The sequence below is a fragment of the Rhinatrema bivittatum genome, chromosome 2 (genome assembly GCF_901001135.1).
Source record: "Rhinatrema bivittatum chromosome 2, aRhiBiv1.1, whole genome shotgun sequence".
Taxonomy (NCBI): domain Eukaryota; kingdom Metazoa; phylum Chordata; class Amphibia; order Gymnophiona; family Rhinatrematidae; genus Rhinatrema; species Rhinatrema bivittatum.
In genome coordinates, this window is record NC_042616.1 from 795,665,114 (window position 1) to 795,930,983 (window position 265,870).

The following is a 265,870-nucleotide window of genomic DNA, read 5'->3' on the forward strand; positions in this document are numbered from 1 at the left end:
CCCCCCTACCCCATCCCACCACACACAAGGAGGCTGGGAATGCTGCTTCCACAGCATCCCCATTTAGAGAGAGGAAGACTCAGAAGAAATATAAAGAGAAACTTCTTGAATGAGAGAGTTGTAGATACCTGGAACTGGTAGAAACTCGAATGCTGGCAACATTTAAACATGCTTGGGACAGATAAAGAGGGTAGTGGTAAGAGCAGGGGTGGGGGAGAGACAAGGTGAAAGAAATGAAAGTGCTAAGAATTGGTTTAGGTATGGAAACATATATGGTCATCCACCTGAAACAGTATAGGACCCAAAAGTAAAGATGACAAAGCAAACTTGCATGGAGAGGCAGTATGGCTGCTTTGAGATCCCAGGAAGAGGTGGCAGTGTTAAGTAGCATGGGGTCAGTGGTAGGATCTTGGTATACTCTCAGGCATAACTGGGAGGTTCACCTAACATGGGCAGCAGGCTGACTTGGCTACTCTGCCCAGCTAAGAGCCAAAAGGATAAAGCATGATCTCCTGTAGGTAGTCAAGCTTGTACAGCAGACAGCTGAGAGACATCCTGACTTGACCCAGAGCTGCTAAGTTACCCAGTTCCAGGAGTGGGTAGTGGTAAGGGCAAGAAAGGGTGATAGAGCCAGAGCAGAGTGGTATTCATGGTTGCACAGCTGGCATTTGGGAGATCTGATGTCCTTAGTTAAAATAATGTGTAGGCAGGAGCAGCCCATTAGAGTACATAGGTCAAATGCTCCTTATCTGCCAACATGTTCTATGTTACTCTGTTACCACATGTTCGCTGTCGTGATGTGACAGCTAAGCTGCAACCTCTAAGTAAGAAAACTGGAATAATACAACCAATTTGGATAGTGAAATCAAACCTATAAGATGAATAAGGCTATCACTATTATAAAGTCATTAAAATATTTCAGTTTGTGCACTACCCAATTATTAAAACACTTCTCAGGCAGCTGAATAATTGGCTGTGTCATGTAATACTCGTATATCGAAGGCATCTTACAAAGACCGGATAAAGCACTACTAATGCTTAACTCGTAATGTCACTCCCCTCAATTACAGATGCTGTCTGGTATTATGTAATGATTCCTGGTGTGTCGGTTGTACTCCACTAGCCAGATGACGATCTGTGTGTGTGTGTTACAAGTGCCTCGTGACTTTAGTCACCTGGGAAGTGTGGCAATTACTTGTTTTGCATCTAATAAACAACAAGCTAGTTTTATATATATAATTTTTTTTTTCAGATTTTAACTCTGTTTTGTCCAACATCTTTCCATGGTATGATTAAATCAAGATATGAAATTCCCCCAGACAAAGTGGGAGCTGAAAGGAAGCCTCCTGCTGCACAGTCACAGTCACTTAACCGGCCAGCAGGATATCTCCCCATCAGCCCAGACTTGTTCTTACTTCCCATGCGCCACCAAACACATCATTTCTGCAATATCTCCAAACCCTGCAGGTCGCAATCGACTTGTGACTCGATCCAGAGCTGCTTAAGTTACCCAGTTCCAGAAGGGGAGACTTTTTTGGCCCCTCCTGGGGGTTTTGAGCTTTCATCCCAAAGCAGTGTGGGATTTGTAGTTCCCGATTCTACCCACTGAAATCAGTGCTGCCACTCCCTTAATGGATCAGGATGGGGGGGGGGGGGGGGGGGGGGGGGGGGGTTGTCAGAAATCCAGGACTGGCCTGAAATCTCCTTCCTGCAACTTGGCAGCTCTCCTTAACCTCGCTCTCCAACATGTCCACCCATCAGCTCAAGCACAGAAGCAGTTCCAGGCACGTATAGAAAAAGAAATGCCCTACTTTTAATCTTGATCTGCATACCTATATGCCAACATGTTAATTCTAGCACAGCAGTTTCCACTGGGCAAATAGCATTAACAATATTAAATACCCTTCTCTCAGCATCTTTCCCTGGTTCCCTCGTCTGTTCCATGTGTTTTTCCATTGTCAAAAAAATAAAGGCAGAGGCCAGCCTGGAGGCTCAGTAGCAACACTGAGCAGTCATGTGGGGAACTGGACTAGATTCTTGGGTCAAATCTGCTGTTCCTCAGGTCAGCTGGGACAGAGGATGCTGCGGAGGTGTCGCTCGTAGCCGCTGGGAGGGAGCCCCAGTCATCACTTAGCAGAGACAGCTAGTGGCTAGACTTGGAGACCATGATTGCAAGGGTCTAGGAGGAGTCCCGGTGCATGGCCCCTGGCTGAGCTCTGGGCTTAGGGGAGCTGGGAGGGGAAGAGAAGACAGAAGAGGAAGCATCCACAGACTGTGGGGATGGAAGGCCTATGGCACTGTAAGCCAACAGAGACCAGTTCTGACTGAACTGGAATCCCAAAGGAGCATGAGGAAACTGCCCCACCAACCCCTCCCCCCACCAAAAACAAATATAAAGAAAGTTTTACTGCACAAGGAGTGCGTGGACCGGCTTCTTCCATACTTGACTTGTGTTTGAGTGGCTAGTGGTTCTCTCCTGAGTGCCAGGATCTTAAATGAAAGGTTAGAAGGTCTGAGTGACACTGGCATCGTGAGTTATTGATAAAACCACTTATTTACAATTATTGAAGTCTAAGACAGGGGTGCTCAAACCAGACCTATGCCCCCCCCCCCCCCCCCAGCCAGACAGGTTTCCCCTAATGAATAGGCATGAGATTGATTTGCATGCATTCTCTCCTGTATAGGCAGATATTTCTCATGCCTATTCAGTAGGGATATCCTGAAAACCCGACTGGCTGGGACCGGTTTTGAGCGCTCCTGGTCCTAAGAAACAATTTATCACATCGCAATACAACAAACACTGATCTGGACTCGAGCTTTTCCGTGCTGACTCAGTCTAAACTTTAGAGTCATGTCAGGATGCCTAGTGCCGAAATGTTTACAAAAACACTTCTTTGAGCTTTGATCCAGAGCCAATAGGATATAGGGCTGTCAAGTGGCTTCAGTTTTTCAGGATAGGTTGAACCAGTGCTGGCTTTACCCCCACTATATACTGGAACTTGTAGTTTTGTCTTTCTTGAGACATGCATAGGTAAGTCAGAATGCAGGGTGGCATCAGTTGGTGCTCATTGTTTTGTGGGGGGGCGGCTAATTCGCCTTCTTCCCCGATTCGTTTTGTTCTGGGCTGAAATAGGCATAGGTAAGTCAGACAGCCAGTCATAGTACCATCTGTGACTTCAGTTTTCAGTCTTTTTTTGCGTCTCCTGCGGGATGCAGGAGCTGCAATAGAAATTTTTCTGGGTTCTTACCATCCTCCTGAAAAACGCCTTACAGTGTCCGGTTTTGAAAAAACCTCATTGGACTCTGCTGTACTTGGAAATTAAATGTCTATTTCCAATAGGCCTATCTATTTCCTATTATAGGCCTATTACCCAAGTGAGGTAATTAAAAATGTGTATTATCACAATTACAGCAGTTTTTTGAGGACAGCAAGATCCTTCTATCCACATCAATGCGGTTTCAGATTTTTCCATGGCACTGAAATCTTGATGACGTCCGTGGTTGTCTCCCTTCTGCATGAGATTGACAAGAGAGATGCAGTGACCATGGGATATTTGGACATCTCGTCTGCTTTTGACACCATCAGCCATCATATTTTGTGGGTAGATTGGCAGAGATTAGCGTGAGCGGTTCAGTATTTAAGAGGTTTAAGTCTTTTATGGTGTCTTGTATCCAAAAAGTCAGGTTAGAAGGTCAGTTCTGCATCATTAGGCAAATCACTTCAGGGGTCCCACAAGGCCCGGCATTTTCCGTTATGTTTTTCAACCTTTATCTGGTCCCCTTAGACCAACTTTTATCCTCATTTGCTGCTTTTTATAAACTATATGCTGATGAAGTTCAATTTTATCTCTCAGACTACTGTTGGTACATTAATGGCTTGTCTGAATGCCATTGAATCTTGGATGTGGTTAAGTCATTTGCCAATTCCTGAAACCTTTAGAGGAATAGTTTAAAGGGCAGCAGTTTTCATTATTCTCAGATTTAGGGATTATTCTTGATTCAGCACTTTCATTTAAATCCCAGATTAAAGTTGTCATGAAAGCTGCCTTTTATAAATTACATTTGATGAGAAGGCTTACACACATTATTAAGCGTAAAAGTTCTTAGATCAGAGGTGCAAGCATTGCTACTACCCACTTGGAACTATTGCAACATTATTTATGTTGGATTACCTACCACACATTTAAGAGTCCTGTAAATTATCCAAAAATCTGCTGTTTGTTTAATCTTGGGTTATGATGGATGTGAGCTGCACTGGTTACCTATTGTGCTGTGGATAAAAGTTCTGGAGTGAATTTTCAAAGGCGTTAATGCCCATAAAAGTAGCATATATAGTAGCAATTTTCTAAAGCCCATTTTTGTGAGTAAAATCTTTTAGAAATAACCTCCTAAACTTTTAACACTTATTTTTAGAACATTGTCTGAGACTGGGCCATCATATTTGAAGATTCTTTTTTTTTTCTTTTTATGTTCTTCAACGTGTTGTGCAATCCAGCGAGAAAGCTTTGCTTGTTTCAAAATTGTTGTTTTCAAGCCACCCGCAATTACACTGCTGCGCTTCCCGGCTGCGTTGGCTCCGTGGCCGGGCCTGCTTACCTGGCACGACCCTCTACCAGCGCTGCCTCGAGCTCCTGCTCTGCTCAACTCCGACCGCGTCCTCCATGGGCGTCCCCGGCTCCCTCACAGCCTTCGACATCGCAGTTCTCCTCGTGCCAGGACTCGGCGTCGGCCCCACCCCCTAGCGCACGCAGAACCCTACGTAATTTAAAGGGTTAAGCGCGGGAAGACCTCGGGCAGTGCCCGATTCTGACGTCTCTCATCCAAGGTATTTATACCACAGCCCGGCCCCTAGCTCAGGGCCTTGGCAATCGGGTCGTACACTCCGGTGTCTCTAGTTTGCCTCCCTGCGTTCCAGTATCTTGCTCCTGTGTCTCCTATTCCAGCGTCTCAGTTCCAGGGTCTCCTGTTCCAGCATCTCCTGTGTCTCCTGTTCCTTCGTCTCTCCATTCCTGGTTGTACCCTTCGGACTGATCTCACGGTACTGACCTTTGCCTGCTCTTGACTACTCTCTTAATTGCTGCCTGACCTGACCTCTGCCTGGAACTCTGACTACTCTTTGATCGCTGCCTGACCTGACCTCTGTCTGGAACTCTGACTACTCTTTGATCGCTGCCTGACCGTGTCCTCTGCCTGGAACTCCAACTACTCTTGACTGCCACTTGGAACTTGATTTTCTGCTTGACCTGACTACGCCTGGATTGACCACTGTTACCGAATCTGCTTGGCTGACCATTCCGAACGACTACTGTGGCCTTGATCCTCGCCATACACTCGGACACTCTCTTTCGGCCTCCTGCTACATCTGGACTTCCCTGTCTGAACACCGATCGTGCACCCTTGTTCGTGGTGGGCACTCCTTTGAACTTTCTCTCTGGGAGACCCTGCGAGGCCCACCTAAGACCAGGCGCCCGGGTAACCAAGGGCTGAACCTGAGGGAACCCCGGGTTGCTATTGGTGAAGCTCCAGCTAGCCTCTGTCTCCTCCTGTGCTCCGCCTCCTGGTGGCAGGCGCTGTCCGGGTCTGACCGGAGGACCGTACTAATCCTGCACCAGGCCAAGGGTCCACTCCCAGCGCAACATACACCTTTTCAATAGTGGGTCCGCACTTAGCATTTAATTTCCCCTTTCCTTAAGGCAGGAATCTGATGTACAATTCTAGAAGTTGAGATACCTTTTATTCATAGAGATCCTTGCTGGAATCTGACTTTTTATTTTTATAGATGTGATTATTTTTCTGCTATGTATGTGTTATTATTATTGTTTCTGGTTTGTCCCATTATGTTAGATGCTTTCTTTTGTTTCCGGATTGATTAAAACTTTTTTGGATTTTAAAGAATAGAAATGTTAAACAAATAGATTTAGCATCTAAAGGAAGAGAATTCCATAATTTGGAGGCCATCACAGAGATCTACTTCTCTCAAGCTTAACCTCCTGATTATCAGGAATCTGAGAGATCCAAAGCTGGATACCATCAGAAGGGCTACAATTGTACCAGGTTCCCAATGGTAAGGTGGTTTTGGGGGTGCTGGCTGGGGTGGGAGGGTTCCAGCTGGGGTTTTTGATAGGAGGGTGGGGATCAGGAGGGAAGATAAAATTAAAGAGTGGAGTGAGGAGGCTCCTCAGCTCAATAGACTTGTAAATGTTAAAAATCTTTTTGGAGGGGGATCGGGGGTAGGTAGAGGTTTGAACATTATGCTTGCCATAACTTTGAGTGTTTTAGTGTAAGGGGGAGGGGAGATTCAGGCCTGCAGGCCCACAAGGATTTTAAAAATTATTTTTACTTTTTCTCCACTTACTCGGCTATGGAGATTAAAACACAGCTGGTTAGATTTGAAAGTTATCCAGGTTCATATACCTGTATAACTTTAAGCAAATATATTCCGCAGAAAAATTGCCCCATTGAATATCTATGAAAAGTTACCTGGCTAACTTTAGTCAGATAACTGGTCTGTTCTCTGCTTTTCTGAATATAGATTTCTATATTCTTATTTCTGTACAAATTGGGGTCTTATTTTTAATGTGAAGTGTAGAAACATGAGTTTTTATAACTGAGAATATATGGATTTTTTTTGCCTTGCAATAATATAAATTGAAATAGAAATCATCTGCTACACTGCATATCTAAGCTTCAGTGCCCAGTTAGAGGCCATTTGTAAATGATGTCACACTATTTTGGCATGAAAACAACTCCTACCCCACTCCCATCACTCTTCATCACAAATCTCCAATCCCTCTTTCAATTATAATGTTACAAATTTAGACCCTCCTTTATATTAAGCTGCGATACTAAACTGCAAACAATTATCAGTCTGTATTTTACTCGAGCAAAATAGCATTAGTACTGTACACAGTTAAGGCATTCATCATGCATTGTAGTCAGTCTGTATTATAATTAAAGCTGTTCAGTGCTGTAAAATCAAATAACTAAGACACTGAACTATTTTGTTGCAAGAACTATTCATCCTGCCATGGCGACAAAAAGTGATCTGCCATTGTACAAACAGGGACGCTGGTGACAGAAACTTTTTTCTGGAACAGATAATCCACATAGATCTAGATCGTCTTCATCTTGCCACTCCACGCTCTCTACATTTGCTGCATGTGCAGTGATCACCTACATTGTCAACGGGCAGCCACTCTCAATAGTCTGAAAATTTTAGGTGGAACTGCCTCATGTTTGTGCATTGCTGTATGGCTTTGCAGCATCACCATAGAAGCGAAATTTTGATGAAATGTCTTGCATATCCTATCACTCTGTATTCTATTTGTGCTATTGGTTGGGGGTCCCAAAATTGATGGAGCGGGGGAGGGGCAAAAATGCATTGGCCCCTGGCCACAGAGACCCTCACTATACCATTAATGTCGTAATAAAGTAATCTTACAACTTTTGACTTTGTGACATCATAATATGTTCAATCCCCCTACCCCTCGTCACAAAAGTGGTAACTCCCCCCCCCCATGTTGGATTGTGACGACATTTATGGACAGCCCCTTATATGAATGAGAAAAGTAGAACACTCTCCTGCCAGTTCACAGACAGCTCCCTTTCCTCTTACCTACCATCAGAGTTGCAGGGGTACCTTCCCATTGCTCCTGGTTCTTTCACCCAATCCCCACACTGCACCTCTCTGCCCTCATGCCTACCCATCAATGCCCAAGATGTGTTCTGCACTGCCACCCACCACCAGCGCTCTCTGCTCCCTCATGGTCCCCAAAATAGTGCCTTCTTCCAAGCCCCTTGGCTTCTCCTCCCCCCCCCCCCCCCTCCGAATCCACTCTCCAGCCTCGGCAGCCACCACTCCTGACCCTCTCTCCTCCAACTAGACTAGAAAACAGAGAAGCCAGAAAGGCACAAATGAGTCGAATTAAATGAGCACAACAGCAGGCAGTCCTCTCAGCAAAAGCTCAAAGCACCTTTGCACTTCTCTGGTTTGATTTATGCACTCTCTCTGCTTCCTCCTCTTTTCTGTCTCTCAAGCGGATTCAATAAAATGTGTGGGAGAGCCGGCGCTGTGAGTTGAGTGCCCACTCTCCCGACGCATGCCCAGGCACCTCTCCTGGGCACTCGAAATGAGGCCGGGCACTAATAAGGAGGTGCTAGGAACAATAGCACCGTCCCTAACGCCTCCTTATTAGAGGAAGAGGCGGCTGTCAGCGGGTCCGACAACCGATGCTCAATTTTACCGGCATTGGTTTTTGAACCCGCCGACAGCCACGTAAAAAGGACACCGGCAAAAATTATTTATATGCTGCCTAGTTCACTTTGTTATCTGTTATATGTACGGGCACTGCCCAATGGTTTTTTGTTCACTGTGAACCGATACGATGTGCGAACGGATATTGGTATAAAAGAAATGTTAAATAAATAAATAAATATATATATATATTTTTTTTTTAATTTTTTGGTTCCTCCGACTTAATATCACTAAGTTATTAAGGCAGAGGGTCGCCTAGAACTTAACGCCTGCCCTTGGCAGGTGTTAATTTATGAGAGTGAAATGTGCAGCATGGCCGCCCGTTTTACTTTCAGTATTTCGGGTGACTAACCAATAGGCTCACCCACATGCATTTGCATGTGATTAGTTTCGGTGGGGGGTTAGCCGCGCGTTTTCCACGCGCTCTTACCCCCTTACAGTATAAGGGGGTAATAGACGCCAGTGGGGAAATGCGCGGCCTGTGTGTCTCTTATCCTGCACCCGGAACTCTCTCCGGCTCCTCCGCAGTTGTCTTCTCTTTTCTGCCATTCACAAGATGGCGGCAGGAGGGTGGGTTCGTTGGCAGAGGGGAGGATGGGTGGGCGGGGAGGCCGCACCTGCGCCCGCCAGTCTCCTTCCTTCAAAGCCAGCTGGCAGGCCGGCTCCGCCTCCCGCCTGGGCGGCCGCCCAATCAGCTCCCCGACGGCTACGTGCGGGGCCCCGCCTCCTCATCTGTTGTATATTAATGAAGCGTGCCGACGGAAGTGTTGCTAGGAGCCTGCTCGCGCTCTCCGTCCGTCGGGATCTGTTGCTGTCTTTATTTTGTTTCGTGCCGGGGGAGCCGCTGTAGCTGCAGTGAAGAGGAGCCGGGGGTGGGGGGGAAAAGGAGCAGCGCAGGCAGCGTGCGAGGCTTTGTGGGGGCCGGGGAGGGGGTGGGTCGGGTGGCCGCGGCGGGTCATGGTGCTGGCCGCCGGGCTCTAGCAGATCGCCGGGGCTGAGGTGCAGCAGGAGTAGCGGCCGCGCTCCGCTTCGGCTCTTTCGTTGGAAGGAAGGAATCCAGGTAAAGGTGGGGCGGGGAGTGGGGGTGACCCCGGTGTCGGGCGGATCGCACCTGTCTTCGAGGGCGCTGGGATTCCGGGGGGGGGGGTGGGGGTGCTTTCCGCTTTTTTAATGTTCTATTGAAGTAACGGTACCCGGGCGGGGGGAGGGGGAGGCACGTGGGCAGCACGCGGAGCTAAGAGCACCGGGTGGATCTGTAGCTCGGGCCCTGGTGCTCCCCCCCCCCCCCCCCGCTACCTCACCTCTAGGAATCTTCTCTATGGCCACCCTCCCGGTCTCTGTAGTCACCTTGCTCGTTTTGCCTCCCGGCTTGTCCGTGAGGTGCTGGGGGGGGGGGTGGAAGACGAGACCGGCCCACTTTGCTCTCCCAGCTGGAACTACCGAGGGAGTGGGCAAAGCGGACTGCAGAGCCGCCAGCTGCGGCTCTGGCACTGTTTGCTCCACAGGACAAGCTGCTTGAAGGCCCGGGTTTCTGTTCCTGTATGCTCGCCCCTAAGTGGGCACGCTGTGCTTTTTCTTGCTTGGCAGTGGTCCGTGTGGCTTCCCCTGCACCTCTCTCTTGGCCCGGAGTCGCGTGGTGCTGATGTTAAAACGAGATCTTTTCTCCAGGGGAGGGGGATCCATCTGCCCATCGTTGTATGGGAATGCAGGCACTCTGCAGTACTTTTTCTCTTTACAAACACAGGGCTCTCTCCACGGGAGAGGTCCCACGGTGGCATATGACCTTCATCTTGCTGTGAGATTGGCGTACCTGAAAAAGGGAGTTTGATTAAAAAAAAACATGCTGCTTGATGAGAGTTGCAGGTGTGACAGGTTGGAGTGCCATTGTGCATAACCTGTCAGATTGTCTTGTATGAACGAGTGCGGCTTTGTTTGCAGATGTGTGTATGTAGTGTCTTCATATGTGCTAGACATGATTGTCATATGTGCAGCTGTGTAAGTGTATTCAGAATAGATGCTAAGCATTATTTGTGTAGTGACTTGTTTGCTTGCATCACATGGGAAAGAATTGTGGCTTTGTTGCTGATCAGGTGTGAGGTAGTGCAGTATATGGGGGAGGAGGGCATTGCTGTTTCCTCCCCTCCCCACCCCCTACATCCTTGAGCACCCATTGATGACAGTGCATATAAAGTGAGCTGCAAAAACAAAATCAGAAGGGAACAAACACTCTTCCCAAAGCTGTGGCATGAGCTCATATGTCCTCTGCGGTGTTCTTCCCTATCTGCATAGTGCTGTGGCTCCTCCCCCTCCGCAAAAGACAAGGTCCCCTTGTTAGAGTAGTATATTGGGATCCGATGCAATCCGCATCACATATCTTTTGTGACTTCTTGTAACAGCTCACTTGCTGAAAGATGTGATTATTTTTTTCTCCCTGTTTCCTGGCTTACTCCAATAGAGGGATTAATTTTTTTTTTAATTAGCAGAAAAAGCCAGATTGGGCTGTAGCCTTGCTTAAAAGGAAAAAAATTGCATATTGAAACATTTATTTTTACTCTTAATGTGTTGGAGAAGATCTGTGCTGTGGGGTAGAGCGTCTTCCTCTGTAAGTATCACTCTGGGTGCATTGTTGATGTGATTGTACTCATTAGTTCTCTGAAGAACCTGATTAATGAATCATTTTAGCTGGGTCAGGAGAAGCTGTCAAAAGCTGGCATGGTTTGTAAAGCTCTGAAATAGGAAGGCTCTTCCTTCCAAATCGAATTTTGTGGGATTTATTTTCCTGTGCAGGTGTACAGTCTTCCTTATCCAGCCTGGCGTTTGTTTTGTTTTATGTAATCACATTTTGCTGCACAGGCAGAGAGCACATCTTGTAATTTAATGGAGCTGCTGATCATGTTTCATGACTTGGCTGTGTTTGCCCTGAAACCCAATACTTCCCGCTGATTGCCCAGGGTTATGTTACGTAGAGTGTTTGTGACATGCCTAGAATAGGTAAAGTTGCCTTTTTAGCTCTTGCTGAGCTCCTCCAGCAGCAAACATGGCTTGAAAGAACAGCATTCAGATGGACTTTTGCTTTGCAGAACATACTCCTGGGTTTGGTCGATCCCAGAGTATTGGGGGAATGCTCTTGCTTTTGCATGCTGGTGTCAGGACTGGGCTCTCTTGGCTTATGACCCTTTGCAGTACTAGTTTGCCAGTGGAGCTCAAGCTTGTCACATTGGCGATGGGATGTGTGTGTGTCATGTATAAATTTATTATTTTTTTTTTTTTTGGTGGGGGTGGGGGAGCGGATTAATGATGGATGCATGCCCGTCTGGGGCGCAATGATGGTTTGCTCTAGAAGTTGGTCACCTCCTTGCCTTTCTGACTGCAGAACTAGCCTCAAGTTCCAGCCTGTCCTAAATAGATAGAGGCAATCCAATGTGAACGTGGGATTCCTTGTAGATGATCTGTAAGGGCAATCCCTGCAATGCCATGCAGCATCTCCTTGACTACATCATATAAGTCTCGTGCCATTTGAGTTATAAAACTCTTTGCTTTTAAATATCAAAAACAGATACCAAATGTGTGTATTGACAACTTGGATTTTGCATGTGTACTTAACTTTTATTTTAACCAATGTAAAAACTGTTTTAAAACATCTAACTGAAATCCTGACTCGTTATGCAGAGTGGCTGGCACATGCCTTGGCCCTGCATGAGTAAGATTATTTTCCTGATGTAGATTTTGCTTTAAACAGTCTTATCAGAATGATGTAGTGGAGGGATGTCCCATTTCTCTCACTTCATTTGGCTGCATGAATATTTTTTTCTACATCAGGGCAAGTGAATTAGTTGGTGTTTATATATTTTGGCTGGCAGCTGTACTGTTTGAAATCATTATTATCTGCGCAATGCTCTGTGGTCTTTGTATGCAGGAGCTGGCTGTGGGTGCAGCAGGCTGCCGCTTCTGTTCCTTTGCCAAATAATATGATGGTCTAAAGGATGAGAGGTACTGAGACAAAAAAAAGAAAAACCAGGCCAGAGACTGCACCAGTACCTGGCTGAAGGTACTGGTGCAGAGAGAATTTACTTCCTGAATTTAGAAAATTGTTGTAGGAACCGGTTTACGTCCTGCGCGCGCGCACACACACACACACACACACACACACACACACACACACACACACACACATCAGGAGCTTGCTATAGGCAGGTAGGAGGGAGTCTGGTTTGCATTAACACAGGCACAGTCCTTCCACCTGATCAGGCTTGAGCACAGCCAGATACTCCAATGTGAAGTCGGGTGCTGGCAAAGCACTGCCGTTTTCTTGGAAATGACGAAATGCTCGCTTCCATTAGGAGCGTGCTGAAGAAGCATATTAATCATCTTGTGGCACTTCTCATTAGCCATCGATGTGATGGGGGGGAAATGAGGCACTCATAATAGTGTGGTGTGTGTATGTGTTCGGTTAATTTTGTTCTCTGTAGTAACTAGGCCTGCCTTCGAGTGGGCAGCATGCAGATGAGCAGCCAGGGCATATTCTGCACACTTGTTTGCTTGGGTTGCAGTCTTTGTAATTACAGACCTGCATTGGGCTTCCTCATTCGTTATACAATCAGTAACTTGCTGCAGACTTGGGCAGTGAGGTGGATTCACAACTAGGGAAATGAGAAGTCTCTCTTCTCAAAGCATTACTTCAATGCTTTTGGTGGTTTCTTGCTAAATTGTGCAGTTTCTTTTCTATAGCATTGCAAAAATCACTTTTTCTGAACACACTACCCTTAGCCACACTCTCACCTTCTCCCATTTAGACTATTGCAACCTGCTCCTCACAGGTTTCTCTCCACTGCATTCTAGCTGCGTGATTTTTTCGCCAAAGTCACTACACTCATATAACCCCTCTCCTGAAGTCACTGCATTGGCTCCCTATTCATTCCCGCATTCAGTGCTTGGAATGGTCTTCCTGAACTGGTGCGTCCTGCTCCCTCTCTTGCCGTATTTAAATCCCATCCAAAGACTCTCTTTTGAGGCTGCTTTTAAATCTTAGGCCCGATTGTCTGCTTTTAGTCTTATTAACTAACTTTCTTCATTTTTAACCATTGTCTTGCTTTATGAAATATCCCAAGTCTCTTGTCCTGTATGTTTGTCCGATTAGATTGTAAGATCTATCGAGCAGGGACTGACTCTGTGTTTGTATGGTGCTGTGTATGAATATGTGTAGTTATAGTATTTTACTACTTTGGACACTTCCCAGCTGTCAGTTCTGGATGGGGGGAGGAGGGGGGGTAACTTTGGCAACATCTGGTTGAACTAATTGTGAATTTAGGGGAACAAATGTTAGGCTTTGGTGTGTAGTAGACCCATATATTTGCTTGGTCTGTTGGAGCATGTATTATACAGTATGTATTTATGTATGGCACACGTGGACTGGTACCTAGGCCTTTGACTAACAAGCTGTGAACTAAGGAGGCCTTCCTTCCAATCCTTGTGACCTTGGAAGTCCATTCATCCTTCATTGCCTCAAGTAAAAACAAAAAATGATTTTAAGCCTTTAGGAATTGGGAAAGACCTATGGGACCTGAAACTGCTCCCTGCAGGTTACCCCACTTTCCTGTTAAGGGTAGTAAATGGAGCCCCATGCAGGTTACCCCCCATGCCTTCTGGTAAGAGTAGTAACTGCAGTTTTTGTCCCATGCCCATTTGAATTAATTAACTATTCTCGTCTTCACCACCTCTTCTGGGGGAGTATTACAGGCTTCCACCACCCTCTCAGTAAAGAAATATTTCCTGGTATTTGTTCTGAGTCGTCGTCTGTCCCCCGGAGACTCTTATCGTGGCCCCTAGTTCTACAATTTCCTTTCCAATGGAGTTTGTGCATTAATACCTGTCGGGTATCTGAAGGTCTGTATCATATTCCCCCTCTCCTCCAGGGTATATGTATTTAGATCTCAGCCTTTCCTCGTAGGTCTTCTGAAATGCCCCCCCCCCCCCCCCCCACTTTTGTTGCCTTCCTCTGGACCGTTTCGATCCTGTCTCTCTCCTTTTTGAGAACGGTCTCTGGAGCTGAATATAATACCCTTGGTGAGGACTCTCCTGGAGTATTATCACCTCTTTCCTTATTGGTTATTCCTCTCTCTGAATGCAGCCCAGCATTCTTCTGGCTTTAGTTATTGCCTTGTCACATTGCTTTGCCACCTTCAGATCATCAGGCACTACAACACCATGGTCCCTCACCCAGTCCATGCACATTAGTCTTTCACCCCATCACTACAGCTCTTTTGGATTGCCGCACCCTAGATGCACGACTCTGCACTTCTTGGCATTGAATCCCAGCTATCCAGTCTTCGACTGCTCTTCAGATGTTCTCTTATCACTTTTCATTCTCTCTACTCCTTCAGGTGTGTCCACTCGGTCCTCTCCCCTCACTGCAGTGGGCATCTCTCAGCTGACTGCTGTACAAGCTTGGTCACCTGCAGGATATTGCTCTTTTTGGCCATAGCTAAGGCATATAGCCAAGCCAGTCTGCAGCCTCTGGACTCTTGACACCTGCCCACCCCTTTCCCAAGTACATCTGGAAAATGTGGTGGTCTTGATTGACCTTTTCCTCTTCTCATCACTTCCTTGGTTCGGCTGGGTGCTGCTGCTCAAATCATATTACAGATGGCCTTGCACACAATGCTGTGCCCTGCTGTATATGGGGGCTGCTCCCCAGGTGCTCTGGAGAATGGGATGGCAGCAACTTAATGAATTTCAAATATCTGCATGAAAAGTACTTTTGGTGCACTGTAGTAATGCCCAATACCTAGAGTTTGAATATGGTCCAGAGAATTCAAGGGGGGCCTTGGTGCATAGAACTTTAATGCCAGCGGAACAGAATGCAGGGCTGGGAAGAAGCCCAGTGGTGTGGGGGTAAGAGTGTCAGCTCTCTGTTTCCTATGGCTAATCTTCTGCAAACGACTGCTAGCACGTCGTCCTCCCTTCCTTCTCACCTGCTGTCATCTGCACTCTCCTCTTGAACTTGTTTTCTTCCTCTCATCCAGCCGTTCTCCATGTCACTGTCACCTCGCACCCCCTTTGGGCTGTCTCTCCTAAATCTGAAATCCTGATCTGCTGCCCTTCCCTCCCCCAGTGCCTAATGGCCACTGTTAATGCTTCCAGCATTGGAAGTGACTGTGTGGGTCATTTTATGCTTGCAGGGCCTGAAAAGGCTTTAAAATTGAGGAGAAAGGAGGGGATCGGGTCATAGACCAGTTTATTTTTTATTTTTTATTTTTTTTAAGGTAGCAATGTATCTACTGCTGCAGGCCGTACAACAACTGATTGACCTGGAATGGAATGCCCCAGAAGCCAGCTTCAAAGGAGGACAGGCCCTAGAAGACACCATGGTCTCTGCTATGTCAAACTGCACTACCATTCCAGTCGAAGGAGGAGAGGCACTCAAGGATGCCCAGGACAGACGTCAGGAATATATCCTTAAACAGTCATTTGCTGTTGCAGCAATGACCCTGCAGGTCGCTTCCTGCTGCGCTGTTGTGACACGTGCCTGCTTGCTTCTCTCCAGGGACTCAATCACGTCCGCCGAAACTTTAGAACTGGCGATATCTTTCCTCATGGATGCGACCTGTGACCTGGTGTGCACCTCAGCCAGGGGAGTCTCATCCATAGTAGCAGCCAGAAGGCAACTATGGCTCCAAAATTGGTCAGCTGATGCAACCTCCGAGACTAAACTCACGAGAATGCCTCTTAAAGGATCCCTCCTGTTTGGAAGCGAACTGGAGAAGTTAGCCAACAAATGTGGTGAATCCCCCAGTACCTCGGTTACCGGAGGACAGGAACAAAAGAAACCAGCACTCCTCTCCCCGAAGAACCAAGGGCAGAGGAGCCCAGCGTTTTTAGACCGTAGGCAGAGGTCAGTCCTTTCGGAACAGACACAACAAGAGGGGAGCTGGCTCAGGTACAGGCCCAGCCGCACCCCACAATGAGAATAAACAGACCCATCCACAGGAAGAAGCCATAGGGGGCAGACTTACCCTCTTCTACCAAAGATGGGTCGAGATAATGTCGGACAAGTGGGTCCTAACCATCATTCAAGAGGGATACTATCTGGACTTCCACAGCATCCCCCCAGACAAATTTGTGAGATCACCGTGCCATTCCCTTTCCAAGAGGATGGCAGTGGAAACCACACTGACAAAACTACTCAGCCTAAAGGCGATAACCTCTGTGCTCAGGCACCAACAAAATACTGGTCGCTATTCCATCTATTTTATCGTCCCCAAGAAGGAGGGAATGTTCCAGCCCATCCTGGACCTCAAGACCATAAATCGCTACCTGAGGGAACCACACTTCACATGGAAACTGTTCTGTCATAAGGGCAGTACAACCAGGAGAATTCCTGACATCACTGGATCTATCCGAAGCCTGTCTCCACAGCCTGGTCCACCACGACCATCAGCGCTTCCTACGCTTTGCGATACTGGACCATCATTACCAGTTCCGGGTGCTACCCTTCGGACTAACTACTGCTCCTCAGACTTTCACCAAAATCATGGTGGTAGTGGCAGCAACACTGAGGAAAGAAGGAATCCTCATACATCCATATCTGGATGATTGGCTGATCAGGGCAAAATATCTCCAGAGGAAAGTTTCCAGGCAACCACCAGAGACAAGAATCTCGGGTGGGTCATCAACACAGCCAAGAGCTGCCTGCAGCCCTCCTAGTCACTAGAGTACCTGGGAGTCCAGTTCAATACCAAACAAGACAAGGTCGTCCTCCCCCCCCCCCCCCCCCCCCCCCCCCCCCCCCCCCCCCCCCCCCCCCCCCTCCTACAAGGAGAGAAACTGGTGGACCAGTTGCAAAAACTATTGACCTATGCTCGCCCCAAGACATCAACCCTAGAGGTTGTCCTATGGGCCAGGGCCCACATGCACCCACTGCAACATTCTCTACTGTCACGATGAAACCAGATGTACCAGAACTACTCCATTCACTTCCAGCTACCGACAGAGGTTCAGACCCAGCTCCAATGCTGGCTACAGGAACACTATCCCCACCGATCTGGATCTTGCTCAACACGGATGTGAGGGTGGAGAGCCCACTGCCAGGAACTGACTGCTCGGGGGAAATGGAACATAAACAGACTGGAAGCCCGAGCAGTCAGATTAGCCTGCCTACAATTCAGTCAGACTCCAGGGTGAATCTGTCAGTCATGTCTGACAACGCCACAACAATTGCCTACATCAACCGCCAGGGAGGAACCAGAAGCCAACAGGTGTCCCTGGAAATAGACCCCCCTAATGGTGTGGGCAGAAGCAAACCTGCAAGGGATCTCAGCCACCCACATCACGGGAAAAGACAATTTCACTGCGGACTACCTCAGCAGAGAGAGTCTAGACCTAGGGGAATGGACGCTGTCGACCACAGCCTTCCAGTTGATAGTAATCCACTGGGGAACCCCTAGCCATGAATCTCCTGGCAACCCGGTCCAACGCCAAAGTTCTTGAACCGCAATTCTGGGGAATCGATGCCCTCGTCCAGACCTGGCCACAGGAAGACCTGCTGTATGCCTGTCCCCCATGGCCACTACTGGGCGGGATCATCCGCAAGATAGAACACCACAGGGGGCTAGTACTTCTAATGGCTCCGGACTGGTCAAGAAGGCCATGGGTATGCAGACATTCAAAGACTTCTTGCAGGGAACTCTCTGTGCCTACCTCCACACAGGGACCTTCTCCGGCAAGGACTGATTCTCCACGAAGACCCAACTTGAGAGGACTCACCTGAAGAAGAGCGGATATTCTAAGGCAGTGATTGACACCTTGCTCCGAGCACACATGTTTTCCACGTCTCTAACTTACATACGAATATGGAGAATATTCGAAGCCTGGTGTGAGGACTGCGACATCCTTCTGCAGACAGTCAAAATCCCCATGATCCTGGAATTTCTGCAGGACGGATTGAAGAAGGGGTTGTCTCTCAACTCCCTCAAGGTTCAGGTGGCTGTGCTGCCTTGCTTCAGACCCAAAGTGGACGGCATCAGTCTATCATCCCATCCAGATGTTTCCTGCTTCCTGAGGGTTGTCAAGCAAATCTGACCACCACTAAAGTGGCCGGTGCCCCTATGGAATCTCAATCTATTACTAGACTAGCGGGAGCTTCCTTCAGACCTACCCGTGGTCTGTCACTATGGCTCCTGATCTTGAAGACTGCATTCCTAATGGCAATATGTTCAGTCCATCGCATCTCTGAGCTTCAAGCACTATCCTGTAGAGAACCGTTCCTCAGATTCAGACTGGGATCCATACAGCTTTGCACTGTCCCCTCCTTCCTTCCAAAGGTGGCTTCTCATTTCCATCTAAACCAAGCCATCTCACTGCCATCTCCAGACGAACATAAGGACTTGGAAATCTCATGCCACCTTCGCCATCTTAACGTCTGCAGACTCCTAGTCAGATACCTGGAAAGATCTGAATCCGTACAAAAGACAGACTACTTATTCGTTCTTCACAGCAGAAAGAAACAAGGGGAAAGTGGCCTTGCGGGCATCCATAGCCCACTGGATCAAAGAAGTAATCAAGGCACATTCCGCAAGGGACTGGGCAGAAACAAAGATGCTGTCACCTGCCGAGATCTGTCGGGCAGCAACGTGGTCCTCCATACACACCTTCTCGAGGTTCTACAGCCTGGATGTCCAGGCTTGGGAGAACACATTTGCAAGGGCAGTACTAAGTGGGCCATGGGCAGCCTCCCACCCAGTTCGGGAGTAGCTTTTCTACATCCCATTGGTCCTGAGTCAATCTTCTACACGCTAGGAAATGGAGAAATTACCTACCTGATAATTTAGTTTTCCTTAGTGTAGACAGATGGACTCTGCATCCTACCCATGGCTGCTCCAAAATCCGGAAACCTCGGGTGACAATCCTAGAAAGCAAGGTAAGTACGGAGGTTTTACCCATAGTTGCCAGATGTCTGTGTGTTTCGGTTGAGTGCACTGGCGGTTTCCAATTGGAAATCAGTTTAACCAGTCCTAATTAATCAAGTTATTAAAACACACATACATCCACTATTGCTTTTCGAGGAGAATACTGAAGAGCTAAGCTTCCTGCATGGGTATATGTAGGCTGATCTCAGATTGAAATCTGACTGTCTCCCAACTGCTATCAGGAGTACACTATACCATTGGTCCTGAGTCCATCTGTCTACACTAAGGGAAAACAAAGTTATCAGGTAAGTAATTTCTCCATTTTAGAAAATCACACTTGTGTCTCTTTCTCCCCCCCCCACCCCCCCCCCCCCCCCCCCCCCCCCCCCCCCCCCCCCCTTTGAATGTTATCTTTGGTGCAAAGAATCACTGCTATCCCCAAGCTTTACTTTCATTTTTTTCACCTCTATTTTAAACCTTTTCCGGTCAATAAGCGGGCTGAATTAGCCATGCTGTCTGGGAGCATGCACGTGACCGAAGTAGTAGGCTGAAAGTATCTCTGAATCAGAGCTTTGACTCTGTGCGGCTGCACGGTTGTTTTTCCCGCGCGAACCCAAGTCCTCCCCTCAGTCTTTTTTTTTTTTTTTTCCTCCCCCACGAGCCATTTGCACGTTATTTTTTTTTTTCCTCAGTATTTCAACTTTTTTTTTTTTTTAACTTTTTCAAATGTTTGCTGAAACCGGATGACTTCAGAGCTATCGCAGCAAGTATTGCCATATGGACATAACTATTGCTACATCCGCCTCTTGCCGAGACTGTTCGGATGTTCTCCCCCCCCCCCCCCCCCCCCCCCCCCCCCCCTCTCAGGGGCAGTGTCAGCGCACCGAAAAAATGACGTGTCTCTGGACACCTGGCTCCTATGCCCTGACAGTCTCTGCACTCCTCGCCAGGACTGGCGAAATAGAAGGCGTCTTCGACAAAGAGGGCCTCCTCGCTTGGCCCACAAGACTCCCTTTGCGCCGCTCCAGGCACAGGGCACAGGCTAGCATAACCTCCAGCACCCTTAAAGACCCAGGCACCGACTGAATTGCCTCCTTAGGAAAAAAGGCCCTCAGATGCATCAAGCGGGAATCAGGCACTTGTTCCCGACTGTCCGTGTCCTTCGGCACCAAAGGCGTCAAAACAATCAACGCAACCGGAGTGTCTGAAACATACAACACATTAGACACGCCTGACACAACACACGCTGAGCGCCTGGCGCACAAGGAGTATCTGCATGCCACGACAGACTGCGCATTCCAGCCATAAAGACTGCTCATCGCATCCTAAACACTCAGAACATGCCAAAAGCCACACTCCTAGACCCCCATTGATGCATTCCGAACACTCAGGCCATTCCACACACCATAAGCAACCGCGAGAAAGCCCTGAAGTGGAGACCAGCTGACATGGCCAATCTTCCATCTCCAGCTCTAGTTCCTCCACGTAGCCCGGACTCTGAGGTCTCATCCGCATCCTCTGAGTTCCTCTACAGGCATGCCCTCGGATCCACCAAAGGTATTGCCAGAACCATATTTGCCACCAGAGGAGAAGGTGGGGAATCTACTCAACATAAAAACAGGTAAAATCCCAGATCCACGGTCCGAGGTACTGGGCATATTAAATCTTTGAAATGCCACCGGAACCAATGGCTTTGCCGCCCCATCCAGTTTTGGACTGTGTTCTCCAAAAGATGTGGGAAACCCCTTTCTCAACCCTGGCCACGTCAAAAAGACTGAGGAATTTCTCAGGCGAAATTTTAAAGTTTACGAATCGACCCAACTACAACACAATTCTATCATGGTGGAATCTGCAATGGCGAAAGCAAAAAAACTTGCGAATGCACCTCCCAGTAAGGACCATAGATACCTAGATGACTTCGGGCGCAGGGTTTACCATGCTTCGATGTTATCTACCAAAATTCACCAATTCTACATGACGCAGTATTAGTATGAATGTTTGCAGAACTTGCGTCTAGCTTCTCTCGGTTTAAGACACCTTGCCACAACCTTTCCTTGACATGGAACATGGCCTACACCATCTACCTCGATCAGTTTTCAAGGCCTTTGAATCTTCAGCTGCCATCACTGCCAGACGCCTTGCCTGGTTGTTGCGAATTGCACTTGTCCTCAATGTCCATGACAAGCTAGCAGAGGCAACTTGTTCAGAAACAAATTTGGTGACACTCACACCTTAAAGAGCAAAGTACCACAGTATTCTTACTCCCCCCCCACCCCCCCCCCCCCCCCCCCCCCCCCACCCTCGAAACATCACACAACATCTCGGAAGTACTACCCTTTATTCAAATGCAGGTCTTACCCAAAAGGACAATTCCAACCTTTTCCCATATACTGGTCGCCCCATCAGTCTCTGACACCCACATCAGCAGAGGCAGCCCAGGCAGAGCCCGGCAGCTCCACAGAAACAGCCACCATCTTTTTGAAACTTGCCGAGCCGCTCCTACCACTTTTCATGGGAGGTAAGTCTCCAATAGTTTTACAATTGGGAGTCTATCACCTCAGATCATTGGGTTCTCGATTACCCAAGACTGTTATCACTTGAACTTCATTGCTCCTCCAACCCGTCCTCATGTCGCCACTCTTCGAAAGACATCGACCTAGTTAGTCACTCTGGACAGAAATCTCAAGCCTTTTACTACAGAGTTCTGTTCAAAGGATTCTGCATCAACAGGATCAGGGATTCTATTCCCAATACTTTTTCATCCCAAAGAAGTCAGGCGGGCTTCGCCCCATTCTAGACTTGCAGAACCTCAAACACATTCAGAAGGAAAAGTTCAAGACCTCTCAAGAACATCCTCCCTCTCCTACAACCCAACAACTGGATGTGTTCCATCGATCTGAAGGAGACGTACTTGCATATACCCATGCACTCCTCCTGGCACTACCTCTGTTTCTGAATCCAGAACAGACAATATCGGTCCAGTGTCCTCCTTTTTGGCCTATCCTCAGCCCCGAGAGTGTTTACAAAATGCCTAGCGGTGGTGATGGCTTATCTCAGACAACTGTCAATCCAGATCTTTCCCTATCTGGACAACTGGCTTTTGGTAGCATCAGACCCAGATACTCTGAGGGCACACACAAATTATGAGAAATTGCACCTACATCCTACCCAATCACTGCAATTAATCAGGGCCCTCATCAATATGGTAGTGGAGTCTACCTTCCACAAGACAGACTCCTGACTCTCTCTTGCCTAGCACAACGTTTGTGCAACCAATCTCATTCCTCTGCACATCAAATACTTCAGCTGTTGGGCCATATGGCAGCAGCTATTCATGTGGTACCTCACATGAGACTACACATGCGTCGCTTACAGTGGGGCCTAAAAAACCAATGGTATCAATTCATGCAACTAACCAGACCAATGGTCAAGGATATTCAGTGGTGGTTCTCTCCCACCAACCTATCCACAGGAGCTCCCTTCTGAGTGCCTCATCAGCTAATACAACAGATGCCTGCATGGTGTACACAGACAACCAAGTCGCCATGTTTTACATAAAGGAGGGGTCCAGTTTATGGACTCTGAAGTGCATCGGATACTCCGTTGGGCAGACTCATCCAATGTATCCTTCCAGGCAACCTACTTACCGGGTCTGGACAATGTCAGGGCAGATTGCCTGAGCAGAGCTTTTCACCCACACAAATGGACTTTAAACCAAGAGGTAGCCTTCACCATATTCCAACAATAAACCTTTGCCACGGAAGAAAACCGGCAAGCACAAGTTTTTTTTGCTCCATTTGCACCAGATGCCTTCCTCATTCCATGGACGGAGGGCTTGCTGTATGCCTACCCTCCCATCCCTCTATCAGGGACAGTTCAGAAATGTATTCAAGACATGGCTGTCATAGCTCCAGCTTGGCTGAATAACTATGGTATGCATATCTCAACCAACTTTCCTTACGCCCACCGCTTCGTGTGGGGGCCCACCAACAACTACTTACACAGGAAGGGGGCTCACTTCTCCATCCAATGCATCAATCTCTCCTCCTGATGACATGGAGATTGAAAGGCCGAGGTGTTTTAATATATGCTTATCTTCCCAGGTAGAAGATATACTTATTGCCTCAAGGAAACCTTCAACCAGACGCAGCTATGTAGGAAAATGGCATCACTACTTGGAATGGTGCAAACCATGGAATCTTGATCCATTCTCCTCTACTGCTACATTTCTCCTGGAGTACCTCCACTCTTTACAAACTGGTCTGCCTACCACATTAGTTCGAATGCATATCCGTGCTATTGTGGCATTTCATCACCCCCACAATGGCCTTCCCATTTCCACTCACCCTCTGGTCTCCAGATTCATGTGAGGCATGCTTCACCTCCAACCACCTGTACCCTGGGACCATAACACTATCCTAGAACAGCTAATGATGTCTCCCTTCGAACCTTTAGAAACTTGCCACGTAAAATACCTCACCTGGAAAACTGTGTTCCTAGTGGCGATCACATCTGCTAGGAGAGTGAGTTGCAAGCTTTGGTTCACTATCCTCCTTACTTGTGGTTTTACCACAAGGTTACCCTTCGACCTCATCCCATCCGCTTTTCATCTTAATCAGACCATTATCTTACCAATCTTCATGCCGAAGCCTCATCCCAATGAGCAAGACCGCCTCCTACACTTGCTAGACTGTAAATGAGCTCTGGCTTACTATAAACAAAACTCAAGCTCCTTCCAGACCCTGATCAACCAGTCTCTAAAAGAACTATTGCCAGTTGGTTATCTCAATGCATTCAGTTCTGCTACGAAAAGTGCTCTATTAAACTCGACAAGTGACCTCTTGCGCACTAGATACGTGCCACAGCGACATCAGTTGCCCACTTGAAGGTTTTATTGCTAGACATCTGCAAAGCAACCACTTGGTCCTCCATTCATACTTTCACATCACATTACTGTCTGCAGCAAAAAGCGGCCTCTGATGTGGCAATGGGCTCAGCAGTCTTGTCAAACTTTCAACACCGATAAGACGGGTTAGTGTCCTGAACTTGGAACACATACTTACATGGACACAACCCGGAAGCATGGCACTCCAGACAGCATGGCTAATTCAGCCCTGCTATTGACGGGGGAAAAAGCAAGTTTGCTTACTGTAAACGGTGTTTCCGTAGATAGGATGAATTAGCCATGCGATCCCGCCTGCCTCCCTAGACAGTCACACAAAGGTCACTTTAATTGTTAATTCTTGCTTGGCTACAAAGAGACTGAGGGGAGGACTTGGGTTCGCGTGGGAAGACTACCGCACAGTCAAAGGTCTGACTCACTCAGAGAATCTCTGCCTACTTCGGTTGCATGCATGTTCCCAGTCAGCATGGCTAATTCATCCTGCTATCTACGGAAACAGTTTTCGGTAAGCAAACTTGCTTTTTCCCACAGGCCTTTTATCAGATCGAATCTTCTAATTTTCTCTGATCCTGAATGTCTCCACCATGATTTTAGTCTGCTCGGGGGTCATAAGTGAGGAACTCTTTACTCTGATCTTGAGTCCTTCACCAAGATATGTGCCATGGTTCCTGTGTCAGTTGCAGCTTGAGCTCCAAACCTTGGCAGATCAGGGATAAAAGCCAAAAGAATCTACAAAAAAAAGTTAGAAACCTGCTTTCCCCTCTGTCTACCCCCACTAAATTAGCAGTGAGATCAAGGCCAAAAACTGTCCTAGACTGTGCTGCATATCAGCAAAGGATTCCAGTGCCACTGGAGAGTCAAGTTGCCTGCACACACATCAATTCAAGCGCCCAATACTCCGAAGCGGACTCCGTGCCAGCCAGAGCCAAGGTGGAAGTGACTTCTAGCAACAGTCTGGGAACCTTTTGAAGGATGATGGTGTGTGTGTGAGCTTCTATTTCGCTGAGATGCCAATGTCCTCTTGTTTGTCTACTACCGATCTGGCAACTGATTCCACAGCAGTAAATCTTTGGTAAGAAACTTGTACAGAGGAAGTGCAGCTCTTTGTGCTTTCTTTTCCCAGTTACTGGGATTTAAAAAGGCATTTGGAAAACAGAAAATCACTGGTCGCTGTGAGACAGCGTGTTGCAAGAAAATGCTGCCATCTTGATTCTCTTCTTTCGCCCATTGTTTCCCAACCAGCAGGGTTCCTGGAAAAGCCGCCTCTCCTTGTGATCAGGTCAGAGCAAGCACCCGCGCTTTGCTCTCGGCATCTCACAGCAACAAACTCGAGTGGCGGCTCTTAAAAGTGCCAGAGCTCCTTTCGGAGCACGTGTGTCACCTTCTTGGAGCCTGAATTCAGACAGCATGTAGGGCGTGAAGAATTCAGAGCTTGCTTGGTGTGGCACACACCACCACCACCACCACCTCCTCCTCCTCTTGTGTCCTTCCAGCCTCTATCTTAGTTGAGCGAGATGCAGAGTGTGCGCTGAGCCAATGGATGCAGCAGTGGAGGAGGAGCTCTCACAGCAACATGCGTCAGACAAGATAACTAACCAATCTGGCTGCCCCTCCAGTGCACACATCCTGCAAGGGTGAGGAGCTTGGGGGATGTGTCCATGCTGAGAGTGAAATCAAGAGCAGAGGAGTAGGTGTCCTGTCCGTGTCGTCCCCCCCCCCCCCCCCCCCCCCCCAGGAAAGACTCCTCTGCACACCAGGCCAGATTGTGTTAAAGGTCAAGAAACTGCTGCTGAAAACACCCAATACAGCTGCGAGTATCCCACGAAGGCAGCTTGTACTTCAGTGCCAGAGAAGCTGTGGAGATGGCAGAGGAAAATCATGGGCAACGAAAGGAGGAACAGAAGCAGTTAATTTGCAGGCCGTTTGTCTTTCTATGTAGAATTGTGCTCAAGTTCATACCCCTGGCAGAATTTGTAAGATGTGTAGCATCATGAGTGATCAGGCAAAACATGTCTGTTTAATTTGAAATACATTAAAAATATTATGCATGACAGAACAGCCCAATCATTAAACAAATCCTAGCAATAAGGGAAATGGTCCTATTCAAAAGCTTGCATATCCTTAGTTCTTAATATCATGTATTGCCCCCTTTTTTGCATCAATGACAGCTTGCAGTCTTGTGTGATAGTTGTGAAGGAGGCCCTTTGTTTTCTCATGTGGTAAAGCTTCCCATTCCTCTTGGCAAAAGCTTGCAGATCCTGTAAACTCTCTGGTTGTCTAACATGAGCTACATGTTTTGAGTTCTCAAAGTGGCTCAATGAATAGGTCAGGAGACTGTGATGGCCACTCCAGAACCTTCACTTTCTTCTGCTGCAGCCACTGAAGGGTCGACTTGTTTTAGATCATTGTCATGTTGGAAAGTCCAAGTGCATCCCATGCACAGCTTCTTGGCTGATGAATGCAAATTCTCCTCTATTTTCTGATAAGATGCTGCATTCATCCTTCCCTGTGACGCAATAGCTCTCACATCCCCAAAACAGCAGAGATCCACCTCCATGCTTCCCTATAGGGATGGTGAGCTGCTCATCGCATTTATGGTTGTGACCATAAAGTTCAGTTTTGTCTCATCATGCCAAATTATTTTGTTCCAGAAGTCTGGAGGCTTCTCTAGATGCTGTTTGGTGTATTGTAAGCGGGCTGATTTGTGGTTGGTGCAGTAATGGCTTTTTCTGGCAGCTCTACCATGCAAGTACCTGCTTATTTTGGGTGAGCTGGTAGAGCCTCCTGCTGTAATGCAGGCATGTCGGCTATTTCATTTTGAAAGCTAGTAGAACACGTCTCCGTTGTGACAGGTCCATGCATGTTTCTGCCCCTCCTTTCTCTCTCTCTCTCCCTTTGCATTTAAAATTTGGGGGAAAGATGGTGTCAAAGAGCCTTCTTAGTTCTTATACCATGTGTCCTCTCCATGTTTGGGCTGCCTGCTCTGGGGGTTGGCACGACTCCCAACATGCCTTGAGCTTGAAAAAAATTGGGAAACTGCTTTAACCTTTAATCAATGATTTGTGACAGGCGGTCCCAGAGTTGTGTAACTCTAACCTATGCCATGTTGCTTGAGCGTTCCTGCTTTTACACTGGCGTCCATGTGCATTCTGCCATGGTAATTCACGTTCACGTTGTAACCACTGTCTGTGCAAGTTACCACCATGCCTTCCTTGGGGGCACAGTCTAAGATTTCAGCATGGCTTTTTGGTTAAACCTCTGCTCGGTTTGATTTTTTCTGGTTCCAGATCTGCCTGGTTTACATTAATCATGCAGGTTACTCCTGTTCTTTTTTTTTTTTTTTTTTTTTGTCCCCCATAAGAAATCCTCTACCTTTTTTATCCCGGGCTTTTCTGAATTCTGCTACTGCCTGTTGCCTCCACCAATTGTGGGAGGGGGATTCTGTGCATTCACAGTCCTTTTCATGAAAAAATATTTCCTGCGCCTACCTCATTGCAGCTTCAAGCTGTGACCCCTATGTCTGTAGCCTCCTTACCGGTGGGGAAAGGTTTTTTAGTTTGTTAAATCTTTCAGCTATTTAAACGTCGTCTGTATTCTGTGCTTCATCTCATGACTCCATGCCATTTTGGTTGCCTTTCCTCTGGGGCAGCCTCTAGCTTCTCGCGCTCTCTGTCCTTCTTGAGATATGGTCTCCAGAACTGAACTCTGTATTCTAGAGGCGTCACCAGCAAACTTGTCCAGGGCTACAATTGCTGTTTTGCACCTCTCTGCCTCTATCCATTTAGCTCTAGCTCCCGCCTTGTTTCTTTGAGATCATTGGATTACTATCACCCCAAGGTTTCTTTCCTGAGCGGTGCACATCAACATTGCCCCCTGCCCAAATCATGTACCACTCCTAGGTTTTGTACCCCCAAATACAGGCACTGTTTTTCTCTTCTGTAGCTCTATTGGTGTTGGAGAAAATGGAATCCTTGGAGCATGAGATTTGTGTTTTTGAGTCCATGCAGTCTGTAACGTAGGAGCTTTTTCAGATGTTCGGAGTCTGACGTGAAGAAGAAGAAACCTCTGGTCTTGAAGGCCTCATCAAATTATAAAGGCTGAAAACGCCAACAAAACTGAAACCTGCTTCAGTAAAAGGAATCTTCAGACAGATTGGCCTGGGTAGCTCAGCTTTCTACACTTTTTAAATTTTTATTCTTAGTTGGCAGTTCTCATGGCATTTGTCTTTGCTGTCCAAGAAAAGAGAGATTGGATGTTCACAGGTCTCCTCCCAGCTGCTGATGGAAGTTTGTGGTACTTGGACTTTTTAAAATTAATGTTCCTCCCTCCTGCCGGGGATGCTGGCTTGCTGTTTGTATGGGTTTATTGTCTAATTCAGGGGTGACCATGTCTAGTCCTCAAGAGCCACAAATGGTTTTCAGGATATTAGCAATAAATATGCATGAGAACTCCAGAGACTGAATCAATAGCTTTTTAGTTCTGCTCTTGTTAGGGATATTGAAAGTTCATGGATCCAGGGGGGGGGTCAACCTTCTTAACCTCTTAGTGACATGGAGCCAGTTGGCACTCCTGTGGGGTAGCGACGTGCTCGCAGTTGCACTGAGTAGTGGCAGCAGCATTTGAACACACATCCTGAGTTTTCACAGTTCTTGAGCTGTATTGCACCCTGTACACCAGCCATGTGGTATTGACGTAAGAGACTTGGAGAGGCTTAAACTCTGAGGAAACAGATGAATATGCATGAGATCAACTTGTGTATACATTTGGTCTCCAACATATGCAAATGTATCTCATGCATCCCAAAAACCCAGCTGGGTTGTGGCATTCGGGGACCCCTGCTCGAAGCTAAAGATGCTTTTAAAAGAAATAAACATCTAGTCCTGAAGAGAAGATACACTGCATCCCCCTATCCGATCTCTGCAGTACTTAGCAGTGTGGATAAGAAACAGCAGCTTTTCACCTAAAAGCACTGGCAGTGAACTGTGACTGTCAATGAGATACAGATTCCTGCAGGGCCGTCCCCCAGTCTGACACAGCCAGCTGCAGAAAGCCCGGGGTGAATCTTCTTTTTTCAGGGTTCCCAGGGCAGGGCGTGGCACCTTGGAGCTCCCCATTTTTCTGCAGTCTTAGTGATGTTGCTGGCGTGTTGTAATGGTCAATGGGTTTATTGTCCCTGGGAACTCTAGCAAAAGAGTGATTTCTGCAGCATGAGAGGGGTTGCCCCTGGTAAGAAAATAACAAGCAAGTATTTTCTGCCACTGCTTCAGGCAGCATCCTGTTATAGGATGAAGGGGAGGGGGGAGAAACAGGCAGCATGCTTGCTACAGTGTATAAAGTCATACTTAGGAATTCCCATCACCCGTAATAACACTTTTATAGCACAATCCAGGGTGCCCAACTCCAGTTCTCAAGAGCCACAAAGAGGTCTGGTTTTCAGGTTATCCACAATAATATGCAAGAGAGATTTGCATACAGTGGGGGGCAGTGCATGCATATTTTGAAAACCAGGCCTGTTTCTCTTGAGGACCAGAGTTGGCCACTCCTGGTCTAGATTCTGGCTTGTTTACTGGGTTACATCCCCTTTCACACTTCCTGCATTGACTCCATCTCTGTCCCTGAAGTCCCTGCAAGTGGCCTCTGCCTGGGGCTAGTGCTGGATGCCCACATGGCTCCAGCATTGAGCTGCAGGTGGAGGGAAATGGGCAGCGGTGGTCAGTGTGTGCTGGCTGATGGCTTGATCGATCTATGTGGGGGGTGACAGTGGTGTGGCAGGGCTCAGAGACAGAGTGCTGGGGGTTGCACCACAAATGTTTTGTGGGCACCAGTTAGTGATTGATAGAGGAGGAGGGTCACCTTATGTTGAATGTCTCTCATGTGGGTAACTGTGAGGGCCTATAAAAAAATGCTGGCATAGTTTGCAGCCAGAGCAGATCACTGCATCGCTGTACTTCTTTCTTTTTTTTTTTTTTTTTTTTTTTAAATATCCTGATCATAAGGTCATCAAGAACAATCCAGGAATGTAAGATATTTAAAGTTAAGATCAAATAGCTTTGAAAAAAGTAACATAAGGACTTAACAAAGTCTTGGGTTTTTTAACTTGCTGGGTACTATTTTGTGCCTCTGCCATGTTGTAATCACCCTAACAGATCAAGCCCCCTTCCCATTACCATTGTAACTTATTTTGATTCACTTAGAGCAAAATAATTGAGAATATTTCTCTTTTGAAATTTTAAGTGTTAAATCCCCAAAACTAGTCCAGAAAACACATTCAATTAGTTCAGGGGTCCCCAAACATTAAGGGAAGGGCTGCATGTGGTATTTCAAATCACTGAGGGGGGGGGGGGGTGGTCCTTGTGGAGTTTTGATGAGCCCTCTCTGAGATGTTTGAGGACATTGGCAATCCTGCCACCTGCCTTCCCCTTCCTCAGCATCTGCATCCACCCCCAGGGGTGGGGAATGGGCGTACGTGAATGGCTGCTCCGCTCCGCTCCCCCCTCCTCCACCAAGGCTGGTCTCTCATTTTCCTGAAATCTGCCCCTCGCTCTTCGCACGGGTTCATGGTGCTGGGATTGAGAGTTTGTATCAAAGCTGGCGGGGGAAAAACGGAAATGCTCTTGCTCTGCCTCCGTGGCCACTTGTAACCTGCTGCAATGGGTTGGATGTGGCCCATGGGCCCTAGTTAGTCCAGTAAAAAGGGATGCTTTATTTTGTTTCATCTTTCTGCTCAACAAAATCTTTCTAGAACAGTCCTTCAGGCTTTGAACTGACTGTTAACACTGCTGTTTTTCCAGCCAAACTGATATTTATCCTGGGAAGTATTGAAAAATGCCCATCACTGGCTTTACCTCCTCATGCTTAATCTTTTAAGACCATCATTGTTGCTGGTCAGCTGAGGTTGGATTTTTAAGAGCATTGCATTTTGAATTCTCAACTTTTTTTTTTTCCATTGAATTTGTTTGCATCAACAGCTGAATTGTTTGGAGCATTAAGGCTTCTTTTATTTGTGTATTTTCAGTTATGGTATGTTGCTGAAGCGTCAAAAACAGCTTCCTTAGTATTTGGGAAGGTCAATCCCAACGAGTGGGTTATGCATCTTTGCTAGGAGATGGAGCAAAAGCTGACGTCCCGGCCATATAGCCCTGACATCAGCCCGCCAGTATTCAGTCTCCAGATGGTGGACATCCATTTCCCTTCAGGGGATTGCTTGTGCGTTAAAAAAAAAAAATAAATCAGAGATCTATATAGCACCCCATACCTCCTGAAGTGATACCGTGTAGTCCCTCCCTCAGTAGCGTGCCCTCAGTCCTATAGCCTTGATCGCCATGGACCAGAAACTCCAATAGTAGCTGCAAGACAAGAGAGGCTCAGCAGTGAAGGCTTTAGCCCTTTCCTCCCTTAGCCGGGACCAGTTTCTCCTCTCAGCCAGGGAAGGCTGAGCTCAGGTAAAAATGTTTTTGCGGTGAGGAGGCAGTGCAGGCACAGTGGGTTGAGCAGCAGTTTGGCTAGGCCCCACTTCCAGTTTTTTCCTTTGAGCAATAGGCACAAAATGACCTTGCGGCCTTTATTGTGCTGTGGGCATCGGTATGCTCCTGTGTGCCCCAATTTTTTTTTTTTTTTTTTGGGACAAAACTGCTATAGCACCACTTGCCTCTTGAGGGATACCATGCGGTCCCTCCCTTAGAGTGCTTGAGTCCAGTAGCCTTGAGGGGCCTGGACCCTAAAGTGTGATTAGTATTTGCAGGCCGAGAGAAGCTTGGTGAGGGTTTAACTCTTCTTCCCGCCACACCCCCCCCCCCCCCACACACACGACCTGTTCCTGCTGTCAGCTACAGAGGGCTGGGCTCAGGTGACAGTTTTTTCTTTAAGGAAAAAAAAAATGAGAAAAATCATAGGCAGGCTAGCCTGCTTGTGTTTCTGAGGAGGCAGAGCAGGCATGGTGGTTTGACCTAGCCATTTGGCTAGGTCCCTCTTGCAGGCCTCTCCCTTTTTGAGCGCATGTGTGTTGTGCTGTAGGCTGCTTGGCACGCTCTTGTGCATCCGTTTGTCCTGCTTAGGTGCCTTGGTTTACTGGGCGCACAGGTTGGGCATGTGGCCTAGGCACACATTCATGCACATATAGGTGTGTGTACACTTTGGGCACGAGCTGGCACCATTCTGCACACTTACAATTATGGTACCCACGGCAAGGAAGCCCGAGCGCTTATCTGTTGTGCTGCATGCCACTTCAGGGTCATTCAGCCACAGCTTTCTTTAAGCCTGTCAGCGCTGCCTGGATGCTCAGGGTAATTTACCCCCTTATGTTTGCCAGCGATGGTCTATGTGGACTGGGACAGAGGGTGGCACAAGGGTATCACCTCCTTTGGTTGATTCGTGGGCCAAGTTGTCACAAACTGTTAGCTCTCCAGACATCAGGCTCAAGCCTGTGGGGCCTGGAATGGACCCATCCTCTCTTCCAGGGTTGGTAGACGTTTCTACAGGACGGTCTTCTGAATTGCCAGTGCCTACTAAGGCTGGTCCGTGCGTTCCATGTGCTCCTCCTGGCTCCGTGCCCAAGCACCATGGCACAATGCAACCTGACTAAATTTAAATACAGGTGAATCAAAACAATACTAATGGTGATGGGGACCTTTTCTGCAGATAAGCAGGCTGAATTAGCCATGCTGTCTGGCTGCACCCCGTGCCAGAACTTCTCTCAATGTTTAAAACTCTTCTCTTGCTCCTGTGCAGTGGATTCCCACATGACTGAACTCTCTCCCTCAGTCTTATTTGTTTCCCACAGTGGTAACTTTCACAGTTCTTTTTCCTTGCCACAAACTTAACTTGTTCTCTCTCTTTTTTCCTCACTTCAGTGAGCCCCCAAAGGCACTTTTCAGTGCCACAATGGCACCAAAGCCATCAGGGTTTAAATTTTGCCATTGTGGCAAAATGTCACTCACTGACGGGCACACATTGTTACACTTGTTTGGGGCCCAGCCATGATCAAAGGGCCTGTCAGCACTGTGAACAGATGTCTCCTTGGGCACAGCAGCAGAGCCGTGAAAACTGCCGGATTGAGACCCAGGTGAGGGAACTTCAGGCTCATATGCCTCCAGCCAAACTCTCACCTCTTCGGGTAAGTACCCCCATAAGCCACCAAATAAGAGGGCAGCTTCACTGGAACCTGATGATAAACAAAAGTGCATAAAAAGCACTCACTCCCATTCATTTACAGACCCACCACAGCATCATCGAGACCTCCAGTCTGTGTCGACTGGAGCAACACTGAGATCCTGTGTTGGTCGACGCTCAGAAGCAGCATCTGAGCCTGGCTGCACCGATGCATCGTTTGTTGCCCAGGGTCTACTCCTGCGTCGGTATGACTCCGCATTCAACCTCGACATACAGCACCTCAAAGACTACGACTCACTCGATGCAAAAAGTCAAGACATACATGTGTCAAGATTCAAGTCATTTGAGTCCCCCTATCTCGCTCCTTATCAGATTCAGACATGGAAGTGATGGATTTATCAGGAGGGAACCTCCCAGATAGTCCATGGTGCCCACCTTCTTCAAAACGCCTGTACAAGCAGGACGTCTAAATTCACCTCCCACAAAAACCAGGGAGAGTGCTGGATTCATTATATGCAGCAGCCTCTGAATCCTTTTCCCAAATCATGGGTATTCTTAAAACGTTCTTTGACACTTTGTCTTCCCAGAATTTACTTCCTCCGTCCAGTCCTTCGGGTAAAGTCGGAATTACTAAAACCACCCTCACCTAATATATAACTTATGAAGGATGATCACAGCTGGAGCGCAAGTCCAATCACAGATCCAAGAAAAGGACCGCTTCATTCTCCTCCATAGTCTCCGGAATCATCCATAAGCATACCATCAATCCCTACAGAAGAACAACCAGAAACATAGTCTCTTCCCGAAGATCGATCTTATCCTAAATTTATAGAAAAAGTGGGTACTGCCTTGAACCTGGAAACAAAAAAACTTCCAGATCCAAGGGCAGAGGACCATGATCTGCTAAAGATCTTTGACATACCTTTAGAGCCAACAGACTTACCCTCCCATCCGGTTATGGACAGAGTGTTGGAAAAGGTATGGGAGTCCCCCTTTTCAGGCCAGACAACATCCAAAAAAGACCTGAAATTTAGGATGCAGAAGTCTCCAAGTTCTACTCTTCTACCAATTTGCCACATGCATCCATTGTCGATTCAGCAATGAAAAAGGCTAGGAGGTCAAGGTTGTATTCTAATACCCTTCCAACAAAAGATAGCAGTTATCTGGTCTGCTTTGGGAAAAGTTTTTCAGGGATCAATGCGTAATGTGAAGATCCAACATCAATTTTATATTGTGCAGTATTTTATATGAATGTCTGCAAAAAGTAGAACCTGGTTCCCATCAAAAACGGGGCATTTCAGATATGGAAGAAGTGATCTGCCACCTTCTCCACACAATCTATGAAGGCTTTGACATCTCTGCTAGAACTTGGGTAGCAGCTATCGCAGTCCACAGGATGGCATGGCTCAGAGCAAGCACAATATGAAGTCCATGACAAACTAGCGGACCTGCCGTGTAAGGGTGATACCCTATTTGGGAAACTAAAAACAACTGACAGTTGAAAGACCAAAACATAGCAGTGTCCTCACTAACATCATGCAGGAGAAGGTTTTGTCTTGGAGAAGAGAGAGTTGAGGGGGGGGGATATGATAGGTCTTTAAAATCATGAGGTCTAGAAGGGTAGATGTGAATTGGTTATTTAGTATTTTGGATAATAGACAAGGGAGGCACTTCATGAAGATATCAAGTAGCATATTTAAAACTAATCGGAGAAAATTTGTTTTTCACTCCATGCACAATTAAGCTCTGGAATGTGTTGCCAGAGGATATGGTTAGTGCAATTAGTATAGCTTGATTTAAAAATGGTTTGGATAAGTTCTTGGAGAAGTCCATTAACTGCTATTAAACAAACTAACGTAGGGAATAGCCTTTGCCATTACTGGCATCAGTAGCATGGGATCTACTTAGTGTTTGGCAACTTGTGACTTGGATTGGCCGCTGAAATTACCATACGGGTCAGACCAGAAGTCCATCAAGCCCAGTATCCTGTTTCCAACAGAGGCCAGTCCAAGTTACAAGTACCCAAATGTTAAATCTTAAGCTACTATTGCTTATTAATAGAAGTTTATGGATTTTTCCTCTAGGAACTTTATCCAAAACGTTTTTTAAAACCCAGTTACACTAATGGCCATAACATTCTCTGGCAACAAATTCCAGAGCTTAACTATGTGCTGAGTGAGAGAATTTTATTCAACTTGATTTAAATGAGCTACTTGCTAACTTCATGGAGTGTCCCTTGTCTTTCTGTTATCGGAGAGTAAATAACTGATTTACATTAACCTGTTCATGTCCTTTCATGATTTTGTAGACCTCAGTCGTCTCTTCTCCAAACTGGAACAGTCCTAACTTCCTTAGTCCTTCCTCATAGGGCCCTTGTTCCATACCCCTTATTCTTGTCCCCCCTTCTCCGCACTTTCTCCAGTGCAATTATCTTTGAGATGCGGTGGCCAGAATTGCATGCAGGATTCAAGATGCGGTCTCACCATGCCATGATAGAGGTATATTAACTTCCATAGTTTTAATTCCTAACATTGTTTGCTTTTTTGACTGCTGCAGCACACCTGATCCGCTTTCAATGTATTATCCACTATGATGCCAAGATCTATTTCTTGGGTGGTAATTCCTAAGATAGAACCCATCATTGTGTAACTACAGCCTGGATTATTGTTCCCTATATGCATCACTTTACACTTGCCAATGTTTCATCTGCCATTTGGAAGCCCAATCTTCCAGGCTCACAAGGTCCTCCTGCAGTTTATCACAATCCACCTGTAATTTAACTACTGTGCATAATTTTGTCATCTACAAATTTGATCCTCACTTATTGTACCCCTTTCTAGATCATTTATAAATATATTAAAAAGCACAGGTCAAAGTACAGATCCCTGGGGCACTCCACTGTGAAAATAGACCACTTAATCCTACTGTCTTTATTTATTTGAATTTCTTATACACCGGCATTCGTGATGGGAGTCGCATCATGCCAGTTTACAATAAACAGGGTGTGACAAAAGGATAAATACTTAAAACATTAACATGTGATAGAAGAGGAAATTAGCAGTTACAATAAAACAGGGACATAATGCAACTTGGAATGTAGAGAAGGCGAAAGAGAAATTAACAATGAGCTAAAAGAGAAATAACCAAGGTAATAAAACCTGCCCATTTAAAAAGAGAAATAACATTATGGAGTTGTCAAAGGTTGTTGATTACCCTGGCGGAGGTCTTAATTGCTTAAGTTGAAAGTAAGTTCAGTTGGTATCTTCTGTCTTTTAACCAGCTTGCAAGTCCCAAAAGGATATCACCTCCTATCCCCTACCTTTTTTTTTTGTTTTGTTTTTGTTAGAAGCCTTGCCTGTGGGACTTTGTCGAATGCCTTCTGAAAATCCAACTACACCACATCTACCATTCACCCCTTCAAAAATAATGTAGGAGATTTGTGAGGCAAGACTTCCTTTGGGTAAATCCATAGTGGCTGTGTCCCATTAAACTGTCTAAACATTTTGTGATTTTTATTCTTTAATAGTTTCCATGATTTTTCCTTGCACTGAAGTCAGGCTCACTGGTCTATAGTTTCCTAGATCACCCCTGGATCTCTTTTTAAATATCGGGGATACTTCTTGGTCTCAATGCTAAGACATGTCCTCTGTTTTACACCACCCATGTTGCCCTGCTAACTCCATCCCTGCTCTAAAGCATGGTGGTGGCAGCATTGTTGCATGGATGCTCCATAACAGCACGGACAGGAAGGCTTGATCAAGGACAAGTTGGATGGTAGTGTAAAGAACTTGTAGAGCTGGGCCGAAAAACCTGTTGCAGACCTGTGACTAGGGAGAAGATTTATTATTTAGGACAATGGCGAGGCTCAGAAGAAAATGTCCTGGTGTGATCCAGTCAAAGTCCAGACCCGAGCCGACAGAATCTGTGGCAAGCTTTGAAGACTGCAGGCCACAGCTGCTTTCTAACCAACTTGAAAGAGGTAGAGCTTGTCCCCCAAGAAGAATGGGCAAGAAATGCACCATTCTGTGTAAAGTTGGAAGACACTTCTCCTAAATACGTGGCTGTAACTGCTACATGAGGGGCTTCCAGCAAGTTGAGACTTTTTTAAACACTTTTTTTAAAAATTCTTAATTACTTTTGGAATTTTTCAAAAATTGGTCTTGCGCAGTGCAAATATAGAGTATGGTGTGTAGATCCGTGAAACACTCTTCTAATGCATGTTGCATTGAGGTTGGTTTTGTTTTTAGACTGCAGCCTATGTGAAATGTTCAAGGTTGTGAAGACTGAAGGTACTGTAGTTCTGTAGTGCAGGCTTCAGCCATATTGGCAGGGCGGTGTGGAGGGGGTTTATGTGGTTACTGCCCATAGTGATGTGCTGTAAATACCTTGCGTGAGCATGAAATTCACTTGAACAATTTTTAAATAAAGAATATCTCTAATGTAATAGATTTGTGCAGGTAGTAACAGTGCTCACGAGTTCAGGATCCTGTGCTCTAACCATGTCCTAAAGCACCTGGAAGTTGTGGATTTCGCCCCATCCCACTTCCCACATTTTCTACTGGGACTAGTCTGCCATTAAGCCTGGCACAAACTTAGGTGCAGATGTTTTCTCCAACCATCTTCACAAAAACAAAAAATCTTTCTGAAACTTGGCCCTGTGCATGCTTACAAATATTTAATGGGTTGCTTTTGAGTGAGTTTATATCCCAGCATCTTATTTAACCTCAGTTTGGTGTAAACCTTTTGTACCTAAATTTACTACATGTAAAGCTACCCAACTTCTAAAAGTTTGCTTCCTGTGTAAAGAGGGAAAATTGTGTACCTAAGCACAATTAAGTTGATCATTTTTATAGATGAAGTAGACTAAAATTCATTCCACTTTACTGCACTGGCCTCAAGGTGCTAGGCTCTTTTTTTTTTTTTTTTTTTGGGATACTACACTTAGCCCCATTGATCTCTAGTTTTTCTCACTGAAGCCCAGTAGCTTCCTCTCTGCTTATCTCAGGCTCCCTCGAATTCTGTTGTGGTTTTTGCTTTCACTTCCCTTGGGAGACTGGACCATGCATCCACCTTCCTTTTTGTGAAGAAATACTTCCTAACATTATGCCAGAATCTGTCCTCTTTAGTCTCCTCAAGAGCTGTAGACTATGAGAATCCTGCATCCCCTGAGTGAATCTGTCCCAACTTGAGCCAAGAGCTTGGCTTCTTAAATACTGAATCCTGAAGGCAGCAGCCTTGAAGGGTTTTGCTGAGGCAAGAGATAGAGATAAGAGATGCTGGGTGGGAGGTAGAACATGGAGTAGAGGAATAAAGCTTTGCACCAGTGTGACTGGGATTCAAATCACCCTGCTCTTCCTTGTGACCTTGGGTAAGTCACTTTAGTCTCTGTTGCCTCAGGTACAAACTTACAGGCCGATACAGTACAGTGCGCTTGAGCGTACGGTTAGCCTGCTCTTGGACGCGCGTTTCCCTTACCCCTTATTCGGTAAGGGGCGGAAAACGCACGTCCAACCCCTGCGGCACCTAATAGCCCCCTCAACATGCAAATGCATGTTGATGGCCCTATTAGGTATGCGCGCGGGATACAGAAAGTAAAATGTGCAGCCAAGCCGCACATTTTACTTTCAGAAATTAGCGCCGACCCAAAGGTCGGTGCTAATTTCTTCCGGAGCCGGGAAAGTACACAGGAAAGCAGTAAAAACTGCTTTTCTGTGCACCCTCCGACTTAATATCATAGCGATATTAAGTCGGAGGTCCCGAAAAGTAAAAAAAAAAGTGAGAAAAAAAAAAAATTTGAATTCAGCCCATGGCTGTCGGGCTGAAAACCAGACGCTCAATTTTGCCAGTATCCGGTTTCCGAGCCCATGGCTGTCAGTGGGCTCGAACAGACACCGGCAAAATTGAGCGTCGGCTGTCAAACCCGCTGACAGCCACCACTCCTGTCAAAAAGGAGGCGCTAGGGACGCGCTAGTGTCCCTAGCGCCTCCTTTTCCCCGTTTTTACCGCGTCACCTAATTTAAATAGAGAATCGCACGCGCCGGAAGAGCGGGCGTTTGTCCGCTCTCCCGCGGACTTTACTGTATCGGCCCGTTAGATTGTGAGCTCTGTGCCGACAGTGAAATAACTACAGTACTTGAATGTAATCTGATCTAAAGTGCTGAAAAGTGGAATATAAAATAAATAACATGAACCCTAACAGAAGTGTCTCTGCCAGCTCTGGAGGGTTGGCAGGCATGCTGATAACTGCATTATTGGTGCCAGTTACTTTATTTCTTTTCTAATCCTCCTGATCCTGACAGCAGTTGAAATGTTAAAACAACCTACAAGAATCTCTAGATCATGTTTCTATGCTCAAACATCTTTCCCTTGTGTGGCTTTTTTTTTTTTTTTTTTTTTTTTTTTAAAGAGAAGCATTGTGGGGTTTCCATTATTTCCAACATGCAGGACTCTTAACAGAGAGATAGAAAAATCTTCCAAAAATGTAATTAGATGATCCTCAGCCTGAACCTATTGCTGTAATCTAGGATGCTGGTATTCTTTTAATAGATAATGCAGGGAAAATTTTTAAGAATAAGGCTTCCTGCTTCCATCCAGTGGTCATGAGAGATCTGTTATCATTTGAGTGTTTAATTTTGGATTTCTATTCTGCTTTTCATGATTAGGCAGTGGCAGAATGATGGAAGGGAAAGCCGGATAGAGGGAGGGTTTGGCTATTAGCCCTTCTTAGGGATTAGGTTATCTGCTAAGTGTTAGAAACATTTGCCCTCCCCCCTCCTTTTTTTTTTATGCATCTTTTTTCATAGTTTAAGACTGAACTCTAGTTTGTAAGCGTAAAGGCAGTGGGGACCAGTTTTCCCGACCCCCTTGGAAAAGAGCCTGAGGTGGAATGTTACTGTAAACATTCAGCTTTGGCAAATGGGCTGGGAGTGAAATATTAGGATCTTTTTCTAGGCAAAGAGCAGACTTTGCTCCATTAGATTTTTTTTTTTTTATTTCTTTAAACCGCCTTGACTGTCCAACATTAATATTTTGAAATTTCTAATTTTTTTGTTTTGAGTGGATAGGTGGAAAATCTGCAGTGCTTGGGAAAGGGAGGGTTGGGGAGATACAATCTGAGGTAGGGCCAAGCTCCCTGGCCTCTGCCAGCATTCCAAGACAAACTTGTTGCACGTGTGCTTGTTCCCAAGTGCTCAGCTCAGATGCTTCTTGTCTGGTCGAGTTGTTGCTCACTTGAGAGTGGCTCATTTAGGTGAAGCGGGGCATCAGCAAATGCAAGAATAAATGGCAGCTCTGCATGCTGAGTGCAGGTGAAGACCACTAGCCACACACAGGCTCCCTCTATCCTCTTCCAATTGCCCCCCCTTAATCGCTGCTTTAATGCTTGCTTTTCCCATCACCAAGCCTATGCTGTTCTGTTCATGCCTGTTTGACTACTAGGGAAGCTGTTCAATACATCCACCACCCTTTCTACCAAAAGAAAAAAGACTCTAGCTGGAGTCTGTCCCCTTCTACAAGTTGTGCCAGAGACAGCATTTTTATGGAACAAAAGTCAGGCAGTTGTAAGGGGCCAGACTCTGGAAGTGTGTGTGTGTGTATATAATAGGAAAATATTGTCATGAGCTCAATGGTTATTTCAGGGTTAAATGAGGTTGGAAACTTGCCCTTAGTCTATGCTTTTGTAATTTATAAAGTATACTTCTCCTTTCCCTTTAGTGGTTTATACTAACTCAACCTCTTTGAAAGATGAAACTGGCTTATTGCCCCTCAGAGCAGGGAAGGTCAGTGTGTTAAGTTTCTGAAGTCATTTCAAAGCTGCTCCCTTTTTTTTTTTTTTGTTCTGGAGGGAGAACTAGAGGTGGTCTGCGAGAGTCTGGCCTGTGCATGTGGGGGGAATGGTGCCACCCAGGATACTGCATAGGCACCGTGAACCGCTCTATACAGTAAAATGGATTGCACATGCCTATCGCTTCACAGACGTGCTCTGGATGCGGCTTGAATTTCAGTCTCATTTGAATACTGAATCGCGCGATATGTGAACCAACCTATGCGTGCGGCAAACGAGCAGGCGCCCGGCACTGCCGCACTTTTTTTCTTACGCGCCCTTACTCTATCGGCCTGAATGAGACAAGCACAGCACTGCCCGATTTCTTTTTCTACACTGCTGCAGTCTCAGGAACATTAGTGAGGATGTGTTACCCTCTGCCTCCATTTCCCTGCTGATCAGGTTGAAGTAAGATGGCATGCTCTTCCCTTTCAGCACTTGTTAAGCAGTACATACAGCCTTCATTCCTATGGGCTGGAATAGTAGGTTTAGTTTAGTGGTTCACAGCTCGTTCCTGCCCAGTCTTTTTCCCTAGCTGGAGCTATGCAGGTGGACAAGTGTATAAAGCTGAGTGCTCACCGTACTCTGCCTACCTGTCCTTGAGTAGCAATCGTGGTCAAAGGTTTGCGAGTGCGCACCCTGCTGCCATCTGGGGAGGAAGGTTGCCTCTGACATTCTGTCGCCCTGTAATCACAGGAGGGGGAATGTGAGAAAATGAGAGCTCAACGGCTCTAAAGAATTAAAACTCTACATACTATCAGGACTCTGTATATTGCACAACTGTGCCTGCTGAATACTTGGTGGTTTTTTTTGTTATGATTGGAAGGTACAGTAGGTTCAGGACATAGGTGTGAAGCTAATGAGAACTGTTTTTCCTGTACCATTTCTGGCTCATACAAAGCAAGTAAACTGAATTTGTGTTCTGCTTTGAATATAATCTTTCTACATGTCCATTTAAGCCTCTTACTGCTGCCCCATGGAATGGTAGGGTAGAGATTTGTATAAGGCTATGGCTGATATTAGGCAAGCTAGTGCTTGGGTGATTTTATAATGTGAGCTATATATTTACTTTTTTAAAATAGCTGCAGACAGCAGTAAACCAGTGATCGGTTTGCTTATTTAAAATAAGTATAGATGCATGTGCAATCACTAACCTTTTTGTAGATATAGTTATATCCCTACCCTGGACTCCCTAGCTCAACGATCTTCGTTTGCCTGGGTACCTGCAGCATTTGGAACTAGTGACCTTGCCCAAGGTTACAGCAACTGATGGGAGAAGTTGGACTTGGATCCGGCCTCTGACGACTCGAACACGCCTGCTAATTAATAGTTTGAACATGTGACGGGAAGTGTTATTGCCCTTTTAACTAGCATGCATTTTTATTTTCTGATATTAAACCGAATAAAGTGCTGGTCATTGCACTGCTGTAGACTTCGTTAAACTCCATATGAGGCAGTAGTGCAGGACTACTTGTCCCTGTAACTAGTGCGGATTTTTTTTTTTTTTTTAATTCCGCTGCAGCTTGTCCTGGCCTTGAGCACTGGAGGCCCGAGCTCCCTCGGCCGTGCTTAAGAGTGCAGCGCTTGCAGCGTTTTGCGAGGATGAGCGACTCCCTGGCCGTAGTCACCGATACCCCCCCTCCCCCCTCCTTTGCCATGTTCCTGTCTGTGTGTGCGCGCGCCAGGCCGCGCTCCCCCCCGGGACGGAGCTTCGCGTGCGGGCCGACACCGCGCGGCATTCCCAGGCCACTGGCCGGGTTCCTCCGCTGCGGGTAATAAAAGCGAAGGGAGCGGTGCCTCCGTGTGATTTATGAACTGTGCGCCGGGGTTTCGGGTTACAGCCAGTTGGACTGGTTTGGCGGCGCAGCTTCAGCTCGGAGAGCGGACAGGCCGTCCCTCCTCAGCCTGGGGAAAGTGTAGCCTAGCATGGCTGACTGACTTTACCCGCGGTTTTTCTTCCACCTGCTGTGTCGGGGGACCTGCGGCCTGGCTTCTGCATAAAGATGCGCGAAAGCGGGAGGTGGGCTCGCTCGCATTCTACACCTGCTGAGCCCCGGGCCCATAATTTAAATACAGTTGAAGAGTACAGTTTTTCCAATAATACATGTAGCACTTTCAAAACGCCCAAAACCATCCGTTTGGTTTCCACTTTGGCTTTTGCACCTGATTACTTTCTCAGTATAATCCCTGATTTCATGTTCAGTTTTTTTTTTTTCTCATAACTACTGTTCTTCATTTCATCATGTTTTTTCTGTCTTAGCAATTTTTCTCCTGTATGTTCCCCAGTCATCTGCCTCTTGCACATCCTTTAATTTCTGCCTTTCTCCCAGCCCTTGTCTCTCTTCCACTCCTCCTTATTTCGCTTGCTCCCTTCCAATTTTCCTCAAATCCTTAAACTTCTCTCTTGCCTTCTCCTAGCATTGCCTCTTTCCTGTTTTACCTTCTCTCTCTCCTCGTCCCCCGTCCCCCCCCCCCCCCCCGGTATAGGAACTTAGTATGGGGATGTGGTGGACTGATGTGTGCCGACAATCCCTGTGCATGGAGGGGGGGCGGAGGTTGGAGGAACATCCATTGCTCACATACCTGCACTGCTACCCCCCCCCCCCATTCTGCTCAATTTAAATGCTGATAGCTGTATGGAGGGCAGGAGAGAACAGAATGAGGGGAGTGGTAGGGTCTGACTGTGCACATGAAGAGCACCACCTGTGTTGGATTTCTTCTTGGCCAGTTTGGCCTTTTAGCCCATGGCTTGATTTTTCTAGACTAGTTGTGGTCATAATTTGTTGAGTTCATTAGGGAATTCCATGACAGACTCCTTGTGAGAAGACTGCAGTTTTTAGAAATACAGGGGATATTGGATCTGATAGCAATATCGTTTCCATGACAGCGATGCCCTGTTCAATTATTATTGTTTACACTAATTAGATGCTGTTAAATCCTGTCCTGAGCAGGACCCTCTTGTGTGGGAAGAATGCTTTTTGAGTAGATAAATACATAAAACCATTATTTGAAAGAGTACCTCCTGTATTAACATAGAATAAAATGGAGGTGTAGGAACAGGTAAAAGTGAGGAAATCCCCCAAAAGTTATGGTTAACTTGCTGCTTAGGAGAAATCATGAAAATCTAATGGTATCTGAAAGACACTGCACATAATCGAAGCAGAGAACAAATAGATGGTACTGTGTGAGAGGCAGAAGATTAAGAATGAATAATGTAAAAATTTTTTTTCTGCTGTAGACACCTGAAAGAAAAATTTGTAATGATGAGGTGGTAAAATATGTCCCTTAACATGAGGATGTTTGGGTGGAGCGAGGCTGGCGACTGAGGTAAGAACAAGGATCTTTCTCCCATGACCAGCAGGATATTCTGGAGTGGTGCGAGTGCTTCACATGTAGCATGAGTGCATCTGCTCTGGGCGGAAGCTTGGTGGCCAGGATTTACCATGTGTGTTAGTGAATTGTCTTCTCACACTCCAAAAATCTTTTTTTTTTTTTTTTTTTTTTCAAGCTGTCCTGATTGCCTCTTGAGACCTGCTTATCTAGCTTTGTGACTTGGTTTTCTTTTTTTTCCCTCGTGGTTGAAAATACCAGGGTGAATGGAGCCCTTGTGGAATAGGACCGTGTTGTAGCACCAGCCTTTGGGAATAATTAAGAGCTCAGTTTGCAGTGGTGGCAGAAATAATCCAGCATGAGACTGCCTCTCTGCTGCAGATTTACATTACATGGGTTGTGAGCTGATCGAGGAGCTGCAAACTTGCCAGCATATGGTATAAATGATGATTTATTTTGTGCCTCATTTGCCTGTTTACTGGTATTTTGTCTACAAGGTAGGCAAACAGGTGCAGTAAACAATTTACATAATGCTCATGAGTGTGTGTGTGTGTGTGTGTATATATATATATATGTGTGTATATAAAGAAAAGTTGAGTAATCAAGTTGTTTCCTCCAGTCTTTAGTAACTCAAACTGCAGTAGGAAGGAAAGGGACAATCATGAAGAGGCAGATTCCCATCTGAAAGATGATCTAAAGTTTTTAGAATAAGAGCAGGACCTGTTCTCTAGGTAATAAACAGCAATCTGGAATTTCCATGTGAATGGAGCCCATTTTGAGCTTGGGTAATGTAGAGTCCTGGGAAACCAGCATAGAGACAATTACAAATGTGTTTGCTGATGTCGGTGTGAGTTGGAAATGAACAAATATTTCATAAAATACATGACATCAATGGTGGGGGTTGGCTTTTTTTTTGTTTTTTATTAAGTATGTATATTAGTTCAGACTGTTTTTTTATTACTTCAGATCTACTGTCCAAACTGATAAGCCCTCTACTTTCATATGATCCTTGGCACTGTACTCTGCTTCTGTTTCTAGACAGCTGAGATGCTGGACCGGGGATTCCACAGCCCACCTGGGATCTCCGGGTCTCCATCTCGACTAATTCATTTCTCTTCCTTGCTGCTCCAGTGCTGCTGCCTGCCATTGGACTAGTCTAGGTTTGCTGGTCTCTAGTAGTTCAGTGGTGGGGGAGCAATGTATATTTATCTGTATGCACATATAGGGATGTCTGTGTATGTATATATCTATTTGTGCCTAAAAGCAAATTAGGTTGACTTTGCTGGGAAGGAGTGCAATATATTGTGCTGTTTAGCATGGAGGCTGTTTTAAAACATTGCGTCTGAGGGGCTTATAAGACAGTTCCAAGATGCATACCCGCTCCGAGCTATCTTATTTGACTATTTCATAAGCGCTCTGGAAAACTGCTGCAGAAATATTGAGCCCAGAACTTCCATGGCCTTTTCTAGGCCCTAGAGAAGAGATTGGGCAAGGGATTTTTTTTTTTAATACGTTTTCTTCTTCGAACTCTATTGAAACCGCCAGCTGAGCTGCCCGTCACATTGGGTTTATGGTTAACGAACTTGTGGATGGAGGCCAGTAACGAGTTGTGGCTCCTCTGGACTTGGGCTAGGTTTAGAGGGACTCCATTGGGACCTCTCCTGTTTTGGATTAAGTCTCTTGTGTTTTGTACAGAGCAGCTTTTTATAACACGCTCTGGGCAGTTTTTGCTCGGCAGGAAGCAATAGTGGTTAGAGCTTTTACCTTTTCCTTCTGAAAGGCACTTTTACGTTGGGTGGCATGTGCTGTAGTTTGCAGAATTGAAACCAGGTATGTGTGTGCATGAATAGATGAAAAATCACACTTTGGTAGAAAATCTGCTTTATGCAGTGCGCAGGCATTTTATAAAAGTCATTTTCCTATGAAAATGAATAGCACCCTTTGTTTACATTCTCCTTCTGTGGATGTAAGCGGACATGATCTCTGCTCCTTTGGCGTGCTGCATATCGTAATGTCTGAAAGGGAGCTTGCCAGCATGAAGCCAGACTGGCATGTGCAGAGCTGTGGTAGGAAATGTGCTCAGGTCAATACTATGGCTGGTTTTAAGCAGGCAAGCAAAAATCAGGTGGGGTTTCTCTCCCCACCACAAGCTGGCGAGGAGAGGGCTAAGATCCAGGGAAGGCAGAATTCCAAGCCTGCCGCTTTCTCCACTCCTTGTCACCTCGGGCAAGTCCATTTCACCCGCCGTTGGTTCAGGTGCAAACTTAGATTGGGAGCCCTCTAGAGCAGGCATCTACCAGTTGTTCCTGAATTTTGTAATTTAAACGTGAGTTCACATTTTGGAAAGTCAAATCTAAAACCCAGACACATTTTTCCTTCCTTGATGGAAGATGAAAATCTGATCAGTTTCAAAGTATGTCCATTTGAGACTTGAGTGCCTGTGGATACTTAAGAGGGTTTTATTTATTTTTTCCAGAATAAGGGCTAACAGTGTGTGTGTTTACCCATCACAAATAGGGTTGATTCTGCTTAAAGATGCTATGTACAGTGATGCACATGGTGCAGGGCTATTGCGGGTCCCGAGTGACATCTGAGCTTTCAAACTTGGCTTTTTGGAGTAAAACACATCACATATTCCAGCCCTGAGACTGTTAGCAAGTGTCCTGCACGTGGGAGTTCACACTTTTTTTTTTTCCTGTCACACTGCTCTCTGCAGCACAGGCTGTGCTAAAGTAGATCCTATTTATGGTTAAACATTTTAATATTTATACAAGTGAAATGGTTCTGGCGTCCCTGGAATTCTAGGACCTCTTTACTGCTTGAGATGTTCGTGATCTGCTGAGACTAGTTGCTATATGGAGCCCACTCTTTCAGATGAGTGTGTACCCTCACGCTTGTAAACATTTCTTGTCAGTGTAATCTGTGGTGGTAAAGAATGCTCCTTTTGTCTTGTTTTGTGGAAATTGCCAACCTGTTTTTTTTTTTTTGATTGATCATTTAAGGCTTTGGTAAATAAGATGTGGCCTTTCTGTAACCTGTCTCATCCTTGCAGGAGACATTTTCTTCCCTCCCTATCTGCTGCTGCTCCTTCCGCTGGTTACTGCTGGCTCGCCAGAGAGTGGACATTTCGGGAGACTTGAATGCTAGTAAAGGAAAAGGTTTTGAAGTTGATACATAACAAAATCTGTGGAGGTGACTTAGTAAAATGGAAAATGTACTGAGAAAGGTGACTTGCTTCTAGAGAGGTGGGGAAGTTGGTGGTGTGGTGTTTGGTAATGTTTCCAAATGGGCAATTTTGTGCATATCTTGGCTGGCGGGAACCTCAATCTCTCAAACACATGGCTAGCGTCCTTGCATTGTGTCATAGAGCTTCATTCTGGAGTTTTTAAGGTGGTTACGTGCACAGGTAACATGTCTAGATCAGAGCTTCCTAAACTGCCTTATGTGATCCCATTTCAGCACTTAAAAATTCACATGACCTGAAAGGATGGCCATAACAAATTAGCAGGAGTGCAGACCCCTGCAACAGTCACGCCTTTCCTTCCCCATACTCCAGTTGATCACCTCTCTCAACCTCCACCCCTTCCGGAGGACCTTTTTCTTAACTCTTCCTCCCCTAGAGTGGACCATCTCTCTCAACCTCCTCTCCTCACTTCCCCAGCTCATCCCTTGTCTCTCGCCCCCTACAGCACTTTTCACACCTCCCTCAACCCCAATCTCTTATAACACCCAACTGAACATCTGTCATACGCCTCCTCGTCCCCATACCGGTTTCCCTCCTTGCTCATTCCCATCTCCTCTTACCTCCCAACCTCACCTCTTCTTCTCCATCCCTTCTCATTCTCCCAGGTGATCCCTTCTCATCCCACTTCCTCTTACATCCTCCAGATGATCTTCTCTCATCCTCCAGAGACTATCCCCTCTCCATTTTATCAAACCCTCAGACACCACCTGCATCTCAAATAGCTCCTCCTCCAACATTCCCCTAACCATGGTCGGCAGCAGATTTTCCTCTTGGCTCTGGGCCAAAGAGGAATGATAACTGGTGGGAAGACTGACAGGGAAACTTTAAGAGAAAAGTATGCATACTCAGCCCTCTTCCCTCATGGCTGGTTCCAGACCCAACAGTGATCCTCAACTCAGCAGTAGCATTGCTAATGAAAGTCCTCATGGGTCTTGCGGGATAGTGCAAGCTCATGCTATGTAGCGGCCTTGATCTCTCTTCTTTCCAGGCTTCCTGTTACGACAAACTTATGCAAGGACCATGCCACGGCAAGGCCTGTGAGCACATGTTGGCTGACATGCCTCATGCTGACTTCCACTACTATTGCTGCTGGTGCCTGAAGAGTGCTGCCATTTTAGGCACTTGTGACCCCAGATGAAGGCTTTATGATCCCATTTGGGGTCCCGATCCACAGTTTGGGAAACCCTGGTCTTCTTGCTTTGTGTTCAGTGACTTCAGTGCACTTGTCTCAAAGCCTGGGGTGATCGGTCATCTGTTATATTTGCTATGTGGTGAAGCAGACCTTGAGATACATGCTTGCAGGGGATCGCTGATGGCTTGGCCAATGCATAGCAAGCCAGATAGAAATACCACTTTCTAAGCCGGATTTCTTTATCTAATGGAGATGAGGCTTTTTGAGGTTTCTTACTATATTTATACATTGAAATCCATGCTCAGATACAGAGGTGCTGTTGCCCTCTTTCGTGCAATCCTTGTTCAGATATATATTTGAGGTTTTCGCTAGCCAGCCTGGGGAGGACTTTGAGAGGAATATTGAGTTGCCTCTAGGCTGGAGAAGAGGAGGGACATGCAGGGCCCCTGAGAATGAAAAGCCACAGAGGTTGAGCTATGAGGACTTCTAGAGGCGTGTTGAGTTGCCCCAGGTAAAAAGTGTTTTCAGTGAATTCCCTGGACTGAGTGAGTCCGTGAAGAGCTGCAGAAGATGAAGTGTGCTTCTTGCGCATTGACCAGATAATCCCAGTTTCTTTAAAATCTTTATATTTCACCTATAGTAACGGTTATGCCAAAGATCACCAGGGGGATCTTTGGGAAGTCTCCTCCCTGAATCCAGAAGTTCTGATAATCCTGTAGCAGTGCTAATCAAGGTGATAAATTGTATGAATTGGATCTTTTGTGTGTGCATAAAATCCTACTTGGGCAAACACACTAAATTTCATTGCAATTTTAACCACTATTGGAGGATCTTCCGTTGAACATCTGATCTGGATTTTATAGTCACACGACTATACTTGGCATGACGTAACCTAAAACATAACTTCTGCATTCCCTTCCCTCCTGGTTACTTGCAAAAGTGACTGGGCTATTTTAGCACTGCTCTTGTCCCCATAGATCTTGGTTTTCTGAAATGGAGAAAGCTGCTCATTGCCTTCTCCCCCCATCTCCCACTCTTCCTTCTACCTTCAAATTCTGTCTTTTGCAAGGTAAAGCTTCAAAGGCTTCATTTTAGGGGCTCCCTGAAGATTTTCCAATAATAAACACTTTTTTTTTTTTGAAAGAGCTACAGATCATTCAACACTTGGAGGCTGATATTAAAACACTTAGCCAGTTAAGTCAGAAATCAAGTAGATATTGTGATACTAGGAAGAGATCATGGACAGATTAGAAGAACATAAGTTACCATACTGGGTCAGACCAAGGGTCCATCAAGCCCAGTATCCTGTTTCCAACAGTGGTCAATCCAGGCTACAAGTACCTGGCAAGTACCCAAAACATTAAGTAGATCCCATGCTACTGATGCTAGTAATAGCAGTGGCTATTTCTAAGTCAACTTGATTAATAGCAGGTAATGGACTTCTCCAAACCTTTTTTAAACCCAGCTACACTAACTGCACTAACCACATCCTCTAGCAACACATTCCAGAGTTTAATTGTGCGTTGAGTAATCTGTTAGGCAGATTGTTTTTGCCCAATTGCTAGACTGACTCCCAAAGGTTAGATGTCCTGCTTTTGTGAGACTTCGGGATTAGTTACTCATAATTATGGATTACCTACAATAGGAGTGGTATTCTGCCATATAGCAAAAAGGATCTTCAAAATGTCAAAGGAGTTCTTTGTTCTAGGGGAAAAAAAAAGCTTTTTCAGTTACTTTTTTCCTTGTTGCCCCCCCTCCATATTCACGACAAATATCCTTTAAGCACAGTCACCAAAAATTCCACTTTATAGAGTGCCGTTTACACATTTAAAACATTACTGCTAGTAAAATAGGAGGATCTTTGCAGCTGTAAATTATGTCAAAATCCATAGCCAAGAAATGATGCCTGTAGAAGGTTTTAACAAAGAAACCTCTTCTTGCTTAACCCTCCCACTATTATGGACCTAAGTAAATAGGGGCAGTGCTGTGTCTGGTGGTGGTTTGAAAATTCTTGCACTTACATATGTAAAGTGTAAATCTAGAATAAACTGAAGACATCAAGAATGGGATTTCTAAAAGCAGGTATATGCTCGTAATGCGGCTCACATCTTTCTTTTTTGACAAAGTATTTAAATTTATATAAAATTGTGCTGGTAGTAGACTGAGGAATAAGACCAACAGAGAAGCAATAGAGCCAAGAAACCAGAAAATACACAATTTAAAGTGCGTTTATCAAGGATTGAGATGGATTGCAGGAGGCCCTTGTGAGAGTGGAGCATTGGGCTTCCAAATGGCAGGTGTGAACAGGTGCAGGGTGATGCAGGTAGGGAAGGGCGACCTTTGAATGACTGCACGGTGTTGGGTTCTGTCTTGGGAGTTACCACCCAGGGGAAAGATCTAGGCGGCGTGGTGCATTGAAGTCGTCTGCTCAGTGTGCTGTGGCAGTCAGGGGACTGGGGGGGGGGAGGGGGGTTAGGAATTGGGAAGGGAATGGTGGGTAGAACGATGGCTGTCATTGTGCCTCTGTATCGCTCCTTGGATACTGTGTGCAGTTTTGGTCGCTGCCTCTCAGGGAAGGATTGGTTGCACTGGAGAAGGTGCAGAGCGGGGCGATTGGGATGGTGGGGAGGAGTTAAGGAGGTTGGGGTTGTTTGGTTTGATGGGGGGGGGCGGGGAATGTGGTAGAGGTCTATGGGGAATGGAGGGACTTGAATGGGTTAATATGAGTCAGTTGTTTGCTCTCTGAGGTGGAGGGACTGGGGGGGGGTGCTCCATGAGGTTAGCAGATGGCTCATTTGGGGTAGATCGAGGAGGATTCTTTTTTGCTCAGCGTATAGTTGGGCTCTGGAGTTCATTGCCAGGGGATGTGGTTACGGTGGTTAGTGTAGCTGGATTTGGAGGAGCTTTGGATGGGTTCCTGGAGGAGGGATCCGGAGACTGCTATTAATTAGTAGGCAATAATAGCTTGGGTGCTTGCCAGAAATTTGTGACTTGGATTGGCCACTGTTGGAGGCAGGGTGCTGGGCTTGAGGGGACCCTTGGTCTGACCCAGTATGGCATATCTTATGTTCTTATGTTCAGACACAGTGCAGCAGAACTACCAGTCTAGTGAATTACCTGGTATCTTCAAATAAGTTTGTACATACCTTGACTGGAATGAGCCTCTCTTGAGCTAGGATAAGCTTGGTCTCAATCTCTCAAAATGTACTTTTTACACTTGGGTATTGTATTGAAGAGCACTTCCTTCAGATGCTCTTAAGCAGTGCCCCATGCCTCCTGCAATTGTGTGGCCAGTAAGAGAAACAGCATAATGAGCTTGTTGCTGCATAATTGACAACCTGCCACAGAATCAACATACCTGAACCTTCCACACCTCCTTAATTCAGTCTTTGGAAGAAAGCTTCAGGGTGCCTGCCTTCCGTTTCAGCCCCAGCCCCTCCCTTTGAAAACCTCCTGCGGAGAATGGGGATGCTGAGGCAGGAGCTCTTCCTTCCCAAATCCATTCATTCACCATTTAAAAAGACCTGGCTGTGTTTTTGGATGTCTGCAACTGCTGGTATCCCACAGCTAGCAGAGAGGGCACTCACTTCAAGCCTTGATAACTGACACTATGGATGACAAGTTTCAAGCTTGTGCTAGTTCATTTCCTTTTTGTGTACACCATGTGTGCACATCTTTCCGTACAAATAACAAACATGATGCTAAGGGCATGTTTAGCATACAGAAGCGCATATACTTTGAAAGTGACAAGAACTTCCTCAAAGTACAAAGGATGGTTGTACTATTTCAATTCAAAACAAAAATAATATTTCACAGTTACAAGTTTAACTTGTGTCTTAAATTGATAATTCTCTGGGGTTGTGGTGTGTGTTTTGTTTTTTTTTGTACCTGGTACATCTTTTTTTATTTGTATAAAGTTTAAATTATTTAAAAACAATGTGAGTGGTTTTTTCAGTAAAATGACTTTTTTTTTTTTTTTTTGCATAGTCAGAGGTGTGAATCTTTCTGCAAATTTGCATCTTAATTGCTGCAGGAAACTGGGTGCTCTGCCCTTAGGGTGTCTCTCACATGGGGCACTAAGTCAGGGTGGGCTTGGGACATTTTCAGTCAAGCTTGTGGCATCTAAGATCTGGCCTGTGTGTATACTTTATGGAGGTCTGCCCCCTCCATACATGGTACTGTTACTTCTGTAAAGAAACCAGTGCTAGTATTTTTCTTGTATCACTTTATTGGCTTTCTGGAATCCAGCTTTTTATCTACACATGAAGTTAGGCTAACAAGTTCAATAAATGCAGCTATATTGTGGTAATTTTAAACTGTGCAAAGTAAGTGTGGCTTTTTATCGAAGAGCCAATGTGGTAGTTTTTCTTATGTTTTAGTGGATTTACTCGTGAGACTAGTTTTTTGTTATCCCCTCAAGTGCTGACTTGTGTACTTTCTGTTCCCTCGTGCTTTTGGTCTGAATGCACTGCAGTAATTACAGGCTGTAAGAAGCTGCAGAAGGAGTCACTTTGCCATTCCGGTTGTGCATTCGCACATTTGTTCAAGATCTACCATCTCTTGAGATGTGGAGAGTTGCAAAGATTCTGAAGCACAGCTTTTCATGGTGAGGGAATAGACTCGCATTTTGGTATGCGAGACTGCTGTGCTGACTTGAGTTTACTTTGGCTACTTCTAGTTTGGAGGCTTTGTTTGGCTTCTTGGAAATGGTGAACTGAAGACATTTTAGAAAATGGAAGATTGTTGGAACACAGAACCAGCTTGAATTTGATCGGCTTTCTTTCTTATTATTATTTATTCTTTATTAATTTTTCCAAATTAAACATAAATAAGGATTTACATACCTTATCATAAGGAATAGCATACATATTGTATAATATATAACCATATATGTTATTATAATCATTATTATCTCTAACATTATTCATTTATGCTATACCCTTATTATTACCATGAAATATTGAGAGACCATTGTAAGAAAACAGAGCATACATAACTTCAATAAATCCACATTTCTATTATAATATTTAGAAAGTGATAGGGTTTACTTATTTACCTACTGATTTCGCTTCAGAATTGGGTTGCAATTCTCTTGAAACCAAAAATTTTTCTAACTGATCTGGTTCAAAGAATATGTAACGTTCTTTATCTATTGACATAACACATTTACAAGGAAATTTAATCAATATCTGCGCGCCCAAGGCACGAACTCTTGGGCACATATTCAAAAATTTTTTTCGACGCAGTTGCGTTGTCCTTACTACATCAGGGTACATCCAGATCTTTTCACCCAGGTATAATTTATTACTATTTCTAAGAAAAATTTTTAATATATTATCTCTCTCAACAGAAGAAGTAAAAGTGACTAATAATATACCCCTCCTTTCAATCTGTTTTTCCTGGGAAGTCTCTAGGAATCCCGTAAGATCTTCTAATGGGGATACTATTGATGTATTGTTTTTTAGAGTATCTTCCCCCACCAATTTCTTGATTTTATCTGGCACAAAATATGCTTTAGATATATTAGGCATATTAGTTGTAGAGAGGGTTAGCAATTCTCTAAAATAATTATTTAATTGTTCCTTAGGAGAAACAAATTTACACTTGGGGAAATTTATTAATCTTAAATTGTTGTATCTAAGTCTATTCTCTAGACTTTCTATCTTTTTTTCTATTCTAGATTCCCCCTGAATCAAGTTGGACTGAACTTCAGTTATCTGGACTATTTGAGAATCCAGATTTTGTAGTTTATTAGAATTAGACAATACTACCGGGTTAACAATAGCATTTTGTTTTTGAAAGCCTTGAAAGGCTTGAGTCAAGGAAATCATTGTCTTTTCTATTGTCGATACAACACCCCATATAGCATCTAAAGTTACTACTTCTGGTTTCTCAGACAGTTTAATCTCAGGTATTTTGAACTTAGATCCTAAAGAAATATCACCCACCCAACCCTTTTCTGATAGGCCTTCTCCCTCTGTGGAAATTGGCTTTAATTTGCCATTCCCACTTAATGTCCCGATGTTCTTCTCCTTCAAGGCGATCAAAACTTTCTCGCCCTGACTCAGTCCATTTTCCACATCAACTATTTCTGCCTCGAACACTTCTCCCATTGATGACATCTCAGGTCGAATGGGAAATGTAGAATCAGCCGATTTATGGACTGGTGGGGGGGGAGTCTCAGGAGCCCCTGGACTCAAAGATATTTCGTCGAGGGGATTAAGGCTTTGCTCCAAAACCAAAGTCCCAACCGACTGTCCAGGGGAATCCCCTACCGCGGCGAAGAATTCCTTAATCTTTGTTTGTATCGGGGAAGGTAAGGATGGAGTCGAGGTTCCCTCCCTCACCTTCCCCTTTCTCTTCGTATGCGGCATAAATTTTAAAGAGGAACAGTCTCAAACAAAGAAATAAGGATCCGCTTACCGACCAACTTTCTAGTTAATCCAATGGGCTCTCAATGAGGGCAGCTGCTTCCAAGGAGGCTCTTAAATTATCCAGGAAAACAAAAAAGAAACCCAGCATGGGCCGATTTCACTTCCAAGCCGCGCGCCCCTTTGGCGCGCGCGGCTTAGGCAGCGCGCCGCTATGCGCCGGGTTTTATGGGCAGAAAACACGGTGGGGGCGGAAGTGACGTCACGCCCCTCCTCCTCACCGGATAGTCTCAGTCCGATCTCGGTGGACCTCAAGCGGCAGGAAAAAGGTCCTCGGCCGGTTTCGAATCACTCGACCTCCTTCACCACAGGTTTGCCCCGTCTCTGTCCGCTATGCGCCGGGTTTTATGGGCAGAAAACACGGTGGGGGCGGAAGTGACGTCACGCCCCTCCTCCTCACCGGATAGTCTCAGTCCGATCTCGGTGGACCTCAAGCGGCAGGAAAAAGGTCCTCGGCCGGTTTCGAATCACTCGACCTCCTTCACCACAGGTTTGCCCCGTCTCTGTCCGCTATGCGCCGGGTTTTATGGGCAGAAAACACGGTGGGGGCGGAAGTGACGTCACGCCCCTCCTCCTCACCGGATAGTCTCAGTCCGATCTCGGTGGACCTCAAGCGGCAGGAAAAAGGTCCTCGGCCGGTTTCGAATCACTCGACCTCCTTCACCACAGGTTTGCCCCCTTTCTTTCTTTTGATAGGTGCTATTAGATTTGAGAGGAGATGTTGAGAGCCTAGGATGGATAGAAAATGAGTCCCTTCATTAGGCATATTTAGATGTTTTCCCTAGTGTAGCGCCAGCTTATTTTACACTTCTTATCAGTCTGAATTAGGTGCTGAGGGCTTGATTGCTATATGCATGCCGTCTTGGAAAAGAACTTTAGGTTACTAGAGGTTAGACTTGCCACTTCCTGTGTTGTACAGTGCCGGGAGAAGATCATATGTTAAGAGATTAAAAGGCTAACCACTAAATATAAACAAAGAATTTTGGCTTGATATATGAGCTGCTTAGACTGATTCCCTACTGTTCCATCACTTCACAACAAGGCAGACTAGCCTTGCATACACAATACAAGTGTCTGAAAATATATCTTCACCTACAAACATGGCCAAACGTTTCTAATATGCTGCTCAGCATTCTCTTTTTAGTCTATTTTGAAGCATAGGTGGATTGTATTATTTTTTTTTAATCCAAGCTCAAGGAGAGTTACAGTCAGGTGCTATAGTTATTTCCCTGCCCAACAGGGTTCCAATCTGTACTGATTTTCATAGAAACTCTGAAAGATCAGTGGAAGTATCCTGTCGAGACCATCTAGTCTCCATTTTGCCCGCCCTTCCTGCACTAAGGCTCTGTATTTGGCCCGTGCATTCTCGATTTTTTTTCTAGTATTGTTTTACCCCATCCACTGGGCTCCGCTTTCTTCCCATTGGCTTGGAAAGGTGGTGTCTCAATCCAAGGGAGCTTTTTGCTGGTGGAAGCATGGGAGGGTTTCTCCTGCTACTCAACAAGGTAAATAGGAGCTGGGTCAAGCCCAAATATGCATGCCGTGGGGTTTCTTTCTCCCTTCTTTTAGCTGCCTACCCATCTTTCTGCTTTCTTCAGGAGGTTTCAGTCAGTCTTGGACATATTATCTTCCATAGTCTCCTGGCGGTTTATTAATAGCCTGTCACTTTAAAGTAGAAATGCAGGTCGTCCTCATTCTCTCCTGCAGATTCTAATCTTTGGAAGAATATTGTATACAGTGCAGCTGCCTTGGAATGCTGATCTATCGGTTTTGCGTACACACTGTGCTAGAAATGTGTAAGGGCTAGTTCCAAGAGCTTTAAATGTGGTCTGTACTGGTAGGTGGTTATCTTCTAACCACTGACTTGGCAGTGTTACAGAAGCAAGGAGCATAAGTATTTGGCCTCAGGAATTAAAGCTGTACAGTTTACCAATTTACCAGTAGTGCTTTAGCATAAAGAATATTCGCAGCCTATTCTGTGTTGTAAGATCTTGTTAACGATGGCGTACCATACAAACCTTTCTACCACAGGCTAGTATGATTCGAATTAGAAAAAGAATATGAACTTTGAGTTTCCAAACATCAGCTGATTGGGGTAGAAGTGTGAGTTTCTGGGTTGGCACACTTTCAAGCATGTGTTGATGGCTCTAACCGGGGCGGGGGTCCAATTCCGGTCGTTGAGGGCCACAAACTGGCCAGATTTTCAGGATACCCCAAACGAATATGCATAAGATTTGTATACTGTTTGACCCAGTGTCATGCATATTTGTATTGGTTTTCCTGAAAGCCAACAGGTATGCATCCTTTTGAGAACCAGAGTTGGGACCTCCTGCTCTAAACAAGAGTTGGCAGCTCTTTTATGAAAATCCATTAAAGGGTTCGCTTTCAAAAGGAAGCCTCTTGAGCACCGAGCAGCCCCAGTAGAGGCCCACCCATGAGCCACTGAGTGGGAACAATTTTGGCACCCCACTGCCGGGTGGGAATAGTGCAGAGAGCATTGGGCACTATATCTTGCCACTGCTCTGTCCGTGCCCTTGAGGCCCCCAGGACCAGCTAGGCCCAGTGCAGTTGCATTGATTGATTGTTCTAGCCTTAAACCAGTCCTATTCCACTGGGCTGTGGCATAATAAACCTTAATTTGTACGTACTGTGCTTTTTCTTTTTTTCTGTTCCCTGCCTAACTAATCCTTAGAAAGGGTCCATACACCTTGGTTTCTTCTGGAACACTGCAGTCATGGAGCCCTAAATTTGACTAGTAAGCATTGCTTTTGCATGAAAATTAGGGTCCTTCTTTTTTGGGGGATCATGAATTCCTCTTCTATAGTATTGCCAGGCAGGCCTAGAGATGGAGCCCAGCTAACCTGCATGGCAGGGTGCAGCTCTGCCAATGGGCGTCTCTAGGTGGGGACAGAGATTTTTTGAGGCTGGCTCTGTCTTCTGCATGTTCTGTCTTTCAGGTCCTTCTAATTGACCTGGAGAATGTTCCCAATTGCTAAAGGTGACTGAACATCCCCCTTTGTCATCAGATATTCCTGGGTAGGAGTGGGAATCCCGTATTTGGATGCTGTTTGCGTAGTGAGCTCTTGATGCATTCTGTTTGTATAATTGAATTGGTCTATATAATGCTGTGTTCTTGTTGGCTGAGCTGTTTAGGATTATGTATTTGCTACATGATTTTGGGAGCTTCTGAGTCAGTTGGAAGATTAATCAGCTTGTTCAAATTTTATTCCTACTGGACTCTTCTGTGTCAAAGGTCTACTAGTGCTTATTACCTGCTCAATGACTGCTAGTTTGAAATTGGGTTGAGGGTTCTAGTGGTGCCAAGTTTCAAACAGCCAGCATTGGATTTCAGTAAGGTTTTGCCATTTAAATAAGAAAAGACAGCCCTAGTAATGTTCTAGTGCAAAGGAAAAGAAGCACCCATTACTATATTACATCAGCTCTGTCTCTCTTTATTTTATTTTTATATAAATGGCAAACCCGTTTTACTGAAGTGTGAGCATCTGTGGTCTGACAACACACATTGGTGTAAAGCCACTAGCCAGACCTTGGGGTTGAATTCGTCAGTTGGAAGGAACACAAATCCATTTAGCTATTCTAACCTTCCAAATTTTAAATTTCATTCCTGAAATGAGATCTGGGTTTGAATGGTGTTGGTGGTTCCCCCGCTGTAGGGATATTGGGGGTACTGCTGCTATCAACAGACTCCTGCTCTGTCACCCTGGTACATTGACTGTGGTGGGGATAAACCGCTGAAGCCTAATCAGAGCGGGAGGAGGTGGAGAGGGTGCAGCGGCAACAAGGGTGATGACTTTGACTCCAAAACAGACAGATGGAAAAAATATTTTAGCCGTTAGTAGAAATGTGATCCTGGTATGTTTTAGCAAATGAGGAGCTAAGGAAAGTGAGCAAGTTGAGATATTGAGCAAGCTACCGACATTTTTTTAAAATGCATTCTATCTATTTAACACTTTTCTATACCGACATTCATGAATAAATTCATATCAAATCGGTTTACATGTAACAAGGGGTATAACTTAATAAACCATTTAACAATAGGAGAAGTTACATATAACAAGGAGGTAGTAACTTGTGGGGCTAAGGTAGCCAGAGGCAAAGGACAGCATAACTGAATAAACTAAATAATGAAACAAACAAAAGCATAAACATTAACGCCTAAGCTAGGCTGGGCGCCTAGTCAGGTAAGCGGGGTCCTGTCTGGTAGAAAATTGATGGTTTTGAAAGTTAAGGGAAGGCTTGGGAGGAAAAGCCAGGTCTTAAAGTTTTTTTTTTTTTTTTTTTTTTTTTTTTTTTCAAAAGGTTAGAGGGCAGGGTTCCAGCCCGAGGTCTGTGGGCAGGTTATTCCAAATGGCCGGATCCGCTGTAGAGAGTGCTCGTTCTTCAGTGGTTGATAGACGCATGGATTTCGTTGGGGGGACTTGCAGGGCACCTTTATATGCTTCTCTGACAACCTTCTACATGGGGGACAACTACTATTATAGTTGTCCCCAATGTACAAGGCCTCTGAAATTTTGCACATTTGACAATATCTGGCCTGTTAAACCTTACGGCTTCTGAGATGAATGTAATCGTACTAAAGGGTACTCTGACTCGGGACACCAGGATGTTCCAGTGATCTGGTGTATAAACGGTGATGCCTAAGGAACATGCAAGCACCAGGGTGTAATCTAGGTGCAACATGCATAGGCCAGTGATTCCAAAGTGCTGGAACCTAAAAGGCTTGCAATGGGAATCTCATGCTTATTAATTTTTATATATGTATGAAATGCGCTTGGCATGTCTGGACAGCTCATTTGCATACCTCTCCCGTGAACCAACTAGGCTGCAGCTTCCACAGCCCCAGCTACATTCCCACCCTGCCCCCTTTTCCCAGCGGCAGAGGATCTGACTGTGTGCACCACAGGTGGTGCGCGCTCTCTAGCTCTAAGGCTGTCAGCTCCTGCCCTAGGCCACATACTTTGGGCAGCCATTGCTCCAACACGGGAGCGCAAGTCTCTCTGAGAGAGGTCTTTCTGAAACAATCGGGCGTATATTATTTCGCCTAGAGCGATTTTTCAAGGTCTTCGACCTTGGCATCAGCTTTCCCCAATGACACTTTGACTGACTCTAACTCTACCTCCATTGCTGAGCCAGTCCTAGACTCTGTTTCAGTTAGGCGCCGAGTGTTATCCTGTAACAGTGAATGCGGCTCATCAAACTGAGCATGAATTTTGCTCAGTTTATCCTCCAAGGCTGTAAGTATTACCGCGGCTAGATCCCCGGAGTCGGTCGTTGTCTGTGTGGGTGTCGGTGGGCTGCTGCTCTCTGCCATCTTGCCACCTGGAGTCTTAGGCTGTTCTTTCCGCGGCATTTTTGAAGCCACCCAGGACCTCTCGAACTTCGCCTCTCCGCTTTGCTATAAGAGCTGTAAATCTCACACCGAATCCGGGTGAAAGCTTGCTTCCATCTGGTCGCAAAAGAGGCAATAAAATAAGAAGAAATGGGGAGTAGGGGCCCCGGAGCAGCGAGAGAACCCAGCCGCTCGCTCTCACCACGTCACGTGACCTCCCGTAGAAAATTTAAATTGATAACTTAGTAAAATTTAAGATGCAGCAAGAGGGGTGCACATGGGTGTGCCACATGTGTGATTTATCTACCAGTTAGTGAGAGGTTCTCTGTATGTAGTCGGTGCAAATGGCAACGAGTCCGTGGAGAATGAATCCAGTCTCTGGAGGCTAAGGGAGGGGGGGAGTGCAGGCTGTGCTGGGGAGGAATGGGGGAGGGCCAGAAAAAGGAACCTCTGGTACATTTCCATGGGTGTCTGTGCTGCTGGGGGGGGAGGGCAGGCTGTATTGGGGCTCTCAACCAGAGGACAGGCTGTGCAGGGGAGGGCCATTTATAGGGGTCTCTGGGGAATTTCCACAGGTATCGCAATCCAGTTCCCTTTCCCCGTGTCACTGGAGCACATGGGTGCAGCAGTGGGGGTGTTTCCGCTGAGCCCCACCCAAGTTATGTAGTAATGCTGCAGGAGTGCACAGTCCTTACTGTGGCACACTGCTGTGCCATCCTGAGGTTAATCCAACCCCCCACCTCTGTGGCTCCAAAGAAGGAAGCGCTCCTTTGGCCAGGTGCTTTATTTTGGTAATGATTAATATGGGTAACAATCGGGGGTGTGCGGCTTGCTTTTCTGCACAGCAGCAAGGAGGAAGGCGCATACTTTGGCAGCTGTGACTTCTAAAGGACAGTGGAGGAAGTTGTTGAATCTCTAGGCGATTGTAGTGAACTTGCTTCGGCTGGTTTCAGGAGTTTGGCTGCTTGACCTTTAGGACCCCCTTGTAGGATTAGGCACTAGAGGTGCAGTCGGGCCCTCCTGATGGTGTGATAATGTTGAAGAGTGTGCTTAGTAAACTGAGGCCCTGGGCTTGCCTTTTTTGTTTGCTTGTTATCTCCTGTAGCTTGCGGGTTAGTCCATTTCTTGCACCAAAGAAAGTGAATGTTGAAAGGTTAAAGGTGAAATCCGAATCCTCTTCTTATCGGGGATCTCGGTGGACAATAAGTAACTGAAGGCTCTAGCTTTCCTCCCACTCTGTCTATGATGGGGAGGGGGAGCTTAGTGAGTGGCCTCCTATTGTTGAATGTCAGCAGAGTGTCTGATTATAGCAGGATCCTGTCCATGAGCTTTGCATTGTGCTCCTATCATTTAGTAATCAGCGTGTTAGCTAGGACTGAGAGATAAAGCCTGGGCAACCCAAAGGTCTCATGGTTTTTCCAGTGACTTTCTGAACAAGCATTGGAAGAGAGGCTTAGAGTGAATGAACGAATTTATCAGGGATGTCCATTCCCTGCCTGCTTTCTGTGTATGAAAGCAAGAGGGCTGTTGACCTGTAGTTCTAGTGTAGGGCTTGTGCCCCGCTGCTTGTCTTTAGTTTCATATGCAGAATTATCTACTCCATAGCATTTATTTATTTTATTATTTTTATACACAGACATTCGATCCGAGATATCACATCGGTTTACATTCAGGTACTGGAGGTATTTCTCTGTCCCCAGAGGGCTTACAATCTAAGTTTTGTACCTGAGGCAACGGAGGGTATTTCTTAGTACCCTTTATATCCTGCAAACCTGAGTACCTGTGAAGAGGTCCATCATTCCTATTAATGGTCCCAGCCTTAAAAAGGTGCCAGGCATTCACTGTCTCCTTGAAGAACTGGGCAAAGCTCCCACTCTGCAATCTGGTATCTTTTTTTTTACCTCGTGCTGTGTTCGTCCTCTAGCTCTTTCAGATTGGCATATGAAAATGGGTAGTGGCATTTGATTTTTGTTGGTGCACTTTTGCCAAGCTTCCTACAGAGCCAGTTATCGTTGTATATCATTGTCTGTTCCCCCCTCTCTCCACCCAATAATGTCAACCATTCATCCAGTTTTATTCAGATTTTATAGAAACATGCATACGTGTGTGTGTGGTGGAGCACCCAGTGAACCCTTCTTCCTAGCTCACACTTTTCCTGTGCCCTAAAACATCCAATCCATTTCCTTTTATTTTGTATATTGAAAAAGGCAACCTCAAGTCCGTTGAGCTTGATTGGAGCACATTGTGACATTGAGCGTTCCATTAATAAAAGCTGTTGTGCTGTCGCTTGTCACCAGCTGAGTCTGTTTTGGGCCTCGTTTCCTATAAGGAAAAACTATAATATTTAATGATCTGCATAAAAAAGGAAACTGGGCATCATGAAGTGTTCGTGCATCTTTTTTTTTTTTTTATTGTATAGTGGTGGTTCATGGTTTGGGTTGTTCTTTTGCACACTGGCAATGTTGGCACAATTCCAGAAATATGTACTTTGATTACTTGCCATCTTTAAAGGTCGTCTTTTTTAGTCATTGGCATCTTTGGTTCTTATCCAACATTATTCATATGTTCAAGTCTTGCATTCTGACTTCCCCACTCCCTTTCCTGCTTCTTTGTCCACCATAGTGTTAGTTTTTACTGCTATCTCGTAATGCCTCAGCACTACCCCTAATATCCACTCTGGGGTATTGCCTTGCTTGGTCCCTCAGAGGGTCCCATTGAGAACTGCACAGGCCTTGCCTGCTCCTGCAAACGTTGCCCCTGCAAAGGCAGCCGTCCATCCAACTGGCTTCTCACTTGCCTCTGGGCAAGTACCCTGCCCCATAAGCTATCCCCTGGCAATTTCCAGTGGTCACACAACTCCCAGAAATGCCACCTAGAGAGCAAACAGAAAATACTGGGCTAACCCAGCGACTCGCCTGAGAGGAGGAGGGTAACCTAGGGGTTAGAGCAGCAAGCTGTCAACAACCAAAGAAGCTAGGGTTCAAATCCTGCTGCTGTTCTTTGTGATATTCAGGCAAGTTTTCCCCCGCCATTGCCTCACCCTCAAATTTACTAAACGTATTTCTCATAGACTCACATCGTAAATAACTTCCTTAGATTGTAAGCCTGCTGGGGATGGTACTAAACGTAGCTTGCTTTAAAGTGGCTGGCCGGTCACAAAAGGCAGAGTATAAATCAAACATCTAATAAAATAATTAAAGCACTTCTGCAAGTCATAGGAATAGTCCATCCAGTCTGCCCAGCAAGCTGCACCTGGTGGCAACTGGCACTCTGGGCAGACCCACCCCCAAGCCCTCTGTCAAGGGTGGCAGCTGCCTCTCCGTGTAGGCTTCCCCAAACCTTGACACAAGCTAACAAATAGTGTATTAAGAAAAAGGTGTGAGGAACTGGAAAAGATTTAACTGCAGAGAGAAGGATTCAAAATTTACATAGCTAACAAGTTTTAGTGTAATTAGCTACTGCCTGGTGTAGTTTGGTAGCGGTTTGTGCAGAGTTATGACAGGATCTTGGACTATAGGGCTGATCTTACTACATTTCCCAGTCAAAACAAAACATTTCTGGCCAATTCCTGGGTAGACCCAGCTATAACTCGAAGCACTAGCTTCCCAACCACTAAACATTTAATGCACTCTCAGGACACTGGCATTCCTCCATTTTGAGTTAAAGCAGCAGGGTGAACTCTTCAGCCCTGGCTGACTTCAAGCCTGCAGGACTTTGCACAAAGTAACTTGGGGAGTTTGCAAGGAGAGGGAGTCCTTCTTGGGAAAGGAAAGCACCAGAGGGATTCACTAGGGGGCATAAAGCCTGATTTTTCTCCCCAACTATCCGTTTTTTGCAGAGGTGGGTTCCCCCCCTTCTGCTCTGGTGGGTCTTCAGTACTGTAACTGTAAAACATTTGTGGTTAGCTATTTAACCAGCCAGGCTTTTGAATCCAGTTAATTATGGACATAGACTGCATTGAACATGTTTAGTGACTTATTACATTCTAGTTTAAATTGAGCTCAGCATCTTTTTAACTAATAAAATATTGATAAGAGGTATTGCAGTTTTGAGAGTTCCTGTTGCTTTTCGGAGCTGGTTGTGCAATGCATATCTAAGATAATCTACCTTTTATGATGGGTTGTTGCTTGCATGCACCCCCGTATTGCCTCACCGGCTTGACTCTTTGAATATTCACTTGTCTGGTTGAGCATGCCCTTGCTATTTTAAAGACACAGGTCCATTAGTCAAGGACGATTACGTTTGCCCAGCGCTTCTGTTCCGTTGGAATATCTTCGGGATAAAAATGTGACCTTTTTATTTCGTCCTAGTGTGCTACTGCCAACTAAAGTATGCCAGGAGATTTCTTTTTTCTTTTTTTGCTCTTTATGGGCATTTGATGACAACTTTGGAAAATCTGAAATAAGTTTTGCTTTCTTTTCTTTTAGCTCCAGGCACTAGCTGAAGGGATTTTGTTCACAAGAATATGAAAAGATTCTAAGTCGAAAAAGGGGTAACTTCAAAGCAAAACTAAGCAAGTTCTTGCAGGGAAAATCTGTAGTTACGGTAGTATATTGTAGTTAGAAGCTAGGTAGCATTGCCCCAGGCAGGGCTGATCATCATATTTGGTGCCGGGAAGGTCTTTGTTTTAATGGTTTTGTTGAACTGAGGACGAGTGAAGAGTTGATGTATGTATTTCTGTTTATTTTTATTGTAAATCTTTCCGGATTATCACATTGAAATGGCTGTAAGGTTGGACTCTGTGGACCTCTTCTCATTGGGGTGACTTCCAATATAACAGCTATGTGAAAACCCACCTTTATAGCCTTCCATTACATTTGCAGATGTATGTTCTGTCTGTTGCGATTGGCTGCTAATTTATGATTTTGCACATTTCTTTCTCAGGATAAAATAGCGGCTTCCTAGTTGTAGGTTACTGCTGATCATCTGTGCAGATTTTCCCAGTTGTGCGCTGCTTGGGCAACTGAGCAGAGTTAGTTTGCCCCGTTCCTTTGTTACATTGGTGGGTTACTTTGAGGTCATCTGAGATGATTTACTCCTAGGTCTTCTCTTATTTGACAGTTTCCCATTCTTGGTCTTCTGATTGATTGTGTCCCAAATTCAGGATTTTAAACTTTTTTTTTTTTTCCCATTTTGAGCTCATTTTCCAAACCTTTGACCATTCTTTTCAAGCACACTTTTCTTTTTTTTTTTTAACCCTTTCCTACATTAACTCTAGAGATGAGTTGTGTGCAACCTTAAGTTCTTTTATTAAGTTCTTCAGCAATGATGCTAATAAAGATATTGAAGAAAAATGGTCACCCCCCATCCACTGTGCCTTCACCGGAGTGAATTCCATATCTCACCATTCTCTGCATCCTGCCACTGGCCCGTCTCCGCACACAGTTCGACAGTTTCTTCCATTGCCCTTTCCTCTTAGTCTGCCTTACATAGAGGTCGCCTTTTTCAGTGCTCTTTTATTGCTGATCAGCGTTTCTCTTTATCCCAGGACAAGCAGGATGCTAGTCCTCACGTATGGGTGACATCAGTAATGGAGCCCTATGTACGGAAAACTTCTGTAAAAGTTTCTATGAAACTTTTGACTGGCACCAGAGTGCCTACTGAGTATGCCCAGCATGCTATGATATTCCCTGCCACAGGGGTCTCCCTTCAGTCTTCTTTTTTCCGCGAAGCAGTTAGCCTCGCGGTCTCTAGGAGTCCTGTGGAATTCTCCACAACTTTAACTTAAAAGTTAGAAAACTTCAAGCCGCAAGGGGTCTCCCCTTAGTAAACACCGATCGCGGTAAGTTTTCAATTTTCGCGGTTCCGTTCCAAATTTTTTGTCCTGAGTCATTGGCCGTCGACGGCTGTCCGGCCTCAAAAATGGCTTCAGGCTTCAAAAAATGTCCCAAATGCTCCAGGAACATGTCCATTACGGACCCTCATCAGGACTGTGTCCTCTGTCTCGGTGAAGGGCATGATGTTAAAACTTGTCCCTTGTGTGCCACGATGACATCAAAGGGCCGTCATCTACGACTAGAGAAAATGGAGCAATTGTTTAAAATACAGCTAGTTTCAGCTCCATCCACCTCAACTCAATCGTCTCCGGCTGGGTCGATTCGAAAAGTCGTATTCAAAAAGCGTCTACCAGGAGAGTCGGGAGATGCTCCCTTTTCCTCCCCCTCACCATCGTCCAGGGCGTCAACATCGGGCAGTGAAAAAGCCCGCGAAAAAGAGAAGCATCGCCATCGGCACCGTAGGCCGCATACTGTATCTGCGACCTCGATACCCGGCGAGTCATCGACAGAGGGCAGTACACCGACTAAGAAACCTCGGCTCCAGGATCAGGCTTCGGAGTCATCGAAAGGGCGATCCCCGCCGGTTCCGGCGCAGGGAACCGTGCCGCCTCAGGGCTCTGAGGAGGTACCGGCATCGCCGTCACCGCCTCCCCCCATGGGTGCTCTGTTCTCACCATGCGGGCGGAACTTGATGTGTATATACGTCAAGCGGTCAGAGATGCTTTCATCGAGGCGATGCCACGACCTCAGCCATCTACGCCAGCGATGCCCTCGACACCGATCCCGATGACATCGCCGGTTCCAACACCGGTGCCCTCGATGCTGATTCCAGCAATATCATCACCGCAACCATCGATGCTGTCGATGCCGCCGCTTCCGGCGTCTGTGCCACCGATGCCGTCTATTCCTATTCGGCCACCAGCACCGATGCCACCATTGATGACAGTTCAAGAATCCTCCATTTTTCAACCATTAATGGATAAATTGGATTCCCTAATTCAGGCTTTTTCTACTTCACCTCAGGATTTCGATTCAGAACCACTGCCTGGTCCATCAGGAGTTATTCCGCCTGTCAGACCACGTACACCAATGTCTGAGGTCCCCTTTAAGCCACTTAGACCATCTGGACATCCACTGGATACTGGTACTGGCTCAGAGAATGATCTATCATCTGAAGAAGATATCCTATCTGAACCTTCACCACCAGAGGACAGAAGGAAATCACCACCAGAAGATCTTTCCTTTTCTAATTTCATAAAGGAGATGTCGGACACTATCCCATTCTCTCTCCTCTCGGAAATAGACACTAGGCAAAAGACCTTGGAGGTCCTTCAGTTCGTAGATCCTCCTAAAGAAATATTAGCTATTCCAGTGCACGAGGTCCTGCAAGAGCTAATGTACCGGATGTGGGAGCACCCTGGCTCTGTGGCAGCAGTTAATAAACGAGCTGATGCCACATATCTCGTACAACCCATTCCAGGGTTTCAAAAGTCTCAATTGCCACACCAATCTGTTGTGGTTGAATCAGCCCAGAAAAAGGCTAAGAGGCTGAAACATGCTTCCACTCCTCCAGGTAAAGACAGTCATTTCCTAGACAGTTTAGGAAGGAAGATCTTCCAAGGAGCAATGCTGGTCTCACGGATAAACTCATACCAATTATTCATGAACCAGTATCAGCGTGACCTGTGGAAACAGGTTGAAACTTTCCCAACACTTACCAGACCAGTTTCAAGAGGGTTTCCTCCGCCTCGTGCATAAGGGCCTAGAAGCAGGCAAGCATGAGGTGAGAGCCACTTACGATTCCTTCTAAACAGCCTCCCGTTTATCGGCCTCAGGTATAACAGCTCGAAGATGGGCCTGGTTAAAATCTTCTGAACTCAGACCAGAAGTACAAGAAAGATTGGCAGACCTACCTTGTCTAGGTGAAAACCTTTTTGGAGACAAGGTCAAAGAGGCAGTGGCAACCATAAAGGACCACACGGAAACCCTGAAACAGTTGTCTCAACTTCCTCAAGAGACACACCAACTTTCTAGGAGGCCTCCTAGAAGAGAAGTCAGGAAACCGTATTATCGCCCTCGACGATATTATCCTCCTGCTACCAGAGCCAGACAGCAACGCCCTACACAGCGTTCCCAAACTCGACAGAGGCCTGCTAGGCCCCAGCAGCCTGCGCCTACTGCATCCACATCAGGCTTTTGAAAACCAGCAAGAGAGCAGAAACCATTCTCAAAATCCTCTTCCACACTTACCGGTGGGAGGTCGAATAGCTTATTACCATCAAACTTGGACCTCCATCACAACAGACCAATGGGTACTCTCAATTACAGCTCAAGGGTACCGCTTGGATTTCCTCACTGTACCAAACGAAAATCCTCCTCTTTCATCTTGGACAGTGTCTCATCACTCCACAATTCTACAAGCAGAATTATCCACCCTTCTGAATGCCAGAGCCATAAAACAAGTTCCCAGGCCTCAGTGGGGCAGAGGATTCTACTCCCGATATTTCCTCATTCCAAAGAAAACCGGGGGCCTACGTCCTATCCTGGACCTCAGAAATCTCAACAAATTTCTAAAGAAAGAGAAATTCAGGATGGTATCGTTGGGCACCATGCTACCTCTTCTTCAAAAAGGGGATTGGCTCTGCTCTCTGGATCTTCAAGATGCTTACGCTCACACTCCCATCTTTCCTCCTCATCGACAGTAACTGCGACTTTTCTGGTGGAAGGACAACACTTCCAATATCTAGTACTACCATTCGGCCTAGCGTCAGCACCTCGAGTATTCACAAAGGGGTAGATTTACAAACACGGCGTGTTCGTGTACTTTTGTTGGCGCTCCAAGCGCCAACAAAAGTACGCGGGATTTTAGTAGATACGCGCGTATCCGCTAAAATCCGGGATCGGTGCACGCAAGGCTATCTATTCTGTATAGCCGAGCCACGCAGCCTACCTCCGTTCCCTCCAAGGCCGCTCCGAAATCGGAGCAGCCTCGGAGGGAACTTTCTTTTGCCCTCCCCTCACCTACCCCCCCTTACCTTTGTCGGGGGATTTACGCCTCCCGGAGGCGTAAATCCCCGCGCGCCAGCGGGCCGCTAGCGCGCCGGGACGCAACCTGGGGCGGGTCTGGAGGGTGCGGCTACGTCCCGCCCCGAAAACGCTGCGCGGATCGGGCCCGCCCCCTCGACATGCCCCCCTCGGACAACCCCGGGACTTACGCGAGTCCCGGGGTCTGCGCGCGCCGGTAGGCCTATTGAACATAGGTGCACCGGCGAGCAGGGCTCTTAAAATCCGCCCCAAAGTGTCTTGCAGTAGCGGTGGCACATCTTCACAAACAGAGTGCATGTGTTTCCTTTCTTGGACGACTGGCTCATCAGGAGTCAAACACAAAGCGGAGCTCTCACTTCTCTCCAGCTCACAATAAAGTTGCTTCACTCCTTGGGATTTCTCATCAATTACGAGAAATCCCATCTCACACCATCTCACTAGGTGCAGATCTCAACACCATCACAGCAAAAGCTTTTCTTCAAAGAGACCATGCTCAAACGCTCGTTCTCCTAGCACACGCTATTCGCAATCAGTCTCAAGTTTCAGCTCATCAGTGCCTCACCCTACTCGGACACATGGCCTCAACAGTTCACGTCACTCCCATGGCCAGATTGACCATGCGACTAATGCAATGGACACTGAAAAATCAATGGATTCAAGCCATTCAACCATTGTCCACTCCCATTCAGATAACACAAGATCTGAAATCTTCCCTTCTCTGGTGGACATCAACGATCAACTTGCTCAAGGGCCTACCTTTCCAGCAACCAGTTCCACAAGTGACTTTAACTACAGATGCATCCACCTTAGGTTGGGGAGCGCACATTGGTCATCTAAAGACGCAGGGCACGTGGACAAAACAAGAAGCCTCCTTTCAAATAAACTTTGTGGAGCTTCGAGCTATACGCTATGCACTACATGCGTTCAAGGACTGCCTTTCACACAAGACTGTTCTGATCCAAACGGACAACACAGTAGCCATGTGGTACATCAACAAACAAGGGGGAACAGGTTCCTATCTCCTTTGTCAAGAAGCAGCTCAAATTTGGGACTGGGCCCTAGCACACTCAATTCTTCTACGGGCCACCTACCTAGCAGGCATCCACAACACAGTAGCGGATCGCCTCAGCAGTCACTTCCAACCACACGATTGGTCTCTAGACCCAACGCTAGCAACCAAGATATTTCAACGGTGGGGTCAACCAACAATAGATCTCTTTGCATCCCATCTGAACTACAAAGTGAACAATTACTGCTTTCTCCTCTGGCAGCAGAACAGCCTACCAAGGGATGCTTTTGGTCGCCATTGGAACTCAGGCCTGTTATATGCGTATCCACCGATACCACTCATAACCAAAACTCTAGTGAAGTTTCAACAGGACAAGGGGACCATGATACTCATAGCCCCATACTGGCCTCGACAAGTATGGTTTCCCACACTTCTAGATCTCTGTCAGGGATCCCATTCGCCTGGGAGTAGCTCCCAATCTCATAACTCAGGAACAGGGTCAGCTGCGCCATCCCAACCTTCAATCCCTGTCCCTGACAGCATGGATGTTGAAAGCTTGATCTTACAACCACTCAACCTTCCAACCACTATATCTCAAGTGCTGATAGCATCACGTAAACCTTCCACTAGAAAGAATTATTCCTACAAATGGAAATGGTTTACTTTGTGGTGCACTCAGAAAGCACTAGATCCTTTCACTTGCCCCACTACCTCACTACTAGATTACCTATACCATCTTTCAGACTCTGGTCTAAAGACTTCATCTGTAAGAGTACACTTGAGTGCAATCTCAGCTTATCATAGCAAGCTGGGAGACACACCTATCTCTACACAGCCTCTCGTCAGTAAATTCATGAGAGGCCTAACTCACATTAAACCACCAGTTCATTCCCCAAGCATACTATGGGACCTGAATGTAGTCTTAACCAGGCTTATGCGTTCTCCATTTGAACCCACAGATACCTGTGACCTTAAATTTCTTACATGGAAAACTGTTTTCCTTATAGCCATTACATCAGCTAGAAGGGTCAGCGAACTACAAGCTCTAGTCACATACGAACCCTTTACAAAGTTTCTACATGACAGGGTGGTCCTCCGTACTCATCCTAAATTCCTTCCAAAAGTAGTCACAGAATTCCACCTCAATCAATCCATTGTTTTACCAACATTCTTTCCAAGACCTCACTCTCACCAGGGAGAAAGAGCCTTACACACCTTAGACTGTAAGCGTGCATTATCTTTCTACTTAAACCGCACTACAGTCCATAGGAAATCCAGTCAACTATTTGTCTCCTATGATCCAAACAAACCTGGTAAACCAGTGGGTAAACATACTTTGTCAAATTGGCTGGCAGATTGTATCCAATTTTGTTATGAAAAAGCAGGCCTTACTCTTCCAGGGTGAGTAAAAGCACATGCAGTCAGAGCAATGTCAACCTCAGTAGCACACCTTCGCTGTGTACCTGTTCTGGACATTTGCAAAGCAGCAACATGGTGTTCTCTTCACACCTTTGCAGCTCACTACTGTTTAGACAAAGAAGGAAGACAAGATTCAGCATATGGACAATCTGTCTTAAAGAACTTGTTTCCAGTGTAACCCCAACTCCTTCTACATCCAACCTGCTGTGATCATCGGCTGATTCATTTCAACAACAATACTTCACTGTTGCTTCACGACAAAATGACTCAGCCTCTAGCTTGCTAATCACCCATATGTGAGGACTAGCATCCTGCTTGTCCTGGGATAAAGCAAAATTGCTTACCTTGTAATAGGTGTTATCCCAGGACAGCAGGATGTAGTCCTCACGAAACCCACCCGCCACCCCGCAGAGTTGGTTCAGATATGTTTTATTATTTTATTTTTGGCTAAGGCTAATTGCTACAAAACCAGACTGAAGGGAGACCCCTGTGGCAGGGAATATCATAGCATGCTGGGCATGCTCAGTAGGCACTCTGGTGCCAGTCAAAAGTTTCATAGAAACTTTTACAGAAGTTTTCCGTACATAGGGCTCCAGGCTCCATTACTGATGTCACCCATATGTGAGGACTACATCCTGCTGTCCTGGGATAACACCTATTACAAGGTAAGCAATTTTGCTATACCAGAGGTTCCCAAGCCTGTGCCAGGGGGACCTCCAAGTCAGTTGGGTTTTCAGGATATCCACAGTGAATATGCATGAGATTAATGTGCATGCTGTAACAAGGATTCGAGCTTTTTGAATGTATGAACCTAAATAGTAATTATTCTTGATCTTTGTCATAAATCCATCACCACTGATCCCCCTACACCAAGGTTATGTTCTTTCACCATATGCCTCAATAATACTTTATAGATAGTAAAGTAAAAATACACTGGTAATCACTTAATTACATTGTTCCTAGTTGAACAAATTTGCAATTAAGTTTGGCTACAGGAGGTTAATTGACTTGTTTAGAGTCATATAGTGAGTAAAAAGTTGAGCTGAATTACATTTTTCAGTTTCTCCTTCTGATTTATAGTTCTGTTTTAGTGTGCTTTTTTTGACAGCACTAGCTAAAAATAAAGTAGTACTCTGAGGTGCTGATTCACATTGGAGCCCTAAGCGAGTATCACGCTACTGTACACGAAGCATGAACGGAGCACAAAGCTAAAAGCGGATTGGGGGAAGGGTGGTGGAAAGAGTTATTGTTTTTGAGAGAACTGGCCTACTTCCAATCTAACATGGTCCCACCCTAGAAGCTAAAGATTGGAACTGAAGAAAGGGCACATGGGGGTAACCTGTATGAAGTGGCAGTTACTACCCTTAGCAGATGGCATGGGGGAACCTATATGGAGTGGCAGTTACAAGCATAAGCAGCTTGCTGGGCAGACTGGATGGACCATTTTGGTCTTTTGTCACATACATCAACATTGGAAATTGCCTAGATGTTTCCTGTTCAGGCTGAAATACCCCCTAAATTGCTGCTGCTGCTGAAGAAAAAAAGGCTGATTTGGGTACAGGTAGATAAGAATTGTCATACTGGGTCAGACTGATGGTCCATCAAGCCCAGTGTCCTGTTTCCAGCAGGAGTCAATCCAGGTTGTAAGTACCTGGCAAGACTTCCAAACAGTAAATAGATCCCATGTTACTATCATGCAATAAGTAGTGGCTATTTCTTAAGTCTGCTTGGTTAATAAGTTTAAACACGTCTCCTTCAGGAACTTGTCAATCTTTTTTTTAAAACCAGGTAGGCTAACTGCCTTAACCACATCTTCAAGATGGTATTTTTTTTTTTTTTTAATGGTTTCTTTATTAACCTTTTACATATACATCTGAGACACAAGCTGGAACTGTACCAGACATTGAAAAAACAATCATACCAACGGTCCCCTAATGGAACAGTGCTATAACAGGGTACACATCATATCGCAATGATCAGGGGGATCAACTTGGTGGCAGGGTGGCTCTTTATGTTAGAGATGGTATAGAGTCCAAGAGGATAAAGATTCTGCAGGTAAATGAATGCACAGTAGAAATTTTTATGAGAAGAGTATAGCAGTAGGGGTATACTACTGTCTACTTGGTCAAAATGATCAGATAGATGATGAAATGCTAACAGAGATTAAGGAAATTAAATATGGCAGCACATTAATAATGGGAAATTTTAAGTTACCTCAATATCGACTGTGTAAATGTCACATCAGAACATACTAGGGAGGTAATATTTCTAGATAAAATAAATGACTGCTTTATGGAGCATTTGGTCTGGGAGCCATTTTAGACCTAAATCTTAATGGAACACAGGATTTGGTGCAAGAGGTAATTGTGATGTGGTTACTTGGCAATGGTGACCATAACGCAATCAAATTTGACTTAATGACTGGGGGGACATTAAGTAAATCTACAGATTTTTAAAAAGGACCAGTTCTATTGTGAAGTCCTAAGCTTTGTAGCTTTACCTTTGAGTTTTTATCAGTTTTCCTTATTTTATCAAAGCCTTCCTTTTGAAAGTTTAATGCTAAGAGCTGTAGATTTACTTAATGTCCCCCCAGTCATTAAGTCAAATTTGATTGTGTTATAGTCACCATTGCCAAGTAACCACATCACAATTACCTCTTGCACCAAATCCTGTGTTCCATTAAGATTTAGGTCTAAAATGGCTCCCAGACCAAATGCTCCATAAAGCAGTCATTTATTTTATCTAGAAATATTACCTCCCTAGTATGTTCTGATGTGACATTTACACAGTTGATATTGAGGTAACTTAAAATTTCCCATTATTAATGTGCTGCCATATTTAATTTCCTTAATCTCTGTTAGCATTTCATCATCTATCTGATCATTTTGACCAAGTAGACAGTAGTATACCCCTACTGCTATACTCTTCTCATAAAAATTTCTACTGTGCATTCATTTACCTGCAGAATCTTTATCCTCTTGGACTCTATACCATCTCTAACATAAAGAGCCACCCTGCCACCAAGTTGATCCCCCTGATCATTGCGATATGATGTGTACCCTGTTATAGCACTGTCCCATTGGTTATCTTCCTTCCTTTCTGTCTCTGAGATGCTAGTTATGACTGCCTCTTCATTCAGTGCTAAACATTCTTAACTCTCCCATTTTACTTTATATGTTTCTATGAATATTTATGTTCAGACTTTTTAGGTATTTCTATGCAGTCATTTCAAAGTGTTTTGTTTTTTTTGTTTTGTTTTTTGTATTACAATCTACTTAGCAGTTGACTGGTAATTTGGAATCTTAACGTTGGTGGTTCTTTTTATATAGGTACATTTTTTGTTTATTGGAACCTCTTTATTTTGATGCCCTAGCTCCTGTTACTTTAGTATCCTTTGAAGATCCTTCTCTGTAAAACATGTGCTGCTGAGCGACTGTCAGCTTTTCCCCATGTTCTAATTTAAAAGCTGCTCTAGCTCTCTTTTTTTGACAGTTAGCGCCAGCAGCCTGGTTAAGGTGGAGCCCATGTTTTCAGAATAGGTTCCCCCTTCCCCCAAAATGTTGCCCGGTTCATAACAAAACTAAAGCCCTGTTCCCTGCATCATCGTCTCATCTGCACTTTGGAGCTCTGCCTGCCTCTAATGCTACCTTGTAGTTGAGGATTTTTGACTTCCAGAGCTTCCTCCTGTGCCTTCCTATTTCATTGCTGCCCACATGTACCACGACATCCAGCTTCTCCCCATCTAGGTGATGCATGGAGGGTTGTAGCTTTTGTTTGGAGGGGTCATATTTTATGACAGAATCAATTTGGAGAAACTTATTTTTTGTTAAACTTGGTTTGCCTTGGTAGTTCTTTAATAGATCTTGCTAAACAAAGTTAAATGTTTTCAGGTAGAGATTTTATTTTTTCATTCTGCAGTGCATTGTCTGCTTTCCGATGGAAGTTGCAGCTTTCCTTAGGTTCTAGTTATTCTGGCTTTAGTATGTTATCGTGTATCCTTGGTGAACTCAGATTTCATGGCAGACTAGGGTTACACTTTCTTACAGAGTCAATTCGGAGCATGTTAATAATGCAGGCACCCAGTATATTGCTGGGGGAGGAGGCATATAAGAAGATAAGAAATGCCATGCCAGGTCAGACCAAGGTCTATTGAGCCCAGAATTCGGTCTCAGACAGTGACCAATCCAGATCACAAGTACCCATTAGATCAACTATTAGAGCTATCCCAAGTCAACCTGGCTAGTAACTGTTTATGCACTTTTCCTTCAGAAACTTGTCCAATCTTCTTTTGAATCCCACTGTGTTAGTTGTCTTGAGCACATTCTCTGGCAGCATATTCCATAGTTTGTGTGCTGAGGGGAAAAAATACTTCCTATGATTTGTGTTAAATCTTAAACTTACTATATAGTGGGTAATACTTACAACCCATGGCTTGAATTTTGTTAATTCTATTCTGCCTTAAACATTCTTCTGACAAACCATACTTTTGTACTGTTCTAGTTCATTCAGTAGGTTAAGGAAATTATTTTTTTTTAAATTTTTTGTAAAATAAAATAGACTCCTAGAAATGCGTTAATTGGTGCCTTCCATTAGCACCTTTTTTCATCTCTTCCCATTGCCATGACATCTTACTGGTTCTACTTCTATTGCCTTCCCCTTTTCCAGTAGAAACTTTGGGTCAAACAAAATCTAGACACTTGAGGTACATTTTTGGAAAATTGTGAAACTGCAACTTTCTTAGCGTCCAGTCAGATGAATCCAGAACAAGTGAGTTTATGCTCCCCTACCGAGGGACAGGCACACAACAAACGCACAAGTAAATGCTAGCCTGGACACACAAAAAGCCCGACTAGGCATCCAGAAAAACTGGATGCACACCTTGACGCACACACGCTGAACTGACAATCTTGTAGAGGGCAGCCTAAAAAGCGAGCAAAAAGCCATTGAGGCTTAGAGCAGGGCCTAGCCAATTGAGGCTGCTCAACCCGCCAGCTTGCACATATCCCTCTACCTCCCCCAGAGCGGGACAAATGTCGGAACAATGCACCAAGAACAGAGACAGGGAAGAAGGAAGCCCTAACCAAACTCTCCTTCACTGTCTCTTTTTTTTTTTTTTTAAACAATTAACTGAGTTCAGCCTGATCTGGCAGAGTACAGAGACTATCTCTGGCTGCGGGGGGAGAGGACATTTGCTGTCATCACCCGTGCTCTGCTTCCTGCACCTGCTGCCTTTCAGCTGCCCAAGCAGCTAAGTCCATGGTGGCTGAAAAACAGCTACTGGACTACAGAAATCACCTCAGGAATTCTCAGCTGGGGGAGGGACCTTATGGTATCACCGCAGGAGAGTGGTGCAAATCCTCTTTTCTCCTTAATTCTCCTATTTTTTTTCTCAAATCGATCAATCCCCAGTGGGGAGATGCACGTCCACCATCTGCTGGAGATGGAGAATACTGGCAGGCTGCTGTCACTAGAGGGAGTTATAAACTGTGACGTCAGTTTGCTTCGTCTCTATCTGCTGATAGGAGAGCATAAACCTACTCGTTCTGGATTCATCTGACTGTCCTAAAGAAAAGGAAATTATCAGGTAAGTAGTAATTTCTTATTCTTGTGTGGGCTTGTTTTTTGAAAGAAGCCATATATCGTGCTCCAATTGGTCCATTCTTGTCGACGTGATGCCATTTTTTAAAATATGCTCATGGCTTTGTAGGTCTGTTAAATTGAATGTCTCTTGTCTGAGAGGCTCTCTTGCCGGCGTGCCTAGCAACTGACGGTGACATACTTATAAAAATGCAAACACTAAACTGGGGGGGAGTTTTAATTTGTGGAGAATGGTTGTTACTCCATGAGATTAAACAGCACTGTCCTGTGCGAGTGGGTAACTAGATCTGAATTTGACCACATCTGCTCTGTACTAATGATATTGTTGCCAAGATGCCTGAGAGAGAGGGCTAAGTAGATAACAAAGATATGTGACTTTCTTTTGAACCTGTTTTGTCTTGATAGATTTTGTGAGCTCTTTGGTGGTTAACTTTTACACTGGAGGGAGCATGGTTAATGTGCTTTTGATGGTTTGTTACCTTTCTCCATGTTTCAAAGGAACACATCCAAGTTCATTTTATGGTCCTGCCAATGTGAAGTTCCATATTGACAAGTAATATGAAGTTTCAACTGTGAATCCGTTGGATAATGGCAGTTTTGTCTTTCTGGTGATCTATTTTGCTTTTTTACTAGGATCACTTGTAAATTTTGTTCAAAATTTGCAAAATGGCAGCTGTCGTTAACCTTGAAAACATTCATAGGTTTTTAAAGCAGTAGTGCTCTTGGTGTTACTCTGTAATTGGCCCCAAACTGTAAAGATGAATGTTAGGAATTATTAGGAAAGGAATGGTGAATAAAATGGAAAATGTCATAATGCCTCTGTATCGCTCCATGATGATACTGCACCTTAAATACTGTGTACAGTTCTGGTCACCGCATCTCAAAAAAGATAGTTGCACTGGAGAAGGTACAGAGAAGGGCAACCAAAATGATAAAGGGAATGGAACAGCTCCCCTATGAGGAAAGACTAAAGAGGTTAGGACTTTTCAGCTTGGAGAAGAGATGGCTGAGGGGGGGATATGATAGAGGTCTTTAAAATCATGAGAGGTCTTGAACAAGTAGATGTGAATCGGTTATTTATAATTTCGGATAATAGAAGGAATAGGGGGCACTCCATGAAGTTAGCAAGTAGCACATTTAAGACTAATCAGAGAAAAATCTTTTTCACTCAACACACAATTAAGCTCTGCAGTTTGTTGCCAGAGGATGTGGTTAGTGCATTAAGTGTAGCTGGGTTCAAAAAAGGTTTGGATAAGTTCTTGGAGGAGAAATCCATTAACTGCTATTAATCAAGTTGACTTAGGGAATGGCCTCTACTATTACTGGCATCAGTAGCATGGGATCTTCTTGGTGTTTGGGTACTTGCCAGGTTCTTGTGGCCTGGTTTGGCCACTGTTGGAAACAGGATGCTGGGCTTGATGGCATGGCAATTTCTTATGTTCTCCTTGCCACATTTGACATCTTGATAAATAGGTCGCAAAAGGGAATAAGCTTGGTAGGCAATGTTCGTGCGCTTAAGAATAAGACTTTTTTTGGTTTGAAGAATATTAAAATTTCTTATTTGAGATTGTGTATGATAAAGGAGAGAATGGTAGTTCCATGACAGAATATGTATGTTTAGATTGTAGCCCATTCTTGAGAAATCCTTTTGTAATTGCGTTGTCCTTGGCTAATGTTCAGCAGAAGTTGTCTGTCAGCTTGACTTGGAAACCTTTGTTCCATGCAAGGTGCTCATTACTATGGGTCCTTGCCCTTTCATCTGCTCGATCAGCTTGAGGCAGAACAGACAGCCTAGCGTATCCTACAGATTGCTCTGTAGGCATTTCATAATCCTTTTGCAGTATGTCTCCAGTTCAGGCAAAGGATTGGTTTATGTGCTCAGCAAGTTATTTTGGCCCTGGTATCCAGGGTCATTAACTTTTGTAGTACTTTTAAATAATTAAATGCATGTTAAACGTGCTGAGTTTTTTGTTTTTTTTTTTTTTTTTTTTTTCCCCCTTCCAAATTTTGAAAAGTCATGTGAACTTGCTGTACTGGACACCCTGCATTATTTTTCTAGTGGAAATAATTCAAGATATTTAGGCATTTAAATCCTAAAGGTCATGAAGCAAAGACCATTTTTTTTTCCTTTGGACTACATTATGTAGGGGTAGAAACTTCAAATATATTTCTGATGCTTTGAGAACTTTCTATTATTGTTAATAAAAACAGACTGACAGAAGGGCTACATCTTAAGACTGTTCTAGTCTGCCCAATTGATTTCTGGCTATACCTCACCTCAGCCACCTTATATAATAAAGCAGATGTGGTCCCTACTGTTTGTTTTTACTTGAAAGGAAACGCTTGTACACCTGTAGTATATTCGGTTTCGGAAATAAAAGCCACTTCCTGGGTCTGGGCTGGCTGGAGGCCAGCGGTGGTGGCCAGCAAGGCCATGAGGTCATCAGCAGTTGGATGTTTAGGATATTGCAGAGATGGGTAGTGTCTCTTTTTTTGTGCCCACAGTGACAGGAATGAACCTTGCTCTGATTTACTGCTGAGCCATCCATTGATCACTTCTGCAGCATGAAATCCCATGAACTAGCACTTCTGTTGAAGAGCCTGGGTTTTGATTTCGGGCCATTGGGTCCATCCAGTCTTCCCAGTGCCCTTTTTACTTCTTTCCAATTGGGGGATAATGTGAGTAACTTCTTTGGAAGATTAGGGGCTTGCACTTTTGTCAGAAGATGGTGCCTTCCTTTCACACTCTTATAATGTAGGCCAATGCAAATCAGTGATTGCTGTCTCTTAACTTTGCTCAGTTATTTGATTTACCAGTTGATACTACCTAATGAAACTAGGTGCATCTGCTCTGTGAAACTTTGGGGCTGTGTGGGTCTGATGTGAAAACTTTAAGCCCTGAAGAGAGCCATTTACTTGGCTGTTTCTGGAGTTTGAAGGTGGAAGTTAGGCCCCTGGGATAAAGAACACAGCCATGTTATACTGCCCTTCCCCCTTCGGGCCCAAGAATAGATGGCCAGCAGCTGGCACACTCTGAATATCATCTGCCATCGCTCTTGTCCGTTTATCCAGACCCTTCTAAGATGAGCGTAACATTCGCTCACATCTCCAGTGTAGTACTCTCTGCATAGAGGGCAGCGTGGCTGCTTGTTACTGCTACCACTTATTTTAGCATTGTATAAATGCACATAAAGGGTGGCCCCCTTCTCTGAAGAGTTTATAATCTAGTTTATTTCCACCAGTTATGACATTTTATTCAAGACAACCAGGAAAAATAGGAGACTTGTGTGCATGGGGGTCATTTATTATGGAAATGGTTAAAACGTATAAGGCTGTGAGTAGGAGAATCAGGCATTAGGATCCTCCAAGTGGGTTTTTAGATTGGGTTTGAACAAGGGCAGACGCCATCTGTTGTGGACATACGGTGCAGAGAGGTGGAGGAAAAGGGCATAGATAAGTGACTTGCCTGACTGAGCTGAGTTCATGAGGAGGGATATAGGGAGAGAAGACGGCGGTAAGAGAGCTGCAGAGCAGATGCACTTGTAGGAAGCCAATGTAGTGACTTGAGGAGAGGGATTATGTGCTCTGACCTTGGCGGAAGATGAGTCACACACAGTGATGAGAGAGGGCTTAGTAAGAGACTGTGGCGAGCAGGTTGCCTGTTACTTTTTTCAGATCCTAGCTAAAAATGTTAATCGGCAGCAGTTTGAGTAGGAGGTACCTGGCAGGCAGGATGCCAGGGAAAAGAGGGTGTCCTTCAAAAGAATATGCGTACAGTGCTGGCAGATATTTACTTATGTGCCGACGTGCCTGGGAAGCTGCTTCCTGATGCATCCATTTTTCTTCAGTGAGCCTCTGATAAGGTGGACTGTACTGAAGTAGCTTATACCAATGCTTTGAGAAAGTAGTGAATATTTGTAACTCAGTTGGAATCATTATTTGAACATTTTTTAATTTATCTTCTGGAATTTCTCAAAAATGAAACTCAAAACCCATCTCTTCACACTGCCTAACACCTAATCTTACCATTTTGGTTCCATCTTGCTTCATCCAAGGCTTGACTGTGTAATTCCATTTGTTGCAAAATCCTGATGAGCTCTGGATAGGGCCCCGTATGAAAACCCTCCTGCTGTGTTCCCCCACAGAAACTCAACTCGGCCCTCCAGAATGCCACCCAGAACCCTGCATCCAGCTGTACTGCTCCGGGCCAGCACATCTGTTCTCCAGACTACAAGAGCGGCTTCTCTCTGGCAGCAGGGGTTGCCCTGGCTCTTTTTATTCTGGTGGCCTGTGACCAGCTGCCTCAAAGGGTGATTTTATGGAGTGGCTGTTGCTACTCTTAATAGAAGGCATGGGGAACGGAGTTGCTTGGTTGATTGCCTTTCTTCTCTAACTAAATCAAAGTGATGTACAATAATAAAATACATTATAAATGGGGAGGGGGGGGGGGGGAGTTCCTGCATGGACTGGCAGTTGCCACCCAAGGAAATTGCTGGGCAGACCAAATGGACCATTTGGGTTTTTATCTGTCGTCATTTGCTATGTTACTATGAGCTGGTGAGAGGGATTTTTTTCAGGGCTGATAAACCTCTGCAGACATCAAGCTAATACGTCTGCTCCACCTCCTCTTTTCCCTGTTTCATTGTATTTTCCAACCTTTTTCAGTTATATTGTAAACCGGCGTGATGTTCCCATGAATGTCGGTATAAATAAAATATGACTGGAGAGTTAACTCTATGATGGAGTATTTTAGGAATGAGGTGTATAGCTATTATAAAAAAGTATATGCTTTGTTAAATGTGACGTATATACAAGGAACAAAATTACAGAAAAGAGAAGCCATGAGAATAAAACCAAAGAAACAAAGCTGATGATCCTGAGGAATGCAGCTAGTCTTTCAACTTTAAGTGGAGTGTTTTTTTTTTTTTGAAATTTACACTGTCCTCTTTCTATTCCTGTCCATTTGCTTTAATAATTGATTTCCCCATCTATTTTTGATAGTTGTACGTTGGTCAGAGTATAACTTCCTGATAACCTTATCCACGACTGCCCTTACTAAAGATGTGAGGCAAAAGGATCAGCTCCATTCCTGCCAAAGTGTTGAAGGGGTCAACTGACGGGCCAGCCCAGTGGCTCCGATTAGCAGCACTGCACACTGCTGCCTCTCTTCTGCCCTTTGTGGCCTGGGGATGCCGCAGAGTCCTGCTTCGTAGTGTGGGCCGCTGCAACCAGTTGCTGCTGGTCGCTCCTTCTAGAACTAGAGTCTGTGGTCTGATCCGCTTCTCGCTGAGCTGAAAAGGAGGGGTGTACGGAGGAGGGACCTGGTTAGTTGCGAATGAAAGCTGAGATTGCTGTAGCCTGGTTAGGAACTGTTTGCAATTGGGCTAAAAATCCTAAATGAAAAACTGGGGGAAAAAAAAACTTCCCTTCCATCTCCCCCCACAAAACTGGCAGTTTATGGGTTTCATTAACTGGGAGAAGACTGAAAGGGGGACTGAGAATATTGTATACATTTTAACTTATTTTTTTTTTCCTTCTGTGTTTTTTTGCTTTTGTAGATTAATCAGCCACTCGATGGGGATTAACAGTGGATCAGTTCTTTGTGTCGCCTCTCCACTTTGTAATAAAATAAATAACTTCACCACATCTTCAATGGAAATAATGAAACTGGTATTAACTGAATGGCAATTATGGATTTTTAACTCTAATTCACAGTAAATCATCAAGCCATATGTTTACATTTCTACCAAATCTCTTTCTGGTTTGCTGCATGTCCTGTAGCTGCATGCGAAGCGGTGAGGAAGCGCCTTGGGTGAAGAGGACCAGAAGTATTACTTGTACGAGGAACGCAACAAAAGAAGCTGAAAGACAAGCCGGCACAATTTTTATCCTTGAAGAGTATACGATAGTATTATTTATATAGCTATTCTCAGAATATATATTTTTGTGATAATGAAAATGGCTCCCCAGAATGCCGAGTCGGAATCTATGCAAGTTCAGGAGGTACCCGCGGCCCTGCTGAAGAAAAGCGAAAACAAGGAGGACGAGAGCCGAGAGGAGGAGACGGTCAGCGAGAGCTCAATCGACCGGATCCCCGTTCGCTTGTGGGTGATGCACGGCGCAGTCATGTTCGGCAGAGAGTTTTGTTATGCCATGGAGACTGCTTTGGTAACGCCGGTATTGTTACAGATTGGTGAGTAGTTCTTGGAAACGTTTTGGTTTTGGTGCTGGTTTTCATGAAACGCTTCATAAAATACATTTTCATTGTTGGCTGAGTGAAAGATATAAAGGGTTACGCGCATAAGGTACACGCGTAACCCTTTTAAATCCCCCCCCTGCGCGCGCAGAGTCTATTTTGCATGGGCTCGGCGGCGTGCAAAAAGGGGCGGTCGGGGGCTTGGCCAGGGGGCGTGGTTTTCGATCGGGGGCATGTTTGGGGGCGTGTGGGCGGTCCGGGGGCGTGGCCGAGTGTCCCGACACAGCGGCCTGTGTCAGGGCCTGGCACGCGTAAGTTACTACTGCCCAGAGGCAGTAGTAACTTTTAAGATAAAGGTAGGGAGGGGGTTTAGATAGGGCCGGGGGGGGGTGAATGGAAAGTTCCCTCCGAGGCCGCTCCGATTTCGGAGCGGCCTCGGAGGGAATGGGCAGCGCGCGCAGGGCTCGGCGTGAGCAATGTGCACCCCCTTGCGCGCGCCGACCCTGGATTTTATAAGATACGCACGGCTACGCGCTTATCTTATGAAATCCCGCGTACTTTTGTTCGCGCAGATTTGTAAAATCTACCCCAAAGATTTTTGACTATATAACTGGGAAAATAGTTTCAGAATGAAGGGGGAAAAAATGACATCTATTAGTAAAAATTTTAATTCAAATGATTATTTTATAAGAAGACTGCAGTTAGGTTTACAAGTACCCTTAATAAAAGCTGTTTGCTGCCAATATATAATATTGTCCATATGCGGTATAATGGGGGTAGTGGGCTTTGGTCTTTAAGAGGCTAATTTTTTCCTAGGCATTTCCATGGGTACAAGTATTTTATATTCAAGGAAACTATCTCTTCTACAGAGTTGCCCGCCCGATATGCAGGTGTGGCCTGCATGCATGCGTGTCACTGCTTTTCAGGATGTCAGCACTGAATATTCAGCAGTTCATGTTCTACAAAGTCCCCTCAAAATTTGCCAATTAGTTTATCTTGAAAACCAGACCTGTTTTGTGGCTCTTGAGAACGGGAGTTGCCCATCTCTACGATTATGAAGCATCTCAGATGGCAATTTTAGATGAGTTGTTGAATGTAGCTTTTGGTGTCTTCGGTTTTAACCTGTTCACTGCCAAGAGTGGTTGTGAGTGCTGACCAAATACATTTTTTTTAAAATAAATGTGTAATTTTCTTTTGTGTACCAGTGCAAATGTATGCCAAGCTTAACTTTTTTGTTTTTTATAGCACAACTAATGGCTTTCATGGGTATAAAGGACTCATGCATTCACACTCGTTTTCTCCACGCTCTGACTTGAACTGGAGCAAATGATACAGCTTTTGACTATTTTTATTTAAAGCATTTTGTAGTCTGTTTCCATGAGTTCAGCACCGATCACGAAATGTACGTACGCAATCATATAAAACATAAAAACATCACAGTGTAATGCAACAAAATAAAATTTTATTAAAACAGTCACAAGCAGAAACTGATCATAAACTTTGAAAAACACAAAAGCACTGCAAATGCTCAGTTACAAGGATTTTCCTTGTTTTGAATGTGCCTGGACAAACCAGAATGCTTTGATCTTAAACTTATAGCTAATGAATTCCATAAAAAATGGAAGAGCTCATGAGAATGCTAGTCTAGTTGGTTTTTTTTTTGTAGATGACATTCAGACGTAGAAGGAAGAGCAAGCATATTCCGGGATAATGTCTGCAAACTGCGTGAGGGTATTTACCAGTCCAAGCAAAAATCTTCTGAACAAAACTGATTTATGTGCCAAACAGTTTCTCAAACTGAATTCTTCCTTTCATTAGCAACCAAAGGAGCCCCTCCTTCTTTTTTTTAATAGAATGACAAACTTGTACCCCAGCATAACTCGCCTATCATGTGAACTGCAGCATTTTGTACTAAATCCTAGACTTGTAAATAACGATACTGCAATCCTAAATAAAGTGATTTACAGTAATCCAGATTGCTTAATTCAATAGCCTGAACTACCATTCGAAATTCACTAATAGAGCTCAATGGGCAAATCAACCGCAGTTTGGAAAATGTTTCAGCAGCATTATTAATTTGACACTTTAAAGAGAGTAGAATCCAATACTATGCCTAAATTCCGGGCATGTTTAAAATCAGGAACCAAGGTCGGTGCCTCACTGTTTTTAGCATGAAGCTTACCCTAGCAGGCTTAAAGCTGTTATTGCAGCAAAAGGTGGTTCTCCCAAGTACTATTCGGAAAGGGCTGAATACGTATGCAAGGAACGTGTCTCAGTTTTTTAACTTCATTTTACAAAAAACACAGAGAAATAATGAATTGTGACTTTGAAAAAGTGTGCTCTTACACAGACCGTGCCAGACAGTATGTCTAAGTGTCATTTGTGTTCCGCACCCTACAGCTGCTGACTGTTTAGGGAGTCGAATACTTTTGCAAGGCTCACTGTATGTGCAGCCCATGGCTGTGCATGTAGCCCCAGATAACGGGCTGCTTTTTGTTCTGGATGGGACTTCTTGTTTTTTTTTTAGTATGTTCCTATATTTAGTTTTGGTAAATCATTCCTGCCGAGCTGCTTTATTGTTCAGATACTGTGTTCACAGGGGTAAGGAATGGGTCCAGAACTGCTTGGGGCGATTTTTCTCCTGCCTGGGACTTGCTCTGCCTTTTTCCCTGTAATAGCCTTGGTCGGGTGGAGGCATGGTTAATACAGGGATTTGTATTTTGGATTTCATTTCTTGCCTTTTCCAAATCTCAGCTCCCAGGTGAGACATCACCGGACTTCCCTCATTCTCAGCCTGCTGCTTTCTCCTCTAGGTCACTTTTTTTTTTTTTTCCTCTTATTTCTTTTCTTGTGCTGATCTCTTTACAACTCCAGTACCACAGTCTTCACCCCTTCCTAACATAGAAATGACGGCAGAAGAAGACCAAGTGGCCCATCCAGTCTGCCCAGCAAGCTTTCACACTTTTTTTTTTTTTCTCTCATACTTATCTGTTTCTCTTGGCCCTTATTAGTAACTTTTTGGTTCTAATTTCCTTCCACCCCCGCCTTTGTTGTAGAGAGCAGTGCTGGAGCTGCATCAGTGAAGTATCAGGCTAATTTGGTTTGGGGTAGTAACTGCCGCAACAAGCCAGCTACTCCCACGTTTATTTGTGAATGCAAATCCTTTTTTTTTCACATTTTCCTCTTGCTGTTGAAGCTTAGAGCAATGTTGGAATCGCATTAACCGTGTGTTTATTGAATAAGGGTATTAATCGCCAGGTAGTAGCCGTCATTCCCACAAGCCACCCCATGCCTCTTCTTTTCGTTCACATCCTCTAGCCTTTAGGGATCCACAGTGTTTATCTTATGCCCCTTTGAAATATTTCACTGTTTTCATCTTCACCTCCTCCTCAAGGGCATTCCAGGCATCCACCACCCTCTCCATGAAGAAATATTTCCTGCCATTGGTTCTGAGTCTTCCTCCCTGGAGTTTTAAATCGTGACCCCTGGTTCTGTTGGTGATTCCCCCCCCCCCCGCCCCCCCACCGGAAAAGATTTGTCATTGACTTTGGATCATTAAAACCTTTCAAGTATCTGAAAGTCTGTATCATATCACCTCTGCTCCTCCTTTCCTCCAGGGTGTACATATTTAGGTTCTTCAATCTCTCCTCATAGGTCCTCTCAGATCTCAGCCTTTCTTTGTATTTTTAAATTTATATTTTAAAGCCTAGAATTTCCAGCTGAAGAGCCCTTCCCCCCTCTCGCAGGGGCAGCTATCCAGCTCACAGCATCAGGTGTAATCTTCTGCGCTTTTTCAATACTAAGATACTGAGCACTGGAGAAAACGGAAAGGTGTGGAAATCAGCGTCAATGCCTGCGCTTCAAAATCTAAAAAATACCATCTCATCTAGCTTGCAGGCGAGAATATTGGTGTGAGGTGCAAAAACTGATTTTTGTGGAAAAATATTTAGAAAACTTGGCACTGGCCAACGTTTAGGAGCCAGGGATTTTTTTTTTTTTGCTCTTTGCTGTATTTACTTTGGGCAAATTTTATGCTCCATTTTATCCTGTGTTGCTTATTTTGGCCCGCCCCTGTCTTTTGACTCTGTTCTTCCCCTTCCTCAGCTTCTTTTCCTCGTCTTCCTTCCTTTCAGGCTCTTTCACTGGTGACTCCTCTGCGCAGGCCCTGACCATGGTGGTGGCTTTCACACCCAGTCAGGTACCAGGCACCTGGGTGACTTGGTGCCTGGGGTTTTTCAGGCCCAGCCATTAGAGCATTTGTTTAGAATATCTGCTTTCATGGACACACAGGCTGTATGGTTTCTTTCTGTCGTTTCTATCCAGTCTGCCCATCTACACCAACTATTCAGCTTTTCAGTCCTGAAGGCAGCTCTTAAATGGAGTGTATTGTATTCGCAGTGTATGCCTCAACCCATTAGGCCTAGTTTAATATTTAGTAACAGTAGAATAAAATGGGGAAAATGATTGCAGGTTGTGCTGTGATTTCAATTCATGCACTTCCACAAGACACTTTTGCATGCAGTGATTCTTTATGTACAATATTCAAAGGCAGGACTGCGGGTTCATGTTTTGGTTTTTTTTTTTTTTTTTTATTTGCATGGCCTCTTAAAAGGTTAAATGGTAGAGAGTTGTCATTGACCTTGCTAGCTACAACACAACAGGTATAAAATCTTCAGGCAAAAACTGCCTCCCAGCTGGCTGTGGATCGCAGAAAGGGTGCATTTGCATTATAGCAGTTATCAAGAAAGCTTTCTGTATCCTGTTGGTGCTGTTCCATTAAGGCAGTTTTGTTATTTATCGAAGGCTTTATTCCCCCAGCGTTAAGTAGCCTGAGTGTTACGAATAGACGCAGAACTCAGCAATGTCTAGAAGTATGCCCCTCCTCCCTGCTCTCCTCTTAATAGAACATAAGCACGTCCCTTCCCCCAACGGTTCAATTAAAGCAGGTCGTAGAATTTGAAGCTCAAGTGAGAACTTTCACTCATTGTACTTCAAAATTGTTTCTTTGTTTAAAGAACATTTGTTGCCAGAAGGGAGAAGGTTTATTCATCAGTGCCAGTCTGTTCTGGAATAATGGGTATTTTGACAGTCCTCCCATTAAATATTCAAATTGTATGATCTGCTTAATCTGAAACATGCAGGCAAGGGGAGAGTAGAAGTAGAGGGGAATGGAAGCTAGGGGGTGTAGTGCATAGAGGAGAGAGACTGAGGGTTGCTGGAGGAAAGCAGTAAGAAATGAAGAATGTTTATTTGGAAGGGAGGCATTCTAAGGATGAGGTGGAAGTGAAGACCATAGATAAGGAAGAAGTATGGCAGGTAAGAGAACGATCCAGAGTGGCTTTCAAAATGGGACAGTGTAGTGGGTGCATGGGATGGCTTCCCAGGAGAGATGAAGTCAAAATTCAAGCCTGGGATAAGCAGATGATCTCCTCCAGTTTAAAAAAAAATTGTAGAGAGCCATTGTTACAAATTGTAAAGTGGTGAAAATCTTTCCAATTTTAGTATAATTATTATTCCAAAAATTACTCAGCCATTGAGTGAAAAACTAGAACAGTTATCTCATGCACTGTACACGTATCTGTAGAAAGGACTCGCTCAACATACCACACGTGTGTCCTTCAACTCATCATTGTATTCTGGAAAAAACTCAGTATTTAATCTACAGAGTAAATTCGCAACCAAAATTCCAATATATTGAACTACCTATGATTTAAAATCATCACAAAATTGTGCTATAAATGCACAATCTTCATCTCACCTACATCATTAACCAATATCAAATTTATTGCTTGTGTAAGGGGGAAGAAGTCAAGATGGTGGAATCCTTTTGAGCCTATTCTGTGCTGCTCTTCCTGTTCTGTAATTTGAATGTTTACTTTCTTACTGAAATGGGGGGGAAAAAAAAGGGAAGACGAGTTTACCCTGTTGAGGGTCCAGCTTTGTCCACCTCTAGTCCCATGAATACCTTTGTGCAGTGGCCATCACTACAAATGCCTGTTAGCTGCTCTGATGGTGTCATTGGGTGATATGGGGCTGGAGGTCCCCCATGTAATCTCCCTAGATGTGGAGGTGACAATCTGGCTGGAGCTGCATGAATCCCCATGGCAGCCTGAGGTATCGAGAGAGGAGCAGCCAAAGTTGTGATGAGCCGTTGCACCCTGATGACATCGGAGCTTCCATGGAGGAGGGGGGGACTTGCTCTGTTTTTCAGAGGAGGAGCTTGCTGGTGCTTCAGGAGTTGTTGAGCTGTGGCCTGAAGTAACTCTTCTGATTTAGGTGGAACAGAGCCTAAGGAAGTGGTCTCTAGGTCTGTTCCTGTAAGTCTAGATTTGTTGGGGCCCATTAACCCTCTGATTACATGACCTAAAGTCGCCATGTTGGAGGGTATTTGGGAAGCAGTTGCTGGACTGTTGAATCAGCTGACTCATTCCTTTTCTCAGTTTTAATCCCTATCAGGTGAAGGCTGTAGTAACCAAAGGGAAATTTCCTTAGTCAAACTGAAGGTTGAGTCTCTAGAGACGAGTTTCTGTGGTAGAGGACTTGGGGAGTTCTTTGATTAAAGGACATACTCAAACTCAGAATAAGGTAGAAGCACTTAAGATGCAAGAATCTTAGACTTTTATAAACTTTCCTAAGCAGAAATGTTTCACCTTTGGAAATATTTAAAAAAATATCATCTCGAGATCTTGAATGTTCCAGCAAATGTAATTCTCCTAGTCTCTAGAATTTATTGTATGCCACCTTACAGGGAAGCTGGATGGTATAGACATTTCAGCACACAGATTTATCCAACTTGATGGCTGTTCTTGAAAAATCTGACCAAGAGGCTATAATCCTCTATTTTGATTGAATTTGTTTATTGGCAGTCTCAGACCGGGATTGTCTTGAGATTCTAGTTTTATAAGAGAAATGTATTGTTTCATAATTTAAAAGTTAGTGTGTTCCCCGACATAGCTAAGGCCACCCAACGTAAGAGGAAGCATTCCTTCTTTTAAGATCCGGGGTTCAACAAATAGGAGGTTTCTTCTGGTTAAAATTTCCTCGTAAATGCATAGCCAGATTAGCTGGAGTGAAATGTTGGGGTTTTTTCTTTGATCCAATTTACTCGACCCAGCTTATCAATGAAAGACTGGCGTTGTCCATACCCAGTATGACATCCTCGCTAAAGGTGGCCTCTTTGTTAAGTTCACTGAATTCACACATTCAGTTTCCGTGTACAACCCCATTCAAGCTGCCTTTTCTCACTTTATTTTTCTTGGCATTTGAAGATTCCATCCCATATTGTGGGCTGTAGCGTGTGGTTATTTCCTGGGGATGATTAGTTCTGTAATATTGATTTCTTTGCTACTCTTACTTTGCCTGATGTCAGCGTTCTGTTTTTGTTTTTTTTTTAATCAGGAAATTCTTTAAGTTTAAAAATTAGTTACTTGTATTACCTTCCCAACAAGGGGGCCCTTGTTTCACCACAAAAGTGGCTTCATCAGGGGAAATATTTATATAATGATATAAAATATGAAGTGTAATCACTTATCTACTGCCATTAAATGAAAGCTGAAATTGCACTTTTCCCACTGATGGCTCATCACTCACAAAGATGTTACTTAAATTGGAAAAGGAGAGCTAATGACACTGTAGTTTAAAATCCCTTGGTATCACTTATTTCACGGAGTAGTCATTCTAAAAACAACCAAAAATTCAGTCCAAAAATACCCTTTATTTAACATCAAACTCTTTTTTTTTTTTATGCAACTTTTGCATAATTTAATATAGCTTCTCTGTGCTTGCCAGCAACCTACTATCAAGGTAACACAAGAGTCAAAAAATCACTTTGAAGCATATTACAAACAAGTGTATTCAAACAAGCATAGACTTAACGGCACACCTTCCCCTCCGCTTGACTCTTGACCTTCCTCACCTCCCTACCCCCACCTCCTACCATACAACCCCCTTAGTTTAGCCCCCTTGCCTTAATTTCTCGTCCTCCTTCCTCCTTTCAACCCCCTCAGTTCATCCTCTACCCCTAATACCCCTATCTTCTTTTTGTTATATATTATGCTATTTAATTTAATAGTTGAGTCTTTATTTTATGACCTGTTATCTTACTGTTGCTTAATTTTATGCTCCTAGTTATGTTTCACTATAAAGCCCGTTTTGCTGCATTTCGTTTATTGTGAACCAATGAGATGTTCCCAACATTCATCAGTATATACAAACTACTAACTAAATAAATACAAATGCCCAATATATCGAATATGTCAATGTACTCGCTTGAATTACACTGTTCCAAGTTTTTCAGCTGGCCAAACATGGCTGCCTTCAAACCCCATTCTTACAGGAACTCCAAGGTCATAAGGTACAGAATAACCAATCACGTGCTGTCAGGTACAGATGGATCAAGAAAGTCAAAAGAATTCTGTAAAATACTATTTTTACCTCAGTATATATACTCATCTTTGCTAGAAACATGAAGTATCCATCAAAAATAAGCTTTTTACAACTGTATTGACCCATTCTTGTTACCGAAAGTAACAAATCTGATATGCTAATGAATTAAGTGAGGGAAGATAATACAAGTAACACATTTGATATTATGTTAGTGATCTAGGTGAGATGAATATTGTGCATTTGTAGCTCAGTTTTGTGCTGACTTTAATTCACAGGTAGTTCAGTATAGTGGAATTTTGCTATTGTACATTGTAGGCGAATACTGAGTTTTTTTTCCCAGTGATTTGCTGAAGGACACTTTTTTTTTTTTTTTTTTTTTTAAATGGTGTGTAGAGTGAGTCCTTTCTGCTTATTCACGTGTAGTGTATGTGCTGGGTTGTAGTTTTTTCGCTCTGTAGTTGAATAACTTTTGTAATCTTTCAAGTTGGAGTATAGTTGGCCACACTTTACTGTTTGTAGTATTCAGGTATTGGTGGCTTTGCATTATCATCTATGGCATTACATCCGGGACGAAATTAGGCCTTGCAGTCCTTTATCTGCCATCATATTCTGTTTTGTGGTGGAGTAGTGGGGTTTGAGAGGGGGTTGGAAGAGCTGCAGAGTGAGGTGGCAGTGAAGGGAAGAGGGATGGAAAGTAAGTGATGGGGAGAGGAAAGAGAAGACAGGGAGCTTGGGTGCTGCAAATAAAAATGGCACTTGATTAAGGGAGACAGGGACTTTGCTTGGATTTTCCCTCCTCCCCTCCCCCCTTGCCAAGTTATATGCACTACAGTAATGTACTCCCCCAGAAAAATTACAGACCCCACCTGAATATTCTGCTTTGAAATCCAGTTAATTGACATTAAACAAATTAATCTGGTTTAGCTAGGATTGAATAGATAGCTTTGTTGGAAAGTACTTTAGGAGGTCAGTCTTCAAATCTGTTCATGTAAATCAATTTATATGCATGAACTTCCTGTCTGAAACTGCCCTCCTTCAGTACATGCGCACTTATAGTACATGTAGAGGAGGCGTTCCTGGGGGCAGAAAATACCATGCATAGATCAAGGGCACTCTGGCCTTGCCATATGGCGGCTCTTTCCTCTCCTCGCACCACTGCCAGATTGTCCTGCATGAGACTCCGTGCTTTCAGCTATTACGCACCCAAAATTTGGAATAACCTACCTCTAACCCTGTGCCTGGAGCAGTTTGGGGAAAAAAGCAAAAGCCAGGCCATCTCCTGATACTAAAGGCTATTCTACGCAGCTATACCTTAATGGGTTTCCTGTGCTGGATCCCGGTGCTACTCAAATTGCAGGTTTCAGTTCTGATTATAAGCCTCTGTTTATTGCATTTGTTTTCCACTTTGAGGGCAACTTGGGAACAGGCAAAATATCAAATGCCTCTAAATAAATAAATCTGTGTTATTTTACCCCAAGTAATTACCCAGAAACTAGGTGCAAGGCATTAAACACCTTCCCCCCCCCCCCTCCCCAGATTTTTAGTTTAAAAGTAGGACATGAGCTCTGAAAGAGCAGGAAATCAAACAGAAGGAAACAGTATCACTTGTATATTGCTCCCTGATGGGCTGGTTGAAACAGTACCAAGGCCCATTCTGAAGCTCCCCTTTATTACTGAGTGTGCGTTTGCTGAATGCCAAGTACATTTGCCATGACAGTTTTTCTCTCTACAGCCCATTTTAGGATTTTCACTTATCCCCCCCCTCCCCTTTGATCAGTTTTTTTGGTTTTTTTTGTGGCACTGAAATTGGTAATCGTCCACAGTATTTTTCTGTTCAGTAACTTTGAAGTCTTGTTTTCAAAGAAAGCTTTTAGATAGATTGGCATGACCTTCATTCCCTGAAGCCATGTTTGTTTTTTTAAATGAGCAATTGCTAATATTTGAATACCTTTCAAATTCTGAGACATGCTCGTCTGTAGGTCCTCTGGGGTCTTGTGAAAACTTTCTTCGCGTTATAATATTTGGGTATATTTTGCTAACTTCTAGGGTTGGTCCTCTCTACAGGTTTGCCAGTTGTTAACGCCTTGTAGTCCATGTTGCCTTTGTTTGTTGGGATAAGATCTTGTATAATTTTTTCTAATCTCTTCTAAAATGTGTTTTTTTTTGTCCACGTGTTCTGTAATCACTCCATTCCTCAGCCAAGTTGTTGACTGTCATCTTCCATCTCCCTTCTTTCATGAAGACAGAGTAGAATTATTCATTTCGAGCTTGATTCACTCAAGGTTTTGACCTCTGAAAAAATAGCAACTGTCTCAAAAAAATATATACACGAGAACTTGGCAAAGAAAACATCATGGATTGAAAGAAGTTAGTCTTCAGGAGGAGGAGGAATGATGATGGATGCTTCCTTAACATATTCCACTCTCCCCAGAGACGTACTTGTTAAACATCCATTCACCCAAGTACAATGCAATTGTCAGTCACCCCTGATAACCCTCAAACCTCAACCTATTCGAGTGGCTTCTGCAGTACTTACCTCTTGTAAATCAATTTTCTCTTTTCACAAACAGCACTGCAATGAAACATTACCTCGCTCTTACAGTATGCACAGCAGAAGTCCCTGACATATATCTCTTTCTTTGCTACTTTTCCTGGAATTTTTAGAATGTCCTGAATTCTCTTGTAATACTTGTAATCCACCATCTGTTTTCATCTGGCCAGGATAGCATCGCATGTTTGCTCCTCCTTCCTATGTTGAAATACACCAAGTAGCTGTAGAAAGCATTATGCTCAGGAAGTGATCCTGTAGCAAGGGCCTGCTCTCCGGTTGATGCATTGACCTCTTGCACAAAGGACGAGTCTCCCAGGGCTAATGCCCAGGAGAGAAGGGTTAGATGAGCCATCATAGTCGCTGATTCAATTATTAGGAATGGTGGCTGGTAGACGTGAGGATCATCTGGTAACTTGCCTGCCTGGTGCGAAGGTGGCAGACCTCACGCATCACCTAGATAGGATTTTAGATGGTACTGTGGAGGAGCTGGCTGTCGTGGTACATATGGGCACCGACAACATAGATAGGTGTAGGAGGGAGGTTCTGGAAAGCCAAATTTTAGGCTTTTAGGTAGAAAACTGAAATCCAGAACCTCCAGAGTAGTGTTCTCTGAAATGCTCCCTGTTCCACGCGCAGGTCACCAGTGGCAGGCAGAGCTTCGGAGTCTTAATGCATGGATGAGACGATGGTAAAGGGAAGAGGGATTACGGTTTATAAGGAACTGGCCAACCTTTTGGGGAAGGGGGAATCCTTTTCTGAAGGGATGGAATCTACCTTAACCAGGGTGGAACTAGGCTGTTGGCGCTAAGCTTTTAAAAAGGTGATCAAGCAGCTTTTAAACTAGAACAAGGGGGAAAGCCAACTGTTGCTCAGCAGTGCATGGTTCGGAGGGAGGTATCTTCAAAGGATAACGAAACAAGAGTTGGGACATCCAAACAGTGGTTCCAATAAAAGCAAAAGTAGTCCATGTGACTAAAGTAAAGAATCATCTGAGTTAAAAGATTCCAAATTATCCCTGTAATCTGAAAATCAGGTTGTTAATACAAACAAACATACTTTGAAATATATGCCAATGCCAGAAGATGGGAGAGTTAAGAGTGTATAGTACTGAATGAAGAGCTAGACATAATTGGCATCTGAAACCTGATGGAAGAAGGGATAACCAATGGGACAGTGCTATACCAGAGTACAAATTATCCTGCAGTGGATAGGGTGGATCAACTTTGGGGACAGGGTGGTGCTTTATGTTCAGGATGATATAGAGTCCAATAGGATAAAGATCCTGCAAGAGGCTAAATATACAGTAAAATCTTTGAGTAGAAATCCCATGTGTGTTGGGGAACAGTATAGCAATAGTATACTACCGTCCACATAGCCAAAATATGACAGATGATGAAATGCTTAGAGAAATAAGGGAAGCTAATCAAATTTGGCAATGCGCTATTAATGGGAGATTTCAATTACCCCAATATTGATTGGGTAAATGTAACATCCGGACATGCTAGAGAGGTAAAGTTCCCAGATGGAATAAACAACTGCTTCATGGAGCAATTGGTTCAGGAACCAACATGAGAGGGAGCTATTTTAGATCTAATTCTTAGGGGAACGCAGGCTTTGGTGAGAGAGGTAAAGTGGTGGAGCCAATTGGCAATAGTGATCATAACATGATAAAATTTGAATTGATTGGAAGGGGAACAATAAATCTACAGCTCTAGCACAAAACTTTCAAAAGGGAGACTGATAAAATGAGGAAGATAGAAAAAAAACTGAAAGGTGTGCATACAAAGATTAAGAGTGTACAGCAGGCATGGACATTGTTTAAAAATACCATCTTAGAAGCATAGTCCATATGTATTCCACACATTAAGATAGAGGGAATGTCTGCCAGCTTGGCTAAAAGACAAGTGAAAGAGGCTATTTTAGCCAAAAAACTTCCTTCAAAATTTGAAGCAGATACCACCTGAAGAAAATAGGAAAAAGCATAAGCACTGGCAAGTTAAATGTAAACATTGATAAGACAGGCTAAGAGAATTAGAAAAGAAGTTGGACATAGAGGCAAAAACTCATAATTAAAAATGTTTCTTTAAATATATCCGAAGCAGGAAACCTGCGAGGGGAGTCTGTTGCAAAACCTAAATTAATTCTTTACTTGAATGTTTACAAATGAAAATGTTGGGGAGATATCCATTCCAGAGACAGTTTTCAAAGGGGGTGATTCAGATGAACTGAACCAGATCACAGTGAATCTGGAAGATTTAATATGCCAGACTGGGGGGATCCAAGATGGCGTCTCTGAAGCAGGACGTGTGAGTAGTGAGTTCCTGAGCTGAAAGTATTTCCATGAAATTATGCCGCACACCAAAAGAAAAGGGAGAGTCAGGATAGAGACCCCGACAGCCTTGACTCCCGCTTCTACTCAGCTCTCTATTGGGAACTTCTTCTCGCCGAGCAGTGCTAATTCCCCGGGAGATGTGGCCGATTTGGGCGTCGACGAAGAGCAAATGCCGACGCAACAAGGCCCAAACATCTCGCTGAGCCCCAGGGCTCCCCTTAAGCCTTTGCCTCCTGGACTCGCCTCATCCCCGGATTTGGGAACGGAAGCCCGACCGGAGTTGCCGGACTTACCAGACTCCTTCGAGGGAAACCCGTTGGGAGAAGAGTCGAGCCAAAAAGTTAGAAGAGGAGGAGACCCTCTAACTTCAACACCGGAGGAGAGCAAGGGCCGAGCAGAGGCTCAGGAGAGAGGCAGGAACTCTGCACGGAGAGAACAGTGAGTTGTAAAAATGTTACAAGCGTTCCACAAACGTCTAAAATAACTTTGGAAAATGTATGGGTAGTCCTTATGGAATTGAAATCATCTATTGAGACTCTCAATAAAACGCTAGGAGAAACGCAGAATCGCGTTTCCCAGATAGACCCGATACTGTCTGAGCATAAAGAAAAATTTCAGTCACTAGAAAATAGAGTGGAATCTGTAGAGAAAACCCAAAGAGGGCTGATATGTGGAGATACTGCGAACTCCAGGAAAATTGAGACATTAGAAAACCAATCGAGATATAAAAACCTTAGGATATTAAACTTCCCTAGTGTTAAACTAGTATCTACTTATGAGATGTATAAAAAATATCTATCCGAAGTTTTGAAGTTAACATCAGGAGAAATACCAGCGTTGGAGAAGATTTTCTTTGTAAATCAAAGGAAAACAGAGAATAAAGACCAAGATCAAGGTGAAAAAAATGGTTTCCAACAACAAGAGATGGAAGACATTACAGCCTTTTTGGAACAAAGCATGACTGAGCAAATTGAACAAAGGGGGACGTTATGTGTGAAATTTATAAATGCATCAGACAGGGATAAAATATTAAGAATATCTCTTAAAAATAGAGAAAAGAAATTTTGGGTCAAAGTATGGACATACCCGGACATAACTAACCTACACAAATACGCAGAAAAAAGTTTCTTTCAATGTGCCAAGAGGGGAAAACCCTTGGGGCCCAGATTGTGATTTATTACCCCTGTAAATGTGTAGTTAAATTCCAGAATGAGAGGTTTGTGTTTTTAGAGCCGCTTGAACTACGCAGATTTATTGATGCAAAATTACCTAAACCTTGCTGAGATCTGTTAAGGGAATTTATAGTAAGCACAGCATGACTGCTTGTTGAATATAAATGCTTTATTTTTGCTCAAGTATAACATTATTGGATCTCCCCCTTTTTTCTTTATAACGGGGGTTTACCTAGATTCCAGACTGCACTCTTTTGGAAAACTATTGTAAGGAAATTTCATTTTTTGCCTTAAATTCAAATTGAGAGCAGTTCAGGTTGTTGAATTATTTTGTAATATTATTTGTACCCTTTCTTTGACATGCTGAAATTGCTGTCAGTATTTGTGAAATGCATAATAAAAATTAAATAATATGCCAGACTGACAAACTGAAGAATAGAAAATCACCTGGACTGGATGGTATACACCCCAGGGTTCTGAATGAACTCAAAAATGAAATTTCAGATTTATTACTAGTAATTTGTAATCTATCATTAAAATACTGTGTGCAATTTGGGTCGCTGCATCTCAAAGATATAGTTGCAGTGGAGAAGGTACAGAGAAGGGTGACCAAAATGATAAAGGGGATGGAACGGCTCCCCTGTGAGGAAAGGCTAAAGAGGTTAGGGCTGTTCAGCTTGGAGAGGAGACGGCTGAGGGGGATATGGAAATCTACAAAATCATGAGACCTAGAATGGGTAAATGTGAATTGGTGGTTTACTCTTTCAGACAACACTAGGACTAGAGGCTGCTCTATGAAGTTAGTAAGTAGTAGATTTAAAACAAATTGGAGAACATTTTTTCACTCAACACAGTTATTCTCTGGATTTAGTTGCCAGAGGATGTGGTTAAGGCAGTTAGCTGGGTTTAAAAATGTTTTGGACAAGTTCCTGGAGGAGAAGTCCATAAACTTAGTCAAGTTGACTTGGGGAATAGCCACTTATTACTTATGTTAATAGCATGGGAAGTCTTTAATGTTTGGGTACTTGCTAGTACTTGTACCCTGGAGTGGTCATTGTTGGAAATAGATACTGGTTTTGAAGGAAGTTTATTCTGACCCAGTATGGAAACTTATGTTCGTATTTCTTTTACAGAAAGATGCACAGGGCATGTTTCCCATTCACAAAATGAGAAAAGCAGTTTAGTATATTTGATCTCTAGGGCAAGGCCAGCACACATCTTAAGTATGATCTTCTGTATCGACAATTTCTCCAACTCAGGATGTTGGGGTTAAGACTAAACCTGCGAAAAAGCCTAGGGAATTTATATCTTCTGTGGTGAAGTCCCATCAATAAGTCTGCTCTCTTGTGCCCCTTCCCACAAATAGACCAGTCCCCTTTGTCCATCTCATTCTTTTTCCACATAAAGGACTGCAGCTCCACTAACTCAATTACGCCTTGATGTAATGCTGAAATCACCTTTTAATTTAACATCCCTTTAACACTGAGCTGATTCCACCTGATTCATTTGCCTAGGAGCCCAGCCACCATCCATCAATTTAGTAAGATTTTTTTAAGCAAGTAATAAATAGGAAGGATGACTGCAGAAAATGTGTACGGGCGAACCAGATTCAGAAGTAACCATTATGTTATACTGTGCTTTTTTTTTTTTTTTTAATTAAAAATCCCCCATTAATAGGAGATATGCCAGCCTGGTAGTTCAGGTGGTAAGCGTTGTGGCCTGCCATGCAGAAGGTCCCTGGATTGGCTAGAATCGAGGATACTGTGGAGGCAGTGTTCGTGGGCCCTGGGGAGTGGAGTCTGTCTCTGTTTAAGGGCGACACCTTGCAGCCGATGCTTTAGTGGGGGGAGGAAGGGGAATTGGATTCAGGCAACAACCATCATAGGCCCTGACTTTTACGGTCTGGGGTACTGATACGCAGACATAAAGGAAAAAAAGCACCAAACTGCTTCTACAGGCAAGTCCATAAGCAAAGCATGACAAGCGACACTGGATTTTCAGGATGACCTATGGGTTGTCATAGGGCTTGGGAATAACTGCACAGTTACTATACTGTCCTTGGAAGAAACATGGGGGTGACCTGCAGGGCAGATACTATGGTAGGGAGCTTGCTGGGCAGACTTGGATGGACCTTTTGTTTCTTTTCTGCTGTCTTTACTGTGTTATGATTGCAGGGATTCCTGGTGCATGCACAACTGTACTAAACATAGGCTGGGATGGGGTATAAGATAAGGGAAAAGGTTCTCCAGGTGGTTGCAAAGTGAAGGCTCAGGGTGTCAGAGCCCAGCCCTGGTTCCAATTTCAGTAGGAGGAAACTGCCAGGTTAGAAAATGAGGGCAGGTATTTGTGACTTACAGAAAGTGCAGTCCTACGTACTGGGCCCCCCTCCTGCCGAAGTAGTGCTAGTGCCCGGGAGTTTGTGTGGTACAACGGAGGGAAGCCGGGAACTGCAGTCCAGAGCAGAGGCAAATACTGGCAGTTCTGGGCAGCTTGGCACATAAGTGGGGGTGAAACTGGGGGACTTCTATAGTGTGGCTAGCGAGGAGGCCAGGCCCTCCGCCCCTAGCAGACAGAGGTGAGGAGGGACTGGGGAGAGTGAGGCTCCATGTGCATGCACCACCCTGCCAAAGTAGCTCCATGTGTTAAGAGATTCTCTGGAGCGCTTTCAGTGGGAATGGGACACTCCGTGTACACTCTTGTCATGTATTTTATCCAGTCAGTTCATGATGGGCATTTCCATTAGCATGTAAATATTTACCAGCTTAATCTAGCATGGCCTTGATATACATTTGGGGCCAGATTTTAAAATCTACACCCGATTTTATAACATGTGCGCGCATGTTATAAAATCCAGGGTCTGCGCGCGCAAGGGGGTGCACAATTATGCAACTTGCACTTGCGCCGAGCCACGCAGCCTTCCTCCGTTCCCTCTGAGGCCGCTCCGAAATCGGAGCGGCCTTGGAGGGAACTTTCCTTCCATCCTCCACTTACCTTTAATTTTTAAGTTGCGCCTACCTCTGGGCAGGCATATGTTGTGCACGATGGCTGGCCCGCGATCCCGGGCACAGCGGCAAATGCTCACCCACTCCCCGCCCATTTTTTTCAAGCCCCGGGGCATACGCACGTCCTGGGGCTTGCGTGCGTCACCGAGCCTATGCCAAACAGGCTCGACGCACGCAGGAGGCTTTTAAAAGGGTTATGCGCGTAACCCTTTTAAAATCCGCCCCTTGGTATTTTTGCAGTTACTCTCCTCTTAAGAGCATGTACAATTACACACAGATGGATTTGGCAAATCCAGAGTCTCCCACATGCTTTTGCTGCAGAAGGCACTCTTAAAATAAATAAATACTCTTTTTCCTAAAAATGTCAGAATGCTCTTGTTTTCCTGTTCTATTTTCTGGGAGAAAACACACTTCTACTCATCCTTTCCCTTTTTAATAACTTTTTTTCCCCCTGCCCTATTGATTCTTTTTTTGGCCTCCCGGTTTGACTGCTTAGGAACCCCCAATGCATGGAACAATCCTGAGATTCCAGGGTGCAGGATGGTGGTGGTTCACAAAATTTTATTTCAGACGGCTGTGCTTAGGAAGGTGAGAGAACCCTGCGGTTTCTGTCGGCTGTTCAGCCTGCCCAGGATTTCAGCCCTGATTATCTCTGCGTAGAAGAGGTTTTCCGATCCACTTATTGTACCTGGTCCGACCCAAGCTTGCGGATTGGGCTGTCTTACTGAGTGACCCAAAGGGGGGTGGTTAAGGGCACAGCTGAGAAGATGGCAGTGAAGTAGGGTCTCAGAATGCAGGGCGGACTGGGCTGGCCAAGAGTCTCTGGATATGGTGCGGTTCCTACTACTATGGACTGTTAGAGACGGTGCATGTTTTTTGTGTGGGGTGTTTTTTTTTTTTTAAAGAAAATACAAATGTAGAAATATGAAACATGACTTCAAGGCAGCAAGGCTCATTTTCCCTGCCTGCTGCAGTACCATAGACTGATCTTGCCCTTGACCTTCATTTCACCACAGCTAGCACTATTTGTGTGTAACTCAAGTGACTGTGTGTGTGTTTGATCTGGCAGTTTCCTCTGGGCTTCCAGCTCAGTTGGAAGCAGCCTTTGTTGGACTACAGTGCCATAAGTCTTCATTTACAGTTACCTGGGATTTTTCCCTGTGTGGCTTTTTTTTAATATATATATATCTCTATCTCGGCAGCAGCCCAAAATTTTACCTCTGCTTAACTAATTTTTACATTTTTTGCTTTCCACAATTCCTCCTTTCTGGAGCCCAGCAGTTGCTCCCAGCCCCTGCGGCTCCATCTTCTTCTTTTTTTTTTTTTTTTTTTTGCCTCAAATGACTGCTGCTCCAGTTGTCTCCTGTTCCTGGTAGGCACCTATGGTGTTGTGGGTCTCTCTTTTTTTGGCTCTGCCCTTCCATCTTGTTTACTACGAACATAAGAAATTGCCATGCTGGGTCAGACCGAGGGTCCATCAAGCCCAGCGTCCTGTTTCCAACAGAGGCCAAACCAGGTCACAAGAACCTGGCAATTACCCAAACACTAAAGATCCAATGCTACAGGTGCCAGTAGTAGCAGAGACAGTGACAGACCTCACCTGGCAGTAATGAGTCTCTGCTCCTAATAGAACCTCACAGTCATGGACTTCATGTCCGGCCGCTAAGTGTCACTGTTGCACAACAGCTGGAGGTTCCCTGTCCCAGGGGTTATGAGTGCCACATGTGCAGCATTCTTCATCTTGGTTGATCTGGGGAATGGGAGACCTCATATCTTCCACATGGCAATGCATAGCACCAACACTGGGCCAGTATTGTTTTTATTTTTTTTTTTGCTTGGTTTTTTTTGTAAATTTTAGAAACTTGTCTAATAAACTTAATGCTTGTGAAAAGTAATGGATTGGCAGCAATAGAAACTAAATTCCCATTTAGCCACAGAACAGATATGGGGCAGGCTTCGGCAGTTCAAGCCTTCTCCCTTCGTGCTCCTCCCTCACTGCTCTGCCATCACTCGGGCCGATACAGTACAGTGCGCTCCAATGGAGCGCACTGTTAGCCGGCATTTGGACGCGCGTTTTGGACACGCTAGCTTTACCCCTTATTCAGTAAGGGGTAATAGCACTTCCAAAACCCAAAGGTAGGCACTAATTTCTCCGGGCACCAGGAAAGTGCACAGAAAAGCAGTTTTTACTGCTTTTCTGTGCACCCTCCGACTTAATATCATGGCGATATTAAGTCGGAGGTCCCGAAAGTTTAAAAAGTAAAAAATTAAAAAAAAATTTTTTTTTTTAATGGGCCCACGGCTGTTGGGTCGAAAACCGGACGCTCAATTTTGCCGGCGTCCGGTTTCCGAGCCCATGGCTGTCAGCGGGCTTGAGAACCGCCGGCAAAATGGAGCATCAGCTGTCAAACCCACTGACAGCCGCCACTTCTCTCAAAAGAGACCCTAGGGATGCGCTAATGTCCCTAGCGCCTTTTTACCTCCGGGCCTAATTTAAATAAATTAAGATACTGTATCGCGCGTGCATAATATTGTTTGCCCGCTCTCCCGTGTTTTTACTGTATCGGCCCGTCTGTTAGGGTGCTGGTAATTCAGACTTTGCACGAGCCTCCACAAAGGTGCCAATTGGTGCCAATTTACTGTGAATTTTTTTTTCCCCCATTAATATGGATTTCTTCCCACAGGAATCAGACTAAGACTACCAAATCATTTCTTAACTCTAGACAGATGAATCCAGAACCAGTGGGTCCTCTACCAGCAGATGGAGACTGAGCAAAGCTGACATCACAGTATATATATCCCAATAGTGACACCAGCCCGCCAGTATTCTCCATCTCCAGCAGATGGGTGGATGTGCATCTCCCTACTGGGGATTGTTTTCAAGTTTAGGAGAAAAGGAGATTAATTTGCCCGCTCTCCTGTGGTGATAATTTAAGGTCCTGCCCTCAGTTGTGAATTACTGAGGTGATTTCCTTGGTCCCTCAGATGAATGCCTTGGTAGGGTAACTGGCTTTTAAGCTGACATGGATTTAGCTGTGGGGGAAAAAACAAAACAGCTGAAAGGCAAGCGGGTGCAGGAAGCAGAGCATGATGATGAAGGTATTTACTCTCCCCCTCCACAGCCGGAGACCGTGCTTGTATTCAGCTGGGATGGGCTGAGCTGAGCTCAGGTAAAGATTTTAAATTTCTTGAGACGAGAAGGGGAGTTGATTAGGGATTCCTTGCCCCACCCCCCCTTCCAGTCTCCATGCTTAGTGACTGATGAGATGGATGTTCCTGCCTCAGGTGGTGTTCAGAGATCAGGGGGGCAGCCTGGCAGGTTGAGCAACCCTTGTGGCTAGGCTCCATTCTGAGGCTCTGCTGGTTCACGTACATTTTTCTGTGCCATATACTGCCCTCTTCAGTTCTATCAGATTGTGGCTTGTGCGCCTATTTAGGAGCATCTACTAGGGTGACCAGTTGTGCACGTGTGCACCATTTTTACAAGCATATACACTAATGCGCTTGTTTTTACGTGCATTTCCTGAGCATCCTGTCAGAGCTCAAGTTGGGTGCTTATTTTGGCACAGTGTTGTAAGCCTTATCTGATGGTGCCTGTAGCGAAGAAATGAGCTCCATGTTCCTTCAGCTCCAGAGGTTGTACTAGGGGATTTTGACATTTTCAGCCCTACAGAGGACAGCGGCCTTTCAGAGGACTCTACCTTTGGATAGATCTCAGTCCTTTCATCCCAGGTGTTCCAGATGGGGAGCAGGCTCTGTTAGCAGTCTCCCAGTGAAGGTGTGCTGACCCACTTCTGGGAACAGGAGATAGGTCATCTGTCTTTTTTTTTTTTTTTTTTTTTTTTTTTTTAATCTGAGGTGGGTCAAGTTCACTAAAGACCAGTGGGTTCTGGAGGTGATATGACATGGCTATGCGCTGGAGTTTCGCAGTATTCCTTGTGGCATATTCATGGTGTTTCCCTGCAGCGTTCTGCAGAAGAGGCAGGCAGTGGAATGTACACTGTCCAGACTCCTCAGACTGCGGGCTATGGTTCCAGTTCCCATGTCTCAAGAAAATATGGGCTGATATTCCATTTATTTCATTGTGCCCAAGGAGGGCTCATTTAGTCCCATCCTGGATCTCAAAGGAGTCAATCTGCGTGTGACCATTTTCGCATGGAAACCTTGTGCTCGGTGATAATGGTAGTACAGTCAGGGGAGTTCCTGATGTCTCTAGATTTGTCCAAAACATACCTGCATATTTCCATCTGACTAGAGCATCAATAATTTCTAGGTTTCGCAGTTTTGGGCGTCTTCAGTTTTGAGCGCTTCTTTTTAGTTTGACCACCGTGCCCAGAACTTTTTCTAAGGTCATGGAAGTGGTGGCAACGAAGTTGAGAGAGGATGGGATCCTGGTACATCCATATTTGGACGACTGGCTGATTCGGGCCAAGAGTCTGGAAGAGACCCTCTACGACTCGCACAAGGTGATCACCTTGTTGCAAAAATTAGGTTGTTCTTTAACCTGGCCAACAGCAATCTGTGACAGTCTGTCGCTAGAGTATCTCTGTGTTCTGTTCGGCACAGGGCAGGGTGTTCCTGCTGGAGAGCCGTATTCAGAAGCTGATGGTGCAGGTGCATCTCTTGACGAACAGAATATACCAGACAGTGTGGTCCTATCTGAAAGTGCTTGGATTGATGGCGACGACCCTAGAGGTAGTGCCGTAGGTGAGGGCACATATGTGTCCTCTTCAGCACACTCTGGTTGGAGCCCACAGTCTCAAGACTATTCGATTTGGCTCCACCTGTTGATGGAAATTTGCACTTAACTGCAGTGGTGGTTAAAAGCTGATCCCCTAAGGAAGGGGCTTTCCCTAGGTTCACCGGACTGGCTAGTACTCACGACAGATGCAAGCCTCCAAGTCTGGGGAGCTCACTGTTAGGAACTGACAACACTGGAGTGCAGAAGAGTCTCTCTGGAACATCACTCTGCTGGAAGCCCAGGTGATCCAGTTGGCATTCTTGCAGTTCGGCAACAATTTGCAGGGTTGAGTGATCTGGATAATGTCAGACGATGCAACGACAGTAGCCTACATTAATTGGCAGGGAGGAACCAAGAGCCAGCAAGTGTCGCAGGAAATAGACCAATTTATGGAATGGATGGAAGTGCATCTTCAGGAGATCTCAGCTTCTCACATTGCAGAAAAAGACAACATAAGAGCAGACTTTCTCAGCAGGCAGAGTCTGGACACAGGAGAATGAGAATTGTCAGACGAAGTGTTTCAGCGTGTAGTGGATCATTGTGAACTTGCTGACTACTTTTCACAATGCAAAGGTCCCTCGATTCTTCAGTTGTAGGAGAGATCCAAAGTCCTTGGGCATCAATGCTTACGTGCAGGAATGGCCAGAGGACAAACTGCTGTATGCCTTTCCCCCATGGCCTATGTTGGACAGAATGGTTCGGAGGGTCAAGAGTCACAGGGATGGTGCTTCTGGTGGCACCAGACTGGCCCAGGGGACCATGGTATGCAGATCTGCAAAGGCTCCTAGTAGACTACCCCCTCCAGTTTTCAGCACACATGGATCTCTTGCAGTAGATCCATGTGTGCTTCCCAAAGATCCGACTCTATTTTGTCTTATAGTATGGCCCTTGAGAGGGCTCGCTTGCTGAAGTGTGGATATTCTACTGCGGTAATTCTGACTCTTAGCAAGATGGCAAAGTTTTTTTTTTTTTCACCTTCTTAGCCTCTGTGCAGGTTTGGCGAGTGAGGCTTGGTGTGAAGATCGAAGGACCTTGTCTTGCTGGGAACCATTCCTTCGAGTGACTCCGGTGGGTGATACAGCTGTGTACTGTTCATTCCTTTTTGCCAAAAGTGGTCCCGGATTTTCACTTGAATCAGTCCATTTCTCTGCCATCTCTGGACATGGAGAGACATGTGGAGGAATATTGCCTGTTGCAACCCTTGGATGTTAAGAGACATGAGATATCTGGAAGTTTCTAAGCCTCTCAGGAAGATGGATCACCTGTTTGTCCTCTTTGGTGGAGGTAAACAGAGAGCTGACTTAGCAGGCTACAATAGCTTGCTGGATTAAGGAGGTAGTCACAGCCGTGTATGTGGATGCTGAATAGCAGTTATCTAGTCAGGTTAAGGCTCATTCCACTAGGGCTCAGGTAGTGTCATGGGCGGAGGTTAGATTATCTCCCATCGACGTTTGCCGAGCTGCGACATGGTCCTCCTTATACACCTTTTCCAGGTCCTATTGTTTGGATGTGCAGGCCCGGGAGGACGCAGCCTTTGCACATGTGGTTTTGACTGGATCGTGGGCAGCCTCCCACCCTATTCGGGATTAGCCTTGGTACATCCCACTGGTTCTGGATTCATCTGTTTAGACGCTAAGAAATGAGAAATTACTACTTACCTGATGATTTCATTCTTTTTAGGATAGACATATGAATTCAGCTTCCTGCCCTTGGCCACCAAATAATTGTGCTATGGTCCTCCTGCGTGGCTACGTGGTCCAGGGGTTATTGGTAAGTGTTAATCCAGTCCCTAGACTAGTGTTAATGCATTCTTTGTCTGAGCTCAGTGTTTCCTGTTGAGAGTACTGGAATAGTTATCTGATGTTAATCAAGTTTTGTTAGTTTGTCCACAGTTGGCTTTTGCAGAGAAATATAATAAAATGTCTGCTTTGCTCATTCTCCATCTGCTGGTAGAGATGCATAACCCACTGCTTCTGGATTCATCTGTCTATCCTAAAGAAAACAAAATTATCAGGTAAGTAGTAATTTCTCATTTCTCACAAGTCACCAAATGACTTTCATAAGAGAATGCTGTTCTCTGCTCACCTGAGCTGGATTTTGAAGGGTGATATGAACTCTATAGCCCTCAAGGTGTGTTTAGTTTAGGGTGTGTTTCGAACGTCTCAAATAGCAGTTTTGACACCCTGGGAATAGCAGTGGTGGAGGTGTGTGTGTGTGTGTGTGTGTGTGTGTGTGTATATATATATATATATATATTATATATATCAGCAAATTAGTGGGCTTAGAGGAGGTAAAAGCTGTCTAATTTATACCATAGAGCAGTGATGGCAAAATCTAGCCCTCGAGGGCCACAGACTGGCCTGGTTTTCAGGATATCCACAATGAATATGCATGAGATAGTTGCATACAATAGAGGCAGTGCATGCAAATCTTTCTCGTGCATATTCAATATAGATATCCTGAAAATCTGGCCTGTTTGTGGCCCTCGAGGACTGGAGTTTGCCATCACTGCCATAGAGCCTATTCCATTCTGATGGGTATTTGTTGCCTAATGACACTGCATATTGCTTTCTTTGTCAACAAGCAGGACTGAATTAGCCATGACACGTGAGTGACTTCATCAGATGGCGTTGAACAGACCCTTCTCTCCTATGACATAAAGCCTTTGCTTTATTGAGCATGCACAGGCATTACCTGGCAAGTGCAGCCTCCTGAGCCTCTGCCTTTTTATTTATTTTTTTTTTTGGCCCATGTTTGCATGGGCTCTCGCTCTCATGCTTGCTCTTGCTTTGTGTCGCTCGCGATCTCTCGCTTGCTTGCTCGCTCACTCACTTTCTCTCTCGTTTTCAGTCTACCTTGCCGAGTTGCCTCATCACCCCCTCAATAGAGGGTCACAACATGACACTGACTACATGTCACCAAGGTCCCAGAGGAATAGGGCCTGGGAGATAAAACAACTTTTGTCATTTCTTCTTTTACAGTGGAAACTGAAGAAGCAATACGAACAAGTGTTTGAGCCTTTCTCAGGCCTCACGTGGCTCAACACAAGAAAAATGCCTTGTGTTGGAGCCGGTGGCACAGTTGGTGCCATTAAAATTGAGGTCTGGATCTGTCCATTGATACACTCTGAAGCATCAGATATGGATGCTGTTGACATACCAGGCCTCTATTTCAAGCGATGCAGCTGTTTGCTGTGTCAATGCATTCAGCATCAGATCCATCAATGCTCTGTGCCCTGGTGCAACTGGAGTACCAATCCCCAGCCCAGTCAATGGCATTCAGCACTTTTGAGGAGGGAATAATTATTGAGAAGCCCTAAGGGTGAGTCACTACACTTACCACCCTCCCATCTCAACATCCTTATCTCTATCCTGTGTCCTTAGTTTGCAGTTGCCAGATACAATATGGTCCATGGTGCCTCTGGTCTCCATGCATCCATCAGTGAGAGACTGAATGTGCGTTCTGGATCGAAAGAAGGCTCTGCTCACATACTTATACGTCACTCCTGATGGAAATACCTCTGTTTTGTAGGATTCCTATCACTATCAACTCAACTCAAGGTTCTCCCTTTTGGGCTCTTGGCAGCCTCAAGGGTTTTTACAAAATGCCTAATGGTAGCAGCAGTGTGCCTTCTTCACCAGGGACAGGGGCCACGGTGAAGGACTGGGGTGGAACCGAAATCTGCCCATTCTCAGTACCTAGCTCTGCTCTCAACTGCTCCCATTGCCAATTTCTTACTTTGTTTATACTTAGTCATTCTTACATACATTCGTAACACATCATAGAGCAGTGTTTCCCAATCCTCTCCTGGATTGCCACAATGAATATGCATGAGATAGATTTGCATATACCCTGGGTCTCCGTTGTATGGAAATCAATCTCATACATATTCATTAAGGATATCCTCCCCTCACTTTTTCATTCTTGGTTCTGCCTCTATGTATACTGGCATCCTTATGGCTCTGGCTACTGCCTTATTATGTTGCTTTGCTGTCTTGATCATTGGACGCAAACAGATTCTGAAGCTCTTTCTGACTTCAACTGATTATAAAACGTAGCTGCTTGTACGGTGGCTGGTGCATGAATTAGAGCTCGTGTCTCTCTTGTTTTTGAAAGACCTGCACTGGCTCCCAGTTACTAATATTTAAGGCACTTCATAATCAAGTCCTGAACTATCTTTTGATGTCCTCTAGGATCCTCCCTGCCTGTTTTTTGGCTGCTTTTACAGATGGTACATCATGGAGGCCCTCTGGAAACCTAGTTGTCCAGGACTTGACAGCAGACCTTGTCATGCTAAGCTGCAGTTATTTAGAATTCCTTGCCTAGAGAAGTACATTTCACAAATGATATGAAGCAGTTTAAAAAATTGATAGAAATGGCTCTGTGAACAGGCCTCTGGCAATTTAGAATAATTAATGGGATACACATTTTATTTAATGTTAGCAGTGAACACTTCTGATAATCATGATGTGATTTTAATTGGAAAGGTTGTTAATTTTAACTTTAATCTTCAGTGTGTGATAATCTTGGTTTTAGATATATTTTGTGTTTAAATGCTTACTCACCTTGGGTGCCAGTAACTACTTGGATTTGGGTCACCCTGAGATTGCTCTCATGGTTGCACATCCATGTGGTCGCCCTCTCCCCAACGTGTATTGTGCCTTTGAATTTCTGCATCCCAAAAGCAGGACCCTGCACTTCTTCTTTTTGCATTGAAATTGAAGCGCGCGCCCATTCCTCCAGCTTTCTTAGATCATTTCATTTTGTCTGATCCCTCAGGGGTGTCCACTTGGTTGCAGATCTTGGTGGCAGGTGCAAAAAAAAAAATTTTTTTCCTTCTGAGCTTCTCTGCAGTATCACACTCCAAGATATTGAATAGACCTGAAAGGGGCTAGTTTGGCAAAACAAGGGGCCGTGGACGTGAGAGCGCTGCATTGTTCTGTTCTGCTTTTTCTTTCCCGATTTGGAGCGAGTCATATCAGCTAACCAAGCCAGAAACCTGTTTTTGGCCAGGAACATTCATAGCTGAAATACCTGCTCTGTGCTGTGCACAGCTGTCTGGTTTGCTTGATATTCACTCTTAAAGGAATGATGCAGATGAACCATTTGCTTGCTTGCATTGACTGAGCGGGCTGGCTCCTCCTTTTTAAAGTTTGCGTGGCAAGGCTGAGTATAGTTGTGCACACCTGGATTTTAGTGTAAAAGGCGTGAGAAACCCTGGCCAGCAGAGTTCACATTAGACGTTTTTTTTTTTTTTGGTGGGAGAGGGTCACACTGAGCTTTTGCTAAGCTTCGTGTTTATTTCCCTAGTAGTGAATGCATTGTCCATTTTGTTCTGTTGCTGGCCTAATGTCCTGTCATATAAACCTCCTAAAAGTTTTAGATTGGTGCAGTTTATAAGTAACTTTAAATTAAAAAGACATTTTTTCATGATTTCTCTGGTACAGAATTAGCACTGCACAAGGAGCAGAAGCACATTACGAGGTTGGCAGATATCGGTACTTAAGTTACAGGTTTCACTTCTTGGTTTTCTGTGCTCTTGGTCACGTTCCTTCAGACCTTTAAATAACTGAGCAAGCCCAAAACCATCTGACCCCAAAAGGAGGTACTAAATGGTTTTCCCAATATTGTGTGGCCAGAATTTCTGCTAAATTAAAGTGACAGTACAAAAGATGGTTTGTGTTTTCCCTAAGAGAATTCACTTGGCATTTAACATCCAAAAGAACTAAGATTCTTCTTAATTTACCTTTTAGTATATTCCTGTGTATGTGTGTCTGTAAATTCCTATGTACCCATGCCTGCTTTCAAGGCTGGATGATTGTCAGGTGCCAGGTCGCTTGGGCATAGGGTTGGGGCTGGCAGTACTCCCCCCCCCCCCCCCCCCCCCAGCAGCTCCAGCATCCTTCCACCAGTGGTGGCTCTGGCATGGTGCTACCTCCTTTTTGCTGTACTTCAGTGCCCCATACCAGCTTTCTCTCCTGCCCAGGTACTACCACTTTTAAAAGTGAGGAGAGGGGGGATGAACTACCTCTTGCTGCCACCAGTCTTCTCTCTTGCCTTCACCTCTTTGTCCTTCCCCAGCATCTGCCCCCTCCCCCCAGTCTTTACATCAGCATCTGCCCATTGCCATCTCCTTCTCTCTCTCTCTCCTGCTCTTCCTTAGGTTAACTTAGCAGCAGGAGCCTCTGCTGTGGCTCCCACTGCTTTGTCTCATTGCTGGCACCATGAGCTTGTTGAAAACGCACAAGCTGGCAGCAGCACAAGAATCAACACTAGGCCCTTTGAGTTACAACCATGTTTGCGGTGCCAGCATTGAGGAGGTAGAGCAGTGGGGCTGCAGCCCGGGCTCCTTCTTTGCTGGTTCCTTCATTTCATTGGCCAGCATGGCCTGGGATCTCTGCCTGGCATGCTGTTCTGCCCTGAGGCATCTCGCTTTCGTTTGGCAGGGTCTGGGGATTCCCGCCAGTTACCCTGTTCTCCTGGGTGGCCCCTCTTTATTTTCCACTGGTTGGGTGCTGGTAGAGCACTTTTTTTTTTAGTCCCCTCCCCCCCCCCCCCCCCCACCCCTGAAGTTTAGTGCTCTGAGGAGACTGCCTAGAGGTAAGGCCAGCACTGCTGGGTTCCTAAAATTTGTGTCTTGATTCCATTCCTAGTCAGACAGGAATTTCCACTGCTGTCAAAACGGGGCTGGTGATAGATGTCGCTACTGCTTCTGCAGTCAGGCAAAAGATGATCAGGTGGAAAGAGGCTGGAGGGAGAAAGAGGGTAAAAATTGAAAGTGGAAACAAAAATCTGCCAAAATATTTTATTTTTGTATTTTCTATTTTGCTCATGAACATAAAAATTTAGAAGGAACAAATAAAAGCACAATCCATTACAAGGGAGCACTCTATTTTAAAAAAAGGATTCAGGATAAAAATAAACTTCTTCTGTACAAGCTAAATTTTTATCAGAAACTGGCTCGATATAAAAAGGAGCGCTCTGTACTGCGGTGGAGAGGCAGGCTGGCAGGACAACGTGGATAACTTGCATTGCTACTGCTGGTGGTGGGAAAAACATATTTAGGAAACTTTTAACACCTATTTGCTTTTGCTGTTTTCTGATTTTGTTTAATATTTTGATTTTTATTTTCCGTCGAAAAGCAGGCAGAATTAGCCATGCTGTTTGGGTGACATCATTGACAGCGCTCTCGCAAATGTTGTTACAGGAAGCAAAGCTTCGAGTGGTGGTGTGCCTGCGCAGCTAGTCATCAGTCTCCTCAGTGCTATTTTATCCACGCTCGGACAAGGACGTGTTTTTCTAGTCTCCTTTCAGTCTCCTCGTGCAGGACATTTTTCAATTTGTTTTTTCATTTTCTTAATTTCTTCACTTCAGTGATACTCCAGTAGCACTTTTTAGTGCTCCGTCATGTCTTAAAAAAAAACCTGGGTTTCAAGTACTGTCAGTGTGTATACATTATATCCATCACGGACCACCACAACTACTGTTATCTTTGCCTGGACCACCCCAATGTTGAGTCGAAAGCACTGTCTGACCTTTCCAAGCGTCTGCCTAAACAAATTGCATCACCCGTTTGGCACCAAGACACATCTATGCAGGCATTGGATGACTTGTCTGCGGAGAAGCATCGCGCCTCGTACGGCACACCACATAATCGACTCAAACGGCACCAGCACCACATTCCGCATCACCTATTATTGACAGATCTATGGCGCACAACTCAAGATGCATACACAGCTTCCTTCTAAGAAGGAAGCCGGCATTCAGTGAATCAGGCACCGCCTTTGCGTTTGTCATCCAGAGATAAGAGAACACAGGTCTCCTTTGGCTCATAAAAGTATTCAAGAATCCAGAGATCACTTGAGCCCTCATACCAAAAGAAAAAGACAACACCGCAGTCTCCCAGGGGAGGGGGAGAGTTCAGTATAAAAAATGGGGAGATTAGGTTTTACTGTCACCACTTGACACAATCTTTCCAGGAGAGCCATACCATTTACTCTGACCTGCCTGACCGATCCCACCTGCAGCGTTTTATTCTGCAGGAGGAGCTGGAGCCAAGACATAATGTAAGTCCGCTGAACCAAAGGCATCTGGATCATAAGCAACAGGCCTTCGGATATTTTGGCTGCAGCAGTTAGTCCATGGGGTACCCGTCGCCCACCGGCGTGGAGCGGAATCAGGTGCCTGTCGCACAGTTGGCAGACTCGCAATAGGCCATTCATCAAATCTCCTCAATTGTATGGCATCTTCTTTCATCTTGGTATCCAACAATGCCACCCCCTAGTTCTTCCAGGACCAAGTAGTAATGGGCTTTCAAATCGCACTCCGTTGTCACCAGAATCGTGGACTTCCGCCTCTCCATGCAAGCAAAACTCTCCGCTTTTTTCCCCTTTAGTTCAAGCTTCTCCATTGGATATATCTCCTAGCTTAACGAGCATTCCTTCTGACTCCCCGGAAGAGCCCCCTGATCACTCTTCTCCTCCAGAAGATCTCACTTATGCTAAGTTTGTAGAGAAACTAGGAGGGGTGCTAGAAATTGATGTAAAGAAGATGCCAGATCCCAGAGAAGAAATCTGACATTCTGGAAGTGCCAGCGGCGCCCACAGCTCTCCCAACCCATAAGATTTTTGATGTGATGCTTACAAAAATGTGGGAGTCCCCAGACTCATTCTTCCAGTCTCCAGGAAATTGGATCTCAAATTTAGATTGCAGAAGGCCACGGTCTATGGGGTAGTCCAGCTTCCCTACGCTTCAGTTGTAGTAGAGTCTGCTATGAAGCGTGCAAAAAAAATCCAAGTTACATGCATCTGTGCCTTTACAGAGAGCACAGGTTTTTGGATGAGAGAGAAAAAGACCTTCCAGAGTGCAATGCTGACATCCAGGATACAGCAACACCAATTTTATATGGTGCAGTACTATGAGTGCTTACAATCATTTAAGCCATTCCTGTGCTTGGAGACCGGCCAACCGATCACCCCGCAACCCTTCTATGACATAGAAGGTTTGAGACACCTGTTAAGAGTTGTGTATGAGTCCTTCGAGACCTCCTCCCGCACGTCTGCCGCGGCAATTGCAGCATGTCCCTGGCGTTGCTCCGGTCAAGTTCCATCAAGGATGACGTTCATAACAAACTGGCAAATCTTCCTTGCTCTGGAAACAATCTCTTTGTAGACCAGTTGAGAGACACAGTAAAGACTGGTCGGCCACTGTTGGTTCCTTAATCGTCCTTTTCAGACTCTGAATCTGCATCTAGGAGATTCTGCCACCAGTATAGGAAACTTTTGTACTATCAAAGGAGACCTTTCAAGCAGTTCAATCTCACATGCAGTCTCAGCAATCTCAACAGAGACCATGCCAAAGGAAACAGAAACTATCTCAACCATCAACTCAAAAATCCCCTCAGTCTTTTTGAAGCTTGCACAGCCACAGCTTCTCTTCCCTGTGGGAGCCCGAACTTTCCATTTTGCTGCAGAATGGAATCGTATCACCACAGACTGGGTTCTCAATATAGTGCAGGAGGGTTACGGACTAGATATTGAACGTGAAATCTTGCAGCATCTCGCTCTTTCTCCAAGCATTCAACAGATCATCATTGCCACCAGGAGAAATTATTCCTTCAAAGTGGAAAAGAGATGTCAAGTGCTGTCAGGAAAACCTAATCTCCCCATTTTTGATACCGAACGAACTCCTGGCCTACCTGCTTAATCTCAGTCTGGTTTAGCTACCTCTTCCATCAGAATTAATCTCAGTGCTATAGACGCTTACCATGACAGAGATCAAAACTCCTCCATGGCGCGTCCCATCTCTTGGTATCCCGATTTTTGAGAAGCCTTTTCAACCTTCTTCCTCCAGTTCAGAAACCACCAGTGCCTTGGAATCTGAACATAGTCCTCTCAATGCTCATGAAGATTGCCTTCGAGCCACTTCACTCTGCCCACTCGAAGTACCTCATTTGGAAGGTGGTTTTTCCTAGTAGCAATCACTTCAGCTCGTCGAGTAAGTGATCTTCAAGTCCTAGTACACTTGTCGCCCTATCTACAATTTTACCATGACAAGGTGGTGCTTAGGACATACCCCAAATTCTTCCCAATAGTGGACTCTGCTTTTCACATCAATCAAGCTATTTCCCTGCCTACATTTTTTCCCAAGCCACATGGTAACAAGAGGGAGGTGTTGCTCCACGCTTTTGACTATAAGAGAATTCTAGCTTATTACAAACAAAGAACTCAACCTCACCGCTGTTCTTCACAGTTCTTTGTGTTTTTTAATCTGAACGCACTGGGGTGCAGTAGTCTCCAAGAGAACAGTCTCCAATTGGATTATATGCTGCATTCGTTTCTGCCACGAATCTACCCATGCCCGCTACATGGCTCAGTCCAAGCGCGGGCTGCGGCATCCTCCATTGCTCATCTCAGAGGTGTACCGATAGACATTTGCTGGGCTGCTACCTGGTCATAGATTCATACTTTTACCTCCCACTACTGCCTAGACCGGCTGGCAGCCTCTGACAGCAGACTGGGACACACAGTGTTGCTGCACTGAGTGGAGGGGGACAGACATGTCCACTGAGAGACCATGGTAAAAAAAAAAACAAAAAAAAAACCCCCCCAAAAATAAGTGGGTCGTATGCCTCGTATTGGCACACAGGGATGAGGTACTAAATCAGACCCTCATCCCTGTCCACTGTTCTGATTTTTTTTTCTTTACCTTAGCTTGGGTTTCCCAAACAGCTTCAACCTGTATATAAACGGGGAAAAAAAAACCAAGTTTGCTTACCCCCAGACATGTCTTGTCTACCCTTCCTCTTCTCTTCATGGCAGTGTGCTCAGCTTAATTATACCATTGAGGAGACTGACGGGAAGAGCTGCTCAGGTGTAACACCATTCAAAGCTTTGCTTCCTGTAACAACGTCCGCGAGGGCACCGTCTGACTTCACCCAAGCAGCATGGCTAATTCATCCTGCTATCTACAGAAAATACTGTTTCTAGTAAGCAAACTTGTTTCTTTGGGTGGTTGTTTTGCTCTCCTGAAGGTGAGAAACAGCTCCTCCACTTCCAAGGCCTGTGGCAACCATTCCCAGGTCTGCCAAATGCCATTTTGTTTGGCCCCAGATGATCAGACTTCAGGAACTTTCTATCCCTGCTACCACCCATGCAAAGCCCATTCTGTTGGTCAGGACGTTGGTTTCCAGTGATGTTACATTGACAACTTTTGAACAATATATTTTTGATTGTATAGTATTGTGTTAGTTTTATTGTTTGTTGTTCACTACCTTGGACAGCCTTTTTTAAAGACTTAGCAGATGCTTTATAAAATCTATGACATAAAATAAAATCAGTAGAAAAAGCTGGTGATTTTATATGAACTCTTGCCAACCATCCAGAAGAAACTCTGATGGTGCCTGTGGGTATTAAAAGGTTCAGTCTCGGAAATGATTTTCCCTAACTGGTGCAGATCCAAAGAAGACCTGAATAATCCTGTCCAATTAATCTAGAAAAGTTGATGGAAACTGTTATTACAAAATGTTCTCATTAAAAGAACCAGCAAAATAGCTGAATAAACATGATGCTTTTATTAGAATCGCCAAAAGTTTTACACACAAGATTTAATAGCTTAATAAAAAGTAACTACTTGTTCGTTTTTTTTTTTTTTTGTTTTCCCTCAGTCTTGGGGGCACTAAGCGCTATTGTATCAGGGATGTGCAGTCATTTCACTGTGCATGCATAACTTTTTGCACACACAAAGTAACTAGACCAAAAACCGCAGTGCATGATATAGATATAGATAGATAGATATAGTGTACATATACATGCATGTTTTTAAATACCCTGTTCTCCATTCTCCCTCCCCACTATGAGTTCGTTTCCACGGTGTGTTCGGACCGCCTCTCTCGTGTGGGAGTGCTCAGTCTCTCTCTGTAACTGGCCCAACGACTGCATAATGAACAGATCCATCCTTGTTCCCTTTTTTTTTAGTGTGAGTTTGAGAGTATTCTTTAAAACACGAGTAAAAGAAGCATTGAGGCAGTCAGGAAGCTGCACACATCTGCAGGCCAGACGTGCGGGGAAATTTGATGCCTGCATTTCGGCGAGGCATCTGAATGGTTAAGTACTGCATTGTTACGTAAGGCTGGTGGGGGCATCCTGCATAGCTTCGGCATCTTAGATGCCAGCCCTCCAGCGGAAAGTCAGAATGGCAGAGTAAACCATCGCAAACCGTTATGATGACGAATCCAAATGACGGTATATAAAACTCGTTAAATAAGCCTGCTCTTCTCTGAAGCCTCTGTGCAGTCACCCCTGCCCCAGAGCTCGGATGAATCGTTGGTGTGTGATCTCAGTATGGCTTTGTGTAGCCTATAGGTTCATAAAATAGCTAGAAATGGGATTATGGCATTGAGAGAGTACGTTGGGTAGCTTTTTCTCTTTTTATTAGTTTTCAGGATTGTAGCATCAATGGTCGCACAGAAGAGCTTGATTTTAAGAAAAATAAGAAAAAAGGCAATACCGAACGGCAAAGAATGCCGTTGATCCTTTCTGTGGGGGTCGTCCCTGCCTTGCTTACAAGGTCAAAAGCCATGTATAAAAATCTGTCAGTCGTGGGCTTTTCAGATTTCAGTCCTTTAATTTCTACACTGCCTGTTCCGATGCCCCAGACCCCCAGCATTTGAGTGCGAGTGCAGGTCAGACCCCCAGATTTCTGCATTTGCTGAGAATGAAATTTTCTTTGTCTCTTAAGGAAGAGGAAAATATTTACTGTGCAGCCTTTTGCCTGAAAATTCCCATAAGAACTTGAGATAATGAATTGGAAATATTTGGCTATAGCTAGTTCAGGAGGCAGGAAACAAAAGCGCGCTATTGTGTAGCACGGCCAGCGTGCAGAGTAAGCCAAACTTACCCCAATGAGTTAGAGTGTGGGAACTTAAGAACCTTGCTCAGGGTTGTACAGTAAATGGGGATAAGGAAATCTAACAAGACTGAGAGCGCCTTCAATTGCATCTTTGTGCCGTACGCAGTACACAGCTCTGCTTCCTCCAACTCATTTAATAGACGAGGGGATGTCAATGTGAAAACATGTATTTTTTATTTTTTTTTTTTTGAATTACCAAACCAAAAAGCTGGCAACCAAATGTTGCCACTACTAGACAAAATGTTAACTATTTACATTTATCCCAGGACAAGCAGGATGCTAGTCCTCACATATGGGTGACATCAGTAATGGAGCCCTATGTACGGAAAACTTCTGTAAAAGTTTCTATGAAACTTTTGACTGGCACCAGAGTGCCTACTGAGCATGCCCAGCATGCTATGATATTCCCTGCCACAGGGGTCTCCCTTTAGTCTTCTTTTTTCTGCGAAGCAGTTAGCCTTGCGGATATTAGGAGTCCTGTGGGATTCTCCACAACTTTTTCCTCACGGAAAACTCTAAAAACTTCAACCGCAAAGGGTCTCCCTTAGTTTAGACATCGCGGTAAGTTTTTACCGATTACGTGGTTCCGTTCCGTTTCCACAAATTTTTTACCTGAGTCATAGGCCGTCGACGGCTGTCCGGCTACAGAATGGCTACAGGTTTCAAAAAATGCCCAAAATGCACAAGGAACATGTCCATCACAGACCCTCACCAGGACTGTGTCCTCTGCCGTGGTGAAGGGCATGACGTGAAGAATTGTCCCTTATGTGCCACGATGACCTCGAAAGGTCGACGTCTGCGGCTCGACAAAATGGACCAGTTATTCAAAATACAACTGGTTACTGCTCCATCTACTTCCACACAATCGTCTCCGGCTGGGTCGATTAGGAAAGTCGTCCTGAAAAAACGTCATTCAGGTGAGTCGGGAGACGCTCCATTTTCCTCCCCCTCGCCATCGGGCAGTGAGAGAGCCCGCGAAAAAGACAAACATCGCCATCGGCATCGTAGGCCGCATACGGCATCCGCTACACCGATACCCGGCGAGCCATCGATGGAAGACGGGGCACCGGTTAAGAAACCCCGGCTCCAGAGTACGGCTTCCGAACCATCGACAAGGCGATCCTCGCCGATTCCGGCGGAAGGAACCGTGCCTCCTCAGGGCTCTGAGGATGTGCTGATGTCGCCACCACCGCCTCCCCCCATGGGTGCTCTGTTCACACCATCCATGCGGGCGGAACTTGACGTTTATATACGCCAAGCGGTCAAGGATGCCTTCGTCGAAGCGATGCCACGACCTGCTACACCGGTTCTGCCATCGACACCGATCGCAATAAGATCGCCGATTCCATCGCCAGTACCCTCGATGCCGATGCCAAGGAAATCACTGCAATCATCGATAACGCCGGTTCCAGCACCGATGCAGTCTATACGGCAACCAGCGATGCCGTCCATGCCGATGCCTCACATTCCATCGATTCCAATGCGGCCACCGACCCCCGATGGCACAATCGGTGCCACCTCATGATTCGTCCATATTTCAACCTTTGATGGACAGATTGGACTCACTTATCCATGCCTTCTCCTCTCCACCACAAGATCTTGGTTCTGGTCAATATCAGGAACCAATGCCAGGTCCATCAGGTGTCATACCACCCATCAGACCACAAACACCAGTCTGAGATCCCATCTAAGCCTCCTAGGCCAACAGGGCATCCTCTGGACACTAGTGACTCAGAATTTTCATCTGAAGAGGATATCCTCTCTGAGCCATCACCACCGGAGGATCTTTCATTTTCAAATTTTATAAAGGAAATGTCTGAAACAATCCCTTTCTCCCTCCTCTCAGATAGACAGCAGACAAAAAACCTTGGAGGTACTTCAATTCGTAGATCCTCCTAAGGAAATTCTTGCCATTCCAGTTCACGAGGTCTTACAAGAATTGATGTACAGGATGTGGGAGCACCCTGGATCTGTGGCGGCAGTCAACAAGCGTGCTGATGCCACTTATCTGGTTCAGCCCATCCCAGGGTTTCAGAAAACTCAGTTACCACATCAATCAGTGGTGATCGAATCGGCCCAGAAGAAGGCCAAGAGGTTGAAACAGCATGCCTCCACACCTCCTGGGAAAGATAACCGGTTCCTAGACAATCTTGGACGGAAAATATTCCAAGCTGCCATGCTGGTATCCAGAATAAATTCTTACCAGCTTTTCATGAATCAGTACCAGCGAGACCTGTGGAAACAGGTTGAAACACTTTCACACCAATTGCCTGACCAACTTCAAGATGGATTGCTAAGACTCGTGCACAAAGGCCTAGAGGCGGGAAAACACGAGGTAAGGGCCACATATGATTCCTTTGAGACAGCCTCCCGGTTATCAGCGTCAGGAATTACTGCTAGAGGGTGGGCCTGGTTGAAATCATCGGAGCTGAGACCAGAGGTACAAGAGCGCTTGGCAGATCTGCCTTGCCTGGGGGAAAACCTCTTTGGTGATAGTCAGAGGCAGTGGCAACAATCAAGGACCACACTGAGACCCTTAAACAGCTGTCTCAGCTGCCACAAGAGCAACCTTCTCGGAGGCTTCCAAGAAGGGAACCAAGGAAACCATATTATCGCCCTAGGCGATATTATCCTCCAGCAGCCAGACCCAGACAACAGCAACGGCCTACTCAACGGTCACAACCTCGCCAGAGACCTGCTAGGCCTCAGCAGCCTCCGCCTGCAGCGTCCACTTCTGGATTTTGAAATCCAACCAGAGAGCAGGAGCCATTCCCAAAATCCTTGTCCACAATTACCCGTAGGAGGCCGAATATCTCATTACCATCAAATTTGGACCTCCATCACGACAGACCAATGGGTACTCTCAATTACAACTCAAGGGTATCGCTTGGATTTCCTCACTGTACCAAACGAAAATCCTCCTATCCCATCTTGGACAGTGTCTCATCACTCCACAATTCTACAAACAGAATTATCCACCCTTCTGACTGCCAGGGCCATAGAAAGAGTTCCCAGGCCTCAGTGGGGCAGAGGATTCTACTCCCGATATTTCCTCATTCCAAAGAAAACCGGGGGCCTACGTCTTATCCTGGATCTCAGAAATCTCAACAAATTTCTCAAAAAAGAAAAATTCAGGATGGTGTCATTAGGCACCATGCTACCTCTTCTTCAAAAAGGAGATTGGCTCTGCTCTCTGGATCTTCAAGATGCTTACGCTCACATTCCCATTTTTCCTCCTCATCGACAGTACCTGCGATTTCTGGTGGAAGGTCAACACTTCCAATACCGGGTACTGCCTTTCGGCCTAGCCTCAGCACCTCGAGTGTTCACGAAGTGTCTTGCAGTAGCGGTGGCACATCTTCACAAGCAAAGAGTACATGTGTTTCCTTACTTGGACGATTGGCTCATCAGCAGTCAAACACAAAGCGGAGCTCTCACTTCTCTCCATCTCACAATAAAGTTGCTTCACTCCTTGGGGTTTCTCATCAACTACGAGAAATCCCATCTCATACCATCTCACCAGTTGCATTTCATAGGTGCAGATCTCAACACCATCACAGCGAAAGCCTTTCTTCCAAGGGACCGTGCTCAAGCGCTCGTTCTCCTAGCACACTCTGTTTGCAATCAGTCTCGAGTTACAGCTCATCAGTGCCTCACCCTACTCGGACACATGGCCTCAACGGTTCATGTCACTCCCATGGCCAGGCTCACCATGCGCCTAACACAATGGACACTCAAATCTCAATGGATTCAAGCCATTCAACCATTGTCCACGCCCATTCATATAACACAAGATCTAAGATCTTTTCTTCTTTGGTGGACATCCACAATCAACTTGCTAAAAGGCCTACCTTTCCAGCAACCAGTTCCACAAGTGACTTTAACTACAGATGCGTCCACCTTAGGGTGGGGAGCGCACATTGCTCACCTAAAGACACAAGGCACATGGACAAAGCAAGAAGCCTCCTTTCAAATAAACTTTCTGGAACTTCGAGCTATACGCTATGCTCTACATGCGTTCAAGGACTGCCTTTCACACAAGACTGTTCTGATCCAAACGGACAACACAGTAGCCATGTGGTACATCAACAAACAAGGGGGCACAGGGTCGTACCTCCTTTGTCAGGAAGCAGCTCAAATTTGGGACTGGGCCCTAGCACACTCAATTCTGTTACGGGCCACCTACCTAGCAGGCATCCACAACACAGTAGCGGATCGCCTCAGCCATCACTTCCAACCACACGAGTGGTCTCTCGACCCAACGATAGCAACCAAGATATTTCAACGCTGGGGTCAACCAACAATAGATCTCTTTGCGTCCCATCTGAACTACAAAGTGAACAATTACTGCTCTCTCCTCTGGCAGCAGAACAGCCTACCAAGGGACGCCTTTGCTCGCCATTGGAGTTCAGGCCTGTTATACGCGTATCCTCCGATACCACTCATAACCAAAACTCTAGTGAAGTTACAACAGGACAAGGGGACAATGATACTCATAGCCCCATATTGGCCTCGACAAGTATGGTTTCCCACACTGCTAGATCTCTGTCTGGGATCCAATTCGCCTGGGAGTAGCTCCCAATCTCATAACTCAGGAACAGGGCCAGTTGCGCCATCCCAACCTTCAGTCCCTGTCCCTGAAAGCATGGATGTTGAAAGCTTGATCTTACAGCCTCTCCACCTTCCAACCACTATATCTCAGGTACTTATAGCTTCACGTAAACCGTCCACTAGAAAGAATTATTCCTACAAATGGAAACGGTTTACTCGGTGGTGCATTAACAAAGATTTAGATCCTTTCACTTGCCCCACTACCTCGCTACTAGATTACCTTTACCATCTCTCAGACTCTGGTCTTAAGACATCATCTGTAAGAGTACACTTAAGTGCAATCTCAGCTTACCATAACAAACTGGGAGATGCACCCATTTCTACACAGCCTCTCGTGAGTCGATTCATGAGAGGCCTCACTCACATTAAACCTCCAGTTCATTCCCCGAGCATACAATGGGATCTGAACGTAGTATTAACTAGGCTTATGCGTTCTCCATTTGAACCCATAAATACCTTACTTGGAAAACGGTATTTCTCATAGCCATTACTTCAGCTAGGCGGGTCAGCGAACTACAAGCGCTAGTCACATACGAACCTTTTACAAAGTTCCTACATGACAGGGTAGTCCTCCGTACACGTCCAAAATTCCTTCCTAAAGTTGTTACGGAATTTCACTTGAACCAATCCATAGTTTTACCAACATTCTTTCCTAGGCCTCATTCCCATCAGGGTGAAAGAGCCTTACACACTTTGGACTGCAAGCGTGCGTTATCCTTCTATTTAAACCGCACAACAGCCCAAAGAAAATCCAGTCAGCTGTTTGTATCCTATGATCCAAACAAACCAGGTAAAGCAGTGGGTAAGCATACTCTGTCCAACTGGCTAGCAGATTGCATACAATTTTGTTATGAAAAGGCAGGCCTTACTCTTCAAGGGCGAGTAAAAGCACACTCAGTCAGAGCAATGTCAACTTCAGTAGCACACCTTCGCTCTGTACCTATTCTGGACATTTGTAAAGCAGCAACATGGAGTTCTCTTCACACTTTTGCAGCTCACTACTGTTTAGACAAAGAAGGAAGACAAGATTCAGCCTATGGACAATCCGTCTTAAAGAACTTGTTTCCAGTATAATCCCAACTTCTTCTACATCCAACCTGCTGTGATCTTCGGCTGATTCATTCCATCAACAATACTTCACTGTTGCTACATGACAAAATGACTCAGCCTCTAGCTTGCTAATCACCCATATGTGAGGACTAGCATCCTGCTTGTCCTGGGATAAAGCAAAATTGCTTACCTTGTAATAGGTGTTATCCCAAGACAGCAGGATGTAGTCCTCACGAAACCCACCCGCCACCCCGCGGAGCTGGGTCCGATACGTTTTATTTTATTTTTGGCTAACGCTATTGCTACAAACCAAGACTAAAGGGAGACCCCTGTGGCAGGGAATATCATAGCATGCTGGGCATGCTCAGTAGGCACTCTGGTGCCAGTCAAAAGTTTCATAGAAACTTTTACAGAAGTTTTCCGTACATAGGGCTCCATTACTGATGTCACCCATATGTGAGGACTACATCCTGCTGTCCTGGGATAACACCTATTACAAGGTAAGCAATTTTGCTTTATCTTTGTCTTCTGTGCTCAATTAGTGGATATACTGTGAGAAAAGAGCCATGTTCGGCTAAGGGAGAAGTTTAGGGAGAAGACAAGTAAATTAATTTTGCTAGGGGTTTGAATTCACGGTGATTAAGCATAGGCATGGCTTGCAGCAAGCGGCGCAGCCTGATTCGGCTAGTTGACAATGAGGGGGTCTATGAAGCCTGACACTACAATTGCTGCTGTATGGACACAACACAGCGCTTGTACCAGGCTGATGTACTGCCGGCAACTACAGTCGCAGAAAGGAAATGGATGCAGTAGTTCCAAAGAATTTTATCCCCAAGATTGGCAAGCTAAGAGAATGAACAATGACGGCAGATCTGAGAAATCATCCGGGGATGCTGTTGAGTCTGTATTTGATACAAATTGGCAGGTTTGTCGCAGTAACCGCAAAATGAATTAGTTCCGTATGTTCTAAAGACCTGGAACACAGTAGTTGTATTTATGAGGCTTCCAGCCTCTGTCTTAATGTAAAGAGGGTAATGATATTTAAATACTAAACAGATAAGATAATATAAAGAATATTACTAACATCTTGACTTGCATTTTCCCCAAGCATCTCATTAGTCCTAATAAAAGAAATATTTGAAAATGCAATTATAAAAATTACCCACAATTGCATCTCCATTTCACATTATAATGATGCGTGATGTTTATCGATGCATCTTTGAAACTTTTTTGATACTTGCAGTGCTTCATTAAATTTAGTCTAGGCCTCAGTTTTTTTGTCTTAGTACAAATTAAGGACTGCATGTCACCCAGTGTTTCACTATTCAGATCTTTACTGAGGATGGAAAGTTGAATTGAGAGCCTGGTCCACAAAAGATTTTCTCCTATTCTGTGTCTGTGCGAAGACTATGGGCCAGATGCAATCATATTTTCTTAATATTTAGTATTTAAACCAGAACCTTGGTAATGTTAGGATCATTTCTTTCAAAACAGCTGGGGAACAAGTAGATTAATCTTTGATGCCACATGGAACTCCTTGTTCTTGTGGTGAGGAGACCTGTGGTTTGATCTAAGATCCAATTTTTCCCCTTCTGGCTTAAGCCTGCTTCCTTTTGGATGCTCATATAAAGGAGTGGTTACGTGAAACAGCCTCTTAGCAGAGGGGGCGAAGGCCAAAATAGAATTCAAGAAAGCATGGGGCAAGCAAAGAGGATGCTCCCATGTGAGGATAAAGCTTGAGATCAGTTAGGTTCTGTGGTGTAGCCTTAGGACATGGCAGACTGGATGGGGTTTTGCTGTCCTTATCTGCCCTCATGTTAGTTATTCTCATCTGATAAAATTGGCATATGAGACAGTCCCAGCCTCAAAGCTTGTGTCTTAATGTGAGCATAGGGAAGCTATAGGGCAACTTCAGATGAAGGTTCATTCAAAGGGGAGAGTTCTAGACTTCAGGAAACTAAGTTTTTGTTAAAATGGGGGGGGAGTATCTCAAGGATTCAGCTGTATGGGAAGATCTAGGGGAGGTAGAGCAATGGGCAAAACTAAAAGGAGATACAAGAGCAACTAGCTTTTTTTTTTTGGCAGAAAAGTAAATAAAGGAAATGGGAACGAGAGGCTGCTATGGTTTTCTAAAGAAGTAGCCGAAGTTAGGAGAGAAAAGATTAGCGTTGAAAAGAACATAAGAAAATGCCATGCTGGGTCAGACCAAGGGTCCATCAAGCCCAGCATCCTGTTTCCAACAGAGGCCAAACCAGGCCACAAGAACCTGACAATTCACCAAACACCAAGAAGATCCCAAGAGATTGCAGAAAGAAGAAGATAGGTGTCAATATTTGGAAAAATTGAGAGAAGCTGGGAAAGTAGTCAGGATTGCCAAAATTCAAATGCATCCTGACCAGATTTTGGTAAAAGGGCTTACTATAAGTTCTGTAAATAAGAAAAAAAATTCCAAATACATTAAAATGGGGTTAAGACTTTTTTTTTTTTTTATATATATATATATGCTTTGTGATAGAAGTGCAAAAATGGCATGGTGATACTCAAAAGTGAAGGAGATGAATATGTAAAAGATGAGGAAAAAGCAAAATTGATTAACAAATGTTTGTTTGGTGTTCACTGTGGAAGGGCCTGGCACAGGACCACATAAAGTGAACACAAATAAGATTGGGGAGCGAGGTAAACCTCAACTGATTTTCAGAACTGTGTATTTGTGAAGATCTAACTAAACTTAAAGTGGATATAGCAATGGGATACATCTGAGGATGTTAAGGGAACTTAGAGAAATTCTGACTGCTCCACTGGCTGCCATTTTCAATGCTGCTTTATAGTCTAGAATAGTTCCAGAGGTCTGGAGAGGGGCAGATGTGGTTCCTATTCATAAAAGTGGAAGCAAGGAGGGGATTGAAAATTACAGGCCAGTTAGTCTGACCTCTGTGGTGAGCAAATTTAATGGAATCGCTGCTAAAACAGGTTGGTGAAGTAAGATCTGAGGCAGCATGGTTTACTAGAGGTAAATCTTATCAGACAACTTTGATCATTTTCTCTGATTGGGTGACCAGAGAGTTGGATCAGGGGAGAGTTTTCTAGATGTAGTGTACTTGGATTTCAGTAAGGCCTTATGTATGGTTCCGTATGGGAATGATATGGGCCCTAGAGTCACTGACTGGGTTAGAAATTGGCTGAGTGGTGATAGAGTGATGGTAGATGAAGTTCACAATGAGGAGGGACATTACTTGCAGTGTGCATCAAGGATCGGTCCATGGACCATTTTCTTTCTCCGTAACATTGTGGAAGGTTGTTTGGAAAAAGTTTGTGTCTTCGCTGATACAAAAATCTGCAACAGGGTAGACAGGAAAGTGTGGAAAACATGAGGAGGGATTGAGCAAAGCTTGAGGACTGGTCTAGGTCTGGCAGTTAAGATTTGATACTAAAAAAGGCAGAGTAATGCATTTAGTCCCCAAAAACCCAAGGGAAAGGTACAGTATTGGAGGTGGGAGTCTTCTAAGCATTAAAGAACAGGATCTGGGGAAGACTGTATCTGATAAGGTGGCCAGAAAGATGCTTGGCTGTATAGGGAGTGGTCAACAGAAAAAGGGAGGTGATATTGCCCCTCTATAGCTCCCTGGTAGACCTCACTTGGAATACTGTGTACGATGCTGGAGACTGCACCTTCCAAAGGATGTAAACAGGTAGGCATCAGTCCAGAGGGTGGCTACTAAAATAGTCAAGAGGTCTTCATTCTAAAACATATTGGGATAGACTTTAAATATTTAAACATACATATACCCTAGAGGAAAGGTGAGATAGGGGAGATATGAAAGAGACATTGTAAATATCTGAAAGGATTCCATACACAAGTGGCAGCCTCTTTCAGTGGAAAAGAGGCTGTAGAACGAGAGGTCATGGGATGAAGGTGTAAGGGGGTAGATTCAGGAGTACTCTTGTGAAACATTTCTTTACAGAGAGGGTGGTGCATCCATGGAACATCCTCCTAGTGGAGGTGGTAGAAACAAAAATATCTGAATTCAAGAAAGCATGAGATAAATACAGGGGACCTCTGAAGGAGTGATGGGAATTGTACAGCTACATTAATTGGGCGGATGAACAGACTGGCTATGTCTTACGGTCATTTTCTGCTATAACGTTTTGTTTCTTTATTAGCGTGAGTAGCATTATGCTCTGAGCAAAGAGGCTGTGTTTTGGAAATACACTGAGATCCTTTAAAATATTCTTACTGCAATCGTGGGCACCTGCCTTCTCATATTACTGTAGGAATAGCTTTCAGAAGCTGGAGAGTCACAGGAGGATTTCCAGGTTTGCAGTTTATCCATTGCCTGCTCTGCTGGAAATTGTCTATGCAGAGGTCATGCATCCCAGGGATCCCTATAGAGCATCAGATTCATGTCTGTAATATGATAAAAGACAGCTGGGATGCACCAAACTCACCACTTAATCTGTAGGGGTTTTTTTTTTCCTTTTGGGGAAAAAATGAACATTGGAAAATTCATACAAATGGGTAAACTGAAGAGAAAATCTACTTAATTTAAAGAATGTTTGAGATCTTTCCTTTTGTAAAAGAACTTTATCTTCTGAAATACTGCACAAAACCTAGAAGTGCATGATGGGTGGTTGTTGCCCATGTTAACTGCACATAGTTTGTATTAAATATATAGTTTTTGATTCTTAAAGCTGTGTGCCTATAGGTCTCCTGTATCCCGGGGAGTGGCAATGGTAGCATAAAGCCCAAATGACCTTGGAATGAGCAAACTTAAAATCACCATTGCTGACTTTGGGTCAGAAATGTCACAGGTGAGAACCCAATCTGTCATTCCTTGGAGCAATTTGTGACACTGAGGTTGATGTAATTAATAAGCATGCTGAGCCTACTGCAGGTTTTTTGGTGCCAACCTTGCCCAGGTACGTAATAAGACCTTTAGCACTGAAACTGTGCCCTAAATAACCCACAGTAAGCTTAGCGCATCTGATGTAGATTGCAGGGTAATAAGCTTTATTGTTAATATCCTGCAATGTAGGGAGGCTGCCTAATGTATCTCCTGGCAAATCCTTCCTTCCTCCCCCTCATTCAAAATGAAGTGACCCAGGTCTTCTCCCAGACCCCTCCCTCACTTTAAAATGAAGTCTGCCTAGCAGGTCCAGATCCGGGGTTCTGGGTCAGTTCTCCTCTCCCCATCCCCCCCTCCCTCTCTAAAAAAAAAAAATTAAATTGGGCCATGCAAACTCTACAGCTTTCCAAATCCCATTCGCCCCTGCCAGCGAAGACCCTACCTCCTCCAGCCAGGGCTATTCCCTCACCGATTGCCACTTGCTCCTCCCGCTATGAAAGGACAAATTGACAGCCTTTCGGCTAATTGGGCCAATCTTGATCCTTTCACTTTCAGGTGTCCGTGATGGAATTGAGTTCTCTGGCAGGGGGATTTGGAGAGTTCGCATGGCCCCATTTAATTTTTTTAAGGGGGGGGGGGGGGGGAGAGGCGGGGTATGGATCAGGACCTGGACCTGCCGGGCCAACTTCATTTTAAGATGAGGGAGGGGGCTGGGAGAACATCCGGACCCGGGGTCTTGTTATTGCTGGTTACATCACTGCTCGTGCGCTTTGAAAAGGAAGGGAGGGAGGGAGTGGAGATCAGGTCTTCCACCTAAACGACTGCAAAAATAATCCCTTGGCATGTAACTTTCCTCGCTAAAGGTCACGCTTTGAGTACTGCTGAAGCCATGCCGCTTCTTTGTTTGTGTTCTAATATTAATATGGTAAAAAAAATTAAAAAAAATCCTGCTGTTTATATTTTTAATTCACTCTTTTTTTTTTTTTTTTTTTCCCCTACGAATACAATCCCTTGTGAGATGCCTATCAAACGGCTTTGTTTTAAGAAGCTCGGGCACGTGACCGGACGCCGTCGTGAGGCTCGTGACCTCACGCAGCCCTCGGGCTAGCGGCGACACAGTCAGCACTTCCTGTCGGCCGGGAGCCGCGCCGATCCCACGATTGTTTTAAGCCCTGTTCTCCGAAGGGAAAATAGCCCTTATTTACTGCTCGCCGGCTGGGAAGTGCCAGGCGGAGGAACTCTCAGTGGCGCTGGGTGTTAGAAGCCATCGGGGGTTTTGTTGTTTTGCCCTTACCCGAGTGCACGTGGGACTTGAGAAGTTTTGATTCAGTTTACTTGATCGGAAGTCACAATCTTGCCCTTTTTTTTTCTGTTTTATGCTTAATGTGTGGAATATTTTTTTCACCTTTAGGTAATGGCAGCCTTCGTCCCCAGTGACATGTAGAAAGCAGGCTAAGCGTGCTGTTTTTTTTTTTTGCCAGATGAACTCCTAGTTCTTGGGATCATTGCTTTCGGCTGACTGACCACAAGAACGCTGACAAGTGAATTCTTTTAAGTCCCGGCCGGGGAGGGAGCGTGTCTACTGCTAAAACAAACACAGCGGAAAGTGATTTGCGGTTTCTGCAGTTAGCACTTATTTGATTTTGCAGATAAGTGGTAACTGTTCACTTTCAGGGTTTTGGTTTTTTTTTTCTTTCAAAGGTCCTCTGCCTAAAACAATATTTTCTTCCAGTGTGTGCATCAGCTAATTGGATAATAGTCACAAGAAGGTGGGGATGTGGGACAATTCTCGGTGCAAAGCCTCCCTTCCCATCCCTTTGCAGTCTTATAGGGATGTCTGTTTAAAAAAAAAACAAAACCCAAAAAATACTGTAAACTAAAAGGCTTTAAGGTGTTTTGGATAGCAGAATGACACTTTGGAAATCCAGGTTGCCACAGAGATTCGCATTTGTTTATATTTATTTATTTATTTTATTTTTAATTTTTATATACCGGAATTCCTGTATGCAATACAAATCAATCCGGTTTACAAGTAACGAAAAGGTTGCCCTGGTCTGGGAGGTTAGACCGGGGTCATTTTACATAGAGCATTGAACAATAACTAATCTAATATATATATATATATATATAATATAACATCCATGGTAGCCAGTCAGACAGCTCCATGACACTGTAAACCTGTCGACATGTGGGTCACCACATAGCATGTTTTTTAATCAAGCAACTAACCAAATCACTTACCTCCTTTAGTATTATAGTAACATGATACATGCAGCCATATTTGAGGAGGGTGACCTAGTGATGTCTTCTACCTGAACTGTATAAGCTTGCAAAGATTGAAGGGGAGAGAATTTTTTCTTTAACTGTTTTATAGCTGGAAACAAAATCTCAGGGAGGGGATGACTTGTCCAAGGTCATTCAGTCATCCATGCACTCTCCTATTTGGGTTTGGAAATTTAAGGGAGCCGTACGTGATGAAGTGGAAGGAGGGATCTCAGGGTGATCATATCAGATCTTAAGGTAGCGAAATGGCATGACAAGGTGATGGCCAGAGTCAGTAGCATGCTAAGGTGCACAAGGAAGGGCATAAGAAGTAGGAAGAAGGTGATAATTTCTGTACAGGTTGTTAGTGAGGTCATTTCCTGGAGGCCCCATATTTGAAAAGAGATGGGGCAGAGTAGAGAGAGTCTAGAGAGAGGCTACTAAAATGGTGTAGTCAATTGCAAAAATCTTAAGAGATGAATGAAGATCTATGTATGGAATAGTCTCTGAGGGCCAGTGTTGGAGGCAAAAAGGCTTGGGATAAATACAGAAGAGCCTTAGTTGCGTGAAAGTGAAGGGAAAGCTATTATAGAAACCTAGAAATGATGGCAGAAAAGGGCCAAATGTCCGTCCAGTCTGCCCAGCAAGCTTATGGTAGCATCAGCCGTGCCATACAGGTCTCCCCCATAATGGGAGCATCAGGGGGTGGCATCTGCTGTGGCATACGAGTTACCCACACACATAGTTTCCCAAACTATCAAAGTCTGGGCCCTTGTTGGTTGCTGTCTGAGTACAATTCCCCATTACCTCTTGCCATTGAAGCAGAGAGCAATGTTGGAATTGCATCTAAAGTATCAGACTTATTGGTTAAGGGTAGTAACAGCCGCATCAGCAAGTTACCCCCATGCTTATTTGTTTTTCCAGACTGTAAAATTCAATGTCCTTGTTGGTTTATTTATGCATTTCTTATATACCGTGAGTCAGAACACATGATTCTATCTTTACGGTTTACAATGTAGCTAAAACAAGTAAGAAACATGAGATACAATAATATTAATAAAACAATAAGAATAATTAAGTTAAACATCATATTAAAAGCTTAAAAACTAAAAAAGGATAAAATAGAGAGGAACTCAATAGATAAGAAAAATAGGAAAAATTTCGTGTGGAGTCCGGCTTTCAATGATCTTTTAAATCTCGGTTCCATAAGCTTCTTGAAAGCACCAGGTTTTCAGGTCTTTCTTAAATTGTTTTAAATCATCCTGCATTCTCAATTCTGGAGGCAAGCTGTTCCAAAGTTTCGGTCCTGCGACCGAAATTGCCCTGTCTCTAACCTCACTCAGGCGTGCTGATTTTATATTTGGTATTGATGATAATCCTTTATTATAGGATCTGAGATCCCTTTGAGGCACATGTAGCTTGATGGTAGAGTTCAGCCACTTGCAATCTGAAACTAATTCCCCTTTTCCTCTTTTCCCCCCCTGCTGCTGAAGCAGAGAGCAATAATGGAGTTGCATCAATAGTATGAAGGCTTATTGGTTAAGGGTAGTAACCACCACACCAGCAAGTTGCCCCATGCGCTCTTCTCCTCATTTCCATCTTCTAGCCTTTAGGGATCCACAGTGTTTATCCCATGCCCCTTTGAAATCTTTCACCATTTTTGTCTTCACCACCTCCTCTGGAAGGACATTCCAAGCATCCACCACCCTCTCCATGAAGAAATATTTCCTGACGTTGGTTCTGAGTTGTCCTCCCTGCAGTTTCATTTCATGACCCCTAGTTCTACTGATTTCTTTCCACCAGAGGTTTGTCGATTGTGCATCATTAAAACCGTTCAGGATTCTGAAGGCCCGTATCATATCCCCCCTGCACCTCCTCTCCTCCAGGGTGTGCATAATTACTTCACTCTCTCATAAGTCATTTGATGGAGCCCCCCCCCCCCCCCCCCCCCCCCCATCATTTTTGTCACCCTTCTCTGGACCTCCTCTATCCTGTCTCTGTCCCTTTTGAGATATGGTCTCCAGAACTGAGCACTATACTCCAGGTGAGGCCTCACCAAGGACCTGTACAAAGGGATTAAATTTAAAAAAACTAAAAAAAAAAAAGAGAAATGCCCTTGAAAATGTCTTGTATGTTTCTACTCGTACATCTCAAAATGCAGCTTATGTTGGTTTTGAAAATTCCTGATAGATATGGATGGAAAAGTGTAATGGACATCTGACATTTTTAGTTAACATTCTGTCCTAATATTTAAATAACTGGAAGAGGAAAGAAAGCTGGGGAGGGGGAAGAGAATGAGCATCTGCCATGGTGCAGGTTTGCAAATTTGCACCCAGTACCAGAATTCATAGGTGCAAAACCGGATGACTGTGAAAGAGAAGCTGGCGATGCAAGGTGATTTTTTTTTTTTTCCCCCAAGAGAACATGCAGCTGGATCCCAAGGTTGTCTTTCTTCTCCTGTTGTAGGAAGAGGGGAGTGATTATGTATATTCATTTATAATTCCAACGTTTATACTGCCACAAATGAACAAAAATTCATATATTCCCAAATATACAAAAAAGGTTAAAACTCCCTTAGTTACATACATCCAGTAAAAAAAAAAAACCACATCTCTAAAAACTGCTTGCAGTCATGAATATAGAGCATAATTTGTCATAATCCAGCAAATTACTAATACAAGCCATTCATGAGAGCCTTTAAGGGCCCATTAAAAACTGTTAAAAAAAAAAAAAAAAAAAATCGTGGCTAGTAGCCTGCAGTGGTTGCCTGTTAAAGGTTTTATTCTAAATCGTGCTTTTGTAAGCCATGAGAAACCCCTCCCAGGTGACACTAGAATCTTTAAGTGAACCATTTTGTGTTTTATGTATGCAATGTAATTACCTCTGTTGGCCACATCTGTTTGGTCAGCAGACTCATTATGTTTGTCTCTTCACATTCTGCCAGATTCTTTTATTGGCAACCATTTATTTACAAATACACACACTTTACATAATGCAACAGCATGTGCAATATAAAAAAAAATCACAAGTCTACTTGGCTTCTGTCTCTGATCAGTCTTTTTTTATGTCCATAATAAGAACATAAGTTGCCTTACTGGGTCAGACTGACTCCATCAAACCAACATCCTGTTTCCAACAGTGGCCACTCCAGGATACAAGTACCCAAACAATAAATAGACCCCATGCTACTGATGCCAGTAATAAGCGGCTATGTCCCAAGTCAACTTGATCAATAGTGTATGGACTCTTCCTCCAGGAACTTATCCAACCTGATTTTAAACCCAGCTGCACTGACTTCCTTAACCAATTCCAGAGCTTAATTGTACATTGAGTGAAAGAATTTTCTCCAATTTTGTTTTAAATGCGCTACTTGCTAACTTCATAGAGTGCTCCCTTGGCCTTGATTTATCTGAAAGAGTAAATAACAGATTCTTATTTACCCCTTCCAGCCCTTTCCTGATTTTATAGACCTCTTATCATATCTCCCCTTAGCTGTTTTCTTCTCCAAGCTGAACAGCCCTAACATCTTTAGCCTTTCTTCATAGGGGAGCTGTTCCATCCCTTTATCATTTTGGTCGCCCTTCTCTGTACTTACTCCAGCGCAACTATATCTTTTTTGAGATGCGGTGACCAGAATTGTACACAGTATTCAAGGTGCGATACAGAGGCATTATGATATTCTCAGTTTTATTCGCCATTTCCTTACTAATATATCCTAACATTGTTTGCTATTTCGATTGCCATAGCACACACTGCTAATGATTTCAATGTATTATTCACTAAAAGAACATAAGAGATTGCCATGCTGGATCAGACCAAGGGTCCATCAAGCCCAGCATCCTGTTTCCAACAGAGGCCAAACCAGGCCACAAGAACCTGGCAAGTACGCCTAGATCTTTTTCCTGGGTGGTAACTCCTAAGATGAAACCTAACATTATGGGTCGTTTTTCCCTATATGCTTCACCTTGCACTTATCCATATTACATTTCATCTGCTGTTTGGACTCTTGTCTCACAAAGTCGCAGAATTTGTCAGTATCTGCTTGTGATTTAACTACGACGAATAATTGTGTGTCATCTGCAGATTTGAGACAGACCCAAAAAACAGCAAGGCAGGTGATCTAACAAAGCCGTGAGGAAACAACAAAGAAATAGATGCCCAAGGAAATCTTTGCCAAATCTTTATTGGGTGGAGACGTGTTCATTAAAAATGCCCGACTCAGGCCGAGTTTTGCCACATTCCAGTGGCTGCCTCAGGGGCTTGAATTTGAAAACACTGATAGTCATAATGGAATTCAAAATGTCATCCGAAGTATAGACATATCTTATATGAAGTAAGTATTGCTTAAACATCTGTTGGTTCCATTCACTAATGGTTCCACATACGTTCTCTGCATATCAACACGGACCGTCTCCTCTCTTATCAATACTGCGGATGACATTTTGAATTCCATTATGACTATCAGTGTTTTCAAATTCAAGCCCCTGAGGCAGCCACTGGAATGTGGCGAAACTCTGCCTGAGTCGGGCATTTTTAATGAATACGTCTCCACCCAATAAAGATTTGGCAAAGATTTCCTTGGGCATCTATTTCTTTGTTTCATCTGCAGATTTGATCCACCGTACTCGTTCCCCTTTCCACATAATTTGTAAGTATATTAAAATGCACTGGTCCAAGTACAGATCTCTGAGACAGTCTACTGTTTTACCTCTCTCCAATGAGAAAACTGACCATTCAATCGTACTCTATTTCCTGTCCTTTAACCAGTTTACACTCCTCAGGAAGACATCACCTCCTATCTCATGACTTTTTAATTTTCTTAGAAGTCTCTCATGAGGGACTTTAAATGCCTTCTGAAAATCCAAATACACTACATCTACTAGTTCACTTTTATCCACATTTTTATTAACCCCTTCAAAAAACTATCAGATATGTGTGGCAAAACTTCCCTTGGGTAAATCCATCATGGCTGTGTCCCATTAAACCATGGCTGTGTATGTTTTGTGATTTTGATCTTTAGAATAATTTCCACAATTTTTCCTGGCACTGAAGTCAGGCTCACCGGTCTATAGTTTTCTGGATCACTTAAAATATCGTTGTTACATTGGCTACTCTCCAGTCCTCAGATACAATAGACAATTTTAATAATAGGCTACAAATTACTAGTGATAGGTCTAAATCTTTTTTTTTTTTTTTTTTTTTTTTGTAGTTCTTTCAGAAGCCTGGCATGGTCCAAGAGATTTGTTACTATTCAGGCTATCCTTTTAGCCTATTACATCTTCCAGGTTCACAATCATTTGATTCAGTTCATCCATATAGAATTTTGGGCAGGCCCCCAGCATCTGGAACAGCCAAGGAAGATAGCAAGGCTTGGCTGTGCTGGGGAAACAGCAAAATAAACAGTAGCTCACCTCGCTTAAAACATCCCAAACAGTTATACATGTTCTGTATATGCATACCATGGGCTCGAAGCAGCTCCCCATGACCTTCCTGACCCTTCTGGGCCCTTGTCCTTTATACTGTTAAGATGCGTTCCTCCCGAGACCCAGAATCCTTTGCGGGTCTGTGCCTTAAGGCGGACCAGGGCTGATGTCTCTAAAGTGGTTTGAGGGAGTCTTTTGTAGCCTTCCCCAATACGAATCGGCACCCCTGAAAAACAGTCTCCAGAACTGTTATTCCCCAATAACGGTAAACCCTGAAGCAAAGAATTAATTTAGTCTTTCTGCGATGGCCTTATCTTCCCTAAGTGCCCCTTTAACCTCTGTCATCTAATGGTCCAACCGACTCCCTCGCAGGCTTCCTGCTTCGGATATATTTAAAGTTTTTATTGTGAGTGTTTGCCTCTACGGCCAGCTTCTTTTCTAATTCTCTCTTCGCCTGTCTTATCAATGTTTTACATTTAACTTGCCAATGCTTATGCTTTTTCCTATTTTCGTCCAGTTTTTGAATGAAGATCTTTTGGCTAAAATAGCCTCGTTCACCTCGCCTTTTAGCCATGCCAGCAGACATTTGGTCTTCCTTCCACCTTTCTTAATGCATGGAATACATCTGGACTGTGCTTCTAAGATGGTATTTATTTTTCTTTTAACAATGTCCATGCTTGTTGTCCATTCTTAACCTTTGTAGCTGCACCTTTCAGTTTGTTTTCTATTTTCCTCATTTTATAAAAGTCTCACTTTTGAAAGTTTAGTGCTAGTTGTAGAATTACTTATTGTCTGTTTTCTTGCACAGTGTGATGGTTACACATCCATATTTGGCAGCCCTGGCAAAATGGGCTTTCAAAACACCATGGGAAGGGTTTTTTGTTTTTTTTTAAACATGTAGGTCGAATTTTCATATGGCCATGCACATAAAGATCGGACTTAGCACATGGCTGGGCCCAGCCATGCGTGCAAGTCCAGATACGCGCACAAGAGCCGGGCCCTAAAAAAAAGGGGTAGGCCGGGGCTGTGGGCAGGGCGGGATGGAGGCCGGCCGGGATAGCGGGCGCTGGTAGATGGCCGGCGTGCGCAAACTACTTCTGCTCCAGGGGAGCAGTAAGGGGAAAAAAAAAAAAAAGTGTATGTTGATAGGAAGGGTTTAGGAGAAGAGGGAGGGAGTTTAGACAGAGGGGTAAGGAGGGAACTTGGGGAGACTCAATTGCGTCGCCGTGTGTAGGTGGCAAAAATTTGCCCCCTTTGGGTGAACGGCCATTCAGTTTCATAACATGAGCTCACTGGTGTGCATGTTATAAAATCGGCCTGTCCATGTGTGTGCTCCTTTTAAAATCTACCCCTGTGTGTGCACAGGACTGAAGAAACGTGTGCATTTTTATATATGTGAAATTTGTATGGACTTCGTGGATTTGCCCTTTTCTGCTCTTACCCACTTGTCAGTAAATGTACTGACAGTTGGCAATCCTAATGATCAGAGATGGTCCATTCCATTTCTCTTCCAATCCAGAGCAGTGCCTAAAGTTCTAAAAACAATTGTAGGATTTGGTTGCTGAAATATTTCTTTGCAGCGATTGTTGCATGTGCTGATAGATAAGGCCCATCCAGTCTGCCCAGTTTTATTGCTGGTGCAGTGCCGTAGACCCCAATCAAGCGGTCCTTGCCCTTCACATCTTTCAACCAGGGATCCTTTGTGCTTCTCCCAGGCTTTCTTGAATTATCATGCTATTTTCACCTCTGCTACTTCCATTTGGAGGCTGTTCCTTGTGTCTACCATCCATTTTGTGGGGAAACATTTTCTGATGTTGCTCCTGAGCCTACCCCCAGAGCATTTTTTCTCTGATAAAGGTTTCCTACTTGTTTATATATATATTTTTTTAAGGTCTTGGGGGGGGTGTGTGTGTTATAAACCTTTTTTGCTCCTCTTGTATAGGGAATACAATATTTAGGTTCTTGGTGGAGCGTCTACATTACTGTGGCAGCCTTTCTCTGGACCACATCATTGCAGAGATATGGTGCCTTGTGACCTTGGGCAAGTCACTTTGTCCTCCATTCGCTCAGGTACAAACTTAGGGCCTCATTTACAAAGTATTTTTTTCTTAGGTTCAAGTGCGTATTAGTCACACAATCTGCTCTTGTTTTGCGCAGAGTGAAGAGAGTACAATATAAGCTTTCGCTTCTAACAGTATTTGTAAAATTATTTCTTCTGGTTAGTGGTATTTCTGGGTAATGCCTAAGTTTTTTCAGCATGTGACCTAGCTGTGAATTATATGTGGTTCAGAATTTGTTGTTACTGCTTGACCTCTAGTTTCTGCCTTACTGTTCGGTCCATTCCTTACTGTGCACCTTCTTAATTGTATACGGCTACTACTGATCTCTGATTGTTCTGCTGCCTTCTCTATGTGTTGTACCCCATCTTGGGTGGGTTTCTTATTCAAAAAGGTGGGTAATAAATATCTGAACTTGAAAGAACCTCTGGACGTCATGATGTGTAGCTGTCACAGTCTTCAAGAAGGCATGAGCTAAAATCTGACTTGGGGGTGGGAGGCAGGCAATGTACCAAAGCACATTAAATGCCATTGCAAGCAATCAATGCAATAGTGTTAATGTGAAAACCTGGCTAACGAGGTAGCATGAGATGTGAGCACAGTGGGGGGGGAAAAGTACATACATTACAAAGGAAAATGTAAGATGGATGCCAAAAGCTTAACTACACTTACTCTGAAGGCGTACTGTCTGGTACTTGCGCTTAGGCTGCAGTTATGCATGCTTCATTTGCATCTTTTTAACATCGGCCTTCAATGCATGCATAAAACACGGCATTTACATGCATTAATGGTTACTGTGCACTCAGCCTTAACAAGCTGCTTCCTCCTCCCTTAGCTTCAATTTCAAAATTACATCCTCCATAGAAACATAGAAATGACGGCAGAAGAAGACCAAACGGCCCATCCAGTCTGCCCAGCAAGCTTCACACATTTTTTCTCTCATACTTATCTGTTTCTTTTAGCTCTTGGTTCTGTTTCCCTTCCTCCCCCACCATTAATGTAGAGAGCAGTGATGGAGCTGCATCCAAGTGAAATATCAAGCTTGATTAGTTAGGGGGTAGTAGGGGTAGTAACCGCCGCAATAAGCAAGCTACACCCATGCTTATTTGTTTTAACCCAGACTATGTTATACAGCCCTTATTGGTTGTTTTTCTTCTCCCCTGCCGTTGAAGCAGAGAGCTATGCTGGATATGCATCTAAAGTGAAGTATCAGGCACATTTGGTTTGGGGTAGTAACCGCCGTAACAAGCCAGCTACTCCCCGCTTTGTGAGTGTGAATCCTTTTTTCTTCTCCCCTGCCGTTGGAGCAGAGAGCTATGCTGGATGTGCATCGAAAGTGAAGTATCAGGCACATTTGGTTTGGGGTAGTAACCGCCGTAACAAGCCAGCTACTCCCAGCTTTGTGAGTGCAAATCCTTTTTTCCACATTTCCTCTTGCTGTTGAAGCTTAGAGTGATGTTGGAGTCACAGTAACCATGTGTATGTTTATTGAATAAGGGTATTGTGTCCAGGCAGTAGCCATCATTCTGGCGAGTCACCCACTCTTCATTGGCGGCCTCTTGACTTTATGGATCCACAGTGTTTATCCCACGCACCTTTGAAGTCCTTCACAGTTCTGGTCTTCACCACTTCCTCCGGAAGGGCATTCCAGGCATCCACCACCCTCTCCGTGAAGAAATACTTCCTGACATTGGTTCTGAATCTTCCTCCCTGGAGCTTCAAATCGTGACCCCTGGTTCTGCTGATTTTTTTCTTATGGTAAAGGTTTGTCGTTGCCTTTGGATCATTAAAACCTTTCAAGTATCTGAAAGTCTGTATCATATCTCCTCTGCTCCTCCTTTCCTCCAGGGTGTACATATTTAGATTCTTCAATCTCTCCTCGTACGTCATCCGATGAAGATCCTCCACCTTCCTGGTCGCCCTTCTCTGTACCGCTTCCATCTTGTCTTTGTCTTTTTGTAGATACGGTCTCCAGAACTGAACACAGTACTCCAGGTGAGGCCTCACCAAGGACCTGTACAAGGGAATAATCACTTCCCTTTTCTTACTTGATATTCCTCTCTCATTCCTTAAATTACCTCATCTGTCCCCAGTCAAAGTATGATTTGATTGTATTTATTGATGGACTTTATGCCTATTGTGTTATGCTTGCTGTCACTCTGAGGTTGCATTATTCTACGCTCATTGTAACTCATTTTGATTGCTACCATGAATTTTCACTGATATATGTTCTATTGCCTGTTGACATCTTCATGCTGCAACAGGCTCTGAACGCACCGGCTGGAAGAGGATGATTAATGTATTTAGTCCATCATCCCCTTTGTATGGAGGTACGCAGCGGGGATGGTCTTTCTCCATACCCCCAGTTAGTCCCGTGCTGTGATGCATGCATGATTTAACACCCTTTGTGTAAAGTAGTAGATGCTGTCCTATTGTGTCCAAAGTCAGATCATAACCTGTGTGCAGACCTGGCCATTGCACATTTTTTTGGCTGTTGCCCCAGTTCAGAGGAGGAGAAATGGTATTTTAGTCTGCATGTCCTATTCAGTTTATGTAACTGGTCATGACTAGCCATGCCTTGGGCTTTCTGAGAATTCAGTGCCTTTCTTGTCTTAGCTCGTTTGTAGCTGCTCCTTTATTTTCCCAAACTCTTTCGGATTCAGCGATTTACAAAGAGCCCCTTAGCTTGGAGCTTCTCTGCTTGGAATTACCCAAGCCTCTCGTGAGATGCCTTAGCTGCCACGAGGCAGTCCCATGATTGGTTATGGACTAAATGTTGGAAGCAGTATGCATTTAAAAATAGCGTACAGCATATCAAACTTGTCTCGTGCAGATAAGATTTTCAATAGAGCTGCTAAATGACATTTCAAACACAAATGCGTTGGCAGTGTTATTTATTTATTTAACGTCTCTTATATACCGATAGCCGTTCGCACATCGTATCGGTTCACAAAGAACAAAAAACTTATGGGCAGCGCCCTTACAAATAACAGATAACAATACAAATAACCGGGGGAGGAGGCAAAGCAACTTAATAGGTCAATAAATAGGGAGAAACTATAAATATAACATACATAAAACTATATACAAAGCATCAGTCGTCATCAAAAACGTCAAGGCAAAAATCGGTTCTTGCGTATGCGCTAGAAGAGTGACTGCGTCTTGTCCACGGCATCTTCTCAGATTTTCTAGGTGACTTTTGGTAAGTGCCTTAGCAAATCCTGGCCCTTCACCCCCTCCCCACCAGTAAGGGTACAGTGCTTAGACCAGAAGAAAGCACTCTTGTTACAGTTTACGCTTTACAGAAGCAAAGTGCTCCCCTTTCCATGGCTTCTAACTTTTCAGGCGCATTTTTCATTATAAAAGAGCTGTTTTAAAGGATTTAAACTTTGTCTTTATTTTTTAAGGGGTATTTCACCTTTAATTGTCGCCTTATTTCAGAGGCAAACTTATGGAAATGCTGCCCCCATTGTAGCAGCCAGGTTATCTATGGGGGGCCTTGCACAGTGCCCACATATGTTAGGACGAGCTCGTCAGACCCTTCGTATCCTAGTACAGTGGGTCCCAACCTTTCCAAGCCCCCCAGAGTGTCGTGTGGCACACTGACCTCCCCGGAGAGAATCACGGAAAGCCTTTAAGGGAGAAGAAGGAATGGGGGGGGGGACGACCCAGGAAACCATTGCAGTGGACCTGCTCCCTCCATATCCAAGTGCAGGAGGGGGAGGGGAGTTGGTTTCGGGAGTCACCTCGACTGCTGCCCGTGGCTGCTATTGCTTCCAACCCCAAGCCGCATCCAGTGGCCCACGCACGCTTTCCCCCGCTCACTCAGCCTGGGGCTAGGCCAGAGGATGGAAGGGGAGCGTAATGTGTGTGTGTGTGTGTGCCACACCGTGGGGCCCAACTATCTGCACGCTGCCCAGTAATTGCCATGCCGCAGAGGATCTCCTACACCTTTATAGTCTTGCCATAGTGCCTCATAATCTGGAATTTCTCTTGGGGAGGGGGTGGTTTTCCTTTATCATATCTTAACTATAGCGAGGCAACTGCTTTCAGCTGTGTAAAAGTCCTCTGTGAACCCTGGGATGTTTTTGAGAAAATTGGAGTGTGCAAGAGTTGAGATTTGGAAAAAAAAAAAAAAGCACAATTTTCAAAGTGAAAGTCATTAGTTTGCAGATTCCTTTTGCCCTTTTTTCACTTTGGCCTTCCCTCTCTGTGATGGCTTAAGCCAGCGCATCTGCATGCAAGCCTCCTTTAGAATCGGTAGGCTGGGCTCTTAGCTCGTTTTGCCTGCCTTCAGCAGCACCGCAGGCTTCACCGATCTGCACGCATGCTTTCGTTTGCTTTCTCTTTGCATGTCTCAGTACATGCTGGGAGCTTTACTGACTGCTGCCGTCTGTTAGCCAGTTGCCGAGTTGTGGCGTCTGATATCTGAGGTGACGGTAAAGATCACATTTGCTGCAGTAGCGCACAGAGCGGGATGGCAGTAATACCCTTTAAGCCTCCGTGCTCAGAGCTGAGGAAGGAGCACACAGAGAATGGTCACGTTATCCACGGCTTTCAGATAGGGCGATTTTTCCGTTACAAACAACTTGGCATGCTTTTTTTTTTTTTTTTTTTCCACCTCACTGATCTGTGAATGGCGAGCATGCTTGTACAAGCCTAGGTTTGCTAATGAGCAGATGCAAATGGTACCTTTTTTTTTTTTTTTTTTTTTAGTGCAAGGGTTCCCAGCTTTTCAGCCTTTAAATGTTCCCCCCCCCCTACACTTTTCTTTCATGTTTGCCTGCCACAACAAAAATGATACCAGAATCATCCATAATAAGGGAATTGTTCTCCTAACAGAAGGATGAGGCCGTTGCAGCTGTAATTGGGGCCAAGCCGCTCGGCACCGGTGCCTGCAGAGTTTGCCCTTGAAACCTCGGAAAGGCGGGGAAAGCCGATACGGCTGCTCCCGAGTGCAGGTGCAGAGTTTTGCAGGAGGATTTCCTAATTTAAACCCCTGCATGAACGTTCCCTCCCCCTCTCTGGTTTTTATGTATGTTTGCTGTTCACCGTGCAGGTTCTTCGGGGGGGGAATTGTCAGTAGCAATTTTCCAAGGCCCCCTTTTTTTTCCATTGGGGAACAGGTGTTTACCCATATTAAAAGCTGTGCAACTTACCCTCCCTGAAAATGGACCCCCCTTTAGCTTGCTTTCCTTTTATACTTCATTTTCTTTTATATTCCTACAAACAACATACAGAAAATGAGTCTCAAAATTTAGACTTTAGAAAAAGCAAAATTTATAGACTGCCTGCTTCCCAAAGGGAAGGAGGCAAATGAGATCACCATGTCTGTGTGTTCAGTGTCATATCTATGTCTTGCTGTTGTCTCTTCTTTCCTCTTCTTTGATATCAGGTGCTCTTCTCCCCCCCCCCCCCCCCCGGACAATGGTGATCCTTGGGGTTCTCCCTCCCCGCATTGACCTGGCTATTGTGGATTTCGGTCTCTGTCTTTATCCTCCTCTTCTTCATTCTTGTCACATTTCTTCTCCCCACTTTCCTCTCATACTGTCTTCCTCCTCAGTCATTCTATTTATTTTTTTTAATGCAGCTCTCCTCTCTGTCAGGCCAGTGGCAGTAACAGGAAATGCTTCTCACCGCTATGATAACTCTGCTTTCCTCAGTGTGCAGCAGCGGCTGCTGAAGGCTCTGACAGCTGCAGTTGGACCCTTTATTCCCCACATTCTCATGGAGTGACTCTCAAGGGCTGCAGTCGGGCCCTCTGCCTCCACCAGACTTGTGGCAGCGTGGTTCAAGGCTCCTAATAGATGCACACAGTCAGTCCCTCTTTGTTGCTCCTTCTCTTGGTCTGCAGCAATGTGGGCTGAGGTTTCTGGGGCTGTAATAGACCCCACTCTCTCTGCTGGCCAGAGGCAGCAGCTCAGCTAAGCACAGACTGCAGCAACCCGTGCTTTCTCCCCAGCTAAACTTTCATGCAGACCCCAGGTCGGGAATCACGGTTTTAGTGTGTGTGCCTGATTTAAAATGAAGAGAAAACTAGGTAATTTAAGTGTTCTTCTTTCCCTCCCACCCACCCCTAAGCACATTCTTTGATTTATTGACTCTTATCCTATTTTAGAGGACATTGTCACACCAAAAATCAATCTGGAATTATTTACCTTAAAGGGAGTACTCAACTCTTCTCAAATTGATTAATTGCAAGTTAATTCCAAAGTAACATTAAAATATACCACATAAATTTAAAGGACTTTATTAGTTTAAGCATTCCTACATCCGTAGCAACCTAACTGAACAATATTAAGATGCAGACAGCAGTCCAGCAATGAAAGGGGGCGTTCCAGGTTTTTATAAGGAATGTCACACGCATGATTACCTACCAGTTAGTGAGAGAGGTTGTATGTGTGCTCCCAGTGCAAAGAGCTCCTGGCAGTCTAGAATGAGTGTGATCTCTGGAGGCTAAGAGTGACAGACCTGATCTGAGGCAAAGATCTATAGAGGAGACCTTCCAGAACATAGTGGCCAAGTCCCAACTCTAATCTGGCAGCCCCTGTACTGTCTTGAAGGAGCAAGGTCATCTGGACTGGAGAGCATTACCTTGGAGTAGCAGGAAGTGATCCTGTAGCTAGGACCTGCTCTCCAGGCGATTTATTATCCTCTCGCACCAAAGATGGGTCTCCAAGGCTTGTGCCCTGGAGGGAAGGGTTAGGACAATTTTCATAGTTGATTCGATCATTAGGTACATAGAGAGCTGGGTGGCCTTATGCGAAGGTGGTGGACCTCCCACGTCAACTAGCTAGGATTTTAGACCGTGCTGGAGAGGAGCCAGCTGTTGTGGTCATCAAGGACTTGGGAAGGTGTGAGGGGAAGCTCTGAAAGCCAAATCTAGGCTTTTAGGTAGAAAGTTAAAATCCAGAACCTACAGAATAGCATTCTCTTCAGATAACAACTGAGGGCTCTGACTTTTACGGTCTGGGATACTGATAAGCATGGTGGTAACCTGCATGGAGCAGTAGATATTATCCTTGACAGAAGGCATGGGGATTACTACCTTTAACCAATAAGTCTTGATTTTGAAGCGATTGCAACATCGCCCTCTGCTTCAGTGAGGGTACAAAGGGGAATTGGATTCAGACGACAGCCATCACGAACCATGACTTTTATGGTCTGGGGTACAGATATGCAGACAAGGGAAAAAGCACAGGACTGCTTTTACAGTCAAGTGCATAAGCAAAGCCCTTCAAGCTGCACTGTCTGCATTATCACCCTGTAAAAGTGTCACTCGCAATAATTTTGTATGGGTTGTCATAAGACTTGGGGATAACTGCCTGGTGTGGCAGTTACTACCCTTAAGAGAAACATGGGGGCAGACTGGATGGACCATTTGGCCCTATTTTGCTGTCATTACTATGCTAACTGTGTACGTTCATCACGCAGGACGCCAGAGACTGGCAGAGCACCAGAGTCTCAATGGGTGGATTGGATGGTGGTGCAGGGAAGAAAGCTTTAGTTTTAACTGGGCAACATTTTGGGGAAGGGGGAGCCTCTTCCATAAGAATGGGCTCCCCCTTCCCCTACCCCTAGCAGCTTTCAAGCTAGCACATTAGTTGGGAAGCCAGCAGGTGCTCAGCAGCGCAATTGGAGGGCAATATCTTTGAAGGTTACATAACAAAAATAAACCAAAACCAGGGGAGTTAGAGCATCCTGATAGGGTTTGAATAAAAACAATGGTAGCCCGTGTGCCCAGGGCTGGCGGGAGCATTAGGCAGTTGCCTAGGATGCTGGAAGTGGGTGGGGCGGTGTAGTCGGTGGTTAGGGTGGCTGTTTTGAACCGAGGAAAGGAGGGATGAGACAGGAGGAGGAACGAGGATGGGGGAAGCTTGTGGTGGTTAATTTGTGGTGCTTGGGTTGATGGGGAGAGCGAGAGATGTCACATGACCATCTGGGGCGGCGGCAGACCCTTCCCTCGATACTGCATGTGCCTATAAGCAAAGAACAGATTGAGTTAAAAGATTTCAAGTTGTCCCTGTTAACTGCTAGGAAAGTTGTATATACAAATAAAAAATGTACCTTGAAATGTCTGTGCTAATGCTAGTAGTCTAAAAAGTAAGATGAGAGAGTTGGTGCTATACATTCTGACTGAAGAGAGAAGACACAGTTGCCATCTTGGAGACCTGTTAGAGATGCATAGTCCTACTGGATAGATACCACGCAGGAGAATAAATGCACAGTAGAAATTTTATGGGTGAAAATTCTATTGTGTGATAGAGAAGAGTATAACAGTGGGTATATACTACTGCCTGCCTCTCCAAAACGAACAGACTGATGATGAAATGCTATCAAATTTGGCAGCACAGGAATAGATTTCAGTTAAACCCAATAAATATCACATCAGGACATACTAGGCAGATAAAGTTTCTAGCTGCAATAAACGACTGCTTCATGGAGCCAACTGGTCTAGGAACTGTCACGAGAGGGAGCCATTTTAGATTTTAATTCTTAGTGGAATGCAGAATTAGGTACAAGAGGTAACTGTAGTGGGGTCACTTGGTAACATTGATCACAATGCAATCAAATGTGACTTGAATGACTAGAGGTAGGACATTTAAGAAAATCTATTGATAAATGAGACTGATAAAATGAGGAAAATTTAGAAAAAAAGACTATAAAGGTTGAGTTTACATCAGGCATGGACATTGTTTGAATAGCATCTTGGAAGTCCATTTTTCGTGCTTTTTCTTACTCTTGAGTTTTCTTCTAGGCCCTCTTAAGCTCTGTGCCAGGTTCTCCCCCACTCCATTTTTATTGGTGGTTTTGTACCTTGTGAGCGCTACCCATCTTTGGCAGTCTACTTTGCAATTTGGGATGTACTCCCACTCAGGTTTTTGTCTGATATTGTTTCCTCTCAAAAACTCTTGTGGATGTGTGTGTTTGTTTTTTGCTTGTCCCTTGTTTTAATTAACCTACACAGACTGTCTCTACTGTATAACTCCTCCACAGTTTGGTCTTTTTACCATATACTTTAATTTTTACCTTTTTATCATATAACGTTCCATCAGTTTTTATGAAGAAATTATTAAAAAATATTTGAGAAACATGACCAAAATGATCAAAGGGATGGAATGGCTTTCTTATAAAGAAAGGGTAAAGAGGTTAGGGCTGTTAAGCTTAGAGAAGACTGATTGGGGGAGGGGTATAATAGAGGTCTATAAACTACAAAGGTTAAAGGACACTCCATAAAGTTAAAAGGAAAAAAAAGGGAAACAGAATATTTTCATAGCATTTCATAAAAATCTATGGTGAGTTGATTCAAAGACTGTATTTGTGGTAGACTATTTTATTATTTATTTATTTATGCATTTCTTATATACCGTGAGTCAGAACACATGATTCTATCTTTACGGTTTACAATTGGTTAAAAAAACAAATAAGAAACATGAAATACATTAAAATTAATAAAACAATAAGAATAATTAAGTTAAACATAGTACTAAAAGGCATAAAATAGAAAGGAACACACTAAAAAGCATAAGAAAAGTTTCGTGTGGAGTCTAGCTGTCAGTGATCTGTTAACTCACGGCTCCATAGGCTTCTTTGAAACACCAGGTTTTCAGGTCTTTCTTAAATAGTTTCAAATCCTCCTGCATTCTCAACTTTGGAGGTAAGCTGTTCCAAAGTTTTGGTCCTGCGACCGAAATTGCCCGGTCTCTGACCTCACTTAGGCGTGCTGATTTTATGTTTGGTATTGATGATAATCCTTTATTATAGGATCTAAGATCCCTTTGAGGCACATGAAGCTTAATGGTAGAGTTCAGCCATTTGTTTTTGTCTTCATATATAATCTTGTGTATCATACTCAGTGCTTTATGTTTGATTCTATACTCTAGTGGCAACCAGTGTAAAGATTTCAGTACTTGGGGAGATATGGTCCCTTTTCTTCGTGTTTGTTAATAGCCTTGCTGCAACATTCTGTATGACCTGAAGAGGCCGCAGGGTAGATCTAGGGAGTCCCAGCATGGTTGAATTGCAATAGTCCAGTCCTGTAAACACTAATGTTTGTAAAACATACTTAAAATTGTTAAATGATAATAAAGGTTTAAGGCGTTTTAATAGCCTCAATTTATTAAAACCTTCTTTGACTTTTGTAGATACATGCAACTTAAAATTTAATTCGTAATCAATAATTAATCCTAGGTTCCTGGATATATCTGTCAAATTAAAACTAGTTTGATCATCAAGAATTATCTTTTTTTTTTCTAATTTAAAATTTTTTCTGTCTAAAACCATAAAAACGGATTTGTCCATATTTAGTACTAATTTCATCTGAGCAAGAAGTTGACTTATGATATTTAAGTACATATTAATCATTCTAATCATTCATTACTAATGAACATGAACTCTGCTACTGCTGTCTGGGATCAGAACACACCCAGGCCAACTTTTATTGTAGATGGATATCCCCGCATGCCTGGAACATGGAGGATCTGCATAAGTCTCTCTTAAGCTGCAGTTGGTGGTCTTCCTGAAACACAGTCTCATCTGCTTCCCCAGGAATTGAATTAAGCAGGAGCTCCTCAAAGGTATCTCTCCCATTGGCGGAACAGGCTGAATCCTCAGGGTCAAGTAACAGGCATCAAAGAAGAGGCACCACTCAATGGAACTGCTGAAGCAGCTGGTGATGCCATTAGTGATGCCATTAGTGCGTAAATCCTTGATGCAATCAACACAGTGAGCCTTGGAAAGTGAAGGTGTCTTCAACACCTTTACTATCAGGGCAGGTTGCTTCATTATCAAATTTTGACACGGGCAGAAGGGAATACAATACCCCTATCAAATTTGCAGATGACACAAAATTGTTCAGAGTAGTTAAATCACAAGCAGATTGTGATAAATTGCAGGAAGACCTTGTGAGACTGGGAAAATTGGGCATCCAAATGGCAGATGAAATTTAATGTGGATAAGTGCAAGGTGATGCATATAGGGAAAATAACCCATACTATAATTACACAATGTTGGGTTCCATATTAGGTGCTACAACCCAAGAAAGAGATCTAGGTGTCATAGTGGATAACACATTGAAATCGTCGGTTCAGTGTGCTGCGGCAGTCAAAAAAGCAAACAATGTTGGGAATTATTAGAAAGGGAATGGTGAATAAAACGGAAAATGTCATAATGCCTCTGTATCGCTCCATGGTGAGACCGCACCTTGAATACTGTGTACAATTCTGGTCGCTGCATCTCAAAAAAGATATAATTGCGATGGAGAAGGTACAGAGAAGGGCTACCAAAATAAGGGGAATGGAACAGCTCCCCTATGAGGAAAGACTAGAGGTTAGGACTTTTCAGCTTGGAGAAGAGACGACTGAGGGGGGATAGGATAGAGGTGTTTAAAATCATGAGAGGTCTAGAACGGGTAGATGTGAATCGGTTATTTACTCTTTCGGATAGTAGAAAGACTAGGGGGCACTCCATGAAGTTAGCATGGGGCACATTTAAAACTAATCGGAGAAAGTTCTTTTTTACTCAACGCACAATTAAACTCTGGAATTTACCAGACTGTGTGGTCAGTGCAGTTAGTATAGCTGCGTTTAAAAAAGGATTGGATGAGCTCTTGGAGGAGAAGTCCATTTCCTGCTATTAAGTTCACTTAGAAAATAGCCACTGACATTAGCAATGGTAACATGGAATAGACTTAGTTTTTGGGTACTTGCTAGGTTCATATGGCCTGGATTGGCCACTGTTGGAAACAGGATGCTGGGCTTGATGGACCCTTGGTCTGACCCAGTATGGCATTTTCTTATGTTCTTAAGTGGCACATTTAGAGCTGCAGAATTATTTTTTTCCCTCCATGCAAAGCTAAGTTCTGAAATTCATTGCCGGAGGATATGGTAAAGGCAGTAAGCATACCTGGGTTTAAAAAAAGTTTGGACAAGTTACTAAAGGAGAAGTCTCTAAATTGTTATTAACTACCCTGTTTCCCCGAAAATAACAGTGTCTTATATTAATTTTTGCTACCAAAGATGCACTAGGCCTTATTTTCAGGGGATGTCTTATTTTTCCATGAAGAAGAATTCACATATATTGTTGAACAAAAAAATGAACATTTATTATATTCTGAATAGTTGTCTGGTTATGCTGGTTTGTGATGACAACTAATTGTGAATCCTGCATGGTAAAAAAATCACAGCTGCATGCTCTGGTGTTCTGTGTGACGGGCATGCTCCCAAATAAAAACTTTGCTAGGTCTTACTTTTGGGGGAGGTCTTATATTTAGCAATTCAGCAAAACCTCTACTAGGTCTTATTTTCGGGGGATGTCTTATTTTCGGGGAAACAGGGTAGTTAGACTGGGGAAAAGCTACTGCTTATTCTTGGGCGTTAGCAGCATGGGATCTATTTACTATTTTGGATCTTGCCAGGTACTTGTGACCTGGATTGACCACTGTTGGAAACAGGATGGGAGTGAATGACCCTTGTTCTGATCCAGTTGGACAATTCTTATGTTCTTCATGAGTATACATAAAATGGAACGTTGCTGGAGTTGCTAGAATTACTACACTGGTGACTTTTATTATTCTAAAATGTCATTGCTTATATCAAATATAATTAATTTGCCTTTCTTCCATTCCTAATATTCACTTTAGCTTTCTCTTTTCCTCATTATTCTTGGACTATTCTTTTAATTTTGCAACTTAAGGAACATGTCTGACAAGGTCTTGGTAGGTGTTGAGGGCAAACCTTTGGTGCCAAAGGTGAAGCAGCCTATTAGCTGGGGAGGTGCTGGTAGATTGATTTAAAAGCAGATGGCAATTAGGGAGAAAGTGCTCATGATTCTAAGGAAGAGAAGGAAGAAACACCAAATTTCAGAATGACCTTAATGAAGACTGCCTTTCAGCTTAGGGAGATGGTAAATCAGAGCTGATGGGACGTCTAGGCCAGGAGAAGAGTTGGGGGCGCAAATAAATGATCCCCCTGTGCACACTCTGTATTAAATCAAAGACAAGAAACCGTTGGCTAAAGAGCAAACCTTTGAGTGACCTGAAGCTCAAAGGATCTCCCAGACCTTGAAAATAGGCCAAACTCCAGAAGATAAAGAGAAGCCCAGAAACAGAGCGGCCAAGGTACGGGACGGTACAAGACGCCATGGAGAAGGAACACAGTGGAGCGAGCGCCTGCTAAAAAGAAGAGAATAAGAAATGAGGACCAAGGAGAAGGGAAGAGAGTCTGGCTGAAGCCGTGCTTTTTGATAGCTGTTGGTCGTTATATTTTTGGACACCAGTCTACCTTTCTTGTAAACCCCTAAGGGCGACAGAGGGAGGAGAGACAATAGAGGATTGTAAAACAGTTCTTTTCAAATTTGGGAGGCACTGATAGGCGTTCAATTGGAGATCTCACGGAGGGACAGGTGAAGTCCCAGAGGACTGGAAAAGGGTAAAGGGCACCTGTCTGCAAAGAGGACCTAGGGAATCAACACAAAAGTTGAATTTTAGTACTCAAGTTCAGCAATAAATCAAATGGTCCTTTTTGAGGCTGCTAGATGGTTTAAAAAAAAAAAAGTGTTCAAAAATGGACCTGGTTTATGAAGAGTAAATCCTACGGAACAGACTTAATTTGTCTTCTCTGACAGGCCTTGTAGATAAGGGCTAGCAGTAGATTTCGATAGGGAAGGAGTCTCAAACTCCACACCCTGAGATTGCAAATGAGTTAAGTTTACTTATCCAATTTATAGCCCATAGTCACCTGTACATTGGCGCCACTGCATGGAAATAAGTCCTCACTATCCATGGTATTCGGATGTCCTGAGTGCAGCCCGTGAGGCCTGCGACCCTGTCTCACTTGATGTGCAGGCACCGAGCAGCAGTGCGACCCAGAGGCAGCTCTTTGGCAGTTATAAAGGACTCTGTCTGAGTGGTATGCAGTGGTTAATCCTGAGTTTAGTATTGTTCAAGAATTTTGTATCAAGTTTGATGGATGATGAACTGGAGAGAACACTTATGAAGTTGTGATCGATGCTGAATTGGGATGAGGTGGCAAGGACCATGAACAGGGTTAAATTTTTGGTTCCCGGTACTGAAATAATACAATAAAATGAGATTTCCAATTATGAAATAAAACTCTAATTTCAGTGTACTTTTCTTAAGGAGGAAAAATTCAAGTGCTTATATATTATGTATGTAATATAAATCTGGGAGGGATCGGCTCGGCTGTAGTACTGGGGGGGGGGGGAGAGTAGACCACACACTAAATATGATTGAAAAATGATCTAAGGTTATAAATAAAGCAAACCTTGTACTGAGCCATGATGGTTTCTCCCACCAAGCAGCAGATGAGTAATCCGCTCTTGCGAGTACACACGTGTGCCACAATGTGGCAATGTCCATCCTGCCATCAGCATGTGCAGTTGGAATGTGGCTGGAGCTCAGTTTTCGATGTGTCGGGTTTTTGTTTTTTTTTAAATCATTTGATCCGCTTCTCATGTTCACTCTGCAGGTTACTTAATACATTGTTTTATAGACAGCTATCTGGCATACGCACTTGATGTCCAGCAAAGCTGAGCCCAAAGCAGATAAGATTTGATAATTATTCCAGTACGTGAGTGTTTTGGGGACTTTCTGATGGCAGTTAATCCTAGCAAAGGCAGAAGTACTGCGTGTGTAACCGATCAAGCCTTTTTGGTGTGACAGTGGTAAAATGTTATGCCTCCGAGTCATAGAGCAGAGCACTGATAACTGCTGGGTGGTACATGCCAACTCTCGTTGTAAGCTGGATGCCCTTTTGATTCCCTAGCCAATGTTTAACAAGATCGCTGAAACAAAACATAGTAAATTACGGTAGTTAAAGAGCCAGACTCTCAGCAAGATGTTTAAGGCTATAACTGCTGCTCCATGCAGGTTACCTCCATCCGGGCCTTCTGATAACCTGTCCCTTGAAGTGAGAATCTTGTATTGTGCTCTTGCCACTGATGCAATGCACTGCAATAAGAAAGCAATATTAGCTGCATGTTTTTTTAGATGGCGTTGACCTGAGCACCAGGCCCATCCACAAAGCACTCAGACTATTTAACGCATAATTGTTGATGTGCAAGGGCATATCCATATGACTGTACACATCAGCTGATATTTACCTGTTTCCATGTTTGGGTTTTATTTGTCTTATGTTTATGTATTTACTGTAGTATCTTGTTGTATGTACTTTGTAAGATACTTGTTCTCTTCTGAGATCAGCTGCAGTTTAATCACATGCAAGACAAATGATGTCATTTTTCTATTGCCCGTTGTTGAAGAAAGCTAGAGTAGATCAACACAAATTCTGTTTGATTTATATTCTGCCTTTTGGGACTTGTCAGCCACTTCAAAACAGAGTACATTTAGGTACCAAAGGTGCTTCCTTGGTTTGCAGCCTGCTGCTCTAACCACTGGGTTACTCCGCCACTCCTTGTGGCCTATGAAGACAGATTGAAGGAGCTGGCATTATTGGGTCTGGAAAAGAGATGATTGGGGTAGGGCATTTGCATGGGGAAGAACCTTCAGCCGCCAATGGCGAAGCAAATATTCAGCCCTACTATTTTTTATAATCTATTTATACTGCGGTTGGACTCTAGCTCAGTTTTATCTTTGCATAGCCTCTGTGAGTCTCCATCCCCAGACTAGATTCCCATAATATTCTCTCTAGGCAGAGATGAATAATAGCATTGTGTGTTTATTGGAGAATATTTTGTTATCAGTAACTTTTGTGTGTTACTACAGCTTAGACACTGTGCCAGGCAATTGTTCTGTTAGTGCTTATTTTTCAAATCATTAAATGATTGCCCATGCTTGGACACAGATCTTATTGTAAAGCCTCTAGACAGAAATGATCACTGGGGATTATTGGGCATAGAAATGAGCTTACCTGCTTAAGCATAAGGAATGCCAGACTAAATGTATGTTCACATGGTTTTCTTGTTTTTCTTGTAGGTCTTCCTGAGCAGTACTACAGTCTCACTTGGTTTCTGAGCCCTATCCTGGGCCTGATCTTCACCCCGCTGATAGGTTCCGCTAGTGACCGCTGCACGCTGAGTTGGGGGCGACGGCGGCCTTTCATTCTCGCCCTCTGCATTGGAGTTCTTTTTGGTGTTGCACTTTTCCTTAATGGCTCAGTTATAGGTAAATACTGAGGCATGCGCTTTATTTTATTTTTTGTTGTATATCAGTTTGCTCTATTAAATGTCTTAATACTATAATTATTGCTAGCACATTAGATGACTTAGTATCAGCTTAAATGTTCAGACAGAAGGCTCTGATCCTCAAGTGGTCATGCCTGCCATGAGAGAAGGGGATAGTGGTGACCTCAAACCACCTGTTGATATTAATTGACCAGTGTTTTGGGGATAGAAAATTCAATTACATGTGGCATAAATATGAAATCATTGTCCATTACACATAGGGTAGAGTCTCACTATTCACTTACGATTGAACTTTGAGAGAGAGACATGTTAGTCTGTAGTAGCAAAATCCCAGAGGCTGATGGCACTTTTTATAGGCCTTCAAGGGCGAGTCCCCTTCATCAAATACATGGCAAAGTAGACTCTTGTCCTAAAACTTAGGCTTCAAAATCTGTTAGCCTGTAACAGTGATGGCGAACTCCAGTCCTAGAGTGCCACAAGCAGGCCAGGTTTTAAGGATATCCAAAATGAATATGCATGAGATAGATTTGCATAAGAACATAAGAAATTGCCATGCTGGGTCAGACCAAGGGTCCATCAAGCCCAGCATCCTGTTTCCAACAGTGGCCAATCCAGGCCACAAGAACCTGGCAGGTACCCAAACAACAAGAAGATCCCATGCTACTGATGCAATTAATAGCAGTGATTATTCCCCAAGTAAACTTGATTAACAGCAGTTAATGGACTTATCCTCCAAGAACTTTTCCAAACCTTTTTTGAACCCAGCTATACTAACTGCACTAACCACATCCTCTGGCAACAAATTCCAGAGCTTTATTGTGCGTTGAGTGAAAAAGAATTCTCTCCGATTAGTCTTAAATGTGCTACTTGCTAACTTCATGGAATGCCCCTTACTCCTTCTATTATTCGAAAGTGTAAATAACAGAGTCACATCTACTCATTCAAGACCTCTATCATATCCCCCCTCAGCCGTCTCTATGGAGGCAGTGCATGCAAATCTCTCTCATGCATATTCATTGTGGATATCCTGAAAACCTGGCCTCTTTGTGGCCCTCGAGGACTGGAGTTCGCCGTCCCTGGCCTGTAAGGTGCCACCGGCTTCTGTGTTGTGTTCGCCTATGGGGGAGGGACTTCCCCAGCTAAATTGTCGAGTCTGCCGATTGATAAGTGAAAATCAAATCTTCATCTGATCGGCAGCCTTAATTAATTCTTACAAAATATTTAATAGTTTTAGAAATATATTGTAAACTTTGTTTTCTCTTTTCTTGGTGGAGACTTCATTTGTGCCCTTCTTAAAGCGAGAGAGATAGAAGTGGGCTCCAAGACTTGAACCCACGAGCCCCACTGTGTTCATTATTTAGATTTTTATATTCCGCTTTTCAGCACTTTACATGCAGGTACTGTAGGTATTTCCCTATCCCCGCCGGGCTTACAGTCCAAGTTTGTACCTGAGGCAATGGAGGGTAAAGTGACTTGCCCAGGGTCACAGGGAGCGGGACTCGAACCCTGGTCTCCCTGGGTCCATAGCTCACTTTCACGATTGGCAGCCTGCTCTGTTACCTGTACTTTTACCACTGCATGAACCTTCAGGCTCACACGTTTACTGGCCTCTGAGCTGAGGCTGCTCCACTGTGAGCACAATGGGGCTTGGAGATACTTAGCCAGTGCTTGACATGGGAAACCCGGAGGAACCTGTTCACAGGGAAATATTTCCTGTTGTGATCCGTTTTCTTTTTAATGCATATCTGACAATACATCCTGTTTCCAGCATTATTCCCAAAATTATCTCCTTCTTGCTTTTTTTTTTTTGTATTTTTTTAGTGGGTGGGGGGGGGGATGGTTGGGATGGGAGCAAACAGCATAGATGTTTTCTGAGAACTGTTGAAAAAAAAAATCAGAACCTGTTCCTCTGATGTAAAATAAAAAAAAAAATGTGGGAAGCTGATTTTGCTTTTGTCTCCATCAATGTTTCTAAACAAGAGTTTATTATTCATAGTTTGCCATTTCGTCTGAGAACCAGGATCCTGGTGTGGGATTATTGTGGTCGCAGGATCTTTCTTTTCAGATGTGGCAAGATAAAGATTGCTGAGAACTAATTCCTGTTTACTTTTTATTATAAAATGTTTTCTCATTTAGATGAAATGACTGTTATGGAAGAAGGTCATGACAGGGCAGTAATATGAGTTTAGTTATAGATCATAACACGATGTTCAGCTTACAACTTTGGCATGGATTATTCAAAATGTAATTTCCAGTGACTCCCTGACGGTAATCATTGGTAAAAATTAGACACACAAAAACACGAGTAATTATTAATAAAACTCCTTATCTTATATATGGATAAGTACCACTTAATTTATAGCTAAAAACTGGAATTGTATTGGGTTCAGTTTAAACACATCTAGGAGGCTGTCCTGGGCACTGCTGTATTGGGAATCCCACTCCGGACAATACCTTGGACATCAGTGTTAGAAGAACAGTAATTGGAAATGGAGCAGCATATACCTTTTTTATTTTTCTGATTTTCTTGAGAAGATGACTGTTCTCCCGAGTTTACCATTTACATGCCATTGTTAAAAAAAAATAAATAAATAAAATGTGGTATTTTGTTACTTCTGGAGCACAAATAGTGGCCCAGCATTGTACAAGGGAAGTAGAAAAAAGTATAAAAAAGTTATACGCAACAGAGTATCAATCGATTTGGTATTGACAGTGGAAGAAGGCCAACAGCCCCGACTAAATAGGAAAGTGAGTTGGGCTTAGAGATGAGTAAATAATTGGATATGACAGCAGTGAAGCGTGAATTGGAGGATTCTAGTTTGTTTTGGCACATGGAATGTTTTAGAGTCAGAATTTTAAAGTGAATAAGAAGTGGTATTAAGCAAGTTGAGGAGGAAGGCAAAAGAGATAAGGCCTGCAGATAGGACAAGAAGTAAACGGGATTTTGGTCACTGTATTTTGCTGATAAACAGATAAAAATGGAGTCCTCTTCTTGTTCTAGAAAGCTATCTGGAATTGCACTAAAAGATAAGTTCTCACCCAGATAGACCCACCAAACTGGATGGATCACCATCCATATATTTTAATATATAATCCACATATTCCAGTCAAATTCAAAGTGGCTGGATCTATCTGATTAAAACCAGCATCTCCCAGGGACATTCTTATTCCAGCCATGACACTCAGAATCTGACTTCTGTTTTATCCTTAAAGACAAGTATAAAATTATGCAGACAGGAAAAGACATGGGAACTGGAATGTATGAATCCATTAGATAAAAAAAAAAATTGAACTGATCAAAGATATTGGCTTAATGACTTACTGTGGACAACTTTAACACTGTCTGCTGTCAGTCTAATGCAGGGCTGGTGCAAAGGTCTGTAGCGCCCTAGGCAGACCAATATAACACTGCTTCACCCCCTCTCCAAAAATAAAAAAAAACCTCACCCTGAGTTGAATGTGCCCTCTGAAAATGGTATATAGAGAGAGTTATGGTCCTCTCCCTCCTGTTGACCCTTCTTTCACATTTTTGAAAATGGTGCCCTCGTATATCCCGGTGGTGCCCTGCCCGTTGATGTTACCCTAGGCAGCCACCTAGTCCTGCCTAATGGTCTTGCCAGCCCTGGTCTAATGAGATGTTACTCTTAATAACCTGCTCCCAATACTTCTAAAAGCTTCGGCTGCTAAGCTTTCTGCTAATTGTTTAATTGCTCATGATCTAATCTCCACTGGCAATTGATACCTCTAGATAGAAAGGCGTCCTTCTTATAGATTGCCCAGTGCCTCCAAATATTTTTAAGAAACCATTGGATGATGTCTTCCAGAAATTTGGCACATATCTTTAGGCAGATGATGTGCAACGTTAGACTTCTAACGTACAGGTCAATAATAATTAATCCAAAGTTTGGAAGCAATATCAGATTGGATAAGAATAGAGGCTGAAACCTGCCAAAAATAGATATACTGTCGGTTAGTACAGGGCCAGCATTGTATTAGGTGCCCTAGATGAAACTTATAGCCTATTGCCTCCCCCGGTCACACCTTCCCTAAACACAAATAAATGATTCATTTATAATAATTTAACATAAATAATAAAATTAACAAATATAAATTAACAATAGAGTAAAACCATACAAATAAAAATATTTCATAACAGCTGACGAATAGAACATCCATAATTTAAAAGCTATACAAATTTTCCAAATACCAATAAACTATTTAAAAACAGGACACCTCAGAGAGCACCCAATTAAAATTAATAAAGCGAAAAAAAAAAAATCCCCTGCTGTCCATTCCTGGGATCTTTTGAATTCCAGATGCCCTGAGATTGTTGTGGATTAGCAGGGGGAGAGGAGAGGGGTTGTTGCTCTTAAACTTTCTCTCTCTCTCACATATGTATTCACATGCTTGCTCTCTCACACATACACACACACACATGCCCTCTCTAATACACATGAACGTGCTTTCCCACTCACTTCCCCTCCCCTGGCAGCACAAGGCCAATAACAGCAGCCTGGTGCTTCCTACAGCTGAGCAGCAGCCTGATGCTTCCTACAGCTGAGCAGGAACTGGGGCCGACGTTACTGCTTCCTGAGTGGGCAGGGCCATGCTGGCTGGCGGTGGCTGCTGCTCTTCATCACAGCTTGGCCCGGGCTGGTCTCGCATCTTCTTGCAGCAAGGGCACACTCTTCTTCCCGCCTACGTTGGCATCGGCATGGTCTCTCCTTCTTCCTGCCCATGTGGGCGGGAAGAGGGAGAGACCATGCCGGTGGTGCCCTAGGGGGTCGCCAAGTCCATCTAATATTTCCACCGATCCTGGGTTAGAACAAGGATTTTGAATTTGGACGCAGGTATTAGACTAGAGCCTGGTGGAGCTATTTTCCCCATGAGTAGCTTAGGAGTTTTATTGGATTTAACTCAACACTGAGATGCAGATCTGAACAGACTTTATTTGCTTTTGTGCATCTTCAGTTGTTCAAGATATGGGCATATCTAACTGAGCTAGTCAAATTTAGCAATGGTAATTAAGACTTTAATGATCACGTTTTGGATTCTGGTGATGTTTATGCATGTTCTACTTCAGAAGAAGGAGAGAGTACGTCAATTAGTACAAAAGGCAGCTGCCGCTGGATGTAGCTCTAAGGATCAGATTATTCCTATGTGCTACAATGGCAGTAGATTCCAGCAAAATTATAGAGTAAGAGCTGTCTGCTCCAGTAAATCACATAGTGTAAATATCAAGTTTTGTGTTCTGTCTTTTTGTGTTTTTAATAAGTCTTTCATTTTACCTTGCCTTTAATTGTCTGCACCCCTTGTTACCTAGAGATTCTGAAAGGCTTTCTTGATATTCAAAATATGTTCCCAGGTCTATCCATTGGAGATGTTCCAGATAAGCAATCAATTGGCATAGTTCTGACTGTGCTTGGCGTGGTGGTGTTGGACTTTTGTGCTGATGCAACGGAGGGGCCAATCCGGGCCTATTTATTGGATGTGGCAGACAATGAAGAGCAAGATATGGCCCTCAACATCCACGCCTTTTCTGCTGGTAGGCAAAAAATTAAAAATCAGTTTGTAGCTTTAAATGACCTGGTTTAATTGGGCAAGAATTAGCCTGAGTGATATTGCATCACCTGACAGAGCTAACAGTAATGTCATAAGAACATAAGAGATTGCCATGCTGGGTCAGACCAAGAGTCCATCAAGCCCAGCATCCTGTTTCCAACAGAGGCCGAACCTGGCAAGTATCTGTCTTGGAACTCAGGCCCTTAGACAGTGACTCGGCTGATTAGTGAGTCCTGTGTTTCAACCCAAAACATCAAATTGCAAGAGACAACAAAGCAACAGTTTTCTAGGTTTGTTTAATTATGTAGCAGTACCTTTGAAATATTTGACTTGCAGTTTGAAGACTTTGTATTCCCTGTGGATCCCTTTTTTTTTTTTTTTATAGACTTAAAAAAATTTTTTTTGGTTAAGTCAGTCCAGGTTGGAAAAGTTTGGGAGCTATAGCCTTGGCACGATAGTGATAAGACATACGGAACAGTTTAGTTCATTGTTTTGGGTAAACATGAACTAAAGACAAAATAAAGAGTGCTTTGCTGAAACAGTGTCCCGCTGAGCTGTAGTTGAAATGTGAAAATGCCCTTGAAATTCTTAAGTGTGGGCACAAATGTGTTTCCCTCAAATGTCGGATGTGCCTAATTTCTCTTGCTGTTGTTACTAAAAAGAATGTAAATATTCAAATGTCACCGCTCTTCTACTGTTAAAGCTCTTCTGCATTTAGTGTGCACAATTAGTGTATGGAATAATATTTTGAAGGGCTTGTGAGTTGCTTGTAAGATTTTTCTAATTCTTCTTCCCCAGTTTCCCTAAAAGGTTAGCAGTTCATCGCTCTCAACTGAGTCATGTAACCACATGTTGCACTGAGTGGAGGGTATTCGAGCTTTCTAGTAAAGGCTTGGAAGTTTTTGCCAAGCATATGTGAAATTTCCATGTTCTGGGCTTGCAGCTGCTCTCAGTGTTGCTTTTTCAGTGTGTGTGTGTATATATAGATATAGATAGATATGGATAGATATATGTCAAGGTTCATGTGTTTCCCTACCCGGAGAATTGGCTGATCAGCTGTACATCTGAAGAGGAAAAACGGATTGCAAGCCACTGAGTGCATGTCACCGGGGTTTATCAGCTATTCCAACTACCTTGAGTTCGTCTAAAGCTGTCACCTCAATTAGAGTTCATTGGGGTTCTGGCCATGGGGTCTTCCACGAACATTGGATTGTGGCTGCAGTGAATGAGAGAATGCAGTCAGCAGACTTCAGCTTGGTCCATGTTAGGAATTCTGGGCCTGATTTATTTATTTAAAAGTATTTATAAACCACTGCCAAAAACTCTAGGGGTTTACTATAAAACATTCATATTTTTAAATCAATGCATTCAATAAACCTAGATAAGACAACTTATTAAACATGTATTATGACAATACTAAATATTGATCAAATTGACAGATGGGCTATTAGTGATTCTTTTTCTCGAATAGTGCTAATAACCAAATATCCAACAGTTGCTATTGCCTTAACTAATAAAATACCTATAAGTCGTCATAGCCTGCTTTAAATAAGTTTTCAACTTTCATCTAAAGTACTGATAATCCACTGTTCTTATATCACCTGGTAGCTCATTCCATAACTTCGGGCCAGCCACCATAAAAGTCAGACTACGTGTCTTCCAGCAGGACCTGTCAAGCTGTAGGGACATCTAAGATTCTTATCTGCTGATCTAAGTGTCCAGATAGTTTATATATTGCCAGTAAAGCACTAACCATTACAGGGGCATAACTGCCCGAAGTTTTGTATTAGAGACAGCACTTAAAATGTTCACCTCTAGGCAATCTGCAGCCAAGGTAAAGAGTATAACTCTCGTGTTAAATGCTCTCTTATTGTGAAAACTCTAGCTACGGGGTTCTGGGCAGTCCCCAGGCTCTTAATGTCGGCTTAGATAATCCTAAATAAATGGCATTGCAGTAATCCAGACAAGCCAGTATGAAGTTTTGCAGTACTGTACTGAAGTGAAATGAGTCTAGATAAAGCTTTAAGTTTCCTTAGAATTTGAAGTTTATAAAAGGCATTGTAATAGCCTCCATGATGCCTATTACTCCTATGGTATGCCTCCAAATTAGAAGGGGGTAGTGGATTTTGAAGTGGAATGAAACCACGCAGAGTTTTCAGAATAGTAGTTGTGTTTCAGAGGAGCTCAAAGACTCCATCTTGGTGGCTCTTCCATTCTAATTTGATAAAGAAATCGATCTTCCATATTTTTTCCCACCATAGATGCATCCAACCTGGGCTTGGGAAAGCCCCCATAGAGAGGCTTCACACGCTTGACCCTCCAAGAATAATCATTATGCCCAAATATCCCGCAAAGCTTCCAGAAATCCAGGTGGCCAAAAAGTTGTCCTAATAGTTCTACCTGAACAGTCGAGGAAACTATCAAGGTGTGAATCTGGGCCATCTCTCTCATGGTGTGGTCCTAAGAGTCATATACTTGGCATTGTTCTTCCCTGACCTGGCAAACAGGTGAAAAGTGGTCTTGAGACCCAGGACACAATAGACAAAAGATTCGTCCAGTGGAGCACAGCTACGGTGGCTCTGTTTTCAGCAGTTCTAAACAGGAAGATACCAGTCTGCAGATGGGGGAATAGGTCTTCTCTAATGCATAACTGCCGATATCCCTAGTAGTGAAAACAGTTGTAAAATTGAGAGGGGATCAGGGAACTGCGATACCTATTAACCCCTTTTTGATGGAGGCTGACTTGGTTTCCTGAGAGGTAGATCCCAATCATGTTAGTCTTCAACATTAATTACACAAAATTGGGCATCATTGCTTTACTCCCATCATCCAATTTCTAACCTGGATTTTGAAGGGGATATAATGCAGTCACCGGGTTTTCAGATTAGGTTTCTCAAGTCTTTCAAGAAGGGAATCCAGTACAAAGTCATGTTTTAAAATGGGGGAAGTTTGCAAGACCTTACGTCTCCACTTACACAGAAAAACGTCTTGAACATCAGCCACATCTTTCATTTCACCTCAGATTTCACTTTAGCCAGCAGCACCTCAGATTTCACTTTAGCCAGCAGCATTAGTAAGCTCCAGGACCTAGTGATGTATCCACTAGCGGTTTACAAATCTTTAATGATATTGCAATCGTTAAAACCATAATTGGTGACTTGCACGCATCCCAGATTTCTGCCCAAGGTAGTGTTGATTTTCCAAATAATCAATTAATAGTCCTAAGAACATCCTTTCCCTAGGGTGCAGCAGCTAGCCATACTTTTGATTATAAAAGAGCTGCCACCTTCTATCAGGAGCCTTAAAAAGTCAACCCTACTCTTTTTGTTTCTTTTGATCCTAGTGTACCTGGTAATGAGGCGATAAAACATTCCCTTTCTAATTGGGTAGCAGCCAGCATTTATTTGTCTTATGTCAGACAGGATTGACTTTAGGCAAGGTATGTGGGGCAATCCAAGCTCCTTCCCTTTAGGGGATTTACATGCAGTGTGGTGTTAGGCTGTGCTGTGAGCGTGCATACATTCATTGGGATAATAAGCTGGGATTATCTTCCTTAGCCTTTTCAAGGGGTAGAACCCAACTGCTTCCCTCCTGGGGCACATTTTATGATTTCAGCTTGAGGTTCCACTTGCTACATCATATACATATGCCACACTTGACACCAGAATGAACCTCAAAAAATTCATAAACACCACCACCAAGGAATGCTTTCATAAGCTTCACGTCCTGAAAAAACTAAAACCTCTCCTTCACTTTCAAGACTACCAGTCAGTACTACAAGCCATACTGTTTTCAAAGATAGACTACTGTAACGCGCTCCTCCTTGGCCTTCCGGCCGCCTTCACGAAACCACTACAGATGCTTCAAAATACCGCAGCAAGGATCCTCACTAACTCTCGGCGCAAGGACCACATCACACCAATCCTAAAAAGCCTACACTGGCTACCGATTAACCACAGAATAATGTTTAAGACCTTATCCACCATCCACAAAAACATCTATCACCGATCTACTCTACAACTCAAAATACCACTCGAACTTCACTTTTCCACAAGACCGATCAGATCGGCTTACAAAGGAATGCTCCAAACCCCCCCCCCCCTAACAAAGCCTCTAGTCACACTTCCATCCAGAAACGAACCTTGTCCACGGCCGGACCGTATCATTGGAACCTTCTTCCCCCGGAACTCCGGCTAGAACAATGCCTGTTTTCATTCCGAAAGAAACTAAAAACGTGGCTGTTCACTCAAGCCTTCCCTTGATGGACACCCTTCTAACAGCACAGCCCTGCACTTCATTTTCACAGATCCGCTCCCACCTTCGTGCCTGCAGTTTTATAGACCTAAAGATTAAGCTATTGTCAAAGCTTGCCACATTCGATCCCTATGTTAAACTTTTATGTTTCACTTTGATATGTTAATCGTATGCTTTTGATCTCAACTCTCCCACTCTGTAAACCCCTGTTCATTGTAACTTTATCTTCCTAGTTAATTGGTTACCCCTTGTTTCAATGTAAACCGGTACAATAAGACACTAGTCTTGAGCATCGGTATATCAAAAGAGTTTTAAATAAATAAATAAAATAAATAAATATACCTAGCTAGCCTTTCTGAATTGATCTGTCATGATCCCTCTTTGGCCACATTAAGATTTCACTTGAAATGCCACATTTTTGAGATTGCTTTTAATTCTTAAAATCTGGTTCTTCCTCATTATAACCTTGTTAGTCATTTTTTGGTTCTATAATAACATTCATTTCCTAACTTCTCATTTTTCTTGTCTTTCCTGACTGACTAAGCTACATGGGGCAGGGATGGTCTCTTAATGTGTATGTATACAGTGCTGTGTACATGTAGTAGCACTGTAGAAACTACTGGTGGTAGTTTTGAATGTTCTGGGGTAAAAAAAAAAGGAAAGGAGGAATTTCGCCTGTAGGTGAGTGATACCCTGCTCCTCCCTCTTTCCATCTTCCCCCCCCCCCCCCCCCCCAAACCTCTTAATTTTTATTTGAAAGCAGCCCTGTGACTGAGCCTGCCTGATGGTTGCCTAATTGTAGCAGATGTTCTCACAGGACAAACAGGATGATAGTCTTCACATATGGATGACATCACAGGATGGAGCCCAATCACGGAAAACTTCTGTCAAAGTTTCCAGAACTTTGACTGGCCCCCTACTGGGCATGCCCAGCATGGCACTAACCCTGCAGCCAGCAGGGGTCCCCCTTCAGTCTTCTTTTTTCTGTGCAGCAGTAGCCTCGCGGTAAAGGAGCTCTGAAGAGATTCCTGACAGGAATTTTCTTCAGAATTTTCTTCAGAAATTACTAAAAGTTAATTTGCCCCACAGGGGTCCCTCCATGGCCATGGCGTTGGGGTTTTGTCGGTGCCCGGACTGTACCCGCACCATGTCTATCACAGACCCCCAGAAAATCTGTGTAATGTGCCTAGGACTTGAGCACGATATCTTCACCTGTGCCAAATGTGCCCTAATGACACCCAAGGGTCACAAGGCCAGAATGGAGAAGATGGAACTTCTCTTCCGTGCTCAAACCCCGACTCCGTCCATTGCATCGACGTAGGAACCGGTACAGTCAACTTTGCGCCAGCATCGACCACCGACCGGTGACCGACCGGCATCAACGACTTCTCTGCCATCGACACCCTCTACTCCCCCTCAGGATCGAGGGGATCGCAGGGAAAAACATCGCCATCGACACTATAAGACTCGGACCATCGAGGGAGCGAAATCATCGACCTCGCCATCATCCGCGCATCTGTCGAAGAGACCCCGTCCAGGAAAGGCACCGACCATTCCTGCGACTGAGTCACCGAGGCAACCCTCACCGGATCGGGAGCCGTGACTCCGCCTTTAACGGTGGTCCCTCTGGCTATGCCTCTGTCTCCTTCTTCTGTTCCGGAGCCAGGGCTGCTTGCTCCAGGTCTCCGAGAAGAACTGGACCGAATGGTTCAGGAAGCCATCGACAAGGCGATGCAACGTCTTCAGGTTCCTCCGACACCGGCACTGCCTGTGGAACCGATCATCGACCCGATTCCGGCAGCGCTGGCACCGCTGCTATCCAGGATGGAAGCGCTTTTCCACCAATGGATCCCGGGTCTTCGATGGCTTCGATGCCCTCCCCACTGACAGCATCATCGGGAGGAGAAACACCGTTCTGCATTCCTCCATCGGGAGTTCTGCCTCAGCCATCGATGCCAATACGTCCCTCACCACCGACCCATCCATCTGTGCCGATACGTCCGGTGTCACAGTCCTCCATCTATGCCATCATCGGTGCCCCTGATAATTCCTCAGATTCCTTCGGAGCCTAGACCGGGACCTTCAGGTATCCAACCACCCTGTCCCCCTCTAGTTCCTAGAGGAGCAGGTGCTGATCCTTATGATTCCTGGGGTGATGATACCTCAGCAGACACCGATGATTTACCTTCACCATCTTCATCCACTGAGAGTAGGAAGTGTTCTCCTCCAGAGGACCTCCTTTATAAACTTTGTGAAGGAAATGTCTGAATTAGTTCCCTTCCAATTACAGACGGAACAGGATGATAGGCACCAGATGATGGAGTTACTCCAATTCCTGGATGCACCCAAGGTAATTACCTCTATTCCCATCCATCAGGTCCTTCTTGATCTCCTCAAGAAGAACTGGGAACATCCTGGATCAATTGCTCTAGTACACCAAATAGGTAGTGTCAGAAAAGCTGACACTACCTATTTGGTGCAGTCAGCCCCAGGTTTTCAAAAACCACAGCTTGATCACCACTCGGTCGTGGTAGAGTCTGCACAAAAAAGGGCAAAGAGGTCAAAACCTCACTAGTCTGTTCCTCCTGGAAAGGAACAGAAGTTCCTAGATAACATTGGTTGCCGAGTATTCCAAGGGGCCATGCTCATCTTCCGAATTGCCGCCTATCAGCTTTCTATGACCCAATATAACAGGGTCATTTTTAAGCAGATACAGGACTTCTCAGAATCTCTGCCTCAGCAATTTCAAGAATTACAAACCCTAGTCAATAAGGGTTTTGAGGCAGGCAAGCATGAGATTAGAACATCTTATGACATCTTTGACACTTCTACTAGAGTGTCTGCAGCTGTTATTTCGGCGAGACATTGGGCCTGGCTCAAGTCTTCTGACCTCCACCCAGAAGTGCAAGACCAGTTATCCGACTTGCCTTGTATCGGAGTTAATCTGATTGGCGAACAATTCAATGGACTGTGGCAGAATTAAAGGATCATCATGAAACCCTAAGACAGCTCTCTTTGATGCCTTCCGACTTCTCAAAACAGCCCTTCAGAAAGGACTCTAAGAAATCATTTTTCTGCCCGAAGAAGTCTTATCCGCCACCTACCAGATCCCGTGCCACAAGACCTTATCAAAAACTGCAGTCTCGTCAAGCCCGTAAACAAAAACCACAAACAGCTCCTCAACCAGGACCTGCTTCCAGTTTTTGACTTCCATCCAGAGAGCAACAGCCAGATTCCTCTGTCGCATATACCAGTAGGAGGTCGATTGTGCTACTTCCACAACATGTGGCATTCAATCACATCCGACCAATGGGTATTGGCAATCATTGCTCAGGGTTACCATATGAACTTTCTCGCCCTGCCACCGGATTCCCCACCTCTACAGACTTGGAGAACATCTGATCACTCCATTCTTCTGGATCAAGAGGTTCCCTTCTTCTCCAGTCAAGAGCAATAGAACCCGTTCCATACTCTCAGCAAGACCTAAGGTTCTATTCCCGGTACTTCCTAATCCCCAAACAATCGGGAGGCGTCCGTCCTATTCTGGACCTATGGGCCCTTAACAAGTACCTCCAGCGAGAAAAGTTCAAGATGGTCACCTTGGGATCGCTTCTACCTCTTCTTCAAAGAGGAGACTGGCTCTGCTCTCTGGACCTCCAGGACACATATACCCACATTGCAATAAGTTCAGCTCACCACAAGTACCTGAGGTTCCTAGTAGGCCCCAAGCACTATCAATACAGAGTGCTTCCATTCGGCCTAGTGTCTGCGCCACGAGTCTTTACAAAATGCCTCGTAGTCGTCGCAGCCTTCCTGAGGAGTCAGGGCTCCCACTCAGCAAACTGCTCTGTCGTCCCTCAATCTAACCTTACACACACTCTAATTTCCTTAGGATTTCTAGTCAGTTACGACAAATCCTACTTAGTCCCATCTCAAACCTGGTCGTTCATTGGGGCAGACTTGGACACCTTACAGGCAAAGGCTTTCCTGCCTCGACATCGAGCACTGACTCTTGCGTCTCTTGCCCACCAGCTGCAGTCACAACACTCTGCGACTGCACGCCAATTTCTTGTCCTCCTGGGACACATGGCATCCTCAGTCCACGTCACACCAATGGCTAGCTTGGCCATGAGACTGATGCACTGGACTCTGAATTCTCAATGGACTCAAGCTATTCAGCCTCTGTCGGCCATTGTCCAGATCACGGACGCACTCAGTCTGTCGCTTGCCTGGTGGAAAAATCAGACCAATCTCCTCCAGGGATTGCCCTTCCAGGTTCCAAATCCTCAAATCATTCTCACCACCGACTCTTCCAACTTCGGGTGGGGAGCCCATGTAGCCGATCTGCAGACACAAGGCTCTTGGTCTCCAGAGGAAGCCAGACACCAAATAAATACATTTCCTGGAACTTCGAGCAATAAGATATGCTCTCAGGACTTTTCAGGATCACCTATCAAATCAGGTCATCCTGATTCAGACTGACAACCAGGTGGCCATGTGGTACATCAAGAAGCAGGGAGGCACGGGCTCCTTCCTTCTGAGTCAGGAAGCTGCACAGATATGGGCGGAAGCTCTATCCCATTCAATGTACCTCAGAGCTACCTGGTTACCGGGAGTGGATAATGTCCTGGCAGACAAACTGAGTCGCGTCTTTCAACCGCACGATTGGTCTCTCAACCCCTCTGTAGCGAACTCCATCTTCCGACAATGGGGATATCCTCGGATAGACCTCTTTGCGTCCCCATAAAACCACAAAGTGGAGAACTACTGCTCTCTCATTCGCAGCAAACTCTCTCAGCCCAGAGACGCATTCTCCCTCTCATGGGCAACTGGTCTGCTCTACGCATTCCCTCCACTTCCTCTTCTCTCGAAGACTCTCATGAAGTTACGTCAGGACAAGGGAACCATGATCCTGATAGCACCTCACTGGCCACGCCAAGTGTGGTTTCCAATACTTCAGGACTTTTCCATCCGCAGGCACATTCCCTTGGGAAAGGACCCGCTTCAGATCACTCAGAATGACGGGAGCCTACGCCATCCCAATCTTCATGCCTTATCCCTGAAGGCATTGATGTTGAAAGGTTAATCCTTCAGCCACTTAACCTTTTTGAGCCAGTTTCCCGTGTCTTGATTGCTTCTCGGAAGCCTTCCACGAGAAAATCTTACTCTTACAAATGGAAAAGGTTTACATCAGGGTACTCTTCTCAGTCCCTTGACCCCTTTTCCTGTCCAATCCCGAAGTTTCTGGACTATCTCTGGCATCTGAGTCAGGTCTAAAGACTTCTTCCATCAGGATGCATGTCAGTGCGGTAGCCGCCTTCCATAAAGGTGTCGGGGATGTCCCTTTATCAGTACAACCCCTTGTAACACGCTTTCTGAAGGGCTTGCACCATATCAAGCCGCCACTACGTCCTTCGGCCCCTTCTTGGAACCTTAATCTGGTTCTAGGTTGGCTCATGAAACCACCATTCGAGCCTCTTCACTCCTGTGACCTTCGATATCTCACATGGAAAGTGATTTTCCTTGTGGCAATCACTTCAGCTCGCAGAGTTAGTGAATATCCACCCTACACTAAACCTCTGCAGGACCGGGCGGTACTCCTCAGTCACCCGAAATTCTTACCCAAGGTAGTTTTGGATTTTCACCTTAATCAATCCATCATACTACCTACCTTTTTTCCCAGACCCCATGCCAACCCAGGAGAACAGGCTCTGCATACCCTTGACTGTAAACGGGCTCTAGCATTTTACCTAGACCGTACAGCTGCCCACAGGGAAAGGACTCCATTATTTGTCTCTTTCCACCCTAACAAGTTAGGGAAGCCTCTGGGTAAGCAGACTCTCTCCTCCTGGTTGGCGGACTGCATAGCCTTCTGCTATCAGCAAGCAGGCATTCCATTCCAAGACCTTGTTAAAGCACACTCTGTGAGGGCCATGGCGACTTCAGCAGCACACCTACGATTGGTGTCGCTTCCTGACATTTGCAGGGCTGCCACCTGGAGTTCTCTCCACACCTTTGTAGCCCACTATTGCTTAGACAAAGCCAGAAGACAAGATTCCATCTTCGGCCAGTCTGTGCTTCGTAACCTGTTTACAACGCAACTTACCTACACCCTTCTGCCTGCCCGGTGGGATTCAGGATGTCCTCTACCAAATTCTGCCCCAGTTGTTGTGCCTGTTGCACGCCTTTGGGTATATTTGGTGCATGTTCGGACATCCTGAGCTCGGTACTCACCCATATGTGAGGACTACCATCCTGCTTGTCCTGTGAGAAAGCAAATGTTGCTTACCTGTAACAGGTGTTCTCACAGGACAGCAGGATGTTAGTCCTCACGAAACCCACCCGCCGCCCCGCGGTGTTGGGTTCGTAACGTTTTTTGTTTTATTTTTCGGCACTGCCTGTAGCTTTCAAACAAGACTGAAGGGGGACCCCTGCTGGCTGCAGGGTTAGTGCCATGCTGGGCATGCCTAGTAGGGGCCAGTCAAAGTTCTGGAAATTAGAAGTTTTCCGTGATTGGGCTCCATCCTGATGATGTCACCCATATGTGAGGACTAACATCCTGCTGTCCTGTGAGAACACCTGTTACAGGTAAGCAACATTTGCTTTCTCTGAATACAGCTGTTCATTACTCACTTGAACCCACCAGCTCCCTTGTATCCTTGTAAATTGTTCTTGTCTATAAACGAGAGTAGTTGTGAATTGAGGGCAACCGAGCTGCAACCACACAGGAAGTTGTGCACATGTAATTGAAGAAACCTAGGCCTGTCATTCTAGCTAGTCTATCCAGTTCACTCTGGAAAGTACTTTCCACTTGGTGCCAGGTGGTCATGTGATCTTCTTGTGCAATGAATTGCTGTCTTCAAAGAGTAGGCAAGCCACTCAAATTTTCATTGGAAGCAATGCATTGACATGTGCCATTTATAGCTGATAGACTGTTAAGCAGGGTAAGATATGAAACAATGGGAATTTTTTTTATAGAGACATTTTGCAAAGTTTTCTACAATGTGAATTTAATTTAAATAGCTTGCTGATAGCTTGACCCCTTATATTGTTACCTAATAGCAAAATATTTCCTTTTTCAGGCCTCGGAGGTGCAGTCGGCTATATGCTTGGTGGGCTGGATTGGACTCAGACTTTCCTGGGTACTCTGTTTAAATCTCAAGAACAAGTCCTTTTCTTTTTTGCCGCCATCATTTTCTCTGTCTCTGTTGGCCTTCACCTTTTTAGCATTGACGAGGAGCAATATAACCCTCAACAAGATCGAATAGATGATGAAGCAGATACTCTTTCTAGCGTCAAGTGCAGTGGTAGCTTGCCACCAACCTCACGGCTAAATGTTATTAATGAAGAGGAGCCCTATTCAGGGTTCCCGGATGAGGTGCAGTCTGAGAACGATCTTAGTATGGACTTTCTCGAGGTGGACATTGTTAGGAGCAAAAGTGATTCGGTTTTGCACATGCCTGATGCTACTCTAGATTTTGAATCTGAGCTGCTTTTTCTAAATGACATTGAGCCGTCAATATTTCAGGACTCTTCCTACCCAAACACACCTCGCAGCACCAGCCAGGAACTTCTCAAGTCCAAATTTATCCGCCTATCCACTTTCCTCAGGGAAAATGAGAGAGAAGAGGAGATGCTGCTTGATAATCACATGAATGAAGCCAAAATCCCAAACGGCAATGGCTTATTACCAAAAGACCACATTAATGGGCATGCTAGGATTGGCATGAAGCAGTCTAGCACGTCCAACTCCATGCGTCGGAGAAGGCACATGTTTTACCGTCAGCCATCTTACACCTTCTCGTACTATGGCAAAATCTGCTCGCACCGTTACCGTTACCGACGGGCCAATGCTATCCTTTTGATCAAGTCCTCTCGCAGCATGAATGATATCTATGACATGCAGAAGGTACAGCGCCAGAGGCAGAGGCACAGGAACCACAGCGGTGCCACCAACTCGAGCGGAGACACGGAGAGCGAGGAAGGGGAAACTGAAACCACCGTCAGACATCTCTGGCTTTCCATGCTGAAGATGCCCAAGGAACTGATGAGACTTTGCATCTGCCATCTCTTAACCTGGTTTGCAATCATTGCTGAAGCTGTGTTCTATACAGATTTCATGGGGCAGGTCATCTTTGAAGGAGATCCTAAGGTAATCTGGTAGCTTGCGAATCACTGGGTGGGACAGACTTGTTTGTCTTGCCATGGTCAAAATGTTTTTGCTTTTCTTCACAGGCCCCCGCTAATTCTACCGAACTACATAACTACAATGCTGGAGTCCAGATGGGGTGCTGGGGATTAGTCATTTATGCTGCTACGGCTGCCGTTTGTTCAGGTAAGATGTTCTTCCCACAGTTGGCAATTGTGACTCATGGCTCACTCTCACTTTCCAACTAACCACATTTAACACTGTGTAGCTATGGATTTAGGGCCAGATTTGAGGAATGGGCAAAAGCAGGATTAAAAAAAATAAAACATTTCAAGAAGTCTGCAAGTCATTTGGCTGGCAGAATTTAAAAATTTCTTGCTCAAGGATTTGTTTCAGAAACTTTAGGAAGGGAAAAATATTCCATACAAGAAATATTGTGAAAACAATAACTCATACAAAAGCAATATAGGGCTTTTTTGCCTAGAAGTGCTAAATTTAAGCCAGCTTTCTGTGTGCCTAGACCCCCCACCATGGAATATTTTCCATGCTAAGTTGTAGGCTATTATGTCTGTGTTGTGGTTTTTGTTTTTGCGTGTGGGCTATACTGCACATTCCAATATAACTTTTGAACAGCTGGACATAGCTCAACCAAACTTGATGTGGCGGTAAGTTGTTGAAGAGAATATTTTCAAACTTGGAGTGCTTTCAGGGCTCATGGGAGGTGTGCAGATTTGGGAAGTTTGCCGTCAGTAATGCTTTGGGACTATAGTTGAGGCTAGGTAGAATGTTGCTCCTTCTATTTGTTATTTTCAACCATCCAGACCTTTTTAATGTTACTTCCCTTCTCTTCCTGCTAGAGAAGTCTTTACCAATGACGTATCTCTGCTCCACAGCTGCTGTAGACAGTAAGGCAAGGACTACCTCCCAGGTCTCAGGCTCTTTAGGACCATCAACCTCCCCTGAGTCCTGGAAAACATCTTGGTTGACAGAGGATTCTGTCCATAATAGTAAGACAAGCTCCAAAGAGGAAGGAGAATATTATTTTGAGAAGGAGCCAAGCCATTGTTAGGTTGTTTAGAAAGGAGGAACTTACTGCTTTCATTGCAGATGGTCCTGGCTTCACTGAAAATCTCAGAAAGCAAAATGGAGCACCTAGCCAAGGGTGACCCCATTTTACTGGGGGTTTGAAGGCCACACAAAACTTTTCCCCTTCATGAGGCACTAAAGAATATTGTCTTTAAACAATGGAATGATCCCTAGAGGGCCTCAAAGGGGGCAGATTTCTTGACAGGCTATATTCTTTACCATTAGAAGATAAGAATTTGTTTGGCACTCTTAAAGTAAATGCCCTGGTGTTGGCGATAACCTGGAAGACAGCCATTTTGGTGGAAGGGGGGGTTAAGCTCTCAGGAACCCCCAAGACAGGAAAATTGAGGCTAGTTTAAAGTAAGTCTTCACCACCAGTGCAAAAGCAATTCAGGCCTTGATTTATGGTGGTTATGTGACACAAGCTGTTGTAACTGCTGTACCCATTGTACCGCAGAGTCCTGAAGTGGCACGCGTAGAGTCTGTGGTATTCTTGGTCTTTACCCTATGATGTCCATATTCAGGCAAAGTTAGCTTGAAAAACGTATCTGGCTAAATTTGGAGGGATATTCAATCATGCTGCCACTGTTTACCCTTTTCCACTGAGAAAATTCACCATTTAATCCTACTCTCTGTTTCCTGTCTTTTAACCAGTTTAAAATCCACGAAAGGACATTGCCTCCTATCCCATGACTATTTAGTTTTCTTAGAAGCCTCTCATGAGGCTACCAGTTCACCTTTATCCACATGTTTATTAACCCCTTCACAAAAAAGAAGCAGATTTGTTAGGCAAGACTTCCCTTGGGTAAATCCATGTTGACTGTGTTCCATTAAACCATGTCTTTCTATATGCCCTACGATTTTGATCTTTAGAATAGTTTTCACTATTTTTCCCGGCACTGAAGTTAGGCTTACTGGTCTATAGTTTCCCAGATCAACCCTGAAGCCCTTTTTAAATATTGGGGTTACATTGGCCACCCTCCAGTCTTCAGAAACAATGGATGATTTTAATAGGTTACAAATTTTAACTAATATCAGAAATCTCATTTTTTAGTTCCTTAGTACCCTAGGATGCATACTGTACAGTCCAGGTGACTTGCTACTCTTTAGTTTGTCAATCTGGCCTACTACATCTTTCAGGTTCACAGTGATTTGGTTCAGTTCGTCTGACTCATCACCCTTGAAAACCATCTACAGAACTAGTATCTCCCCAACATCCTCATTAGTAAACAAGGAAGCAAAGAATTCATTTAGTCTTTCTGCAATGGCCTTTTTTCCCAGGACAAGCAAGATGGTAGTCTTCACATATCGGTGACATCATCGGATGGAGCCCTATCATGGAACACTTTTGTCAAAGTTTATAGAAGTTTGACTGGCACACTGAGCATGCCCAGCAAGGGTCCCCCTTCAGTCTCTCTTTTTTCTGCGCAGCAGTTGCCTCGCAGTTCTTAGGAGCTCTGTGAGACTTTCTCACAAATTTTCCTCACGAACTTTTTTCCTCAATTTTCAAACATTTTGCCCCATCCCGGAGTCCCCCATCAACCATTGACCTCTGCTAACGCTGGTAAGTTTACTACGTTCTTTGCGTTTGTTTCCTGGCGGATTTTCAATCTGTGCCTGATGACCGCACGCTGCCCCTTTTTTCAAAATGGCGACCGGTTTTCAGAAGTGCCCCGAGTGTCCGAGGACTATGTCCATTACGGACCCTCATGACGTCTGTGTCTTATGCTTGGGGCCTTCCCACGACGTCCAGCTGTGCACTAGTTGTGCCCAAATGACACCTAAAGGCCACCGCGCCTGCCTAGAGAAGATGGAGCACCTGTTCGCCTCTAAGCGCTCGTCTCCATCGACTCCAGCCAAGAGTGCACGGAGTCTGAAGCTTTTAGTCATCAACTGTCTCCATCGACGTCTCAACAACATCGAGATGCTGGTGACTGGCCTTCACTGGCATCATCCCACTCAAAGGCTTCGATGTCCTCTGTGCCGGAGAAGGACCGGACCGAGCATCGAGAGAAGCACCTTCATCGGCACCGTTGCGAAGCTTCATCTGGTGCCAGCACCAACAAACCATCAGCTTCTACATCAGCTGAGCCGCTGTCCAAGAAGTCCTGGGGAGAGGAGCCCCCATCCTCCTCTGGACCTGGGACACCGAGGCGTTCCCTACCTGCAATGGTGCCGGGAGCCGAGACTCCACAAATTTCTGTGGACCCTCCGGCAACGCCTACTCAGCCTCCACCCCCCCCGGCTGCTGTGTTACCAACACCAGCCTTCCAGGAGGAATTGGACCGGCTGGTCCAAGAGGCAGTCCTTCAAGCGCTTCGAGGGTTTCAATCACCACCGGTGCAGACTCCCATGCCGACGCCTGATCCGATGCCTACTATGCTGGCTCCACTCCTCGAATGATTGGACACCCTGATCGGTGCACTTCCATCGGTGCCCATTCCTTCCAGATCAGCGGCGCCTCTGGAACGATTGATCCTGATTCCCTTATCTTTGGATGAAGAAAAACCGGCCCGTGCCTCTTCTCCGTCCCGGGAGCCACCGATGCCAGAACAGATTCCTAGACTATCTGGTTTACTCCCACCCCAACGGCCATCGAAGACACTGCCATCGGTGCCACCACCGTCCCTATTGCCGCCTTCTCCTATCTCTGTGCCTTCGTTTCTATCTGTGCCACCTCCTGATCGGCTGGATTTGGACTTCTGCCTCCGTCTGAAGGCCCGCAGGGTGGGGGAGATCACCATATCACCCTTAGGGTGATGATTCCTCTGACTCTCTCAAGATTTTGAAGACCTTCTGTCAGAGCCTTCACCTCCTGAAGAAAAATGCCACTCCCCTCCTGAAGACTTATCATTTGCCAGCTTCATAAAGGAGATGTCTGAAACTATCCCCTTTAAATTGCAAATGGAGGAGGATGCCAGGCACAAAATGCTGGAGATGCTCCAATTCGTGGATGCCCCCAAAGAAGTAATGGCAATTCCAGTCCACGAAGTTCTACTGGACCTCTTTACACCGTACCTGGGAACACCCTGGAATGGTACCACCAGTTAACAGGAAAACTGGGTTTCCAAAAGAGCCAGCTGCCCCACCACTCTGTAGTGGTGGAATCCGCCCAGTAAAAAGCTAAGAGATCCTGGCCTCATTCTTCTGCCCATCCTGGCAAAGAGCAGAAGTCCTTGGATGCCTTCAGCCGAAGAGTTTTTTTTTTTCCAGGGATCTAGGCTGATGGCACGTATAGCAGCCTACCAGCTATACATGTCACAGAATCATGGATAGCTGATACAGAAATCTCTGGAATCAAGTTCAAGACTTCACCGAGACCTGCCTGAACCAATTCCAAGAAGGATTGTCTACCATCCTCCAGAAGGACCTCAATGCTGGGAAACACAAGGTAAGATCAGCATATGACATCTTCAAGACTGCCTCCAGAGTGTCAACGGTGGAAATTAGTGCCAGGCGCAGGGCATGGCTCAAATCCTCTGATTTGCAGCAAGAAGTCCAAGATAGGTTAGCAGAGCTTCCATGCACAGGGGACAATTTGTTTGGCGACAAAATTCAGGAGACATTGGCACAACTCAGAGACCACCACGAAACCTTGCGCCAACTGTCCACTGTCCCCTCGGACTTCTCATCTACCGCCAAAGGAACATTTAGACGAGAACCTAGAAGGCTAACCTATAAACCACGTAGGTATTACCCTCCTCCGTCCCTGACTCTTCCGATCAGACCCCCTCAAAGAGATCAGGCTAGTCGACACAGGCCCCCAAAAGCCCAACCAGCTCCTCAGACTCTGGGTTTTTACTCCCTTCTGGAGAGCAGCGGTCAACCCCCCCTCCAACCATCTTACCTGTGGGAGGCCTTCTGTGCCACTTTGCCAACAAATGGCGCACAGTCACCACCGTCCAATGGGTCCTTTCTGTGGTTGCCCACAGTTACCATCTAAATTTCCTTACACTACCACCGGACTCTCCATCACGTCCAGCGTGGAGTCTAACCGACCACACTCCACTTCTCGAGACAGAACTCTCCATCCTCCAGTCCATTGCCGTGGAACCGGTTCCCCGGCTGCAGCAAAGAAAAGGGTTCTACTCTCGATATGTTCTAATTCCAAAAAAGTCAGGTGGCATACATCCAGTATTAGACCTTCGTGCCCTAAACAAACACCTCCGCAAGGAAATATTCAGGATGGTCACCTTTGGACACCATGTTCCCTCTCCTGCAAAAGGGAGATTGGCTCTGCTCTCTAGATCTTCAGGAGGCTTATGCCCAAATAGCCATATCCCCTCCTCACCGAAAATATCTGATTCCTAGTAGGTCGAAGGCATTTCCAATACCGGGTGCTTCCGTTCAGCCTTGCGTTAGCATCCCGAGTATTTACGAATGCCTGGCAGTAGAAGCAGCCTACCTAAGACAGCGAAGTATCCATGCCTATCCGTATCTAGACGATTGGCTACTCAAAAGCTCCATCTAGGGAGGTAGTACTTCGATCCTCCGTCTTACCATACAACTGCTACAATCCTTGGGATTTCTCATAACCTATCCCAAATCCCATCTGACTCCATCACGCACCCTCTCGTTCATTGGAGCAGATCTAAACACCATTCAAGCCAGTGTCCCTCCCAAAGGACTGAGCACGCACGCTTTCGACCTTGGCCAAAGCAATACAGACTCTCCAAACCACTACAGCTCATCACCAACTAACCTTACTAGGACACATGGCATCTATAGTTCACATTACCCCAATGGCTTGATTAGCCATGAGAGTAACACAATGGACTTTAAAGTCCCAGTGATCCCAATCAAGCCAAAATCTCACAGATGGTCCACGTAACCAGCCAGCTTCGTCTCTCACTAACTTGGTGGAAACAGGACTCCAATCTTCAGATAGGACTACCTTTCCAAACTCCAGATCCTCAGATCACGCTGACCACAGATGCCTCCAATCTGGGTTGAGGAGACCATGTCAACGACCTGCAAACCCAGGGAACCTGGACCAGAGCAGAAGCAAATCACCAGATACATTTTCTGGAGCTCCGTGCAATACGCTATGCCCTATTTGCATTTCAGGATTGCTTTTCCAACAAGGTAATCCTAATTCAAACAGACAACCAGGTAGCGATGTGGTATCTCAACAAGCAAGGGGGCACAGGCTCTTACCTGCTATGCCAGGAGACTACGCAGATCTGGGCCTGGGCGCTCTCCCATTCCATGCTACTGAGAGCAACCAACCTGGCAGTCGTGGACAATGTGATGGCAGACTGTCTCAGCTGGACCTTCCGTCCCTAGAGCCCACTGTAGCGAACAGAATTTTCCGCCACTGGGGCGGCCCGCACATAGACCTCTTTGCGTCAGTTCACAACCGCAAAGCAGAACAATTCTACTCTCTACACCGCAGCCGTGAAACACCACCAAGGGATGCCTTCGTCCACTCGTGGAACACCGCGGGTCTTCTATATGCATATCCTCCTCTTCCACTCATCACCAAGACTCTCGAAGTTGCGACAAGACCGGGGCACAATGATCCTCATAGCCCCTTACTGGCCGTGACAGGTTTGGTTTCCCATCCTACACGACCTCTCAGTCCAGCAACCGATTCACCTGGGCACAGATCCAGCACTAATAATGCAGAACAACGGACTGTTGCGTCATCCGAATCTCCACGCCCTGTCTCTGACGGCATGGATGTTGAAAGGTTGATTCTACAATCCCTTAACCTTTCTAACAATGTCTCCCAGATCCTCGTAGCTTCACGGAAGCCTTCTACTAGAAAATCTTATAGTTTCAAGTGGAAAAAATTTTCCTTGTGGTGCAATACAAAGGAAATAGATCCCTTTTCCTGCCCCACAACACTGTTCCTGGACCTACCTCTGGCCCCTCCTCCATTCGAGTACATATAAGTGCCATAGCTGCTTATCACAAAGGTGTAGGAGATGCCCCACTTTCGGCGCAACCCCTGGTAGGGCGCTTTATGAGAGGCTTACTCCAGCTGAAGCCTCCACTGCATTTCCCAATTGTGGCATGGGACCTCAATGTTGTACTAGCATGGCTCATGCGACCTCTGTTCAAGCTCCTGCACGCTTAGACCTCTCACTTGGCAAGTGATCTTTCTGGTTGCTATAACTTCGTTTTGCAGAGTCAGTGAGCTACAGGCACTGGTAACATACCCACCTTATAACAAATTTCTCCATGATCGTGTGGTACTACGCACTCACCCTAAATTCTTGCCAAAGGTAGTTTCTGATTTCCATTTAAATCAGTCCATAATACTTCCTACCTTTTTTCCAAAACCTCACTCACCCCCAGGTGAGCGGGGACTTGGACTGTAAACATGCGCTTGCCTTTTATTTGGACCGCACTGCAGCCCATAGGAAGCCCACCCAACTTTTTGTCTCCTTTGGTAAAACCAAACTGGGAGTTCAGGTGGGCAAGCAGACCCTGTCCACCTGGCTGGCGGACTGTATTACCTTCTGCTACCGACAAACAAGCCTTCTGCTCAGGGACGCATAAAAGCGCATTCGGTCAGAGCCATGGCAACGTCAGTGGCACACCTCCACTCCGTACTTATTGCTGACATCTGTAGAGCTGCCAAGTGGAATTCTCTCCATACCTTCGCAGCTCATTATTGTCTTGACAAGGCTGGCAGGCAAAATTCCATCTTTGGCCAGTCTGTCCTACGTAATTTGTTTCCAGTTTTAAAAAAAAACCCAACTTCCTACCTACGACCTACTGTGAAATTCAGGCTGCCCTCACAACCAAAAGCACCCCTGTTATTGTGCCTGTTGCACGTCTTTGGGTGCTGTTGATTCACTCTATTCGGCATACTGTAGCTTGCTATTCACCCATATGTAAGGACTACCATCCTGCTTGTCCTGGGAGAAAGAGTTGCTTACCTGTAACAGGTGTTCTCCCAGGACAGCAAGATGTTAGTCCTCACAAAACCCACCCACCACCCCGCGGAGTTAGGTTCGCTTACGTTTTATTATTTTATTTTTCGCTCGTACTTTTTGCTACAAACGAGACTGAAGGGGGGGATCCTTGCTGGATGCAGGGTTAGTGGCATGCTGGGCATGCTCAGTGTGCCAGTCAGAGTTCTAGAAACTTTGATAAAAGTATTCCATGTATTACCAAGAGCTAAGAGAAACAGATAAGTATGAGAGAAAAAATGTATGAGGCTTGCTGGGCAGACTGGATGGGCCGTTTGGTCTTCTTCTGCTGTCATTTCTATGTTTCTATGTTAGGGCTCCATCCGATGATGTCACCCATATATGAGGATTAACATCCTGCTGTCCTGGGAGAACACCTATGCTATCTTCCCCAAGAGCCCCTTTAACCCCTCGGTCATCTAACGGTCCAACCGACTCCCTCTCCACTGAAAGGGAAATATATTAAAAACTATGCAGGAGAAAAGGATTTAACAGCAGAACACGAAACCTAAAGTGCACACTAAAATAGAGAGGAAGATATACAAATATATTGAAACAAATCACTTAGCAGATTGCAGTGCTTTATGGTTTTTATCAAGCTGCATACTGAAAATGTGCCTCAATCTGGTTAACTGTGCCTTGATCTGTGTTCTGAAAATCTAGGTACACTATATCAACTGGATCACCTTTAGCCACATGTTTGTTCATGCTTTCAGAAAATTGTAGCAGGTTAGTGAGGCAAGACTTCATTGGTTAAACCCATGTTGGACTTGTTCTATTAAACAATTTTGTTCTTTGTAATAGTTTCGATAATTTCTCCTTGTACTAGTGTCAGGCTCAAAAGTCTGTAGTTTCCTGGCCACCCTCCAATGTTCAGGTACCATAGCTGATTTTAATGATAGATTATAGGTGAATAATAGGTCTGCAGTTTCACTTTTCAGTTCTTTCAGTACTCTGGGATGTATACCATCTGATCCAGGTGATTTGCTACACTGTAGTTTGACAATTTGCCCTATCAAATGCCAAGGTAATTGAAATCGCCCATTACTGAGTTGCTAATTTTATTAGCTTCCCTAATTTCTGTTAGCATGTTATCTTCTGAATGTTAGTACATCCCCACTGCTATACTTTTCCCTTTCTCATATGGAATTTCAATCTATAAAGATTCCACACCACGTTTTCATTCTTCAGAACTTTTATTCTGTTTGACTCTATGCCCTCTTTAACATGTCGCACCACACCACCCCCAATTTGAACCATTCTGTCATTGCGATTTAATTTGTATCCTGATTTCTGTGTACCATTGGTTATTCTCCTTCCACCTGGTCTCTGAGATGCCAATTATATCTACATCTTCATTCAGTGCTATGTATTCTAATTTTCCTTCCTATTTTTCATACTTCTAGCATTTGCATACAGACATTTCAAAATGTTTTTTGTTTGTATTAATCCTGTCAACTGATAAGCAGGTTGTTAATTTAGGGTTTGTTTGTTTTTTGCTCTGTCTGCTTTTTACTTAAAGGCCCCTGTGTTACTTTAACATTTATTACAACTTCTCTATCAGGATGTCCTAACTTCCTTGCTTTGTTTGTATCAATAAGAACATAAGAAATTGCCATACTGGGTCAGACCAAGGGTCCAACAAGCTCAGCATTCTGTTTCCAACAGTGGCTAGTCCATGTCTACACCTGGCAAGTACCCAAATACTAAGTAGATCCCATGCTACTGATGTCAGTAATAGCAGAGGCTATTTCCTAAGTCAACTTGATTAATAGCAGATAATGGACTTATCCTCCAAGATAATCTTTCATAACTGTGTGCTTTTGAGCAACTATCTGCTTTCCCCCATCTAGTTTAAAAGCTGCTCTCTCTTTATTATAGCACCAGCAGCGTGATTCTACTCTGGTTAAGGTGGAGGCCCATCCCGTCAGAACAGGCTCCCCATTACATTCCCCAGTTCCTAATAAATCTAAAACCTAGTTCCCTGCATCATCTCAACCACACAATGAAACTCTGGAGCTCAGCTTATCTCTGGAGTCTGTGCATGGAACAGGGAGCATTTCTGACAATGCAACCTTGGAGGTTCTAGATTTTAGTTTCCTATCTAGGAGTCTAAATTTAGCCTCCAGAGCCTCTCTCCCATATCATTCTAGATCATTGGGACCAACATGTACAATGACAGTTGGCTCATCTCCAACACTCTCTCTAAAATCTTATCTAGGTGGCATGTGAGGTCCGCTATCTTTGCACCAAGCAGGCAAGTTACTAAGTGATCCTCGTGCCCACCACCACCTAACTATCTACATTTCTAATGATCAAATCATCCACTAGAATGGCCACCCTAACTCTTCTTTCTTGAGCACACAGCCCTGGAGAGACATCCTTGGTGCGAGAAGATATGGCATCACCTGGAAGGCAGGATCTAGCTACAGGATCACTTCCTGCCATACTAAAGTGATGGTATCCTGTCAGGTGACCTTGCTTCTCCAAAGCAGCACAAATGCTGCTTGCCTGAAGTTGGGACCGCTCTACTATGACCCTAAAGGCCTTCTCAATATACCTCTGTCTGCCTCAGCGTCTTCCGATCTGCTGCTTTGGCCTCCAAAGATTGAACTCATTCTCTGAAAGCCAGGAGCTCTTTGTACTGGGTGCACACATACAACTGCTCACCATCAGGTAGATAGTCATACATGTGGCACTCTATGCAAAAGATTGGATAGTCCCCAATTCCTTGCTGGATTTTTGTCTATATTTTAATAAGTTGCTAAACTTGTAAAAACTGATTATGGAGTCTGTACGTCTCTCAATGTAAGGGTTTTAAAATTATTTGGTGTCTTTTAAAGTCTAAGAAGGTCAGTTTTTTAAAATGAGTATGCGTCTGCCCATGTCTGTACATATTGGCGCACAAGCGAGGATATGCTAGAATTTTTAATCGTGCATGCACTTATGCCGTATGTTTTAAAATGCACCAACCACACGTAAGTATGCTCCTAATTTTAAGAGGTTACTCGAGCACAGCTAGTGCACGTGTTCCATAGGACTTTGTCAACCTTTATGCGCATATGTAAGCAGATTTTAAAACATACTTGCACAAGGCCAATTCCCAGTTTTCCAATGTCCACCAGATTGTCCAGTTTAGCAGTAAGGTCTTTCAGACCTCTCTAGTTCTTCATCCTGCACACCACTCAGTTGACCTAGACCCCTCACCTTCTCTACAGATTTGCTCCTCATCCAGAGCAGCAGTAAACTCACGCAGATATCTTATGCACATGCGCTGCAGGTTTTTTGTTTTTGAAATTCGGCATTACGTGCAGAAGTCTTGGCCTTGCCCCGGAATGTCCATGCCATACCCTCTTTCTGCCCCCTTATTCCTCACATGTGCATGGGTACATATGTGCGTATTTTGTGGCTTTTTAAAATCTGTGGTGTTCGCGTGCAGCCACATATGCATGCATGTGGGCTTTTTAGCATGAGCAATGCTTTATAAAACCTTGCATGTCAATTTTAAATTGATAATTAGATGACTTATGTTAGTGAATGACCAGCAACAAGACTAAAATTAATCACTAAAATGGGGGTTAATTGTATGATATTCAAACTCACTATTGGCTTCTATTTAAAAGATTCCCCTTTTAACTGGAGGAAAGGGTATCTATTTAACAGAGCCTGGGATTGTTGGGAGGGGGAATCAGAATTTTCAATTTTTCAGATCAAGTAAGTGACCTTTGTAAACTCAGAGTAAGTTAGTATTAGAACTATCTCAAAAACAGCCAAAATAATAATTCTTTACTATTCCTAGTCTGCCTTGTTGTAACCCCTCTTACATTTCCTCAATGGGATTCCCCAGTTTGGTCCCACCTTTTGCTTTCTTCTCTTCACATCCAACCCCTTACCTGCCCCCATGCTAATACCTGCCCCCTGCTATATTTCTCTCTCTAGATACTAACTGGACCAGTCCTGCATTCCTCCCCATCAGTTGCAACTATTGTTTACCCATTTGTACCAGCTCTTGTCAATCTCTTGTTTCTTTTCAGTTTATCTGCTCCCCCTGCATACAAAGTTTTCTCTACTCTTTTAGCCCATATTGCTCTTTGTACAGCTCTTGAGCGAAGTTAACGTACCCGTTGTACCAGTTTGTGCCAAGTCCCGTTACCTCTATATTGGTTTCGCCCACGAGCGAAGTCTTCTATTGTTGTTGTTTTCCATTGTTATCTATTGTTCTATGTACAGCCCATGAGCAAAGTTTACCGTTCACTGTAAACCGAGGTGATCTGTATCCATACAGGAACCCCGGTATATAAAACCCAATAAATAAATAATAAATAAATTCAAAGCCCAAATACACATACATTAAAAGAAATCACTTATCTGTTCTAGCTTTTAATCAAGGCGCAAACCCTAAAGATTATTATACCCTAAAATTTCACCTTCCTGCAAACTTTTAAGTCCAAGTATTACTCGGCACAAGATATTCATTGATCCTCTTCAACCACCAGCAAAATATTTTGCTCTCAATATTCCCATGTGCAGAGACTCCTCTCCAGGCCTCCCCTGCGTCTTCCCTTGGAGAAAGGTCTCCTCCATCAGCACCCAGTGGCAATGGAGAATCGGTCTGTTTTCTCCTGTGACTTGGCCCTTGAAAGGGCGTGTTTATGGAGGAAGGGCTCCAGCAGTCATATCAGCTGTTGAAGGGCATGGAAGGTATCTGCTTACTTAAATAAGTGTCAAACCCACTCATATGCTGAGAGAGATTCTGTGAGGATCATAAGATCTCTCCTTGGAGGGTGGACATAAAAGCGGATTAGACAAGGGCCTAGCCCTTGGAACCCTGAAGCTGCAGGTAGCCACTATTTCCTGTTCTAGGGGGTGATGAAAGGCAAACAAATTTCTACGCACCCCGATGTTCTGCCTTACCTGACAGGGCCACTTGTACCATAATGGGACCTTAATTTAGTCCTTAATGCCCTAGCAGGGCTGCATAAGAGAGCATCCTTGAAGGACCTCTCCCTTAAGATGGTTTTTCTTGTGGCAGTCTGCTTGGCCTGATATATTTTAGATCTACAGGCACTTTCCTGTAAAGATCCACATTTGATTTTTTTTTCCCCCTGGACTCAGTTCCTGCCTTTCTACCAAAGACAGCGTAGAGGAGTAGCATAATGATTAGTGCAGTGGCCTATGAATCAGGGAAACCAGAGTTCAAATCCCACTGTCACTTCTGATGACCTTGGGCAAGTCACATCACCCTCCATTGCCTTAGGTATAAACTGATTATGAGCCAACTGGGGTTAGGGAAATCCTACAGTACCTGCATGTAATGTTCTTTAAAGGGCCTGAAAAAAGCAAAATATAAACCAAACCAAACCAGTTTTGAAGTGTCTGAAACCAAAAGTAGTGTCTCTCACATACATTAATCTTCTCTCCCAGCCTTTTGAGACCAGGGAGATACTTGGGGACAGAAACTGCAAATCTTGGATATGAGCCAATATCTAAGATATGTGAAAGTCACCATCCTTTTCAGGAAGACAGGCTATTTTTTTTTTTTTTTTTTTTGCATGGAGCATCTAGGAAGATGAAATGGCCCTCAAGGCCTTATTATCCAGATGTATTAAGGAGGATTGTATTTGCTTAAGGGCTATGTTTTGGGTGCATTCCACCAGGGCACAGGCAGCATAATGGGTGGAGGTATCAGCAGTGCCTCCAGATGAGATTGGTAGAGCAGCCAACTGATCATCCTTGCCCTCCTTCACAAGATTCTATAGATTGGATGTCGATTCAGCCTTTGGCGCAGGAGTCCTTAAGGCAGCTCCGTCTTTCTTCTGCCCATCAGAGAAATGGCTTTTGTACCATCTCTTTGGTAAAGACTGGTCTAGCAGGAAGAGAAGGAATGTGAAATTAACTCTTACCTGATAACTTCCTTTCCTTGAGTTCTTCTGGACCAGTCCAGAGCCTGCTCAGGAAGGCAGCAGCAGCCAAATGGATCTTAATTTTTTTTCCAAGGTAGGCAATATATTTTTTATTTATCTTCCTCCTTTGTTCCCCCTTGTTTTGTCCATCTTCCCTTATACCAGGGAGTGATGACATGGGAGTGAAAAGAATATAGGTTTGTCCTCTGTCTCTAGCAGCTGTGGAACAGAGATATGCCATTAGTAAAGATTGGTCTGGCAGGGTTCAAGGAAAGGAAATTATCAGGTAAGACCTAAGTTCACATTATATATCTTGTTGCATATTCTGCATGTAAAATGTAGTGCTTTTGCATCAGTACTGCACTTTTCTATTGTAGTATGTCACCTTGAGCATTAGTTGGAAAGGCAGGCATTTCCTTATTTTATAATTTAATTTTTTATTTAGTTAAAACAAGATAACCAAATATGGTAATAAATCAGTTGGAGTGACTGATATTCAAAATAAGCTACATTTAGAAGTTTTTGTAACAACATGATTAGGGTTGTGCATTTGTTAATTTTTGGATGTCTATTCGTTTCACGTGTGAGCGCGTATATAACGAACAAATAATTGTATGCACAAAGCAAATGGTATACACATCCATCTAAAGTGTGCTCATTAGGTATAACACCATTCATTGTGCAAATGTTTGTTCATTCATTAGATACGGGATAGATGTCCAAACGAATGGATGCATGAATGCCCATCCCTGTTCATGATGTAGCTTTTGGTACCAGTGCACTTTTTCCTTCTCCCACTTGGGGTATACAACATTCAGTTGGTGCAAGATAACTTTCTAAATCCATGTTTCTGTTTTCATGAAGGTTTAAAATGCATTAGTGATTGTCACATGTGCTTTTGGAAAGATGAGGGTGTACAATTTTCTCTTTGTTCTTCATGAACTGAAACCCTGTGCCCCATTCCCTTTGCGTCAGAAGTCATGATATTGTAAATGTAAGTTCTTTAATGAAATCATATGTACAATTCTTGCAGCCTTGTTACAGAAGTACTTGGACAACTATGACCTTAGCATAAAAGTGATCTTTATTCTGGGAACGCTGGGATTTTCTATCGGCACTGCGGTCATGTCAATCTTCCCCAATGTCTACGTCTCCATGATCATGATTAGCACAATGGGAATCGTCTCAATGAGCATATCGTACTGTCCTTATGCGCTTCTAGGACAATACCATGAAATTAAACAGGTGAGTCCAATTTATTAGAGATCAAAGTTGTAATTTTTTTTACATAAAGAAACCAGGTCAGTGTTTGAATTTTGCTTCTTCCTTTATGAACTTTCAGTAAAACTGCAACGGTAGTGACTCGGAGAAGCAAAAAAAGAAAAAATTCAACTGAAAAACTATAACTTTTTTTTTTTGTAGTACAAAGATAACTTTGAGTTTTTAATCCTGTTAAGATATACCAGGTTAGCAATTTATCATGTTTAGAAGCATTTATGTTTTGTGGTTAAAAGATTTGGGATGAAAAATCACTATCTGTGCATTTAAAATAGTGGTTCCAAAACCATAGTATGTTGGACTGTCAGGTAGCACATCGCTGTGGATGTTGATATCTAGAGTATGAGATCACCATAGAGTTTAATCCTTAGATTGTTCAGGTTAACAGACTGCAGTATTCTGAGTTGCTGTGCTTAATGTATGGTTTACTGCTTTGGCATCCCCATGGGCTCAATATCATTAGTGGTGCTGACCGGGATGTTGGATAGCATTAAAAACAAAGCTGCCTGGGTTTGGAGGAGCTGAAGAGCCAAGGCACTACAGAAGCTTTTTAGATGCTTTAAATGAAGCAGGAAGTGGTGTTGTGTTCCTGTCTGGTTTAATGTTTCACTGGTATGAATACTAATGTAGACCCTCGTAGTAATTACGGCTAATTATAGTAATAGCTCAGTCTTGACAGTGATAGTAGTTGGTGAGGAGAGCATGGCTTTGTTAATGCAGATGTTGCTAGTAACAGTGTCTCTGATAATGAGCAGGTGCAACAGTTATGCACTGGTTATATGACTCCATCTTGTGCTGGAATAGATGATCTTTCCAGAGCTGTCTAGGAAAGCTTTTTAGGTATGTGCCACTGGACGTGCAGATTCTGTTTTCTCCTAGGACAAGCAGGATGGTAGTCCTCACATGTGGGTGACATAATCAGGTGGAGCCTGTCACGGAAAACTTATGCATACTGAACATGCCCAGCATGCCACTATCCCTGCGCAATGCGGGGTCTGTCTTCAGTCCTTTCCTTTTCTGCGAGCTGTTGTCTCGCAGAGGTGGAGCTTGTACTTTTTTCAGGAAAACTTCAAAATAAAAAATGAGATTTTCCGGTAACTACTCCTCCTGCTCTGGGAGCACCTCCTCTCATTTGCCCTGGTTAACTGGAAGGCCGATGGGGTGTACCTTGTGCAATAGGCTGTGGGCTTTGAAAAGCGCTAGCTTCCCCACTAGTCGGTGGTAGTTGAGTTGGTGCTCAAGAAGGCAAAGTGGTCAAAAATCCATGCTTCATCCCCTCCAGGTAAAGACCCCCGAGCATGGGTCGCCATGGGTAGGAGGGTATATCAGGGCTCCATGTTGGTAGCTCGTATTACCTCCTACCTCCTATACATGACCCAATATACCTGCAACCTCTGGAAACAAGTCCAGGAGGTGACGGATGGCCTGGCGCAGCAGCCTCACAAGGCCCTCTTGACGCTCTTCCTGCAGTGCCTTAAATGTGGTAAGCATGAGGTGCGTACTACCTACAACGTCTTGGGGACGGCGGGGCATGTAGCAGTGGTAAATATCTCTACTCTCTGTCTGGCCTGGCTTTGAGCTTTGGCCCTTCGTCCTGAAGTGCAGGACCGACTAGCTGACTTACCTTGCACCAGGAATAACCTTTTTGGCGACGAGGTCAAGGAAGCGGTTGCATAGCTGAAGAACCACCATGTGAAACTTCAGCATTTGTCCGCTGGCGCCTTGGCCTTACCGGCCTCTTCTAAAATGTCATCCCGGACAGGGCCAAAAAGATCTTTCTATAGACAAAGGAAGTATTTCCCACCAGCCCCCCCGCTCTAGATCACAGCAGGTGAGTGCCAGGGCCAGATCCTGATAGCAGCCAGCCCCGCTATGGGGCTTTGACTGGCAGTGAGGGGGCGTAGGCCAGTTGCCTTTCCTGTTGCCCGGGGACTCGGGGGTCGGCTCCACGTCTTTGCGGACTGGTGGCCGGCAGTGACGTCAGTCAGTGGGTCCTGACAGTCATCTGTTGTGGCTACGGGCTAAATCTTATGGAGACACCACCAGATTTTCCCCCATGCCTGCAGTGGGCCCCGTCTTGCATACGGAATTGCTCCAAAAGGAGCTCTCGGCCCTTCTAACGGCCAGAGCAGTGGAACCTATTCCTCAGGAGCAGCAGGGTTGGGGGTTTCGGTCCCACTACTTCCTGATTCCAAAGAAAACAGGAGGCCTCCATCCCATTCTGGATTTGCGGGCCTTGAACAAATTCCTAAAAAGGAAAAAGTTCAAGATGGCAGCCTTAGGCACCATAATCCCTCTACCTAAAGGATGCGTACACCCATATCACGATCCTCCCCAGTCACAGGTTGGGCTGGTTGGGCTCCAGCATTTTCAGTACTGCGTGCTTCCATTCGGCCTCGCTTCTGCACTGCGGGTCTTCATGAAGTATCTCGCCATGGTGGGGGCTTACTTGTGCCAGCTAGGGGTCCAGGTGTTTCCATATCTGAACAGGTGGCTGGTCAAGAGCGGGTCACAGGCCAGAGCACTGCAGGTGCTTCGCAGCACCATTCGGGTCCTGAAGCACCTGGGGTTTTTAATCAACTACCAAAGTCAAATCTCTGTCCATCGTCACGGCTGGCCTTCATTGAGGCCATGCTGGATGCGACGCAGGCAAGGGCCTTCCTGCCCTGCGACAGGGTGCGTACCCTGGTTTCCCTGGTGGGGGAGATTCTGCAGTGCCAGTTGGTATCAGATTGGCATATGCTGCAACTTCTAGGGCACATGGCTGCGACACTTCTTGTCACTCCCTTTGCCTGTCTGCATATGCGCTGAGCCCAGTGGACCCTGTGGTCCCAGTGGCGACAGGCCACCCAGGGCCTTCGGGTCCACATCCAGGTGTGGTCCCCCCTCCCTGCTCAGGAACTCCCTGACTTGGTGGACATCCCCACTCAACCTGGAGCAGGGTCTACCTTTTCGAGCTCCCTTGCCTCAAGTTGTGCTTACCACGGATGCATCCCACCAGGGGTGGGGGGCCTACTTCAACGGCCTCCACACCCAAGGCCTCTGGACCACAAAGGAGGCTCAGTTTCCGATAAACCTCTTGGAATTGAGGGTGATACAATACGCTCTGTGGGCCTTCCAGGATCGCTTGGGCAAAAGGTTGCCCTCGTTCGGATGGACAACCAAATGGCCATGTGGTATATCAACAACCAGGTCCTTCCTCCTTTGCTAGGAGGCAGTGCAAATCTGGAGCTGGGCGCTGGCGCAAGAAATGTTTCTCCGGGCCGTATACTTGGCAGGCACAGAAAACACCCTGGCAGACCAGCTGAATCGCACCTTCCAGACCCACGAGTGATCCCTGATCACAACTCCTGAACTACCTGCTGCACCTCTCGGAGGCAGGACTTAAGACCAACTCCGTTCAGGTGCATCTGAGTGCCTTAGGGGCTTACCATCAGGAGATGGAAGGCTTGCCCATCTCTGTACAGCCTATCGTGGGGTGGTTCATGCGTGGGCTGCTTCAGCTGAGGCCTCCCCTACGGGCCCCGGCAGCTTCTTGGGATCTGAACGTGGTGCTGGCTCAGCTGATGAAGCCACCGTTAGAGCCGCGTGCGCGTTCAAGCATTTGACATGGAAGGTCGTCTTTTTGATACCGGTCACATCTGCACGCAGGGTCAGTGAGTTGCGTGCCTTGGTGACTTATCCACCCTACACAAGGTTTTTCCAAGACACGGTGGTTCTGCGCACACACCCTAAATTCCTACCGAAGGTGGTCACTGATTTCCATCTTAACCAATCTGTAGTCTTGCCTACTTTCTTCTCTAGGCCTCGTTCCAGCCCGGGGGAGAGGGCGCTGCACACTCTGGATTGTAAGAGGGCCTTGGCCTTCTACCTGGACCGAACAGCAGGCCACAGGATGTCCACCCAGCCATTTGTCTAGTTTATTTATTTTTATTTATTAACTTTTATTTACCGACATTCGTGAAGCACATCATGCCGGTTTACAGTGAACTTAAAGGAGGAAAATTACAAAAAACAATAAAAACAATACAGTAAAACAGGGGGGGGGGAGGGGGGAAAAGAAGAAGAGGGGGAGAGGGAGGGGACAGGGATGGGATCGGAGAGGCAGTAAAGATTGAGAAAAATAGATGAACTATATACAATTGAAAATATGTAAAATTACAATCAACTTATGTATTACTAAGATGGTGCTCTAAAAGACCAGCAATGTTTGACTCCAAGCTGGGTGGAGCTGTTACTAAGCAGATTCTTTCCATCTGGCTAGCTGACTGTATGCTATGACCAGGCGGGACTGCAACTGGAGGGCCATGCCACGGCACACTCTATAAGGGCTGTGGTGACGTCTGTGGCCCACCTGTGCACAGTTCCAATGGGGGAGATCTGCAGGGCTACAACATGGAGTTCTCTCCAACTTCGCTGCGTACTATTGTCTGGACAGAAATGGTAGGCGAGATAGCAGATTCAGCCAATCTGTCCTCAGAAACCTCTTTCAGCTGTGAACCCAGCTCTTCCAGCCATGGGCCCCAGGTTTAATTTCAGGCTGTGCCTCTGTTGTGCCTGTTGGCATCTGGTTTGGTGTCTGTTGATCCCACTGGTTCGGATCCAGTCTGTAGCTAGGTATTCACCTACATGTGAGGACTACCATCCTGCTTGTCCTAGGAGAAAGCGAAGTTGCTTACCTGTAACAGGTGTTCTCCTAGGACAGCAGGATGTTAGTCCTCATGAAACCCGCCCGCCACCCTGCAGAGTTGGGTTCTCCTAGTTTGTTTATGTTATTCTCATATCTACATACAAAACTGAAGAGAGACCCTGTTTGGACGCAGGGATAGTGGCATGCCTAGTATGCCAGCCAAAGTTTCTAGATACTGTGGCATAAGTTTCCGTGCTGGGCTCCATCTGATGTCGCCCACATGTGAGGACTAACATTCTACTGTCCTAGGAGAATACCTGTTTCAGGTAAACAACTTTGCTTTATCCTGTTGTCATTGGACTCATGCCAGATTGCACCAACACGGTTTATTTTGGTTTTTGCCTCATGTTTTTTATCCATAATTCCATGTTTACATTTCTTTGGCTTAGTTTTCCCCCTTTTCCAATAGTGCCCTAGTTTGCTCTATGGCTTTTTCATATGTAATTTTATTTGCCATTCACCATTGCTGAAAATAGTAATCCTTCCCTTACAAACCTGCATTCAGTATTATGTCTGACTATAAAACAATTTACAGCTAAACTGGTCTTTCCTGTGTGCATTTCTTCTCATTTTGATTTTGTCGATTATTCTCACCATGTATAAGAGGCAGGACAGTGGTTCACAAATGTTCCAGACATATTCTACAAAAAAAAAATGTATCTCGTGTATCGTATTGAATGTTTCGGATGTCCTGAGTGTAGATCAATTTATATAAGAACAATATAGCGTCCATTCATGCATCTTCTGTTCCATGACGTCACTGATTATGGTTAGGTCCTAGAAGAAGAGGCTCCATGCCTGCCTATTATGTACAAATAAATCTGGCTTGAGGCTAGCTTCAAAGCCTAAGGAGAAAGACAGGCCTCAGATTCAGCACCTTAGATTTGTCCTCTGTTCATCACACTGTATAGTCCAAGATGAGTCTGCCTCACCTTGCTGTGAGCCAAAGACTCGGGATCATTATAGGGAAGCAGCATTTTCAGAATGTTCACTGATGTGCTTTGTTTGGGTGAGATTTTTTTTTTTTTGGGAAAAAGTATAGACTGTGGACTTCATTGCCAGACTACCTCTGACCTGCCTTCAACATCTTGGAAAATTTCAGAGAGGGTTTTGGAAAAAGTGGCTCTTTTTTTTTTTGCATCTTGAAGGATCTCTTGCACCAGACTTTAAGAACTCACTAGCACAAGCAGAGCAGTTCATATCCTCAGACTGCTTCCCATTTGGAACCATGATTGGGTTTTTGACCAGGACCAGGAGGAAAAGCCAACCTTGAGTCCATCTGTTTTTTCATAAACTATTGGTCCCTTGTAACCTCAGACAGCTAGATCCTCTGGACTGCCAGTATGGTTACAGGTTCTAATTTTGTGAAATATTCCCAGAAGGTTTTTTAGGCCCTCTTTACTCCAGGAACTGCTCAGATTGGAAGTCTTCCTCTTTGTAGGCCCTTATGGTCAAATCTGTTCCACTGCAGGAGAAAGGGAGTGAGGATTATACTGCAGATACATAGTGGTTATCAAGGAAATAGGGACCTCTGAGCCATCGTAGACCTATGGACTGGACTGCAAGCCTAAAGATTTCTCAATGTATCATTCTCAGTTATCTAAAATATGGTGACTGAGATTTCTAGAAGGTTTATAGAGAGATGCACCAAAATCAAAAGAAGTATCTCACATTTGTGGTAGGAGCGTATTACTACTATATTGCTGTCCTTTGGCCTCACTTCTGCACCATAGATTTTCACCAAATGTCTTGCTGTTGCTGTGGCTTTATATAGATACATGCGTTTCCCTATCTGGAAGATTGACCAAGGGTACATCTCAAACTGGGATGAAAGAAAATAAGTGCTGATTACCATTCAGGTATTATAGATTCTAGGGTTCATTATCAACTTTTGCAAGTCTCTTCTTAGCCCATCACTTAACTGTCATTTATAGGGGCTCTACTGGATATGATTCAGCCCCAAAGTCTATCTCCCTGACAGTAGACCCCAAGACATGGCCACAGTAGAGGTAAGAAACTATCAGCAGACGTAATCCTAGTCTATGCTGACAATGCTAGGCTGCATGACTGCAGCAGTTAATGCTGTTCTCATGGCACATTTCAATATGAGATGAGTGCAATGGACCTTTAAAGTCTGTACTCAGCCATGGAGAAATTGTAGAGCAACATCCTATTCGCAGAAGCTCTAAGAGGATGTTTGTGTTGGTGACTCTCTTATTCTAGTTTGATCAAGGTTCTTCCCTTCAGATTTCCTCCACATCAAATTGCTCTCACCATGATACATCCAACTTTACTTGGAGACTTGGGTAGGGGAACTGTACACCTAGTACTTCATGTCCATTCAAGAAACATTTCTGATGAACCTCCTTGGAGATGAGCAGTTCTAAACATTATGAAGACCTTCAGAAGTTTGATGGCCAACAAATTTGACTTAGTGCAGACAAACAGGTAGAAAGGGATTCCATATCCTGATAGCTTCCTGTCACAGGAGATTGAAGTGTACATTTTCACATGGAACAATCCTAAAATCTGTCTAGAGTGGCTACTAAAATACTCAGAGATCTTCATTGGAAAGCATACGAGGCAGATTTAAAGATCTAAATATGTACCTTAGAGGAAAGGCAGGATAGGGGAGATACGTTGGAGACATTTAAATCTCTCATATCAGTACACAATAGGTTCTCACAGGACAAGCAGGATGGTAGTCCTCACATATGGGTGACATCACAGGATGGAGCCCAATCACTGAACACTTTTGTCAAAGTTTCCAGAACTTTGACTGGCCCCTACTGGGCATGGCACTAACCCTGCAGCCAGCAGGGGTCCCCCTTCAGTCGTCTTTTTTCTGCGCAGCAGTAGCCTCGTGGTAAAGGAGCTCTGCAGACATTCCTGACAATTTTCCTCACGGAATTACTAAAAGTTAATTTGCACCACAGGGGTCCCTCCTTTAACTTTTTTCAGACCGCGGTACTCCGGTAAGTTTTTACCCGTTTTCCGTCAATTACCGTCTAGTTTGGCCCTTGTGGCCTACTGGCCATCGACCATACCGCAGCTCGATTTTCCATGACCATGGCATCTGGGTTCCGTCAGTGCCCGGACTGTAATCGCACCATGTCAATCACAGACCCCCATAAAGTCTGTGTTATGTGTCTAGGATGCGAGCACAATGTCTTGACCTGCACCAAATGTGCCCTAATGACACCAAAAGGTCGCAAGGCCAGAATGGAGAAGATGGAACTTCTCTTCTGTGCTCAAATCCCGACTCCGTCCATTGCATCGACTTCGTGCCAGCATCGACCACCGGCCAGTGACCGTCCGGCATTGACATCTCGGCCTTCGACACCCTCTACTCCCCCTCAGGACCGAGGGGATCATAGAGACAAACATCGCCATCGACACCGTAAGTCTCAGACCATCAAGGGAGCAAAATAATCAACCTCACTATCGTCCGAGCCACCGTCAAAGAAACCCCGTCCAGAAAAGGCACAGACCTTTTCTGCGATCGGGTCACCGAGGCAACCCTCACCTGACGGGATTGGGAGCTGCAACTCCGCCTTTAATGGTGGTCCCTCCAGCTATGCCTCTGCCTCCTTCTGTTCCGGAGCCGGGGCTGCTTGCTCCAGGTCTCCGAGAAGAACTGGACTGGATGGTTCAGGAGGCCATCGACAAAGCGATGCAACGACTCCAGGTTCCTCCGACACCAGTACAGATTGCGGAACTGTCCACCGACCCGATTCTGGCAGCATTGGCACCGCTGCTGTCCAGGATGGAAGCGCTCATTGCCGCTTTTCCACCGATGGACCCCGGGTGGCTCCGATGCCCTCCCTGCTTACATTGTCATCGGGAGGAGAAACACCGTTCTGTGTCCCTCACTACCGATACAACCATCGGTGCTGATATGTCCGGCTCCACCGAGCCATCCATCGATGCCTGCGCTGGTGCCTTCGATGCCTTCATCGGTGCCTCCGATAATTCCTCAGATTCCTTCGAAGCCTAGACCAGGACCTTCAGGTATCCAACCATCCTGTTCCCCTCTAATATCTAGAGGGACAGGTGCTGATCCCTACGACATCTGGACTGATGATTCCTCCCCAGACACAGATTCACCTTCACCCACTGAAAGTAGGAAGCGTTCTCCTCCAGAGTACCTCTCCTTTATAAATTTTGTGAAGGAAATGGCTGAATTGGTTACCTTCCAATTACAGACTGAACAGGATGACAGACATCAGATGATGGAGTTGCTCTAATTCTTGGATGCTCCCAAGGAAATAACCTCCATCCCTATCCATCAGGTTCTTCTGGATCTACTCAAGAAGAACTGGGAACATCCTGGCTCCAGTGCATAGAAAAGCTGACACTACCTATTTGGTGCAGTCAGCTCCAGGCTTTCAGAAAACTCAATTGGATCACCAATCTGTAGTTGTTGAATCTGCACAAAAAAAAGCAAAGAGATCAAAGCCTCACACTTCTTTTCCCCCTGGCAAGGAACAGAAATTTCTAGATGCCATTGGCCGCAGAGTATTCCAAGGCTCAATGCTCATCTCCCGGATTGCCGCTTATCAGCTCTATATGACCCAATATAATAGGGTCATTTTTAAGCAGATACAAGATTTTAACAGACTTCCTGCCTCAGCAATTCAAAGATCAGCTTCAAACCCTAGTAAACAAGGGTTTTGAGGCAGGCAAGCATGAGATTAGATCATCCTATGATATCATTGATACTGCTACCAGAGTATCTGCAGCAGCTATTTCGGCAAGGAGATGGGCCTGGCTCAAGTCTTCTGACCTTCGCCCTGAGGTACAAGATAGGTTATCCCCCACACAGGGTAGGTCAGATAACCTATTTGGAGAACAAATTCAACAAACAGTGGTGGAACTGAAGGACCATAACGAGACTGACAGCTCTCTCTGGTACCTTCTGACTACTCTTCAAAACAGCCCTTCCGAAAGGACTCTAAGAAGTCCTTCTGGCCAAAGAAGTCCTACCCGCCACTAGCCAGATCCCTTGCCACGAGACCTTTTCAGAAAGCCCAGTCTCATCAGACACGGAAACAAAAACCACAAGCAGCTCCTCAACCAGGTTCTGCTTCAGGTTTTTGACTTCCACCTAGAGAGCAGCAGCCAGCCACCATTGCCTCACATACCAGTAGGAGGCAGACTGTGCCATTTCAACAACATATGGCACTCAATCACCTCAGACCAATGGGTACTGGCGATAATTTCCCAGGGTTACCATCTAAACTTTCTCTCCGTGCCCCTGGACTCCCCACCTCTGCCGACGTGGAGAACATCCGACCACTCCATTCTTCTGGATCAGGTCGTCTCCCTCCTTCTCCAGTCCAAGGCAATAGAACCCATACCCTATTCTCAGCACGGCCTAGGGTTCTATTCCTGGTACTTTCTAATCCCCCAAAAATTCGGGAGCCTTAAACAAGTACCTCCAGCGAGAGAAGTTCAAGATGGTAAAATTGGCTTGCGTCTTCCTCTTCTACAAAGAGGAGACTGGCTCTGCTCTCTCGACCTCCAGGACGCATACACTCATATTGTGATAACTCCATCTCATCGCAAATACCTGAGGTTTCTAGTAGGTCCCAAGCACTATCAGTACAGAGTGCTTCCATTTGGCCTAGCCTCTGCGCCACGAGTCTTCACGAAATTTATTTATTTATTTTAAGTTTTTCTATACCGGCATTCACAATAGATATCGCATCATGTCGGTTTACAATTAACAAGTGGATAGGTAACAAAAAAGGTAAAAACTAATATTTATCTTATTAATAATAATAATAATAATCGTAGTAATAATAATAAAACATTAAACAAGAGAAGGCTAAGGTATGCAGTTACAATAAAACAAGGGAGTAATACAACTTGGAGCATAGAAAAGAAGCAGGGGATTAAATCGAAAGAACGTAAATGCCAGTCAATGTGCTTAAGGCATTAGTGAATTGTCTTTATGAGGTAGGAATATTAATTATAAGGTAGGGATATTAGTTGCCGTGAATAAGGCAAAGTCTGAGTGCTTAGTTAATGATGGAATAGGTTCAGTTTAGTTCAGGAAAGGCTTTCATGAATAGCCACGTTTTGAGTCTTTTCCTGAATGTGGGCAGGCAGGGTTCCTGTCTCAAATCTGGTGGGATGGAGTTCCACAGTGTTGGTCCTGCAGTGGAGAACGCCCTGTCTCTGGTGGTTATGTGCCGCATGGATTTGGAGTGTGGTACTTGTAGGGTTTCTCTATAGGACTCTCTGATTGGTCTGTTGGATGTAAATTTTTTGAGAGGAATTTGAAGGTTGAGCTGAGAGTGTTGGTGTATAGCTTTGAAAATAGTGGTTATAGACTTATATATATGATTCTGTAGTGAATTGGTAGCCAGTGCAGGTCTTTGAGGATTGGTGTTATGTGGTCTCTTCTCCGTGTGTTAGTTAATATTCTCGCAGCCGTGTCTTGAACCATCTGAAGGGGTTTCGTGTGAGATGAAGGGAGACCTAATAGCAAAGAGTTGCAGTAATCTAGTTTAGAAAATACTATTGATTGCAGAATAGTTCTGTAGTCATGAAAGTGGAAGAGAGGTCTTGTTCTTTTTAAGACTTGGAGTTTATAGAAGCAGTCCTTAGTAGTTTGATTTATGAATGCTTTTAGGTTTAACCTGTTATCAAAGATAGCTCCCAGGTTTCTTACTTGTGGAGTTTGTAAATTGGGTGGAGGATTTGAGTCGGTGTTACTGTATTCAGATGAAATTAGGAGGAGTTCGCTTTTTGAGGAGTTTAGTATTAGATTAAGGTTGGAGAGGAGTCCATCAATTTTTTTAAGACTAGTTTCCCAGAATTCTAGGGTTTTGCTGTAGGATTCTTTGACGGGGATGACTATCTGGACGTCATCTGCATAAAGAAAGTGCTTAAGGTTTAAATCAGTTAGCAGTTGGCAAAGAGGGAGCAAGTAGATATTAAAGAGCGTTGGTGAAAGGGAGGAGCCTTGTGGAACTCCCGTAGATGAAGGGTAGTGTTGAGATTCTTTATTGTGAATTTTGACTTTGTATTTTCTGTTCCCTAAGAACGATTTGAACCACGATAGTGCTGTTCCTGTTATTCCGATGTTTGCTAATTGAGTTAGTAGGGATGAATGGTTAACCGTATCAGAGAAATGCCTTGTAGTGGTTGCATCCTTCCTAAGAACTCATGGTGTTGACATCTACCTCTATCTAGACGATTGGTTAATCAGGGCTCCCACTCAGCAAGCAGCTCTGTCGTCCCTCAGTCTAACCTTACACATTCTAATTTCATTAGGGTTTCTCGTCCATTACGACAAATACTCTTTAGTCCCATCTCAAACCTTGTCATTCATTGGGGCAGACTTGGACACCTTACAGGCAAAGGCTTTGCTGCCTCAACAGCGAGCTGTCACACTTGTGTCTCTTGCAAACCAGCTGCAGTCTCAGCACTCCGAGACTGCATGCCACTTTCTCATCCTTCTGGGACACATGACGTCCTCAGTTCAGGTCACACCAATGGCTCGTTTGGCCATGAGTCATGCAGTGGACTCTACGGTCACAATGGACTCAAAGCATTCAGCCCCTGTCGACCATTGTCCACGTAACAGACTCACTCCATCAGTCTCTTGCCTGGTGGAACAATCAGATCAATCTGATCAATCTCCAGGGCTTGCCCTTTCAGGCTCCAGATCCTCAAATCACTCTCACCACCGATGCTTCCAACCTCGGCTGCGGAGCCCATGTGGCCAATCTGCAGACACAAGGATCTTGGCCTCCAGAGGAAGCCAAACACCAAATAAATTTCCTGGAGCTTTGAGCAATCAGATACGCTCTCAGAGCATTTCAGGATCGCCTCTCAAATCATGTCATCCTGATCCAGACGGACAACCAGGTGGCCATGTGGAACATCAAGAAACAGGGAGGCACGGGCTCCTTCTTTCTGTGTCAGGAAGCTGCACAGATATGGGCGGAAGCGCTCTCCTATTCGATGTACCTGAGGGCCACCTGTTTACTGGGAGTGGACCATGTGTTGGCAAACAAGCTGAGTCGCATCTTTCAACCGCACGAGTGGTCTCTGAACCCCTCAGTAGCGAACTCCATCTTCCAACATTGGGGATATCCTTAGATAGACCTCTTTGCGTCTGCTCAAAATCGCAAAGCAGAGAACTTCTGCTCTCATTCGCAGCAAACACAGTCAACCAAAAGCGCACTCTCCCTCTCCTGGGCAACCGGTCTACTTTATGCATTCCCTCCACTTCCTCTTCTTTCGAAGACTTTCATGAAGTTACGTCAGGACAAAGGAACCATGATCCTGATAGCACCTTACTGGCCAAGCCAAGTGTGGTTTCCAATCCTTCAGGATCTCTCCATTCGCAGGCACATTCCCTTGGGAAAGGACCCGCTTCTGATCACTCAAAACGACGGGTGCCTATGATATCCCAGTCTTCAAGACTTGTCCCTGACGGCATGGATGATGAAAGGTTAATCCTTCAACCACTTAATCTTTCTGAGCCAGTTTCCCGTGTCCTGATTGCTTCACGGAAGCCTTCCACGAGAAAAGCTTACTCTTACAAATGGAAAAGGTTCACCTCATGGTGCTCTTCTCAGTCCCTTGACCCCTTTTCCTGTCCAATCCTGAAATTTCTGGATTATCTCTGGCATCTATCATTCTTCCATTAGAATGCATGTCAGTGCGGTAGCCACCTTCCATAAAGGTGTCGGAGATGTCTCTATATCAGTACACCCCCTTGTAACACGTTTTTTGAAGGGCTTGCTCCACATCAAGCCTCCGCTACGTCCTCCGGCCCCTTCTTGGGACCTTAATTTAGTTCTGGGTCGGCTCATGAAACCACCTTTCAAGCCTCTCCACTCCTGTGACCTCTTATATCTCACATGGAAAGTGATTTTCCTTTTGGCTATCACTTCAGCTCGCAGAGTTAGTGAATTGCAGGCTCTAGTTACCTATCTGCCTTACACTAAACTTCTGCGGGACCGGGCGGTACTCTGCACTAACCCAAAATTCTTGCCTAAGGTAGTTTTGGATTTTCATCTTAATCAATCCATCATACTACCTACCTTTTTTTCCCAGGCCCCATGCCAACCCAGGAGAACAGGCTCTGCATACACTTGACTGTAAACAGGCTCTAGCATTCTACCTAGACCGTACAGCTGCCCACAGGGAAAACACTCAATTGTTTGTCTCTTTCCACTCTAACAAGTTAGGGAAGCCTGTGGGTAAGCAGACTCTCTCCTCCTGATTGGCGGACTGCATAACCTTCTGCTATCAGCAAGCGGGCATTCCATTCCAAGACTGTTAAAGCACACTCTGTGAGGGCCATGGCGACTTCAGTAGCACACCTACGATTGGTGTCGCTTCCTGACATTTGTAGGGCTGCCACTTGGAGTTCTCTCCACAACTTTGCTGCTCACTATTGCTTGGACAAAGTCTGTCCTGCATAAGCTGTTTGCAACGTGACATACCAACACCCTTCTGCCTGCCCAGTGGGGTTCAGGATGCCCTCGTCCAAATTCCACCCCAGTTGTTGTGCCTGTTGCACGCCTTTGGTTACATTTGGTGCATGTTCGGACATCCTTAGCTCGGTACTCACCCATATGTGAGGACTACCATCCTGCTTGTCCTGTGAGAAAGCAAAATGTTGCTTACCTGTAACAGGTGTTCTCACAGGACAGCAGGATGTTAGTCCTCACGAAACCCGCCCGCCACCCCACGGTGTTGGGTTCGTAACGTTTTGTTTTATTTTTCGGCACTGCCTGTAGCTTTCAAATAACTGAAGGGGGGACCCCTACTGGCTGCAGGGTTAGTGCCATGCTGGGCATGCCCAGTAGGGGCTAGTCAAAGTTCTGGAAACTTTGACAGAAGTTTTCCGTGATTGGGCTCCATCCTGATGATGTCACCCATATGTGAGGACTAACATCCTGCTTGTCCTGTGAGAAAGCAAATGTTGCTTACCTGTAACAGGTGTTCTCACAGGACAGCAGGATGTTAGTCCTCACGAAACCCGCCCGCCACCCCACGGTGTTGGGTTCGTAACGTTTTGTTTTATTTTTCGGCACTGCCTGTAGCTTTCAAATAACTGAAGGGGGGACCCCTACTGGCTGCAGGGTTAGTGCCATGCTGGGCATGCCCAGTAGGGGCTAGTCAAAGTTCTGGAAACTTTGACAGAAGTTTTCCGTGATTGGGCTCCATCCTGATGATGTCACCCATATGTGAGGACTAACATCCTGCTGTCCTGTGAGAACACCTGTTACAGGTAAGCAACATTTTGCTATACATCTGATAGTCAAAACTTTAAAACTCAGGATCAGGGGACTGTGATCCTCAACACCTTTTCACGTTCTATTCATTTGGACCTTGTCGCTGAGGAAATGAATAAAATTGGGAGTCTCCTTAATTTTGATCAGGCAAGAAGCATTGCTCCCCCACAATATCTAGTCTCTGGCCCTCCGTTTGGATGCTGAGGGGTTCTCTAGTATGGTCCCTTGGTTTCTCTGGTAAGGTGTTTCAAATCTTTCAGATTTCTAGAAAGGAATACACCATGTGGTCTTATGGTTCTCTTTAAGAGGTAAACCCCAATTCCATCCCTCCTCTAACCATCCTCCTTCTAAAAAGAAAAATACAATGAACGTCCTTACTCCATTCTAAAATGTTCACTATCCTAATAAAATGCATTCAAACTAGTGTTTGTTTATGTATCCACATCCTATCTCACAGCTGCCAAGTAAAAAATATATTCTGGAATTAATTTTAGAAATGAAATAGAAATAAAACAAAATATGAAATGGTTTAGTTGGATGACTGTCGACTCTGTAGCAATTCTTAATACTTAAAGCTCTTGTGTAACCAGTCATCTTCAAAAGCACATACCAAATGAATTGGTCCCACATGTGTTAGAGTACTAATTCATATCATGACCAGATAAATTCAGCAGTCCTGTTTGTTCTCTCTACTGGATAGTGCATTTCAAAGTGAAGACCCAGCTGTGAGTACCAATTTGCTATCAGACGTTAGGGACAAAGTTGTAGAAAGGCACAGATCTGAGGATGAGTATAAAAACTTGGATATCCCTGGAGTACAATCAAGACTATCAAGAGATGGAAGGTATATTGCACAAAGACTCTTCTGAGATCAGGCAGTCCCTCCAAACTGGATGTCCAGCTTTGAAAGAGCTGCAGGCTTGTGTGGCTAAGATTGGTCAAAGTGTGCATGTGACAGTTATATCCCAAGCACTCTTCAGATCTGGCCTGTATAGTAGGGTGAATGAAGGAAGCAATTACTCAAAGCCCAGAGTGAATCCCATTTGAAGAATGCAGAGGACTATGTAGGATACGGAACCCATATGGCAAAAGATTGTATGGTCTGACAAAACTAAAAAAAGAATATTTTTGTACCACATTTGGTGCAGACCTTAACACTGCACATCTAGAGAACTCCATCCCTACAGTGAAGCATGGTGGTGGCAGCATCATGTGATGGGGATGTTTGTCATTGCAGGGCACTTGTCAAGATTGAAGGGTCAATGAATGGAGAAAAGTATAGAAAAATCCTTGAGAAAATCTGTAAGAAAGCTGAAACTGGGACAAGTGGTCATCTTTCTGCATAACAATCACTCAAAGAACACAGAGTAGCTAAGGAACAAAATGGTAATTGTCCTGGAATGGCCTAGTCAGAACCTTAATTTCAAACCATTCGAAATCTGTGGCATGACTTGAAGACTGCTGTCCAATATTTCCTAAGGAACTAGACCGCGCACAGACAGTTTTGTAAAGAAGAATGGTCTACTATTGACAAATCTAGGTGTGCAGAGTTGGAGACTTTTCCCAACCGACGCAAGCTGTTACTGCTGCCAAAGGTGCTTCCACTAAGCATTGTATAGGGCTAGAGTCTTATTCAGTTGTTGGATTTCAGTTTTCCTTTTTGAATACATGTCTGCTTTGTTCCCCAGTAAAACATTGTTGGCCCTGAAAGGTGGAGCGTGGTATGTTGATAAACGGGGAAAAAACAATTTTAAATGCATGCAAGTCTGATTTCCCAACACAACAAAATGTTTGAGTATGTAAACCTCCGATAAGAGTTTTACCCAACAAAGATTCCTGCCTACTGACAGTTCTTGCTTCCCCTTTTTGTTGAAGGCATATCTCAGTGAAACTGCTTGTCTTCAGGGAATACCTGTTATAGGCAAGCAATGAATCCCAGGTAGAGAATCCTGTGTAGAAAGAAGAAATTCTCCCAGGACAAGCAGGATGGACGTCCTCACATGGGTGACCTCATCAGATGGAGCCTTGTCACGGAACTCTTTTCTCAAAGTTTCTAGAACTTTGACCGGCACACTGAGCATGCCCAGCATGCCCAGCATGCCACTAACCCTGTAGCCACCAGGGGTCCCCCTTCAGTCTCTTTTTTTTCCTCTCAGCAAGTTGCCTCATGATTAGGAGCTTTGTGAGAAATTTCTCACAACTTTCCTCACGGAGCTTTTGAAATGTAATCTTCCTAAAATCACCCTCACCGGGGTCCCCCATCGCGCTCCGTTCCCTCCGGTGCTTGCTAAGTGTTTTCCTTGCGGTTTGCGGTCGATTCCCAGCAGCATTCTCCCCGATGCCCAATGGGCATTGATCACATGCCCGCCTGGTTTTCTATGGCGACCAGGTTCAGAAAATGTCCCAAGTATCCGAGGACCATGTCCATCACGGACCCGCATACCGTTTGTATTTTATGCTTAGGCCCTTCGCACGACGTCCGTCAATGCCCTAGTTGCACACAGATGACCCCCAAAGGCCGGCGTGTTCGTCTGGATAAGATGGAGCAGTTGTTTGCATCAAAACGTTCTGCTCCGATCAGTGGCACTTGAACTGGAGTTCAAGTGCCACTGATCGGAGAGGGCTTATGCTCCGCCGTGAACTTCGGGGAGCTGGTGACCGTCCGTCACCCACACCATCAAAAGCATTGGTGTCATTGTCCACTGTGCCGGAGAAGGACTAGACCGAGCACCGAGGGGAACATCGCCACCAGCACAGACATGCATCCCTGCCCGGTGCCAGCAGCAATACCGCAGCAGCATAGACTTCCACCGAGCCACCTGCGAAGAGGGCCCGGGGAAAGGAGCCCCATCCTCCTCTGGACCCGGGATCCCGAGGCATTCCCCACCAATATCGATGCCGGGTACTGAGCCGCCATAGATCGCTGTGGAGCATTCAGTAACACCTAGCCTGCCTCCTACCCCAGCTGCCGTGCCATCCATGCCAGCTTTTCGGGAGGAATTGGACCGCATGGTCAAAGAGGTAGTCCTGAATGCCTTTCAGGGTTTCCCTTTGCCACCGGTGCTGGCCCCCATACCAGCACCGAAACCGGCATCCTCGATGTTTGCACCGCTCTTCGAGTGTCTAGACACCCTCATCAGTGCCCTGGACGTGCCATTGGACACGCTGGCATAGTCGCACATCGAGGCTTCCGCAGGACCCGATTCCCATACCGGGTTCCTCGAAGGAAGAAGGGACATCTGGCTCGATTCCAGCATGGGATCCACCGATGCTGGAGCTCGTTCCAGGGCCATCGGGACTGTCTGCCTAAGTGCACCGCATCCACCTCGATACCTGCACAGTCGCCTTCGATGCTGATGCCGTATCCATCGATGCCTTCTCGTCGTCTCGATTCTGGCATCCTTCCTCCCTCAGGAATCCCAGTGGGTGAGGAGCTCACTCCCTATGATCCACGGGAGGATGCATCCTCGGACCATTCCTCACAGGATTCCGAGAATTGCTTTCAGCCCCGGAGGAAAGGCGTCATTCTCCCCCGGAGGACCTCTTTTGCCAGCTTTGTCAAAAAGATGTCTGAGTCCATACCATTCCCACTAATAACGGAGGAAGATGCTCGCCACAAAATGTTGGAGGTCTTACAATTTATAGATGCTCCAAAAGAGGTAATGGTATACCAGTTCAGGAAGGTCTGCTTGACTTCTTGCACTGCCTGTGGGACCATCCAGGTACGGTTCCTCCAGTAAACAGATGCTACTTACCTGGTCCAACGAGCCAATTGCCCCATCATTCTGTGGTTATGGAATCAGCCCAGAAGAAGGCAAAAAGATCCCGTCCACACTCCTCTGCTCCTCCTGAAAAAGATCAGAAGGCATTGGATGCATTGGGACGTAGGGTCTTTCAAGGGTTGATAGCACGAATAGCAGCATATCAATTATATATAACCCAATATAACAGAAATCTCTGGAAACAAGTCCAGGATTTTGCAGAGAATCTACCACAGCAACAAGACACCTTGTCCTCCATCCTACAGAAAGGATTGGAAGCAGGTAAGCAAGAGGTCAGAGCTGTTTACGACTCTTTTGAAAAAGCATCCAGAGTCTCGGCAGTGGGCATCAGTGCTAGACTCTGGGCATGGCTCAAGGCCTTAGACTTACGGCCGGAGGTGCAGGATAAGCTTGCATATCTCCCATGTACAGGTAAAAATCTGTTCAGGGACAAAATCCAAGACGCAGTAGCCCAGTTGAAGGACCATCATGAGACTCTGCATCAACTATCAACTGTCACCTCAGATGCACCCTCCGTAGCCTGCAGGGGCTTACACAGGGTCGTCAAAGAAATTCTACAGACCACGCAGATATTATCCTCCTGCATTCTGTGCTCGACCAGCTCGGGCCCCTTAGAGAGGACATACCCGCCAAACAAGAACACCTAGAGCGCAGCCAGCTCCACAAGCTGGTCCTGCGACTGGTTTTTGACTCCTTTCCAGAGAGCAGCAACCATCCCCCCTTGATCCTGCAATTCAGTCCACCAGTGGGAGACAGTCTTTGTCACTTTGCAACCAATTGGCATCCAATTACCAGGGACAAGTGGGTGCTATCCATCATAACCCACGGTTACCATCTAAATTTTTCAACGGTACGCCCGGACTCCCCACCCAGTCTAGCATGGAGCCGGGATGATCACACAACACTTCTCGAGTCAGAACTCTCAACTCTTGACCCAACAGGAGAGAGTGTTCTTCTCCAGGTATTTCCTAATTCCAGAAAAGAACGGCGGCCTCCGGCCTATTCTAGACCTCCATGCATTGAACACATTTCTTTGCAAGGAACGATTCAGGATTGTGTCCCTAAGCACCATGTTTCCTCTACTACATCAAGGGGATTGGCTGTGTTCTCTGGACCTTCAGGATGCATATGCCCATATTGCAGTCTTCCCTCCTCATCGCAAGTACCTATGATTTGTAGTGGGACACGGGCATTATCAATACAGAGTACTGCCATTCGGCCTGGCCTCCGCGCCCCGAGTGTTCACCAAGTGCCTTGACAGTAGTGGCTGCACATTTACGCCACAGGGGCATACACATCTTTCCATATTTGGACGACTGGCTCATAAAAAGCCAGTCCAGACAAGGAGCCCTTGACTCCCTCGGTCTCACTATACGGCTCCTGTACTCACTGGGTTTTCTGATCAACTACCCAAAATCCCACTTGACACAGTCTTATCATGTCTCCTTCATAGGAACAGACCTAGGGGGAAATTGGAAAACAGGATTTACATTCAGACAACAACCAACAAGGACTGAACTTCACAATCTGGGTAAACAAGCGTGGGGGTAGCTTGATTGTTACGTTGGTTACTACCCTAAACCAATTAAGCCTGATACATCACTTTAAATGCATATACAGCATTGCTCTCTGCTTCAACGGCAGGGGGAAATGTGGAAAACAGGATTTACATTCAGACAACATCCAACAAGGCATTGATCTGTGCAGTCTGGGTAAATAAGCATCGGGGTAACTTGCTTGATGCGGCGGTTACTACCCTTAACCATTAAGCCTTATGCTCACCTTTGATGCAACTCCAACATTACTCTCTGCATCAATGAGAGGGGATGGCAGGAAATTTGAATCAAACAGTTACCAACAAGGGCCCTGAACTTGGTGGTTGTTGAAACAGATAAGTATGGGAAAATAAATGTGGAAGCTTGCTGGGCAGACTAGAAGGGCTGATTTGGTCTTTTTCTGCTGTCATTTCTATTTCTATGTTTCACAGTAGGCAAAGGCTTCTTATCCAACAACTGCACAACCATGCTGCCAGCCTAGACAGCTCTATCCGCGGTCAACAAACAGCCTCAGCTCGCCAACTGCTCACATTATTTGGCCACATAGCATCAACAGTCTGTCACCCCAATGGCATGCTTAGCCATGAGACTGACACAATGGACTTTAAAATCTCAATGGCATCAAGCCACTCAGCCGCTTATGTCACTTGTCCACATAACCAGTCAACTTTGTTTGTCTCTTGCTTGGTGGACGCACAAGGCCAACTTACAAACAGGCCTTCCAGCAACCAGCTCCTCAGGTGACCTTAACCAAGGACACCTCCAACCTAGGTTGGGGAGCCCATGTTGGAAGCCTTCTAATCCAAGGGACTTGGACAAGAACCGAAGCGACCTGTCAGATAAACTTCCTGGAGCTTCGGGCGATACGGTACACCCTCTATACATTCAAGGACTGCCTCTTCAACAAGGTAGTCTTGATCCAAACAGACAACCAAGTTGCAATGTGGTACCTGAGCAAACAGGGGGGCATGGGCTCTTATCTGCTCTGCCAAGAGGTGGCGCAGATTTGGGCCTGGGCCTTGTCGCACTCAATTCTACTGCGAGCCACTTATCTGGCAGGCACAGAGAATACACTGGCGGACCACCTCAGCCAATGTTTCCAGCCCCATGAGTGGTCCTTGGATCCCTCTGTTGCGAGCAGAATCTTCCACCAGTGGGGTCAACCGATCATCGACCTCTTTGCATCCAAACAGAACTGCAAAGTGGAACTCTGCTGCTCCCTGCACAGGGACCGGACAGCACCAACCATGGATGCCTTTGCCCGTCCCTGGGACATAGTTCTGCTATATGTGTACCCTCCGATTCCGCTAAGTAAGACTCTTGTGGAGCTACAACAGGACCGAGGTACCATGATACTCATAGCCCCGTATTGGTCATGCCAAGACTGGTTTCGCATACTTCTCAACCTCTCTGTCCAAGATCCCATTCGCCTGGGCATGGAGCCCAATCTCATAACACAGAATCATGGCAAGTTACGCCACCCGAACATCCAGACCCTGTCTCTAACAGCCTGGATGTTGAAAGGTTGATTCTACAACCACTCAATCTTTCTAGTGGCATCTCTCTCAAGTCCTCATAGCTTCACTGAAACCTTCCACGTGGAAATCTTACCGCTCTAAATGGGAGAGGTTTACCTTGTGGTGCACACAGAAGGGCTTTGATCTTTCTTGCCCCGCATTCAAACTATTAGACTGTCTCTGGCACCTCTCAGAATCTGGCCTCCAGGCTTCCTCTATACAAGTACACCTCCGTGCCATCTCTGCGTACCATCAAGGTATAGGGGATACCCCGATATCTCAACCCCTGGTGAGTCGCTTCATGAGAGGCTTACTACAGCTTAAGCCTCCTCTACGACCACCGGTCGTGGTATGGGACCTCAACGTAGTACTTTCATGGCTCAGGCGTCCTCCTTTTGAGCCCCTGCAAACTTAGATATCTTACATGGAAAATTATTTTCCTAGTAGCCATTACATCTGCTCGCAGGGTAAGTGAGTTACAGGCCCATGTGACCTACTCACCCTACACAAGGTTCCTCTATGACTGAGTGGTTCTCTGCTCTCACCCTAAATTCCTGCCTAAGGTGGACACTGATTTCCATTTAAATCAGTCCATAGTCTTGCCCACTTTCTTCCCAAGCCTCACATTCACCTGGGTGAGCGAGCTCTGCACACCTTGGACTGTAAACGTGCACTTGCATTTTACTTAGATCGCACTGCAGCCCATAGGAAGTCCACCCAACTCTGTTTCTTTTGACAAAAACAAGCTTGGAGTTGCGTTGGGCAAGCAGACTCTCGCCAACTGGTTGGCAGACTGCATTGAATTCTGCTACCAGGAAGCAGGCCTTCCACTTCAGGGACGAGTGAAGGCGCACTCAGTTAGGGCCATGGCAACGTCAATAGCACACTATATTGTTCAGTACCGATTGCCGACATCTGCAGAGCTGCGACGTGGAGTTCTCACCACACCTTCACAGCCCACTACTGCCTGGACAAGGCTGGAAGACAAGACTCCGTCTTTGGCCAGTCTGTCCTACAAAACTTATTTTCAGTATAGAAACCCAACTCGTCCTACCTCGACCCGCTGTGAATTTCAGGCTGTCTCATTGCCAACAGCACCCCAGTTGTTGTGCCTGTTGCACATGTGTGCTGCTTGGCTTGCTTCTTATGAGTCAGCCTGTAGCTTGCTATTCACCCATATTTGAGGACTACCATCCTGCTTATCCTGGGAGAAAGCAGAGTTGCTTACCTGTAACAGGTGTTCTCCTAGGCAGCAGGATGTTAGTCCTCAAGAAACCCACCCTGCGGAGTTGGGTTCGATACCGTTTTCTTATTTTATTTTTCGCTCGAACATTTTACTACAAACGAGTCTGAAGGGGGGCCCCTGGTGGCTACAGGGTTAGTGGCATGCTGGGCATGCTCAGCGTGCCAGTCCAAGTTCTAGAAACTTTGACAAAAGTGTTCCGTGACAGGGCTCCATCTGTTGATGTCGCACATATGTGAGGACTAACATCCTGCTGTTCTGGGAGAACACCTGTTATAGGTAAGCAGCTCTGCTCTATGATTTCTACCCCTGGGGAGAGCCCTAAAATCCAGAAAGGTCCAGAGGGAAATAAAGCAATTTACACAGGTAAATTCATGGGCTGTTTTATTGCCCCCCTCCCCCCATGGGTAAAAGTGTGTGTATACTATTTCTGGCAAGTATCTTTGTACCCGCATACTTCTGAAAGTGTGCTGCTTGCACCGGCTGCATTTTAAAGGGATAATCCCTTCCTCCTTCCCTTGTGAGTTTCACTTCCTTCTGTAGTCAAAGATGTTATATGGAACTGAGGGCAGCTGCTGCACATGGGCTCTCAAGGACTTTTGCCATTTCCAGAAAGCACTGGGAATAGTCTGTCCATTTGGCACAGTCACATGCGCACTTGTGTGACCGGGGAGCTGTTGTGTTTAATTGGAACCTGCCAAGCACTTTGGATAATGCAGACTATACATTAAAAAAAACAAAACAAAAAACCCCCACCTGTGGCAGATATCGGGTTGAGTGCAGCAATTCCGGCCTCCGTGCTCAAACCCGAAGCAAGGTGTAAATACAGTTTGCAAATCACAAAATGTCAAACATCTGAAGGAAAGGTTTGTGTTTAAAGGAGATAGATAACCACTTGCATCTATCCATGAGCTTATCAATTGAAGGCTACTTTAGATACCGGTGTACATAATACTGTTTAATCCAAAGATATTAAAAGAAAATACATGTCTGTTTTGGACACACAGCATACAGAAAAATGGTTGAATTAGCAGAAATTTGAAACTTATGTACCCAAATCCATTGTTTGGGCTTCTTAAACCACATTGCTGCCCAAATACTCGTCTCCCATGAACGTTGCACATCTAGCTAATGAAAGGGGAGTCTCTTCATTGTAAGATAAGAGTTGGATTTTCAGTAGGGTGCTGCTCTCTCTGTTTGCTTTTGCTTCCTTTAGTACAGAGGTGGTGAACTCCAGTCCTCGAGTGCCACAGACAGGCCTGGTTTTCAGGACATCCACAACGAATATGCATGAGATTTGCATACAGTGGAGGCAGTGCATGCAAATCTCTCTCATGCATATTCATTGTAGAGAGCCTGAAAACCTGGCCTGTTTGTGGCCCTCGAAGACTGGAGTTTGCCATCCCTGCTTTAGTAAGAGAGATGAGGAGGGGAGAGTGAATGACAAAATAGAGACCCCAGGGTGAAAGGTTAAACCATAATATAAAGTTACCGTGCCAGCGAATTAATTCTTTGTTGTCCAAGATATGTATCTGTTACTGATGATCAAAATTTCAAAGTGAAAGAAAAAGTAGTAACGAGGATGGATATTAGACTGTATTTACTCTCCAAATTTATGTTCCTCTGTTCTCAATCCATTTGTTTTGTTTTTTTTCCCAGTATATTCACCACAGCCCTGGGAATTCAAAACGTGGCTTTGGCATAGACTGTGCCATCCTGTCCTGCCAGGGTTACATCTCGCAGATCCTGGTAGCATCTGCCCTTGGCGGCGTGGTGGATGCCGTTGGCACGGTCCGCGTCATTCCGTTGGTGGCCTCCGTGGGATCGTTCCTGGGATTTTTGACAGCGATGTTCTTGGTAATTTATCCCGACATGGCCGAGGAGCAAAAGGACGAGGCAAAGAGCCAGAAACCTGCAGAGAGCATCACCAGCGATAGCACAGAGAAACCGCCCGTCTTAAAGCTGTCTCGGAAAGGGCAGACCGTAACGGAAGGGGAAGGCGAGTCCGCGGTTTGAACTGGCCGTCCTTCACACATTCCAAGCAGTTCAGATGCATGAATCAGGACTGGGGGCGGGGGGGGAAATGTCTTAGAACCCAGATGGATTTTAGCAAACCTGATAGTTGAGCCCATGTTTCACAATAGGACAAGGTTCAGGCCCTATGAGACCTGGAGCTGCTTCCTATACAGAGTTTTTAAACAGTGTGCATAATTTTTGAACAGGTTGTTAACTGAGACATGAATAAAAATGCCATTATGACTTCTATAATTCAGTAGGTACTTCTTTGTTCTACATGTTGTTTTTTTCATAAATCAGATTTTACAGTAAATTAACCCTGTTTAGAAAAATGATACATTTTTGCAAATTTTAGGATGAAGTCCTTTCTGTACCCTAACCATTTTAATATATTTTGGCCTGAATGTTTCAGATCTTGATAGCTTATTTAGACAAACCTAATATGTAGACTTTTTTTTTTTTTGTTTTACAGACAGAAGTCTCAGCTCTACAGTGTTTCCACTCCCTCCCCGCCCCATCTAGGTTTTATTTTACCATGGTTTTGATACAATTGCTACCAGAGATATCTATATAAATATATTAGATATATATACACGTATGTATATGTGATTAGCTTTTAGAATGTACTTAAAAGCAAATTTTGCTTTAAGAAATACTTGATCTATTTTTATTGAACATGTTGACAAATCACTTTCGAATGTCTTGATGAATGCGTTCCCGCAGCAGTTGGTTCTGTGAGGAGCTGGTTTTGTGTTGTAACTATGCGGCTGAAGCACAAAGGAGCAGTGTACTGAAGTCCAGAAGCACCAGGCCTTGCAGGTTGCCTTGAGTTCACTTGAGCTTTGATTTGGTCCAGCCATTTGCCCACCTCAGGGCTCCAGGCATCATGCATAGTCTGATTTAGCCATCTGGTAAGCTTTTTTTTTTTCTGTAGGCACAATATGGATGAATGTGTCTTAATGGATAGAACTCTTCAGCTGCAAAATGGTGTTCCCTGGTGGCAACTCCTAGGAGATAAGATGGCAGTGTTAGGTAACGTAACATCAGCTTGAAAACAAGAGCAGATGAAGTGGTGGGGGTTTTATTTTTTTTTTTTTTCCCAGGGCTTATTTTTTCTGGCACTAGATGCAGAGTTTATAGCTGGCATCCATGGGAACACACTGTGATCTTTTGAGGGAGAAGTATGTCTAGTGAAATGCTGTGTGTGTTCTGTTGCTCTCCTGGCACCAATGTCTGTCCTTTTTTTTTTTCCTCAGAGGCTAGAAAAGAAGACAGCTCTTCTTTTGTCAGCATTGTGAAATTGCATGAGGGTTCACGTGCATTTTAAATGTGTTTATTTTTTGTGGAGAAGACGTGATCCAGATTAATTGCACTTTTATAAGAATTCTTGAATCTTTTGGTTTGACTGGGAATCATGATGGTGCAGTGTTGCTACGAAGGAATTAGTAGGAATCAACAAATTACAAACCTGAGGCCTACCTCTGTTTTGGAAGAAGACCACAGATCTTTCAAACATGCTGAGAATCTGTCAACTATATAAATTCATGTATTTGTTTTCCAAAGGACATACTGTATAGATTTGCTGTGATTACATAGCAAGGATGCATTTAATTGTTAAAATCTATAAATCCTTTCTCATGAGGCTGCTTTCCATATACGAGCTAGAAGGAATGTTTTTCTTTAAACTGTTCCATGTTGCTTTCATTTAACTTGCTTTGAACAGCTAAACTGTTGACATCCTTGACAGCCATTCATAACTTGTGAAATAAAAACAATTGCCCAGATCCTTGTAGTGGGTTTCCTCAAATAACAGATCACCTTGGACCTAAAACTCTCGAGTCTTTAGCAATTTTGGAGGAGTTGTACAGATCATCATTCTGGAGGTTCTCGAATTGTGAATTCAGGAGAGACCAGAGCTGTTTTTTTGCATCTGTATCGAGCAGAAAGGAAAGATTTTTTTTTTTTTGACTTGGCAGTTTCCTCCAGCTCAATTGGACTCAGCCTCTGTGGGGCTGTGGCACAATAAGCCTTCATTTTGCAGCTCTCCGGGGGTTCTCCCTTCCTCCTTGCCCTCCTCATTGTATACTTTATCCAGTCTTCGCAGTGAGAGACTGTGGCGCTCTCCAGAACCTGTCGTAACACACAGCCTCTCTCTCTCCCCCAGCCCACCCCTCACCAGGGCCTGTGAATGTTGCAAGCATCCCTGGCTAGGGAGCAGAGTCTTGGTCCAGGAATTGCTCCCCAAGTCTTCTGCATCGCCATGCACGGTACTGCCGCTCCCCTGGACCAAAACTAGTCTTAGCATTTGATTGCTGCTTTCGCAGTGTTGGTCTTCCACCTGGTTCCACACTCCAACTTCAGGAGGGTGAGAGCTTGGCAATATTAAGATTCAGTGACGTGTGTGAACATCAAAGCCAGGAATTCCATCTAAAGTCCGTAAATACTTATGAATGCTGTGCTGGCTGATGTGCCTACAGGGGTCAAGGAGGGATGCCACTGCCAAAATCCTCCTGACTGATCAAAATAAACGTTGCAATAATTGTCCTGCCTCTGTGCTAGCTTAAAGAGGATCGCTGCAAGAGCATTTTGCTGCAAAATGGTCTTTCAGGAGAAAGATGAAACCAAGCTGTTTTTCTATTAATTTACTTGAATTTTCGGCCTGCTTGGAAGAAAAATGCCTGGCTGAAACTTGTATGCCATCACGACGGCCTCTTCTGTTGCACCATCATTTCTTATTTTTCAGTTCCTCTTCGATGCAGTTGGCAGCGGTGAGCATGAATGTGTTACTGCAGGGCTGCTGGAAAGCCATAGTGCACCAGACCAAATTGCATAGGACTTTTGACAAGAAAAAGGCATCTCCTTCAAGTGTATTTTTCTCTGAAGTTAATATTTTTGTTTAGGGCCTTTCTGGTGACTTGTGTTCTGATAAGGAAAGTTATACTACTGAAAGCATTGAAGACCTTCCTGAAGATACTGGCACTTTTGGAACATACTTAATCAGATCTACTTAATATTGTTGAACCTCTCATGTAACAGAGATGCAGTGTTGTGTTCACCACTAAAACACCAGGAATGCCAGAGAGGAGTCAGGTTTAACTCAGATTTTTAAAGGCTTTAAAAGAATATATAGATAAAGACGTGTATGTATATAAATATATATAAAATATTTTTATTTCTAAATATATAATTCTGTGAACTGCCTTTGTTAGGAACTTGACATTTTGTTCATATAATTATGCTGTTAAGAAAGCAGCTGATAGTATCATTACGTCGGGTGGGTGAGGGGGGCTGTTTTAATGAAACCATTCTGCATGCTAGCATGAAGCTGTGCAGTTAAGTGACTGTGTATCTATTTGCTACCATGCAACAGATATTAAACTTAAATTATGTTTTGTTTTTTTTTTAAATTAACACCAGAAGTAAATTGGCGCATGCTTTGGTAACCTGTACAGGCCTTTTAAGCTAATAAACCCTATTAAAAAGCTTGCAAGCAAAGCATGTAGATTAGCTGCTTCATGGATCCGAGAAGCAGGCATACGCCTTTCTATCTAGACGAATGGTTTTTCACTAGGAATTCTTTTTTTGTATTCTCCATACTAGAACTTCTTGATTTCCAGAGATTCACTTTTACCCCCATTCTCCCATTTATATTTTTGGGGAGGACTTGTAATCGGCCTTGAATGTGTTTGAGGTTTTGTGTCCAAGAGCATTGCGACTTACTAAAGGTTGCATTAAACTTGAATCTATTAATAGTTGTCACTTTGGGTCTGAAGTATAGATGTGACGTTTCTCTTCAGATTTCTTTATCACAGGATACCTACAAGCATCTCCTGGTAATGTCCATTTTAGCTGGTGGCTTTCCATGAGGTACATTGTGATAACTTGTGATTTGTATCCTATGCACTGAAGGTAATAGGTAAAATAACTTGTCACACTTGTATCAAGGCATCCAGTCAGGTTGTTTTTTTGTTGGATTTTTTTAATTCACTCAGTGTAGCTCACAGTAACTTCATTCATTCATGTACTTCCAGTGCAATCATATTTTTTCAGAATTACAAAAGGTGAGGCTGGGTAGGATCCAGCCCCTGCTTCCAGGTAGGATCCACATTGCATAAACCATCTAAAACCTGAATGATGGACCTCCCAGTTTAGCTTTTGAATTAATGAATTTCTGGAAGACTGGTGGAACCCCTGCCCGGGTGTCTGTATATGCCTAATGCTGATATGCAACTGCTGAGCAAGTGTGAGACTGGGTAAATGAAATCACCATTATCAAGATAAGAGGATCTCACGGAATGCCATCAAAATACAGTGTTAATGGGTTGAAAAAAAAGCATCCTCCAAGAGCAGAGATTTAACCTTTTCTTATATCATGAGTGTGCCCATAGTTAGAGACCATGAAAAGAAGTGAAACTCATTTTGTTTTTCATTCTTTCTGGTCTCCAGTTGCCAAGGAGACATCCACGGCTCTTGGCAAGTATTGTATGAACATAAACAAGTGTAATGTCCAGCCAATAGGATTGTTTGGGTGGCTGAAATTCTATGATATTTTCAGAGAAAACGTTGCCCAGTACAATGGAACAATGCATTCACTGGGGGAGGATTTTCTTCTAGAATTAAAAATAAATAAATGTTAGAAAAATGGCCACTTAACGGAATTCAGGAGAGGTAGGGGGCCTCGCGTGAGAGGTCCAGAAAGCACCTAATTTTGTTACTATTTTTCTCACTAGAATTATTCCTGCAGTTGAATTTGAGTCCTGAGCAACTAGACTAGAGTTACTTCCCCATTGCTGAGGAATGTTTGTCAATCCAGACCTTTTGTTGGGTTTGCATTTTCAGTAGAGCACCTCCTACAGGAGCCCGGCTTAAGAGTTGGTAGCTTGCAGGTTTTTGTTCGATGTGTTGCTATATGGAACAGAAGATCTCGCCAATATGTACAGAATCCTGCCAGAGAGCAGATTCGGCATCAGAATTATTGAAAGGGTCAAACCGGGTTGAGGGCATGTTATATGCACACTCTGACACTGCGATCTCAGTTTGGCATTGCTATTTGGCTTTCACTTCATTGTGCGAAGGCAGAATCTGAAATGCATGCCCTCTGAGTAAGATCAAAACATAATCTTAGTGTTTAAGATGGCAAAAAGCTACCTTTTATTTGCAATAGAGGAATCAGATTTGAGAACGTTTCTGTTTGGGTCATCTGGACACCGTCTGTACCACACCTGCAGAAAGATCTAAACACTATAGCCGCCCTTCTTATTTTTCCTGTCATATCTTGGGGATCTTGTTTGCATGCAATACCTCTTAATCTTGGTTCTGAAGCAAAAACGAAACATTTGGAAGTTGAGGAAGGAGGGAATTAGTATTTCTCTAGAGTATCCTATTTTTTGTTGTATTTTGTTTTGGATGTGAATAATCTGTTTCTGTTCTGTTGCGTGAGCTATCGCTGTGCTTTGACAGTTTGTTCATGCTTTTTTTTTTTTTTTTAGTGTGTAATATAGTTGTCACCCCATGAAGGGTGAAACAGGAACAATTGGATTGTAAGTTATCAGCACTGGGAGTCTGCATTTCCCAAGGTTTAATCACAACTATAAAAAGCATAAGGGTTATCCGAATGCATTAGCAATTTAGATGTAGCTATACTAGGAGACATTGGAGATGCAAGAAACAGCATGTGCACCCTGCCAACTGCTTGAAAAAGGTCAGCAAACCCCAAAAGGTGATCTTCAAAATCCTTTCTCAACTAACAATATAAAAGTGTCTGCAGTCTGCATTGGCTACAATAAGAGCAGATCCTTTGATTTCATCTGGTGCTCTTTAGCCTTCCTTCTCGGAGATGCTTGCTTTCTCAACTTAAGTATATTATGGAGCAGAGGGAGACACTTAGCTAATCGTATTCCTAAGACAATGGAACACACCAAAATCTTTGGTTTTCTGAAAGCAAAAAGTACAGTGCAATAGGACAGCAATATTTTGTTCCTTTGTATCAACTGGAGATGGGGGGGGGGGGGGGGTTGCCTTTGTTCAAGTAAAAACATTGTGTTTTAAAGACTTCTCATGTTGGATTACAGCAGTCAGTGGTCTCAGCCCAGTCTTTTGGACAACCCCCCCCCAGCTAGTCTGCTTTTCAGGATATTCACACTGCATATACCAGAGAGATTTGCATGCACTGCCTCCATTGTTTGCACATCTATCTCGTGCGTATTCTTTGTGGCTAACTGAAAGACCAAGTTGGCTGGCTGTCCCAAGGACTGGCTTGAGAGCCCCTGCATTAGAGTGCTGTTAGGGCAAAGCAAGATTCTACTCAAGCAGTTTCTGAATACGAAGACGGTAGTTTGGAGACCAGCTTTGGCACACTTTGATTTGCCAGCTGCAATAATTGAATGAACTATGCCATTGAGTGTTGCATGGTTGAAAGTAGAACTATCATTTTTCTTCTAGTTGAACCTTTGTAATGAGTTCTGTCCAGCTTGAACAACTGCTGCAATGGGCGAGCCCTGAGGGTTGGATGCAGTGGCTGGCCAGTGCTTGCCTATATGTGAATGGCTGTTGCAGCAAGCTTTTGGATTGACCAGAAGGAAAGGGTAGAGAAGCTACGATTGTATCGCTAAAGAGAAAAAACTTACAGTGCCTATTTGACTCTATACAAAACCTGAGGATACAGGTAACCGGTCAAAGTCTTGTAGAAGCACTCTGCACTGGAGATTACATTTGTTTTCCTTAGTTGCAAAATGTTTGCTGGGGTGGGCGTAGGGCGTTGGCTGGCTGCTTATCACCTCTGTTCCATGTTTTCTTTATATCTGAAGCTTCAAGGGGCTTAATGTGCTTTTTTGAAAGATGGCGACACTGGGCCGAAACATTTGTCCTTTTCTGTGCCTCCTTTGTAACTGTTTCTTGAGAATGCTTCTTTTCCTTGGGGATAAGGGGAGGAAGAGGGACAGTTTTTATGGTTTATCCATGTAGCCCAAACCCTGCTCTAAAGCGTATATTGTATGGTCATTAACTGTCATCAAGATGCAATGCCATACGATGGAGCCTTGACATATGAATTCTGATTGGTTGGATCTGCAGCAGAACACTTTCCCTGCTGCTCCGTGTTTAAGGCCAAGTACATGTGAAAAAGCGTACCAAAGTTTGCACAATGTTTGCACGTACCTTGGTGTCTAGCAGAGCTCCATTGTATTTTCTTTGCTTGCAGTGAATTGTAGGTTTATAATAATTAGTCTTGGCCTTTGTTCCTAAAACTACCAAAATAAGTTTTGTAAATTGTTTTGGAAAGGATCGTTCTTTAAGCAAATGTTACACAGATTTCTGTTCACCGTGTTATATCGGAAATAAGATAATTGGATATGTCTTCTGCAGTCTGTAAGATCTTCTTTTGCTTTTAGTTGAATACAAAACTAAAGTTCTCTAAAGCAGCTGATCTTGAGAGGTTCTGCCTGACAGCGGATTTCAGGCAAGATGATTTGTGGGTTGGCAACGGGCACCTCTGTTCTATTTGGATGAAGTATATTTGCCTTTGCAACTTTCTGCTCAGGCACAATTCTTAGGTCCCTTATGAGCTAAGTTGGTAGCTGAGACAGAGGGCAAAGTAACTTCACCAAAGCTCCTTGTGACTTTGGATGTGAGAGTAGATTTTGAACCCAAGCTTAGCCCAGTGCTCTAACTGCTCATTACTGGTCAGGCCAAGCATTAATCATCAACATTAGGAAGGACCAAAGCTCTGAAAGAAAGCTGCCTTTTTTTTTTTTTTTTGCCTGTTTTCCCTGCGTACCTCTAAATGTTGGTAACTTATTGGGATGCAGTCCGTTGACATTGCAGGAGACTATTGCATCTAGAATTGGTTCCCATGTTTACCCTACTGCTGGTCAGGTTTTCAGACTTTGCACAGTAATGATGCATGAGGAACCCCATGCTAGCTATTCAAATACCTACCTGGTGCATATTCTCGGTGGATTTCCCTGAAACCTTGTCTGGCTTTGGGGTCAATAGGACAGGTTTGGGAACCACTAATGGAGAAGATGCCCATCGTTCCTGATTTTTGCCCTGTTTCTTCTTTAAAAAAAAAATTAAGACTGCATTGCTATGAATGCAGTGGGACAGAACCAGGACTTTGATCAGCTTCTTGGGGGAGACCTGGATGAGGTGGCAATGTTAATTACATCCTGTTATATGCTGTATAGTCTGGTGATGGAATCCACTTAACGCTGTGCATTTTCAGAAATTTCTCACCACTTCAATGATACTGAACCTTTTGCATTCTAGCAGATTTTTTTTTTTTACAAATGCCACACCTTGCAATACATGGTCACAGACAGCCCTTGCTGTTATATTGTTATATTATGCCAGTGAGCCCATGACCTAAGGCTAGCAGTGGACCAAATGTACATTTTCCCCGTGTTGTAACTAGGTGAAAAATGCTTAGTACAGGGATGGCCAATCCTGGTCCTCGAGTGCCTCAAACAGGCCAGGTTTTCAGGATATCCAAAATGAATATGCATGAGAGATTTGCATGCATTGCCTCCATCGTATGCACATTTCTTGTGGATATCCTGAAAACCTGGCCTGTGTGTGGTTCTCGAGGACCGGAGTTGGCCACCCTGGCTTATTACATCTCACCCAGTAACTAATCATGCAGTGTTAATATGCCTGCAGTTAGGGTAAGGCAGTGTCAGCAACTACCTATGTAAAGCTAACAGAAGGGGTTGGGGGCGAAATACCCCAAATCCATAAAGGTCTACTCCTAACCAGCCCTATTAGTGAAGGATCAGCGTCTAAAGCAGGGATTCCTAAAACTGCCTGGAGACCTCACAGCCAGTCGGATTTTCAGGATCTCCACAATGACTATGCGTTAGAGAAATTTGCATACACTGAGTCTGCATGATATGCAAATTTATCTTATGCACAGCCATTGTGGAGATCCTGAAAACGCTGTGAGGTCCCCAGGATAGGTTTTGGGCAGCCCTGGTCTAAAGTAACTAAAATTGGAGAACTGGTTTATGTTGAAAAATGTACTCATCCCTTTTTGCAGTTTTAATATCAGTAGGAAATTTAATTTAGCTTCATTAATCATTAGCGTAATTATTTTGAGGGGAAAATAATCTCTAATTGCTAAGTTGCATTAGTAAGAAGAATCTTTAGTCTGTATGAAGACACGGCTGTGTGTGGGGTATATTTTTGTAGTCTAAATATGCCCTTTGAGGCAATATGAGCATCGGAGGCTGGTAGTTGAGCCACTAGCTTGTTTAAAATGCCTTCTATTAATAGACACCTGCATTTAGGCATCTCATAAAGAAAATATTTAGTTCCATTGTGAACTGGCCATATGACAACAGTTTTTTTTTTTATCAACTTATTAAGTTGGGGCACTATTGTAGCTCTTGCTGATTTTAGCAATGCTATAGATGTGTGTGTTTAACACACGATGTTAAGTTTTATGAGGAGAAAGGGATTATAAGAAAAGTAACGTCACATGAATGATTTTGCGTGAATACATGAAATAGCATGGTTTTTTTTTCTACACTGAGCTTTTTTTTCCATATTTTTGAGGTTAAACAATTTGCATGAAAGATGTTTTATCCTTATTGCTGCACTTTCTGTTCTGTGTTCTGATTTTAGTTATAAATTGAAAACCTTGGTTGAGAAATATTTTATTCCACCTAGTGTGTTCTGATATGTTCTAAAGTTCAATCTTAATAAAGATTTCAGTAAGATTACATGGTGTGTACTTGTGCATACTTTCTCCATTGATAAATTGTGCATGACCATTTCCCAGCTGTTTGTACAGATTATTAGAATCAAGAACATGCAATCAGGGTAGCTGGAATCTCATTTTTATTGGAATGAGTTTGGGATAGTTGTAACAGATCTTTGCTAAAACCACAGTAGGTATATCATGGACGGTGATCAGAAAAGCTTGCTATGACCTCCGAGCCTATTCAGTGCATCACTCCTATCTCCATTGAGAGGAGGGGCCGGGGATGAATGGGAAAATGGCTGGCTGGAGAGGGTCCAAGAAGTGATGAGGCTGGAGAATGTGTGGGGAGCGTGGGGAAAAAAAAGAACAAGGTACAAAAATATATATATTCTAAAGCAAAAAGTCTAGAATTGCATGGTTGTGAAGTGCATAAAAATGTACATCATTAAATGGTTTTTGCTTGCTTTCCTGTGCAAAATGCCCAGGGTGAGTTGCAAGTCTAGACTTTGTATTAAAGTTTTGCATTCTGAATTCTAGACAACTGTCCATTAGGGAGCTGATTGGAAGTCAGCCCTCGTATGCCACCATTTTATTCGGCCATTGGTGACCTGAGCTCCATATCATTTGAGTTTTACATACTGGAGTCCTTTTGGTTGGAGGAAAAAATGCCCATTGAGTTTGATTATGACAGTGGATTGGCAAATAAAACTGCCGAGGGCATCTTTATAATAAGTGTAGCACTGTAAACTTCAAATTTAAAAGAAATCACATTTAAAGCCAAAAGGTATGAATTGGTAGTGCTATAAAAGAAGGCATCCAGAAGATTCAAAAAATGGTTTCTCGCCTCTTTCTTTACTTTTCACTTATTTGAAGATATATTATTTTTTTTTACTTTAAATCTCCCTTGGATTCAGGGATGCCCTTTTTTTTTTTCTCTGCACCTGCAGAGTGCAACTCTGATTCCTCCTATGTCCTCCTCCCCTTTTTTTTTTTTTTTTGTTCAAGCCTCATGGGTGCTTTCATTCCATATTGTGGGACAAAGACTTTTCTTATCTAGAAATTGGAGAAATCAGAAGAGGGGACCAGTGCCCATGCAATAGGCTGGCCCTCCAGCCTTTGTTTAAAACTGCTTAGCTGTTGGTTGTAAAAGCTCAAGGAAGTCAAACAATCGTTTAGATTACTTAGCCGATATCATTGGATCTCAGGGTAAGCTTTCCTTAAGCATGAATGGCTGCCCTTCTTAAAGGAAAACCATCTGAATAATTGGCAAAAAGTTAGCTGGTGACTCATGTACAAATTGACATTTTGCTGATGCACAAAAATAATCTTTAACAATTGAACTATCAAAGGTGGTGTGTTCTTTGAGATTTCCTGTACTCTCGCATATGACAATAATAAAATCAAAATAATTGTTTCTCAGTGTTTGTCTAAAGTTTCAGCGGTAAGGATTTTGCCAGCTAACCTTTTGCTATTGAGGTGTATTTCCTGCTTCCCTGGGAATATGTGAAAAGGAAAATGTCTAGCAATGTAAACCTGGTATTCCTCGGCCAGTCTGAGGTGACACAAGCTGCTCTCTCACGGTCAGTACATCTAGCAGAGTAAATGGGTGAAAGCAATTCTGTGCCCAATTCAGAGAGAAACACTTATGAATTATTTTTAATATTTAGTGCCAGTATTGGGTGATAAGATGATAGATTCACTGCAGATTTCTTAGGGCCATATTTCTCACAAAAAAAAGCCTTTAATAGGAAAATCAGTACCTTAAATAAATCCAGTCTATCAGTTATTGCTTCCTATGTTAAGCTGCTATTCTTATCTGCTTATTAGTTTCCTTCCTTCCTAAGTATCTTATTTTGAAATGGTATTCCTAAGTGTGCTTTAACTATTATACACTAATTGGCCACCTATGGAAATTCTGCTAAATTGTCATTTTATCTAAATTTCATAGACTCTTTTGGCATGCAGAAAGTTTTTCATGTCTTAAAACTTATAGTACCTGCAGATGAGTGTTGCTTAGCCAAATATAGTACCTCAGTAATCCATTAATTTATTCACAGAGCAATGTATGTAATATGATATCCTATAGCTAGTCCTTTCCTCTTTGGGCCATACCTTCTTTTGTCTCTCACTGAGATTCTGCTTTTTAAGGACTACGTAAAGTGTTCATAAATATTTCCTAAAATTGATTAATTGATATGTATTCTGATTTCTGAAGTGTTAAATCACATGCCCTGGCTAGCATATTGTAGAATCTTTCCATGTTTTTAGGATAGGTGTGATGGTGATCTTCAAGGCAAAAGAAAAGTACTGAGGGACCATTCTAACTTGCCAGAGCACAAGACAGGTTTTACAGCCTACCCTAAATCTCCCATTTTGTTACCAGTGTGACTGTCCCCTTAACTTTCATGATCTATGTAGAGTACTGCATATTCAATGCAGAAAAAGTGAAGAAGCATTGGTAAGACGGGCAAGAATCAAATCACACAGACAACAATATTAAACGCCACAGGAAAGACCAGGTTGATGCTTCTGTGGTGGCGCACTTTTCCGAACCAGACTACTGAACCAATGACCTCCATGATTAGTATAATCAAAGAAAAACGTAAAGCAATCTAAGAATGCAAGATTTTTTAGGTAAAAATGATCAGATACTTTGGAACTGACAAAAAGGGATTCAACAAAGTCCTAAGTTTCCTATCACATAAAATTATATTGCCTGTTCCCTTCTAATCACCCATCAACCCCCCACCCCATCATTGGAATGGCTTTTATGATTCATTTGTGACAGCACCACTATTTAATGTTTCCTGGGGATGGCATCTTTTGCTCGTTTTGAATTCTGACCTGAATCCATTCAATGCAGAATTAGTGCAGTTAGTGTAGCTGGTTTTAAAAAAGGTTTGGATAAGTTCTCCTCGGAGAAATCCATTAACGGCTATTAATCAAGTTGTCTTAGGGAATAGCCACTGCTATACTGACATCAGTAGCATGGGATCTTCTTGGTGTTTGGGTAATTGCTAGCTTCTTATGGCCTGGATTGGCCACTGTTGGAAACAGGATGCTGGGCTTGATGGACCCTTGCCCTAACTCAGTATGGCAATTTCTTATGTCCTTAAGCCACAACTGTCCTCTACTCATATGGCCCAATGGAGTAGTTTCCACAGGGTGTTTTAATCCAGGTAGTTGGTTCTTTGGCCACTAGTCCAAGAAATGATCCTGAAGATCAGGGTAATACTAAACAGGAGCATTCTGTTCTCAGAAATCAAGCATAAGGGGGTCATGCTAAAGTCCAAGTCTCTCCTCCACATTCCTCTAGTATGTCTGCACCACAGCAATCCCTTTGCAACACTTCCACAATCTTGCTCTGAATTTTTCCCCAAAAGATCCAAACTATAGCACCTTGGCTGAGAACATGTACTGTAAAACCAGAGGGGTGCACTGGATTACATAATTCCTTGTGTGAGATAATGGGTTTAAGGGGCAAAAGATCTTGCATGTAATTATACTATATGTAAGCCTGGGCGTTTCAAATCTGGCCTGCTGACCCTACCACCAGCGTGACACACATGCAAAAACAAAAGGAAGTAAACTATTGGTCTTACTGCAACCCCAGAGTGTGAGTGAGTGTGCTTACATAATCAGTTTGTAGGGGGGGGGGGGGGGAATCCAAATAGCTGTTTTACTGCTCACCAGGGAAAGAGCTCCTGTATTATGACCATACACTGGGTGTAATGCTAAGGCCTGGGCACATGATTGCTTTTATTCAATAACACTTTTCATTTTGGAGGATGATTCTATAACAGAGCAAGCAACTCCAGCCATCGAGTGCTGCAAGATGTTCAGATTTTCAGGATATCCAGTAAATATGGAGGAGTTGCATGAAAATCCACTGTGGATATCTTGAAAACCCAACTGACTCATGGCACTCGAGGGCCAGAGTTGTCTACTTCTGGTCTATAAAAGAAATAATGCACAGCATATTAATTCCGAAATAACCACTTGTCTCTGCTACGATGGCAAGGGAAAAAAAGTCACTTCAGAACTGCATTTAGTTCAAAATGTTTGTTCACATTTTATAGCATTTTTCTTCTGCATTCAGAGAGAAATGGTTTAATGAATCCCATGAATATTGGGTCTGTGCTGGAGTGCGAGGGCATGTATACAGGGCAGGCCCCTCTGAACATGAGTAAATAAATATTGGGCATGCTGAAATATACTCTGGGAAGCAAATGCAAGCCTTGTCCTGTATCTAGCTAGGCGAATAACTCTTTAAGGGAGGGATTACACAGCAGAGAAATAGCTGGGTCTGCCTCCTGGGATCTTAGGCTCTTCCAAACGAACATTATAAGTATTTCAAACCATACTGAATAGCAACGCTTTTATGAAGCCACACTCTTTGGCCATTCTTTGCTACATGTAGGCCCACACCTCCAGGCATGAATTGAGCCCTAATTTGAATAAATTAACTTTTTGAATCGCGCGCACAGGAGAGCGGGCACTCGCCTGCTCTCCCGCGTAGTTTACTGTATCGGCCCATCAGTAAGGGGTAATAGCGCGCGTCAAACGTGCATCCAACCCCTAATAGCGCCCGCAACGTGCAAATGCATATTGATGGTCCTATTAGGTATTCCCGCTGCACATTTTACTTTAAGAAATTAGCGCCTACCCAAAGGTAGGCGTTAATTTCTGCCGGCGCCGGGGAAGTGCACAGAAAAGCAGTAAAAACTGTGATATTAAGTCGGAGGCTCCAAAAGTTAATAAAAGTAAAAAATAATTAAAAAAAAAAAACATTTAAAATGGGCCCGCGGCTCACAGGTTGAAAATCGGACGCTCAATTTTGCTGGCATCCGGTTTCCGAACCCGTGGCTGTCAGCGGGTTTGAGAACAGACGCTGGCAAAATTGAGCGTCAGCTGTCAAACTCGCTGACAGCCGCTGCTCCTGTCCAAAAAGAGGCGCTAGTGTCCCTAGCGCCGCTTTTTACTGCGGGCCCTAATTTAAATAAATTAATTTACTGGCTCGCCAGTATGTGGGCTTTTGAAAATTGCATGATATACCATTGAGTTGGCCTTAGGATTTACCCGTTTAAGTGCAATTTACAGGTAAATGGCTTTTGAAAACTGCTACAGTAGTAGTGGGAGGAGGGAATAGGAAGCTGGGAAATGCATGAAAGACTCGCTGGGGAGTCAGGGAATGGGAATAGTGAGAATGGTAAATAGAAATCTGGTAGATAAGTGAGAGGTGAAAAGAGGGAGACTGAGGACTGGAGGAAAAGAAGGGTTACATTTAACTATGAATAGATAGAAAACCAGAGAAGAACAAAATAGAGGAAAAAAAATGAAAGAGAAAGATCAGTGTTAGAGGCAGGCATAGGAACGGAAGGAAATAAGAAATGGATAACGGAAAGGAGATCCTGGAATGAACTAAGGAGAAGACTGAAAAGAGACCACGAATATATAAATTCCCATGCAATAAAAGTAGAGGAGCAAACATTTTATTTTTGGATTTTAGAGAGGAATATGTCAGCTTTAGGAATGCGCATTTTTTATATCTTTGTATTTTGCTCAGTATTGGTGGAAATGGATTTCTTTTTCTCTCTCTCGCCCATCTTACACTGCTCATGGGGGTAATTTTCAAAAGGATTTACATATGTAAATCTAACTACTATTGTAGCGATTTTCAAAAGACGTTTACCTGTGTAAATTGCACTTACACGAGTAAATCCTATGGACAACTCGATGCTATATCATGCAATTTTCAAAAGCTCACGTACTTGGGTAAAGTGAATAGACACGTGTGAAATCCATTTTTAAGCACGTAAATGCTTTTGAAATCAGGCCCCTGCAGTCTAGCTTCTTGGGTTTTCATTTCAGTTTTGGCTCTGTTTCTGTTTCCAATTGGTGGTCCCTTATTCTGTATTAGATAAAAGTCGCCCTGCATTCTGCTGATCTGATTGCAGCGAGGGATTCTGCTAGCTTGCCGCATCTATATACGGATCTATAACTTGTTTTGTTTTCCAATAGGTGTATTGGTGCTGTAGGGCCTGTAGTAATAATGTTTATAGTGCTGCCCTTTCATAGGTAAAGGTGTTGCTGTGCAGTCTTGATTCATATGGTGGGGAGGAGAGTGATATTTCTTTACTTTGCAGAGCTGAAAACATTTGATTTATTAGTGGCAAACCTTTGGCCCCTGTGGCTCTTACTCAGGACACTGGGTGGCAAGTTTTCCTATAGCTTGCTCGTATTTTTGACTGATAAGTAGGTGATGTCTGGGAGGTAGGATTTTCTCCCTTTTAAATTTTATGCAGATGGTTCATGGATAGCATCCAGTCTTAATTCAAATAGGGAGCTTTGCCTAAGGTTTCATCAATCAGTACATTGTGTATTAGAGGATGGAGATAGGTTGCTGCTACAAAAGTCTATATAAAACAATTGTGAAAGAGTTATGAGAGTGGAATTTGGACCATTAAAGTTTGGAATCTGAAAGATCTGAGATGCCAACCAGCAGCAGTAACGTACCCCTTTTCTTTGTTTCACCCACTACTCAAAAGATTCTTTGTTGGGATTGATGGACAATTGCTTGTTGACTGCTTATACAAAGTGCTTTGCAGCTTTGATAGAAAAGGAAATTCCAGGACATGGTCCATATCTGAAGTTGCAGGGAGGAAGAGCCAGAGCGAACTTGAGAAAATACTGCTTTAATAAGAGAGCGGTAGCTGCCTTCAATAACCTACCGGAAGAGGTAGGGGCCACCAACAAGGAGCCAGATGGAATTCAAATATGCTTGCGACAGATAGAAAGGAAAGTTAGGAAGTTACTGTATTTCAGATAACCCACACATTTTTTTTGTGTGCCTGCAACAGCAGAAACAAAGGAAGAAGTGATAAAGAGAAAATAAGACTCAGACAAAGGGAATATGAGCCAGTGACAATCGACAGGCTACAAACTGCCCAGAGACCAACCATACTGAGTCCAGCAGATTGTTGGTGGCCATGTACTGTCAAGCAAGGCCACAGTGCCCTAAGTGGCTGAATGTTAGGGCAACAGGGTTGCTAGTTTTACTAGCTGTATAGGTTATTAGTAAACTGCAGGATAAAATGTGGGGAGTAGGGGGGTCTTAGGTTATGTATGACTACTTGTCTGCTCTTCTAATCAGAATGGTAGAGATTCCTTAAAAAAAAAAAGATAACAAAACTCAACTTGCCTTAGGAATAATATTCCACAAGCGGTTGCCAGCTATTCTATACCCTTAGCAATACCGACCAGAAAAACTCTGGGAAGACTGGCTGGGCCAGTTTGGTCTTTATCTGCCATCATCTGCTTTGTTACTATTTAAGAAACCATGTTAGCTGTGTGTGAGTGACCCACTGTACCGGCTCCATATGCTATTGCTTTCCCACCTTCCTTAGGGCCTGATTTACCTTCTTTCTTTCCTCACAGAAACAAAATGGGAGACAATGTTTACTAAAGCAAGCCCTTAATGTGTCGTTACCCTTTCATATAGCTGAAATCATCTACCACCCTTCTTGAAATTTGACTAATCTCTGTCATACGCAGTTTTTTTTTTAGACTCCTTGTTGCTCATTTTCTGTGCAGGGCTCTATTAGGGTTACCAAATGGCTCCAGATTTTCAGGACAGGCTGATCCAGTCCTTGTTTTACCCCACTGCAAGCAGGGACTTGTAGTCTTGCTTTTCTTAGGAACCGCAAGAGGGAAGTCGAAACTACAAATCCCTGCATGCCGTGGAGTAAAACCAGGACTGGATCAAGCTGTCCTGAAAATCTGGAGCCAGTTGGCAACCCCTAGCCTCTATGCTGGCTGCTTCCAGCATACCTTTCCAAATTCCTTCCATAGTGTCCACAACCCTTACATCTCCTGGTAATCTGTGGATTTGATAGGTTGCCATAGCAACCCATGATTCACCCCCCAACTCCTCGGTGGATTACCATGGCAACCTCCAGCATATGGCAGGGCCACTATAGATTGTGAGAGATGGTAAGCAGGCAGCACCTACAGCTTCAGCTGCTACGTGCTCTTTTAAAGGGTTTCCAACTCTCAAGGAAAAAATGTGAACATGGCGGCCTCAGAAGGAGTTAACACTTATTGAAATAATTCTCTGTGAACTGGGCCCCTGGTGCTAACAAAGAGAAATCTTGTTCTCTCTCTGGTGATATTCCAACTCCTTGCAGATCCTGCCTGTGAACTGCACCCTCCTCTAGAAGCTTCTTGATAGACCTGGGACGAGGAGAGAAATGTTAAGTCAGCCCCTCAATATCTGCGTACAGCTGTAAGCACGTATCGACCCTTGCGACTCCTGCGCTCGACTCGTTCTTTAACTTGGTCGAAACAAAACGGAGCCTTTTTTTTTTTTTATTTGCATTGGACTACGTCTTTGGAAAGCACTAGCATTGGCCAATTAAATCCATGAACGAATTGTCAATCTGCTGGAAAACAGGTAGAGCCTGGTTGCTCACACAAGCACTGGATTGCGATGAATTTTCGCATTGTGTCTGTAATTAACAGGTACTGCGATTGATTGATTGTATTTGTTTTCTCTGTAAACCACTTTTGTAGCCTGCGGGGGAGAGAGGCAGTTAATAAATTTGGAAATAAATGTCGTGTATACAGTACATGGAACAAAGCCCTGAATTACAGAGTAAATAACTATTGAAGTAATTTTCTCCTTATGACCGTGTTTAGCACTCTATTTTACTGCAAAATACTGACAGGGAACAGTTCCATTTAGCTGACTCCACACAAGGATCCTATGCCCCACTGCCTCTGCCCTGATTAAGGCCAGGTCCTAGAGTAGGAACTGCCGTAATTCGATCCACCCTGAAGACTTGCTGAGGAATTTTGTTGCCCCAGTAGGAAGCTTTACTGGGATTTTGGCAGGGAAGTATCAGATCTTGCCTGGGAGTTGAGAAGGAAGCGCAGATTACTTACCTGCGACGGCCTTGAATAGAGTGGTCCTGAATTACGGTTGGGGAAAGTAGGAATAAGATCCTTTCCAAGGGCTTAATTTGTAGAGGGAAAGGAAGTGGAACTGTGGAAGAGTGGTGAGGGGGTCAGGGAGAGGCCAGAGTGGTGGGAGCAGAGCCAGGATCGGGTGTGGCCGGTTTGTGAAGGGAGGGGGCCTACCCGCGCTGGGTGTGGACTCTCTCTCTCTCTTAAACACCAACACACTCTCTCACACACACACGTACACTCACACACACACACACACACACACACAAGTACACGTCAGTCATTCTTCAGCCCCAGGCCCCACCAGTGCTCAACCCCCAGGCATTCTTTGCCCATCAATGGTGGGTGAAGGACAAATGGGGGCTGAACAAGTTTGGGGGCTGTGAATGGAGGGTCAAGTGAGGTGAGGAGGCATGGAGAGAGAGAAGGGCATTTTTTTTTTTAATCTACCCTCCTCTCTGCACCGGTGATCCTGGTTCTCCTATCCTAAGCCCCCCCCCAACTTCCCATGATTCCTCCAGTGGTCTTCATCTCCTTCCAGGAGGTCTAGAGTCCTCGAGTCTCATTCCCGATCCCTGATGGTTCTAAAGCTCCACCCACCCCCCCTCTCATCAGACAGGGTGGAGGGGCGCATCCTATTCTTTGCTCGCACAGGGGAGCAGCACCATGTGCTATCCTCACTCTCCCCTCCCCCCTCCACACACCCTCCTATCCCTTTCCCTCCCCTCATTCACCTTTTCCTTGCCTCCTCTAATCACCTCAGTCGCACACTGCCCTCCCCCTCCTTTCTCACTCATAATTTACAGTCCCTCCAATCCCCTCGCACCCCACAATGTTGATCTCCTCACTCACTCTGCCCTCACATAACACCTCGCCCATTTGCTTTGCCGTCCCTTCCCTCTGATCTCCTCACTCAGTTCCTTGCTTTTCCCTCCACCCTCCTTCTGCAAACTGTTAATTGAGTCTCCTGCTCCCAACCTCCCCATCCCCCTCACTCACTCTCTTCCTCCTCCTCCTCTAGTATAGTCAGCAGCAGAGGCAGTGGGCCTAGGAAGTCTGCATGATAAGCAGTAACCTGGCCAGGAAGCTGACACCCCCCCCCCCCCCTAGTAGTGGAAGGAGCAGTGAGATGTCTCTTTGACCTTGACCATTATCCGTCAGGGCCTCCGCAGTTGTACCAGGAAATTGCATAAAAATTAAGACCACATGACCGCTCAGTTTCAGGGTAAGCAGCTCCAACACACTCTGCTTTGCTTCCTCTAGGGTCGGGGGGGGGTCAGAAATGACACAGGCCACTACCAGCTTTGTTCCATTGCTGCAGGGAGACCAGGACTGAATTGTACCACTGACTCTACTCCGCTTCCTTGAGTCCCAGAAGAAAAATGGCAGAACGCCATCCTGGTTTGTTCCATCAGAAATTAAGCCCTAATGTAGAAAGACAAAAAGGGGTTGAAATAGCACGAGATTCTGTCTGGAGTGAGGTAATCAAATTTGCAGATGATACAAAATTATTCAGAGTAGTTAAATCACAAGTGGATTGTGAAAAAGTGCAGGCCCTTGTGAGACTGGAAGATTGGGCATCCAAATGCAAGATGAAATTTAGTGTGGACAAGTGCAAGGTGTTGCATGTAGGGAAAAATAACCCTTGCTGTAGTTACACGATGTTAGGTTCCATATTAGGAGCTACCACCCATGAAAAAGATCTAGGCATCATAGTGGATAATACTTTAAAATCATCGGCTCAGTGTGCTGCAGCAGTCAAAAAAGCAAATAGAATGTTAGGAATTATTAGGAAGGGAATGGTTAATATTATTTATTATTTATTTAAGTTTCTATACCGATATTAGTGGGGAACATCAAAAAACAAAAGGTTGGAAATTACATAAAACAGGGTGGTGGGGAAGGAGAAATAGGAACTGTGAGAACACAGAATAGGAAGTACATAGGAACATGCTACTCAGGAAGAGTGCCACAACAGTTCAAAATAAGCATAGAATTTGTGAAAACAAAGAGAACTTTATACAATGTTCATGGAGAGAAAGCAAAAGGGAATAAGTTTATTTCAAAGGGTGAGTAGGGGATGTTGTTCTTGATGGGCATGTTGAGTAGCCAAGTGGGAAGAATTAATCTTGGAAGGCGTGTGCGAATAGCCAGGTTTTTAGATTGGCTCTGAATTTGGAGCTGCAGGTCTCGAGCCTGAGGTTGGGAGGTAAAGAGTTCCAGAGGGTGGGTCCAGCAATAGATAGGGCTCGTTCCCTTGTGGAGGTGAGGTGTGCTATTTTAAGTGAGGTTACATGGAGGGTTCCATTGTTGGAGGCTCTGGTGGATTTGTTAGATCGTAAGGGGCAGAAAGAATCGACAAGCGGAATGGAAAATGTCATAATGCCTCTGTATCGCTCCAGGGTGAGACCGCACCTTGAATACTGTGTACAATTCTGGTCTCCGCATCTCAAAAAAAGATATAGTTGCGATGGAGAAGGTACAGAGAAGGGCAACCAAAATGATAAAGGCGATAGAACAGCTCCCCTATGAGGAAAGACTGAAGAGGTTAGGGCTGTTCAGCTTGGAGAAGAGACGGCTGAGAGGGGATATGATAGAGGTGTTTAAAATCATGAGAGGTCTAGAACGGGTAAATGTGAATCTGTTATTTACTCTTTTGGATAATAGAAGGATTAGGGGGCACTCCATGAAGTTAGCATGTGGCACATTTAAAACTAATCGGAGAAAGTTCTTTTTCACTCAACGCACAATTAAACTCTGGAATTTGTTGCCAGGGGATGTGGTTAGTGCAGTTAATGTAGCGGGGTTCAAAAAAGGTTTGGATAAGTTCTTGGAGGAGAAGTCCATTAACTGCTCTTAATCAGGTTTACTTAGGGAATAGCCACTGCTATTACTAGCATCAGTAGCATGGGATCTTTTTAATGTTTGGGTAATTGCCAGGTTCTTATGGTCTGGATTGGCCACTGTTGGAAACAGGATGCCGGGCTTGATGGACCCTTGGTCTGGCCCAGTATGGCAACTTCTTATGTTCTTCTCAAGTCTTCAGTGGAACGCACCACCTGGTGCAGGGGCGTACTGTGTTTGGGCCACTTAACAATAGCGATCATAATGCAATCAAATTTGTCATAATTGCTGGAGGGGAGAACATTAAATTAAATCTCTGCTGTCACAGCCAGGCAAACTGGAAAAAGATATTCTGCCTAACCAACCACCTGACCAACCTGGACTTGAGCCTGCAGGTTCTGGTGGCCGGCGGGACTTAGCTGGTGGAGCACCTGGAGCAAGGGTTCAGGCAGAAGGTGGAGCAGGCTGTGGTCAGGGCTGACTCCTTCCCGTGGCCTCCTAGGGCGCACGTGCACGTTGCCTATGCTCAAATACACGTCAGGGCGGGAAACTCGGGGGTGTCCCCACCGCATGACATCGATACCTCCGGGTATTTAAAGCCTCCACTACGCTGCCATCATTGAGTTAACAAGGACTTCGGTTTAAGCTACTCTGACCGCTCCAAGCTGCACGCTTAGGCGCCTACCTACCCTCCAAGGATCTCGCTCCTTACGAAGCTCTAGACAACTGCTCCTTGGGGGTCTCTCTCTCTCTGTTTATTTCAGGATCTTCTGGACTATCGGGTACTCGCTACTCGAGGGCCTACCAGTCTGTGTATCTTGCAGCACGGACCTTCAGTCCCACCGTCCTCATTTCCAGGAAGATGCCGCACTACACTCCTGTGAGTACCTCTACGCTCCGGTGCTCCAACTCCACCCACCAGGCTCGGCCTTGCCCACTCTGCGGGTTCCCACCTATCTCGAACATCTGGGTGAGACTTCTACATTTGAGACTGTTTGAACATGTTGGCACCTTGCGGACTTCAGTGCCTTTCCTTCCTGCCTCATACCATCTATCTACAGCAGTACAATAAAGCTTTCCACCTACAAGTGCCTGCTCTCTGAGATTAGCCTATCGCTGTGGTTCCCCAGGGAGCCCCTCCCAGTGGGAGGAGTCATCTCCACTGCGACTAAGGGTCCACACAATGCCACAAACACAACAGAGGGATTGAGTATTTATGAGAGAGCATAGAGTGAGAGAGTGGGAGGGAGCCTGTATAAGGGTGCGTATGTGAATGAGACAAGGAAACTAAGTGTGTGTAAGAGAGAGGGTGCCTATATGAGTGAATGAGGTGGGGGCCGGACCTGGGGGGGAAGGGGGACGGGCACAAGCCAGAAGGTTTGCCTAGGGCACCTAGTACCCTTGCACCGGCTCTGGAGCCACTGAGAGACCCATAGGGAACAGAACAAGAACAAGGATCACAGGAACAAACAGACCAAACTGGGAACAAGGCAAAGCAAGACAAGAAGGCCCTATAGGCCACATAGGAACAAGGGAAATGCAAGGTTGGTCAAAGTAAGGCTCCAAAGGCAATTCTATGATGAGGCCGAGAGCGAACTGTGGAAGAGGATTTCATAAGGCTGGCCTTGTTGCATCATGCAGACTTCAAGGCAGAGGCTAGAACAGGACTGAGTGCGACCCAATAGGGTCCCTGCTGGCAGGGGGCCACCTCGTAACCAGTCTGGTGACAACTGCAGTAGCATATAACTTTAAAAAGGGAGACTATGACAGAATGAGGAAATTTAGTTAGAAAAAACCTAAAATGAGTGATTGCATGAGGCATGGAGATTGTTTAAAAATATCATCTTGGAAGCCCAGATAAAATGTATTCCATGCATTAAAAAAGGTCGAAGGAAGACCAAGGAGAGTCAGTTGGGCTATCAATAATGAATATGCATGAGAGAGTTTTGCATATAATGGAGATAGCTGCAAATCTACCTCCTCCATATTCATTATGGATATCCTAAAAACCTGACTGGCCAGATGTGTCTCAAGGACTGGGTTGAGAAACACTACATTAGATGACCTAAGGGTAAAAGACAAGGAAATAGCAAACTGAATTAATTCATTACCTCTGTCTTGAATGAGAAAGATGTTGGGAACATACCCACAAAGGAAATATTATTTAGTGATTCTGAGCAACTAAAACTAATCTCTGAGATAATGGAGGATATAATAAATCAAATTGACAATTAAAGAGTAACAAATCATAGGAACATAAGAACATTAAGAACATAATATATTCCATGCTGGGTCAGACCAAGGGTCCATCAAACCCAGCATCCTGTTTCCAACAGTGGCCAATCCAAGTCACAAGTACCTGGCAAGTACCCAAACATGAAATAGATCCCAAGTGACTATTCCTTATTGATTAATAGCAGTTTATGCACTTTTCCTCTAGGAACTTATCCAAACCTTTTCTAAATCCAGTTATACTAACTGCTGTAACTACATCCTCTCGCAATGAATTCCAGAGCTTAATTATGCATTGACTGAAAAATAATTTTCTCTGATTTGTTTTAAATGAGCTACTTGCTAACTTCATTACTCCTGGGGGAATTCTGTGCACAAAAACTTAAAATTCTGCAAAATTCTCTAAACTTTATTTTGGTCAAAATAACACAATTTACATGACAGTCTTTAAGTAATTACATTTTAAATTAATACAGAAAAAAGTTATTACTTAAAGATGCAGAATTTTAAATATTTTGAGCAGAATTTCCTTAGAAATTCATTATAAGAGTGTCCCTTCCACTCGCTCTCCCTATTCTACTGACCACTTTGCCCTCAGGCCCTGACTCCTCCACCTGCCAGTATCTCTCCCCTTCACCTCTAGGCTCAACCCCTTCCATTCCCAGAGTTTGACCCCATTCTCAGTACTGCCCCTCACACAGGCTCCCTCTGTCCCTCCCTCTCTCACACCCATGCTCCCTCTCTTTAGTGCACATACACACCTCCTCATACAGGCTCCCTCACTTGCACACACACATCCCCCCATACAGGGCCCTCTCTTGCATACACACCCACACAAGCTCCCTTTCTCTCTCACACATATATCCTCACACAAGCTACCTATGTCTCTCTCTCACGCAGCCCTTCACACAGGCTCTGTCTCACACATACACAATCCCTTCACACAGACCAGCACCCTCACATACACATGATCCCTTTTTCATACACACCAGCTCCCAATCTCTCTCACACATACACACTTTCACAATCTCCTCATATAGGCTCCCTCTCTCTGGCACCCACACTCAAGCCCCCCCTGCTCTCTCTCAGCCCCCTGCTCTCTCTCACACCCCCCTGCTTACTCTCCCTGGTCTCTCACCCTCCCCTCTCCCTTCCCCCTCCTCTCTTACCCTCCCCTCTCTCACACCCCTTCCCCTCTTTCACACTCCCTCCACACCCCCTCTCCTCTCGCAACCCCCCTCCCCCTCCTCTGACAAACACACACCTTTCTAACACATTCACTCTCACTGGGGCCTTCATCTTCTCCGCAAGTGGAGTGCGTCCCGTGGCACGAGGGGGCCTTCATCTTCGCTGCAAATGGTGCTCCAGGGCCTTCATCTTCGTCACGACTAATGCGCTCCATTTGTGGCACGCCGGGGACTCCTCGGCCATTTTCTATGCAGAATTTGGCAATTCTGTTTGGGGGAGTGGGGGGGGGGCATTCTGCACAAATTCTGCTCTCCACAGTAGCACAGAATTCCCCCAGGACTACTTCATGGAGTGCCCCCTAGTCTTTTTATTTTCCGAGAGAGTAAATAACCAATTTACATGTTCAGGTCCTTTCATGATGTTGTAGATCTCTATCATATCCCCCCTCAGTCGTCTCTTCTCCAAGCTGAACAGCCCTAACCTCTTTAGCCTTTCCTCATAGGGGAATTGTTCCATTCCCCTTATCATTTTGGTTGCCCTTCTCTGTACCTTCTCCATCACAACTTTATCTTTTTTGAGATGGGGGCGACCAGAATTGTACACAGTATTCAAGGTGCGGTCTCACCATGGAGCGATATAGAGGCAGTACGACATCCATCCCTTCCTAATAATTCCTAAAATTGTTTACTTTTTTTGACCACCACAGCAGCCACCAGGAGCAGATCCTATCCACCCCAGAGTCCTGAAAGAACTTAGATATAAAATTGCAAACCTGTTACGAGTAATCTGTAACATCATTTAAAACAGGAAACTATAGATTGATAAGTCTGACGTCTGTGTCAGGCAAAATAGTAGTTGTTAAAAACAAAATGAGTAGCTATATAGAAAGATTTAGCTCAATGGGGAAGAATTAACAAGTTTTTCCCCCCCCCCCATCTTTATTTCAAAGTATTGTCCAAACTAGTATCGTAAACAACAACAAGGCAAGAAAGAAAGAGAAAACCAAGTGTACATTATACACGTTAAAAAGATGATATAGGTTGGGGGTTTTTTTTAGATGATGAATTTGCAAACTAGGAGTGTCTCTTGGAATCCCCCACCCTAAAGAAGAATACAACTTTACCAGAAAGTACAAAAGAACCTTAAACTCATTTCCTATTTTGGTTGGGTCAGGACGGATTTGCACAGATCATACCCAGTCTCTCGGTGCATGAAGTGTATTTTTAAATCCTGATGGCAAAGCGGCTATAAAAGGTTGCCACAGATGTGCTGCCATGGCTTGGTTAGGCTTTGACATAGGTTTCTTTGATTAGATGCTCAAAAACCAACAGTTGTATCATCTTACTTTCCCAATGGACCACCCTCGGAAGTTCTGGGCCAGTCCAGGTGTGGACTATGGTTTGCTTGGCCATTACCTCCACCTTGTGTAATTGTGAGATACCAAAGGCATGGATACCAAACAGCCAAAATGTTGGGTTATCTGGTAGAGTAAGACCTAGCATGCTTGAACAGCATTGAATTATGGCTGTCCAGAAGGCAATTATCTTAGAACATTTCCAAAACCCATGCAGAAAATCACTGCTCTGCTCTCCACATTTAAGGCATTGAGGGGAACTGCTCAAGCGCGCCTTGAAAGCCCTATTGGGAGCCATATAATGTTGCCAGATAAATTTGAATTGGGTTTCCCTCAAAACTACATTTTTGGAAATGTCAGGAACCTGATGGTTTTAACAAGGGGAAGTCTTACCTTACAAATCTATTAGATTTTTTTTTGAAGGTATAAACATGTAGATAAAAGGCGAGCCTATTGATATAGTGTACTTAAATTTTCAGAAGGCATGAGAGATTCTTCAGGAAATGAAAAGTAATGGGGCAGCAAGCAGTGTCCTCTTGTGGATTGGCTACTGGTTAAAGCAGTGATGGCTAACCTATGACACGCGTGTCAGAGGTGACACGCCGAGACTTTTTGCTGACACGCACAGCGTTTCGTGGACTATTGGGATTTTTTTTTTTAATCGGCTGCGCCAAGCCCTTTTTTTTTTTTTTTATCGGCTGCGCCGATCCTTTAAAACTAGTTTTTTAGTATCCCCCACCCTCCGGACCCCTCCACCACCCCCCCCAATGCCCCCGGGCGCAGCGACAGGCAGATAGGCAGGGCTGCGGCCCGAAGAAAAAGATCACTTTTAAATGCGTTGATGCTCCTCCTTTTTCCTGCTTGTGCGGCCTCGGAAGTAAATGTTGCCGGAGCCACGTGGGCTGGAAGGAGGTGAAGCATCGGCGCGTGCAGAAGAGGAGCAGTGCTTACGTTTACGGGCAGCCGCGAATCCCAAGTCGCAGCGGCCCGAGAAGAGGAAGAGGCCTGGTAGCAGGGCTGCCGCAGAGCCTATCCTGCGACGACCCGCGAAGAGGAGGCCCAGAGGTGAGAGAGAGGCTGAGGGTCTGTAGAGGGTGTGTGTGTGTGCGTGTATGAGATGAGTTGAGAGATTGTGTGTGAGAGTGAGGACCTGAATGTTTGCAGAGACGGCATGTGGGAGTGAGAGCCTGTGCTTGAGCAAGACAGCATGTGGGAGTGACAGAGCCTGTGTGTGTGAGAGTCAGACAGCATGTGCCAGTGAGAGACTGTGTGTATGAATGATTGTATGAGAGAGAGCATGTGACAGTGAGAGCCTGTGTGTGTGTGTGTGAGAGAGAAATGCATGTGAGAATGAGAACCTGACTGTGTTTGAGGGAAGAAGATGGAGAGAAAAGAAACAGAAAAAAAGACAATATAAAAGGAATTGGCAAAAAAAAATAAGAAAGGGAAGGTGGGAAAAAAAGGCCTGTGACCAACCAATTAGAAAATGAAGATCAGACAGCAAAGGTAAAAAACAAAATAAATTACTGTTTAGTGATTGGCACATGTAATCTTTGGGAATGTGCAAGAATAGCACTTTCTCTATGCGGATCTCACAATGTACGAGATCAACATGGAGAAAGTGGAAGCCCACGGGGCCTGCACAGAGGAGGCAGCAGAATGGGCTTCAGTGTCAGTAGCAGCAATCGGCACCTCCCCAATAGCCATGTGGCAGCAGTGACAGTGGCAGCAGAGGAATGAGAGAGGTTCCGAGGTTGCTGGCAAAAGAGAGGGGGGTCTGCCTTTAGTGTGTGCATGTGTATGAATGGGACTCTGCCTGGGGGTGTGTGTGTGAATGCATGGGTGCCTGCGTGAGAATGAATTGGTGCCTGCCTGGAGGATGGAGTGGGAGTGGTGTGAAAATGAATGGGAGTGGTGTGAAAATGAATGAGAGCGTGTGTGTGTGTGTGTATGTGTGTGAGCCAGTGAGTGTGAGAGCATGAGTTTGTATGAGAAAATCCAGGGGAGTAAGAGTTTGGGGGGGGGGGGGGGGGAGAGTGTTTTAATTGAAGATTTAGCCAATGAAATTCAGCAACAAAAAAGTCACTAAGCAGGTAAGGTAAAGAATTATTTGTTTTTGCTTTATTAATAAATACAGAACATATATTAAAATTATAACTTTTTGTTATTAATATTAGAGCTACAAATATCACAAAATTATGGATTTTTCTAGAAGTGACACACCAGCCGAGTTATGCTCGGTTTTTGTTTTGTTTTTTATGAATTTTGACACACTGAGTGCAAAAGGTTGGCCATCACTGGGTTAAAGGATAGGAAACCGAGGGTAGGACTAAATTGTCTGTTTTCCAGATGGATAAAGATCAACAGAAGAGTACCTGGGGGATCTGTACTGGGACCTGTGCTGTTTAACATATTCCTAGATGATCTGAAAAAGGGAAAAATGCTCGAGCTGATACAATTTGCAGGTGACACAATTATTCAAAGTTGTTAAACCAGCAAGCGACATGCAAGGAACTGCAAAAGGACCTTGCGAGGGAAGGAGACTGGGAATCTGACTGGCAGATGACATTTAACGTGGCAGGGTGATGCACCTAGGGAAAAAAATAATCCCAACTTGGTTCCGTATTAGGTATCACGAACCAGGAAAAGGCGCCTGAAGTCCTTGTGAGGAATACATTGAAATCCTCAGCTCGGTCAGAGACAGATTGAGCACTGCTGGTGCTTCGAACCCCTGCTGGGTTCAATGGACCTTGGTCTGACTCAGCCTGGCATTTCTTATGTTCTTGTGGCAAAATAGTTCCATCCTTCCGCGTGTGGCCACGGGGGGGTGTCACATGACAAAGTGGTGGGGGTGGGGCTTGGTCCTCTGTGCCTGAATCGGTCTTTAGGACGCTGGCACCTCAAGCACAGCAGAGACTGAGGATTGTTTTTAAGAGGAATGCGTTCTACCAACCACTGCAGTGAAAGCAATGGCTGAGGATGCTCGATCACTGAATTTCACCATGAAAGATGGTTCCCGTTGTATGGTTGCCATCTAGCGAGCAAACAGGGGAAAGCATTTGGGTGAATTTTGCAATCTTTCTGCTACAAGCTCTCGGGAAAAGGGAAAGGTACCTTAGTCCCACGCTACGAAGGTAAGAGATTAAGGGAAGTGTCCCTATAAAAACAGGAAATACCCTGCACAGACCCCCCCATCCCACAATGAATGCTTTGGGAAATTATGGGATTGCTTTTATTGTTTTACCTTTTCCATTCTGGGGATTCCCGGGTAAGTTCCATTCCAGCAATAAAAGCGCACCTTGGCTATTACAAACCTTGTTCCATTTAAAAGTATTGCTAGGCACGTTTCTCAGTGGCTCCTGAGCTCTCCTGCAGCCCTTTCTCAGCTTGCGCGGGGGGGAGTCGTCATTCGGACTCAAAGTAGCAGCTGCGAGCCATGCAACCTTTAGAAAGTTCCTAGGAAGGAAACCTGGTGAGGATAAACCCCGGCAGCTACATTTCCGGGTGCAAGGCACTGCAGTAAGAGAGGCGCAGGAAGGGAAGCAATGGCCTTATGTGGGCGGCCAGAAAAAAAAAAAAGATCGACTCCCTCCTAAGAGAGTCTGCAGCTCTGCGGCAGCGCCGTAACCCAAATGAGGGATGACGCAGCCTGGGCGGGGGAGGGGGAGAGGGGGCGCTGATGCTGCTAGCGATGGTGGCTCTGGAGCATCCTGGACTATCTGGAGCGGCAGGCACCTTCAGCCCAAGGGGATTCAAATTGAAATCTGAGCACTTTGAGCTGCTTCTCCGGAATCCGAGTCCTCTCCACCTGAGATTCAGTGCAGAGTCTGATCCTGGCTTGCAAGCTGAATACTTGCTTTGGGGCTTGATACTAAAAAAAAAAAAAAAAGCCGCTTTGCAGCTAAGGTAGCAGGTTAAATGTACCTGCTTACCTTTACCGGGCTATTCTGCCAGGCTCACAGGCTGACGCATGTGTTCAGCCCAACGCACAGCTTTGCCTGCGTTTGAATGCTCATTCAGGCTCATTCGGCGGAGAGCACTGTTAACCCACGTTTCGACACGCGTTTTCGTCGCTCTAGCTTTACCCCTTATTCAGTAAGGGGTAATAGCGCATCGAAAATGCGGGGGTTGGACGCGCGTTTTTGATGCACTAGCTTTACCCCTTTTTCAGTAAGGGGTAATAGTGTGTCGAAATCGCGCATCCAACCCCCCCGAAACTAATAGCGCCTGCAACATGCAAATGCATGTTGATGGGCCTATTAGTCATTCCCGTGCGATACAGAAAGTAAATGTGCAGCCAAGCCGCAAATTTTACTTTCAGAAATTAGCGCCTACCCAAAGGCTGGCATTAATTTCTGCCGGCACCGGGAAAGTGCACAGAAAAGCAGAAAAAAATTGGCGTTTTAAAGGGTTCTAGTGCCATCTCTGAACAGGAGTTAAGTTTCCAGCGTTGGGGAAACCCTGGGTTATTGCCAAGGCACCTCTGTGCATCGGGGACTGCTGCTTAATGCCCTGCTTTAAACGAATAAATCAATCAATCTATCCACGCCGACAAGATCTGCGAAGAAATATTTGTGCCGCTCCTGAGCCGTCCACTCTCCTGACCTCTTGTTCCAGAACTTTCCACTAAAAAGTACTCGCCGCTTCTGCATGCCTTATATCTTTTGAGGCTTGTCACGTGCCCCTTTGGCCTTTCCTCCTGTCTAGAGTATACACATTTAGGCCCTTAAATCTCATGTCATAGGGCAGTGATGGCTAACCTATGACACGCGTGTCAGAGGTGACACGCCGAGCCGTTTTGGCTGACACGCGCAGCGTTTCGAGGACTATCAGGAATTTTTTTTTTTTTTCGGCTGCGCCGAGCCTTTTCTTTTTCAGCTGCGCCGAGCCTTTAAATGTGTTTTTTAGTTTCCCCCTACCCTCCACCAATGCCCCCGGGCGCAGGGAGCCTCATGCGTCGCAGCGATGAGGCTCAAGACAACGCGCTGATGCTCCTCCTTCCTGCCTGTGCGGCCCCGGAAGTAAACGTTGCCGGAGCCGCGTGGGCAGGAAGGAGGAAGCGAATCAGCGCGTGCAGAAGAGGAGGAGCCGCCGCGGGTCGCTGCGAATCCCAAGTCGCAGCGGCCCAAGAAGAGGAAGAGGCCCGGTAGCAGGGCTGCCGCGGCCCGAGAAGATCAGGGCCGCTGCAGAGCCCATCCTGCGGCGACCCGCGAAGAGGAGGCCCAGAGGTGAGAGAGAGGCTGAGGGCCCTTAGAGTGCGTGTATGAGGTGAGTTGAGAGAGAGGACCTGAATGTTTGCAGAGACAGCATGTGAGAGCCTGTGTGTGTGTGTGTGTGTGTGTGTGTGTGTGTGAGAGAGAGAGAGAGAGCATGTGCCAGTGAGAGCCTGTGTATATGAATGATTGTATGAGAGAGCATGTGCCAGTGAGAGCCTGTGTGTATGAATGATTGTATGAGAGAGAGCATGTGCCAGTGAGAGCCTGTGTGTATGAATGATTGTATGAGAGAGAGCATGTGCCAGTGAGAGCCTGTGTATATGAATGATTGTATGAGAGAGAGCATGTGCCAGTGAGAGCCTGTGTATATGAATGATTGTATGAGAGAGAGCATGTGCCAGTGAGAGCCTGTGTATATGAATGATTGTATGAGAGAGCATGTGCCAGTGAGAGCCTGTGTATATGAATGATTGTATGAGAGAGAGCATGTGCCAGTGAGAGCCTGTGTATATGAATGATTGTATGAGAGAGAGCATGTGCCAGTGAGAGCCTGTGTGTATGAATGATTGTATGAGAGAGAGCATGTGCCAGTGAGAGCCTGTGTGTATGAATGATTGTATGAGAGAGAGCATGTGCCAGTGAGAGCCTGTGTGTGTGAGAAAGAGAAATGCATGTGAGAATGAGAACCTGACTGTGTGTTTGAGGGAAGAAGATGGAGAAAAAAGAAACAGAAAAAAAGACAATATAAAAGGAATTGGCAAAAAAATAAGAAAGGGAAGGTGAAAAAAAAAGCCTGTGACCAACCAATTAGAAAACTAAGATCAGACAGCAAAGGCAAAAAAAAAAAAAATGTACTTTTTAGTGATTGGCACATGTACTCTTTGGGAATGTGCAAGAATAGCACTTTCTCAACGGATCTCACAATGTACGAGATCAGCATGGAGAAAGTGGAAGCCCACGGGGCCTGCACAGAGGAGGCAGCAGAATGGACTTCAGTGTCAGTAGCAGCAATCGGCACCTCCGCAATAGCCACGCGGCATCAGTGACAGTGGCAGCAGAGGAATGAGAGAGGTTCTGAGGTTGCTGGCAAAAGAAAGAGAGGGGGGGTCTACCTTTAGTGTGCGCATGTGTATGAATGGGACTCTGCCTGGGGGTGTATGTGTGTGAATGCATGGGTGCCTGCCTGGGGGTCTGTGTGTGTGAGAATGAATGTGTGCATGCCTGGGAGATGGGGAGGGAGTGTTGTGAACATGAATGGGAGCCAATAAAAGAAACCAACTGACAGATGAAGTTTGTAACGCTTGCTTGGACTTGAAGTGTACGAAATACCAACCTTCAATTGAAGATTTAGCCAATGAAATTCAGCAACAAAAAAGTCACTAAGCAGGGTAAGGTAAAGAATTATTTGTTTTTGCTTTATTAATAAATACAGTATATATATTAAAATTATAACTTTGTTGATTAGAGCTACAAATATCACAAAATTATGGATTTTTCTAGAAGTGACACACCACCCGAGTTATGCTCGGTTTTTTTATGAATTTTGACACACTGAGCTCAAAAGGTTGGCCATCACTGTCATAGGGCTTATTCCCCAGACTCTGCACCCTTTAGGTAGCCCTTATCTGGACTGCCTCCACGTCAGGGGATCTCGGCCCGGTTCTTGGGACACACCCAGTCCCTCAGGTTTTCTGGACATCCACAATGCGAGAGATACATTTGCATACAATGGAGGCGGTGCATGCCAATCTACCTTACGGACGGTCCTTGTGGCTCTTCTGAAAACCTGCCTGGCTAGGATTCTCCCAAGGTCTGGCTTGAGAGCCACAGCTCTAACCTGTCTATATCCCAGGGACAGGCGACTCCAGTCCTCAAGGGCCACAGTGAGCCTGCATGAAATATATTTGCATACTGTGGCGGCAGTGCATGCAGATGTATCTCATTCGTGTTTGTAGTCCTCAGCCTATTCTGGTTCTGGGCAGCGGGGGCATAGATGGGGGGCACAGATCACACAAGGCCCCCATGACCTTCTGGGGTTCCCACACAGGGGGGGGGGGGGGGGGGAGGTTCACTTGTCAAGGCCCTTAGAGTTTTGTACTCACAGGGGCTCTTCCTGCACCCCAGTCAAGCACTCCAAAAGGACCACGTCCTCACCGGTGCTGTTCAAATTAAAATCTTCACTGACTGATGACAGGGAAAATACAAAGGCCAATAACAGATGCACTTCTGACTTGTGCACCACAGGGGAACTCAGTCCAGAAGAGTCACAAAAAAATAAACAGAGGCTCATTCACCACTCCACACTCTTTGGGATGGGTACCTCCTTCAACCCTGGAACCTGTTCGGTAGCTGCAATCTTTTCTCCAAGGTCCTTCCCTCTCTTTTTCTCTCTCCTTTGAGTCTCGGGCTGATTGTAGCTGAACCAGTCTCTGACTGGTGAATATTCCCAGGTACGTTGTATCCTTCCTCTGGCGCCTCCTAAATCACCGGTTCACCAACTCTGCAGGGAGATCCTCTCCTCCTTAGGGCAACCACTTCACTCCAGTGGCGTAGCCACGGGTGGGCCTGGGTGGGCAGGTGCCCACCCAACTTAGACCCAGGCCCACCCAACTGGCACCGGAACTGCAAGGCTGTCGCGGGATCCCATCCCCGCGACAGCGAACAAGAGAACCCACGCCTCGCGCGCCATCACCGCACACATGGGGAAGCGCTGCTGCGGCCGTATGGCCAACCTGTCTTCCTGTTCGGGGGGAGCGGAAGCGCCGCGCGCAGCTTCCGCTTCCTCCCCCCAATGCAGGAAGATCAGCTGCCTCTCCTGCTGCCACCCGTTCTCCTGCTATCTTCGGGCGTCGGGCCGTACTGCCCGCCGATCTTCCTGCTTGGGGGGGGGAGGAAGCGGACGGTGTGCGCTGCGCTTCCGCTTCCCCCCCCCCCCCCGACAGGAGGTTCGGCGGGCCATACCGCCCGACGCCCGAAGATAGCAGGAGGCCGGTGGCAGCAGGAGAGGCAGCTGATCTTCCTGCTCTGGGGGAGAAAGCGGAAGCTGTGCACATGCTTGAATGTGTATGTGTGGATGAGAATAAGAGTGTGTGTGGGTGAAAACTGGAGCCTGGGTGTGTATGTGGGTGAGAATGGAAGCTTGAATATGTGGGTGAATGGGAGCTCGAATGTGTGTATGTGTGGTTGAGAATGGGAGCCTGGGTTTGTGGGTGGGTGAGAATGGGAGCTTGAATGTGTGTATATATGGATGAGAATGAGAGCCTGGGTTTGTGTGGGTGGGTGAGAATGGAAGCTTGAATATGTGGATAAGAATGGGTGCTTGAATGTGTGTATGTGTGGGTGAGAATAGTACCTTAAATGTGTATATGTATGGATGAGAATGGGAGCTTGAATATGTGTGGGTGAGACTGGGAGTCTGGGTTTATGTGTGTGGGTGAGAATGGGTGCCTGGATGTGCGTCTGTGTGTGCATAAGAATATAAGCCTGGGGAGGGGTGAGAAAGTGAGAACTTGAATGTGAGCTTGTGGGGGGGGGGAGAGCATATGAGAGTGACAGCTTGAGTGTGTGAGAGGGAGTCTGTGAGAGAAAGCGTGTATGTGTGTGTGTGTGTGTGTGTGTGTGGAAGGGAAGAAGACAGTAATAGAAGAAAGACACTGAAAAGGAATTAGGAAATGAGCTATAAGGGAAAAAATGGGAAAAAGAGACCAGGACCAACTGATTAGAAAAATACAAAGATCAGACAACAAAGGTAAAAATAAATATCTATATTTTGAGATGTTAGCAATTTAAATATAAGCAACACACCCGCTCTCTCAAAATGTATGGACAGGTAGGAGCCGTGTATAAAATTGTAATAATAAGAAGGCTAAAGTACCACAAATCACCGTGAATTATGTTTGTATCATTAAGTAAACCTCATACTTAGGCGTAGATGTGAATGCTATGCTGCATAATTTGGCATTATTTATCAGTAAAAAAACAACTAGTAGACCTGCATGCCTACAGCCCACCCATGTTAACCTTGTGCCCACCCAAAAAATCAATTCTGGCTACGCCACTGCTTCACTCTGGTGAACTTTCCCGGGCAGGTTGTCCTTGCTCTGGCACCTCCTAATACACTCGTTCCCCCAGCTCTTTATGACCTTCTTTACTCTCTACTTTTCGGATTTTCCAGGAACTCCTTTCCTCAAATCCTTCTCCTCCACTTCCATAGGACCCCAGTGTTTAGAATCCTATCCTCACTCTCCCCCCCCCCCCCCCCCACAGACCATCCCTGTGAAGGGATAAGGCCCCTCAGGTGCTGAAGAGCCACACCATAGGGTGTGTCCCTTTATGTGCATCAGAGGACCACTGGAGGTGCTCCATGAGACTGAAGCCACAAACCCTACCAATATGTAAGGGTGAGTGCAGCCTGCCCTTCATAGGCCTCAGCACCATACACGCCCATCTACCTCTATCTGCTCTGTGGGCTACACCTGAGTAATCTATACAATTCCTTCCACCTCCGACTGTACCCTTTCAGGAGTGTCCCTGCAGTCCTGCCCACTGCAAACTGTACATTGTGACTTACAGCCATCAACACTCCTATCAGACTGGTTAAAGGACCCTAAGCCTTCATCCTCCCATTCCCAGTATCGAAATCCAGCCTTGCCCCAGGTGCTACCAAGAATGGTATCACCTTCTCCAGAGTGATCTCCTACCACATCCACCACATCCAAAACAGCATCGCCTTTCTCCAAATCATCACTGCTATTACCCATTCTGCAGCAGGTGTCTTACATCATTCCCCATAAGTTCGCTCACAGGCCGAGAAAAATACTCCTCTCACTATACTCCTGTCCCCAAAGACATGTCAAATCTCACTCTGCCCTCATCCACCCCTGCCAGGAGTCCTTATCACTTAAACAAGGAAGACGCAAAGAAACTGCACCTCTCGAGCTCCTACTACTGAACACCAGATCCATCCACAAAAAACAAGAGGTACTACAGGAGTCATAGACCAAGCAGAGGAATCATGTGCCTTACCGAAAAGTGGGCATGTGAAGCTGACTCCCCTCGGCTCCATCAACTATGTTCATAAAAGTACAATTTTGCTCAATATCCATGCAAAAACAATTGAGGAGAGGGGGTAGCTATAATCTTCACAGTTACGCTGAGCTTAACCCTCACCCCAAGACAATTGCCCAAGCTAAAAACTGTGAGAACTTTTTCGCACAATTGACAAGCTCCTTGGAGCCAAAACAAATCAACCAACGTCCCTAGGCATAGACTCTGCTTGCAATGAACTTGTAGATGTCTTCACTAACAAGATCAACAGCATCAGAGTGGAACTGGATACCAACCCCAGTGACTACCTTGCTGGGCTTTGTGTACTAAAGGTGTGGCTCGAGTCAGTGCAGAGCAGGCACCAGAGAGACAAGATGTAGTTTTTTTCCCCCTCCCTGGTGAGGTCTTCCCTCCTTGGCTGGAAGAGCTCTACCCCAGAAGGGACTGCATTTCACTCCGTTCCTTTGATGAAGGTCATCCTCGCTGGCTGCGCTCAGAGTGCAGAGGCTGAAGACCAGTGAGCCCATTTTCCCCATGAATATGGCAAGCACCTGTGACGGCAGAAGTCCAGTCTAGAGAGATTTTTGTTCAAGAAAGTATAGCTCTTTTCTTATTAGGAGGTTTTTTGGGCCAACCCTCTTCACTGAGAACTTGGCTGGGTCAGCAGGTTTCCACCTTAAGACTTTTTTCTACCTGAGGAGTCACCAATGCAGAACAACCGCATTGGCAATCTCAGGTCAGCCAATAAAGCCCTTCTGACAGCACCAACAGTAAAGTCCGCACACTTAAGCGAAGTAAGGGACCGTGCGATTTCCATCACAGGCCCGTCCCTCTGGAACAAATTGCCTCAAGAATTACGGCTACAACAACATTTGAAGAGATTCAGGAAAGATCTGAAAACGTGGCTTTTTAAACAGGCATTTGAAACGATCACTGAAGCATAAGCCAGATTTTTCACATGATCTATTTTTAGTCTGTTCTTATCAAATTTTTATGTTAATTTTAATCCTTATTTCAGATAGGTTTTTTTTATAGAATTTTATTTCTGGAAATGTTTTATGATGTATTGTTATTTTCTTTCTTCCTATGAGTTTTTAAAATTGTGTATTGTAAACCGTGGAGATATAGCTTGTTCCGTGCAACGGTATACGAAAATTGCATAAATAAATAAATAAATAACTGCAAGGAGAGACGTAAGGTCAAGGAGACCCCCCATCCGGATCTCCAACAATATGGGACCAGCTGCTCGGGAAGGGGCTGGACTGTAAGGTGGGATTTTTGCTGTGCTAGAAGGAGACCCCTGACATAGGGAAGTTCAGAAAAATGCTCAAAACATGGCTTTTCCACCAGGCCTTTCCGGACTAGCCCCCCCTCCCCCTACTATTCACCTTGATTCACCCACTATTCATACCCACCCTGAATTTTTCTTGTAAATGTGTTATATTTTATGTAGCATCATTTCAATTTTTGTAAATATGTTCATATCCCTCTCCCCCCCCGCCCCAGTTTGATATCTGGCTCCTCCTCATAGCCCCTTTTCTATTGTTTATTGTTCTCCTGTTTCCCCACTCCCCGTTCATTGTAATTTCTACCTTTCGTTACGATGTAAACAGATATGATGTGTATTTTAATGTCGGTATAAAAAAGCCGTTAAATAAAATAAATTAAATCCCGGTTAAGCTGCTGGGGGGCTTTGAGGGCCCAATTTACACCTCCGTGGGAAGCTCAACCAGTTTGCTAAAGGAAAGGACACTTACCCACAGTGAAACCCTCTAACTGTAAAGAAATCAACTGTAACTGTGCAAGTGTTTAATGATGGACTTTATTTTGCCTTAAACTAATCCGTAAATGATCATTTAACACCCAGTTCCTGGTCCTGCCTGTTCTTTTGCAGCATCTCCCTCCTGGGGATGCCACAGCTACCAACACAACATACACAGGATCACTGGGCCATAGACGAGAGTCTCTCCCCATGGAAAGAATCCCCCCCCCAGGGATCAGGAGTCAAGCTTGGGAAGGAGTCAGCTAGCCGGAGCAGCCCTGAAGGTTATAAATAAGATTGTGTGCCCTTGGGATTAAACACCCCAGGTAAGGGTTAAACAAGCTAAAGCTAAACCCCCCAAAAGACTGAAGTACTTTCAATTGGGAGATCTGACTACGCTCACATCCACTCTAGAGTAAATCGGGCAGGATCCAGTGTGCCTTTCGGCCTCCTAGGCTTTATCCTAGACTCAAAACTCTCATGTAAGTCCACATATTAGCAGTAACAAAGTCCACCTTCCACCAAACTTCATCATCTTCACCCACTATTCAACAGCTCAGCCTTCACTAGTCATCCAGACCTGGGTTATCTCCTGCCTGGACTACTGCAGTTCCCTGCATGCTGGTCTCCCGGAAAAGCTAATTCATCCCTTATAACGTATACAAAATGCTGCTGCACAGTGTCCGCTTCAATCCGGCAGATCCGCATGGACCCACCCCACTGCTAAAGACTCTGGATTGGCTCCCAATCTCCTACTGCATCACTTTCAAGGCGCTAGTCTTGGCTTTCAAGGCACACAAGGGTCTGCCCCTCCCTACTGAAAGACCTGACTCTCCCTGTACCCCCTCTCTTATGGGATCTACTTAGTGTTTGGGCATTTGCCAGGTACTTGTAGCCTGGATTGGCCTCTGTTGGAAACAGGAAGCTGGGCTTGATGGACCCTTGGTCTGACCCAGCATGGCAATTCCTTATGTCCCTATACCCTCTGAGTACTTTGCCTCATGCTCGCCTGGTATTACTGGTTCCCGAGGAAATGCAATGCTCCAGCACTAGAAAGAAGACTTTCACAAGATCCCCCCCCACCCCCCACCCTCTGGAGCTCATTACCGCTGAACATCAAACTGTCACCTGACCTCCTCCCTTTCAGGAAGAGTCTAAAAACCCGGCTGTTCACTGAAGCCTTTGGTCCATAAACTGACTCTCTCTGGTCAGACCTCCCAAATAGTGCTTCTCGGTTCCTCTCTCTAGATCCCCCCCCCTGCAAATTGCCAACTCATCTCCTAACTTAGATCAAGCTCCTTGTTTCATGCATCACAATTTCTATATCCCCTCAGTCTTTGCCTCCATTTTCAGACTGCTTACTCCCCGTCTCCTAGTGTTAAAACTTTCTCTAGTACCAGAAATCCAGTACAGAAGCCCCAATTACGTCAACCCACCACATTCTCTAAGCACTGTCTCTTCTGGATATCTCCTTAGAAAGCTCCCCTAATTTGACTCAAACCTACCCTGGTCCTCCCCCCAACCCCCCCTTTTTAACTTATATCGGTGGACTGTTACCTAGTTTTGATGATTATTATGGCTATTGTAAACCTCTAGTTATTTTAATGGAATGGTTGACTAATAGGCTGCTTGTTATTTTAAAATTACTGTCCAATATTATTACTGTCCAGCTTATTGCATCCAAGACCAACCAGCACTTTCTGTAATACGCTTTGAACTCTTTTCCTGCTGGAAGAGCGAGTAATAAATAAATGATGATGCTTATCCCAGGGATGAGACCTTTGTAGTTCCATAAATGTGGGTCTTCAAACATCTGTTGATCTTAAAAAGGAATAATCCTTATCCGATTTCTTTCTTGGTATGCTTTTAGCTACTGTTGTTTTTGTTTTTTTTGTGGACTGAAGATCAGTGCTGTACTCATTCAGATGTCTTAAAGTAATATATTGGTGGCAGCAGCAATACATGTACAGTATATTGACTTCAGCTCTTAGTTATATAGTCCTTCCTCGATTGATGAAACAGTGGTAGAGTTTGGAAATCAACATTTGTCATCACATTGTCAGGCCAATGTGCAAAAGTGCACTGACACCTTTGGAAGCATTAACATGAGTGTGCATGCTAACAGCATTTTAAAATCTAGTTTCTGTGCATTAACAACACTTTTCACAAGCGTTAAAAAATAATCCATAAGAGTTTTAACACAAAAACCTAGGCTTATGAGGTAGTAAAGAGATGCAAAACTATGCCAGACAGCTCCGTACCTATTAGCACATAGAAATGGAATGCACACAATAGTGAATAACGCCAAACTCTTGACTACTCTTCAAGCTTTCCTAGATCATGCCTCGTTCTTAAGAACATAAGAAATTGCCATACTGGGACAGACCAAGGGTCCATCAAGCCCAGCAACCTGTTTCCAACAGAGGCCAAACCAGGCTACAAGAACCTAGCAAGTATCCAAACACTAAGAAGATCCCATGCTACTGATGCCAGTAATAGCAAAGGCCATTCCCTGAGTCAACTTGATTAATAGCAGTTAATGGACTTCTCCTCCAAGAACTTATCCAAACCTTTTTTGAACCCAGCTACACTAACTGCACTAACCTCATCCTCTGGCAACAAATTCCAGAGCTTAATTGTGCGTTGAGTGAAAAAGAATTTTCTCCGATTAGTCTTAAATGTGCTACTTGCTAACTTCATGGAGTGCCCCCTAGTCCTTCTATTATCCGAAAGTGTGAATAATCGATTCACATCTACTCGTTCAAGACTTTTCATGATTTTAAAGACCTCTACCATATCCCCCCTCAGCCGTCTCTTCTCCAAGCTGAAGAGCCCTAAACTCTTTAGTCTTTCCTCATACGGGAGATGTTCCACCCCTTTATCATTTTGGTTGCTGTTCTCTTCTCCAGTGCAACTATATCTTTTTTGAGATGCGGAGACCAGAATTGTACACAGTATTCCAGGTGCGGTCTCACCATGGAGCGATACAGAGGCATTAAGACATTTTTCGTTTTATTCACCATTTGCTTCCTAATAATTCCTAACATTGTGTTTCCTTTTTTGACTGCCGCAGCACACTGCACCGACGATTGCAATGTATTATCCACTACGATGCCTAGATCTTTTTCCTACTCCATTTGGAGTGTCCATCCTGTTACAGATATTCATTTTCCTTGGCGTGAACTCCATTTACCACTTCGCTCTATTGCTGATCACTCAACAAATTTCCAAGACAGTTTACCACCTTTGGACCCTCCTCTGGGCTGCTCAGTTTGAACTTCTACTGTGTCAAAATTATCCAAAGTTGTTAAAATAGGAGTACATTGCGAGGAACTACACGAGGACCTCGTGAGACCAGGCAAGTGCATGGAGGATGAAATTTAATGTGAAAAAGTATAAAGTGATACATATAGGGAAAAATAATCCCAACTACAGGTACATGATGCTGGGTTCTGTTTTGGGTGTCATTACCCAGGAAAAGAACCTTGGATTCTTTTGTGGACAATACATTGAAATCCTCTACTCAGTGCGCACTGGTGGTCAGAAAAGCAAATAGAATATTAGGAATGATCCGAAAATGAATGGAGAATAAAATGGAAAACATCATATTGCCTCTGTATTGAGCCATGGAGTGACCACAGCTTGAGTAGTATGTGCAGTTCTGGTTGCCCTATCTCAAAATAGACAGAGCAAAACTAGAAAAGTGTCAGAGGAGATGACAAAAATGATAAAGGGGATGGAATATATATTTTTTTTATGATAACAGACTATGCAGGCTCGGGCTCTTCAGCTTGGAAAAGAGGTGGCCGAGAGGGGGGCATGATAGAAGTTGATAAAATCAGGAGTGGGGTGGAATGGGTAAATAAAGGGTGGTTATTTACCCTTTCAAATAATACTAAAACAAGAGGACACGCCATGACACTAACAACCAGTAGATTCAAAACAAGTTGTAGAAGGTACTTTTTCCACTCACTGCACTATCAAGCTGTGGAATCTGTTGCCAGAGGACGTGATCAAGGCGACTATGGGATTGAAAAGAGGTTTGGACAGTTCCTAGAGGAAAAGTCCAGAACACTTTATTAGTCAGGTGGGCTAAAGGAAGCAATTGCTTTCCCTGCGCGCGAGCAACAGGAATTAGATTTACTTTTTGGGATCTGCCAGGTCCTTGCCACCTGGGCTATTGGAAACAGGATGCTGGGCTCGATGGACCTTGGTCTGACCCAGCATGGCAATTCCTATGCTGTTATGCCTTACTAATATCCAAGTATCTCACATCTGCTGCTCAACTCAATCTAATTCTTTGATTACTCTGTCAAAAAGAAATTGATGTGATTTGTTTGAAATTATATCTCTCTGGTAAAACCATGTTGCTTTGGATCTTGCAAGATATGCCACTGTCTTTTCTTTTAGCAATGACTCCTTTAATTTACCCACCTGAGAGGTCAAACTAACTGGTCTGCTGTTACAGCCCCCTTCTCTCTTTCCACTTTAATCTCCAGCCACTCTTATCTCCAAAGAATAATCTCACATCATGACATGTTACTACATAAATATAAATGCTTTCACACAATGTACAGTAATAATACATTGTTATAAACTCTTTGTTATAAACTCTTTGTAAACAATACATTGTTATAAACTCTTTATAAACATAAAGTATATAGCTGGTGTGTGGGTATGTAAGATATATGAGCAGATAGATACTCATATACACAGTGATCTTCATGTTTGGTAGGTTTTAGAAAATGTCAGCATGTTTAACATAGCTAGACATGAGATATGCACTGCAACAGCAATATGAAACATCAGAGCTTAAATTGTACACATTATTCCGACAGAACATAGGATGTACCATGCTGGGTGCATCAAATCCAGTGTCTCTTATATGCCCTGATAAGAGGTTCACCCAATCAATTTTGGGATAATTGAAATCTCCCATTATTACCATATTTCCATGCTTAGTAGCAAGTCTTATCTCTGTTGGCTTCTTCTAGATGTGTAGTGCTCTTACTTGTCTCAGTTGCCACCATCTCTGAGGTTGCTGCCTAGCAGTGCACATAGGAACCGGAGGATTTCTGTGTGGAAGGGCCTTGGCCAGTCCATGGAGATATTCAGGAAGAGATGATGGTCAAACCTTTGATGAGTCACGTGGGAACAAGTCCAATATCATATATATTTTTATTTATTTATTTATTTATTTATTTATTTATACATACATACATACATACATACATACATACCACACATGCCATCATCTGGGATTCAGCTGAAGAAAAAACCACATCAGGTGCTGCCTGCCTCTACTAATCCACAGGAGGCTGCTCTCTTGTTGGACCTAGAGAGATTCTGCAACACAGAAAAGATCTATGAAGAGAGAAATAAGGCATCAGATGTTGGAAGCGAGACGCCTTTCTCCTGCTCGTTTTTGGCACCAGATGGATACGCTTGAAAGCCTGACATAGGTTATTCACACTCTGCCTCCCCTTCTCCTCTTCATACGCTGCCAGGGTACATCTGGTCACTAGTAAATGGTGTGTTAGGAAGAGGCATATCTGAAGAGTCTGGACGGCTGGAGGATGGTTAAGCCGAGACAGGTAAAACCAGGTTTACTTGGGAAGGCATCTTAGCATGCAGCTGTAACACTGGAGCAGGCTCAGTATCAGGAACCCAAGAGAAAGGCATGGAGCAGGACTGCGGGCTTGGATGCAGAACAGCTGAGCATAGGTTCCTGAGAACATGTCCCAGGAGGCTGTTGTGCCAGCAACAGAGATGCACCTAAATTTGCTGGCACAACAGACTCCTGGGGCAGTCTAGGCAACTGCCTAACTTGCCTAATGGAAGCACCAGCTCTTGGACCCGGGGGGGTGAAGTTAGGGCAGGAACAGGAAAGTATGCACAGGGATCTACCACAGCTACTTTGCACCTACTACATAACAGGTGGAAAGTCCTCGGGGGCCCCTGTCATGTCTTCAAATGGAAATTCTGAGGGGCATTTCTGTTTGAAAATTCTCTTGTAGATCTAGAAGTAAAAAGTACCTGCAGACTTGCAATCTCCCTGGCCTCTCTCAAAATTGCCTTAAATTGTAAATATTGATTATCTAAAGGTTTAATGACTGTGTTATAAGTACTGTAGATACCTGGAAGGATCAGGCTAACAACTAAAAGCCTTAACTTCATGAACTTGTACCTGAGCATGCTCACAGGTGAAGGTCTCATTCTCTATGCAGTACCCTTTGAAAACTCACTGCAAGGTACACAGGCACCAGAAAACCTGTTACATGAGACTTGGGAATTTCAATGTCTATACCACAGAGGAGGCGCAAGTTAGGAGAAACTTGATGGAGGCATTCAAATACTTGAAAGGTATTGAGAATGCACAAGAAATAAACATTTTTTTCAATGTAAAGGAAGAACAAGGGGTCAATATCAGGATATATGATTTCACGGAAAGGGTAAAAAGTGCTGAGAATACCCTCCCGGGCGGATGTTGAAGGCATGGAGCATATACAGAAGCTTCTTAGTTGCAAAAAGATGAACAGGTAGTGGAAGAATTAATCAGTAAGCTGGGTCTGTCTGGCAGGCTGTTAGTATAGTAACATCTAGAAGTCGTAACAGATATGCAATTCCTCATCTTGTTGGGTCTGTCTGGCAGGCTGCGAAAGTACAGTAAAAACTAGAAGCCCTAACAGAAACACAGACAATCATGTTAGGCTATATGCTCTTCCTGGTGACTGGGTTGGTACAGCAGGTTGGTGGCAGCAGGGCACTGTTCAGAAAGGCCATGGAGACCTATGATGCTGGATATTTAGGCAACAGCTGTGCTGGTGTTAGTGGCTGTTTGGATTATTTGGTGACCTTGTGCATGAAAATGGGAGGGGATGGGTACTGGGTGTAAATCAGCTGCCCAGTGCAATGAAGGAAGGTAACAACCGTCTTGGATAAGAAGCGATATCCTACAGGTGATTACACTCCATGGCTGGCAGCTGGGATTATATAGGAATAGCTGGGCAGAATGGATGGAGGAGTTGATCTTTTTCTGCCATCATCTACTGTGCTACTATCTGTTATACCCACATACTTGGCCGCTAGATGGAAAATTACCCCTAAAGTTGAACATCTCTCTATTCGATGATTTTGATATCAAAATCATCAAATAATGTAGAAGATTTACTTTGGGGGGACCTGATTTTGGATGTAATTGCTCACCTTGCCAAATCCATGCTTATGGATTAACAATAGGTAGGTTCCTACCCAAGAGAAGGCATGGGACAGTGAAGACTTGCCCAACGTCACAAAGGAGAAATGGGATTTGAGCGCTGGCTTCCCTGGTTCTCCTCTCTCTGCTCTAAGCGCTAGGCCACTTTCCCACGGTTTTAGCTTAATGCTTTTTATCTGGATTCTCCATGTGCTCTTTGTATGTAATACAGTGATTATGTTGCACTGTAGGAAAATAAAATGAATACGGCACATATCCCAGTTAACATGAAAATACACGCACATGTTCCTTTTAGGCAACGGCATAAAAATTCAGTATGCAAGGGTCAAAGATCCTGATGACTCCAGCAAAATCCTGGTGACTCGGTGAGAATGAGAAAGGATGGACAGAATTTCCTGAGGGCCTCGCAGTCCACCTGGTGAGAAAGACAAGGTGTACAGGTGCACATGGATGGAACTGGTGTGCTCAGATGTCTGCAGTGGTAAAGGGCATGATTGCCTTCTGCTGCCGCTTTTACTAGCACTTCAGCAGCACTGGGGAGGGTTAAACTTCCTAAGTAGGATTTCCAGTCCTCAGCCATTCAGGGGAGATGAATATCCAAGAGCAAATCATCTAGGAGAAGGAAGAAAAAGATTTGTAGAGTTTTCAGTGATAGAAAGAGATTGGCCAGAGCTCCACAAAGTGAAATGGAGATAGAGAAGCATGCTACTTGCACGCAAGGGTAGTGGAACAATTTCTCCGTCTCGTTTAGGAGAGCGTAAGAGGGAATTTGTTTGAAGCTGGAGTTACAGGAGCAATTATAGGAGGAGGAGGGAGGAAGAGACCAGACTGAATACAGAGGGAAGAAAAGATCATTTTGCATCTTCCTTCCTCAAATCATCTTCCTTTGAGTACTGTTTCTATCTAATGTGACTTAACAATGATTAAAATAGACTATAAAAACATCTTTTTGGCATAGATTGTAAAGTAGGATGAATTTAGGGAGCTAAACATCATAATACTAGGGATTTCAACCCATACTTAGCAAATTAGCGGACCTGCCATTGCCCTCCCAGAAATCAACAGAAAGAACCTGGCTGAGACCCTGACGGTTTTTGTGCTCCTTGGATCTTTCAGCTTTAATTTTACTATCTCCCTCCCTCTAAACATTTTTTTAGAAATCTTACTCTAAAGAGCTCTGCCTCGATAAATGTTTTCCTACTGTGCCCTTTTGTCCCCATTTCTATTGATGATTTGAGCATGTCGTTGCTCTTTGGCTAGATGCCAAGGTATTCTTGGAGTGCCAAGATAATAAAGAAAACAGAAGCGTAGGTGCGCTTGCCGATGGTTTGATTTCTCGCTATTAGTGGAACTAAATTTAAACACCTGTTGCAAATATTTGTTCTTGCATTTTCCAGTTTTAATGTTGTGGCAGGTGATGGCTAACCCTGTCCTTCCTCCATGTTTGTGCCTAGTAAGGTGAATCCGGAAAAGAACTGGAGATCGGAAAAGCAAGACATTTATCCCAACTCTTAAAAATGAACGTTAATAATGGCACTTTTACGGTTTTCATTTAAACCGCAATATTTTCATATTTTTATTTTCGAAGCACTGGGTGATCTGATGTAAATGTGTTTCTTTTCCTTTAAGGTTTGGGGGGGTTTTCCTATTGGATCCCAAGTTTGAAGCAGAAGATATAAAAGAGTGGAGATTCGGTGGGGTTTTTTTTTTGCCTTTTCCTCCCCTGCCATCTCTCATATAAGGTGGGAAGTAGGGACCTCCAGGGATTTGACCACACTGGAGTAGCCAGCCTAAGGGCTGGGAAGTGTGGATACCCTTCAAGTGGAGTGGGATCTTGCAGGGGCTCTCCCCTTCAACGGGAGAGGTCCGAGGCCGAGAAGAGCTGGAGGAGATGTCCGTTCACCTTCAGGGTTGGACTGGAAGTCAAGAAGGACTGGAGTAGGAGTGGGGTTCTTCCCTCCCAAAGGGAACTACCATACATTAAAAGGAGGAGCGCAGGAATAGGGTAAAGTAACCCACTGGGGAACTGCTCTGTAGTATTGGGGTTCGGGGTACCTAGCACAGATGGAAAGCAGGGGTGCCCTCCTTGCCATAGTAGTGTTGTTCTCTTCCCAAAGATTTGCCCAAACAGGTGTAGAGCAGGATATTCCAAGGGGAAAGGAACTGTGTTCAATAAAGGGGAAATCGTACTGAGTTATTGTCTCAAGACATCCTTATTAGTGCTGTGTCTGGGGAAAACCAGCCAGGAAGGATGGGGATGGGGAGATTGGTATAAATAGGTCTAGGGCTGTTGTGGTGTGAACAGTGCCTGCTAAAAGTAATGGTGCATTGTACCGTCATGGAAGTTGGTGCTAATATATTTGTGAGCCCTTTGGATGAGAGTTTCGGTATGGGTATGCCTGAAGGAAAACCCAACCAGCCCTCCCATACAGCTAAAGGAAAGAAAAGGTGAGGAAGAAGATAGACCCTGCCCCATTTGGTAGAGCCCTTTCCCCTCTTTCTCTCTATCCTGTCAGACGTACAACCTCTAGAAGCAGCCGCAGTACTCCAGTTGACGTCTCACCAATGTCCTGTTCAGAGGAATTCCTTTTTTAATCTGGTTCTGCCTCTCCCTATGCAGCCTAGGAAAAATAATTTCCAAAAAGGGAGACCAACATCATTAGAAAGCCCATGCACACTTTGGTCTTGGAATAACACTTGAGTTGGTCCTATAAAAGGTATCACAACCTGCAAAAGAATTCAGTGCACTCCAGGATCAATGTGGCTACTATATCTACTTGGGAATATAAATTTGGAAACCGTGGCACTTACATGTTGAACCAATGAACGAGTACCACATCTATGGTACTTGACGTGTTTTCTATTTGCGTGGCTAGGGTGAGATGGCAAAACCTATGGCAATTATTCCTTTCCCTGTTTCTTTATTTAGCAGAGTGTGCATGATGAAACACAAGGAACATGAAAATGGTGCATGCACTGATGACTGCATTCCCATTTACTCTCAAGATCTTGATTTATGAATAGTCTGGGAGGAAAATTGTTGAAAATAGGGTATTTACCGGGAAGCGGACTTTGCCAAAAAACAAAGTTCATGATGGATTGGGGGTTGCAGGAGCACCGCTCCCCCATTAATATCACTAGGCATCACGGCTCACCAGTAACATGGATTCTTCTACTTTTTAAGGACAAGATACAACTATTTCTACAATTCTTTCTGAGGGCTGGGTAAATGCATCCAGTTTTACATAGGGTAAAATCAGTAGTGCTTTCTGGAATTGTTATAGGGACTCAGTCTCTATTTGCATCCCTTTATATTACCCAATTTTAATGCAATGTACATCCAAAGGTCAGTGTGCTATCTACAAGCCTTTTCCCCTTTACCAATGAACAACGTGTAAAAGATCCACCCCATACCATTTATGAAATCTATGTGCAAAATTGCATAATGAGATGAATACGTAATTGGCGTGTTACACATACTGTCTGCATGCAACGCACTTATATACAATTTATACAGGCATTATGGCTTAGTTCCTAGGTAATCACTGAACTATATTTTTTGGCTCACAAACCAGTAGATTTATTTTTTACTTTTCATACAAAAAGGTGAACATTGCTAATACATGACATTTTAGAATAGAAATTGTTTACATCTGATATAAATATATAAAGAACACTTTGCACGTAGATTTTGATTGTTATAGAGCAGTTCTCATTCTACCAACCAACAGCGAACCAAGAAAGTCATCAGGAGACTGCTTTTCAATACCCATGCAGCCTGCACAGAGTGTTTCCTTTATTGCTTTAAACACAAAACATTTTGTTATTTAAATGTTGCCTCCTGGAACAGTCTGGCTACCTGCATACCACGTGTGTTGAGGAGCAAGTTTTGGTTACCTTTAGCTCCAGCTGTGAGACTTTCCTGAGCTGCAGGTCGAACTACAGACAGTGCTGGTATTGCTGTCTCTGATTTTCTGATTCTTGAAGTGTCCACAATTTGTATAATCGGCTGTACTGGTTAATAAATTAGCTGTACTCCGGCCTGGAAGGTTTCACCACTTTTGTTAGGTCACCCAACAAGGCCATGCAAGGCCATGGATTCAACAAGGCATAATGATGGCGAAGGAACGAGTAGATCCAAAAACGACTGGGCTCCACTAACCGGCTCCGACAGCCTTTCTCGGCAACAAGTCACATGTAGAACTGAGGATATTGCTAAGAGTTTGTAAACGGTGGATACACAAGAAGGCTCACCGCTAATTCAGTTTACATGACCAAGGTCCCAGGGTTGCAGTCTTAGCCTCATCAGTACATCCAGTGAGGAAAGTTCTGCTAATTTGGGGAGCAGTTTGGTGCTGGCTTGAATTCAAAAGGGAATGCATTCTACAGGTAAATGGCTTCTTCATCTCATCCAAACTAAAAGTTAAGTATTAACTAAGTATTTAATCAGAAGTGAGAGTCTCTCGAACAGTTCTAAACATATCATACAGCAAACCTTAATCTGGGATTTGTTTATAAAACTCTAAACTCTTCATACTCGAAAATCTTAAGACTGTTTTGTCTTCCTGTCCCTTCATAGTAAGCCTGCCTGTTGCCAAGCTATTGCATGAAGTAACAACCTAATTAAGAAAAAAAAACCAAACAACACAACGTTGGGACATTGTCAAGTGACTCGATTGACTAAAAGTCCTGAGGATGATCTGCTCCACCCACCCAATCAAACCATGCCCACTGTGCTGCCACAGATCACACTCAGTTTGTGGTCTTCTTCTTCCCCTACCACTAAGGTCCCTTTGTGGCCATCCCACATGTGGTTCCTACCAAACCGATTGCATCACAAAAGATTTAAAATGAAAAATCTTAATGCTACAGTTCATTCTCCGTTATTACTTTAAGAAATCTGTGGGAAAAGCCAGACCACTAATCTTTTAAAATCATTCCCCCCCCCCCCCCCCCCCTCTAAATTCACCAGTTGGGTCAGACTTCTAAGTCTAAGCCCTGGCTGCCAGCTGGGTTTTTAGGTCAAACCCATAGTAGGTCAAGTTTTGTTCCGTGCTTCACGGTATCTTCATGCTCTGGAGAGCAATAGCACAGGAAGTATTTAATAGAATTGAATGGGGTCACTGAATGGTGAAAAGCTTTTCATTGTTTTAATAACTCAAACTTTAGCATGGCTGCTGTTTGGAGGGAGCACAGATCTCAAGGATGCAGAACTGGGAAGCACGAGACCTGGGCTTTACTTCCCATTTTACATAGTTGATTTGGCCAAAAGAAGCCCATAAGCTATTTTAGTGCACGAACTCAGCTCTAGGCATAAATCAGGTTTATTTGCCGAGACTGTAAAATCACTTAAAGCTCCTGTCACTTTCTGGAACACAGGTGCGTAAACTAAAAACAAAAACAGGTGATAACCCGTGAAAAAATTGCAGAGGGGATCCCCGGCCCCTTGCTGACTCTTGTCTCCTTTCAAGTACCAGGGATGAGATCTCCAGATCTGAGTTGACTCGTGCCTCCTCCTGGGCCTCTGGAGAAGGGGACCTCTCAGTCCATGCTCCCTGCTGTCGCTTCCTAGGTGCAGGGGAAAGGATCCATGGGCCTGCATGCAGTCTTGTCTCCTCATGGGCTGCAGGGAGGGGGATCCTCTGAGCCTCACGGCTCAACACCATAGCAATAACACTGATGCTGCTAACAGTGAGTACGCCAACCATCTTCATGGTTGCCAGTCTAAGAGCTCCGGCACAGTGAAATATTTTTACTAAATTGTACAACCCGAGTACATTTTTTTTTTTTGGAAAACTATATCTGTTGGCAAAACTGTATATTCTGTAATTTTAAAAAGACACCTCAACTACGTGTGTAGGGCAACGGGGAAGGCCTTAAATGTCCACAGACCTCACGCAGTTCATGGTTGATGTTCTTTGTCATATTAGGTCTCCCAAGGTAATTGCATGGAAAATCAGAGGCACTGTGCTTGAAAAGCGTTGATATTCTGATCCATGTTAAGGCAGTAGATGAAATTAAATGATTAATTATCACCATTGAAGTTACAGCATGAGCGTGCAAAGCTGTTGTAAATTTAAATAGCTTCCAAGTCCATCTCGATTTTCAGGACGTCTGTGAGTTGGTAAATGTGCATAGTTACTTTGTTGATTAGACTGAAAGAAGCCCAGAAGTTTGTCGCGTGCAAGGTAGTACATAGCGAAGACAAAATGAGAGCCGGTTATTTAAGCCTCTTTGGAGTATTTCTTTATTTCTTGCCTCATCTGCCTCTGGTCTGTTCCATGAATGCCCAGTTTCCTTGTCGTTCCTTGTGTGTATTTTTCTTATCCACTCGCACCGTTGTGTGCTGAAAGTGTTAGTTCTGCTGGAACCCTCCAGGGTGCCGGGAAGCTCAATAGTGCCGTCCACTAACACTACAGAATGAAGCGTCTACAGACTTGGATCAGTTCCCACACCAGCAGGTATCCTCCCTGAACCAAACCGTGGTGAAGTGCAACCTGCAGGCCTTCAGTTACTTTGGCAGATCATGGTTATCATATGACGATGCAGAGCTAGGACTCGGGGGGGGGGGGGAGGGGAAAGGGGGTGTTTGCCCCAGTATAAAGCTCAAGGGGACGTCATAGCAAGACCACTTTTACTTATAGGCTTAACCCACAAAGCTCTGCCCCGTTGACTCTATTGGCCAGTGCCCGAAACCTTAGGCAGCAGAGATCGACCTTCTGCTTCTTACTCCAGTCCCTCCACTCCCAGGCGGCATGCAAGGAACCAGCTGGGGGTGGATGTGAGCCTGGAGTAGACAGAGCACAGTGCAAAGAAAAGAACCAGATGGGGGTGGATGTGAGCCTGGAGTAGACAGAGCACAGTGCAAAGAAAAGAACCAGATGGGGGTGGATGTGAGCCTGGAGTAGACAGAGACAGTGCTCCCCCTCTCCTCAGGAAACAGAAAAGGTGGGGGGAAAGGGGGGGGGGGGGGAGAAGAAACTGGAGAGGATAGCAGAACAGGTAAGAATTCAGTTTTTATCTGCATATTTCTATTTCTAATCTGCGATCCCTTATTTTGTATTTGCTGAGCGTCTGTGTTCTATATGTGTGACGGAGGTGAAGT

General features: G+C 44.6%; 1 protein-coding gene across 2 annotated transcripts; it reads left to right on the forward strand.

The window, feature by feature from the left end:
* Window positions 1-9,166: 9,166 nt before the first annotated feature.
* SLC45A4 (solute carrier family 45 member 4) lies at window positions 9,167-222,962 on the forward strand. Of its 2 annotated transcripts, none has more exons than XM_029592117.1 (8): window positions 9,167-9,314; window positions 82,885-83,519; window positions 154,814-155,002; window positions 160,388-160,567; window positions 171,921-172,990; window positions 173,074-173,173; window positions 187,933-188,144; window positions 212,890-222,962. In XM_029592117.1, exons 2-8 carry the CDS (start codon window positions 83,279-83,281, stop codon window positions 213,244-213,246), a joined length of 2,349 nt encoding a protein of 782 aa, XP_029447977.1. In that variant the 5' UTR covers window positions 9,167-9,314; window positions 82,885-83,278; the 3' UTR covers window positions 213,247-222,962. The 2 variants fall into 2 exon arrangements, with proteins under 2 accessions (XP_029447977.1, XP_029447978.1); XM_029592118.1 differs by lacking the exon at window positions 9,167-9,314 and adding an exon at window positions 42,744-42,763.
* Window positions 222,963-265,870: the final 42,908 nt, after the last annotated feature.

Excerpts from the sequence above, each read along its gene's own strand:
- SLC45A4 (XM_029592117.1), top strand. The coding sequence starts at position 83,279 with ATGAAAATGGCTCCCCAGAATGCCGAGTCGGAATCTATGCAAGTTCAG. Across the intron at positions 83,520-154,813 it reads GCCGGTATTGTTACAGATTG|GTCTTCCTGAGCAGTACTAC; the intron begins GTGAGTAGTTCT and ends TTTTTCTTGTAG. Across the intron at positions 155,003-160,387 it reads CCTTAATGGCTCAGTTATAG|GTCTATCCATTGGAGATGTT; the intron begins GTAAATACTGAG and ends ATATGTTCCCAG.